This window comes from Kogia breviceps, chromosome 5, assembly GCF_026419965.1.
Source record: "Kogia breviceps isolate mKogBre1 chromosome 5, mKogBre1 haplotype 1, whole genome shotgun sequence".
NCBI lineage: Eukaryota > Metazoa > Chordata > Mammalia > Artiodactyla > Physeteridae > Kogia > Kogia breviceps.
The window spans coordinates 21522714-21811071 of record NC_081314.1 but is presented as its reverse complement, the minus strand read 5'-3'; the positions used below and the strand labels follow the sequence as shown (position 1 = coordinate 21811071).

Genomic DNA, 288358 nt, shown 5'->3' with positions numbered 1-288358 from the left:
ACAGTATGGTACTGGCACAAAAACAGAAATATAGATCACTGGAACAGGATAGAAAGCCCAGAGATAAACCCACACACATATGGTCACCTTATCTTTGATAAAGGAGGGAAGGATATACAGTGGAGAAAAGACAGCCTCTTCAATAAGTGGTGCTGGGAAAACTGGACAGCTACCTGTAAAAGTATGAAATTAGAACACTCCCTAAAACCACACCCAAAAATAAACTCAAAATGGGTTAAAGACCTAAATGTAAGGCCAGACACTATCAAACTCTTAGAGGAAAACATAAGCAGAACACTCTATGACATCAATCACAGCAAGATCCTTTTTGACCCATCTCCTAGAGAAATGGAAATAAAAACAAAAATAAACAAATGGGATCTAATGAAACTTAAAAGCTTTTGCACAGCAAAGGATAGCATAAACAAGACCAAAAGAGAACCCTCAGAATGGGAGAAAATATTTGCAAATGAAGCAACTGACAAAGGATTTATATCCAAAATTTATAAGCAACTCAGGCAGCTCAATAACAAAACAACAAACAACCCAATCCAAAAATGGGCAGAAGAACTAAATAGACATTTCTCCAAAGAAGATACACAGATTGCTAACAAACATATGAAAGAATGCTCAACATCATTAATCATTAGAGAAATGCAAATCAAAACTACAATATCATATCACACCGGTCAGATTGGCCATCATCAAAAACTCTAGAAACAATAGGGCTTCCCTGGTGGCACAGTGGTTGAGAATCCGCCTGCCGATGCAGGGGACATGGGTTCGTGCCCCGGTCTGGGAAGATCCCACATGCCATGGAGCGGGTGGGCCCGTGAGCCATGGCTGCTGAGCCTGCGTGTCTGGAGCCTGTGCTTCGCAACGGGAGAGGCCACAACAGTGAGAGGCCCGCATATCACACACACACAAAAAAACCAAACAAACTCTAGAAACAATAAATGCTGGAGAGGGTGTGGAGAAAAGGGAACACTCTTGCACTGCTGGTGGGAATGTAAATGGATACAGCCACTATGGAGAACAATATGGAGGTTCCTTAAAAAACTACAAATAGAACTACCATATGACCCCACAATCCCACTACTAGGCATATACCCTGAGAAAACCATAATTCAAAAAGAGTCATGTACCAAAATGTTTATTGCAGCTCTATTTACGATAGCCAGGACATGGAAGCAACCTAAATGTCCATCAACAGATGAATGGATAAAGAAGATGTGGCACATATATACAATGGAATATTACTCAGCCATAAAAAGAAATGAAACTGAGTTATTTGTAATGAGGTGGATAGACCTGGAGTCTGTCATACAGAGTGAAGTAAGTCAGAAGGAGAAAAACAAATACCGTATGCTAACACATATATATGGAATCTAAGAAAAAAAAATGTCATGAAGAGACTAGAGGTAGGACGGGAATAAAACACAGACCTACTAGAGCATGGACTTGAGGTTATGGGGAGGGGGAAGGGTAAGCGGTGAAGATGTGAGAGAGTCGCAGGGACATATACACACTACCAAATGTAAATTAGATAGCTAGTGGGAAGCTGCCGCATAGCACAGGGAGTTCACCTCTGTGCTTTGTGACCACCTAGAGGGGTGGGATAGGGAGGGTGGGAGGGAGGGTGATGCAAGAGGGAAGAGATATGGGAACATATGTATATGTATAACCGATTCACTTTGTTGTAAAGGAGAAACTAACACACTATTGTAAAACAATTATACTCAAATAAAGATGTTAAAAAAAATAAAAAATAAAAAATAGAACTACCATACGACCCAGCAATCCCACTACTGGGCATATACCCTGAGAAAACCATAATTCAAAAAGAGTCATGTACCAAAATGAAGAGGATATAAGCAGTCTCCCTGAAAAAGAATTCAGAGTAATGATAGTAAAGATATCCAAAATCTTGGAAATAGAATGGAGAAAATACAAGAAACGTTTAACAAGAACCTAGAAGAACTCAGGAGCAAACAAACAATGATGAATAACACAATAAATGAAATTTAAAATTCTCTAGAAGGAATCAATAGCAGAATAACTGAGGCAGAAGAACGGATAAGTGACCTGGAATATAAAATAGTAGAAATATCTGTCACAAAGCAGAATAAAAAAAAAAAAAGAATAAAAAGAACTGCGGACAGTCTCAGAGAGCTCTGGGACAACATTAAATGCACCAACATTCAAATTATAAGGGTCCCAGAAAAGAGAAGAGAAAAAGAAAAGGAAATATTTTCAGAAGAAAATATCTGAAGAGATTACATTTGAAAACTTCCCTACCATGGGAAAGGTAATAGTCAATCAAGACGAGGAAGTGCAGAGAGTCCCATACAGGATAAACCAAGGAGAAACATGCTGAGACATGTATTAATCAAACTAACAAAAATGAAATTCAAAGAAAAAATATTAAAAGCAGCAAGGGAAAAGCAACAAATAACATACAAGGGAATCCCCATAAGGTTAACAGCTGATCTTTCAGCAGAAACTCTGCAAGCCAGAAGGGAGTGGCAGGACATATTTAAAGTAATGAAAGGGAAAAAATTACAACCAAGATTACTCTATCCAGCAAGGATCTCATTCAGATTCGCTGGAGAAAACAAAAGCTTTACAGACAAGCAAAAGTTAAGAGAATTCAGCACCACCAAACCAGCTTTACAACAAATGCTAAAGGAACTTCTCTAGGCAGGAAATGAGAGAAAGAAAAGACCTACAAAAACAAACCCCAAACAATTAAGAAGATGGTAGTAGGAACAGACATATCGATAATTACCTTAAATGTAAATGGATTAAATACTCCAACCGAAACATTTAGACAGGCTGAATGGATAGAAAAACAAGACTTGTATATATGCTGTCTACAAGAGACCCACTTCAGACCTAGGGACACATACAGACTGAAAATCAGAGGATGGAAAAACATATTTCATGCAACTGGAAATCAAGAGAAAGCTGGAGTGGCAATACACATACAAGACAAAATATACTTGAAAATAAAGACTGTTACACGAGACAAGGAAGAACAGGGCATAATGATCAAGCGATCAATCCAAGAAAATATAACAACTGTGAATATATATGCACCTAACATAAGAACATCTCAATATATAAGGCAAATACTAACAGCCCTAGAAGGGTAAATCGACAGTAACATGATAATAGTAGGGGACTTTAACACCTCACTTTCACCAATGGACAGGCCATCCAAAATGAAAATAAATAAGGAAAAACAAGCTTTAAATAACACATAGACAAGATGGACTTGATATTTATAGGACATTGATATTTATAGGACATTGATATGATATTTATTGATATTGATATTTATAGGACATTGATTGATATTTATAGGACATTCCATCCAAAAACAACAGAATACACTTTCTTCTCAAGTGCACATGGAACATTCTCCAGGATAGGTCATATCTTGGGTCACAAATCAAGCCTTGGTAAATTTAAGAAAATTGAAATCATATCAAGTATCTTTTCTGACCACAACGCTCTGAGACTAGATATCAAGTAGAGAAAAAAACCTGTAAATCCTATAGACTATACACTAATGATGAAATATCTGAAAGGGAAATTAAGGAAACACTCCCATTGACCAGTGTAACAAAAATAATGAAATACCTATGAATAAGCCTACCTAAGGAGACAAAAGACCTGTATGCAGAAAACTATAAGACACGGATGAGGGCTTCCCTGGTGGTGCAGTGGTTGAGAGTCTGCCTGCTGATGCAGGGGATACGGGTTCATGCCCCGGTCTGGGAAGATCTCACATGCCGCGGAGCAGCTGGGCCCACGAGGTATGGCCTCTGAGCCTGTGCGTCCAGAGCCTGTGCTCCACAACCACAACCGGAGAGGCCACAACAGTGAGAGGCCCGCGTACCGCAAAAAAAAAAAAAAAAAAAAAAAGACATGGATGAAAGAAATTAAAGATGATACAGATGGAGATATATACCATGTTCTTGGATTGGAAGAATCAACATTGTGAAAATGACTATACTACCCAAAGCCATCTACAGATTCAATGCAATCCCTATCAAACTCTAATGGAATTTTTCACAGAACTAGAACAAAAAAATTCACAATTTGTATGGAAACACAAAAGACCCCGAAGAGCCAAAGCAATAATGAGAAAGAAAAACAGAGCTGAAGGAATCAGTCTCCCTGATTTCAGACTATACTACAAAGCTACAGTAATCAAGACTGTATGGTACTTGCACAAGAACAGTAATATAGATCAATGGAACAGGATAGAAAGCTCAGAAATGAATCCCACAACTATGGTCAATTAATCTATGACAAAGGTGGTGAGACTATACAATGGAGAAAAGACAGCCTGTTCAATAAGTGGTTCTGGGAAAACAGGACAGCTGCACATAAAAGAATGAAATTAGAACACTCCCTAATAGCATACACAAAAATAAACCCAAAATGGATTAAAGACCTAAATGTAAGGCCAGACACTATAAAACTCTTAGAGGAAAACATATGCAGAACATTCTATGACATAAATCACAGCAAGATCCTTTTTGACCTACCTTCTATAGAAATGGAAATGAAAACAAAAATAAACAAATGGGACCTAATGAATCTTAAAAGCTTTTGCACAGCAAAGGAAACCATAAACAAGATGAAAAGACAACCTTCAGAATGGGAGAAAATATTTGCAAACAAAGCAATTGACAAAGGATTAATCCTAAAATATACAAGCAGCTCATGCTGTTCAGTATCGAAAAAATAAACAATGCAATCAAAAAACGGGAAGAAGATGTAAATAGACATTTCTCCAAAGAAGATACACAGATGGCCAATGAACACATGAAATGATGTTCAACATCACTAACCATTAGAGAAATGCATATCAAAACCACAATGAAGTATCACTTCACACCAGTCAGAATGGCCATCATCAAAAAATCTACAAATGGCAAATTCTGTAGAGGGTGTGGAGAAAATGGAACCCTCTTGCACTGTTGGTGGAAATGTAAATTGATACAGTCACTATGGAGAACACTATGGAGGTTCCTTAAAAAACTGAAAATAGTGCTACCATATGACCCAGCAATCCCACTACTGGGCATCTAGCCTGAGAAAACCATAATTCAAAAAAAGACGTGGGCTTCCCTTGTTGCACAGTGGATAAGGATCTGCCTGCCAATGCATGGGACACAGCTTCAATCCCTGCTCTGAGAATATCCCACATGCCACAGAGCAACTAAGCTTGTGAGCCACAACTACTGAGCCTGTGCTCTAGAGCACACGAGCCACAACTACTGAAGCCCATGTGCCTAGAGCCCATGCTCCACAACAACAGAAGCCACTGCAATGAGAAGCCCATGCACTGTAATGAAGAATAGCCCGTGCTCACCACAACTAGAGAAAGACTGCGTACAGCAACAAAGAACCAACACAGCCAAAAATAAATAAATAAATAAAACAAAAAAATTTTTTTAATTAAAAAAAAAAAAGTCATGTACCACAATGTTCATTGCAGCTCTATTTACAATAGCCAGGATATGGAAGCAACCTAAGGGTCCATCAACAAATGAATGGATAAAGATGTGGCACATATATACAATGCAATATTACTCAGCCATAAAATGAAATGGAGTTATTTGTAGTGAGGTGGATGGATATAGAGTGAAGTAAGTCAGAAAGAGTAAAACAAATACCGTATGCTGACACATATATATGGAAGCTAAAAATTTTTTTTTAAAGGTTCTGATGAAGTGGGGGTGGGGCAGGAATAAAGATGCAGACATAGAGGAGGGACTTGAGGACAGGGGGAGGGGGAAGGGGAAGCTGGGATGAAGTGAGATAGTAGCATTGACATATATACACTACCAAATGTAAAATAGATAGCTAGTGGGAAGCAGCCACATAGCACAGGGAGATCAGCTTGGTGTTTTTGACCACCTAGAGGGGTGGGATAGGTTGGTGGGAGGGAGACACAAGAGGGAGAGGATATGGGGATACATGTATACATATAACTGACTCACTGTTATAAAGCAGAAACTAACACAACATTGTAAAGCAATTATACTCAAATAAAAAATTATACTCAAAAAAAAAAAAAAAAAGAAAAGACGGTCTCATACCACCTTGGACTAGGGGTGACTAGCCCAGTGTCAGGCACACAGTAGGTGTTTGCTAAATGCCCAGGTAGATTCTCTCCAATGAGCAAATCCTGTGAATTTCAGTATATTGCCCAGGTGGGAGGAAGAGCTGATAATACTTTCCTCCTCCCCCAGCCCCTTAAGTATCTTCAGAATTGGGAGAGGTACTGACTCAGCACAGAAATGACAAGGAAGGCAGTCAGAAAATGAGATTCCACATGGAAGTGGAAATTTTATGCAAGAAAATAAGGAAATCAACTCAGCATTGCCTCAGCTCAATCACTCAATGCACTGGATCCCAATTCTGCATGCAAGGGGTGCAAGCTGCCAGTGGCTGACTAGCCTGAAACGTGACCTGCTCCTATGGGGTCATGCCAACATTACATGCACGACTATTTAAAGATCATCTTGGACCTAATCTTACTTTCAGAGGTTCTGCTCCTTATCACATCAAATATATTAAAACTCAGCCCATTCCACATCAAATCGAATCTATTTTGTTCCAAATTTTGAAAGAGCTTTTATAATTTTGCTTTTGAAATTATTTAGCTGTAATAAATATTTACTGTATAATGTCTATGATTTCTTAGCAGTCATATATGTTTGGGAACTTTTTAGGAAGTGAAAGAAATCTAGTCTCTGTTATCTTTAAACGTCAAGACATTTGACTGCTCAATTAAGAAACTCAACAATTAAGGAAGTTGACACAATGTTACATTATGGGTGGACATATAATTAAATGTTTACTAATTCCAAAAAAAATTTTGATAAATATTTCTCAAAGTTAAGATTACTCAGACTTTCCATGGTATACTTGATTCCCCTTTGTATGGGTGTTTCTTTATCATTTTCATATTTGGAGCAGAACTGCTCCATGATAGGATCATACAATGACTGTCAACTTTAAAAAAAAGTCAAGATAAAGATTGCCAGGAACAGTGCAAGAAAAGAAAAAGAAAAAGGCTAAAAAGAAAAAAAATTTTCAACTTTTGGGAAAAGACAACAAAAACTTTCAAAAATGAAGATAAAATAAACTTTTAAAAAATGTCTTGGTTTTTTACAGAATTTATGTTTTATTTTTATTTCTCTTTGGAATTTGATCAGAGCTACTCTCAAGGGCTCTTTTTCCTGAGACTTATTAGCTAGGAAGTAGGGTAAAGCCAAATCACAGAGTTGATATCCCTCTGTAAAAAAAAAAAAAAAAAAACAATTAAAATAGTACTTTTGTCTGAATATTGTGACAAACTTCAGGGAAGAAAACTCATATAGAATTTAGTCACCTAAGCATCAATATCTCTGTATAGCCATTCAAGACTCCCCAGGCAGGTGTCAAAAAAAGAAAGGAGTAACCTAACCTAGAATTATCAAGAGTACCTAAATTTCAAAATAGGTCCATATAACCCCATATCCTTTTTATCCTGATCATTACCCAGGAGGCACCTGGAGGAAATTAATCCTCTCTGAAGAGAGTGAATTCAGGTGCCAAACTGCTTTACTAAGGTTAGTTTTCAAGACCTGCATATCTAAGATGTCCAGTCTCTGGGGAAATAGATTATGGGTGTACCCATAAAATAAATCATCTAAATATCCAAGGAGAAGCTGGAGTGAGACTATTTTAAAAATTAAGTTATTTAAAACATGCATTTTGTTTTTAAAAAAGGGGGGGTTGGGGGGCTTCCCTGGTGGCGCAGTGGTTGAGAGTCCGCCTGCCAATGCAGGGGACACGGGTTCGTGCCCCGGTCCGGGAAGATCCCACGTGCCGTGCACCGGCTGGGCCCGTGAGCCATGGCAACTGAGCCTGCGCTCCGCAACAGGAGAGCACACAGCAGTGAGAGGCCCGCATACCGCAAAAAAAAAGGGGGGGTTGGGGAATTCCCTGGCAGTTCAGTGGTTAGAACTCTGCATTTCCACTGCAGTGTGCCTGGGTTCAACCCCTGGTCCCTGGTGGAGGAGTTAAGATCCTGCATGCCACAGTGTAGCCAAAAACAAAGGGGAGAGGGAATAAAAATAAAGCATGTGTGTGGGACTTCCCTGGTTTTCCAGTGGGTAGGACTCCATGCTCCCAATGCAGGGGGTCCGGGTTCAATCCCTGGTCAGAGAACTAGAACCCACATGCATGCCACAACTAGGAGTTCGCGTGCCGCAAATAAGAAGCCCGCATGCCACAATTAAGACCCAGCACAGCCAAAATAAATAAATAAATAAATAAATAAATATTTTTTAAAAATGTGTGTATACAGGGAAGTGTAGAAAACACGCATAAGCCTGTATAATATGCATATCCCTCCAAAAAATACCTGAGGAGAATTAGGCTTTCTTCTCAGGCTAATCAAAAGGATCAGAACACACACAGCTGATTAGGGAAGTACTTTCCAGGCACAGGGCCAGTCTTCAAAAATGAAAGAGGTGACTGCTTTTTCAAACACCTAATTTTCTACAAAAAATTACAAGGAATATGAAGAAATAGGAAACATGGACCATTCAAAGGGAAAAAATAAGGTGGGAGAAACCATTGCTGAAGAAACACAGGCATTAAAATTACTACACAAAATGTTAAACAACTGTTTTTAATATGCTCTAAGTGCTAAAGGAAAACTCAGAAAAAGAACTGAAGAAAATCAAGAAAATGATAAACAAAATGAAAATGTTAGCAAAGAGATGAAAATTACAAAACAAAAAACAAACAAATTCTAGAAGTGAATTGAAAATCCACAAGAAAATTTGAGGGAATTCCGTGGCAGTCCAATGGTTAGGACTCCACATTTTTCACTGCCGAGGGCCCAGGTTCAATCCCTGGTCAGGGAACTGACATCCCACATCTCATGCAGCATGGCTGAAAAATAAAATTTAAAATAAAAATAAAGAGTTTGATAGTAGACTTGAGCAGCCAGAAGAATCATGGAACTTGAAGGCAGGTTATTTGATATTATCCCACCTGAGAAGTAGAAAGACAAAAGTAGAGAGACTCAGGGACCAATTAGGTACCATCAGGTGTACCTATGTATGCATTATGTGAAGCACAGAAGAAGAAAGAAAAGAACAGTGACATGATTTGAAGAATAAGAGACAAAACTTTTCTAAATTTGAGAAAAAATTAAGTATATACAAATTCAAAAAACCCATAGGGTAAAGCAAAAGAGACCCACTCTGTGATACATTAAAATTAAACTGTTGAAAGACAAAAACAAAGAGAATCTTGGAAGTAGCAGGACAAAAGTGATGTGTCATGTACATGGTATCCTCATTAAGATTATCAACCAATTTGGGACTTCCCTGGTGGTCCAGTGGTTGAGACTTTGCCTTCCAATGAAGGGGGTGCAGGTTCGATTCCTGGTTGGGGAGCTGGGATCCCACATGTCTTGGGGCCAAAAAAAAAAAAAAAACCACCAAAAAACCAAAACATAAAAAAGAAGCAATATTGTAACAAACTCAATAAAGACTTTTAAAATGCTCCATATTAAAAGAAAAGAAAAGATTATCAACCAATTTCTCAGCAGAAATCTTGGAGGCCAGAAGGCAATGGATGCTATATAGAAAGTGTTGAAAGAAAGAGAAAAGAAAAGAAAAAAAAAAAATAACACCTTATCAACTGAGAATTTTATATCCAGAAAAAAAGTCTTTATAAATATGGAAGATATTAATATATTCCTTGTTAAACAAAAGTTGCAGGAATTCATAATTGCTAGACCTTCCTAAAAAAATGTTGAAGGGACACCTATAGTTTAAAATGAAAGTACAGTAGGGAGTAATTTGAAGCCACATGAAGATGTAAAGATCTCCAGTAAAGGTATAAACATGGAAAAATGTTAAAAAACAATATTATATATATTTTGTAATTTCATTTTTTATTTTGTACAAGATTTAAAAGAGATTTACATGAACGTCATTATAAAACTGTGCTAATGAGTACAGAATATATAAATATGTAACTTGTGACATCAATAACATAAAGTTCAGGGAGATGCAACTGTAAAGGAGTATTTCTGTATGCAATTTATTTTTTGCTGTATCAATTCAAAACAGAGTATTATAAATTTAGGATGTTATATGTAACCCTTATGGTAAAACAAAGAAAATATCTGTACAATACATACAAAAGGAGTTAGAAGGCAGTCAACACATATGACTACAAAAAATTAACTAAGCATAAGGAAGGTAGAAATAGACAAAACAAGTTGCCAGAGATACTCATAAGAGATACAGAAAACAAATAATTACTTTAGTTGTGGCAAAATAGCAAAGAAGTTCTTCCTTAAACAGTAATTACATTAAATATAAGTGGATGAAAGCCCTCAATCAAATAGCATAGTTTTGCAGAACTGATTTTTTTAAAAACCTATATACTGTATACAAAAGACTCACTTTAAATCAAAGGACACATACGTTGATAGTGAAAGGATGGAAAAAATATCCTACGCAAATAGTAAGCAAAAGAGAGCTGCATGGCTACATTAATATTAAGTAATTAATATCAGACAAAATAGACATTAAATCTAAAACTGGTAAAAGAGAAAAATAAGGACATTATCTAGGCAAAAGGAATATTTCACATAGGTGATATAATAATTATAAATATGTACATGCAAAACTTCAGCTCCAAACTATGCAAGGTAAGCACTGACAAAATTGAGGGAAGAAATAGACATTTTCACAATTAGAGCAAAAGATTTCAATACCCCATATTCAACAATATGGAGAACAACAAGAGAGACGATCAATAAGAAATGGAAAACTTGAATAGCACTTTCAAACAAATAGACCTAAAAGACATATACAGAGCAAACTACCCTGAAAACACAGAATAAACTTTTATTCAAGTACACATTGAACATTTTGTATGATATACTATATGTTAGCTTACAAAAAGAACAAAAAAAGTGAAGACAGCCTATGTGAACTACAGGAAGCCATTATGAGAAATAATCTATGCATAACTGTGGTCCAAGATGGATGAAAGTAAGAAACGGGAATAAAGTATATTTAATGTAATAATGGCTGAGAACTTTCCATTTCTGCAGAGAGATCTGGATATTGAAGTTCAGGAAGCTCATAAGTCCCCAGTCAGATTCAATCCAGAAAGATCTTCTCCAACATGCATTGTGATAAAACTGACTAAAATTGAAGGCAAAGAAAGAATTTTAAAGGAAAGAACAAGAAAAAAGCATCACATGCAGTGGAACCTCTCTCCCCACCCCCATAAGACTATCAACATATATCTCAGGAGAAACTTTGCAGGCTATGGGACAGTGGGATGATATATTCAATGTACTAAAAGAAAAGAAAAGTTAATCAAAAATAGTTTACCTGAAAATTGTCCTTCAGAAATGGAGAGATAAAGACTCTTAGACAAAGAAGATCTAAGGGAATACATCACTGCTAGACCTACTTTACCTAAATTGCTGAAGGGAGCTCTTCAAACTAAAAGGAAAAGACACTAGGAACATTAAAATATAAAAATACAAAGCACATTGGTAAGGCTGGTGTATAGTGAAATCAGAATACTCCAGTGCAATCCAGCATCTCCACGAGAGTCTAACCACAAAAGGAACACCTTCAAGATGACTGCGAATGCACAGCTTAGGAGGAATGCGGTACCCGCATGCTACGAAGTTGATCTCTTGATGGTGCCCCGGAAAGGAACTCTGGCACTTGTACTTCCCAAGTGAGCTTAGCCAGCGTCTCCACGATAGTCTATCCACAAAAGGAACACCTTGAAGCTGGCTGCAAATGCACAACTTAGGAGGAAAGCAGTACCCGCATGCTACGAATTTGATCTCTTGATGGTGCCCCGGAAAGGAACTGTGGCACTTGCACTTCCCACGTGAGCTTTGCCGGCATCTCCACGAGAGTCTATCCACAAAAGGAACACCTTGAAGCTGGCTGCGAATGCACAGCTTAGGAGGAAAGCGGTACCCGCATGCTACGAATTTGATCTCTTGATGGTGCCCCGGAAAGGAATTCTGGCACTTGTACTTCCAAAGTGATCTTAGCTGCACAACGTTTGCCCCACAGTGGCGAACAGAAACATTGCTAGTGGGCAGTGAGCCACCAAATACACAGGCGCAGTAGTACCAAACACTTTTCCCAGAGAACAAAGACTTCCCATTCCGTGCGTGCCCTCTTCAAATGGAAAGGGTAGTTGACTGTCTTCGAAGCACAGTCATGGCCCACAGCGCTTGAAGGAGTTCCAATTCCAAAGTGAATGGCAAGCTGCCTTCCCTCGAGTGGGTAAAGGCCGAACACCAGCCGTGAAGGCATTTCCCTGTGTGCAAAAGAAGAACAGAAAACGGACCTTTTCCCTTCAGGAAAAGGGCTCTATGTTTCTCAAAAGGAAAGACAAGCTGTCACAAGTAAGGCCCTTTCAGTGTATGAGACTCAATACGATGAGGCGCTGTGCCTTGCAAAGTTGTTGCATGTCCCGCCCAAGATCTTAGAGCTTTCCAGGAGAGCTGCCTGGAAGCCTTCTGTTCAGAAGCCAAAGGAGCATGAACTTGCTGCGAGCAGCCTACCTAGGCTGCCACGCTCCACAAGTATGCCTTGTCACCAGGAAGGAGTTTCAAACTAGAAAGGCCCCCGTTGCTTGCAGGGTTCTGGAATGTAGCAACAACGAAGGGTGCAGCCAGGCGATGTCCACAGAGAGTGCGCTGAAAATAAAGTTCTCCCCAGCGGCGGTGAGACTTTCTGCAAATCAAGGTAGTGACTTTGAACGCAACAAGGGCCTTCACCCACAGCCCATACCCTCAGGACGCTCTCAATGCACTACTTATTGTGCTACCCATAGGTTGCTTCTTACCGGTGTTGGGCATACCGAATAGAGTCCCTCATCGAGATCCTCGGGAAAGTCTCAAGTGCACTTGCCTCCACAAAATAGAAGCAAGGAGAGTGGTGGGAATAGGCTTTGAGATTGCAACGGTCAGCACGAGCTAGACAGACCGCATGCCCCTTTTCATTGCTTATGCTTGAAATCAGTCCTACTCAGCGCATTCGTTCCTGGCTGGAAGATTTCTTCAAAGTCTGTGGCAAGACAGCAGCTGTACTGAGACGTCGTGGAGCTCTTTTGACTATTCCTCTATAGCTGCACTCATTTCTCTGTGGAGTATGCCAAACAGTAAGCGGGCCTCGTCCAATGCAGCAGAAGCCTGCTCCCACAGCTGAGAACGTTCAGGGAACGCTGAGGGAGGAACAAAAAGATGTGCCACACACAGTGCTCTCTGCACACGTTACAGGATATCCTGCGTTGGACTCTGTATGTTAGGAGAGCGGTAGGAGTTCTGCCTACAAACCCTTTGGAGAGCTGCAAGCCCCAGCCCAGTAGCACACTGCGTTCACGTGGGGAAGTGGAAGCAGTAAGCCTTCAGAACCTGTGTAGGCTTTGGAATAGGGACGTGTGGACATCGGGGTCAGAGCGTGCAATTGTGGTTTGGCACTCTGCACAGGGGGCGAAGGCAGGTAAGTAAGTATTTGAGAGAGGCAGAAGGCTTTACTTGGCAGAGGCTATGGTAAGAGGATCCTCAAAGCAGCATTCTCAAAGAGCATAGAAGCAGAGGCCGTCTCCAGCGGCATCTCCACAAGAGTCTATCCTCAAAAGGAACACCTGGAAGCTGGCTGCGAATACACAGATTAGGAGGAAAGTACCTGCATGCTAAGAATGTGATCTCTTGATGGTGCCTTGGAAAGGAATTCTGGCACTTGTACTTCCTATGTGAGCTTAGCTGCACAACGTTTGCCCCACAGTGGCGAGCAGAAACATTGTTAGTGGGCAGTGAGCCACCCAATACACAGGCACAGTAGTACCACCCACTTCTCCCAGAGAACCAAGACTTCCCATTCCGTGCGTGCCGTCTTCGAATGGAAAGGGTAGTTTACTGTCTTCGAAGCACAGGCATGGCCCACAGCGCTGCAGGAGTGCCATCTCCAAAGTGAATGGGAAGCTGCCCTCCCTCAAGTGGGTAAAGGCCAAACGCCAGCCGTGAAACCATTTCCCTGTGTGCAAAAAAGAACACAGAACGGCCATTTTCCCTTAAGGAAAAGGGGCCTATGTTTCTCAAAAGGAAAGACAAGCTGTCACAAGTAAGGCCCTTTCAGTGTATGAGACTCAATACCATGAGGCGCTGTGCCTTGCAAAGTTGTTGCGTGTCTCGCCAACGATCTTAGAGGTTTCCAGGAAAGCTGCCTGGAAGCCTTCAGTCCAGAAGCCAAAGGAGCATGAACTCGCTGCGAGCAGCCTGCCTAGCCTGCCTCGTTCCACACATATGCCCGAACAGAGGTCTAGAGAGTCTTCACGTGTAATGCCAGTGGCTCTCAGGGTTGACCCTGAGCTGCAATGGAACAGCTCTGTGTTCAGTGTTCACTCTCGGTTTCACGCAGTGGCCGCCAACGGCTGCCAAGCAGAAAGTCGTCTTTCGAGGCTGAAGGCATAATGCACACGTTCCTCCGGTACCCTGCTAGGCTTTTGGCAGGTTCAGGGACACCTAGATCTACCTAGCGCCATAAATCGCTCACGTCATTCGCACAGAGCACATCTTCCTGCCTAAAAATTTATTCTGGGAAGGTAGCACAGTGCTTGAAGTGTGTCTCCCTTGGTTCTTGAGTACCTACACATACGTGGGCTGGGTTCAACTCTGATACTGGGACCGTAGGAGAAACGTAGTAATTCCCTAGTGGAGTGAAGAACCCTCGGAGCCTCGAAGGTGCCGACCTACAATGTTCGGTTAGTCATTTCCTGCATGCCGGAATGTGCCTCAAAAGAAAGGGTGTTTTACAGGAAAGGCAAAGGGTGTTTCCACTTCCTTGCCTGAGGCATGCCAGAGCCCCCTCGACATACAGTGCAAGCTACGCTGATCACGAAGCTCAAAACTAGGTCCAGGGAGGGCATCCACAATGCTGGCTGGCAGGCAGGCAGCATTGGCCCAGAAGCCTTAGTCAAAGCAGCGGCTTAACGCGGGTGTGCTCTTTGGGACTCGTAGGACTCCTGGGTCCTCACCCCTCTGCATGGAAAGACACTGTGTACCCAAGCGTGTCTCCGTAGGCCACCTAACCAAATATAGGTACCTAGGCCCTTCGGATCATTTCTCTGCCTGAAGAATGAAAGGCAACCTTCTGCTCTCTTCGTTGCCCCTCTAGATTGCCCAGCTTTCAAAAGGCCTCCCAAACACAGGCCTAGCAGGTCTTAGGTGCAGTGCAAATGCAAAGGAGTAAACCACTGCTGAACCACGGCTGCCAGGAAGAACCACTGCGTCTATGGTTCCTACCGGGAGCACTTACCTGCCGTCTCTGCCTGCCAAGCAGACGGTCGACTTCAGAGGCAGCCTGGCAAACGTACAGTTTGTCCCTGAACGCCACCTCGGGTTTTGTAAGATACAAGGACCCTTTGGCCTAGTCCCGGCAGTTATGTCGTTGAAGCCGTTCAGGCCGTGCCGGACTCCCTCGGTGCCAAAGTTTGATCAGGGAAGGTCCAGGGTCCTGCTTGTGTCTCTTTTCGTTCGTCAGAAACTACACGCACATGTGCTGTGTCAAGGCTGCCTTAGGGACCTAATTAGACAAGCATCATTTTCTCACCATGTCTCATGGAAACACAATGTGTACCGATGTCAGTTCTTTGGTGATTGAATGTAGCTTTGATATCTTGTTCTCAATCCATCCTCCTTTTTCTGGTAAAAGCAGCCAGTTTTTCTTTATATAACCAATGTTTGTGTTTTCTGAGTTTGCAGAGCCAACTCCCCAGCTCTATAAATGGGGAAGGAATGAAGACCCAATCAAACCACACAATTCTGCGGCCCTCCGTACATGACTAGTTCAGAAACAGCCCAGAGAGAATCACAGACTTTTTCTAGAACTGTCCAGGAGACAAACTTCCTTTTGTCCTGCTATGACAGAAGATTGTCAAGTTGGTCAACTAGCCACCACTTGGAGAGTATCTTCCTGAGAATAATGTAAACACAGAGAAAACAGATCCAAGCAAAGGAAAGAAACAGATTCCTGGTAAAATGATCCTGTGTACCTGGATCCAGCCATGTTTAAAGCGAAATATGAAAACTAGATTTTTCACTTAAATTCCTGTTTTGCTAACTCCAGTTTGAGTTGAGCTTCTGTGTGTGCGACAAAAAGAAATCCAACCACAGATAATCTTAGCTCACACACATTTTTATGAGAATTAGAAAAAAAATACCCATACCATGTGGACGCAGCCCTGAGTGTTTAATACTCAGCAAATCAATGGCATATTCATGTACATTAGAAAAAGGGTCCTTTCTCATTAAGAGACGTGCAGTGCAGACTAGCTGGGCTAACAGAGTGTGGATTGGATTTCAGCTTCTATTCCTCCTCTCAGCTGAACATTTTTGCACAATGTTCTAACTGCATATATTTATGCAGCAGCCCTGAGCCTGGTTAACATAGAAAAGATTCAAAGGTATTAACTCAAATTAATCTGTTGACAAAGACTTTGGTTGTGTTAGGACATGTCTAACTCACTAAGTTAGAAAAGGCAACAATATAAATCACTTAATTCACACAGTAGATGCTCCATAATGACTGATTCTTATCACTATAAAGAGATAAGACCCCCTGGATATCAATAGCAACCTGAATTGAATACAGAAAATAGGTACGAAGGGATATCTGTCTGGTGGGTGGTGCAGGATACCTAACCAAAAACAAAAGCCAGCATCTAGAATCTGCCAGGATATTGGCAAGCAGAACAGAGCATCCTAAAATTGGGTGGTATAATCTTGAGAAAGAAGAACGGAGCTAGAGGAATCATTCTCCCTCACTTTAGACAGTACTATAAAGCTACAATACCAGAACATTATCGTACTGGCACAAAAACAGACACGTAGATCAATGGTACAGAAGAGAAAGCCTAGAAATAAACACAACACTTATTGTCAATTAATCTATGACAAAAGAGGCAAGAATATACAATGGAGAAAAGACAGTATCTTCAATAAGTGGTGGAAAATTGGACAGTTACTTGTAAAAAAATTAAATTAGAACATTGTCTGACACCACATACAAAAATAAACTCAAAATGGATTAAAACCAAATTTAATACCAGATACTCTAAAATTCCTAAAGGATAACTTAGGCAGAACACTCACAGCAATATTTATTTTGGATCTGTTTCCTAGAGTAATGGAAATGAAAACAAACAAATGGGACCTCAGCAAACACAAGTTTTTAAACAGCAAAGAAAACCAAAAACAAAATGAAAAGACAACCCACAGAATGGGAAAAAATATTTGCAAACAATGCAACTGGCAAGGAATTAATTTCCAAAATATACAAACAGCTCATACAGCTCAATATCAAAAAACCAAACAGCCCACTCAAAAAATGAGCAGAAGATCTAAATAGACATTTCTCAAAAGAAGACATACAGTTAGCCAACAGACACATGAAAAAATGTTTCACATTGCTAATTATTAGAGAAATGCAAATCAATGATTATCTTTAAAATTCTTTCCACTCCTAAAAGACTACTTCTCTATGGGAAAGTGAACAATTTCTATTTTAAGAAATACAAATACCGTATGCTAACACATGTATGGAATCAAAAAAATTTTTTTTAAATGGTCATGAAGAACCTAGGGGCAAGATGGGAATAAAGATGCAGACCTACTAGAGAATGGACTTGAGGATATGGGGAGGGGGAAGAGTAAGCTGGGACAAAGTGAGAGAGTGGCATGGACATATATACACTACCAAACGTAAAATTGCTAGTGGGAAGCAGCCCATAGCACAGGGAGATCAGCTCGGTGCTTTGTGACCACCTAGAGGGGTGGGATAGGGAGGGTGGGAGGGAGGGAGATGCAAGAGGGAAAAGATATGGGGACATATGTGTATATATAACTGATTCACTTTGTTACAAAGCAGAACCTAACACACCATTGTAAAGCAATTATACACCAATAAAGATGTTTAAAAAATAAATTAAATAAATGTAAAACTGAGAAAAAGAAAAAGAAATACTAAGGTTTATAAAAGCACATTACACTTGTCCCTATCTAGTTTCTCAAACAGTTTTACCAGTGCAACATGAAATATGTTCATTAAAGAAGATGCAACTTACACACACAAAAAACTACAATGAGGTATCACTTCACACCAGTCAGAATGGCCATCATCAAAATGTCTACAAACAATAAATGCCAGAGAGGGTGTGGAAAAAAGGGAGCCCTCCTACACTCTTGGTGGGAATGTAAATTGGTGCAGCCACTATGGAAAAGAGAAAGGAGGTTCCTTCAAAGAAAAAGAAAAAACTAGAAATAGAGTTACCATATGATCCAGCAATCTTACTCCCAGGCATCCAGCTAAAGAAAACTAATTCACAATGATACATGAACCCCAATGTTCATAGCAGCACTATTTACAAAAGCCAAGACATGGAAGCACCCTAACTGTCGACTGAGAGAAGAAGGGATAACAAAGATGTGGTGTGTGTGTGTGTGTGTGTGTGTATATTATATAGAATATATAGAATATATAGAATTAGTTTATTATATATAATATAATGTATCATAAACTTATTCTATATAATAAATTTAAGCTACATAATATATTTATAATATATAACAGATGTATATTATGTATATAATACATATAGGTGCACACTGATAGAGCTAAGTTTCGGGGTAGCGTTTTTGTGTCTCGAAGGGTTGAATTGTGTGAATTCTTGGTCTGTTCTCCAGATGATCCCCTTATCAGATACATCATTTGCAAATCAATGTTTACTCACGTACAACCACTGCCCTTTCCTTTGGCTGTGTTGTGGAAAACCTTTTCAGTTGCCTATAGCCCCAACTGAGTTTATTGTGTTTCTGTTGCCCTTGCTTGAGGAGACCAATCCACAAACAAGTTTCTAAGACTGCTGTCCAAGAGCGTACTGCCTATGTTCCTTCTAGGCCTTGCCTGGCTTCAGCTGTTATGTCGCAGTAGTGGATTTGGTATGAGCTTGTGGTTGTAGCGGCATAACAAAGGAATCCCGTGTGAAGCTTGTGCTTGGAGCTGTCCACTTTAGAAAACAACATTCGTTGCAGAGGCTATTTTGTCCCCATTGGACCTTCTCACCTCCTTTGTCAGAGACAAATTGATCGCACAGTGTGGGTTTTTTTCTGGGCTGTCAGTTCTCTTCCTTGGATCTATGTGGATGTCAAGCGGGCCAAAATCATTCTGCCTTGATGATGGTAGGTTTGCAGGCTACTTGCAAATCAGGCAGCGTGGGAAGTCCAAAGTCTGTGCTTCTATCTGAAGAGTTTATCGACGTTCTCTAGGCTCTTTTGTGTTCCAGATGCATTTTGGAATGCTCGGTTGTAGTTGTCTGAGGAAAATCCAAGGGTAACTTTGAGAGGAATGGCAACGACTCTCTGGATTGCCTCAGGGGTGTGGAATCACTTCCATGAGACAGATTCCTCTGACCCATGAGTGCTGCCTATCTTTCCATGTCGTGTGCATCATATCATTTTCCTTTATCAATGTCTCTCGTCCAGTTTTCTGACTTATGGGTCTTTTATATCATATGTTAGAGGGACTCCCACGTATTTTATTTCTTTTGTTACTGTCATTGTCCACTGGGTTGTCTTCTTCATTTCTCACTTAGATAGTTCGTTGTGAGTGTACAGAAAGGCAACCTATTTCTCTAGTGTCCATGACTTTGTACCCTGCAATCCAACTGACTTTTCTGACACGTCCTTTTCTGGGTTTTATTTTGTTTTGATTTTTGCGAGGAGGAGGGTCAAGGTCGCTTTCAGCATTTTCTATGTAGATAACCGGGACAATTGGAAGTTTTCCTCTGTCATCGGTTTCCTCTTCTTTCTTCTTTTCATGTAGTTATTAGGAAGGACTTCCTCCACCTTGGTGAATGAAAGCGGCGAGCATGGTCAGGCTTAGAGTTAGACGTAAACAATATCTGGCCCTCTTTCCCTTCCCTTTCCATCTCTCTGAGGCCTCCAGGAAGGGCAGGACTAGGCTAAGGCCCCATAGTGCTCAGCAGGTTAAGCTGGATCGCTGTTCACCTGCCCCTCCATAGTGGGCATAATTTGGTATACCATCTATGTCCCTTCTCAGGCCAGGGGGTTCCTTCAGATCTTTCCCTCTTTTGAATGGAAGTTCTGTGTACATTGTGAGACCAATCCTTGCTTCTTTATGTGCTGGCAAATTGCAGTCCAGTAGATGGGTGTTCTGAGCTCACCCTTTGTTCCGGGTCCAAGACCAGCCTCTGGGTGCTCTACTGTGTGGATCCCAGCACTCAGCCCCATCCTACTCACCTTTGTGCTCTGCCTTGGTGGGCTCAGCCTCCTCCAGCTGACTAGAGGGGAAGCTTGGCATGGTTGTCCTTGTCAGTGCTGACTCTGCTGGGCACCATGGAAATCCAGGATTGGGCCCCATGCAACTGTGGGCCCTGGTTCCTGAGGACCCTCCATGGCCACACTCACCTGGAGCTTTTGCTGGCCCTCTCGGGCAGTGGGGCCAGGGTGGGGAAGGGTGCACGAGCCCTCACTTGAGGAGATGCATTTGGTGTCCCCATTGATGAGCTCCTCGCTGATCTCCTACGAGGGGTTCTTCAATGATAGTGAGCAGCATTTGTGCTGGCCCAGCCAGAAGGTATCAGGGCCCCGAACAGACATTATCATTGGTTCTTCTGTGCACCAACCTTCTGCTGCCAAATCAAGCACAGACCAGTGTCTCTCACATATCCACCGGGATGAAAGAGATCCACCTAATGGGCTAGGCATAAACCTCGTGTTGAAGGGTGCAGCCTCAGCTCACTTCATCCACAAAACCAGCTTGGCTTGGGGTGGACATGACCAGCCCATCAGGCTTCTCATCAGTCTGTCCTTGCTGGAGGCAAACACACCCCACAGGACAGAAAACACCTACCCCTCCACACTACATGCATCAAGGCAAAGGAGAGTGGACTACTTGGGTGGCTGGCATCAGCGTGGCGGACAAGGCTGGGGCTGACTTGTTTACCTTAGGGGTCCTCCAGGCAAATGGCCCAAGGCCTCTTGAGTGATGCATGACCCAACATCGACAGGCCTGGAGGACACCTTGATGGTGACCTTTCCTGAGGCCTCAGCCCCAGCACAACGGGACACAGCTGAACCATGTTTCCAGCCAAGTGAGCCGGGGAGGGGGCTTCTTTAGGATGTGGATGCCTGGTTACCCAGGTTTCAGTACCTATTGGTGTCTATTTCCAGGGAAGTGAGGTCACATCCCGAGGTTCTCTGGCCCACGTTCTTCCTTACACCAGTGACACCAACACAGCCCACCTGACAGCCATGGGGCAGCTTGGTGTAGCCAGGACCCCATCTCTGTGGACACAGCTACCTTCAGACATGGCTCTCCTTCTTATCATAAGGGAGGTGGCCCTGGACAAGCCTTGGGCCTCTAAGCGCCTCCTCAATCTCCCCATCTGCACAGTTGGCAGTCATTCTGGCATTGATTTCCTAGGGAAGCCATCAGGAAGATAGACCTAGAAACACCTACAGTGCCTGGCAAAACCATGGGCTGGTATCACATGGAGTGCAGGTACACAATGCACAAATGTAGGATTCCCTCAAGAGCTAGCCTAGCTCAGAATGGAACTGAAACTGGCCTGGGTCAGCTCTGGTATCTAGGGAGAATCACTTGTCTTCCAGCTTATTTCCCAGTCCCACCAGGGGAGGACTGAAAAATCAAGAAACTTCAGATATCGCCCCTTCTGGTATAAAAATTTCCTGGTCCTCCCGTTGCAGGTTGATTCATGTCCATGTGTCCCCTCTTGGCCTCTGGGGTGTGCTGCCCCTGCAATGGCTCCTGACATTCTTGCCTCCTGGTGACATAACATTGTGGAAATCCCCACCCTTCCAGAACGGACAGACATGTGTTGTGGTGCAAGCCTATAGATGGATTTAAGAAAAGTCAGTGAATTCTACTATACTGATCTCTCCTGTGATCATGTGTGCGTGTGCGTGCATGTGTATATGTATACATATGATATGTAATAGATATGTATTTATTGTATATAAAATTTATAATATAAATACATTATATATAAAATAGTTATATATTATATATCGTAAACTTATTCTATATAATACATTTATGATATATAATATGTTTATTACATACAATAGATGTATATTATGTATATAATACATATAGGTACACCTACAAACACACCTTGTTAGGGTTAAACTTTGTGGTAGGGTTTTTTTGTCTCGAAGAGCTGTGTTCTGCGAGTTCTTGGTCTGTTTTCCAGATGATCCCCTTATCAGATACAACATTTGCAAATCAATGTTTTCTAACGTTTGGTCCGCTGCCTTTCCTTCGTGCGGAAGCTTGCCTGTGACATAAAAAAAACCTTTCCAGTCAGATGGAGCACCAACTGGCATTATTGTGTTTCTGTTTCCCTTGCTTGAGGAGACCGATTCACAAACATGTTTCTAACACTGATGCCCAAGAGCATACTGCCTATGGTTTCTTCTAGGTCTTCCATGACTTCAGGTTTCACATTGCAGTTGTTGATTTGGTTTGAGGTTGTGGCTGTAGATAGCATGAGAAAGGAATCCAGTGTGATGCTTGTGCATGGAGCTGTCCAATTTCCCCAACACTATTCATTACAGAGGCTATAGTGTCCCCACTGGATCTTCTCGCCTCCTTTGTCAGGATGAATTGACCACACAAGATTTGGTTTCTTTCTGGGCTCTCAGTTCTCTTCCATGGATCTATGTGGATGGTGTGCCAATACCATGCTGTCTTGATGGCGGTAGGTTTGCAGGCTAGTTGGAAATCAGCGTGTGACATCCAATGTCTGTGCTTCTTTCTGAATAGCATTATTGATGCTTTCTAGGTTCTTTTGTGTTTCCAGACGCATTTTGCAATTCTTGGTTGTAGTTGTTTGAGGAAAATCCATTGGTAATTTTGAGAGGAATGACATCTATTCACTGGATTGCCTTGGTGTGTGTTGCCATTTCCATGAGATGGATTCTACCAATCCATTAACACCTGTCTTTCCATGTTGTGTGAGTCATCTTCATTTTCCTTCATTGATAAATCTCTCGTCCAGTTTTCTGAGTTACGGGTCTTTTGCTTGGTTAAATGGTCTCCTAGGTTTTTAAATTGCTGTTACTACCATCATTGTCCATGAGGTTGCCTTCTTTGTTTCTCATCAGATAGTTCATTTTGAGTGTACAGAAAGGTAACCTATTTGTGTAGTGTTGATGAACTTAGTATTCTGAAATCGAAATGACTTTTCTAATGAGTTCAATTTTTTTTTTTTTTTGGTGGGCAGTGGTCACCTTCAGCATTTTCTATGTAGAAAAATCAGGTCAATTGGACTCCTTCCTCTACTGTCAGATTCCTCTTCTTTTTCTTTCCATGTAGTTATTTTGGTAAGGACTTCCTCCACCTTGGTGAATGAAAGCGGAGTGAGTGGTTTGGGTTAGAGTTAGATGTAAGCAATAACTGGCCCTCTTCCCCCTCTTCCTTCTCCATCTCTTTGAGGACTCCAGGAAGAACAGGACAAGGCCAGGGCCCTGTAACATTCAGTGAGTTGAGCTGGACCGCTGTTTGTCCACATAATTATAATTATGCCTTATCCCAGGCATAATATGGTATACCATGTGTCCCTTCTGTGTCTGGGGATCCCTTCAAAACTTTCCCTCTTTTCATTGGTAGTTTTGTGTACATTTTGAGACCAATCCTGGCTTCGTTATGCGTCAGCAAATTCCAGTCCACCAGATGGGTAGTCTGAGTCTGGCCTTTGTTCCGGGCCCAACACCAGCCTCTGGGGCTCCACCCTGTGGAGCCCCAGCATTCAGCACCAGCCTGCTCATCTTTGTGCTCCACCTTGGTGAGCTATGGGCCCTCCAGATGACTCAGTGTGAAACTTGGCATGGTGCTCCTGGTCAGATCCGGCTGTGCTGAGTTCCGTGGAAGCCCAGGAATGGGCTTTGTGGACATCTGGGCCCTTGTTCTGGAGAACCCTCCACAGCCACTATTACCCAGAGCCTGTGCTGTACCTCGCAGGCACTGGGGGCAGGGGCAGGTGATGGGCGCTGCAGCCCCTCACTTGGGGAGATGATTTGGGTGTCCCCATCGATGAGTTCCTTGCCGATCTCCAATGTGGGCCTAAACGATGACAGTGTCCAGCATCCTGGCCAGCCCAGCCAAGAGAGAACAGGGTCCCGTCCAGCCATTATCACTGCTTCTTCTGTCCACTCAACTTTCTGCTCCCAGATCAGGCACAGACATTGATTGGGCCACATATCCACCCAGGATGAAAGAGATCCACCTAGCGGTCTTATCATAAACCTTGTGCCAAAGGGCACTGCCTGGCCTCACTCCCTCCCATCCAGCCAGCTTGGGCCTGGGGTGTGGACATGACTAGACCACCAGGCTTCTCACCCCTCATCACCCTGCCCTGCTGGAAGCTGACTCACCTGACAGGACAGGAAACACCCCTCCCTCCATGCTCCACACATCCAGGCAAGGGACAGAGTGCTACACAGTTGGCATCAGGGTGGTGGTCTGACCTGAGGCTCCCTGGCTTACCTTTGGGCTCCTCTAGGTAAATGGCAAAAGACCTCTCAATGGAGACCTGACCCAATGTCAAGAGGCCTGGAGGACACCCTGAGTGTGACCTTTCCTAAGGCCATAAATTGAACACTTAGGGACACAACAGAACCATGTTTCCAGACAAGTGAGCTGGGGAGGGGGTTCTTCTGGGATGTGGATTCCTGGTTACCCAGGTTACAGATCCTTTTGGGCCTATTGCCAGGGAAGTGAGTTCATGTATTAGGTTCCCATGGCTTGGGTTTCTTCCTTACACCAGTGACACCAACACAGCTCACCCGACAACCATGGTGTGGCTTGGGTGTAGACAGGGCCCCAGTTCTGTAGACACAGCTGCTTTCAGACTTGGCTCTCCTTGTTCTTTTCAAGGATGATTCCCTGGACAAGCCATGGGCCTCTAATGGCCTACCCAGTCTCCCCATCTGCACAGTTGGGGATCCTTCTGGCATCGACTTCCTAGGGATCCATCATGTGTAGAGACCTAGAAACACCTACATTTCCTGGCACCCCATGGGCTGATATCACATGGAGTGTAGGCACACACTGTACAAAGGAAGGATTCCTTTAAGGGCTATCCTAGCACAGAATACAGGTGCTAGTGGCCTGGGTCTTCTCTGGGATCTAGGGAGAGTCACTTGTTTTCTGGCCTACTTCTCAATACTTCTATGGGAGGACTGAAAGTCAAGAAACTGCAGACATCAACCCCTCTGGCATACAACCATCCAGGTCATCCTGTTGCAGGTAAATTCATGTCAAAATATCTCCTCTTGGCCTCTGGAGTGGTCTGCCCCTTCAATAGCTCCTGGCATTCTTTCCTCCTGGTCACATATCCTCAGGGAACTCCCCACACCTCCAGAATTGATGGACATTGTGATTTGGTGCTCTCCTACAGACGGATTTAGGAAATGTCTATGAATTCTACTCAGTTCCTTTCTCTTGTGATTGTATGTGCCTGTGCGTTTGTGGGTATATATATATATGTATATATACGTATGATACATAATGTATACATGTATTATATATTTATTGTGTAGACAAATTTATGTTACTTAATATATATCATATATAATATAGTGTTTATACATAATATATATTATGTCATAAACTTATACTATATAATAAATTTATGATATATAATATATTTATTACATACAACGCATGTGTATTATGTATGTAAAACATATATGTGCACACATATACACACATTGTTAGGGTTAACTTTCAGAGTAGCGCGCTTTTTTGTTGAAGGGTTGAGTTGTGAGTGTTCTCAGTCTGTTCTCCAGATGATCACCTTATCAGATACATCATTTGCAAATCAATGTTTTCTCATATTCGGCCACTGCCTTTCCCTCCTGCATAGGCTTCCCTGTGCCATCGAAAACCTTTTCAGTCACCAGGAGCCCCAACTGAGTTTATTGTGCTTCTGTTTCCCTTGCTTGAGGAGACTGACCCACAAACATGTTTCTAAGACTGAAGTCCAAGAACTTACTGCCAATGGTTTCTTCTAGGCCTTGCCTGGCTTCAGGTTTTACATTGCAGTAGTCAATTTGGTTTGAGGCTGTGGTTGTAGGTGGCATGAGAAAGGAATCCAGTGTGATGTTTGTGCATGGAGCTGTCCTGTTTCCAAAACACCATTGGTTGCAGAGGCTATCTTGTCCCCATTGGAGCTTCTGACCTTCTTTGTCAGAGACGAGTTGACTGCACAAGCATGAGTTTCTTTCTGGGCTCTATGTTCTCTTCCACGGATCTATGTGGATGTCTGGTATGCCAATATCATGCTGTCTTGATGATGGTAGGTTGCAGGCTAGTTGGAAATCAGGCAACGTGGGACATCCAAAGTCTGTGCTTATTTCTGAAGAACATATCAATGCCTTCTATTTTCTTTTGTGTTTCCAGATACATTTTTGAATTCTTGGTTGTAGTTGTCTGAGAAAAATTCTTGGGTAATTTTGAGAGGAATGGCATTGACTTTCTGGATTGCCTCTCATGTGTGGAATCATTTCCACAAGATGGATTCTACTGATCCATTAGCACCGCGCCTATCTTTCCATGTTGTATGAGTCGTCTTTATTTTCCTTCATCGATATGTCTCTTGTCCAGATTTCTAAGTTGTTGTTTTTTTTATGTCATGGGTTAGGTGGACTCTTAGTTTTATTATTTATGATGTTATCACCAATGTCCATGGTGTTGTCTTCTTCATTTCTCATTCAGATAGTTCGTTGTAAGTGTACAGACAGTCAACTGATTTCTGTAGTGTCCATGAAGTTTGTACCCTGCAATCAAACTGACTTTTCTGACAAGTTCTATCAGTTTTTTTTTTTTCTTGGAAGGGATGCTATGGTCGCCTTCAGCATTTCCTATATAGAGAATCAGGTCAATTACACTCTTTTTTCTGCCTTTGCATTTCTCTTCTTTCTTCTTTCCTTGCAGTTATTATGGTGAGGACTCCCTCCACCTTGGTGAATGGAAGCGGTGTGAGTGGTCAGGGTTAGAGTTAGGTGTAAGCAATAACTGGCCCTCTTCTCTGCCCCTCTCTCCATCTCTCTGATGCCTCCAGGAAGGGCAGGACAAGGCCAGGGCCCCATAAGGCTCAGCGAGTTGAGCTGTACCACTGTTCAGCTGCGCCTCCATCTGGGGCATAAATTTGTATACCATCTGTGTCCCTTCTGTGGCCAGGGAGGGTCCCTTCAAAGCTTTCCCTCTTTTGAATGGCGGTTCTGTGAACATTTTGAGAACAATCCTGTCTTCATTTATTTTTTTAAACATCTTTATTGGAGTATAATTTCTTTATAATGGTGTGTTAGTTTCTACTTTATAACAAAGTGAATCAGCTATACGTATACATATATCCCCATATCTCTTCCCTCTTGTGTCTCCCTCCCTCCCACCCTCCCTATCCCTCCTCTCTAGGTGGTCACAAAGCACGGAGGTGATCTCCCTGTGCTATGCGGCTGCTTCCCACTCGCAGTTTTACATTTGGTAGTGTATATATGTCCATGCCACTTTCTCACTTTGTCCCAGCTTACCCTTCCCCCTCCCCATATCCTCAAGTCCATTCTCTAGTAAGTGTGCATCTTTATTCTCGTCCTGCCCTTATGTTCTTCATGACCATTTTTTTTTTCCTTCCTTCATTATGTGTCAGCAAATTGCAGTCATCAGTTGAGTTGTTTGAAGCCGGCCTTTGTCCCAGGCCCAACAAAAGCCTCTGGGGGCTCCACCCTGTCTGGTCCAGCATTCAGGCCCACATGGCTTACTTTTGTTCTCCACCTTGGTGGTCTCCAGTATCTCTACCTGACTTGCTGGGAAGATTGGCACAGAGCACCAGGTCAGCGCTGGCTATGCTGAGCCCCATGGAAATTAAGGATTGTGCCCCATGTACCTCTGGGCCCTCATTCTGGAGAAACCTCCATGGCCACACTCACACGAAGACTGCAATGGTCCTTCTGGGCAGTTGGGCAGGGTGTGGTGAGGGTCACCCCAGCCCTTCACTTGAGGAGATACTTTGGATGTGCCCATCGATGAGCTCCTCATCAATTTCCAACGTGGGGTTCTGTCATGACAGTGATCTTCAGTTGAGTCGGACTGGCAGAGACGGATCACAGCACCTCCAGTCCGTTATCACTGCTTTTTTTTTCCCACTAGACCTTCTGCTTCTAGATCAGCCACTGACCTGGGTCGGCTCACATATTCACCTGGGATTAAACAAATCCACCTGGGGGCTTGGCATAAATCTCGGTCCAAAGGGCACTGCCTCGTCTCACTCCATCCTGCCTAGCCATATTGAGTTTGAGGTGTGGACATGATCGGGACACTAGGCTTATCACCCCTCATCAGCCTACACTTGCTGGAGGAAGACCCACCCTACAGGAATGGAAACACCCTCCACTCCACACAACCAGGCAAGGAACAGAGGTCTACCCGGCTGCCTTCAGGGTGATGGCCTGGCCTGAGACTCTATGGCTTACCTTTGTGCTCCTCTGGGCAAATGACTGAAAGCATTGCTAGTGAGACAGGAAAAAGCATCGACAGCCGAGGAGGACACTCTGACTGTGACCTTTCCGAAGGCCACAGCCCCAGTGCATCAGGACACAGCAGAACCATGTTTCCAGCCAAGTGACTTGGGGAGTGTCTTCTCTAGAATATGGATATGTGGTTAAGCACGTTCCCATTTCTGTTGGGCCCTATTGACGGGAAATTGAGGTCATGTCCCAGAGTTCCATAGCCTGGGTTTCTTCTTTACACCATTAACACCAACACAGTGCACCCCACAGTCATGGGGTGGCTTGGGTGTAGCCAGGGCCCCAGCACTGTTGACAAAGCTGCTTTCAGACACAGCTCTCCTCCTCCTCATTAGGTATTTGGCCCTGGACAAGCCATGGGCCTCTCAGGGTCTCCCCCATCTCCCCATCTGCACAGTTGGTGGTCATACTGGCATCGACTTCCTAGGAAAGCAATCAGGCCCATAGACCTAGAAACACCTACAGTGCCTGGCAACCTGGTGGCCTGGTATCACATCAAGTGCATACACATACTGTACAAAGGCAGAATTCACTCAAGGGCTGGTCTAGCACAGAATACAAGTGAAACTAGCCGGTTTCTGCTCTGAGATCTAGGGAGAGTCACTTCTCTTCCCGCCTACTTCACAGTATGGACATGAGAGGACGGAAAATCTAGAAACATTAGACATCGCCACCCCCACCCCTGCATATGTCCTCTGGAGTGGGCTGCCCCTGCAATTGTTCCCAGCACTCTTGCCTCCTGGTCACATACCCTTCAAGAATGCCCCACCCCTCCAGAAAGGATGGACGTTGTGATTTGGTCCTTGCATATAGACGGATTTAGGCTATGTCTGATTTCTACTCATCCCTCTCTCCTGTGATTTTGGGTGTGTGTGCATGTGTGTGTGTGTGTGTGCCTATATATATACTTTTTATTTATTATGTATTGAACTTTATGATACCTAATTATATATAATATATAATGTATCATAAACTTATTATATATAATAAATTTATTATATTTGTTTATTATATATAACAGAAGTATATTTTGTATAAAGTACCTAAAGGTGAAAATACATACACACATTGTTAGGATTAAGCTTGAGGTAGCGTTTTGGTGTCTCGAAGGGTTGAGTAGTGGGAGTTCTCAGTCTGTTCTCCAGATGATCCCCTTATCAGATACATCATTTGTCAATCAATGTTTTCTCATTTAGGTCGGCTGCCTTTCCATCTTGTGGACACTTGCTTGTGACTTCAAAAACCTTTCCAGTTGCCTGGAGGCCAACTGGATTTTTTGTGCTTCTCTTTCCCTTGCTTGAGGAGACTGATCCAGAAACATGTTTCTAAGATTGATGTCTAAGTGCTTACTGCCTATGGTTTCTTCTAGGTCTGGCCTGGTGTCAGGTTTTACTTTGCAGTAGTCGATTTGTTTTGAGGTTGTGGTTGTAGGTGGCACGAGAAAGGAATCCAGTGTGATGCTTGTGCATGGAGCTGTCCTGTTTCCGCAACACCTTTTGTTGCAGAGGTTATCTTGTTCCCAATGGACCTTCTCTCCTCCTTTGTCAGAGACAAATGGACCGCACAAGCTTGGGTTTCTTTCTGGGCACTCAGTTCTCTTCCATGGATCTATGTAGAAGTCTGCTGTGATAACATCATGATGTCTTGATGATGGTAGGTTTGTAGGCTAGTTGGCAAACAGGTAGCATGGGACGTCCAAAGTCTGTGCTTGTTTCTGAAGAGTGTATTGACGCTCTCTGTGCTTTTTTGTGTTTCCAGACGCATTTTGGAATTCTTGGTTGTAGTTATCTGTGGAAAATCCATGGGTAATTTTGAGAGGAATGGCATTGACTCTCTGGATTGCCTTGGGGGTGAGGGGAATCGTTTCCATGACACAGATACTACTGATCCATGAGCACCAAGTTCTCTCCCGGCTCTGTGGGTATTCTTCATTTTCCTTCATTGATACGCCTCACTTCCAATTTTCTAAGTTACAGGTCTTTACGTCGTGGTATAGATGGACTCCAAGGTTTTTTATTTCTGTTGTTACTGTCATTGTCCACAAGGTTGTTTTCTTCATTTCTCTTTTGGATAGTTCGTTGTGAGTGTATGGAAAGGCAACTGATCTCCGTAGTGTCCATGAAGTTTCTACCCTGCAATTGAAGTGATTTTACTGACGAATTCTGTCATTTTGGGGGGGTAGAGTCACCTTCAGCATTTTCTATGTGGAGATTCTGGTCACTTGGGCTCTTTCCTCTACCATCAGATTCCGCTTATTTCTTCTTTCCATGTAGTTACTATGGCGAGGACGCCTCCGCCTTGTGAATGAATGCCGCGTGTGTGGTCAGGGTTAGAGTTAGACATAGGCAATAACTGGTTTTCTTCCTCTATCTACCTCTCCATCTCTCTGAGGCCTCCAGGAAGGACATGACAAGACCAGAACCCCATAGGGCTCAGGCAGTTGGGCTGTACCACTGTTCGGCTGCCGCTCTGTCTGGGGCAAAAGTTTGTATACCATCTCTGTCCCTTCTGTTGCTGGTGGGGTCCTTGCAAATCTTTCCCTCCTTTGAAAGGAAGTTCTGTGAACATTTTGAGAAAAATCTTTCCTACATTAAGTGTCAGCAAATTGCAGTCACCAGTTGAGTTGTCTGAGGCTGGCCTTTGGTCCGGGCCTAAACAAGCCTCTGGGGCCTCCACCCTGTCTGGTGCAGCATTCAGGCCCAGACTGCTCACTTTTGTTCTCCACCTTGGTTGGCTCCGGGATCTCTGTCTGACTTGGTGGGAAGATTGGCACGGTGCACCAGGTCAGCACCCGCTATGCTGAGCCCGTGTAAATTAGGGAGTGGGCCCCATGTTCCTCTGGGCCCTCATTCTGGAGAAACCTCCATGGGCACACTCACCAGAAGACTGCGATGGCCCTTCCAGGCAGTTGTGCAGGGTGTGGTGAGGGTCACCCCAGTCCCTCACTCAGGAGATGCTTTTGGTGTCCCCATCGATGAACTCCTCATCAATTTCCAACGTGGGGCTCTGCCATTACAGTGATCTTCAGTTGGGCTGCACTGGCACAGACGGATCACAGCACCACCAGGTGATTATCACTGCTTCTTTTTCCCACTAGATCTTCTGCTTCCAGATCAGGCACTGACCTGAGTTGGCTCACATATTCATCTGGGATGAAACAGAACCTCCTCGGGGCCTTGGCATAAATCTCTTTAAAAAGAGTGTTGCCTAGTATTGCTCCATCCTACCCAGCCATCTTTGGCCTTTGGTGTGGACATGACCGGATCCCCAGGTTTATCCCCCCTCATCAGCCTACACTTCCTGGAGGCAGACCCACGTTACAGGAATGTAAACACCCCCCACTCCCGACTGCCCACATCCAGACAAGGAACAGAGGGCTACCAGGCTGGCATCAGGGTGATGGCCTGGCCTGGGCGTCTCTGGATTACCTTTGTGTGCCTCCAGGCAAATGGCCAAAGGCCTCTCCGGTGAGACCTGACACAGCATCCACAGTCCTGGAGGACACCCTAACTGTGATCTTTCCTAAGACCACAGCCTCAGCACATCGGACACAGCAGAAACATGTTTCCAGCCAAGTGACCTGGGTAGAGTCTACTCTAGGATGTGGATGTTTTTTTAAACAGGTTCCAGTTTCTGTTGGACCCTATTGCCAGGGAAGTGAGGTCACGTCCTGCGGTCCCCTGGCGCTGGTTTCTTCCTTACACCATTGACACCAACCCAGTGCACCTGACAGTCATGGAGCTGCTTGGGTGTAGCCAGGGCCCCAGCACTGTGGACAAAGCTGCTTTCAGACACAGTCCTCCTCCTCTCATCAGGTTGTGGCCCTAGAAAAGCCATCAGCCTCTCAGGGCCTCCCTCATCTCCCCATCTGCACAGTTGGCAGTCATACTGACATAGACTTCCTAGGAAAGCAATCAGGACCATAGACCTAGAAACACCTACAGTGTCTGGCAAACTGGTGGGCTGGTACCACATGGATCACATGCACACACTGCACAAAGGAAGTTTTCACTCAAGGGCTGGTGTAGCACAGAATACAAGTGAAACTGGCCTGGTTCTTCTCTGGGATCACTTCTGTTCCCACGTACTTCCCATTATGGCCATGGGAGGATTGAAAGTCAAGAAACATCAGACATGGCACCCAACCCCCGCATACAACCTTCGAGGTCCTCCTTTTGCAGGTAGATTCATGTCCAAGTGTTCCCTCTTGATCTCTGGAGCACATGCAATGGCTCCCAGCATTCTTGCCTCCTTCAAGAAAGCCCCACCCCTCCAGAAAGGATGGACTTTGTGATTTGGTCCTTGCATATAGATGGATTTAAGAAATGTCTGTGATTTCTACTCATCATATATTTATACAATATATATATTATGTATCATAACCTTATATATAATAAATGTATGATATGTGTTTATTATATATAACAGAAGTATATTATGTATAAAATACATATAGGTGCCCCCAAATACACACATTTTTAAGATTAAGCTCGAGGTAGCATATTGGTGTCTGGAAGTATTGAGTTGTGGGGGTTCTCAGTCTGTTCTCCAGATGATCCCCTTATCAGATACATCATTTGCCAATCAATATTCTCTCATTTGGGTCAGCTGCCTTTCCATCTTGCAGACACTTGCCTGTGACTTCAAAAACCTTTTCAGTCACCAAGAGCCCCAGCTGGGTTTATTGTGCTTCTCTTTCCCTGCTTGAGGAGACTGATGCAGAAACATGTTTCTAAGATTGATGTCCAAGTGTTTACTGCCTATGGTTTCTTCTAGGCCTTGCCTGGCTTCAGGTTTTATGTTACAATAGTCGATTTGGTTTGAGATTGTAGTTTTTCATGGCATGAGAAAGGAATTCAGTGTGATGCTTGTGCAAGGAGCTGTCCTGTTTCCAAAACACCATTCATTGCAAAGGCTATCTTATCACCATTGGACCTTCTCACCTCATTAGTCAGAGATGAATGGACCGCACAAGCATGGGTTTCTTTCTGGGCACTCAGTTCTCTTCCAGGGATCTATGTGGAAGTCTGCTGTGACAATACCATGCTGCCTTGATGATGGTAGTTTTGTAGGCTAGTTGGAAATCAGACAGTGTGAGAAGTCCAAAGTCTGTGCTTCTTTCTGAAGAGCATATCTATGCTCTCTGTGTTCTTTTGTGTTTCCAGACGCATTTTGGAACTCTTTGTTGTGGTTATCCGAGGAAAATCTGTGGGTAATTTTGAGAGGAACGGCATTGACTCTCTGGATTGCCTCCAGGGTAGGGGGAATCATTTCCATGAGACGCTTTCTTCCGATCCATGAGCACCACATATCTCTTCCAGTTTTGTGAGTCTTCATTTTCCTTCTTTGATACATCTCTCTTCCAGTTTTCTGAGTTATAGGTCTTTTATGTTGTGGGTTAGATGGACTCCTAGTTGTTTGTTTGTTTGGTTTGTTTTTTTAGCATCTTTATTGAAATATAATTGCTTTACCATGGTGTGTTAGTTTCTGCTGTATAACAAAGTGAATCAGCTATATGTATACATATATCCCCACATCCCCATCCTCTTGTGTCCCCCTCCACTCTACCTATCCAATCCCTCCAGGTGGTCACAAAGCACTGAGCTTATCTCCCTGTGCTATGTAACTGCTTCCCACTAGCTAGTTACCACCATTGTCCTTGTGTTTGTTATATTCTTTTCTGCTTCGGGTAGTTCATTGTGAGTGTACAGAAATACAAGTGATTTCTGTAGTGTCGATGATGTTTGTACCCTGAAATAGAACTGATATTTCTGACGAGTTCTATCTGTTGTTTTTTTCTGGGTGGGTGGCAGGGTCTCCTTCAACATTTACTTTGGAGAGTCAGTTCAGTTGGACTCTTTCCTCTGCTGTCACATTCCTCTTCTTTTTTTCCCCATGTAGTTATTATGGCGAGGACTTCATTTGCCTTGGTGAATGAAAGTGGTGACCATGGTCAGGGTTGGAGTTAAGCGTAAGCAATAACTGGCCCTCTTCCCCTTCCTCACCCTCCATCTCTCTTAGGAATCCAGAAAGGGCAGGACAAAGCCAGACCCCCATAGGTCTCTGTGAGTTGAGCTGGACCACTGTTCGTCTACCCCGCCATCCAGGGCATAAATTGGTATACCATCTGTGTCCCTTTTGTGGCCAGGGTGTCCCTTCAAAAATTTCCCTCTTTTGAATGGGAGTTCTGTGAACATTTTGAGACCAATCCTTGCTTCATTATGTGTCGGCAAATTGCAGTCCACCAGATGAGTTGTCTGAGGCTGGCCTTTTTTCCGGGCTCAACACCAGCCTCTGGCGTCTCAACCTTGTGGGGCTCAGCATTCGGCCCAGACTGCTCACTTTTATTCTCCCCTTGTTGGGCTCTGGATCCTCCAGTTTACTTGGTGTGAAGATAGGCACAGTGCTCCAGGTCAGAGCCTGCTATGGTGAGCCCCATGGAAGCCAGGGATTGGACGCTATGGACCTCTGAGCCCTGATTCCAGAGAACTCTCCATGGCCACACTCAAGTGGAAACTGTGCTGGCCCACATGGGTGGTGTGGGCTTGGGGAGGTGAGGGTCCCCTTGGCCCCTCATTCAGGGAGATTCATTGGGTATCCCAATGGATGAGCTCCTTGCCTATCAGCAACGTGGGGTTCTGCTATGACAGTGATGAGCAGACTGGCTGGACTGGCACAGATGGATCAGTTCTCCACCCAGCCATTATCACTTCTTATTCTGCCCACTCACCTTCTGCACCCAGCTTAGGCACTGATCTGGATCGGCTCACATATCCACCTGGGGCGAAAGAGATCCACCTCGGGAGCTTGGCATAAACCTTGGCCAAACGGTGCTGCCTAGGCTCTCTCCATCCCACCCAGCCATCCTGGGCCTGTGGTGTGGACATGAACGGCCCACTACGCTTCTCCCACCTCATTCACCTGCCCTTGTTAGAGGCAGAACCACCTCACTGGACAAGGAAACCACTCCCTCCACATTCCACATAGCCAGTAAATGGGCAGAACGCTACCTGTCTGACATCTTGGTGGTGGCTTGACTTGGGGTTCCCTGGCTTACCTTTGAAGTCCTACAGGCAATTGTCCCAATGACTCTAGGGTGAGACCTGACCCAACATCAACAGCTGTGGAGGACACCCTGCTCTGACCTATCTTAATTCCACAGCCTCAGCACATTGGGACACAGAAGAACCATGTTTCCAGCTAAGTGAGCTGGGGAAGGAGCTCCTCCAGGATGCGGATGCTGGGTTATCCAGGCTCCAGGTTCTGTTGAGCCCTATTGATAGGGAGTGTGGTCACATCCTGGGGTCCTCTGACCCGGGACTCTGCAGTGACATTACAACAGTGACACCAACATAGCCCACCTGACAGACGTGGGGCAACTTTGTTGTTGCCAGGGCCCCAGCTCTGTGGACACAGGAGCTTTCAGACATGGCTCACCTCCTTCTTAGCAGAGATGTGGACCTGGACAAGCCATGGGCATCTCAGGGCCTCCCCATTCACCCCGTCTGCACAGTTGGTGGTCATTCTGGCATCAACTTCTTAGGGAAGCCATCAGGTGGATAGACCTAGAAACACCTACAGTGCCTGTCATACCCATGGGCTGGTATCACATGGAGTGCAAACACACAATGCACAAAGTTAGGATTCCGTCAAGGACTGGCCTAGTGCAGAATACAACTGAAACAGGTCTGGGTTGGCTATGGGATCTAAGGAGAGTCACTCATTTTCCAACCTATTTCCAAGTCCAGCTGTGGGAGGACTGAAAGTCAAGAAATTTCAGACATTGGCCCCTCTGGCATACAACTTTCCAGGTCCTCCCATTGCAGGTAGATTCACTTCCGTGTGTCTCCTTTTGGCCTCTGGGGTTGGCTGTCCCTGCAATGGCTCCCAGCATTCTTGCTTCCTGCTCACATATCCTTGTGGAAATCCTCACCTTTACAGAATGGACAGACATTGTGTTTTGGTGCTCTCGTATAGATGGGATTAGGAAAAGTCTGAATTCTACTCAATTCCTTTCTCCTGTGATTGTATGTGCGTGTGAGTGTGTATATATATATTTATACTGTAGACAAATTTATGATACATAAAATATATATTATATATAGTATAGTTATTATATATATTATGCATCATAAACTTATTCTATATATTTATCATATATAATATGTTTATGATACAAAATATATGTATATTATGTATATAATACATATAGGTGCACATACCTACATACATAAATTTTTTAACATCTTTATTGGAGTATAATTGCTTTACAATGGTGTGTTAGTTTCTGCTTTATAACAAAATGAATCAGTTATACATATACACATGTTGCCATATCTCTTCCCTCTTGCATCTGCCTCCACCCCCCATCCCATCCCTTTAGGTGGTCACAAAGCACCAAGCTGATCTCCCTGTGCTATGCGGCTGCTTCCCACTAGCTATCTATTCTACGTTTGGTAGTGTATATATGACCATGCCACTCTCTCACTTTGTCACAGCCTACCCTTCCCCCTCCCCACATCCTCAAGTCCATTCTCTAGTAAGTCTGCATCTCTATTCCCGTCTTCACCCTAGGTTCTTCATGACCTTTTTTTCCCCTTAGATTCCATATATATGTGTTAGCATACGGTATTTGTTTTCCTCTTTCTGACTTACTTCACTCTGTATGACAGACTCTAGGTCCATGCACCTCACTACAAATAACTCAATTTCGTTTCTTTTTATGGCTGAGTAATAGTCCGTTGTATATTTGTGCCACATCTTCTTTATCCATTCATCTAATGATGGACACCTAGGTTGCTTCCATCTCCTGGCTATAGTAAACAGAGCTGCAATGAACATTTTGCTACATGACTCTTTTTGAATTATGGTTTTCTCAAGATATATACCCAGTAGTGGGATTGCTGGGTCGTATGGTAGTTCTATTTGTAGTTTTTTAAGGAACCTCTATACTGTTCTCCATAGTGGCTGTATCAATTTACATTCCCACCAGCAGTGCAAGGGTGTTCCCTTTTCTCCACAACCTCTCCAGCAGTTATTGTTTCTAGATTTTTTGATGATGGCCATTCTGACTGATGTGTGATGATATCTCATTGTAGTTTTGATTTGCATTTCTCTAATGATTAATGACATTGAGCATTCCTTCATGTGTTTGTTGGCAATCTGTATGTCTTCTTTGGAGAAATGTCTATTTAGGTCTTCTGCCCATTTTTGGATTGGGTTGTTTGTTTTTTTGTTATTGAGCAGCATGGGCTGCTTGTAAATTTTGGAGATTAATCCTTTGTCAACTGCTTCACTTGCAAATATTTTCTCCCATTGTGAGTGCTGTCTTTTGGTCTTATTTATAGTTTCCTTTGCTGTGCAAAAGCTTTTAAGCTTCATTAGGTCCTATTTGTTTATTTTTGTTTTTATTTCTATTTCTCTAGGAGGTGGGTCAAAAGGATCTTGCTGTGGTTTATATCATAGAGTGTTCTGCCTATGTATTCCTCTAAGAGTTTCATAGTTTCTGGCCTTACATGTAGGTCTTTAATCCATTTTTAGCTTATTTTTGTGTATGGTTTTAGGGAGTGTTCTAATCTCATACTTTTACATGTGCCTGTCCAGTTTTCCCAGCACCACTTGTTGAAGAGGCTGTCTTTTCTCCACTGTATATTCTTGCCTCCTTTATCAAAGATAAAGTGACCATATGTGCGTGGCTTTGTCTCTGGGCTTTCTATCCTGTTCCATTGATCTATATTTCTGTTTTTGTGCCAGTACCATACTGTCTTGATTACTGTAGCTTTATAGTATAGTCTGAAGTCAGGGAGCCTGATTTCTCCAGCTCCATTTTGCGTTCTCAAGATTGCTTTTGTTATTCAGGGTCTTTTGTGTTTCCATACAAATTGTGAAATTTATTGTTCTAGTTCTCTGAAAAATGCCAGTGGTAGTTTGATAAGGATTGCATTGAATCTGTAGATTGCTTTGGGTAGTAGAGTCATTTTCACAATGTTGATTCTTCCAATCCAAGAACATGGTATATCTCTCCACCTATTTGTATCATCTTTAATTTCTTTCATCAATGTCTTATAATTTGCCAGAATACCTAAATAAACATTTCTCCAAAGAAGATATACAGATTACCAATGAACAATGCCAATGAAAGAATGCTCAACCTCATTAATCATTAGAGAAATGCAAATCAAAACTACAATGAGATATCATCTCACATTGATCAGAATGGCCATCACCAAAAAATCTATAAAAAATAAATGCTGCAAAGGGTGTGGAGAAAAGGGAACACTCTTGCACTGCTGGTGGGAATGTAAATTGATACAGCCACTATGGAGAACAGTATGGAGGGTCCTTTAAAAACTACAAATAGAACTACCATACGACCCAGCAATCCCACTACTGGGTATATACCCTGAGAAAACCATAATTCAAAAAGAGTCATGTACCAAAATGTTCATTGCAGCTCTATTTACAATAGCCAGGAGATGGAAGCAACCTAAGTGTCCATCATCAGAAGAATGGATAAAGAAGATGTAGCATAAATATACAATGGAATATTACCCAGCTATAAAAAGAAATGAAACTGGGTTATTTGTAGTGAGGTGTATGGACCTACAGTCTGTCATACAGAGTGAAATAAGTCAGAAAGAGAAAAACAAATACCATATGCTAACACATATATATGGAATCTAAGAAAAAAGAAAAAAAATGGTCATGAAGAATCTAGGGATAAGACGGGAATGGAGACACAGACCTACTAGAGAATGGACTTGAGGATGTTGGGAGGCGGAAGGGTAGGCTGTGAGAAAGTAAGAGAGTGGCATGGACATATATACACTACCAAACATAGAATAGATAGCTAGTGGGAAGCAGCCGCATAGCACAGGGAGATCAGCTCGGTGTGTTGTGACCACCTAGAGGGGTGGGATAGGAAGGGTGGGCGGGAGGGAGACACAAGAGGGAAGAGATTGGGAACATGTGTATATGTATAACTAATTCACTTTGTTATAAAGCAGAAACTAACACACCATTGTAAAGCAATTATACTCCAATAAAGATGCTTTAAAAAAAAAAACAAACGAGGAACCACATGTTGGACTGAGTCCTGGAGACATAACTTTGAATCCAGAGGTTCTTTTATTTCCCTGACTTGGAGTCCCATTGCTGTAGATCCTGGGGCAGGACTGAGTCTGGAATTTGGGCTAGTAATGGGCCAGTCTTCCCACAGATGCCAAAACCTGGTAGAAATATTGGTTTTCTGGTCTGGCTCCAGGCAGACTGAGGTCCCAGGGTCCAAACTGTCTCAGGATGAGTTGTCTGGAGCTGCCAGATACAGGGACCAACAGAGAAGTAGAAATCACATCCCATGGCAGATCAAAGGTCTTAGTACAACTCGAACGTTGAGGAGTCAAAATCAGAGCTGGAGAGGAATACATAATTGAGACAGAGCAAACAGTAACATTTCAGGATGAAAGCTGTAAGAGGGGGACTGAATCGGGCAGGAGGTCCAGTGCAGGCCAGGTACAAATGCCCAAGCCCTTAATGTGCATTAGCGGATTTCTTTAAACAGAGATTGCTGGCCTCCCCCAGAGACTCTGAGCCTAAAAAAAAATCAAAGGTGGGGCCTGGAAATCTGCTTTTCTAATCAGTTCCCAGGTGTTGCTGATGCTCCTGGGGCACTTTAAGAAGCACTGAGCAAGGTAGGAAGGCTGGGATTATGCAGGGCTATGTCCTGGGTCTGTCACCAGGAAGAATCTGTAAAGAAGATCGCTTTGTGCAGAGAACCGTTCATGTTCCCTGAATCTAATTAGACATCTGCACGTTCCACCCTTATGCCCCTTCATATTTCTTAAGCCCCACCCTCTGCTCTATGCTACTCCTTTTACCATTGAAAATGAAGTAACTGTAAAATAATTGCTATCATTTATTGAGCCATTACTATGTACTCTATATTATACAATTCTGACATCAAACTTAGTAAGGGGAATACTATTATTATCCCCAATGTACAAATGAAAAGAACCTAGAGCTTACAGTGGTTAGTTAACTGGGCCCAAATCATTTAGGAAATTGGAATAAACCTTTAGACATTATCCTAACTGTATAACAGTGACAAACGTATATCTCTTTGGAAGCAGGAAGCCAAAGTTTTCTCACAGAAAAACAGAATCCACTGGGCACCAAAGTACCACATAATGAACTTTAGCTATTTCTTTTCAAAGAGAAAGAAGACAGAGATAGTATCTTGTTTAATGAAAGCTTGGATGCAGCTCATATCCTTTTAAAGTAGAATGTAATTGAGATTCCTTGGATTTTTCTCTAAAGAAGGCTTGTTTTATGGCAACCTTCAAAAACATCAAATAGAAGTCAGGGGAAATCTCTACATTGGTTATTTCTTTCCTATCATGTGCACAAATGACCCATCTGTGGCTTATGTATTTGTGACTCTGCCCTAGAGACATAGCCTCTCCAGTTCCATTTAGCACGGGGTTAATTACAGTTGGATAGAAAAATTGAAAATATCTGAAATGTGCAACGAATTATTTATAGAATCCATATAGTAAATAACATGCAGCATTCGAACATATTTTAGAAAAGTTTTAAAATATTTAACATCACGTACAGGATATATTATTAAATGAAAGAAAATTCAGTTTATATCAACTTAAAAAAATGTCTTAGACTGCGATCTTGGTTTGGGTTCCCACAGCAGCAGACTATGAGTCAAGAATTCAAGTTCAAGTAACTTATTTGGGAGGTGACAACAGGGCACACTGTGGGGAGAGGGGGAGTGGGACAGGAAAGGAGAAGCCAATAAAGTTTGCACAGTCATGCAAGTTACCACCGTGGACAACCCAAATTAATTCCACTGGGAAATCTGGAGCCCAGGCAGACAGCATAAAGGCTCAGACGGATCCTGCAGAAAGGGTAAAGAATCCAGTATTTAAACAGCAACTTCTGTCAATCACTGTTTGAGGGTTGTTCCCAAGGGCCATTAATTCTCTGGCACTTCTGACTTGCCATGAACTATGCAAAGTAGGCTATGGGTGAAAAAAAACCCTTAGGGGAAGAGGTGTAGATGCTGACAATTAGAATCAAGCCAGGGTGAACTGTGTGGGAAGGACTGAAGGGAAAATTGGCAAAACATCCAGAGCGTCTGCTGTACACAGGTATCCCAGAACCTAGAGCTTCAGAAAAGCTGTGTACTATTAGTTCTTCAAAAAGTGCCATCCCAGGGAGCAGGAGTGAGGGAAAAGGGAGGGAGGCAGAGAAAGAAGGTTCAATCAGTTCAAGGGTGAATTTCCAAGCTGGCCTCCACGTGGTAACAAATGCACTAGTTGCTTGATCTCATAAAACTGTCTCTTCAGAGGAGGTGTGAACAACTGCATACCCAGACAATCTGTCCTAAGAAACGAGGAGAAGATTTTAGCCTCAGCTTCTGCATCTCATTGGTGAAAATTTTCCCCGTGGTGCATGAGCTCTTTAACACTTCCAGGTTCTGTATGTGGGAGCACCAACTGGGCCAGTGACATCTCATACCTCAAAAGCATGAAGGAAGCCAAGAGTGGGAGGCCGGGGCATCCAGCATGGACAGGAGGGAAGGGTGCAGGCCATGCCTGGGTGGAGCTGACAAGTCCTTACATACTCAGTTACCCCCTTGGCAGCCAGGGCAGAAAAGGTGGTCAAGGGCTTCAGAAATGGTCAAGGCCAAGAGGATCTGAGATGCTGCCTAAGACATGCCTAATGCATTTTTGTTTAATAAATATTTACATACATTCACAGAAAAAACACACACTCACATGTACAAACACAATCACATATAAAAAAGACAACAGTTTTTTTAAAAGACCATAGTGAAGAGCCAACCAAATTTTATTCCCTCCTTTATTCTTTGATATATGTTTAAAATTTTATATAATAAAGGTGTTTTGATTTTATAATAGGTAAAGTTCATGTGGACTGTTTTAGAAAGGGAGGCAGAGTAGGAAATATTTATTTTCCAAAGTAAAACAAACCAGTAAAAACGATTATTATTCTATATTTTACTTGGGCACAGACAACATTATCTTCTTTAATGAAGGTTGAATCTTTTAAGAGATTGTTTAGAAAAGTATCAATAAGTAGTTTTTTAAATGTGAGAAGTATAACTCTTGCCTTATAATAAAATTAGTTTCCAAGTAATTTTAAAATGTACTCTATGTATCTTGCTTCATTATTTATTCATTCACTGAATAGCTGTTATTCACCAAATACTTTCTGACCCCCTTTTATGGGCAAGGTCCTTGCCAGTCACTGGTGATAACAAGAAGAATCAGAAAAAATTTCCACCAACTAGGGGCCCATATTGGAATGGTAGATGGGTTATAGCAAAGAAAATTCATACTCACCAAGTACCCAAAAGATTTCTTACTTTTGGCAACTTCCAGTGCAATGAAGTTGGGGTCACATGACTAGTTCTGTCCTATGAACTGTGAGCAGAAGAGATGTATGTTACCCTTGGACTAAGGCAGCTATGAACTGATGTTCTCTACCCCTGGAGCAATGATCCTAAGGGCCACATTTTGCTAGATGAACATAGGTACAAGAGGGACAAAGACAACAAGACCTGCATCAGACCTTGCATGAAAAGGATTTATTTATTTATTTATTTATTTATTGTTCACTACAGATTGATTACAGACTATTTTCTTGCTTTGGGATCCACACAGAGCCTTACAATCTCATTGGTTATTTTTGTCTAGTAAACATACCAGAGAAACACACCCAAATACATTGCCACCAAAACTCAAAGAGGCTCACCAAGCGAAGTACCTTGTTTTGTGTTGTGTCTCTCACTTTAGAAGGCATAACCTGACATACCTCACACATCAGACCTCTAAAAATTTTACCAATGTAGCAGACTCCTAAATTGTTGCAGTGTTTTTCTTCCACACCTAAGAAGGTGTGACAGAAAGGACATGCACCATGGTAATGTTCTTCCCAGAAGTTCATTACCCTGGTTTAATCATGAGAAAACATCAGACAAACCCAAAGTGAGGGACAGTGTACAGAATATCTGACCAGGACTTTTAAAAAGTGTTAATGCAAAATAACAACAAAGAAAAAAACAAAAACAAACAAAAATACTCAAGGAAAGACTGAGCAACTGTCAGAGACTGAAGGAGACTAAGAAGAGATTACAACTATATGCAACATGGTACACTGTATTCAATCCTGGAAAAGAAAAAGGACACTGCTGAAATCTGAATGAAGTCTTTGGTTAATAGTGCTGCACTGATGTTTCATAGTTTGGAGAAATATGCCACAGTTATGTAAACTTGTCAACATTAGGGGAAACTGAGTGAAAGTTATAGGGGACCTCTCTGTACTATCATTACAACACTTCCGTAACTCTAAAATTACTAAAAGATAAAAAGTTTGTAGAAAGGACGCTGGAAATTTCTGGTTGATAAGACTTGAATATACAGGACCGTAGAAATAAAGGTACATGTAAAAGAAAAAAAAATGTCATGAAGAGCCTAGGGGTAGGACGGGAATAAAGACACAGACCAACTAGAACATGGACTTGAGGATATGGGGAGGGGGAAGGGTAAGCTGTGACAAAGTGAGAGGGTGTCATGGACATATATATACTACCAAACGTACGGTGGATAGCCAGTGGGAAACAGCTGCATGGCACAGGGAGATCAGCTAGGTGGTTTGTGAACACCTAGAGGAGTGGGATAGGAAGGGTGGGAGGGAGGGAGACCCAAGAGGGAAGAGATATGGGAACATGTGTATATGTATAACTGATTCACTTTGTTGTAAAGCAGAAACTAACACACCATTGTAAAGCAATTATACTCCAATAAAGATGTTTAAAAAAAGAAAAAAGAAATCATTTCTGGAGTAATAAATGTTCTGAACAGCTCAAAATAAATAAATAAATAAAGCTAAAGTGAGCAAAAAAATAAAATAAATAAAGCTGCATGTGTGTGTGTATTTTTGTCTATTGGTGTGTCTGTGTGTGACTGTGTGTGGATCTGTGTGTGTGTGTGGTTGGGCGACATCTGGTGTGGGGGTGTCTTTGGGTGTCTCTAGGTGTGTGGCTGTGTTTCTGTGTGTCTGGTGCAGGAAGGGTGGGTTTAAATGATCACATAGTTCTACTGTGAAGGAATTAATAAGCCAAGGTGCCTCCATGAACCTGAGAGTGACTGCCTCCTTAAATTTTGAGCCCTAGGCACATTGCTTACCTCACCCTAGATTGAGTCTTTTGATGAAGCTGCCAGGAAGAACAAAAGAAAAAAAAAAACAAAACAGGGGGCACCTGGATTTGAACCAGGGACCTCTTGATCTGCAGTCAAATGCTCTACCACTGAGCTATACCCCCTGATGCTATTATGCCCCCTATAAGCACTTATTCCACTTTAATGAGTTTCATCATACTTCATAAATATCTGTGTGGCTGAGATTCCTCCTAGATTTAATTTCATCCCTGATTCCCTTCTAGCCACATCACCTCCTACTTTTCTCAGAGCATGTATGTTCATTCTCTTCTCAGAACTTAAAGCTCAGTGCTATGTTCTCAGTCTAACTCTCCAGTGTTTAAAATACACCACCAACTGCCCATAAATCTCCAGGCCCATCAGTGAATGTTGTAAACATCATGGGGTGCCATCAAATATTGGACATTGAGGGGGTATTAACTGGAAATCCACAACTGGACTACAGAGGTTCATGTTCAACTCTGAATTACAGGCAAATATTGTATGTGTGCATGGATTGTATATTGTACATGACTTCAGCAGATTTTCAAGGGGATCTCATCCAGGTGAACTGTCTCATTTACAGCTGGAAAAAAAACAGTTAAGAATTCCAAAATTCACCTTTGAACACCACTGATTCCTAGTTCCTTGAGTTCCAGTCTGAGAACTTTCAAACTTGTGTATCTCCAGAATTGAGAAGAAAGGTCAAGGAAATCTGTCACTGCAGTAAGTTCTCCCTGATGAAGCCTAGAAGCTGCTATGAAGCTAAGGAGCCCACAGCCCCCAGAACTCCAGCTCACAGCTCTCTGGGGGCTCTCTGAGCCCCCAGCCGCTACACTCTGAGGTTCTACAGAAACCTCAGATTGCAAACCCAGTGTGCCCCAAACTACACTTGCTGTCCTCCTGCTCAAACCTGCATCTCCTCCTATTTTGCTTTGTTGCAATAATAATAGTCCATATTTACTAAACACTTGCTATGTGCCAGGCTCAGTTCTAGCCATAACTTCTGGCTGAATCATCAGAAAAAAATCCCACAGGACAGGTGTTATTGTTAGCATACTGATTTTGCAAGTAAGGAAACTGAGGCACAGAGTGGCTATGCAGTTGAGAGGTGGTGGGGCCAGGATTTCAGTGTGGGCTCAGAGCTGGGTGCCAGGCCTGCCTATTTAACCATCTGATCAGCCTCCTCCCTGTCTTGGTTGGTGACACCACTGTGTACTCAGTCATTTGGCCAAAGCATGTAACACAACTCTGGGCTTCTTCCAACCCCTCCTCCCCAGTGCAAGTTAATCACTGGGTGCTGCTGATTTTAGCTTTGATATCACTTAAGCCCACTCCCACCCCTGCACCGCAATGCCACCACCTCCTAAATGGCCTCCCAGCCTCCACCCCTGACATCCATCCCCTACTGCTCCCACAGCAGTCGTTTTAAAATCAGGTGCATCTAGGCCACTCCTCTTAAAGGCCTTCATGATAAACTGCAAACCTCTCAGCACAACAAGAGTTCTAACATTTTGATCCCTGTCTGCCTCCTTGGCTTCAGCATCCTCTGCTGACACTGCCTATAGCACATTTTGTGCTCCAGCTGCCTCCAACTGCATCCATCTGGCTCCAGCCTCTGCCCATGCATTTGTCTCTGCCTGGGACCCAACCCTCACTCACCGCACCCCTGCCTCTCCTCCACCCTCCCTCTGGGGCGATACTGTTCTTCTGTGAGACCCTGAATTGCCATCAGCTCCTCTTGGAAGCCTCCTGTAACCTCCCTCATCTGGACAGAGGTAATAGCTGCCTCCTCTGCATTCCTGAAGCTGGCCCAGCTCAGTCCAGCTCACAGCTGTCTGACTTCTTATTTTACAGGCCTGCTTCCTGGCTGAGAGCACACTGAGGCCAGGGGCTGTGTCTTATTAACTTCTGGGTTCACACTTTGCACAATTTTGGCATGTAGTAGGTGCTCAGTGTATGTCATTCAAGCTGATTTTAAAATGCAGCAGTGCCTGAGCTGCAGGCAGGAACTAAACCTAGACTAAGGCCTGACCTCTGGCCCTAGCCTGGGTCTGGAATGCAGGCACCCAATGTGGGGTGCTCGCTGCAGGCAATGAACTGGGGGTAGAAAGGTAATAGAAAGTCCTCAAGCTTTAGATCAGGAAAGGAGTGCAGTTCCCTAAACTTTAGGCCAGTTCATGTTTCTCCACAGCACTGTTCTGTGAACAAAGACTCTATTCCCTGACTGCCCCCAGGACACTGTAACGTGTGGGCACCATCACTAAGTTACTGGGTTTGCCCTGCAACCAAAAGGTTCTAAAAGGCTATGGACAGTTCTAGCACTTTGGGAGCATTGCTAAGTGGAAATTTGTGACAAAGCTTTTAACAGAAGGAGAACAGAATGAGTAGTATAATGAAGTCATTGAGGACGTGTTCTCCTAGTTTAAATCGTGGACCTGTCCTTTGTAGAATCTCCAAGTCTCAGACTCCTTGTGTAAAATGGAGATAATGTATCTTGTAAAATTTTGGTGAGAAATGAAGGAGATAATTAATGTAAAGAACCTAGTCTGCTGCCTGGCATATATACAAGGGACATTAGTTATTATTCAACCAGCCATGAGCTACAGAATATAATAAATTCAAAATCAATCCATATTCTTCTAAAGCAAAAATAAAAATGTGCAGGGGGCACCTGGATTTGAACCAAGGACCTCTTGATTTGCAGTCAAATGCTCTACCCTTGAGCTATACCCCGGGTGAAACAGCCTTGTTTTTGTAATCTATCTCTCTCTCAACATTATAACTCTAAACACCTGCAGTGACTCAGGGGAGCTATAATTAGAGAGAATGCTGCCTGGAAGGAGTCTGGGCATCATAGAATTTCATTATGAAAAATGACCTGACTCCTGAGAATTACATTCTCTGAGTCTAGAAACTCTCTTAGACTTTCCATACCCAAAGCCTCTTCTGTCTGCCATATCTTATACAAAGTGAACCTTGGTTCCAGGTAAAAATCATCAGTTTTTCCACAAATAGCATCATCAGTATAATGTGATGATTGGATTCCTGTCATGCTTCCTTAGCAATGGCTCTGAGCAACTGAGATCCTCATTGTTCTTCTGACTTCACAGAACTGAGTTCATAACTGGCACTCAATAGACATTTTTTGCATTAAATTGATTCTGGAAAAAATATGTATAAATAATGGTTTGTGTGAGATAGCTTTTCCAAGACGTAACTGTAAGATGTTTTTACTCACACAAAAACAGATGGCCAAGGAGATACACTCTTATGTAACATAACTTGCCTGAAACTTGGAACACTGCCAACTCCTAAATGTCATTTGATGAAGAGAAACAAGATTCCAAATAAGAGCTTCTTAATCAAGTAAATTATTTATCATGGTCTTACCACCAAAGATTCCTTTTCAACTTCCAAACGCCACCACAGTTGGAGTAACCTGTATTTCTGGGCATCATAAACATCCCCTCTCCCCTTAATAAATTCTTCATGTGCTTCTTATGGAATCTTAAACCTGTTGGGAAGGCTCTCTTCTGCCAATTTCCTGACCATATACATTATTGAGATCTTTTCAAAGGATCCTAGTGTGTCAGGGTGGTGGTTGGTTGGGAGCCCAGGAGAGGGGAGTCTCCACTACATTCATTTTCTCCCCTAACTCAGGCTGGAATTGAGAGCTAAGAAAAGAATCACATGTACTCTTTGCTCATTGTTCTTTTCTCACCATGGACTTCAGTGGGAGTAGAGATTTTAGCAGTAACAGATGTATTGTGTGATTTGTATTGAAGAACCCCAGCGTTGGAAAGGATTTAGAGATCATTTATTCCAACCACTTCCTTTGCAGACTAAGAAACAGATGGAGGGAAGATGAAAAGCCCTGCTTAAAGTCACAGATATAACAGTAGCAAGAGCAACAGAACCAAGGGTCCATTCCACTGCCAACTCCTTAGACGCTCTTTGGAAGCCCCCAGTGCTTGGAATGATGCAGGTGCTCATCAAATGTTTGTGGAATAAATATAAAACTGTAGTTATATAGGTAGACCAAACATCCTGGTTTGATGGGGATTCTCCTGGTTTTAGCACTGAATGTCCTGCATCCTGGAAAATCCCTCAGAAAACCAGGCTAGGGTTGTTTGGTCACCACAGATATGACCTTATTTTTTCTCATTCATAGTATTTCCAAAACATAATCATTCACTTTCCACTGTCTCATTTTTTTTTACCATTATCACATACCTCCTATACTAATATTTACTTAATATTTGTCTTGAAATAAACCCACTGGTTTTTTATATATTTAGCCTCATCCTAAGCAAAAATATTCTTGAAATCCTGCCAATTGTATTTCTTTGTAGTGCACATCAAAATAAATACACAGCTTTTGAAATATGTTAAAATTGTATTTAGCACATGTTGCACTTAACTACTTGCCATGTACCATTCTAAGTGATTTACAAGTATTGATTCATTTAATCTTTAACACAATCCAATGAGAGAGGAATTATTGTCATTTTTACAGTGAGGAAATTGAGGCACATGAAGTTAAATAACTTGTCTAAGGTCACATAGCTGTTAAATTTACCCATGTTCCCCAAAGTCATCTTGGAAACCCTCAGTGATAATCACAGTGTGATGATAATTTTATGTGTCCACCTGACTGGGCCACAGGGTGCCCAGACATTCGGTGTCTAGGTGTGTCTATGAGGGTGTTTCTGGATGAGATCAACATGTGAATCGGTAAAGGAGTAAAGTAGATTGATCGTCTCTTTTTAGGTGGGCCTCTTCCAATTCACTGAAAGACTGAAAGATCAAGTAAGAACAGTATGGCGGTTCCTTAGAAAACTACAAATAGAACTACCATACGACCCAGCAATCCCACTACTGGGCATATACCCTGAGAAAACCATAATTCAAAAAGAGTCATGTGCCAAAATGTTCATTGCATCTCTATTTACAATAGCCAGGACATGGAAGCAACCTAAATGTCCATCATCAGATGAATGGATAAAGAAGATATGGCACATATATACAATGGAATATTACTCAGCCATAAAAGGAAACGAAATTGAGTTATTTGTAGTGAGGTGGATGGGCCTAGAGTCTGTCATACAGAGTGAAGTAGGTCAGAAAGAGAAAAACAAATACCATATGCTAACACATATGTATAGAATCTAAGGGGGAAAAAAGGTCATGAAGAACCTAGAGGTAAGACGGGAATAAAGACACAGACCTACTAGAGCATGGACTTGAGACTATGGGGAGGGGGAAGCATAACCTGTGACAAAGTGAGAGAGTGGCATGGACATATATACACTACCAAACATAAAATAGATAGCTAATGGGAAGCAGCTGCATAACACAGGGAGATCAACTCCAGGCTTTGTGACCACCTAGAGGGGTGGGATAGGGACGGTGGGAGGGAGGGAGCCACAAGAAGGAAGAGAATATGGGAACATATGTGTATTTATAACTGACTCACTTTGTTATAAAGCAGAAACTAACACACCATTGTAAAGCAGTTATACTCCAATAAAGACGTTAAAAAAAAAGTATATCACACACACAAAAAAAAGACCACAAATAACCAGTGTTGGATAGGATGTGGAGAAAAGAGAACCCTTGTACACTGTTGGTGGGAATATAAATTGAGGCAGCCACTATGGAAAACAGTATGGAGGTTCCTCAAAAAGCTAAAAATAGAACTACCATATGATCCAGGAATTCCACTCCTGGATATACATCCAGAGTAACTGAAAACACTAACTCAGAAAGATACATGCACCCCAATGTTCATAGCAGCTCTATTACAATAGCCATAATATGGAAGCAGCATTATTTACAATAGCCAAGATATAGAAGCCAAGATAAGTATCCATCAACTGATGAATGGATAAAGAAATACAGGTATTGGAACATTACCCAGAAAAAAGAATAAAATTTTGCCATTTGCAACAAAATGGATAGGGAATTGAAGGGTATTATTCTTGGTGAAATAGTCAGATAGAGAAAGGCAAACACTGTATGATATCACTTATATGTGGAATATAAAAATAAAACAAATGAAGGGCTATAACAAAACAGAAACAGGCTCACAGATATAAAGAAAAAACTAGTGGTTACCAGTGGGAGAGAAAAGAGAAGAGAGGTAAGATAGAGGAGGGGGATTAAGAGGCACAAACTACCATGTATAAAATAAATAAGTTACAAGGATATATTGTACAACACAGGGAATATAGCCAATATTTTATAATAACTTTAAATGGAATATAATCTATAAAATTTTTGAATCCCTATATTGTACACCTGAAACTAATATTGTAAATCAACTATACTTAAATAATTTTAAAAATAAGAGGTACCTCCTCCTGCCTGACTACTTTGAGCTGAGACATCAATCTTTTCCTGCCTTCAGAATGATGCTGAGCAGGACCCTGTGGGGCTCCTGGGCAGAAAGCCCTTCTCTACCCCCATTTCTTTGATTACAGGAAATAGCCTTCATTCAGCCTCCATGACCTTCCCTGAGTTCCAATGGGCAGATTCAAGCAACTGTTAATTAGGGAAGGGAGGAGATATGAGACATGGGAGAAAAAAAGTCAAGAGAAACAGTAGTTCAGCCTTGGGGCAAGGTCCTGGTTCCCCATCAACGGACACACACACAATATCTTTGAGCTATTTTGCAGATACTGAAACCCCCTCCAGGTAGGAAAAGCTAACGATTAATGATGATATGCTGCCCACAAGCACATAGACTGCAGACCAGTTAGAACCAGAAGGTTGATAATGCTCACTCCCACTTATCTCACCACCAACCAATCAGAAAAATGCCCATGAGCTGATCATGGCTTCTTTGAATCATTACTATAAAAACTTCTCACTACCCTCCAAGGGGGGACAGTTTTTGGAGGCACTACTGTGTTCCTGCTGTGTTCCCTCTTTGCCTGGCAAAGAAATAAAGCTACTTTTTCTCTTACCTCCTAAATTCTGTCTCCATATTTCTATTTGGCAACAGTGTACAGAGAGCCAATATTTTGGCATCAGAAATCAAACTGAAACATCAGCTCATCTGGGTCTCCAGGTTGCTGACTACAAGTCTTGAGACTTTTCAGCCTTCATAATCATGTGAGTCAATTCCTTACCATAAGTATCTTTATATACATGCATACATCCTATTGTTTCTGTTTCTCAGGAGACCCCTAACACACAGGACATGCTCTGGGAAGAATTGTCGGGCCTGTACTGGCCTTGAGGCTCCAGTCCATATTGTTGAGATTTCATATACTTCATGAGGCCCAGAACAGCACCTGTCACAAAATGGGGGTTCAGTAATGATGGTTAAGCTGACCTGCTGTTTTATTCCTAACTTCATTTTTCTTTCACCATCGTGACATCACACATGTGAATTTACTCTCATTGTCAAAACTTAAACAAAAGTAAAAGTTAATACATGTTATAACTATAAGGTATACGAGCCAATAATCTGTCCTGAGTTCCAAAGCCTATACTCAAAGAGTCACATTGAAGCTATAAAAAGGAGGGGATTACAGCACAAAACATCTTACAGAGACCTTGGAAAAATTGTGATAATCATTCAAAATGTGCTCAACCACAGGAAACTGAGTTTTCCAATATTTCCAGATTTGATAGAACTTTTTTGTAATGGGGATGAAATAGAATTTAGGTTTTTCAGTAATTAGAAAGATATTTTCCTCTTATATTAAGATATTTCTTCTCAGTTGAATTCTTTTTCACTTTTTAATCCTCAGTTTTCTCAGCTGTAAAATGGGGATGTTGTAATTAGAATATCTCTTACATCCTTTCCAGTTCCAGCAATCTATGACTCATAAATTCTAAATTTAACTTCTAGTGGGGGATCAGGTCAGAAAGTACAAGTGTGCTCAAATAACAGCAGAAAAGATGACTAAGCTATGTGAGAGGTTTCACATACAGTGCAACATAAAAAAGAAAGGGAGGGACTTCCCTGTGGTCCAGTAGTTAAGACTCCATGCTTCCAATGCAGGAGGCATGGGTTTGATTCCTGGTTGGGGAACTAAGATCCCACATGCTGTTCAGCATGACCAAAAATTTTTTTTTAATTTTAAAAAGAAAAAGAAAGGGAATATGTTCTTATCATGGCCATAAGATTCACTATCAATGTTACTACCCTAACTTTTCTTCATTTTATTCTGCACAGGATTTCTGTTCTTATAAATACCTATGCTCAGTGAAAAGATGCTCAACATCATTAATCATAAAAGAAATGCAAACCACTATGAGATATTGAAGCTGAATCTGGTCTCTGTACCCTGAGACTGAATTAAATCTTGGAGACAGAGTTTTGGGTGTAGTAGAAAAGAATAGCTTTATTGTTTTGCCAGGCAAAGGGGGACACAACAGGCTAATGCCCACAAAACTGTGTGTCCCTACCTGGGGGAGGTAGTGAGGAGTTTTATAGTAATGACTCAAAGAGGGCATGATCAGTTCATAGACATTCTTCTGATTGGTTAGTGGTGAGGTAAGTGGGAGTTAGCATCATCAACCTTCTGGTTCCAACTGGTCTGGGGTCTACTCCTGGCTTGTAGGCAGCATACAGTTAACTTCTCCCACCTGGTGGGTGGTTTCAGTATCTGCAAAACAGCTAAAAGACATTGTAATGTATATCCCTTGAGGGGGAAACAGGACACTGCCCCAAGGCTGCACTCCTCTTTCTTTTGACTGTTTCTCCCTTATCTCATATCCCCTCCCTTCCCTAATTAGCATCTGTTTGAACCTGCTCTCAGGGAAGATCATGGAGGCTGCATGAAGCTTATTTCCTATAATAAAGAAATGGGGGACAGAGGACTTCCCTGGAGGCACAGCAGATAAGTCTCTGTGCTCCCAATGTAGGGGCCCCAGGTTTGATCCCTGGTCAGGGAACTAGATCCCACATGCATGCTGCAACTAACGCATGCCACAAGTAAGGAGCGTGCCTGCTGCAACTAAGACCCAGTGCAACCAAATAAATAAATATTTTTAAAAAATAAACGAAATGGGGAAAACAGAAGGACTTTTGTGCCCAGGAGCCCCACAGGGTCCTGCTTGCTATCAATAATACCTCACGTCCATTAGGATAGCCACTATCAAAAAATAGAAGATAACAAGTGTTGGCGTGGATGCAGAGAAGTTGGAACCCTTCTGCATCCTCCTGCTAGTGGGAATATAAAATGGTGCAGCCATTATGGAAAACAGTATGGAGATTCCTCAAAAAATTAAAAATGAAATTAGCATATGATCCAGCAGTCCCACTTCTGGTTATATATCCAAAAGAATTCAAAGCAGGATCTTGAAGAGATATTTGCACACTCATGTTCACTACATCATTATTTACAATAGCTAAGAAATGGAAGCAACCCAAAAGTCCATTGACAAATGAATGACTAAAGGAAATGTGATATATATATATACATGAAATATTATTCAGGCTTCAAAAAGAAGGATATCCTGCCTTTTGCAGCAAGACAGATGGGCCTAGAGGACATTATGTTAAGTGAAATAAGTCAGACACAGAAGGACAAATACTGCATGGTCCCACTTTTGTGAGGAATCTAATAGTCAAACTCACAGAATAGGATAATAGAATAGTGGTTACCTGGGCCTGGGAAGACAGGGAAATGGAGAGGTATTTGTCAAAGTGTACAAAGTTCCAGTTAAAGCAGAAGAATAAATTCTGTAGACTTACTGTACAACATAAGGCCTATATGTAGTTGACAGTACTGTACTGTACACTTGAAAATTTGCTAGATCTTATATTTGGTGCTATTACCACAAAAGAAAAATTATAATAAAAATAAACAAATAAAAATTTAAAAATATAAAGGGGGTAGGTGGAAACTTTTGGAGGAGAGATGTTGGATGGCCTTGAATGTAGTAGAGGCTTCATTAGTGTATACTTATTTCCTAACTCATCAAGTTATTGTTTCCTTTTTTTAGATATGCACAGTTTTTTATGGCAATCATACCTCAATAAAATGGCTAAAAAAAATGAAAGAAAAAAGTAGTTGTCAAGGGCTGAGGGGAGGAAGGAATTTGTTTTTAATTAATGTAGAGTTTCATATACTTAATACTAATGAACTGTACACTTAAAAATGATTACAATGATAAATTTAATGTTATGTACTTTTTACCAAAAACACAAACCAACATCTATGTTCTGATATTAGAAAATATTCATTAATGAAGCATGCTACCTCAAAAAAACAAACACATATTGTAGAAATGGCAGGAACATGTAAGAACTTGTCTCACTGGATGGTAAACTCCTCAGCCTCCAACTAAGTGAACAGACATTGCCTGATTCACAGACCAAGACAAACTCTTCCTCAATAGCAAACCCAATGCCTCTCACTGCTCCCAACAGGGCACAGCACCAGGTGATGTTGTTCATTCCCTAGATGGTCACTGAGACATTGATTTTAGTCCTTTTTCAGTATCCACCTAACAACACAGCAAAATAAAGCTAATATTAGCCTCTATTTTTCTGTTCTGGGAGAAACGGCCTCTGGATTTAGCCCTGTGAGCAAAGCTGCAAATCCACCTGTCCCGTGTCCAGGTTTTCTCTTCTGTGGCGTGTGGTCTAGGGAAGTCTTTCAAGATTTGTTAAGCCTGCAGACAGATAAGAAAGTCGGGGACTGTGCATGTTAGCTTTATTAAGAGCAAGGGTGGCGGTGTGGGGTGGTGTGGAGAATGTCCTAGTCAAAGGGCACCCAAGTGAATTGTCAAGGGGAAGATTAGCCAAACAGTATTTTTAGTAATTGCCTTTGCAGTTCATATCTCAAGAACCTTCAAGGGGGGCTTCCCTGGTGGCACAGTGGTTGAGAGTCTGCCTGCCAATGCAGGGGACACTGGTTCGAGCCCTGGTCTGGGAGGATCCCACAGGCCGCAGAGCAACTGGGCCCATGAGCCACAATTACTGAGCCTGCCCATCTGGAGCCTGTGCCCTGCAACAATAGCGGCCGCGATAGTGAGAGGCCTGCGCACCGCAATGAAGAGTGGCCCCCGCTTGCCACAACTAGAGAAGGCCCTTGCACAGAAATGAGGACCCAACACAGCCATAAATAAATAAATAAATAAATAAATAAAAATTTAAAAGACAACTGGAGTATGCATTAAAAAAAAAGAAACTTCAAGGGAAATCTATCTGCTCAACTTAGCCCTGAGGTCATAGTAAGTGCTGTATTTTATTTTCAAACTCATTCTCTCTTTCTCCCTTTCTCTCTTCCCTTCCCTCTTTATTTCTGTCTCTCAAATCTATGTTTTCCCAAGGTTCAGTTTATTCTCTAAATGAAACAAGAGCTCTTTTACAAAGTACTTTCAAGCTATTCAGATTGCAGTGTTCTGGTTCAGAAGTTACAATTTCAGGTAGAGATGTGCCTCATTTATGTGAAAGTTTGGTCCTTAAAAGTTACTGCGTACACCCCTATCAGTGTGCCCTTCCATGAATGCTCTGCTAATTTGTTTCATGAAATATTGTCTTTGCTGACATACATGCCCCCTCTCTAAGCTTTCCTAAAAATCTCCCAAAAATAGCCAACCTGCTAACCGTTTGGCTAGCACACTGAATATGAGGTTTTGGGGAGGATAAGGAGGATAATTTAATTCATAGAGGTGGTGGTGGGTATGAAGTCTCTTTCGTTAAGATGGAACTACATCTCCCAGAATTCCCTTCCCTACATGGTTCTGGGTTAGTGCTGCACCCACAGGAAAGGTGTAGGAGATGTGAAGGTGGAAGTACGTGAAGGTGTACGTGAAGGGCAGGTGCAGCTACAGTCCACTCACACTCACCAACCTCATGGCCCACCTTGGCTTTGGGCAGCCCCAGGCTCACAACTCTGTCCACTTCCCACTGGAGATCCTCCTTAACTCTCTGAATCCTGGGCCAAGTTCATGAGCAGCATTAGAGTGTAGTGTGCCAGCAGGTCAACCACATCGTTGAGGTTGGAGGTTTGGAGACATTGAGAGACTGCTGTGGGTTCCAGTTTGTCTTTGTGATTCTAGTTTGTCCTTTCTTGCCCCTTCTTCATATTCATCATCCCTTCTGGACTGCTGGCCTCAGTGACCTCAGACCCAGCACAGACATAGGGCAGCAGACTCACATACAATCCTCAACCAGCTCCCACAATTGTATGAGGTCTTGTCCCTGCAATAAATCCTTTATATCACTTACATGGTCCTACCTTTCTGCTTGAATCCTAACTAGTTAGTGGAGGAAATAGGTCAGCAAACAACATGTAGAAGCTGAAATTCTTTTTTTAAAAATATAATGCAAGCTCTTGCACAGCAATCCAAATTTATTGAACTACTGATGCTGTTACACAAAATTGTACCACTTTAATTAAGACTTTTAGTTTACATTTGGCCACCTCAAAGTAGTTGTAACATGAGGTTGGTCAGTTTAAAGACTGTGGCTACCTATTGGATAGACACACAATCTGTACACCCAAATGTTAATGCATACAAAGCAACAGGTATTATTAAATAAAATAGCAATAGTTACTGCAACTTAGGCCTTGTGACCAATTGCACATGATTAAAATTACTTCCCACATTCACATCTACAGTACTCGTCCACCATTTAACATCTCAACCAAAACATTACACATATGAAAAAATCACTAACAGGCAAAAATACTAAACCTATATATTTGGTATTGCAAATACACTTATGCATGAGCAAGCAGGGGAGTCACAGTGAGAATCTACAGCTGCAGGAGATTGAACATGATTTACAAAGTTGTTAAATCATTAAAAAATTGTTTGAATATATACACTTCTGGTTGTAGACCCCGACTGTACACACAACTATAAACATTGTTCCCTATGTAAACAAAAGAAGAAACATATAATAAAAGATTTGAAAAGTCTGGACATTTCCTTCCCAACAGATATTAAAGGCAATGTCTTTAATCTAAGACATTATACTGAAAGGACCATCATATTTTAAAGACAAGATCACTATCTCCACAGTTTTTTTAAATTAAAAAAAACTGTATAGCTGTGTTAATCAAAGCGATTACAATACAATGTAAGCAAGTACAATACAATGATAATGACCTGGAATTTCTTTTTAAAAAATTACAATAAGCTACAAGTATCAAAGAAGCGAAGTTATCTGGAGTAGTCTATATAGGAACTCTTTGGGCTTTCTTTTATTATGGTAAAATAGTGGTGCTTTTAGGATGTACATTATTGTACTCTCCAATACAAAGTATGGTGTGTGTTCACCATTTTCATACATATACAACATTGGTGGATGAAAAATGTCTCTTAGCAGTAATACTGGATTGTAGCCTCTGGTTTTACCAGCTGCATATTCTAGGACTATTATATAAGTAAAAATCTCTCTTTTGATACTGGAAAGTGATTAGAATGTGCAAACTGATGTAGTAGCTTTCATCTGTCTCTTAAACTGTACCACCACAGAAAGCCCATTTAACATGTTGGTAGGTTTAACAAAGTTGGAATACTGGCACCTTTGAAGTGAGCAACAGTTCTTCAGACCTGGCTCAGAGCTGCAATGCATCTATCAATAGTATGTTGTTGTTGTTGTTGTTGTTGTTGTTTTGCGGTACGCGGGCCTCTCACTGTTGCGGCCTCTCCCGTTGCGGAGCACAGGCTCCGGACGCGCAGGCGCAGCGGCCACGGCTCACGGGCCCAGCCCCGCTCCGCGGCACGTGGGATCTTCCCGGACCGGGGCACGAACCCGCGTCCCCTGAATCGGCAGGCGGACTCTCAACCACTGCGCCACCAGGGAAGCCCAATCAATAGTATGTTAAAGCAGCTGACATGATGACTTTTTGCGGGCCTTCCCAGGCACTGGAGTTTTTCTGTAAATTTGCTGCACTAGGTCATAAAAGATCTCATTAACATTTATTTTTTATTTTGCAAAGGATTCTAAGACTGCACATTGTCTTGCTAGATTTTGACCTTGTTTCTTTCCTATAACTCTTTCATCTAGAATCATTGGAACATCATCAGTGTGTTTAACTCGAAGAGTCTGTTCTCTCAGACCTTGTAAATCATTAAATGTGGACTCTGCTGTGATGGAATAAACTAATGTAAATCTTTGTCCATTTTTCATGTACAAATCCCTCATTGCTATAAATTGTTGCATTCCCGCAGTATCCCAGATTTCAAGCATACACTGTTGTGCATCTACTTCAGCTTGCTTTCTATAAAAATCTTCTATCATAGGATCATATTTTTCAAAAGAAATTTCTTGAACACCTCAGTCCCCTGGTACTCACCACTGTCCAGCCATGCTGGTTCATGTTTCTTTAGAGTCCCTTTATATCTGAAATAGGACCAGTGTATAACAAATCATAACTTCTTACTGCAAATATATAGTTTTAAATTTTTTTCTCATTAAGCTTTATTTAGCAGTAACTCTGACAACTTCAGAGGTAAGACTCTCTCCTCTATGGTATAAGGGGAAGAACATGGAGCTAGCAATCAACCCCAGCTCTGCTCAATCAGTCTGACATTTGAGCAAAGCCCTGAATCTCTTTAGATCTTCCAACCTTCATCTGCAGACAGAAAGAACTGGAATTGATGACCTCTCAAAACCTCTCTAACTTCAAACATTCTATTCACAATAAACTTCTAAACAATGCTCTAAATACACTAAGAGAAATTTCATCTTTAAAGGAGCTGGAAGTAAATATTTCCAGAAGCAAATACTTAGCTTTTTGTATATTTTCAAAGATATGTCAGATATAGCTGTGTTAAAGCTTTTTCTGGAATGAAGCTCAGAGCAAATTTAATATTCAATCACCAATGATAAATTAACTCTAATTTTTAGCATACAGTTTACATAGTTTTTGATCCTTTATTTTTATTTTGATAATCTTGGTGTTTTTTTTAAATATACTGCCTCAATACTATTTAGAAGTATGTGAAATATAAACTGTAAGGAGGTAACTAAAATATCCTAGTAGCTCTGAAGGAAAACTACTTCAGGTTAAAACTCCTTTACTGTGTCACCTGGAAACAGCAAGTTAATGCATTATTTTAATATTACTGTGAAGAATACAGCTCTCAAAGGGCCCTGATCAACTTTTAGGAAGCGAATTAAGCTTGGGAAAAAAAGCAAGCATAAAGTTTTTACTGATTTAACCAACTTCGTATGGATTGAAATAACTTCACTCTTTGTCTTATAATATTCTGCCATCTACCTGCATCCTCCACTCTACCTCACTTTGCGTGAGGGATGTTGGACACTAATTTCTATCTAGTCACCTGAAGAAGGACCAGGGCTGTATGTCTCACTGTATCACCAGTCTCTATGTCCAGGAACAGCCAGATCCCTGCTCGAAAACCAAACCCAGGGGCCAAAGCTCTGCTCCCTATGGACAAGTAGCCCAGATGTCAGCTGCCTCCCTTCTCCAAACTCCTTGCATTACCTGTGAGTCTATTTCTTGAGGACAAGGAAAGGTAACTCTGAGGGTAAAACTAAGAGCCCAGAGAGCAGAGTCAAGGACCATGGAATTAATATTCCCAGATAGTAGTATTGAGCCCTGATAAGAAACTAGTCAAATGTGCCTTGTTGGATTGAAGAATTGCTGGATTTTAGAATTTGAGAATTTCAGTGGCTGCTATGTGCCTCCTGTTTTCCCTCTTTTTGAATGGGAGTGTCAATTGCAGTTACCCCATGCCTGTCCCACTACAGTGGGACAGATAATCTCTTCAGTTCACAGGTCTTCAGATTGAGAAGATTAGTACTCAAGGAGTGAGATTTGAGGAACCAGACCCAGGGAACATCATTTGCACTTAGACCTTGAGGCTGAACCTGATTTCATAATGGGGTGAGACTTCTGTAGGGACTTGGGAGGAATAAATGTATTTTGCACATGGGAGGAATGTAAACAATTGTGGTCAGAGGATATTGTGTTTTAAAACATGACCCCAAATTTCTTTACCACTCCTCCCATTGAAAAGTGGTGTCTGTGTCCCCGCCACTTGATTCTGACCAGGGACTTGGAATTTCTACAGGACAGTAGAAGTAACCAGGAGAGTATGGCAGAAGTAATGATGTGTTACTCCCAAGGTTAGGTCAGAAAGGGATATGCAGCTTCCACTGTTGGCCTGTAGGTATTCAGGCCAACATTCCCAGCTAAAGTCTAACCACAAGACATGTGAGTGATCAAGTCTTTAAGTCATTCTAGCCCTAGCTGTCAAGTCATCTTCAGCCTTCAAATCCTCCCAGCTGAGGCCCCAGACAATGTGGACAGAGACAAGCCATCTCCATCATGCTCCTTCCAAATTCCTGACACACAGAATTCCTGAGCATAACAACTTTGGTTTTACATCATTAACTTTGGGATGGTTTATTTTTCTGCAGTACATAACCGGAACCACCTATCTATATTTGCAGTCACTGTTGTAGCTGCTGGGGCATTCCACCACTTTATGCTTCAACCAGGACTGGAGTTTGCAGTGCCCTTGGGTCCTGTTCCTTTCCTGTCTTGTTGACTATCTCCAACCGCCATCACAACATATGAAGCTAAGATCCAGATCCTGTCCCTCCCCTTACTGGCTCTGATTTTACATGTTAAAATGCACTGCCTTATGGATGAAATCCAAGATAGCACAAAAACATAATCATGAGTAACATGATTATGAGTAGGCGATAAATAAGGCAAAGGAAGACAGAGTCTAATAGTTGACACTTGGCAATATGGTATGATGGGCTGAGCCTGAGACTTCTGAATTTTTTGTTTTATTTTTATTTGTCCTGGCTCCTATATTTAGAAATTTACATTACATCTCCAGGTTCCATTTCATCCAGGACAAGGACCAGTGACCAGTAGATGGTGAGTTTCTGGCAAATCACCAGCTTCATTTGACAGAACTCCAAGCCAGATACCATTGCCTCAGACTCCTCTAGACAAGCCAGGATTCCCCATGAGGGAAAGAGCGCAGCTAGTAGCAATACTTTCTCACACTTTCAAGTTTCCTTGTTAGCACCCACCATCCCCTACACACTCAGTCTCAGTCTCCTTTGGGTCTGAGATCTCAAGGCTTCAAGGAAAGTGAGATGTTCTCCTTCTCTCAAAATGGAATCTAGCACATAGCTTCTACACCTCATTCTTCCAGACAATGCCATCAGCTCCTCTTACAGTAGTACATGTCACACATGTACTACAACGTCTGCAAAATAATGACAGCAATGCCAACAAGGAGACCTAGGTTTGGGGGAGGTCTGCAGAATTAGATGAAATAACCACTAGATTGTCAGCTGCTAAACGTGACAGCAACTCCTTCCCACTGGCCTGAGATCTTGCATAGCATATCACAGAACCAGGTGACAAGGCCTGTGGAGGGCAATGTGGAAAACTGGGCAGCAGGTACTGAAACTAAGAAGAAAAAGTGGAAATGGACAGATGGTGGATCCTGCAGCTGAGAGCTGATTCTTCAGTTTGACATGGTTGACATGTAGATTTCAAATGGAACTTGATAAAGGTCAAGTTGTTTGACCATAGACCAAACCGTTGGTCTCCATAAGGTCTTGAATTTTTATTTGCTTTGCTTTCACTATTGTTTCTTTACTTCCCAAGAACTTCAGAAGGAGCTTAGGCAGTTGGGGGAGGAAGAAAGTGGGAGATCAAAGAGAATTTAAGTCCTAGATCTAAACTTTGAAACCCTAAAATATTGTGAGTTATTTGATTTTAAAAGTCCCACTTCCAGGAACCCAGTTCTGTAAATAGTTTTCAGAAGTGAAGACACTCACAGAGATTGGCTGATGAAATTTTCATTTGCCTCTAGCAAATATAATCAGAGCTGTCCTGCCACCACCAATTTGCAACTATAAAACCAAAGAAGAAAAAGAAGGAGTAAACAAGAACAACTCAGCACAGCTTCCAGGAACCAGGACCTTTCCCAACTAACCGTCGTTCATCAGCCCCATCCTGCCTCCTCTCACTGTGTCTCAATCTAATGTCATAATTCAACTGCAAATATACTTAATAGGAAACATCAGTCCTAATCCTATTTGTTCTGTTATCACTAAAAAACCACCAAGGTTTGGTCAGAATAGAAAAGAAAAACAATGAAAACTAAAAATTTGTGAACATAAACTACACTCAAGGATTCTGTACACCCCCAACAATTTCAGCCACACATGCTTCTAATGAGGAGAATCTAACTGCTTCTGTGCAGGCTGGCACCTGGCTCCTGGAATGATGGTCATTATTAGGTCTCCCTGACTTGGCTTTGACTCTAAGTCAGAGCTGTTCATTGGAAATGTAATGTGAACTGCAAATGCGAGCTCCATATAAAATTTTAGATTTTCTAATAGCCACATTTAAAAAGTAAAGAGAAACAGGTGAAATTAATTAGCATAATACATTTTAATCCTATATATGAAAAATATTGTCATTTCAATATTTAATCAATATGTGGCAATATGTGGCTAGTATGCAGGTAAGCCTGTCCTTATTTTTGTTCCTTTCTGAAAGGAAGTGACTCTGCTGAGTTAAGCAACTGAAATGGGAACCCCTGTTCCCTGGAAGTAAGCTTGCCAGGTAAAATTTAAGACATGTAGTTAAATATGAATTTCAGATAAACAATGAATACCTTCTTAGTATAAGTAGTCACAAGTATTACATGTTACATAATTACACTACAAAAAATATTTCATTGTTTATCTGAAATTCAATTTAACTGGGCTTCCTGTATTTCTGTTTGGTAAATCTAGCAACCTGAAAGACATTATTATAATTGAGTCCTTCTTTAGCTAAAAGAGAGTATGTATTTGGTGAGTGAACATAGCTCTCTCTTATGAGAACCACAATTAAGGTAATGGGAGAGGGACAAGTCTTCAGGTGGCCAGTAGAGGTAGGAAGGGCCAAGATGTGTTCTACCTTGGCCCAGCATAGACAGGAAGGTACTGGCAATCCCACAAAAGAAAGAAGGAGGAAACGGAGGCAAAGAGAGAAAATATGGCCAGTACTTGGGGCAGCAGAAGATGATGGTGCACAAGGAAGTCAGAGGCAGACCTGCTGGGAGAGTCCTTGTGTTCAGGGTGAGAAGCACCCTTATCAAGGATGAGTAATGAGGGCACCTGCTAGGAATGTACACAAGCTGAGCAGCAGGTGGTACTGACTCTCTGGAGCCAACTCCTCTCTAACCTGCTTTCTTCTCTTTCCATGAATTTTACAAAATATCTGTATATTCCATAAGAATATATATTTTGCAAGACGTTGATCTTAATGTGGCATCTGCTGCTTTCCAATTTGCTATGAATTTTCTTTAATTAAAAAAAGTCTTTTATTTTCATTTTATGTGCTAAGAGCTCTAAAAATGGGTGAGGAGATAAACACTGAGGTTGTTCAATTTATTCCTTTGTATGCTACAAGTGAGAGGGGTGAAATATGCCCCCACAAATTCCTAAAAATTCTAAAAGGGTAACCTGGTTAAAGCTAAGGGATTACAGAACTTTGGGGGAGATGTGTTTTCGGTTGCTAGGTGTTGAGCACTTATAAGGCTCAGAGTTAAGATCCAGAGTGTCTGATACAGTAGATTGGGGCTGGGTCTCGAGAATTTGCATTTCTAACCATTTCCCGGGTGATGCTAACACTGCTGGTCCAGGGACCACACTTTAAGAACCACTGTCTTAGACAATGAGAGAGTTTCCACAGGGATTTAAGTAATACCTGTTGAGACTTTTGTTTTTTCATTAGTTAGAGACCAAAAGAATATAAACGGCATCAGCAGTGGTCCTGCAGAGCCAGTGGTCTCTGTTGCTGCTGTTGATGGTGCAGCTGAATGATGCGGGTTTTCACATCATGAGTCAGATGGTTTATTTGAAGCTCTGGAGGTTGGAAGAGGAAGTGTCTAAAAGGAGATCCAAACCAGATGCTTACCACTCCTGGTCACTTCTGCTCTTTCTGCCCTATGCCATTCATTGTGCTCGCTTCTAATCAGCCCTAAATTTCCCTAGTCTATCCCGCTGCCTCAGCCTCCAGCCAGTCCTACCCTGGGTCACAGGAGGGTTATCTTCCTTAGCCAATAGTCAAGATGATTGGCACCCAAAAATTTGCTTCTGGATATAGGAAATCTTCCATGCTCTTTTCCTAAGCATGGTGGTTAGAGGACCCACTTGGTAGTGACATCTTCCATTCCCTTGTTACATTTTTGTCTAGAAGGAGAAAGCCCATCCGTCCCAGACAAATGAGGAAGATGGAACTCTACATAAGGCCACTAACAATGAGACTCAGTGAGATTTTCAACACTTACAAAAAGCATCTCCATCTTCTAACCTCTCCTGAGCCTATTCACTTCCTTCTCAGTAGGCTTCTGGGAGGCAAGCCTATTCTCTATTTCTCTTTAGGAATTTCATCCTCTTAGAACTGTCTCCAAGACTTCCTGTCAACCCAGGTCCCCATTGCCCATCCACTTTTAATTTAAGAATTTAATAACTAAGTTAAATAGAGTTATAAGGGATGTCCAAGATCAAACATAAAGAAACCACAGAGAAGCAGGGAGACACAGCCTACACGAGGCCCCACCAGCTTGGAAAAGGAAGTCACACATGTCCACCAAGATTGGACTCAATGTAAGCTTCCTGATTCCTTTGACTGGAGACCCCAAGAAGAAAGAGGAGTCTTCAAAAAGAGACAAGACTGGTTTCCCCCCTTCCTGTTAGGGAAGGCTCTGTGACCCGTCCTGGCCACTGAGGTGTCTTCTGCTGAGACTTCTGATTTCTCTGCTGAGGCTTTCCATTTTTCATCTGTTTCAAGTGTGTTCATGGGCAGTTGCTAGTTGGAGCATTTTTTTCTTGCTTTAAAATCTTTGTCTGGGGAGACCTTCAAGATGGCTGAAGAGTAAGACGTGGAGAGCACCTTCCTCCCCCAAAATACATCTGAAATACATCTACATATGGAACAACTCCTACAGAACACCTACTGAATGCTGGCAGAGCACCTCAGACTTCCCAAAAGGCAAGAAACACCCCACGGACCTGGGTAGGCCAAAAGAAAAAAGAAAAAACCGACAAAAAAAATAAGGATGAGACCTGCACCAGGGGGAGGGAGCTGTGAAGGAGGAAAAGTTTCCACACACTAATAAGCCCCTTCATTTGAGGAGATGGGGGATGGCAGGGGGGAAGCTTTGGAGCCACAGAGGAAAGCGCGGCAACAGGGGTGCAGAGGGCAAAGTGGAGAGATTCCCGCACGGAGGATCGGTGCCAACCAGCACTCACTGGCCCAAGAGGTTTGTCTGCTCACCCACCTGGATAGGTGGGGGCTGGGAGCTGAGGCTCAAGCTTCGGAGGTCAGATCCCAGGGAGAGGACTGGGGTTGGCTGCATGAACACAGCCTGAAGTGGGCTAGTGGACACAGCTAACTGGGAGGGAGACTGGGAAAAACTCTGGACCTGACTAAGAAGCAAGAGATCATTGTTTCGGGGTGCTCAAGGAAAGGGGATTCAGAGCACCACCTGAATGACCTCCAGAGATAAGCATGAGCTGTGGCTATCAACGCGGACACCAGAGACAGGTGTGAAATGTTAAGGCTGCTGCTGCAGCCACCAAGAAACCTGTGTGCAAGCACAGGTCACTATCCGCACCTCCCCTCCTGGGAGCCTGTGCAGCCCACCACTGCCAGGGTCCCGCGATCCAGGGACAATTTCCCCAGGAGAACACACAGTGTGCCTCAGGCTGTGGCAATGTCACGCTGGCCTCTGCTGCCACAGGCTCGCCCTGCATTCCATACCACTCCCTCCCCCTGGCCTGAGTGAGCCAGAGCCCCCTAATCAGCTGCCGCTTTAACCCCTTCCTGTCTGAACGAAGAACAGAGGCCCTTAGGCAACCTACACACAGAGGCGAGGGCAAATCCAAAGCTGAACCTCAGGAGCTCTGTGAACAAAGGAGACAAAGGGAAATCTCTCCCAGCAGTCTCAGAAGCAGCGGATTAAATTTCCACAATCAACTTGAGGTACCCTGCATCAGCGGAATACCTGACTAGACAATGAATCATCCCAAAATTGAGGCAGTGGACTTTGGGAGAAACAATATATATATTTTTTCGTTTTTCTCTTTCTATGAGTGTGTATGTGTATGCTTCTTTGGGTGATTTTGCCTGTATAGCTTTGCTTTTACCATTTGTCCTAGAGTTCTGTCTGTCCTTTTTTTTTTTTTTTTTTTAGTATAATTACTATCACTTCTTATCATTGGTGAATTTGTTTTTTGGCTTGGTTGCTCTCTTTCTTTCCTTTAAAAAAATTTTAAAACTACATTTTAATTTCTTTATTTTTAATAATTATTTTTTATTTTCTATTTTAATAACTTTATTTTATTTTATTTATATGTTTATTTTACCCTCTTTTATTCTGAACCGTGTGGCTGACAGGACCTTAATGCTCTGGCCAGGTGTCAGGCCTGTGCCTCTGAGGTGGGATAGCCAAGTTCAGGACATTGTTCCACCAGAGACCTCCCAGCTCCATGTAATTATCAAATGATGTAAATCTCTCAGAGATCTCCATCTGAATGCCAAGACCCAGCTCCACTCAACGACCAGCAAGCTACAGTGCTGGACACCCTATGCCCAACAACTAGCTAGACAGGAACACAACCCCGCCCATTAGCAGAGAGGCTGCCTACAATCACGATAAGGTCACAGAAACCCTAAAACACACCACCAGATGCAGACCTGCCTACCAAAAGACAATATCCAGCCTCATCCATCAGAACACAGGCAGTAATCCCCTCAACCAGGAAGCCTACACAACCCACTGAACCAACCTTAGTCACTGGGGGCAGACCCCCAAAACAATGGGAACTATGAACCAGCAGCCTGTGAAAAGGAGACCCCAAACACAGTAAGTTAAGCAAAATGAGAATACAGAGAAACACATAGCACTTGAAGGAGCAAGGTAAACACCCAACAGGCCAAACAAATGAAGAGGAAATAGGCAGTCTACCTGAAAAAGAATTCAGAATAATGATAGTAAACATGAGCCAAAATCTTGGAAATAGAATGGAGAAGATAAAAGAAACGTTAAACAAGGACCTAGCAGAACTAAAGAGCAAACAAACAATGACGAACAACACAACAAATGAAATTTAAAATTCTCTGGAAGGAAAAAAAAACAGCAAGAATAAAAGTGGAAAAAAAATTCTAGAAGGAATCAATAGCAGAATAACTGAGGCCAAAGAATGGATAAGTGACCTGGAATATAAAATAGTGGAAATAGCTACCATAGAGCAGAATAAAGAAAAAAGATGAAAAGAATTGAGGACAGTCTCAGAGACCACTGGGACAATATTAAATGCACCAACATTTGAATTATAAGGGTCCCAGAAGAAGAAGAGAAAAAGAAAGGGACTGAGAAAATATTTGAAGAAATTGTAGTTGAAAACTTCCCTAATACGGGAAAGGAAGTAGTTAATCAACTCCAGGAAGTGCAGAGAGTCCAATACTGGATAAATCCAAGGAGAAACATGCCACAATACATATTAATCAAACTATCAAAATATTAAAAGCAGCAAGGAAAATCAACAAATAATATACAACTGACCTTTCAGCAGAAACTCTGTAAGCCAGAAGGGGGTGGAGGAAATATTTAAAGTGATGAAAGGGAAAAACCTACAACCAAGATTACCCATTACTCATTCAGATTCAACAGAGAAATTAAAATCTTTACAGACAAGCAAAAGCTAAGAGAATTCATCACCACCAAACCAGCTTTACAACAAATGCTCAAGGAACTTCTCTAGGTAGGAAACACAAGAGAAGGAAAAGACTTACAATAACACACCCAAAACAATTAAGAAAATCATAATAGGAACATACATATTGATAATTACTTTAAATGTAAATGGATTAAATGCTCCAACCAAAAGACATAGACTGGCTGAATGGATAAAAAAACAAGACCCATATATATGCTGTGTACAAGAGACCCACTTCAGACCTAGGGACACATTCAAACTGAAAGTGAGGGGATGGAAAAAGATATTCCATGCAAATGGAAATCAAAAGAAAGCTGGAGTAGCAATTCTCATATCAGACAAAATAGACTTTAAAATAAGACTATTACAAGAGACAAAGAAGGACACTACATAATGATCAAGGGATCGATCCATGAAGAAGATATAACAATTGTAAATATTTATGCACCGAACATAGGAGCACCTCAATACATAAGGCAAATGCTAAGAGCCATAAAAGGGAAAATTGACAGTAACACAATCATAGTAGGAGACTTTAACACCCCACTTTTACCAATGGACAGATCATCCAAAATTAAAATAAAGAAGAAAACACAAGCTTTAAATGATACAATAAACAAGATGGACTTAATTGATATTTATAAGATGTTCCACCCAAAAGCAGCAGAGTACACTTTCTTCTCAAGTGCCCATGGAACATGATCCAGGATACATCATATCATGGGTTACAAATCTAGCCTTGATAAATTTAAGAAAATTAAAATCGTATCAAGTATCTTTTCTGACCACAACACTATGACACTAGATATCAATTACAGGAACACATGGAGGCTAAACAATACACAACTTAATAACCAAGAGATCACTGAAGAAATCAAAAAGGAAATCAAAAACTACTTAGAAACAAATGACAATGAAAACACGATGACCCACAACCTATGGGATGCAGCAAAAGCCATTCTAAGAGGAAGTTTATAGCAATACAATCCTACTTCAAGAAAAAAGAAACATCTCAAATAAACAACTTAACCTAACAACTAAAGCAATTAGACAAAAAAAGAACAAAAAAACCCCCCAAAGTTAGCAGAAGGAAAGAAATCATAAAGATCAGATCAGGAATAAATGAAAAAGGAATAAAGGAAACAATAGCAAAGATCAATAAAACTAAAACTGGGTTATTTGAGAAGATAAACAAAATTGATAAACCATTAACAATACTCATCAAGGAAAAAGAGGGAGAAGACTCAAATCTATAGAATTAGAAATTAAAAAGAAGTAATAACTGACACTGCAGAAATACAAAGAATCATGAGAGAATCAACTATATGCCAATAAAATTGACAACCTGGAAGAAATGGACAAATTCATAGAAAACCACAACCTTCTGAGACTGGACCAGGAAGAAACAGAAAATATAAAGAGACCAATCACAGCACTGAAATTGAAACTGATAAAAAATCTTCCAACAAACAAAAGCCCAGGACCAGATGGCTTCACAGGTGAATTATATCAAATATTTAGAGAAGAGCTAACACCTATCTTTCTCAAACTCTTCCAAAATACAGCAGAGGGTGGAACACTCTGAAACTCATTCTATGAGGCAACCATCACCCTGATACCAAAACCAAACAAGGATGTCACAAAAAAAGAAAACTACAGGTCAATATCACTGATGAACATAGAAAATCCTCAACAAAATACTAGCAAACAGAATCCAACAGCACATTAGAAGGAACATACACCATGATCAAGTGATGTTTATCCCAGGAATGCAAGGATTCTGCAATATACGAAAATCAATCAATGTGATACACCTTATTAACAAATTGAAGGATAAAAACAATATGATCATCTTAATACATGAAGTAAAAGCTATTGACAAAATTTAACACCCATTTATGATAAAAACCCTCCAGTAAGTAGGCAAAGAGGGAACTTACCTCAATATAATAAAGGTCATATATGACAAACTGTCACTGCCAGCACGACCGAGGGCTCGAATTCAGGCAGCAAGGGGATGAGGAAAAAGTTTAAGAGGAAAGAGTGAGGATGGGAGGGACACCAGGAGCAATTGCAAACAAGTGTCAATTTTATTGTTTATATGCACAGCTTTTATAAAATGCAGATCCAGGGAGTTCAGGGAGTTAAAGCACACTAGGTTCTGTTTAAGATTAGGTTAGTTTCTTTCTCATGGGAACAGTCTGTCCTTCATCCTGCTAGCTTCTTGATAACAATATTTCTACCGTCTCTGTTTGCACCCAAAGTTTCTGTTATGACTGGGCATATTGTTCTTGACCTTGTGATAAACATTAGCAAAAAGGGGGCTTTCATCTGTCCAGAATGGGCTTCACCTGCACCTGTCATGCACTGAACACCTCGGGGAAAATGTGGGTGGAGAAGTCCCAAGAGCGTTGGCTCAACCTTATTGAGGCATGCATGAATGCCTGCCTCTATTTTGGGAGCCTGTGCTCAATTGGTCATTCTCCTCCAGGCCGAATACCCTTAACGGGCATGGTGCGCTCCACAACAAACCCACAGCCAACATACCTCTCAATGGTGAAAAACTGAAACCATTTACACTAAGATCAGGAACAAGACAAGACTGCCCACTCTCACCACTGTTAATCAACATAGTTTAGGAAGTTTTAGCTACAGCAATCAGAGAAGAAAAAAATAAAAGGAATCCAAATCAGAAAGGAAGTATAACTGCCAATGTTTGCAGATGACATGATACTATACATAGAAATCCCTAAAGATGCTACCAGAAAACTACTAGAGCTAGTCAATAAGTTTGGTTGTAGCAGGATACAAAATTAATGCACAGAAATCTCTTGCATTCGTATTCACCAATGATGAAAAATCTGCAAGAATTTAAGGAAACACTCCCATTTACCACTGCAACAAAAGAATAAAATACCTAGGAATAAACCTACCTAAGGAGTCAAAGACCTGTATGCAGAAAACACTAAGACACTGTTGAAAGAAATTAAAGATGATACAAATAGATGGAGAGATATACCATGTTCTTAGATTGGAAAAATCAACATCGTGAAAATGACTATACTACCCAAAGCAATCTACAGATTCAATGCAATCCCTATCAAACTACCAATGGCACTTTTCACAGAACTAAAACAAAAAATTTCACAAGTTGTATGGAAACACAAAAGACCCCAAATAGCCAAAGCAATCTTGAGAAAGAATCATGGAGCTGGAGGAATCAGCTCCTAGATTCAGACTCCACTATAGAGCAACAGTAATCAACACAGTATGGTACTGGCACAAAAACAGAAACATAGACTAATACAACAGAATACAAAGCCCAGAGACAAACCCACGCACATATGGTCACCTTATTTTTGATAAAGTAGGCAGAATATACAATGGAGAAAAGGCAGTGTCTTCAGTAAGTGGTGCTGGGAAAACGGGACATCTACATGTAAAAGAATGAAGTTAGAACACTTCCTGACACCCTACACAAAAATAAACTCAAAATGGATTAGAGACCTAAATGTAAGGCCAGACACTATAAAACTGTTAGAGGAAAACATAGGAAGAACACTCTGACATAAATCACAACAAGATCGTTTTTGATCCACCTCCTACAGAAATGAAAATAACAAAAATAAACAAATAGGACCTAATGAAACTTAAAAGCTTTTGAAAAACAAAGGAAACTACAAACAAGATGAAAAGACAACCCTCAGAATGGGAGAAAACTTTTTCAAATTAATCAATGGACAAGGATTAATCTCCAAAATATATAAACAGCTCATGCAGCTCAATATTAGAAAAACAAACAACCCAATCCAAAAATGGGCAGAAGACCTAAATAAACATTTTTCCAAAGAAGACATACAGATGGGCAAGAAGCACATGAAAAGCTGCTCAACATCACTAATTATTAGAGAAATGCAAATCAAAACTACAATGAGTCATCACCTCACACCAGTTAGAATGGGCATCATCAGAAAATCTACAAACAACAAATGCAGGAGAGGCTGTGGAGAAAAGGGAGCCCTCTGGCACTGTTGGCAGGAATGTAAATTGATACAGCCACTATGGAGAACACTATGGAGTTTCCTTAAAAAACTACAAATAGAATTACCATATGACCCAGCAATCTCACTACTGGGTGTATACCCAGAGAAAAGCATAATTCCAAAAGACACATGCACCCTAGTGTTCATTGCAGCACTATTTACAATAGCCAGGTCATGGAAGCAACCTAAATGCCAATTGACAGATGAATGGATAAAGAAGTCATGGTACATATATACAATGGAATATTATGCAGCCATAAAAAGGAACAAAATTGGGTCATTTGTAGAGACATGGATGGATCCAGAGACTGTCATACAGAGTGAAGTAAGTCAGAAAGAGAAAAACAAATATCGTATACTAAAGCATATATGTGGAACTTAGAAAAATGGTACAGATGAACTGGTTTGCAGGGCCGATATAGAGACACAGATGTAGAGAACAAACGTATGGACACTAAGGGTGGAAAGTGGTGTGGGGGGTGGGGGTGGTAGTGTGATGAATTGGGAGATTGGGATTGACATGTACACACCAACATGTATGAAATGGATAACTAATAAGAACTTGCTATATAATAAAATAAGTAAGATAAAATTCAAAAATTCAAAATAAATAAATAAATAAAAATAAAAGTATGACAGAGCAAGGAGAAAAAAAAGAAAGAGAAGATCTGGAATCAAAGCATGAGTACTAATAGCATTGTGTTCCTACAGGCTCCATGCAGAGATGTCCTGTGAGGCTATGAACCTTTGGGGAAAGTGACAGACTGTTCAAAGTGAGCAGACAGCCTACGACAGATGATTTTTACATTTCTCCAGGATTTATGCAGTTATTTTTTAGCCAGAGTCCTTTCCCTATGTCAGTGGTTTTTAAAGAGTGGTCTGCAGATCATGTTCAGCAACATTGCTTGGAGTGTTTATTTGAAATTCCGTTTTCTGCCCCTACCTGACCCTCCAAATCTAGAGATTCAGGATATCTGGGAGCAGAGTCCAGGATCCTGCATTTTTTACCAGCATCCCAGGTGATTCAGGAAAATTCTAGGGCCTAGCAGCTTTCTGTTCCCTAGCTCCCTGTGCTGTCCAAGCTGTAAGTTTGTATGTTTGATTGATTAGTTTCAAAAGGAATACATTATCCACATTCTACATTATTCTTTATGCTAAGAAAGGATCTAGAGACATTTGGAACTCTAACAGTATAATTGAATCTATGGATCAAGATGTGGAAGTTATGAATTCATCTGCCTCTTTACTATGGAATGTAGGTTTTTTGGTGATAAACAAGCTCAAAATGGGAGGAAGTTTAGAATATATATTGTAATTTGAAGAAAAGGGCCAGCCATATAATAATTAGGGAAAGTTTGACACTATGGTAGAGAAAAAAATACATAAAGATGGTTACTATATCAAAGCACATAATGGTATAGTCCACAATGAAGTTCTAATTATCATGTTTTATATAGCAAATATCATAGCATATAAATCCAAAAGGCAACAACTTCAAATAATGCAACAAGAAGTGGGCAGAAATACAATTACAGTAGAAGACTTTAGCTTGCCTTTGAAAATTAAAAACTAAAAATAAAGAATCCTGTCACCAAAAAATTTTGAAACCTTCTCTCAGTTTGGTCAAGAAAAAAATCAAAAACTGTAACTAATTTAGAAAATAGCAATAATAAAATAACAATGCATCATAAACTGTGAGAAACTTCTAAAGCCATGAGGAAAACTCCTAACTTTTAACAATCCTTATTATTAACCAAGAAAGTGTTAAACTTTCAAATCAAGACATTTCAGAAGAAAGCAAAAGTAAACCAAATGGAACAACATAAAAGAAAGATAAAAGCAAATGTCAATAGATTAGAAAAAAAGGAAAAACAGAGACAGAGCTAATAAATACACTTAAGAATGGGACAATAACAATGAAATAGTTTCCAGGCTATCTTTAAACAGGAAGCATACAAATGTAGAAGTGAGAAAAACTGTAAACATACTGTAACACAAATGTAAAGGGATTTTTTAAATATTATGAAACAGTTGGATAAAATGGACTATTTTAATAGAAAGTATCAAATTTATATTAAATACAAATTATATATTAATATAAATGAACAAAAAAGACAGCAAAAGAGATGAGAAAAACCAAGGAGACTAAATATCACAAACAAACAGCTAACCTTTAAAAACCACCCAATCTAGGCAATGTCACAGGGGACTTCAATCAAATTCTGTTACATTTACAAAGATTTCCAATGCTATTAAAATAGTTCCAAAGTATAAAAAGAAAAGGAAGACGTTGAGACAGTGTTTACAAAGCCAGTATAACTTTGCACCAAAACCTGAAAACCATAAAACAGAAAACTACTGACCAATATTTTATGAATACTATTAACATTTTAAAATCCAAAATAAAATTATAGAATCAGAATCCAGTTGTGCATTACAAGAAAAATGCAACATGATCAAAAGGGATTGGCTGCAGAAATTTAAAGTTAAAATTCAACATATTAAAAGATCAAAGGAGCAAAATAGATACTTTTTCGCATAGATGTCAAAAAGGAATCTGTAAAATACCAAATAACAATTCAACATACTTTTCTTAATTTTTAGAGACTCAGTAGAGTGGGAATTCAGAGATATGTTTAATTATATAAACTGGAGGGTGTGGGGAATGTGTGCTTGTATCTGTGTGTGTATGTGTCAAATAAAAATTCCAGCTTTTACTTAAAGGTGAAATTAAAGTATTCCCTTTAAAGTCAGAAATGGGCTAAAAATATCTTTGTATGATTTTAAATTACATTAAAAAGTACTATTACAATTAGAAAAGAGAAATAAGAGGTAAAAAATAATGAAGAGGTACTCAACAAATTTGTGCTGGATAAAAAACAGATAAAACAATCTGGCTAAAGGAAAATTGAGATATTAACCAAAAATTCAGTTGGACCCTTGTCTCTGCCTGGTAATTTCACTGTATTTCCATTGAAATCTCCCCATCATCCAGGATATGTACATCCCAACCCCTTGCTCCAGAACCCTCTAAAACAGTCTCTACCCTCCTTGCTTTCATTTTCCCAGATGATGTTGCTTCTTACTTTTTACTGAGAATATAAAGTCTCTCAGAATAGAACTTGCTGCTCCTCCTCCTTTTAAAATGCATGAGGGAATTCACTGGAGGTCCAGTGGTTAAGACTCCATGGTTCTACTGCAGGGGGCATTGGTTTGATCCTTGGTTGGGGAATTAAGATCCCAAGCAGCGGTGTGGCTAAAAAATTAAAAATGCATGAATTGTCCATTTCTTATCTATCCAACCATTCCATTGTGTTCTGGACCCCATTCACTCTCCCCATTCAAGGGCTTTCTTCAGTAATTTTTACTGCATCATCATACAAACTCAATAATTAAATATATAAACAAACACAGGGGGGAAAAGCCCACATCTTCTTCCTCAATTTCTCCATCTATCTCCCCAATTTCAGCTCATTTTCATAGCTGAATTTTTCCAAAGAGTTGGTCCTGGTTACTGCTTCTACATCCTCACCTCTGGTTCCCTGACTGTACTTCCAACTACCCCACTCTGCTGTTACTGCTCCTATCAAAGTCACATGGCTTCATCTTACCAAATCCAGTGGTCACTGCTCTGTCCTTTCTGCAAACACTGGGGGCTTTCAAACAGTTGACCACTTCCTTCTTGAATAACTCTCTCCTTCAGCTTCTGTGACACTACACTCTCCTGTTCCCTTCCAAGTCTTCACTACATCTTTCCATGTGTTTGCACTCTGAATGTTGGCATGCCCAGTTCTTTGTCCTTTCATTTTCTTTTTGTTAACAATGTTGTTGAGGTATAATTTACATACAATGAAATTCATCCATTTTAAGGGTGCAATTTAATGATTTTTAGTAAACTTACAGAGTTGTGCAACCATCACCACAATCCAGTTTTAGAACATTTTTCTTACCCCAGGAAGATCTCTTTTGCTCATTTATAGCTAATTCTGGTTCCCACACCCAGCCTAGGCAACTACTAATCAACTTTCTCTCCACATAGACTCACTTTTCTTGTTCTATTTTTATTTACTCTCTATAGGTGATTTTGTATAAGCCTGTGACTTTATATACTATCTCTATGTCCAGGATAACCAGATTTATGTCAATACTCCCAGTCTGCCCCTAACTCCAGATTCATACATCCAATCATCATTCAACATCTCTACCTGGATTTTTTTTTTTTTTTTTTTTTTTGTGGTACGCGGGCCTCTCACTGTTGTGGCCTCTCCCATTGCAGAGCACAGGCTCCAGAAGTGCAGGCTCAGCGGCCATGGCTCACGGGCTTAGCCGCTCCGTGGCATGTGGGATCTTCCTGGACCAGGGCACGAACCCGTGTTCCCTGCATCGGCAGGCGGATTCTCAACCACTGCATCACCAGGGAAGCCCATCTACCTGGATTTTTTTTTTTTTTTTTTTTTTTTTTTGCGGTATGTGGGCCTCTCACTGCTGTGGCCTCTCCCGTCGTGGAGCACAGGCTCCGGACACGCAGGCCTAGCGGCCATGGCTCACGGGCTTAGTCGCTCCGCAGCATGTGGGATCTTCCCGGACCGGGACACGAACCCGTGTCTCCTGCATCGGCAGGCGGATTCTCAACCACTGCGCCACCAGGGAAGCCCCTACCTGGATTTTTAATAGGCATTTCAAACACTTCTAAACGGGATCTTTATTTGTTTACTCCACATGGTGTAGTGGCTAAGAGCATGGTCTGCACCAGACATCCAGTTAAGTTATTCTTTCTGCACCTCAATTTCCTCATCTATAAAATAAACTTTAATAATGGTACTTATCTCATAGGACTGTTAAGAGAATTAAACATGCATAAAGAATTTTAAACAGACCCTGGGTGTAGTAAACCAGTGGTTCTCAAATTTGGGGGTACATTAAAATCACTTGGGGCACCTTCTAAATTCTGCAGCCCAGCTTACACCCCATATCCTTTAAATTAGAATCTCTGGAGGTGACACAAGATATAGGTATTCTTTATTCCCAAGTATTTCAATGTGAAGCAAATGAGAACCAGGGTAGTAAGAGCTATATAAGTTTGTAATAAAAAGTAAGATCAGGGGCTTCCCTGGTGGCGCAGTGGTTGAGTCCACTTGCCGATGCAGGGGACACGGTTCGTGCCCCGGTCCGGGAAGATCCCACATGCCGCAGAGCAGCTGGGCCCGTGAGCCATGGCTGCTGAGCCTGAGCGTCCGGAGCCTGTGCTCCGCAACGGGAGAGGCCACAACAGTGTGAGGCCCGCGTACCGCAAAAAAAAAAAAAAAAAAAAAAAAGAGTAAGATCAGGACTTCCCTGGTGGCACAGTGGTTAAGAGTCCCCCTGCCAATGCAGGGGACATGGGTTCAATTCCTGGTCCGGGAAGATCCCACATGCTGCGGAGCAACTAAGCCCGTGTGCCACAACTACTGAGCCTGTGCTCTAGAGCCTGTGAGACACAACTACTCAGCCCTCGTGCCACAAGTACTGAAGCCCACATGCCTGGAGCCTGTACTCTGCACCAGGAGAAGCCACAGCAATGAGAAGCCCTCTCACCTCACGAAGAGTAACCCTTGCTCACCACAACTACAGAAAGTTCACGCTCAGCAACGAAGACCCAACACAGCCAAAAATATATAATTTTTAAAAATTAAACACACTTTGCATTCCAGATATAAACCTAGCTTGGTCATAAAGTGTTAACATTTAAAATAAAATAAAATAAAATAAAAAGAAGATCAACCTGTTTCTCAAGCTTTACCTCCAGTTCTTCCTCATGTTCACAAATCTGTATATGACATGTCTGTTTATTACTCAAAGCATCTATCCACATTTTTTTCTGGCTAAAAGAATGCAAATCTTGTTCAGGTACCAGGATGACTCATGGTCAGTCTATGTCAATCATAGTTGTCCTACCCCCTACCAGTGATTGGCTTAAGTGTGGTGTTGTGATGTTACCCTAGTCAATAAAATGTGAAGGCAAGGTTTTCTTTACAGATTAAATGAGCCATGCAAATGAAATACCCACCCTTTTTCTGCATCTGGCTCCATGCTTTAATATTATAGGTAAAGCAGCTATACCTACAATAATGGCAGCCACATTGAGATCATGAATAGAGCTAATCTAAAGTAGATAAAAGGTGAAAGAAATAACCTAGGCTCTTGATGACATCCTTGAGCCCTAAATTAAGCAACCCTGGAACGTTCTACCTCTGTACTACTTGTTATGAAAATTGAACTGATTCTTCAGCAACTCATGGCCCAAAAGCATCCTGATATGTGGCCTCAATAATAGCACAACGATTCACTCAGTTTCTCAAGCCCAATGCCTAAGAGTGTTCCTTGATTTCCCCCCCCCTCACTTTTCATATCCAAGACTGATGAGCTCTTCCTTCTGAATATTGTTACCAAGTCCAAACTCATGTTGCTTGTTGCACAATAGGCCAATAAATTGAGGGATGAGTTGCTGGGGCAAGGAATGGTGACTTTATTTAGAAAACCAGCAAACTGAGAAGATGGAGGACTAGTGTCCCAAAGAATCATCTTACCCAAATTAGAATTCCGGCTTCTTTTATACTAAAAGGAGAAGAGGTATAGTCCTGGTCCTGGCCAGGTTCTGAGGTGCTGTGTTAATTTCTCCCTTCCTACAGCCATTCACAGGTGGCCTAGTCAGATGTTTCCTGTGATCTAGGCAAAGGTATTTTAGCTTAACACTCATTACCATGGAAGCAGTGTTCCCAGAGATGGGCCTATGCATAGGCAACATTCCTTTAGTGATTACTAATTAGTAATAGAATATGTTACTTCCCTATTACAATACATATTTTCCATCTTTCCACCTCCCTATGTCTACCCTGATCCAGGCCATCTGTCTCCTGGGTCAGTGCCATACCTCCTGGCTCTTCTCTTTGCTCCTCTATTTCTTGACAAGTAGCCACAGTGATTTTTAATACATGTCAGTCCTATGATTAAAATTCCTCATTTTTCTTCCCATTGAATTTAAAGTAAATCCAAACTCCACCACAGCAAACAAGACCCTATGGGATTTGGCCCTTTCTCCCCTCTCTGACTTCATCTCCTCTCGCTCTTGCCCATGTTTATTCATCTCCAGCCATGTTGGCCTTCTTTCCTTCTCTCTGATACAACAGCCTCATTCTGGTCTTAGGTTCACTCTGCCCAGTCATCTGTGCTCCATCCATATGCTCACAGAAATTAGACTTTCACTTCAGTTGGTCTCACCTCAAATGTCACCTCAAAGATACTCTCCCTGATCACCCATCTAAAGTGGTCCAACCAACAGAGTGACTCCTTGTCTTATCACTTTATTTTATTGTGCTTACAGTAGCTATTACTACATGAAATTATCCTGTTTGTTTATTCATTTACTTGTTTACCTGTTTCTCCCTGCAAAAAAAAAGTTTCATGAAAGAAGAAACTTATCTGTTTTGTTCACTCCAGTATTCTAAGGAACTAGAACAGTGCCTAACACCCGCAGATAGTCAATTTGTTTGAATGAATGTGAGGTGATGGGCTTATAACTAAAACCAGACCAACTAGATTTTCCCCCAGGATTTTTGAACTGGAGTTGGAGACGAAGAGCTCTTCTTTTTGGGTGAAACTATGAGCAGCCTTAGTTCTAGTTTCAATTGGGGTGGTGAGTGGAGGTAGAGATGTGGAGAAATTAAAGCCACATGGAGCAAGAAGGAGAAAGAAAAATAAATTAGATGGATCTCAGTGGCATTTTTGTTCCAAGTACCTATTGATCTTTACCCTTCCCTTTGTTCAGTTACATGAGACCAAAAATTCTTTTCCTGCCTAAGATGAAATAAATTAGATTTCTGTCCCTTGCCACCAAAAGAATCCTGAGTAATAAAGTGGATAAAGTATTCAGAAAGAGTACCAAGTGCCCTCCTTGGGAAGCTCTAACATCAGACATTCAGGGGGAAACCTGAACCAGAGACATGGACTGAGGCCCTGCTCTTCCTCCCAACAACACCAAGCCATTGAGAACCACCCTTCACTGTCTAGAAAAACAGCAGTAGCAAATTTTCTGAGCATTTGTGGAGGTGTGATGCTCAGACTAGCCTTCAAGAACAAACTTGCCGGTAAGCTCCAAGGAATGCAGTTAGCTAACAGCCTTCAGTTGCCATGCCTTTGGGATCCACTGTAGTGTTTGAGTTGAGGCCACATTCTTCTCTGGCAGCCCCCAGACAATGACTAAGGTGGTATACTGAATTTCAGGATTCCCCTATTTTACTGAAGTCTTCATTTTGCAGACTGAGACTTTCTCAGGGTTACCCCACAGTCTGAGGTTCTTTTTACCTAATGCTTCTTCCATCCACTTTTCCTTTTCCCACGTATTGGACCTGCATCACGGTCTGAAGGCTCTCTCCCTTTCCTCTTTAACAGTAATTATCTGTAGTAAAGAGCTTGTGCTTCCAACTCTGTCTTGGCATCTGCTTTCCAGAGGACCTAACCAACATATTGACCAGGTGCAGGGCCAGTCCAACATCCCTCTTGCTATCTGAGGGTCAATGTAGGAAAGAGAGCCTGAGACATAAGCAGAATGGAAAAAGGGAGGTTCCTGGAGGACCCATGCATTATGATTTCAGGGCAACAAGCTGTTTGTGCTTGGCAGGCAACTGAGACCCTCTGTTGAAGGCAGGACAGAGAGAAGCTGCAGAAGGCCACCAATAGCAGTGGTAGTGGAATAAAGCAGAGCTGAACACCATCTCCCTGGGGCTTTTCCTCTTCCTCCCTTTTCGGGGCTTTGTATGGATAGTCACAAGTTAGATGTTCTTAACTATGGATTCCTACATTTTACTTATAAAACATTCCTTTAACTACCACACTGATTCTCATGTTGCTGGTTATAAGTGCACAAAGGTCTGGGCATTTCCTGACAAAGGAGAGAAGAATCCTCTTTTATCATAAGAGTCTGTTCTATCTTTCAAAGATCACAGACATTCCACTTAGGAAGCCTCCTGAGGCTGCTGGAAGACTGCCTTGTCCAGGCCTATCCTTCTCCAGTCCAGCACATTGTGATCTTGCTTTCACACTCTGGCCTCAGTATTTTTCTCCTTGTTTCTGCTTCCATATACCCCTATTCTACTACCATGTAAATTTTCTATCTTTGCTTGATGAAATGAAGATTTTGAAGTTAGATAGACCTGATTCAAAGTATTACACTGTACTTTTTAGCTATCTACATTTCTGCTATGTTGTGGTGATTACTTGAGATCAGATGTGCCAGGCAGCATTCAGAGCATACAGTAGGCACCCCATAAATATGAATGCTCTCCTTCCCTCTAAGGAACTCCTATGTCTAATATCTAGTGTTCATTCTCTGACCTTGACTTCAGAATTCCCATTCTTTACCCCTCTGTTGGAACCCTTGAACAAATGCCCCCCACCCACCCTGCCTGTCATCCACACCTTCCCATAACTATACCCATCACTTGAGTTTTACCATGCCCCACTTGCCTCTCAGTCAGGATGTCCCATATTCCTCCCCCTCCAGAATGAGGAAATTGTAGTGACACCATAATCAACAATACAGCACTAATGAGATGGTGGATTCAGTGGTATGTTAGAGCCAACTTATACTGGCTTGCAAGAACCAATTGTTAAATTTTCAGGAACTTCACAAGCTGTTTGCTAAACACAGTCATTATTCATAATTAAACTATATATTCTCTCTGCTTCTCTCCCTCCCTATTTCCTTCTCTTTTCTCTCTCTCCTTCCCTCTCTCCCTTCTTCTTTCTCCTCTCTTCTCTATTCCCCCCTCACTCTTTCTCTCTCTGGCTCTGCCTCTCTCTGTGTGTCTCTGTCTTTCCCTCTCTCCTTATTTCCCTCTCTCTCTCCTTATTTTTAAAATAAATAATCACTCCCAAATTATTTTACCACATTGTATTATCTGTTCTCTTGAGGTGATTGATACTTATGGTAAGTGTATTATGTACGATGGAAATACTCTATAATGGTATATAATGGTGTGCTCATCTCTTCCCAACTCCGTGGTTAGTGACATCATGTTGGTAGCTTGAAATTGGCTGTGGTGTGAATATTTACACCAAGGAATTTGGCAAATGCTACAAGTCAGAATTTTTTTTTAGAGCAGTTGTTAAAGCTTCACAACATACCATTCAGTGAATTATTTTGAATGTGGTCCAATAGTAATCACCTAATTTATGAAAGTAGCTGAAGCTACAAGTTAAGCTTTAGAGAGATTATTCACCCTCAAAATGTCCTGATCCAACTCCTTGCAGTTCCCCAGAAGGTAACATGTTCTCTCCTTCTTTCATGTATTTCCTGTGGACCTAAATACCAGGCTAACAAATGATAAAGTCAATGTTCCTCTTCTTAGCAATCATAAATATTCTGTGCTTGTTTCACTGGGTTAAACACATTATAAGTGTTTGCGTTTGCCCACAAGATAGGATGCTCCTTAGGAAGGGATTCAGTCACCTCAAACTCAGTGTTCCAGGGCCTGTTCATAGTAGATCGTCAACACATTTTTAATCACAAACTCACCTGTAGAAACAGTTCACAAGTATTTGGTCTCAGGACCCTTTTAAACTCTTAAAAATAATTAAAATCCTTAACAGCTTTTTTTGTGTGAGTTATATCTACTGATATTTACTGTATTCAAAATTAACACTGAGAATATTTTAAAACACAAGAATAGGGCTTCACTGGTGGTGCAGTGGTTAAGAATCCACCTGCCAATGCAGGGGACATGGGTTCGAGCCTCAGCCTGGGAAGATCCCACATGCCGCAGAGCGACTAAGCCTGTGCACCACAACTACTGAGCCTGCATGTCACAACTACTGAAGCCCACATGCCTAGAGCCCGTACTCTGCAACAAGAGAAGTCACTGCAATGAGAAGCCCGCTCACAGAAACAAAGACCCAACTCAGCCAAAAATAGAAATAAAAAGTATATTAGTTAATTTTAAAAAAAACCCAAAAAACAAAAAAACTAAGGCCTAGGCCATGAAACAAAGTTAAAAAACAAAAAGCCACAAGAATACACAGGCACACATTCAACTTGCCATAAGGGCAATGATGTCATCACATGTCATGTATCCTTTGGAAAACTCCAATGGATACTCATGAAAGAATGAGAGTGAAAAGGAAAATAATATCTTAAGATTGTTATAAAAATAGCTTTGACACCATGGACCCTCAGAATAGATCTCAGAAATCTTCTGAAAGGATCTTAGGGACTCACTGAAAGAGCTCAGAGGCCCCATCCCACACGTTGAGAACCACTGTTTTATAGTAATTCTTCATCTGAACAAAATGATACAGGAAAAATACCCTGTCTTGTGTTGGGTTTAATAGATTTGACAAAAAGGCTTATGATTTAGGATTGAATGTAGAAACTATGTCCCAGCGGGATCTTTAAGACTTGGCAATCATTTGTTGTGAATCATTGTTTTGTAATATGGTATCAAACACATTAATCAAATATATATTTTTTGATAGAACTTCTCTAAGTTAAGGTATTTTTTATTTTTGGTTTTAGAATACATTTTTTTAAAAAACATTTTTTAAATTGAAGTATAGTTGATGTAAAATATTATATGTTACAGATGTATGGTATAGTGATTCACATTTTTTAAATGTTATGCTCCATGGATAGTTATTATAAAATATTGATATATTCTCTGTGTTGTACAATATATGCTTGTAACTTATTTTATACAGAATAGTTTGTGCTAAGGTATTTTTAATACAGATAAATGGTATTTTTGAGCAAGTGACATTTTGGAATACACTTTATGACCCTTTACATTACTTTTCCATAATGCCAGTAGCAGCACTAAATTTATTTTTATTTATTTTTTAACATCTTTTTTGAAGTATAATTGCTTTACAGTGATGTGTTAGTTTCTGCTGTATCACAAAGTGAATCAGCTATACGTATACATATCCCAGTATCCCCTCCCTCTTGCGTCTCCCTCCCACTCTCCCTATCCCACCCCTCTAGGCCATCACAAAGCACCAAGCTGATCTCCCTGGCAGCATTAAATTTAAAATCCTTCAGCTACAAGGACACTCGTCTTCTGTCAGCCTTTTTGACAATGAAAATACAAGGTCAATGAATGAGGATTTCTATAGTTTTCCTTTGAACCACAAGACTTTCCTGATTGAAACAACCTTATGGCTTTATAATCTGGTCCAATAGACTATTATCTGTACGTTACTACAGTAATTTCCGTGAAGAATTTACTTTGTCATCCAAAATTGAGACTATAAAAATCTTTTTATTTCCTACATGTATATGATATCCAAAATTATGTCATGTTACCAAGGTGCTTGAATGTTTTATGCAAAGAATATTTCTGTGTTCAACATCATTTTTTATGAGCAATGTTGGGTAGAGTATGAACTTCACATTACCCAAATTTATTTGAGTAAATTTAATACATTTATTGAGAAGTGAAGAGCGATGAAATGGGGCAAACTAGATATATTTAGAATGTTTTAGGAAGCCTACTCTCAACCTCACTATGATAGAACTCCCACACTACTGCCTATGACAAAGCTTTCCCCATCAAGCATCAGAAAGTGTCCTCATGTTTTCTTATAGTACTACCCTTTGAGGATGATTAACGCCACACTTCCTGAGGGAGGGTATATTTATCCTGGGGCATGCATTCGTGTGTGTGTGTGTGTGTGTGTGTGTGTGTGTGTGTGACAGAAAGGAGGGGTGGTGGTAACATCATCATGGAGTGTGTGCTCCATAAGTAATTTAAACTATTATTTTTATTAAAATAAACACAGACAGGGGACAACAGTTTGAATACTATTGAATGTACCTGATCACACAGTTACTTCAATTCTTTGAGGTTCCTTTGCCTTTCATACTTGTAAACATGAAATTTGTGTGTACATTTGTGAGTATATTACAAAGGGTAAGATGTTGATCTAAAATAAAAAAATAAGTAAAATAAAACACAGACATTATCACATAAAATGAAGAGGTTATATTAATTTTCAGATCAAGCATGGGATTCAAAAATGGTTCTCCTTCAGCTGATTCCTCCCAAACCCATTCCAATTGACAGGAATTAGCAGGGAGCCTAAGGTCAGTAGACAAATGCTGGAGAAGAGAACTTAGGAAATCACAAAGCTTTGAAAGCATCAGAATCATGAGATAAAGAGTGACATGACTTTACTTATCCAAAGAAAGTCATCCAAGATGTAAAAATGCCCATCCTTCTTGTAAAGGAATAAACAGAAAACCAGTTTATAGATATTATAAAAAAGTTTCAAAATGTGTTAGGAATTTTTTTTAAATAAAGGAGTTGATTAGTAAAGATTATTTCATTCACAACAAATACTTTTTTTAAACATCTTTATTTGAGTATAACTGTTTTACAATAGTGTGTTAGTTTCCCCTTTAAAACAAAGTGAATCAGGTATACATATATATATGTTACCATATCTCTTCCCTCCCTCCCACCCTCCCTAACCCACCCCTCTAGGTGGTCACAAAGCACAGAGGTGATCTCCCTATGCTATGCGGCAGCTTCCCACTAGCTACCTAATTTACTTTTGGTAGTGTGTATATGTCCCTGCCACTCTCTCACTTTGTCACAGCTTACCCTTCCCCCTCCCCATATCCTCAAGTCCATGCTCTAGTAGGTCTGTGTTTTATTCCCGTCCTACCACTAATCTCTTCAGGACATTTTTTTTCTTAGATTCCATATATATGTGTTAGCATACGGTATTTGTTTTTCTCTTTCAGACTTACTTCACTCTGTATGACAGACTCCAGGTCTATCCACCTCATTACAAATAACTCAGCTTCATTTCTTTTTATGGCTGAGTAATATTCCATTGTATATATGTGCCACATCTTCTTTATCCATTCATCTGTTGATGGACACTTAGGTTGCTTCCATGTCCTGGCTATTGTAAATAGATCTGCAATGGACATTGTGGTACATGTTTCTTTTTGAATTATGGTTTTCTCAGGGTATATGCTCAGTAGTGGGATTGTGGGGTCGTATGGTAGTTCTATTTATAGTTTTTTAAGGAACCTCCATACTGTTCTGCATAGTGGCTGTATCAATTTACATTCCCACCAGCAGTGCAAGAGTGTTCCCTTTTCTCCACACCCTCTCCAGCATTTATTGTTTCTAGAGTTTTTGATGATGGCCAATCTGACCGGTGTGAGATGATATCTCATCGTAGTTTTGATTTGCATTTCTCGAATGATTAATTATGTTGAGCATTCTTTCATGTGTTTGTTGGCAATCTGTATATCTTCTTTGGAGAAATGTCTATTTAGTTCTTCTGCCCATTTTTGGATTGGGTTGTTTGTTTTTTTGTTACTGAGCTGCATGAGTTGTTTATAAATTTTGGATATTAATCCTTTGTCAACTGCTTCACTTGCAAATATTTTCTCCCATTCTGAGGGTTGTCTTTTGGTCTTGTTTATGGTATCCTTTGCTGCGCAAAAGCTTTTAAGTTTCATTAGGTCCCATTTGTTTATTTTTGTTTTTATTTCCATTTCTCTAGGAGGTGGGTCAAAAAGGATCTTGTTGTGATTTATGTCATAGAGTGTTCTGCCTATGTTTTCCTCTAAGAGTTTGATAGTGTCTGACCTTACATTTAGGTCTTTAACCCATTTAGAGTTTATTTTTGTGTATGGTGTTCAAGAGTGTTCTAATTTCATACTTTTACATGTAGCTTTCCAGTTTTCCCAGCACCACTTATTGAAGAGGCTCTCTTTTCTCCACTGTATATCCTTCCCTCCTTTATCAAAGATAAGGTGACCATATGTGTGTGGGTTTATCTCTGGGCTGTCTATCCTGTTCCATTGATCTATATTTCAAGACAGTACCATACTGTCTTGATTACTGTAGCCTTGTAGTATAGTCTGAAGTCAGGGAGCCTGATTCCTCCAGCTCCATTTTTCGTTCTCAAGATTGCTTTGGCTATTCGGGGTCTTTTGTGTTTCCATACAAATTGTGAGATTTTTTGTTCTATTTCTGTAAGAAATGCCAGTGGTAATTTGATAGGAATTGCATTGAATCTGTAGATTGCTTTGGTTGGTAGAGTCATTTTCACAATGTTGATTCTTCCAATCCAAGAACATGGTATATTTCTCCACCTATTTGTATCATCTTTAATTTCTTTCATCAGTTTCTTATAGTTTTCTGCATACAAGTCTTTTGTCTCCTTAGGTAGGTTTATTCCTAGATATTTTATTCTTTTTGTTGCAATGGTAAATGGAGTGTTTTCTTAATTTCACTCTCAGATTTTTCATAATTAGTGTATAAGAATGCCGGAGATTCTTGTGCATTAATTTTGTATCCTGCTACTTTACCAAATTCATTGATTGACTCTAGTAGTTTTCTGGTAGCATCCTTAGGATTCTCTATGTATAGTATCATGTCATCTGCAAACAGTGACACCTCTACTTCTTTTCCTATTTGGATTCCATTTATTTCTTTTTTTTCTCTGATTGCTGTGGCTAAAACTTCCAAAACTAAGTTGAATAAGAGTGGTGAGAGTAGGCAACCTTGTCTTGTTCCTGATCTTAGTGGAAATGGTTTCAGTTTTTCACCCACAACAAATACTTAATGAACCCCCACCACGTACAAAGTATTGTTCTGTCCAGTGGGGCACAGCAGTAAACACCTCTGCTCTCATGGAGGTTAAAATTCTAATAGAAGAGATAGACAATAAACAAATAAATATACAACATAATGTCAGGTATAAAAAGTGATATAGCAGAAATAAAACAGGGTGGTATGATACGGACTGCTAGGAAGCTGCTAGTTTAATTGCAGTGGTCAAGGAAGGCCCATCTTAAAAAATAAAGTGAATATATGTCCATGCCACTCTGTCACTTTGTCGAGGCTTACCCTTCCCCCTCCCCATATCCTCAAGTCTATGCTCTAGTAGGTCTGTGTCTTTATTTCCGTCCTACCCCTATGTTCTTCATGACATTTTTTTTCTTAGATTCCATATATATGTGTTAGCATACGGTATTTGTTTTTCTCCTTCTGACTTACTTCACTCTGTATGACAGACTCTAGCTAGTGGGAAGCAGCCGCATAGCACAGGGAGATCAGCTCTGTGCTCTGTGACCACCTAGAGGGGTGGGATAGGGAGGGTGGGAGGGAGGGAGACGCAATAGGGAAGAGATATGGGAACATATGTATATGTATAACTGACTCACTTTGTTATACAGCAGAAACTAACATACCATTGTAAATCAATTATACTCCAATAAAGATGTTAAAAAAATGTAAAGTGAGAGAATCAGCCCATTGGAGGGAAGATATTAGCACAGAGAGGGAGCTGTAAAATGTTGTGTGTGAAGTGGAAGCCTGTGTGGTTTGTCTGAGGAACAATGAGGTGACTAAAATGGAGTGAGCAAGGGGAGAGCAAGTGATAGGGAGGAGCTGAAGAGGAAGTATGACCCACATCAAGAGGAGCCTTTGTAGCCTGTGGAGGGATTTGGGATTTTATTCTAAGTGTAACAGGAAGCCAATAGAAGATTTTTCACAGGGCAGTGACCTGATTTGTTTCAGAAAATTCTAAGGGCAAACTGAGAACTTTCTAAATGGGTATTGTGTTATTCTGGGGTTTTCATACTACAAGTTGTGGAATTTCTTTAATACAATATATGAGAAGACAGACAAGGGAGACAGGGGCAGAAATTGAGGCAGGAAAAAGGAAATTTTCTGTCTTCAGTAGTTTAGGACTTGGGCATAGAATAGGAATAGGCTGGTGAACTATGCTATAAACTGAATTACTTTTCATGTCCACCTTTTATAAATCTGAGGGTACCCAATAATCAAGTGAGAAATAGCACATAGTAAATATGACATTTATTATTTTCTTTTCTGATTTTAATAGAAATATCTGTTCATTGTAATATATTTGGAAAGTAAGGAAAAGGAGAAAGAAGAAAACTAAACCACTTTAATCATATCATCCAGAAAAAAAATCACCATCAAAATGTCATGGATGGGCTTCCCTGGTGGCGCAGTGGTTGAGAGTCCGCCTGCCGATGTGGGGGACACGGGTTCGTGTCCCGGTCCGGGAAGATCCCACATGCCGTGGAGAGGCTGGGCCCGTGAGCCATGGCCGCTGAGCCTGTGCTCCGCAACGGGAGAGGCCACAACAGTGAGAGGCCCGCTTACCGCAAAAAAAAAAAAAAATGTCATGGATGTTCATTCAGTTTTTCTTCAATATACATGCGTACAAAATAGGGTAATATTTTTGTAAGTTGTGAGTTCTTTACCTTTGAAATATAATAGAACAAATATAGTGTTCAGTCTGTAAGGCTATATTAAAGGTGAGACAGCGATAGAACAATATTTGCCTGGTTATTCCAGTAATGAGAACTTTGAGGGGACAAGCCAACTAAAGTTCTTGACCCAGTTGCAACCTGTATGCATGTGGAGACTTCCCCACACCAACAAGCAGTTCTTGGATGCCAGCAGGGTATCCTACAATTCAATTCAATTCTGATACTATCTACCCAGAGATAGAATCAGATTCTTCAGGTAAAGGGCTCAGTCCCACCAGACCACTCTCTACTTCAGATACAAGTTCCAAGACCAGATTGTTACCTGTACTTCGGACCAACAAGCTACGAATTGGAAGTTTTGAAAATTCCCTCCTTGGGTTTGATTAATTTGCTAGAATGGCTCACAGAACTCTGGAAAATCTTTTTACTTACTAGATTGCTGATTTATTTTAAGCAGATATTAAAGGAATGCATATCTATTTCACTGCAGCATTATTTACAATATCCAAGATATGGAAGCAATCTAAATGTCCATCAATAGGTGAATGGATAAAGAAGATGTGGTATATATGTATATATACCTTTGGGTAGGATCCAAAAGTCACCTTCCCTGAAACAGTTTCAGGAACTGAGAACAAGAGACCAAATATTATCCCACTGTTCTTATCTCTCAAGAAATTCCAAGGGTTTGGGGAGCTGTAATCCAAGAACTGTGGATGAAGATCAAATATATGCAGGGAATATAGATTTGGTCATTCAGATCACCAAATACATATTTTTCCTGTAAATTACAATATTGCACATGCAAGGTGGACTGTGACAATACACGTGTGCCCAATCTTTCCTGCTGGAACCTGAACAATTGAGACTCCTTTCTGGGTAACAGTTTCAGAAAGACTGGACTCTATCCCTGTTCTTCTTTCTCTAGTATGAGTCACTGTCAGCTCTGTTCTCTCAGGTTAGTTAGTCCTAAATATGAGAAAAGGCAACTTTATTACAAGGGGGAAGGCTTATGAGGGAGGCTAGGTCATTACAGTCCAAGGAGTGGAAGCATTAGCTTTGTTCTAATGGTACTTGGTTCCTTTCAGTTCTCAGCACCTCAGTATAGTCCTCTAAACCTGGTCTCATCTCACCCAAACCTTCATTTCCTTGTAGAGAGAATAAGGGAATGTCGGATCATTTAATTTCAAAAGAAAAATATTTTCTCTCATCTTCCAGTTCTTAAAGTCACATCGGGGAACCAGGGTGACAGTGAGGCACTCACGTTGGGCACATAATTTAAGGGGTGCAAAAATCTCTGTAATCAAGATAAGTAATAGTTTAACACAATATTTTTTAAAAATAAGTTACTGTAAAATAATCTAAAGTTTAAAAAAATCAACCGTTTAAATGAAGACATGATCAGTATGAATGATTTTTTTCCTTTTGCCTAAGGCTCTAATAACATCTGGCAGGTACTCTTGCTAACATTGTCTGAACCTACTGAACCAGATTTTCTGGGAATGAACCCCAGGAATTCATATTTTATTAAGGTGATTCATATGCAGGCTAGTTTGTGAAATACAGAAAAGTTCTGATGATCTCTAAAGTTACACCTCACTTTGATAACATTCCAAAGACATAGTCATTGATTACATGAGAGGATATTTGTCTAAATATTAAACAATAAAATAGTTAGTTTATGATAAGGGCCAACAGACATATACACACACAAGCCCACAAAATGATCATTTGAGGGGTGGAGAACTTTTACTCTAAACAAATCTTATATAAAACTTTGCCTCAAATCAGCTAACATTTTAACAAGGCTCGATTACAAAAATTGCCCTTTATATCAATATCATCAATCAATATTATTGCATGCCAAACAGTCCATAAGGCACTGAGAGCCAAATAGTAGAACTGTAAGGATGTAGCATGTCAGAGAGTTTAAAAACAGCACTCCTACCTAGGAACAACTAATATACCTATTGATGGATCTCAACTCCAACCCAGACTCTTGCTATCAGAGGCTCACTTGGTGCTTTTATAGTCCTTTATCTACCAAGGATCGTTAATTTTTTTTCCTATAAATATTTGTTCTTTGTCATGGATTCTATGCTACACCATCCAGATCTCCCTTCATGAGCTAAAGAGTTAATTCCCCCCAGCTCTCAGGAATTTGTTGTCTGACATCACTCAGCTGTCAATTCCTTTGAGAACTGCCACTGGAGAAGAGAGTCTTCTTTTTTTAGTCTCTGAAATTTGCACACTGATACCTTTTTTTTTAAACATCTTTTTTTTTCTTTTTTTTTTTTTGTGTGTGGTATGCAGGCCTTTCACTGTTGTCACCTCTCCCATTATGGAGCACAGGCTCTGGACGTGCAGGCTCAGCAGCCATGGCTCACTGGTCCAGCCGCTCCACGGCATGTGGGATCCTCCCGGACCGGGGCACAAACCCGTGTCCCCTGCATCTGCAGGCGGACTCTCAACCACTGCACCACCAGGGAAGTCCTAAACATCTTTATTGGAGTATAATTGCTTTACAAAGGTGTGTTAGTTTCTGCTTTATAACAAAGTGAATCACCTATACATATACATATATCTCCATATCTCTACGCTCTTGTGCCTCCCTCCCTCCCACCCTCCCTATCCCACCCTTCTAGGTGGTCACAACACACTGAGCTGATCTCCCTGTGCTATGCGGCTGCTTCCCACTAGCTATCTATTTTACGTTTGGTAGTGTATATATATCCATGCCACTCTCTCACTTTGTCCCAGCTTACCCTTCCCCCTCCCCATATCTGCAAGCCCATTCTCTAGTAGGTCTGTTTTTATTCCCATCCTGCCCCTAGGTTCTTCATGACCTTTTTTTCTTCTTTAGATTCCATATATATGTGTTAGCATACAGTATTTGTTTTTGTCTTTCTGACTTACTTCACTCTGTATGACAGACTCTAAGTCCATCCACCTCACTACAAATAACTCAATTTCGTTTCCTTTTATGGCTGAGTAATATTCCATTGTATATATGTGCCACATCTTCTTTATCCATTCATCTCTCGATGGACACTTAGGTTGCTCCCGTGTCCTGGTTATTGTAAATAGAGCTGCAATGAACATTGTGGTACATGACTCTTTCTGGATTCTGTTTTTCTCAGGATATATGCCAAGTAGTGGGATTGCTGGGTCACATGGTAGTTCTATATTTAGTTTTCTAAGGAAGCTCCATACTGTTCTGCATAGTGGCTGTATCAGTTTACATTCCCACTAACAGTGCAAGAGGGCTCCCTTTTCTCTACACCCTTTCCAGCATTTATTGTTTGTAGATTTTTTGATGATGGCCATTCTGACTGGTGTGAGATGATGTCTCATTGTAGTTTTGATTTGCATTTCTCTAATGATTAATGATGTTGAGCATTCTTTCATGTGTTTGTTGGCAATCTGTATATCTTCTTTGGAGAAATGTCTATTTAGATCTTCTGCCCATTTTTGGATTGGGTTGTTTGTTTTTTTGATATTGAGCTGCATGAGCTGCTTGTGAATTTTGGAGATTAATCCTTTGTCAACTGCTTCATTTGCAAATATTTTCTCCCATTCTGAGGGTTGTCTTTCGTCTTCTTTATGGTTTCCTTTGCTGGGCAAAAGCTACTAAGTTTCATTAGATCCCATTTGTTTATTTTTGTTTTTATTTCCATTTCTCTAGGAGGTAGGTCAAAAAGGATCTTGCTGTGATTTATGTCATAGAGTATTCTGCCTATGTTTTCCTCAAATAGTTTTATAGTCTCTGGCCTGAAATTTAGGTCTTTAATCCATTTTGAGTTTATTTTTGTGTATGGTGTTAGGAAGTGTTCTAATTTCATTCTTTTACATATAGCCATCCAATTTCTCAGCACCACTTAATGAAGAGCCTGTCTTTTCTCCATTGTATATCTTTGCCTCATTTATCAAAAATAAAGTGACTATATGTGTGTGGGTTTATCTCTGGTCTTTCTATCTTCTTCCATTAATCTATATTTCTGTTTTTGTGCCAGTACCAAACTGTCTTGATTACTGTTGCTCTGCAGTATAGTCTGAAATCACAGAGTCTGATTCCTCCAGCTCCGTTTTTCTTTCTCAATACTGCTTTGGCTATTCAGGGTCGTTTGTATTTCCATACAAATGGTGAAATTTTTTGTTCTAGTTCTGTGAAAAATGCCAGGGATAGTTTGAAAGGGATTGCACTGAATCTGTAGATTCCTTTGTGTAGTACAGTCATTTTTACAATGTTGATTCTTCCAATCCAAGAACATGGTTATCTCTCCATCTATTTGTATCATCTTTCATTTCTTTCATCAGTGTCTAATAGTTTTCTGCATACAGGTCTTTTTCTCCTTAGGTAGGTTTATTCCTAAGTATTTTATTCTTTTTGTTGCAATGGTAAACGGGAGTGTCTCCTTAATTTCACTTTCAGATATGTCATCATTAGTGTATAGGAATGCAAGAGATTTCTGTGCATTAATTTTGTATCCTGCTACTTTACCAAATTCATTGATTAGCTCTAGTAGTTTTCTGGTAGCATCTTTAGGATTCTCTATGTATAGTATCATGTCATCTGCAAACAGTGACAGCTTTACTTCTTCTTTTCCAACTTGGATTCCTTTTATTTCTTTTTCTTCTCTGATTGCTGTGGCTAAAACTTCCAAAATTATGTTGAATAATAGTGGTGAGAGTGGGCAACCTTGTCTTGTTCCTGATCTTAGAGGAAATGCCTTCAGTTTTTCACCATTGAGAAGAATGTTGGCTGTGGGTTTGTCATATATGGCCTTTATTATGTTCAGGTAAGTTCCCTCTGTGCCTACTTTCTGGAGGGTTTTTATCATAAATGGGTGTGAATTTTGTCAAAAGCTTTTTCTGCATCTATTGAGATGATCATATGGTTTTTCTCCTTCAGTTTGTTAATATGATCTATCATGTTGATTGATTTGCATAAATTGAAGAATCCTTGCATTCCTGGGAGAAACTCAAATTGATTAAAGACCTAAATGTAAGGCCAGACACGATAAAACTCTTAAGAGGAAAACATATGCAGAACACTCTATGACATAAATCACAGCAAGATCCTTTTTGACCCACCTCCTAGAGAAATGGAAATAAAAACAAAAATAAACAAATGGGATCTAATGAAACTTAAAAGCTTTTGCACAACAAAGGAAACCATAAACAAGACCAAAAGACAACCCTCAGAATGGGAGAAAATATTTGCAAATGAAGCAACTCACAAAGGATTAATTTCCAAAATTTACAAGCAGCTCATGCAGCTCAATATCAAAAGAACAAACAAACCAATCCAAAAATGGGCAGAAGGCCTAAACAGACACTTCTTCAAACAAGATATACAAATTGCCAACAAACACATGAAAGAATGCTCAACATCACTAATCATTAGAGCAATGCAAATCAAAACTACAATGAGGTATCACCTCACACCAGTCAGAAATGGCCATCATCAAAAAATCTACAAACAATAAATGCTGGAAAGGGTGTAGAGAAAAGGGAGCCCTCTTGCACTGTTGGTGGGAATGTAAATTGATACAGCCACTATGGAGAACGGTATGGACGTTCCCTAAAAAACTAAAAATAGAATTACCATGTGACCCAGCAATCCCACTACTGGACATATACCCTGAGAAAACCATAATTCAAAAAGAGTCATGTGTGATGATGTGAGAGAGTGTCAGGGACATATACACACTACCAAATGTAAATTAGATAGCTAGTGGGAAGCTGCAGCATAGCACAGGGAGTTCACCTCTGTGCTTTGTGACCACCTAGAGGGGTGGGATAGGGAGGGTGGGAGGGAGGGTGACACAAGAGGGAAGAGTTATGGGAACATATGTATATGTATAACTGATTCACTTTGTTGTAAAGGAGAAACTAACACACTATTGTAAAACAGTTATACTCAAATAAAGATGTTAAAAAAAAAAAAAAGAGTCATGTACCACAATGTTCATTGCAGCTCTATTTACAATGGCCAGGACATGGAAGCAACCTAAGTGTCCATCGAGAGATGAATGGATAAAGAAGATGTGGCACAAATATACAATGGAATATTACTCAGCAATAAAAAGAACCGAAACTGAGTTATTTGTAGTGAGGTGGATGGACCTAGAGTCTGTCATACAGAGTGAAGTAAGTCAGAAAGAGAAAAACAAATACCGTATGCTAACACATATATATGGAATCTAAAGAAAAACAATGTTTCTGAAGAACCTAGGAGCAGGACAGGAATAAAGATGCAGATGTAGAGAATGGACTTGAGGATATGGGAAGGGGGAAGGGTAAGCTGTGACGAAGTGAGAGAGTGACATGGACATATATACACTACCAAATGTAATACGGAAAACTATTGGGAAGCAGCCGCATGGTACAGGGAGATCAGCTCGGTGTGTTGTGACCACCTAGAGGGGTGAGATAGGGAGTGTGGGAGGGAGACGCAAGAGTGAGGAGATATGGGGAAATATGTATATATATAGCTGATTCACTTTGTTATAAAGCAGAAACTAACAAAGCATTGTAAAACAATTATACTCTAATAAAGGTGTTTTTTACGAAGCACGATGACATGCATACAAATTCAGTAGGATGTTCTTAAGTTGTTGAAATTTAGATTTTCTAATCTTCCACTGGCAAGTCCTTTATCCCTAACCTTCTAAAAACTAATAAATCATTGGCTCAAGATGGTCACAAATTGTATGTAGCATTTAAAAGCCACTATTATTATATGTCAAAATGTTAACACTATTATTACTGTAATCATAATTAAGGAAGGAATACTTCTCATCAGAGTTTGTCTACAATAAAGTGATCTTGCTAAGCTTTGTGTTCCTTCCTGCCCTATCTGATGTGTAAACCAGTCTCCATGTGTGGGTCGCCTGCCTGCTAATGGCTCATCATCTTATTATTCACATTACCTGAAACAATAACAGTTAACTAACAGTTTTCCTATGTTTCAGGTAATGTGAATAACAAGATAATGAGCCTTTAGAACGTGCTAGTGAACTTAGAACAGCAGTTCTTAACCTGAGACTTACTTGGGGAGGTCTTTAAAATCCTAATGCTCTGACTGCATCCCAAACTAATTAAACTAGAATCACACGGGGTGGTATCCAGTCCTCAGGATTTTTTTTTAACTCTCCAGGTGATTCCAGTGAATAGCCAAGGTGGAGAACCAGAGGTCTAGAAGAAAAATCTATCATTATGAGCAGAGGCAAAACACCTAAGTTAAGTTTGTAACATTACTACCTCAATCTATTTTCAGGTTTTTAGGCATGGAGACCGAAGTCCCATCGAAACCTTTCCTAAAGACCCCATTAAGGAATCCTCATGGCCACAAGGATTTGGCCAACTCACTCAGGTTGGTTGGATTTCACCAACAAGCTACTGATGAGTCTCAAGGGAAACTCTGTGGGATTGTTACATATTGAAACCATATAACTACTTTACTCATAACTGAGAAAGGCTTTTGCACAGTTACCTGGGATCTAAAAAGTGTAAAATGTGTTTTGATTGTGGAAAGAGAAGCACTAATGATTAGCCTCAACAATTTCTGATCATGATCAAGTCACCCCTAGTGACTAGTAACTGTAAGAAAATTGTATAGAATTGCCTGTTTTGATCTTTTTACTCTGTTGGCATTATTAAAGCATAAGAGTCGTGCATGGACAACAGAATACATGAGCTTAAAGATGCTGAAGAGAGCTAAGAATTGCTTACAAGCCAGTTTCTCAGGCTCCACCTGAGAAAGTAGAAAATAATCCTGAATCAGCAGAGTTGGGAAAACATGATTCCTTTGGAAGTGCTGTTGCCGAAATTGATTTTTGGTCAGATGGATGTATTGGGATTGAACCTTCCTTAAAAGTGGTCAAACACAGGGAACCCTACGTCCTAAAGAGCACCCAAGAAGGTGAACTGGGGAACAAAAGAATCTGTGGTCATGTTCCAATGCCTGGCCCCCTTCATCTGTAAGAGTGGATTACCCTTCTGTTTGGAGCCACAGGGCCACGTGTGTTGCTTCTGTCCTGACCAAAATATTGTTTAAATATATTAAGAAAATGTCATAGAATGTTTAGAGTTGGATACCTCCAAATTTAATGGGTCTTGATCTTGGCTAAACATTGGAACTACCCAGAGAGCTTTACAAAATATTGTCTGCCTGGGAAGTTCTTATTTAATCAATCTAGGGTGCAGCCTGGACATTGGGATTTTTAGAAACTCCTTGGTTGATCAGTTGACTCTAATGAGTAGCCAAGGCTGAGAATTACTGCCCTAACTTAATAGTCTCAATGAGGAGAAAATGCAAAGAGGCTATTTGAGGCCAGTATCTTCCAGCTCCCAGGTCAGAGCTCTTCCCACCATAGACTACATTGATTCTGGCTCCCTGAAAAAGAGAAGTGTTATAAAAACTCAAGGTTGCTTCGTAATGCTTATGGCTCTGTCGAGACTCCTGTTCCTTTGCAAAGTTCTAGTAAAACTAAAAGATTCTTCCAGACTGTGGGATCTGGGTTTTTCTTCTGGTATTCTCTTGACTAACCACCAGTTTCTCCTAAAGCAGTGCTGCTCAGCCTTCCAAGTGCAAATGAATCATTTGAGGATCTTGTCAAAATGCAGATTCTAATTCATTGGGTCTGACATGGTCTGAGATTCTGCATTTCTAACATACTCTTAAATGTTGCCCATGGTGCTGATACATGGCCACTTTGAAGTAGCAATGTTCTAGAGCTCAAATTCCTGACCTTGATTCAGTACTTCCAATCTGTGTAGCGACAAAGCAATTGTTCTGAGTTCAATGGTTCTCAAAGTGTGGTCCCTGGATGAGTAACATTACCATCACCTGGAGACTTGTCAGAAATGTAAATTCTCTGGCCCTACCCACTGAACTAGAAACTCTGCGTTTGACTCCTGGGAATCTTTGTTTGTAATGAGCTCTCCAGGTGATTCTGTGCATGCTAGTGTTTGAAAACCACTGCTCTATAGAAGATGACTACTTCCTTAAAAGTTAGCTTTAAGTGAGAATAACAAATTACACCCAAAGTACCTGCTTCTTCAGCTATCCAGGTCATTCAGGAAACTCACAAACCTCAAAGCACACACTATTCTTTTCCTACCTCTTTTCCCATCTAGAAGGGTAACCAGGAGTGACAAGCAAATGAGGGAGTGGGACCAAGCAGAAGCCACAGTGATCACATCTTTTCTGACTCCTGAAGCTCTGGCAAGGCTCTGGATTAGAGACAGACTAGAATGCAATGTTTCCCAAAGCATGGTGCTCTACTACATGGATCTGAATCACTCAGGGCACTTGTTAAAATGCAGGTTCCAGGCTACACCTAGGATCCAGTGAGCTGGAATCGCTGGGGGAAATGCTGAGGAATCTGCATTTCAACAAGCACCCTAGATAATTTTGCTTCTGATGCACAGTAATGCTTGAGGATCAACGAGCTAAGGCAATGCTTCTCAATGATTAATTGCCATCAGAATCTTAATGAGCTTGTTAAAAACAGATTCCTGAGCTCCACCCCCAACGATTCCGATTTAGTAGGTCAAGGGTGGGGCCCAAGAATTTGGTTTCTAACATACTCCCAAGTGATGCTAATACTGCTGATCCACAGACCACACTTTGAGTAACCGGCTCTAGTTTTTCATGAACCAGTTGTAAATGAACTGTGCAGATAATAAATAATTGCACCCAGAGGTTGAAAGTGATCTTTAGATTCATCAAGTCCAACCTCTTATCAGAGAGTTGAATTTCTTCCACATGGTAACCAGTCCTTGAAATTCTGTCACAAAAATGAACCTTTTGGGGCTTCCCTGGTGGCGCAGTGGTTGGGAGTCCGCCTGCCGATGCGGGGGACACGGGTTCGTGCCCCGGTCTGGGAGGATCCCACGTGCCGCGGAGCGGCTGGGCCCGTGAGCCATGGCCGCTGAGCCTGCGCTCCGCAGCGGGAGAGGCCACAGCGGTGAGAGGCCCACGTACTGCAAAAAAAAAAGAAATCTTGCCAAAATTTACAGGTTACCATGACCAGGACCTTTTTGGAATCTGGAGTAAAGTCTACAATGCTTTATTTTGTGAGGTAAAAGAAAAAATATCAAAGATTGACTTACAATCTGATTTTATGATTTATGCCTATTTTGAAACAGATAAATACATTTTCTTTTGCTTTTATACAGATGTATTATTTAGACTTCCTTTGACATTGAAACATAAGTCAAGACTTCTTTATATTAACTTGAAAATTCTGACTTCTTCTCTCTCTTATTTATGTATTCACCCTTTAGAAAATTATAAGCAGTGACTTCCCTGGTGGTCCAGTGGTTAAGACTTTGCCTTCCAATGCAGGAGGTGTGGGTTCAATCCCTGTTTGGAGGAGTAAGAGCCCACATGACTTGCGGCCAAAAAACCAAAACATAAAAAAGAAGCAGTATTGTAACAAATTCAATAAAGACTTAAAAACTGGTTCACATTAAAAAAAAAAAAAAAAGAAAATTTAGGCAAAATTGCTTTTTCTGTGCCTTACCACTTACTTATTTTTCAGTCACTCAGGAACCCTGGGCTCCATTTCATTAAATAGACTTTAATGAAAAAAGCAATACTGTTGTACAGAAAGAAGAAGAAAAAAATTACCTGATTTCTGGATATAGAAATAAGCAAGCCAACTTTAAGCCAGGCTATTAAAATTGGTTTATCAGGAAATAAGTTCTCTTTTGCTATACAATGCATGTGAAATAACCTTTATAGCTAGATAAATTACTATTTTTTCAGGGCTTCGTGATGTTTTTCTCCATCACCATTCTCCACCTGCTGGCCAAAAGGAAAACTCTATAATCCTGTTTTCCCAGCCAGTTCACTGAATCTTGGGGCAAACTTCTGACCAGCTACATGACTCCTATACACTTCTGATTTTGAGGTCATTGTGAGTGTCTGGGGATGACAATTACTTTCATAGTTGTGTCTTGATAGCAAATGACACAGTTTGCACCCCTCTATGTTAGAGTTCATTGATCCAGGCACACGTGACATTCCCAATGTTTTCACTTTATCGTCAGCATCTGTTTCAAGGAAGATTTGTTAGTCTTATAAAAGAGTCTTCAATAAAAACAAGAACCCACTTTTTGGTTCAAGTCTTGGGTTTTTTTTTTCCTTACTACAGTTTGATCTGAGCTATTACAAGTTGTGACCACATTACTTTTTTTTTTTTTTTAATTTCTCTCTCACTTAATTCTTCTGTAGGCTACTTCACTTTGGTCTCCTCTTTCATGAACTCTTCCTCTCTCCCAAGAAAGGCTGGACCTAGTACTTTTTGTGGGGGAAGGGAGATTTAAAAGTCAATAAAGAGGACAGTCAAAAATAAAAATATACATTTTCTTCCTTTGTCTTCGCTACAGGGTGTTCATAATTTCACTTAACCCTCCTGGGCCACAGAGGACACCATGATTAAGTTGAAAGAAATATCAGAATTGTCCCTCCTGCCCCTCTATGGAATTCACAAGCAGAAAGAGAAATCTAGACTGCAGAGGGGTAAATATTTTTAAAATGAGAGAAGCATTGTGGTTAAGTGATCTGGGTTTGAGTCCTGGTCCCACCGTTAATAAGTTATGTGACATTGAATTAGACATGTAATCACCCCTGTACCAGTTTCCATTCTGAAAAATGGGGATAATAATAATACCCACTTCTTACATAGTAAGGATTAAAATGAACGTATATATTCCAAAGGCTTACCACAAATAGTACCTGATACATAATACACTATCAAACATTATGTGTTGTTATGATCATTACTATTACCCACTCTGGGCCTTAGTTTTCCCATTTGGAAAACAGAAGCTTTGGGCTAAAGCCAAATGATACTTTTCATCCTTTCCAGATCAAATAATCATGGATTTTATATCTGAGCCACATGAAAATCAATTGTGTCTGGTGGTCTATAGGGTGAATTTTTCAAGTGGAAGGTATAGCAAAAGTGGCCTGTTTTCCTAAAACCCTTGGCAGTAGCCAATGTTAAAATTAATACAGTTTAATTTGCAGGCTAATTATGCCCTGTAGATTAATACCTATTGCAATTGACAAGCTTATGACACAGCTTAAATTTTTCCATTGGTGTTGAAAGATGTTTGCTTCTCAGTGATGCCTCTTCTCAGCTGGATTTTGCCCTTTGTAGCACAGGACATCCAATCATAATGAAGGAGCCCAGCCCTTGTAATAAGGATAGGTGGGTAGAAGAAAGAAGCCAAGATCAGGCAGGATGGGGATAAATGCTGAGACTCCGAGGGAAGCTGAGTGAGTGGCAGGCCAAGACCCCTGAGGATATGACAGGTTCAGGTGTTGTTAATGTAGACGTTAAAACCAAAGATGGAGAGAAAGAAGAAGTCTATTATGCCAGGCTGTCATAACAATGAAGAAATTTTAAATCACGGGAGATGTTCTGAGTCATATACTCTAGAGACTTTGAAGAAAACAGTGCAATCACATCAGGACTCCAACAATTGCCAGACGCTATTCACCATGAGGTTGGACAAGTTCAGCAGACCCCCAGGAGAATACAGAGACAAAGCAGCCCGGGGGTTGAACCAGACTGGGAGGATGTTCACTTAGGGCTTCAGAACTAGAGAAAGAATTCAAGTCACCAACCAGGAGAGGAGTGAATTATAGCTACAAAAGCTCATATGAAGAATGAAGTAAGCTGTAACCAGAACAGCTAATGAGGTATGAAGTCAGGATGGTTGGGGGTAATTTCATATGAGGTGAACAAAGTAGGTTGGGACAAATAATTTAGGGCAGTGGTCATGAATGATGTGATAGTGTTGCAGACCTGCTGTTACAGAGCCCTGGTTGCACAGTACAGAGAGAGACTTGATGAGAATGTACAAGTCCTCACTCCGTGCTGAGGGCATGAACCACAAGACCCAGACCCTGGGGATGGGAGAGCATCCAGAGATGAGTCATAGATGGAATCTGGTGTCTTAGGAAAAATTAGCAGGCAGGACACAGACTGTGTGTAGGAACAGAGCCCAAGATACAACTCAGTCCTATGTACCAAACAACAAAGGATGCAGAGGGTGAAAGTTGGGCCTCATTGGCCACATAAGCAGCAGATCTCATTCCTGAACCAGCAGGGACCAGCAGTATGGTGGCCAAATGCATCAGATGGTAGAGACAAGACTCTTCATTTCCCCAACCTAGTCATGACGGGCTCAGGAATTCATCCCCTCACTACTAAAGATGCAGTCCATGGACCAGCAACGTCAGCATCGCCAAGCCCCTAGAAAGACATGCAGAATCCCAGGCCCCACCCCAGCCCAGCTGAATCTGAATCTGCATTTTAATGAAAACCCTAGATACCTCACATGTACAATAAAGTTTCAGAAGCACTTCTCTAGATGTAAGAGATGGTGAAGAAAAGGGCAGGGAAAGCCAGGTAGAGATTGACTAGAATCTGTTAATAAATGCAGGGGTCTGTATCTGAATATAAGATGGGGGTTTTCCCAGCAGCTTGCTTCATATTTCCTTTACTTTTTTCCTTTGGCTTCTAGAGATTGCATTTTGGGGAAATCACTTCCCCTCTCTGGGTCTCAGTTTCCCCATCTGATGAGTGCATTAAACTAGATTTGTCTATCAGAGTCCTTCCCTAAGGTGGTCTCTGGGTCTTGGACTCTATTAGGACTGGCACTCATATGCACACACCTGTCCTATTTTCTAGGGGAAGCCCAGTGCTATTGATAAGCCAGGAAATTGTTTCCTTAGTGATTCCTGCCAAGACACAAGCTCAGCATATTGTTCCGAACTGGCAAGGCAAGAGAGATTTGTCAACTACATGCTTGTTATGAAGCACCTGAACCCAACCCTGCAGAGAAAGCATGTACAGTCTGGGAGACAGAGTCACAAGGGAACATCAGGACTTTGACCGGCATCTTCTTACCTTTGCCAAAACTTCTGTTCCATCACTTGGTTTCAAGGGTGACACTGTTCAGTAATATCCTCCTCCCATTGCCTTCCCCCACAACACACCCCCATACACACAAGAAAATCTCTAGGCTAATTCCTAAGGCTAATTTAGATATATATGGCTGGTCCTGTTTGTGTTCATGGAAACTGCTTCTTGCTGTAGATCAGATGTCAGCAGGCTACAGCCTACAGGCCAAATCCAGCCTGCTGCCTATTTTTTGTAAATAAAATGCTATTGAAGCTCAGCCACACTCATGCATTTAGGTAGTATCTTTGGCTGCTTTTGTGCTTCCACTTGAGAATGAATGGTTGTGACAGAACACCTGGCCCACGGAGCCTAAAGCATGTACTACTGGCCCTTTATAGAACAAGTTTGCCAAGTCCTGATATAGCCCAATAGTGAAAGAAGTGAAGTTTATGTCTTCAAATCAATAGTATTTTGTCTAGTGTATGCAGATTTAATAAATGATGCTCCAGGGAACTTAGAAGCTAGCTACAGTGAAGCCTAATAATTAAGACCAAGGTTTTGAAGCTGGACATGCTGGGTTCAGTGAAACTCAGCCCCTCTACCTACAAGTTGTATAACCTTGGACAAGTTGCTGAACCTCTCTGAGCCTCAGTTCCCCCTCCTATAAAACATGACTCTTGGCATGCCAGAGACTGTGGATGATTATGATAGTTACCCCTATTTTCTCCTGGGACAAGTTGCACAAGCACCCCAGAACCCAGAGCTGATCTATTCCGTCATCAACACTGAAAGCTGCTGCAAAGGCACCTGCTGACAAGGGACAAGTTGCTGATTGAAGGTGGCTGTCATGACTCCCAGAAACTCGGCCACAGAGTTTAGTTCCATCATGGCCCGAAGATCAAGCCTAAGCTCTGAAGGGTCCCAGAGGCAACCTTCCCTGAAGCAGAAAGATGCAGACCTGTGGGAGGTACAGCCTCTAGCTCCCTCTGTTCCTAGTCAAGGAAGCCTCAGCATCCACGGAATGAGCAGATCACCTCCCTCTTTTATTGTGCTTATTGGTACACAGACCAATAGACAGTCTCTTCTCACTGTTTTATGAGCTTTTTGAGGACAGGGGCCATGTCTGATTCATCCATTGTAGCTGCTCAATGCATGTTTTGCTGAGTGGACCACAGAGTCTGGGATCATAATCAGTCTGTTAACATCAATGCCCTGCTCATTACAAAAGAAAACTGGTCATCCTTAAGTGAGGACACCACTGTAGAGAGATGACCAACAGACACAAGGAGTCCTCGGTGGATGGTGTGGAAGCCCCTGAGGCAGCACGTCCTCAGGACAGCACCTGAACCACGAGGTACCCTCAGCCTCAGTGTCTGTTGATGGGATGGAGACTCTGTGCTGTGTCTGTCTGCCTTTTACCACCTCAGGAGCAACAAATGCAAAGGGCAAAAGCTTTCCTCTACTGACGACAGGTGGAGCCCTCAGATGAAAACTAAAATTGCTGGCTGCCCCCCTAGTAGTGACACCCATAGTAACCTGGAGCAATGGTCCACAGAAGACAGTCTGCATCCTTGCAGACATCCAGAGAGCTGCTTTCTCCCCCGGCCTCTCACAGGTGTGGCTGCCAGAGGGATGGATGAAGACAGAGGGGTGCGTGCCACCCTGTCATTTCAGAACTGCCCTGGACAAGAGCAATGGCTAACAACTATCTGTAAAAAGCTGTCTGAAATTCCAAGTTCATCAACCTCCTAACTTGAGTTTTAACGAAATCTGGTATACTAGAGTCCTAACATGCCAATCCAGCTCTCCTTCCCCAGCTTAGTGAGTCACTTAATGGCTCTGAGCCTCAGCTTCTTCACTTATGAATGGGGATAGAAGTCAGGATTCAGTGAAATAATGTATACAAATCACACTATTAGCACACAGCAGATGCTCCACCAAAATGAGTTCTTGCCCTCTCTTTTTTTTTTTTTGGTAGGTGGACCTCTCACCGCTGGTGGCCTCTCCCATTGCAGAGCACAGGCTCCGGACACGCAGGCTCAGTGACCATGGCTCACGGGCCCTGCCACTCCGCGGCATGTGGGATCTTCCCGGACCAGGACACGAACCTGTGTCCCCTGCATCAGCAGGTGGACTCTCAACCACTGTGCCACCAGGGATGTCCACCCCTCTCTTCTTAAGTCTTAAGAATCCTGGCAGAGAGAATGTCTGTATGAATGAGCAAAAAGCTTATGATCTAAAATATAAGCCCATATTTGGTTCAGCTCAATTGTTGATCTATCTTCTTTAAGGTGTCCTGGTCAAAGAAATCCTCTATCACATGAAGAATGCAACTCAGCCATTGAACCACAGAAAAGTCATTATGTATTCTGCAGTAAGTATTTTGTTCCCATTCAGCATCTGTTTATTCAAGCATGTGAGCTCTTTCAGGAGGGGCCCTCATCTTCTTCATCATCATTTCCCTGTTTAAATTCTTTAAAATTAAATACATAATTCTGGCTCTCAAGGAATTTACAGTTCAATACTGACAAGAAGAAAAGTAAGCACATAAATACCATGCAAAGCAGAATCTCAGTGTCATACAAGCGAGTGCTTTGGTGCCTCAGAGAAGGGAAACATCACTTCTGTTCCAAACTAAAACCAGAACAGGAACAGGAGAGGGAAATTGATAGGAGAATTACAAGGAAAGCTGAGTGTACAAGACTTGGTGATGAATTGGAATGTGGGCGGAGGGCAATGGTCTGGAAGGTAAGCCACAGATGAAGGTGATGTTTCAAGTCTCAATGACTGGAAGGAGGGTGGAACCATTAATAGAGGTGGTCATGGGTCAGGTGAATGTACCATTAGGCAGTTGGGTTTGAAATGCCAGCTGCATCCAAGAGGAAAATTCAGATAGTAAAGGGGATATAAGAAGTAAAGTGAAGGAAAGCTACAACTTGAAGTCAGAGCTACAGTTGGGTGCAGAAAGGAAAGAGAGAGATCTTGGAGAAGACATCCATCTCAGAGCAGGAGCCAGGGAAAGAGACATTGTCGGGGAAGAATTCTAGAGATGTACTATGCACTGAAATGGGTGTCCCTGGAGTCTGGGATGAGCAGGGAAACAGGACATGGAGGGCTAAGTCGGTCTCCCATCCACTTCTGCGGGACAGAGGATTTCTCAGATGTGGTCTGGCTGGAGAAAGCCATGCAAGTCTGTCTGGAGAAGCCATCTTCATTCTGCAAGAAGATGGAAGAGGTTATTATGCAGGGAGTTTATACAGAGAGTTTATCATCTGGGGTTCTAAATTGTATAGACTAGAGAACGAGCTCATGGAGGGAACAGAATGCAGTGCTTCTTTGATAAAGGTAGGCCTGAAATTAATTGATTCTTTCAGGATTTCTAGTTTCTAATCTGGTTTCCAGTTCTAACTTGTGTGACTTTTGGCAAGTCATAAATCTGTCACTCATTTTTTTTCTTTTTCTCTAGTAAATCAGTTTTAACCCCTTTGAGTATGTATATGCCACCATAGAGTTTAGGCAACCAAACGTTATGCCCTTTTTTTTTTTTTTTTTTTTTTTTTTTTTTTTTTTGTGGTACGCGGGCCTCTCACTGTTGTGGCCTCTCCCGTTGCAGAGCACAGGCTCTGGACGCGCAGGCTCAGCGACCATGGCTCACGGGCCCAGCCACTGCGCGGCATGTGGGATCTTCCCGGACTAGGGCACGAACCCGTGTCCCCTGCATCGGCAGGCGGACTCTCAACCACTGTGCCACCAGGGAAGCCCTATGCCCATTTTGTAAATATGAAAACTGAGGATCTCTTAAGATCAGATAACTAACAGGTGGGAAAACTGGGGTTGAAAACCAGTCTCCTATGCCTTCCAGCTATTCCGAGATAAACCTTTAACAATTCTTTTTAAGCTACACACTCTACTTCCTTATATTTTATTCTGTCTAAACATATGTAACTTCATATATTCTTCCCCAACTTTAAAATCACAGATGATGCTAATCTGTAAAATATATATAATCTAGCATTAATGTGTGCCAAATTATTTTTAAATTTAATGAAAATCAATGAAACAGGCTAAAACAGAGAGATGTTCTACTGGGGAAGGCATAGGACAAAATCAGAAGACTTGGCTCAGATTTTACTTTCTTTCACTTTGGAGATATATGACATAAAGCAAGTTACTAAATTTCTTTTTTTTTTTTTTTTTTGGACATGCCACAAGGCTTGTGGGATCTTAGTTCCCCTACCAGGGATTGAACCCGGCCCTCAGCAGTGAAAGTGCACAGTCCTAACCACTGGACAGCCAGGGAATTCCATGCAAGTAACTTAATTCCTTTGGATTTCAGTTTCTTCATCTTTTGAAAGGAAATAATTATATGTATGTAAATCTCACTGCTTAGCACCCAGTAGATGCACAATCAAAATTTGTCCTTTCCCTCTCTACTTCTTAAGTCATTGGAGGTATGGGAAATTTAGTTCAATCAGAAACCATCATGGTGCTCTACAAATGCTTGATGCACATCTGTTGACTGTAAATTTGAACCAGAGAAAAAGACCAAAAATGTTTGTTTCAAATCTCTGTAGCATGGCACTACTGTGAGTGCCCTACAGATGGCGCTAGATGCTTACAACGGAATCCTTCCTTCCCATGCGTCCTGCCACTTGATGGAATTGTACTTTGAGAAGGCGTGTCTAAGAGGTGTTTTTCAAAATTAATATCACTGGACCCCAGGTTTTGTTATCATTATTGTTGTTATTGATTTAAGAGTTGTTTTGTCTGTCTATCTGGTTGGTTTGGTCTTATATTCAGAGGGAAGAACGGTGGTGAGTAACACTATCTTTGCTTAGTCCTGACTTCCTTTTTCTTTGTTTTCATGACGACTTTTATTGGGAAATAATGTACAGACACAGTAGACAAAAAATTTGAAAGAACCACCCTAAGTGACAGAAATTACATTTTTTAAAAAAGATTAAGCTATTCTAAGAAGGATTAGGACATTACACTGTTCTCTTGGAAAACACAGGCTGGTAGCAGATGCCAAGAGAAAAATTAAGTTTGTTGATGGTTATAAATAATGTTCTTTCAATTAAAGATGTCAAACATATCCATGCAGCTTCTGGCAATTCACATCCATCAGGTAGGATTCTTAAAGTACAACCTCTGCTCAGTGTTCACCACTTTGCAATCTGGTGTGGCCCTCCCCAGCTGACCAAGTCTTGGCTCAAGCCCACTAGAAAGGCCAAGTTTAGAGAGACCAAGTGTCCTAGTTTACCCAGAACTGGAGAGATTCCCAGAACAGGTAAGTTTCATTGTTAAAACCAGGAAAGCCCTGGGCAACTATAGCCAAGGTCATACCAAAAATTTGTTTCTGCTGTGACACTGGTATTCTTGTTGGGAGGAAGAGACCTCTTGAATATTGTTGATGGAATAAGAACAAGGCAGAGGCTAAGTTAGGGCAGGGACCCCAAATTTTTGTTTCAGGGTTAGATCGGGAGGTGCATTTTGCTCTCCCCTTACGGCATTCACAATAGCCGCAGTCAGGACGATGTTGACTGCAATTACACAGAGCCCTGTGCTCAGAAGAGCCCGTGCTTGGTTTAATGACCCAGTGTCGCCATTCTGAAATTCTTAATAATGTTTAAACAAGTCACCCTGCATTTCTTTTTGCAAATTGTAGTCCTGGCTATAGGTTTCTGGCCACCTGAATTTGTAGAGTAGGAAAATAGCAACACAGAGGCCTATTCTCTACCAACATCTTAACTGCTTACAAAGAAAGTGAGTTCTGCACAGTTAAAGGTAAGTTCATCCTTTGGTGAACCTCTAACTGGGTGCCAAGCACAATGAAATAGAACTGAAATGTGGTCTTAGCGAGTTTTGCTCTCAAATATCTAGAGTCAGAATGAAGGGACAATACCCATAACATGGAGAAAATCCAAACAGAGCTGAAAATGGGAATGAGAAGACTGTGGACAACAAGTGCTCTGTCAATAACTGGCTTCAGGCACAGAGTTAATAAATCCAGTGAAAATTCCAGGATCAGCTCTAGGAGTAGGCTCTGTCTCTTCGGGATAAGACAAAAGAAACTACCCACTTTCCTCAAGCCTTCCTCCTCTCTGATTTCTGTACCCGGTAGTCCTGAGCCTGCTTTTATTTAGGTCACTGCAGCATTTTGTCCCACTGAATTGCTCACTCACCACCTTGAATAAATCCATATTATGAATCAAGTTTGGGGTATTTTTCAACTAAGAGACACTGAACAACAGAAAAAAAAAGTAACCAACTGTCACTCACAGGTAGAAGTCAAGTTTGTTGTTATATTAAGATTTTTTTTAACACTCCAGAGGAGCATCAAAAGTTAAACTTGCTTGCTTACAGATTAGGAACAAGGAGAATCCAAGTTAACAAATATAGGCATATGTATATACCTGCAAATTAGGGGATCCTCTGTGTAAGGTGATCCCACTTTATCCCTATGAGAAAATAAAGAGACAGAAAAAGAGAATTTTTAGATTTTTATCCACCTTAAACATATAAACTTTTAAGGTTGTAGATAAGATAGCTAAATATATTCTAAAACTATTCCATTTTGGGTTAGGTATATAAACTTAAAATCATATACTATATAAAATAATTCACTAAGTTAAATAGTGCTTCTCCCTTGCATATTTTATGAAACACTTTTATTCAAACTCTTTGTATGCACCTTTACTTGTGTCTTTACCAACAGAGGCAATTTTGAGTCCCCTAAAAATGTTTTCCAAATATATTAATTAATAAGGGTAATTTTGGCTGCTGTACAGATGAACCTCAAATCTCAGAAGCTTAACTCAATGGAGATTTCTTTCTCATTCACCTAACAGGCCAATGCAGATGTTCCTGGCCAATAGGAAGTGACTCATCCATGGTGTGATTCACACATGGTGATTTGGGGACCCAGGATTCCATCTTTTGGACCTACAGACTTCAAGAGTGCTGTGCTCACCTGCAGAGAGCTTGTAGGAAATAATGAGAGGGTGGAGAAGACAATCTGCTTAGCAAGCACCTCAGCAGCCCCGAAGGGGCATATGTCACTTCTACTTACATTCTATGATACTAGCTAAAATTAGTCACTTGGTCCCTCCTGAGTGCAAGGGAGTCTGGGAAGTGTACTCAGTTCTCAGCTGTAACTTTATTCTATGTAAAGAGAATCATGAATTTTGATGGACTATTAGTCATCTTTGCCATATTATCATGAGATAAAGGATACGGTCACTGAAAAAGTTATTCCAAGATATAAGTGCTCATCTATATAATATTAGAGAAGTTTTTAGAAACATATAAATGAATATTTGTGGTTACTACTGTTTATATGGTTTCTTAAAGTGATTTATTTGAAAGGCTTGTTTATAACAACATCCAAAAGTTTCAGTTGTGAGGTTACTATACTTGAATTTCTCTCCTGTCTCTTTGGCAAATGACTTCCATAGGCAGCTTGTACTAGCTTTACAAGATTGGTTTGGGCCAGTGGTCCTTCCCTAAACAGTGTATTGTTTTTTATAAATAAAGTGGTGAGAGAGCCCTCCTCAACATGAGCAAATGTAAGGACTTGAATACACACCCACCCCCTCTTTCTGAGGTATCATTTTTATAAGTCTTGCTGTATATTCAAGCACGTAAGTTATATATTATTCAGTTCCATGTTTCTGGCCTGGTTAAGGAGAGGGAGGATACATTCATTCAGGGGGAAGACTGAAAGAAATATTGAGAGAGGAAAAAGAAAATGAAAGAGCAAATGTGAAGCATGAAAGAGAGAGAATAGGAGAAAGAAAACTCAACATCCTCCCTGTGCCCCACTTCTTACTCAAAGGTTCACCAAATCACCCCCAGCTCCCCCAACCATTGCCCCTCAGCTCCTTCTCTGACTAAGCATCCTGGTCCCTGCCTCACATGCCCCTGGTCATCTAATAAACCAGGCCTCCCATTTCCACCCTCCCAATCTGGCCCACCTGCCCCAGTACCCCTTTGGCTAATATCTACTCATTCCCATAAATTCTTCCACTAGTCCTTCAGCTGGCATGGTACAGGCTAAGTAGAAAGAAATTCACTGGCAGTTCAACAACACAGAACTAACAGAGGTCTTTCCTCCTGTTCCTCTACCTTCCTCCACCAGGGAGTACTTCATAGAGATGTACTATCGGAATGAGAAGCAGCATGAACCACATCCCCTCATGCTGCCTGGCTGCACCGCCAGCTGCCCTCTGACAAAGTTTGTTGAGCTGGTTGCCTCTGTGATCCCCCAAGACTGGTCCACAGAGTGTGCCATGAGCAACCATGAAGGTACTGAGGACGCTATGGATTAGGGTGCACACGGAGCTCTGCAGAGAGGGCAGAACACCCTTTCTCCAGATGGATGGTGCTTTGAGAATATAAACTGGCCTCAACCCCATCTTTGAGGGAAATAGGTTTTGGGCGATAATTGTATGTTTCAGAGACCTCAACTTCAGGCAACTCCTACCTCTTCACCTGGCCCTGCCCATACATGCCATAAACCTTGTCAACCTACATAAACCCAGGAGGCAGTAATGAAGCAGAGAACATTTACCTGGGATCAAATAATTGTAATTCGGGGAACACATATCAAACTGGAACAAAATTAGAAATGTAAGAATGTTCTGAATACCTCCCAGGAAAAAACTTATTGGAATGTTGAAAGTGTGGGTGTGATATCTGTTCTGAGGACAAAAGGAATGTATAAGGCTTTGATTCTGGTATCTTCAGATACCTAAGCAAACTCACAGGTCCTGCTGAAACCACTTACTATAAATGAAGAAATCATATTCAAATAACACCCTTTAGAGTCCTGTAGATTTGCCATGTGCAGATGCAACACTCCTAGAGAACACCATGCTACATTACCAGCATGAATAAAGATGAAACAGTTTCTAGAGGTGATTTCTACTGGATGCCAGAGTCTAGAGCAAAGCCATTCTCTCTCCTAGTTGGTCATGGGATGACTGACATATGACATCAATTGATGTGTTTATTTGTGTTCTTTCTTTTCCAAGTAAATATTTGGCCTTGGGGCCATCATTTAATTACCATTTCTCCTCCATGCATGTAAGCCAAATGAAAAATAATGAATAAAGTTATTTCAGGAAGTTCAAAAGCACTACTTTTATAATGCTTTTTTTAAAAAAAAGTGTGTGTATGTTTACTTAGAATTAAATTCCTGAAGGACAGATTTTAGGGGTTCTATTTTTGTATGGGGTTTTATTTTAATGTAACAAGAGGGAAAATATTAATGGAAAGTAAAATCACTTTGGTTTAAATGAATGTTCTAAATTAAAAATGTATTTAATTTGGACTTTGCTACTTCAGATAAAGGCTAAGAAGATGGATGGCTCTGCTTCATCTATTTAAGATGGAACTGGCTAAGAAAACAACCTCTGGAAATTTACAATGTAGTGGGGAAGTAAAGAGATACATATTACAAGGTTATGACTAATGACTCCAGGGGTTGCTATGGGAATAGAGTTACCTGGATTTGGAGGGAAGGAGGAAGTAAGAAGCATCAGGGAAGGCTTCCTACAAGGGTTGAGAGCATATGGAATCAGTTTGGATGGAGGTTTCTTCTAATGGTGTGGTACAAGGTGCTCAAAAGGCCTTTATCAAATGTACTAGTGGCTTGAAGCTGGAAAGGATAGGGGAGTTACTTGGCAGAAGATTCAGGGTCCAAAGAGATTTCCAAAGGTTTCCTTCAAGGGGCCAATTTTAATGAGATAAAATGTCATCTCCACAGGAGCAAGGATTTTTATTTGTGGTATTCTCTCTTGAACTGGTTCTCAGCACCCAGAAGTGCCTATGCCTGGCATGGATTAGTGCTCAATAAATATTTGCTCATGATGGTATAAATTAGTTACCTTTCCTCCCTGGATCTACCCTTTCTATCTCAATTAGAAGCAATACCCAGTAACCTGGGAGTTATCTGGTTATCAGTCTCTCCTTCATTCTCCACAGCCATCTGTCACCTCTTCTTATCAAATCTACCTGCAGTATGTTTTTAGAATTCTTTTCCTCAAAACACCAACATCAACAATCCAATATCCAAGTAGAGTGAAATATAATTAAGCAGCAAAATATGTTAATAAAAAGAAAACTTAGGGATTGTTGTGCTGGAGCTAGCTCATACAGATCTCAAGTGTAGAAAGTATATATCACTTCCCAACTCTGAGATCAATGACTTCACTTTGACAGTTTGAAATTGGTCATGGTGTCATATAGGAGTATTTTCACCACAGAAAACAGCATATGCCACAAATTAGAGTTTTGGTTTTTGTTTTGGGTTTTTTAAAAAATCCAGTTTATCAGCACACCACTGGTTTTAGTTCATAGAAAGTTTGTAACATGAAGTGGTCTCCAACAAAGTGAATTCAATATTTGAACTTCTTTAAGGAAAAAAGGATTCGATTTGTTCTATACGGTCTCAGTGATGTGAGGGGCAGCAGGTAAACATTTCAGGAAGACAGATTGTGTTCAGTGTTGGGCAATCCCTTGGACCAGAAATATCCATTGGGGTGGATGCTCACTTGCCTTGGCAGAGACTCTACAGAACAGGCTGAGGAATGGAAGGTGGTAGGGGTTGAATGACTCTTTAGTAGGGCCACCAAATACAGCAAATAAAAGTACAGGATGCCCAGATAAATTTGATAAATAGCTCTAACAGCTGAATTTTTATAATTTATTGAAAAAAGCTGAATTTGAGACACTAACAGTGGCATGAGAAAGCCAGTAGAGGAAGCAGTACAAAACCATTAACAGGACATATCCTGTATATACAGAACGCCTGACAACCCTACTCCTTAGGGTATTTCCATCCATGAAATTCTCCTTATACCTATGAGCAGTGTTTTCACCTAGTGCTGGTAGGCCCAATTAACTTCATTCTCATATCAATTAAATTAACCGGAGGCTTTGCTGGGAAATTCATAAGTCTAAGTTTCATACTATGTTACTTGAAAATAATAAAATTCTTTTTTTAGAAAATGCTTCTTTAATTCCAAAATTTTACTAACACAGTCAGACTTTCTTCACTTGCATTCTCCCAACTCTACCTCAATCTCCAACTCCAGTTATTTGGTAGGAAAGAGATTTACTGTTAGGAAGTTCCAGTTTCCCCTCATAATCTTTGTAAAGCTGAGAATCTATAGCACATAAACACATGCCCAAGATTTTACCATGAGCTTCTTACAGGCAGGATCCATACTTTTTTCCTCCTTGAATCTTCAGCCAGTAGGCAATGCTGAGAACCTGGTGCCTTTAATCAATATTTGCTAATTGAACAAATATTCCACCCTCCATACCTAGCCTGATTTCCTCATGGCTGGGCCCGGATATCAGAAGCCTGGATCTCAGTTGTTCAATAAATGGGGGAGAGAAGCTATGAATGAGCCTTGAATGTAACTACACTGTAAAGACCCACTCATTGACTATATATCTGTATATTTATACCACTGTGTCTGTGTCTTTGGGCTCTGTTTCCAGCATAGTTACTTTGGCATTCTCCTGTTCCCCCATTTCTATTTAGAGCCCCTGTTCAATGATATCCATTCCAGCACCCCTCCTTCCTCAGAGATGAGGCCATCTGATTACTATATCTTTTTCACATCCTCGTTATTATCATGAATTTCCCAGGAGATGCCTCATCATTCATTAGTGACATTGGTAACTTGCTTTGGTAAACCCCAACTCACTCATCACCCCCACTCCTGCCCTCAACCTAGGCAATTCTGACAGTCATAATAATGGCCTTCCCCATACCCTGACTGCTTCACCGATACCCACTCCTAGATCAAATCAACCACACAGCTTCTGAATTCTGATCTGCTGAGTGGAGCTGAATGAAACCAACTATCACCATTTCAAACAATGAATGTGGACATTTCTAGTCCAACCTCAGATGGATCTTTCAACACAGCATGATAAATGTATTCACCCTTACTGGACTCTTTCCGTTTTCTACAGGAAGGTCTTGTTGATTTTCCCAAACTTCTAATTCCATCTTGGCTTCTTTAATTCTCATGAGGTGTCCTGAGAAGATCAGAATAATCCACTGAAAACTCTTTCAGTTCGCCTGTCACTGCCTCAAAATATGTCAGTAGCTTTCACCTACCTTTCCTGCTGTCCCTCAGGAAAACATGCTCCTCCTTGAATAACTTAATTCCTCTCCTCAGGCATATGATCCCACCTCTACAGTCTCCTTGGACCTCGATGAATCTCCTAGTTAGCTTCATTTTCTTCCTCTGCTCTGGCTCTGTCCCCTCTGCTAAGAAAATGTTCAAATCTCTTATGAAGAGCTCCTTCAAGTGCCTGCTCCATCTCATTCTCATCAATCCCAATTTTCTCAAACTAAAAATTTACATTCTCCACCTCTATTTCCTCCTCTCCTTCTCACTCCTGAACTATGCTGTAAAATGATATTTGTCCTTCCTTCATCTCTTTTTTAAACTTCCCTTTTGAAAGTCATCCATGCCTAATTCAGTGGCCTCTTTCCCTTTTCCTGTCCAAATCACACATCCCCATTTTCTACGGAAGAAAACTGAAACTCACAAAAGAACCATGAGTGGTAGGCTCGAGATTCAAGCCTATAACACTTTCCAACACCATATTTCCACTATAAACTCTTCCCTTTCCAACCATGCTGTCTTGTGAACTATTCCCTTGGGACAAATACCCAAAAATAGGATTAGTGGGTCAAAGTATATGAACATTTAGTAAACAATAGATATTTATTCAATACCTATTATGTACTTGATATGTGCCTAGGTAGCAGGCATTAAGTTTGATAAGGAAATAGCAGCAAGACCAGCAAAATCTCCCCGTGTGACTTGTAGACCTTGTTACAGATGTGGAGCGGCAGGTAAGGAGGACAGAGATATAGAGATTTGACAAGCTCAAACAATCCAGCATGGTGAGTACTATAATGAAGAACACACAGGTAACTATAAAAACATATAGCAGAGGCAATTAGCCTAATTCTAAGGGGTCAGAAAAGTCTTTTCAAAGTGGGAGATGTTTAAACAAAAACCTGAAGGAGACAAGGAATTAACTAGGTGAGTGGAAATGAGGAGAGAGGAGAATGTTATAGACAAACAGGGAAAATATATAAAGGCCAAAAGGCTAAAGACAACATGGGGCATTTTAGGTACTGGAAAAAGTATGTCTAGTGAGAATGCAAAGATGCTAGAGAGGCAGGCATTAAGTGTCTCGTAGGTCAAGTTGAGTCGTTTTGGTCATTAAAAGATTTTAGGCAGCGGACAGATGATGTGACTGGCCTCTTGTTTTAGACAGACCTCTTTGGGTGCAGTGGGGAGAATGGATTGAAGAAAAGTGGGTGAGGGAAGAACAGTTGGGAAGCTGTTGAAATAATCCAAAAATATTGGTAAAAGTGAAGGAGAAAAGCAGAAATATTCAAAGGGAGAAAAGAAGTAGAGTAGACAGGACTTGGGGATTAATGGCACCAGGAAGAGGCTTTTGACACATATTGCCAAAATAGTTTTCCAATAAGTAGTACCAGTTCACACTGCCTTCAGTAGCTTTCATGTGTCCCAATGTAATAGGACATCTTGTCAGTCATTACCCACATTAGACCTCTTTGAAGTAAGATATAGTTAATCATTCTCTTTTCTCAGATTCCAGGTCATTCCTCTATCAAACTCACAAAATCTTTTACAGTACAAGGGAGCATATAATTTTTAAAAATAAGCATAAAGGGGCTTCCCTGGTGGCGCGGTGGTTGAGAGTCCACCCGCCGATGCAGGGGACACGGGTTCGTGCCCCGGCCTGGGAAGATCCCATATGCCACGGAGTGGCTGGGCCCGTGAGCCATGGTTGCTGAGCCTGCATGTCCGGAGCCTGTGCTCCGCAATGGGAGAGGCCACAACAGTGAGAGGCCCACGTAGCGCAAAAAAAAAAAAAAAAAGCATGAAGGAGAAGGAAAGAGAGAGAGGAAAAAAACCTCTTCTGAGTCTTCTCTTGGTTCTCAGAATTTTGTTGAGTTTCCGTTGGATTGGTAACTTCCACCAACCCCCTAAATGATGGTGTCCCTTGTTTCCTCATTCCAGTCACCATGAGTCAGTATTACCCAGGACTCTATCTTCTACTTCTCTAATCCTTATTTTCATATCTATATATAGAATTCTAGACCTGTATTTTTCCAGCTGCCTACTGATCATCTCTACCAGGATAATAATCCATCTCAATCCTACATTTGAAACAAATTTTATTATCTCCTCTAATCCAAATGGATCCTTTCTAATGTGCTTTCAATCTCACTTCACAGCCTAATCATCTTCTCATTCACCCAACCTGGAACCCATGGGGTGGCCTTGACCACAAAGTCTCCTTTACCAGTATATTTAGTCCATGACAAAGACTTTCAATTCTACTTTAGCAGTATCTCTTGAACTCCCTTATCTGCATTCTCAAGGCCGCACTTAGAGTGCTGAGCCCTCAGTATCTTGTCAAAGGCATTTTAATAGCTATCAGGCCGAGAATATCTCCACCATCTTTTCTTTTTCTAGTTTGGCTGGGCCTTGTCACTTCCATGTGTAATAATTGCTGATGATTTCCATTTGCCCCATGATAAACCAGACCTTCTAAAACCTGAGCCTCAACCTACATATCTGGTCTCACCTCGTCACAACCTATATTCTAGGCACAGGAAATTGCTCATTATTTCCCAAAGACACTCTCGTGCAATTTATTCTGTCTCATAACAAGATTTTATTTACCTCAAAGGCCAGCTCAAATCTTATCATTTTCTCAGAGAATTTCCAAACTCTCTTCCAAATAGAACACTTTTTGTTCATTTCAACTTTCTCTCTTTTACACCTCTATTTTACTATTTATCACATTGTCTCATAATTATCTATCTGGTTCTCGTATTAGATATTGATCTCCTCAAGAGCAGGAATCATGAAACCCCAGAACCCAACACACAGCTGGCCTGCCATATGGTGTGTGCTCACTGCATATCTGTGGGGCGCGGCAAAGCGTTGCCACAAAGCAGGGTAGAAAAAGCTGAGTCATCCATCCTGTAGCCAGTGCGCATGCGTTGAGATATGCTAACAAGGTTTTAGAGCAGTAACCAGTCCGAAGGCGACGTGTAATTATGCCTTCGATATGAACCAATCAGAGACTTGCACAGTATCCCGAATCTTATATAGGCAGCTGCCGTTACGGCTGCGGGGTCTTCCTTCCATCTTTCCTTAACCAAGCTGTACTCCAATAAAGTGTGATACGAGAAGAATCTAGCGTGTGGCGACTGTTATTCTGCTGGTCAGACGCAGCTCGCCATAAGTGGTGCCGAAACCCGGGAATCGTTGCACCTCGCATGGAGGACCGATTCAGAACTCGACACACGGAGTGAACCATCGGAGTGAACCGTCGGATCAGGACCCGATTTGGGTGCCGTCAAGATTGACACGGAGCGTGGAAGAGAAACTCGAAAAGGATGCCGAGTGTCGCACGGATGATGCAACAATGGATGCACTCAATAAAAGCAGAGTGATCGGAAGATTCCTAGCGGGAAATTGGTCCCGAGAGGCGGAACGGATGATACTGAAACGGAAGATTCAAATATTGCGGCTTAATGCTACCAAACTGGAGCCAGTTACTTTCGGGGACTTTACCTCTTGGCTCTCCTCTGCTTTCTCCTTTTTCAAAGAGTGGGTGGGAGTAGCTACGTTTGCAGCCTGCTGCCTGTTTGGGATTGTGCTATGTCTCTGGTTGGTCTGTCGAATTCGTGTCCGAGCGCGTCGAGATAAGGTTCTGCTCACTCAGGCGCTTTTGGCTATCGGTGAAGGTGATTCCCCTGCTGCCTGGCTCTCTGCCCTGAATAATCCCAGATGACTGCCCTTGCACGGAGAGGCCTTGCTGCCATTGCACCTCCATAGGGAGCTCTGTTTTAGGTCTCGACAGCCCTTGCACCCTGCCGCCCTATGATGGCATTGCACGCAGGAGGGTGTCGTAGATGTGCCATCGACAGCCCTTGCACCCTGCCGCCCTATGATGGCATTGCACGCAGGAGGGTGTCATGGATGTGCCAGTGGAAAACTGCCGTTGAACCGTGAGCACACCATGGTGTGAGCATGCGTACCGGCAAAACTTCACTGTGCTATAGTAAATAAATAAGGGGGAGATGTGGGGCGCGGCAAAGCGTTGCCGCAAAGCAGGGTAGAAAAAGCTGAGTCATCCATCCTGTAGCCAGTGCGCATGCGTTGAGATATGCTAACAAGGTTTTAGAGCAGTAACCAGTCCGAAGGCGACGTGTAATTATGCCTTCGATATGAACCAATCAGAGACTTGCACAGTATCCCGAATCTTATATAGGCAGCTGCCGTTACGGCTGCGGGGTCTTCCTTCCATCTTTCCTTAACCAAGCTGTACTCCAATAAAGTGTGATACGAGAAGAATCTAGCGTGTGGCGACTGTTATTCTGCTGGTCAGACGCAGCTCGCCATACATATCTAGGAAGGAACAAAGGAAGAAAAAAGATTGGGAAAGCATATTACAACATGGACACAAAAAAATTGAAAATAAATTCCAAATACAAAATGTCAGCCATGGACATTAATTTTAAAGAATAATTAGTCTCTTGCTTTCTTCCCTCATTTTCATTTAGTCCTTTCCTTTCTTCCTCAATTGTTTAGTTCCCTCCAACTTTACATTAACTCCATCTACAGTGCTAATGGCACTGGTCCACCAAAATGTAATTTGATTAATATTCACCTTCTCACCGTACCAAGAGGCATCCTGACATCATGACAAAAACACTGAACTAAGAATTGAGAACCTATGAGTTCTAGATCATTAATTCTTTCCACAAATATTTACTGAGCTCCTGCTATGCGCGAGGTACTGTTCTAAGCACTTGGGGTATGTTCATGAACAAAAAAGACAAATGTTCTTCCCCTCATGAAGCTTACATTCTGTTAGAGGGAAGGAGAGATGGATAATAAACATAATAAATAAGTATTTTGGAAGGTGAGGATCACAAGTGCCAAATGGGGATGGGTGCGGGGAGAGGACATATAGGTTGCAATTTTAAATAGAAAGCCCTCGTTGAGAAGATAAGATTTGAGCAAGGAAGGTGATGGAGTTACCTTGTTCAGGGATTTGTGAGAAGAGCATCTAGGCAATGGTAACAACTATAGCAAAGGTGGTAAGGGGGAGAGTGCCTGGCATGTTTAAGGAACAAGAAGGCCTGTGTGGTCAAAAGAGAGTAAGTGAAGGGAGAGTGTAGGAGAGGAAATCCAAGAGGTTAATAAAGCAAGATGATATAGAGCCTCGTAAACTGTTATCAGGATTTTGGCTTTCATTCTGAGTGAGATGAGCATTCATTGCAGACTTTGTTTTAAGTAGAGGAGTGGCATGATTTGACTTGAAGCCATTTGGCTACTGTGTTGAAAATAGATTGTAGGGAGAAAGGACAGAAGCTAGGAACAAGATGGAAGGCATGGTACTGATCCCATCAAAAGATGATGGTGGGGCTTCCCTGGTGGCGCAGTGGTTGAGAGTCCGCCTGCCGATGCAGGGGACACGGGTTCGTGCCCCGGTCCGGGGAGATCCCACATGCCGCAGAGCAGCTGGGCCCGTGAGCCATGGCCACTGAGCCTGCGCGTCCGGAGCCTGTGCTCTGCAACAGGAGAGGCCCTAACAGTGAGAGGCCCACGTACCGAAAAAAACAAAAAAACAAAAAACATGATGGTGGTTGGGAATTTCCCTGGCGGTCCAGTGGTTAAGACTTCATCTTCCAATGCAGGGGGTGTGGGTTCAATCCCAGGTTGGGGAGCTAAGATCCCACATGACTTGTGACCAAAAAACCGAAACATAAAATAGCAGCAATATTGTAACAAATTCAATAAAGAATTTATTTACTCATGTAAGTGATGACATATGATATTTGCTTTTCTCTGTCAGACTTACTTCATTTAGTGTGATAATCTCTAGGTCCATCCATGTTGCTGCAAATGACATTATTTCATTCTTTTTTATGGCTTAGTAGTATTCGTGTGTGTGTGTGTGTGTGTGTGTGTGTGTATCAAATCTTCTTTATCCATTCATCTTTCCATGGACATTTAGGTTGCTTCCATGTCTTGGCTATTATAAACAGTCCGGCTATGAACATTGGGGTGCATTATTATTTTGAATTAGAGTCTTCTCCAGATGTATGCCCAGGAGTGTGGTTGCTGGATTATATGGTAATTCTATTTTTAGTTTTAAGGAACCTCCATACTGTACTCCATGGTCTCTGCACCAACCTACATTCCCACTAACAGTGTAGAAGTGTTCCCTCTTCTACACACCCTCTCCAGCATTTATTGTTTGTGGACTTTTTAATGACAGCCATTTTGACTGGTGTGATGGTATACCTCATTGTATTGATTTGCATTTCTCTAATAATTAGTGATGTGGAGCATCTTTTCATCTGCCTGTTGTCCATCTGCATGTCTTCTTTGGAGAGATATCTATTTAGTTTTTCTGCCCATTTTTTGATTGGGTTTTTTGTTTTTATTGTTATTGAGTTGTATGAGCTGTTTCTATATTTTAGAAATTAATCCCTTGTAAGTCCCATAGTTTGTAAATATTTTCTCCCAGTTTGCAGGTTGCCATTTCATTTTGTTTATGGTTTCCTTTGCTGTGCAAAAGCTTATAAATTTGATTAGGTTCCATTAGCTTATTTTTCCTTTTGTTTTTTTTGCCTTGGGAGACTGACCTAAGAAAACATTGCTACAATTTATGTCAGAGAATGTTTTGTCTAGGAGTTTTATGGTGTCCTGTCTTGTATTTAGCTCTTTAAGCCATTTTGAAATTATTTTTGTGTATGGCATGAGGGAGTATTCTAACCTCATTGATTTATATGCAGTTTTCCAGCTTTCCCAATATCACTTGCTGAAGAGACTTTTTCTCCATTGTATATTCTTTTTTTTAAATGTCTTTATTGGAGTATAATTGCTTTACAATGGTGTGTTAGTTTCTGCTTTACATCAAAGTGAATCAGTTATACATATACATATGTTCCCATATCTCTTCCCTCTGGCGTCTCCCTCCCTCCCTATCCCACTTCCATTATACAATTCAAGAATATACATTCTTGAATCCTTTGTTGAAGATTAATTGACTTTCAGTGTGTGGGTTTATTTCTGGGCTCTCTACTCTGTTCCATTGACCCTTGTCTGTTTTTGTGCCAATACCAGGCTGTTTTGATTACTGTAGCTTTGTAGTATTGTCTGAAGTCTGGGAGAGTTATGCCTCCCTGTCTGTCTAGCTATTTAGAAAGAATATACCTGAACTTCAACTGAAAATAATTTACAGATAAATAATATTTTACATTTCTAAATGAAATCATATAGAGTATACCAAGAAAACATGTAAGATTATACAGATAAATGTATTTGTGTACATATGTATGTACAATTTTGGAATAGGAAAAGCTGAATTTCAAGCTTTTTAAAAGGTTTTTAAAATTAGAAATGATACTTTGAGATTAATAAATAAAACTACATATGTATTAAAAATTAGAGCACAGAAAAAAATGGCATAAATGAAGTTAACAAACGACTAAATCTGAAGGGAAAATGGCAACACTTATGATAGTGGGCTTTTTACCTTCCATTTACAGTTAAGTAGCTCTTAGAAATTAGAAGAAGGTGGCCAAGAATCCAATAGAAAAACTAGCAAAGCACAATGCACAAAAAAGAAAATACAAATCTCTTCTGAATGGAAACCTTTTGAATGATCTACAGTTTGATATGCAGCAGAACTATTCAGGAAATTAAGAAATTTTGTGTGCATTAAATTTTGGAGTTGAACTAACCTTAACGACCCTCCTGAAAACAATTTCATTGACTTGGCAGGATAAAAAGAATCAGTGGGGGATGAATTAATGGGGCGTAAGGAAGTAAAAATGAAGAATGTAAAAAGGAAAAGGGAGGGGGACTGGAAAGAACTGAAGGTCACTGGTCAAGGGAAGAAGAAGTCCACCCAAGAAACATTTTAAAATATGAAAGAAGAAAAAAGAGGGGCTGGTGTTTAAAAAAGTCAAGTGATTAATCATGAACTTTAAGCTGGACAAGCAAAGAAGAGAAGTGGGAAGAGTGTAGAGCCAACTCAAAAGGGAAATGGAGAGATCAAGGGTACCAGAGGTTTTTATGAGGCTAAATGGGGTTTTGCCGCCAGCCGCGGCGGGTCCTCAAAGTGCAGCAACGATCGACGAGAGGGGGTAGGGAACTGAACGCACCAAGGTATGGGATCAGAAGGGCACAAGCAACTGATGGTTGCAAGGCAAGTTTAATAACAAAGCATAGCCATATATATACCCCTAAAGCAGGGAATTTGCTTAGTCACCATCTTATCGGCATCAGCTGGTTAATTGGCTTCTCGGCTTAGTCACGCCTTATCGGCATCAGCTGGTTAATTGGCTTCTCGGCTTAGTCACGCCTTATCGGCATCAGCTGGTTGATTGGCTTCTCGGCTTCTCCCTCAAAGGCACCAATTTCCCCTCCAGGGTTGCTTTTCCTAGCTTTAGGGAACAACCAGGGACTCCCAGTAACTGAGCGGGTCCCTGGAGCGATTTGGCCAAAGGCCATCTCCTTTTTTACGTTCATACCATAAAGTCCAGGATGCATACCAAGGAGAGTACAATCGGGCCCTGAGGCTTATGAGGGTCTTAATGGCGCCTTCCTCAGAGGGCAATGCTCGCCACAGGGTTTGGGCAGGAAAGAGCTAGAAGGATCGATTTACTCAGTAACTGAGACTTGAGACTTTGATTTTTAAGCTGGATCAAATGCCCAAATACAAAATATGACCCAATAAATGGGTAATTAAATTGATGTGAAAGTACTCATTGGAGCTGAATTCAAGCAAGACCTCATTGTAGTTTCAATTTCCATTTCTCTAATAATTAGCAATGTTTAGCATCTTTTCATGTGCCTACTGGCCACCTGTATGTCTTCTTTGGAGAGACGTCTTTTTAGGTCTTCTGCACATTTTTTGATTGGGCCAACTTCCTCCTTCTATTTAAGTACTTTTCGAAGGGAAGGGACATTATTATTGAGAATAATATTATAATATGTAATTATAATTTTAATAACATAATATTATTTGTTATCTTTTAATGTTATTGCCATTTACCTTTTGGTATACAGTCATATAGATTTTAACACATAAATCCAGGTATAAATCCAGGTATCCACCACCATAATCAGGATACAAAATTGTTCCAGACTACAAAAAAATCACTTGAGCTATCTCTTTTTTTTTTTTTAATATTTTTATTGGAGTATAATTGCTTTACAATGTTGTGATAGCTTCTGCTGTACAACAAAGTGAATCAGCTATACGTATACATATATCCCCATATCCCTTCCCTCTTGCGTCTCCCTCCAACTGTCCCTATCCCACCGCTCTAGGTGGACACAAAGCACGGAGCTGATCTCCCTGTGCTATGCAGCTGCTTCCCACTATCTATTTTACATTTGGTAGTGTATATATGTCAATACCACTCTCTCACTTCGTCCCAGCTTACACTTCCCCCTCCCTGTGTCCTCAAGTCTATTCTCTACATCTGTGTCTTTATTCCTGTCCTGCCCATAGGTTCTTCAGAACCTTTTTTTTTTTTTTTAGATTCCATATATTTGCATTAGCATACGGTATTTGTTTTTCTATTTCTGACTTACTTCACTCTGTATGACAGACTCTAGGTCCACCCACCTCACCACAAATAACTCAATTTCGTTTCTTTTTATTGCTGAGTAATATACCATTGTATATATGTGCCACATCTTCTTTATCCGTTCATATGTTGATGGACACTTAGGTTGCTCCCGTGTCCTGGTTATTGTAAATAGTACTGCAATGAACACTGTGGTACATGACTCTTTTTGAATTATGGTTTTCTTAGAGTATATGCCCAGTAGTGGGATTGCTGGATCATATAGTGGTTCTATTTTTAGTTTTTTAAGGAACCTCCATACTGTTCTCCATAGTGGCTGTATCAGTTTACATTCCCACCAACCGGGCAAGAGGGTTCCCTTTTCTCCACACCCTCTCCAGCATTTATTGCTTGTAGATTTTTTGATGATGGCCATTCTGACTGGTGGTGGTGGGAGGTGATACCTCATTGTAGTTTTGATTTGCATTTCTCTAATGATTAGTGATGTTGAGAATCCTTTCATGTGTTTGTTGGCAATCTGTATATCTTCTTTGGAGAAATGTCTATTTAGGTCTTCTGCCCATTTCTGGATTGGGTTGTTTGTTTTTTTGATATTGAGCTGCATGAGCTGCTTATATATTTTGGAGATTAATCCTTTGTCAGTTGCTTCATTTGCAAATATTTTCTCCCATTCTGAGGGTTGTCTTTTCATCTAGTTTATGGTTTCTTTTGCTGTGCAAAAGCTTTTAACTTTCATTACGTCCCATTTGTTTATTTTTGTTTTCATTTTCACTACTCTAGGAGGTGGATCAAAAAAGATCTTGCTGTGGTTGATGTCATAGAGTGTTCTGCCTATGTTTTCCTCTAAGAGTTTTATAGTGTCCAGTCTTACATTTAGGTCTTTAATCCATTTTGAGTTTACTTTTGTGTATAGTGTTAGAGAATGTTCTAATTTCATTCCTTTACATGTAGCTGTCCAGTTTTCCACCACCATTTATTGAAGAGACTGTCTTTGCTCCATTGTACATTCTGGCCTCCTTTGTGATAGATTACATGACCATAGGTGTGTGGGTTTATCTCTGACTTCCTATTCTGTTCCATTAATCTATATTTCTCTTTCTGTGTCAGTACCATACTTTCTTGATTACTGTAGCCTTGTAGTATAGTATGAGGTCAGGGAGTCTGATTGCTCCAGCTCCGGTTTTCTTTCTCAAGATTGCTTTGGCTATTCAGGGTCTTTTGTGTTTCCATACAAATTGTGAAATTTTTTGTCCTAGTTCTGTGAAAAATGCCATTGGTAGTTTGATAAAGATTGTAACTGAATTTGTACACTGCTTTGAGTAGCATAGTCATTTTCTCAATGTTGATTCTTCCAATCCAAGAACATGGTATATCTCTCCATCTGTTTTTATCATCTTTAATTTCTTTCATCAGTGTCTTATAGTTTTCTGTATACAGGTCTTTTGTCTCCTTGGGTAGGTTTATTCCTAGGTATTTTATTCTTTTTGTTGCAATGGTAAATGGGAGTGTTTCCTTAATTTCTATTTCAGATTTTTCATCATTAGTGTGTAGGAATGAAAGAGATTTCTGTGCATTAATTTTGTATCCTGCTACTTTACCAAATTCATTGATTAGCTCTAGTAGTTTTCTGGTAGCATCTTCAGGATTCTCTATGAATAGTATCATGTCATCTGCAAACGTGACAGTTTTACTTCTTTTCCAACTTGGATTCCTTTTATTTCCGTTTCTTCTCTGATTGCTCTGGTTAAAACTTCCAAAACTATGTTGAATAATAGTGGTGAGAGTGGGCAACCTTGTCTTGTTCCTGATCTTGGTGGAAATGCTTTCAGTTTTTCACCATTGAGAACAATGTTGACTGTGGGTTTGTCATATATGGCCTTTATTATGTTGAGGTAAGTTCACTCTATGCCTACTTTCTGGAGGGTTTTTATCATAAATTGGTGTTGAATTTTGTCAAAAGCTTTTTCTGCATCTATTGAGTTTTTCTCCTTCAATTCGTTAATATTGTGTATCACGTTGATTGATTTGTGTATATTGAAGAATCTTTGCATTCCTGGAATAAACCCCACTTGATCATGGTGTATGATCTTTTAAATGTGCTTTGGGATTCTCTTTGCTAGTATTTTGTTGAGGATTTTTGTATCTATGTTCATCAGCGATATTGGCCTGTAGTTTTTTGGTTTTTTTTTTTTACATCTTTGGCTGGTTTTGGTATCAGGGTGATGGTGGCCTTTTAGAATGAGTTTGTGAGTGTTCCTCCCTCTATGACATTTTGGAAGAATTTGAGAAGGATAGGTGTTAGCTCTTCTCTAAATGTTTGATAGAATTCACCTGTTAATCCATCTGTTCCTGGGCTTTTGTTTGTTGGAAGATTTTAAATCACAGTTTCAATTTCAGTGCTTGTGATTAGTCTGTTTATATTTCCTATTTCTTCCTGGTTCAGTATTGAATGTTGTGCTTTTCTAAGAATTTGTCCATTTCCTCCAGGTTGTACATTTTATTGGCATATAGTTGCTTGTAGCAATCTCTCATGATCCTTTGTGTTTCTGCAGTGTCAGTTGTTACTTCTCCTTTTAAATTTCTAATTCTATAGATTTGAGTCTTCTCCGTTTTTTTCTTGATGAGTCTGGCTAATGGTTTATCAATACCATTTATCTTCTCATAAAACCAGCTTTTTGTTTTAGTGATGTTTATTATTGCATCATTCATTCCGTTTTCATTTATTTATGATCTTATCTTTAAGATTTCTTTCTTTCTGCTAAATTTGGGGCTTTTTTCTTCTTTCTCTAATTGCTTTAGGTGTATGGCTTGGTTGTTTATTTGAGATGTTTCATGTTTCTTGAAGTAGGATTGTATTGCTATAAACTTCCCTCTTAGAACTGCTTTTGCTGCATCCCATAGGTTTTGGGTCATTGTGTTTTCATTATCATTTGTTTCTAGGTATTTTTTGATTTCCTCTTTGATTTCTTCAGTGATTTCTTTGTTATCAAGTAGTGTAATGTTTAGCCTCCATGTGTCTGTATTTACAGTTTTTTCCCTGTAATTGGTATCTAGTTTCATAGCATTGTGGTCAGAAAAAATACTTGATATGATTTCAATTTTCTTAAATTTACCAAGGCTTGATTTGTGACTCAAGATATGATCAATCCTGGAGAATGTTCCATGAGCACTTGAGAAGAAAGTCTATTCTGTTGTTTTTAGATGGAATGTCCTATAAATATCAATTAAGTCCATCTTGTTTATTGTATCATTTAAAGCTTGTGTTTCCTTCTTTTTTTCATTTTGGATAATCTATCCCTTGATGAAAGTGGGGTATTAAAATCCCCTACTATTACTGTGTTACTGTTGATTTCCCCTTTTAGGGCTGTTAGCATTTGCCTTATGTATGGAGCTGCTCTTCTGTTGCGTGCATAAATATTTACAATTGTTATATCTTCTTCTTGGATTGATCCCTTGATGATTATGTATTGTCCTGCTTTGTCTCTTGTAATAGTTTTTATTTTAAAGTCTATTTTTTCTGATATGAGAATTGCTACTCCAGTTTTTTTTTTTTTTTTTTTTTTTTTTTGGTGGTACGCAGGCCTCTCACTGTTGTGGCCTCTCCCGTTGCGGAGCACAGGCTCCAGACGCGCAGGTCCAGTGGCCATGGCTCATGGGCCCAGCCGCTCCGCAGCATGTGGGATCTTCCCGGACCGGGGCATGAACCCATGTCCCCTGCATCGGTAGGCGGACTCTCAACCACTGCACCACCAGGGAAGCCCTCCAGCTTTCTTTTGATTTCCATTTGCATGGAATATCTTTTTCCATCCCCTCACTTTCAGTTTGTATGTATCCCTAAGTCTGAAGTGGGTCTCCTGTAGACAGCATATATACAGTTCTTGTTTTGTATCCATTCAGCCAGTCTATGTCTTTTGGTTGGAGCATTTAATCCATTTACATTTAAGGTAATTATTGATGTGTATGTTTCTGTTACCATTTTCTTAATTGTTTTGGCTTTGTTATTGTAGGTCTTTTCCTTCTCTTGTGTTTCCTGCCTAGAGAAGTTCCTTTAGTATTTATTGTAAAGCTGGTTTGGTGGTGCTGAATTCTCTTAGCTTTTGCTTGTCTGTAAAGGTTTTAATTTCTCTGTCAATTCTGAATCATATCCTTGCTGGGTAGAGTAATCTTGGTTGTAGGCTTTTCCCTTTCATCACTTTAAATATGTCCTGCCACTCCCTTCTGACTTGCAGAGTTTCTGCTGAAATTTCAGCTGTTAACCTTATGAGGATTCCCTTGTATGTTATTTGTTGCTTTCCCTTGCTTTTAATATTTTTTCTCTGTATTTAATTTTTGATAGTTTAATTAATATGTGTCTTGGTGTGTTTCTCCTTGGATTTATCCTGTATGGGACTCCCTGCACTCCCTGGACTTGATTGACTATTTCCTTTCCCACATTAGGGAAGTTTTCCACTATAATTTCTTCAAATATTTTCTTAGTCCCTTTCTTTTTCTCTTCGTCTTCTGGTACCCCTATAATTCGAATGTTGGTGCATTTAATATTGTCCCAGAGATCTCTGAGACTGTCCTCTATTCTTTTCATTCTTTTTTCTTTATTCTGCTCTGTGGTAGTTATTTCCACTGTTTTATCTTCCAGGTCACTCTTCCATTCTTCTGCCTCAGTTATTCTGCTATTGATTCCTTCTAGAGAATTTTTAATTTCGTGTATTGTGTTGTTCACCATTGTCTGTTTGCTCTTTAGTTGTTTTAGGTCGTTGTTAAATGTTTCTTGTTTTTTCTCCATTCTATTTCCAAGATTTAGATAATATTTACTATCATTACTCTGAATTCTTTTTCAGGTAGACTGCCTATTTCCTCTTCATTTGTTTGGGCTGGTGGGTTTTTACTTTGCTCCTTTATCTGCTTCATATTTCTCTGTCTTCTCATTTTGCTTAACTTACTGTGTTTGGGGTCTCCTTTTCACAGGCTGTAGGTTTGTAGTTCCCGTTGTTTTTGGTGTCTGCCCCCAGTGGGTAATGTTGGTTCAGCAGGTTGTGTAGGCTTCCTGGTGGTGGGGAATTGTCATTTCCAATTGTGGAAAATTATGAATAGAGCTATGATAAACTTTTGTGTACAGGCTTTTGTGTGGATATACGTTTTCAATTGTTAAAGCAGTTACCATGAGTGAATTTTATGTTTAATTTTATAAGAAACTATCAAACAGTTTTCCAGAATGGCAGTACCATATTGCATTACCATGGAGGTTTTCATTTTTTAAAAAAAATATTTATTTGTTTATTTGGCTGCACTGGGTCTTAGTTGCAGCTCACAGGATCATTAGTTGTGGCATGTGGGATCATTATTTGTGGCATGTGGGATCATTAGTTGTGGCATGCGGGATCTAGTTCCCTGAGCAGGGATCACACCTGGGCCCCCTGCATTGGGTGCATGGATTCTTAACCACTGGATCAGCAAGGAAGTCCCTACCATGGAGTTCTGATTGCTTCACATCCTCACCAGCACTTGGTGGCCTTGGCAATTCTTTTTTTTTTTTTTTTATGTTGGGGGTAGGAGTTTATTAATTTTATTTATTTATTTTTTGCTGTGTTGGGTCTTCGTTTCTGTGCGAGGGCTTTCTCTAGTTGTGGCGAAAGGGGGCCACTCTTCATTGCTGTGCACGGGCCTCTCACTATCGCGGCCTCTCTTGTTGCGGAGTCCAGGCTCCAGAGGTGCAGGCTCAGTAGTTGTGGCTCACGGGCCTAGTTGCTCCATGGTATGTGGGATCTTCCCAGACCAGGGCTCGAACCCATGTCCCCTGCATTAGCAGGCAGATTCTCAACCACTGCGCCACCAGGGAAGCCCTTTGGCAATTCTTAAAAAACTATTCAGAAATGTAGTGCTGTCTCACTGATTATTTTCATTTCCCTAATAGCTAATGATATTGAATGTTTTTTCATGTGCCTATTTGGTACCCATTTTATCTCTTTGGTGAAGTGTCCATTCATGTCTTTGGTGGATTTTTTTTTTTTTTTTTTTTTTTTTTTTTTGTGCTACGCGGGCCTCTCACTGTTGTGGCCTCTCCCATTGCGGAGCACAGGCTCCCGACGCACAGGTCCAGAGGCCATGGCTCACGGGCCCAGCTGCTCCGTGGCATGTGGGATCCCCCCGGACCCAGGCACGAACCCGTGTCTCCTGCATCGGCAGGCGGACTCTCAACCACTGCGCCACCAGGGAAGCCCTTTGGTGGATTTTTAATTGCTTTCTTATTGTTGAGTTTTGAGAGTTCTTTATATAATCTGAATAGAAGTCCTTTGTCAATATGTAATTTGTAAACAGTTTCATTCTCCTAGCACTGTATCTGCAAAGAAAAAGTTTTTTCTTATGATGAAGCTCAATTTATCATTTTTTATTTCATTAAGAATCATACTTTTGATGTCATGTGTAAGAATTCATCACTAAATCCAAGATCTCTTATTTTTTTTCTAAAAATTTTATAGTTTAACATTTTACATTTAGTTCTATGATCTATTTTGAATTAATTTTTGTGTATTTCATGAGGTTTAGGTCAAGATTTTTTTTAAATCTATGGATGAATAATTGACCTATGTGTCTACTCCTTCAACAATACCACACTGTCTTAATTACTGTAGCTTTATAGTGAGTATTTAAATCAGGTAGTATATATTAAAACATTAAAAAATGTAAAAGTATGACTCTCATACAGATATAAAAATGAACACATGTGAAATTCACTTGCTAATAAGGGAACCAAACAGATGTTAAAATCAATCAAAGGGAAGGTCAAAAGAGCACACTGGAGTAAAGGAATATTGAAATGAGTCACAAATGGAAACGAAACTAGTTTTTCCATAGGGTGTGAGAGAAGACATTTGAACCTCTACCAGATGAAAGAGAATGCCTATCTATCTTATAAAGTAAAATAGTTCCCTTAGAATCAAAATCTGATAAAGTGGAAAGATATGTTACAGACAATGCATGGTTTTCCATTGGAGTACATGTTTTTTTCTACGGATTGCTCCAAATTTATTCTTCCCTTTAAAAACTTGCTTTACTTCCTTTTTTATTTATTTTTTTTATTTTTTTGCTTTTTCATAGAATCGGCTTTTCTAATATCTACAAAAAAATCTTTCTTGTGTTTGTATTGGCATTGCATTAAATCTATAGTTCAATTTAGGAAGAATTTATATCTTTCCTTTGTTGAGTCTTGCAATTCAAGAATACAGTATATTTTTCCATTACTTAGGCCTTATTTCATTTGTTTTTATCAGCATTTTAGCTTTCAGCAGGCAGACCCTGTACATCTTTTGTTAGATTGAAACCAAAGCATTAGATCTTTTGAGATACTCTAAGTTGTATTTTAAAAATATTTTGCCTTCTAGTGTACATTGTTAGTATATAGAAATATGATTGGTTTTTGAGTGGTAGTGAACTTGTCCCACACATTTATTAGTTCTGAGAGTTCTGTAAATTGCTTGACATTTTCTACATAGAAAATTATGTTATCTGAGAATAGGATAACTAACAGGATAATTGTTTCTTCCTTTCAACCTGTATGTGTTCTTCTTTTCCTTGCCTCATCACACTGGCTAAAATTTCCAATACAATGTTGAATAAGAGTGGTGAGAGGACAACTGTGACTTATTCTTGAGCTTAGGGGGAAAGCATTTTACCATTAAGTATGATACTAGCTGTAGATTTTTTTTTTTAATAGATACTCTTTAGCAAGTTGAGGAAATTCCCTTCTATTCCTAGTTTGCTGGGAGTTGTTATACAGAATAGTTGCTGGATTCTGTCAAATAATTTTCTGCATTAATTGATACACTCATAAAGTTTTTCTTCTTTAGATTAATTAGTAATTAATTAGTTAGTTAATATGGTAGATTACATTGATTGATTTCTGAATAATGAGTTAGCCTTTCATCCTGGGATAAACTCCACTTAGTGTCTTGTATTATTCTTTTTATATATTCCTCAATTCAATTTGGTAATTTTTGTTGAACATTTTCCATCCATTTCATGGGAAATATTCATCTGTAGTTATCTTTTCTTATAGTGCCTTTGCCTGCTTTTGGAATCAGAGTAACTCTGGCCTCATAAAATGACTTGAATGTGTTCCCTCTCCTATTTGACAGAAGTGTAGAATTGTTCTCTATTTCTCCTTTAAACATTCTTTGAATTCACCTGTGGAAGCATCTGGACTAGGAAATGTCTTTTTGGAAGATTTTAAACTACAAATTTAATTTCTTTAATATTTATAGAACAATTCAAGTTACATATTTCATCATGGTTGAGTTTGCATAGTTTATGATTTTTAAGAAAATGGTCCATTTCATCAAAGGTATTGAATTTCTGTGCATGGAATTGTTCATAGTATTTCCTTATCTTATCCTTTTAACATCTACAGAGTCTATAGGGAATCTCTCCTCTTTCAATCTACTATTGGTAACTAGCATCTCCTGTCTGTTTTTCTTTGTCAGTCTTGCTAGAAGTTAATCAATTTTATTGACCTTAAAACCAGCTTTTGGGCTTCCCTGGTGGCGCAGTGGTTAAGAGTCCGCCTGCTGATGCAGGGGACATGGGTTCGTGCCCCGGTCCAGGAAGATCCCACATGCCGCGGAGAGGCTAGGCCCATGAGCCATGGCTGTTGAGCCTGCACGTCCAGAGCCTTTGCTCCGCAACAGGAGAGGCCACAACAGTGAGAGGCCCGCGTACCGCAAAAAAACAAAACAAAACAAAACAAACGAACAAAAAACAGCTTTAGGGCTTCCCTGGTGGCGCAGTGGTTGAGAATCCGCCTGCCGATGCAGGGGACGCGGGTTCGTGCCCCGGTCTGGGAAGATCCCACATGCCGCAGAGCGGCTGGGCCCGTGAGCCATGGCCGCTGAGCCTGCGCGTCTGGAGCCTGCGCTCCGCAATGGGAGAGGCCACAACAGTGAGAGGCCCGCGTACCACAAAAAAAAAAAAAAAAAAAAAAAAAAAAAAACAGCTTTAAGTTTGATTTTCTTTATTAATTTTCTGTTTTTCAATTTTAATGATTTCTATTCTTATTTTTCCTTCCTACCTTGCTTTTGGTTTAGTTTGCTCTTCTTTTTCTATTTTCTAAGGTAAAAGCAACCAATTGATTTGATTACATTCTTCTTTTCTAACATAGCATTTTAATGCTATAAAATTTCCTCTGAGCACTATGTTAGTTGCATCCCACAAATTTTGATGTTATATTCATTCTCATTTTATTCAAAATATTTTATATTTATATTTATATTTATATTTTATATCCTGAGACTTCCTTTTTGACACATGGATTAATTAAAAGTATGTTGATTAACTTCAAGTGCTTGGATATTTTTCTGCTATATTTCTTTTTCTGATTTCTAGTTTAATTCCATTATGTTCTGAAATACACACTTTGTATATTTTGAATTCTTTTAAATTTGTTAAGGTTTGCTTTATGACTTTGGGTATGGTCTATCTTGGTAAATGTTCCATATGAACTGAAAAGAATGTATTTCTGCTATTGTTACGTGAAGTGTTTTTCAAATGTCAGGTTCAGTTTGTTGATAGCATTGTTCAGTTATTCTATATTCTTGATTTTTTATCTATTATCTCTACTACTGAGAAAGGAGTATTGATGTCTCCAATTCTAATTATGGATTTCTCCTACTTTCAGTTCCATCAGTTTTTGTTTACTGTATTTTGAAGATCTGTTGTTGTATACACAGTTAGAATTGTTATGACTTCTTGGTGAATTAACAATATTTATCCTCAGTAATTTTATTTTCTCTCAAGTCAGCTAGATATGATATCAATATAGCCACTCAGCTCTCTTTTGACTAGTGTCTGCATGGTATATTGTTTCCATCCATTTGCTTTTAATGTATGCATATCACTATATTTGAACTGAGTTTCTTATAGATGGCATAAATTTAGATCATCGTTTTTTAAATCCATTTTCACAATTCCTGTTTTTAAATTAGTATGTTCAGATCATTCACATTAATGTTATTGTTGATATGTTTGGATTTAGATTGATGGTACTCCAAATCCTGGTGTTCTTCCCCAATCTGCCTGTTGCTATTTACTTTCCAGAGTCTTCAAGTAGTTGTTCCATGCATTCTGTCCAGGTTTGGTAGTTATATTCAGTGAGAGAGAAGATATGAAATGTGCTTACTCCATCCTACCTATAAGTGGAATTCTGGGAATAATTATTTTTAGAGCTTCTCTGAATCTGAGGATCAGATCCCAAGTCTCTGACTGCCATGCTAAAGTTCCTATCAATGCTCAACATCACTAATTATTAGAGAAATGCAAATCAAAAATTACAATGAGGTATTACCTCACGCTAGTTAGAATGGGTATCATCAAAATATGTACAAACAATAAATGCTGGAGAGGGTATAGAGAAAAAGGAACCCTCTTGCACTGTTGGTGGGAATGTAAATTGGTAGAGCCACTATGGAGAACAGTATGGAGGTTCCTTAAAAAACTAAAAGTAGAGCTACCATATGACCCAGCAATCCCATTTCTGGGCATACACCCAGAGAGAACCATAATTCAAAAAGATACATGCACCCCAATGTTCATTGCAGCACTATTTACAATAGCCAGGACATGGAAGCAATCTAAATGTCCATCAACGGAAGAATGAATAAAGAATATGTGAGGGCTTCCCTGGTGGCGCAGTGGTTGAGAGTCCGCCTGCAGATGCAGGGGACACGGGTTCATGCCCCGGTCCGGGAGGATCCCACGTGCCGCGGAGCGGCTGGGCCCGTGGGCCATGGCTGCTGAGCCTGCGCGTCCGGAGCCTGTGCTCCGCAAAGGGAGAGGCCACAGCGGTGAGAGGCCTGCATACCACCAAAAAAAAATAAATAAATAAAATAAAAAAAAGAATATGTGGTACATACATACATACAATGGAATATTACTCAGTCATAAAAAAGAACAAAATAATGCCATTTGCAGCAAAATGGATGGGCCTAGAGATTGTCATACTGAATGAAGTAAGTCAGACAGAGAAAGACAAATATCATATAAATGATAAATTTATCATTTATAAATTTGGGATAAATTTGGAGATTGGGATTGACATATACACACTACTATATATAAAATAGATATCACAGGGAACTCTATTCAATACTCTGTAATGACCTATGTGGGAAAATAATCTAAAAGAGAGTGGATATATGTATATGTAGAACTGATTCACTTTGCTGTACACAGCAAAGTAAAACCACATTGTAAATCAGCTATACTCCAATAAAATTTTGTTTTAAAAGTTCCCATCTGATCACTAAATCTCAAAGTTGCCATTAAATCAATGTATTTAAATAAATATTTTCCTTTAGCAATTAAAAAAAATTCTCGAGCACTTTCGGAATGGGCAGCTCATGAAGCTCTTACCAGTTTGCTGCTGCAGCCTCAGAAGTTCCCCATAATTCAGAGACGCTTGGGGTGAGCATCCACAGTGATGCAGACATTCCTAAGACCAAACCAAACAAAATCTCTAGATTAGCAGATGACTGATGTCACAAAATCATGCCATTTATGAAACTACCATTTTTGACGGTTTTACTGCCTTTTCCCACTGTAGTGCTTGAGTATTACTACCTATTGTCTTTCAACCTAGAGAGTGAAAAATATTATTTCTCAGGACCCAGAGCCTCTATTTACTGTGAGGAAGTAATTTCAGTGGTATCAGACTACAGAAACTTCCAAATTCTTTCAAAATTTGTATATATCCTTGATATATACCCTTTGAATGGTTTAATCATTGTATGCAAGAAGCTGGGGCCCATCTCCATTTCCAAATATTTGTGAGGTTGCACAGAATGACCCACTAGTTTGTAGACACAGCCTGCCATCTACTATCTATAAGTGGTCTTTGCACGCTTACTTTCATAGTTTAAAAATATGACTCAAAATGCAAATTAGATGTTTTGGTGTTTCTTATGAATGGATGAGACTGCAAATCTGGATTTTTTAATCCACAATCCGATGGTCTGCCTCCTTCATCCTAAACATCATATCTAGCTAAATTTACCATTCCTAATTCCTTAATATTGGGCCAGAACTTGGGCTTTCAAAAAATATTATTGAGGGAATGGGTTGTATCAATCAAATTCTGGGGTAGCTTTTATTACCTATGCATAGTTTGAGGTTCAATAAGGTCTCCAGCTTCTGCAGGAAAAAATAACAGAAATTTTCCTCATCTATATTTAAATTCTGTGGTCGGAAATGAAGAAGAGAATGTAGAAAAGGGTAGACCAAGCCTAGGCAATTCACTTCTCTTTTCTTGGAAACTTCTGTCCCCCAAATCTTCCCAGGTTCCCTCCTTATCAACATTCAGAGCCCAAATGATCTCAGATGTCATTTCCTAGACAGTCTTTCCCAACCACCTGGGTAAAGTAGCCACTCTGCCCCTCTCCCCAGCCCCATTACTCTCTAGACCATTATCCTGTTTTTATTTCTTCAGAGAACTACCATTAACTGAAACCATTTGATGCATTTATTTGTCAATGTGTTTGTTGACTTTCTTCCTCTTCCCCCCACCCCCCACTAGAGGTAAAGGCCATTTTCTTGTTCACTACTACATCCCCAACACTTAGAACAGGACCTGACCCATAATATTTGTTGAAAAAAATTAATAGATATAATTATTTTGTGACATCAGTCATCGCCTAGCTTAGAGATTGTTTGGTTTGGTCTTAGAAAAGTCTGCATCATTGTGGATGCTCACCCCAACCATCTCTGAACTGTGGGGAACTTCTGAGGCTACAGCAGCAAACTGCAAAGCGCTTTATGAGCAGCACATTCAGGGAGTGCTTAGGATTTTTTTTTTTAATTGCTAAAGGAAAATATTTAAGTATATTGGATTAATGGCAACTTCAAGATTCTGTGATCTGATAGGAACTTTAACATGACAGTCAGAGACTTGGGATCTGATCCTCAGATTCAGAGAAGCTCTAAAAATAATTATTCCCAGAATTCCACTTATAGGTAAGATGGAGTAAGCACATTTCATACCTTCTCTCTCACTGAATATAACTACCAAACCTGGACAGGATGCATGGAACAACTACTTGAAGACTCTGGAAAGTAAATAGCAACAGGCAGATTGGGGAAGAACACCAGGATTTGGAGTACCATCAATCTAAATCCAAACATATCAACAATAACATTAATGTGAATGATCTGAACATACTAATTTAAAGACAGGAATTTTCAGAATGGATTTTAAAAAATGACCTAAATTTATGCCATCTATAAGAAACTCAGTTCAAATATAATGATATACGTACATTAAAAGTAAAAGGACAGAAACAATGTACATAATCCCAATAGGAGAGTATCATCATATCATATCAAGCGCATATATCATTCATTTGTACCTTCAGCCATCAAATATTTATTGGAAATACACTAGACTTAAGACATTATGCTGCATACTTCTAGGTACTAACTCATCACCTTAGGAGCCATGTTTAAGAATTAATTATGTTGAAGAGTAGCCCCCGCTCACCACAACTAGAGAAAGCCCGCACACTGCAACAAAGACCCAACACAGCCGTAAATAAATAAATAAATTTAAAAGAAAAGACACAACCTTAAAAAAAAAAGAAAAATATATCATATTCCTACCACCTGACATTTTATGTATATCTTTCCAGATATTTTCTGATGTGCATGTATGTGGGTTTGTGTGTGGCTGTGTGTGTGTGTTGTGTATATACCAGTGCCTGTCTAAACTATTTTACTTGAAAATAGATGTATGACTACTTTATGTGAAATACTACACTCTGGTACTGTGTTTCTGGAGCTCTAACAAAAATATTGCATTAGATGAAATCAATTTGTTCAATAGAGAAACATATATAATAAATTGAGAAGCTAAAAAAAAGAATTAATTATGTTGGTCAGGAAACTAGATGATGGTAGCTGGATCATAGTGGGATAGGTAGAAATGGCAAACAAATAAACAAAAACCTACAACCCAATACTTGAGATAGCTTTTGATTCATAAAGGCAAAGTTTCCACCCATTAACCAAGATTACCAGGCAAAGTAAAGTGGAAATAAAATGGAAAGGGCAAAATCAGTTGAATAAAGGATACAAATATATCTTTATTGGGTTGTACACTTCCTTTCAAATAAGCATGGTAAACAAAACTAAACTAGAATACACATTAGTTAGTCCACCATTTTCGCCTAGAAAATAGTATTACAATTAGGAAGGAAGTTAAGACAAAGTTGGGAATCCTCACTGATGGGGGATATTATGTATATTTTCTATTTTGTTTAAACCAATACTCTTTCCTTTAATGTAGGATTTTTTTTAACCATTTCTATCCTTCCCATCCTGATCCAGCATCATTATCTGGTCTACTGACTAATATAATGCAGCTTAAATGTGTCTTTTAAGATTATGAGTTAGTACCTTAAAAGTGCAGAACATAAAATCATATCTTAAACTTAGTAAATTTTCAATAATGTTTGATAAATGAATGCATAAATAAATATGATACTTGTTTGATGTGAGATAAATGTTTGCTCCCCTACTGGGATTTGTAGATTCCAGTAACATTAAGTAGGATATTCTGACAATCCTAGAAGAATAGCAATAGGAAATACTTTCAGAGAATTTATTATGTGCCATAGACTATTTCAAGGGCTTCATAAATATTAACTGCTCTGTAGTCTCAACAAACATGAAAAGAATATTATTAGCCCCATTTTTCAGATGAGAAAACTGAGGTACAGAGAGGTTTAATAACTTGCTTAAATTCAGCTTTCTTAATGAGCTAGTAAATGATAGAAATGAGATTCTATGTAGTCTGACTCCAAAGTTCATGCTCTAAACTGCTACCATGTGGTGGGCCAGTAGTTCTCAAAGTTGAGTGTACATCAGAATCACCTAAAAGTCTTGTTACAACATATTGTTGAGCCCAACCTACAGAGACTCTAATTTACTAGGTCTAGGGTAAGAGCCTAGAATGTGCTGCTCTAACACATACCCAGGTGATACTTGATTTGGTTGAGAAGGAAAAAAATTGCACCTGTGGACATTTCGTCTCTTTAATCCACTCTGACTGAGGAAGTTCCTGATTCTAATGGAACATTACTGAAACTTTTAATACCAACTGTGAAAGCCTAATGGATTTGGGTAAACTAAAGTATAATTCAGTATTCCTTCTCCCTACTACTTGACCTTAAAAAGTATTTTCTTCTTTGTGGTGATAACAAAGTCAATCCTAGAGTATAGCAATTACCCAAATGAAATGGTAACATTGGCTGATGACCACAGGGACTTTGGGTTGATTTCTCCCTCATTACCCACCCCCTCCAATTTTACCTAAGGAATGCAGCAACTAGAAAATGACAGTATTCTGAAAAAATATTTATTGCTGTTTTTCTTTGTTCAAGATAAAAATGTTTGAAAATATAGAAAAGCACAATGAAATTAAGAAATATTTCTTGTAGTACCACCAGCAAATGTTAACTGATTTTGATGTATTTACTTTGTCATTTTCCCATTCATATCTTTTTTTAAAAAAAATCAAGAATTGGGATCATCTTATTAAGGAATCTCAGCAAATAGTGTTTGAAAAGACTTCCTGATACAGGTGAGCTAACCTGGAGCAGTCCCATACTGGTCTATGATCTCTTTACAGATTGCTTCATTCAGGGTACATCTGAGCAAAGAGGTACATTCCCAGAGACACTGATCTAACCCTCATCAACAAAAGCCCAAGCTGCCTTAATGTGACTTTAGGTATTTGCTCATTGTTAAGAGGACAAGAATTAGGTGATTATATCTAGTTATGCTTTTGACCACAAAGAATTTCTCCCATTTTCATTGCTCATATTATGTCACTAAACTCTGGCCAAAAAATGAAACAAGGAACATTTAATGGAGACATGAGTGTTCCTATTAATATGTGTCTAATACCTGGGTATTTTATTACTTTAAGCATCCAAACTGTAGTCCTGTATTACCTAATTAAGCTACTTATAGTGATTAACTTAATGGGCAAATTTCCATTTTATTTCATAGTGACAAGTAGAAAATATGAATCCTTCTGACATGCTGGTCAAGAGTCACGCTCTTCAAAGCTTTTTCACTGCTCTTGGTGTAGTTAATGAAAATTACTTGCTAGCTGGGGCTTCCCTGGTGGTGCAGCAGTTAAGAATCCACCTGCTAATGCAGGGGACACGGGTTTGATCCTTGGCCCGGGAAGATCCCACATGCCGCAGAGCAACTAAGCCCATGTGCCACAACTACTGAGTCTGTGCTCTAGAGCCTGCGAGCCACAACTATTGAAGCCCACGTGCCAGAGTAGCCCCCACTTGCTGCAACTGGGGAAAGCCCGTGCACAGCAGCAAAGACCCAACACAGCCAAAATAAAAACAAATTAATGAATTAATTTAAAAAAATTACTTGCTAGCTAACGAAACTTGGACAATCTCTCTAATTTGTTTCCTCATCTGTGAAATGGGCATGATAGCATTATTTATTTCACAGAATTGGTTAAAGATTATTATGAGTTGACTCATGCAAAGCACCTAACAAAGTACCTGGCACTTGGTAAACACTCAGCAAATAGTAACTAATAGCTATTATTAACCATAAGGATTATATAATTCCTAACCTGTTTTCAGACAATCTCTGAGAAACAATGTTAGAGTTCATAATCACGTGATGGGTTCAGTAATGTGTAAAAATGGATGTAACAGCTACTTCAGTGGGTAAGTGTAATAGGATACTTAAGCAGAAGTGCTGTAATGAGCTGTGAGTTAAACGTACATGAAGAAATGTGCTTTGCTAAGAACATGAGCACATGCAGAATCATAGGTCAATTCCTTTTTTAGAGTATTGTCTCTAAGCCTGGATTCCACACCTTTAAAATGCCCAGAATAACAGAGAAGTTACAAAAATCAAATACAAAATAATTTGTGTAGTATGTACAAATTATATCTGTTATATGTAATAATACATTAAATTATATGCAAATAATAAAGTTGACTTTAAAAATAATCTTTGGCACTTTACCATACAACTAAGCAATTCCACACTTAGGTATCTACCCCCCAAAAATGAAAAGATACCCAACCCAAATTTTGTACATCAATGTTCATAGCAACATTGTTCAAAATCACCAAAAACTGGAAACAAGAGACTTCACTGGTGGCGCAGTGGTTAAGAATCTGCCTGCCAATGTAGGGGATACGGATTTGATCCCTGGCCTGGGAAGATCCCACATGCCTCGGAGCAACTAGGTCCGTGCACCACAACTACTGAGCCTGCACTCTAGAGCCTGTGAGCCACAATTACTGAAGCCCACATGCCTAGAGCCTGTGCTCTGCAAAAAGAGAAGCCACCGCAAATGGAAACCCTTGCACCACAATGAAGAGTAGCCACCGCTGGCCGCAACTAGAGAGAAAACCTGCGCAAAGAAACAAAGACCCAACGCAGCACCCCCCCCCAAAAAAAAAAAAAACACTGCAAACAATCCAAATGTCCATCAACTAGTAAAAGGACAAATAAATCGTGGTACATTCATACAATGGAATACTACTAGGAGGTAATCAAGGGATATAGCCAATGAGTCCAACTCCAAGATAGCCTGCAGATCTAGGATAAAACATGACTGGAGGCTATAGTCATTACAAGGATAAAACACCTGGGTTACAGGGTTGAAACTTAAAAGAATCAACATCAGAATTGGAAACCTTTTCATAGGAAATCTTTATAGACATTACCCATGTGTTTATGTACTTTATTTTTGCTACGTGATTGGCATATATAATATATAATAAAATACTACATATATTTAACATACTGCATATACATATTACAAAATAAAATAACTGTAGGAATACTCTAAACAATAAGGAAGGCTACAATTTATTGCAAAATGAGGAAGAATTGTACCAAATTGAATAATAAAAAAGTCAAGAGATATTCTTGCACATTTATTTGAAATGACCTGTGTCCAAGGATGTTTATTCCAGCCTTGTTTGCAAAAAAGCAAAAAAATGGAAAGAACCTACATTTCCATCAATAGGAGAGAAGCTAAATTATGATTCGTCTATATAATGGAATAGGGCTTCCCTGGTGGCGCAGTGGTTGAGAGTCCGCCTGCCAATGCAGGGGATGCGGGTTCGTGCCCCAGTCTGGGAAGATCCCACGTGCTGCGGAGCGGCTGGGCCCGTGAGCCATGGTCGCTGAGCCTGCGCGTCCGGAGCCTGTGCTCCGCAACGGGAGAGGCCACAACAGTGAGAGGCCTGCATACCGAAAAAAAAAAAAAATATATATATATATATATAATGGAATAATTTTCAGCCTTTACAATGAATGAGACAAATTATATAGACCAATCTTGAAGATACATTGTTAATAAAAAACATAGGATACTGAACTGTAGGTGTGGTTTGCCCATTTGTGTAAAAATCAACTATACATACATACATGTGTATATGGGTATATATGTATGTGTGTGTATATATGTACATATGTATCCATTTTCATGCATATATATTTATGTATGCATATAAGATACTGAGAATCATGGAATGGTTGATGATTTCTAGTTCTGATTCTTATAACATCCTAGAATGGCTGGGATTTTAAAAAAATAGAGAAAAATTTAAATGCTATTAGTTTTTAAAAAATATCTATTTATTTATTTGGCTGCGCCGGGTCTTAGTTGTGGCACGTGGGATCTTCATCACCACATGCGGGATCTTTTAGTTGCAGCATGCAGGCTCTTAGTTGAGGCATGCAGGATCTAGTTCCCTGACCAGGCCCCCTGCATTGGGAGTGGGGAGTCTTAACCACTGGACCATCACGAAAGTCCCTATCAGTTTTTTAAGTGTCATATTTTTTAGGGATCTGAGTTTAGACTCAGACTCACTGGTGCCTTAATGAAACAAATTATAATTTCATTAGTAGTACTAGTAGTTGCAGCAGCATTCACTGAACTCTTGCTATGTTCTAGGTACTTTTCCATGCACTTTATTTAAAAAAATTTTTTTTTGCAACCATTAGTTTTATGTATTTGACAGCTTAAGATAGTATATAGCTAATACATTAAACTTTCCTTTGGGATTTTCCATTTTTTTGAAGTTTTCTTCACTGAGCATGTGTTGTTATTGTAACCAGAAACAAGTCATTGAGCATGTAATATGTGGCACATAACACCGCTTCATTTAGAAATTTTATTTCAATACTCAATTAAAACTAAACAGATAAAGTTAAAATGGCTTCTCATGGAAGTAGGCTTGAAAAATCCAGCCTGGCTATTTCCATAGAAAAATGACACGTCTGTTTACAACTGGGATTGAATACATCAGCCCTAACCTCTATCTTTAACCCTTACCCAGTAGATGATCCATGTTGAGAATCACCTGCAGATAATGTTTAAAATATAGATCCTCTGGCTCCACCGTGTTGTTTTTTTTAATTTAATTTTATTTATTTATTTTTGGCTGTGTTGGGTCTTCGTTGCTGAGCGTGGGCTTTCTCTAGTTGGGGCAAGCAGGGGCTACTCTTCGTTGCAGTGCACGGGCTTCTCATTGCGGTGGCTTCTCTCGTTGTGGAGCACGGGCTCTAGGCACGTGGGCTTCAGTAGTTGTGGCACGCAGGCTCAGTAGTTGTGGCTCATGGGCTCTAGAGCACAGTCTCAGTAGTTGTGGCGCACGGGCTTAGTCGCTCCGCGGCATGTGAGATCTTCCTAGACCAGGCAGGGATCGGACCCGTGTCCCTTGCATTGGCAGGCGGATTCTCAACCACTTTGCCACCAGAGAAGCCCTCCACTGTGTTTTACTGAATTAGAATTCCAGATAGTTTGACCTAAGAATATGAGTTTTTAACAAAGCTTTCCAGGGATTCTGCATGCCGGAGTTTCAACTCTACCCAGCTTTGGGACCCAGTTTTTTTTTTTTTTAACATCTTTATTGGAGTATAACTGTTTTACAATGGTGTGTTAGTTTCTGCTTTACAACAAAGTGAATCAGTTATACATATACATATGTTCCCATATCTCTTCCCTCCTGCATCTCCCTCCCTCCCACCCTCCCTATCCCACCCCTCTAGGTGGTCACAAAGCACTGAGCTCATCTCCCCGCGCTATGCGGCTCCATGCACTTTAGATGTGCATGGAAACCTTCACAATAACTCTATGAAATATGTATTCCTTTTATTCATTTTAAGATGAGGAAACTGAGGCACAGAGAGACTGGGTAACTTGCCTAACCCTCTCTCTCTCCTCCCTCTCTTAAGTGTACACTGTGACTGTGTTCTTCACTCATCAAGTACAAGGGACAGCCAGTATCATTTTTATCATCAAAGTTCTCATCTCATTTCAGCAGGACCCCTGCCAGTATGAATTCCTTGATCACTCTGTGAACATAGTACTTGAAATACTTGGCTCACCCTACCTCAGACACATTTAATGAGCACTGAGAGGTGAACATATGTGAAATATGTTAACATTTTAAAGAAATGTACAAAGAAAAAATACGTTCTATGATTGTATGATCCTACAATGCTTAAGACAGACAAGGTTTTACAACCTCAATACAGGTGATATTGCTATTTACCTAGCTGGTAATTTCTTTAACAAGAAAAATCCTTTTTCTCTTTGGATCTCATGCATTTTAGGAAAGCTATTATATTTCCCTTTTAAAATAAGTCTAAAGAAAATTGCAATTGAAGGGAAATCACAGCAGAAATTCCTAAGAGAGGGCATGGGGACAACAGATGATAAGGAACCACTAAAGAAAAAGAAAAACACGGTAAAGGAAACAAAAAATAATAGCTCCCACTGACAAGCAGTAAGAAAAAAAATCTGTCCAAACCAAACTGTTTAATAGCCCTCTACTCTTAATAAGGGCAGAACTGGCTCAGAACAGGCATAATTCAGAAATTATAAAATATTATAATGCTGATAGTGTCCTTTTTTTAATAGGAGATTATCAAAATATTTTACCCAAAGAGCAAATTGACAACCTCCTTATTCTCTAGAGGAAATCTCTTGCCCGGAGTATTGGAGGTTTACCAGAGATGGTACAAAGGCTGAGAGAGATTTCTGTCCTTTGATTTTAGACTCAAACTCCCTCTCCTGTAGAAAACTGGGCTTGTGAAATATGCAGCATTGATACTTTAGCAAAACATAAGCAAGAAAACGGTAGACTGTATTGTGAGAAGGCATTGTGACTTATTCACCAAAAGCCTTTTCTCAGCACTGGCAGCTCTGAACTGTAAGCCAGAACACTGCTTATGGCAGCAGGAAGGTTACAAAGCAGTAAACATCTTTCCCCTCTAAATAGTCTGGCTTATAAAGAGAGTAATTGTATTGAGCAGATAACAACGTGGAACACAGTGGGAAGAGAAGAGACTCTGGAGCAGAACAGAGTTGGAACTGAAGAGCTGGGAGAAAGATGACTATTTATTTGATTTATTTACTTTTAAGGATTTTGTTTTTAAGCCTTTACTCAGAGATGGACCAAGTTCTTGGTCTTAAAACTTCCTGATGCCAGAAAAGGATGGAAAAGAGAGAAAATACCTCCCCTTTTTGCAATAGAAATGGAAATGTCAGCAAAAGGTATTGTTTTCTTTGTTCTTTTTATCAGCAAAGCCATTGTGTTGCTATTGTTTGCTGGCCTGACAGAAAAGGAATCAAAGCTTTCACTGTACAGCCTTCTATTCTTCAGCCAAATGCTGAATCAACAGCCCAGCTTCTGCAACAGCTTGGTTTAATGATCCTAGACAGCTTCTGTTCGTGTCATGTACTGGGTCACAAAAAGGAAAAAGGGAGAACAGAAAGGAGCATGAGAGAGAAGTGAAATGAGCACTTTGAAGGTTATTTGGGCTGGTATCAAATTAGGTCCTTGGGAGGCAGGACTGGAATTATTAGCTTCCTACTATATGTTTTTAGTTATTTCATGTGTTGTGGTAAAAATTAATGTTTTGTAAAATCTCTAACCTCATTCAACAGAGTGCATTCAACTATTCTCAACAAATCCTTTTTGATCTTCATAACTTTTTGGGGAATTTTGATTTATTGATTTTTAAAACTGTTAGTGAAGGACTTCCCTGGTGGTGCAGTGGTTAAGAATCCTCCTGACAATGCAGGGGACATGGGTTAGATCTGGGAAGATCCCATATGCCATGGAGCAACTAAGCCCATGTGCCACAACTACTGAGCCCACGTGCTGCAACTACTAAAGCCCATGTGCCTAGAGCCTGTGTTCCGCAACGAGAAGCCACTGCAATGAGGAGCCCATGCACTGCAATGAAGAGTAGCCCCCGCTCACTGCCAACTAGAGAGAAAGCCTGTGCGCAGCAACAAAGACCCAACGCAGCCAAACAAACAAACAAACAAACAAACAAAAAAACTGTGACTGACTCTACCTAACAAGCACCATCAAGGTTTTGATACAAAATCAGATAAGCAGCCTCCAATCCAGAGGCTTGTTAGGGTCTCAGGGTGCCCTCATAGCAGCTCTCACAGTACAAGTTGTTAGAGGGTTGAGTGACCCCAGGGCTATGAGTTAAAAATGATGACTTTTAATAATGATGGTTGCATTCTGAGCTAGAGGGAGTCAGGCTTTCTTTTGGGACATTCAAGTCACCACACCCTCCCATCTGGTTTGTGGCACTGAATTCCCCATCTTCCAGGAAACTTGCAGTAGAAGAGATGTTCAAGACCACAGTCATGAAAAAAGCAGCAGCAAGGAATGGTTGGCTGCCCTTTTCTACAAAAACCACTCTAATAATCTGAAATTGCATAATTGAAATGCCTCAAGTCAATGAGGACTCTTTTGAGCAACATTAATTAGGGTGTTTTTATGATCAATGTTGACTAAGTAGTGAGCTATGTAGGAGTCCTCTTTAACTCCCTTGATGACAGAATGCCTTCTGGTCATTTTTTATGTAAAAGTCCCCTTGAGTGAAATTGGGGGGCTGATAAAAAGTGAAGAAAAAAGAAAACATTAAAGCTGGAGAGAGAAAAAAAGAGAGAGAGATCACTTCAATATGTTTGGAGATAAAACCACCTATCCTTGCTCATCCTTTGCATGGGTCACCACCGTTAACTGCTCATGTATATCCACTTGCTCACATCTTAAAATATTGGGCGACTGTTCCCAAAGTTGAACTAGGTTTTCCCCTTTTCCCAAGACATCTTTTTTTTTTTTTTTTTTTTTTTTTTGCGGTACACGGGCCTCTCACTGTAGTGGCCTCTCCCACTGAGGAGCGCAGGCTGCGGATGCGCAGGCTCAGCAGTCATGGCTCACAGGCCCAGCCGCTCCGCAGCACGTGGGATCCTCCCAGACCAAGGCACAAACCCGCGTCCCCTGCATCCGCAGGCAGACTCTCAACCACTGCGCCACCAGGGAAGCCCCCAAGACATCTTTTACCAAATGGAAGAATAGATGAATGAGTTAAGGAATGAAATTGAGGGAGGCAAAGGAAAGAGCCAACAGCTTCTAGGACCTGATTTCTTAATCTACCTGATATACCATGTATACTTGGACTCTGGGCACAAATCAACTGATAATGTGATAAATTAACTCAGACACTAAAATACTGCCATTTTACTGTTAAAAAAGAAAAATATGAAAATTCCCTCTTTACTCCAACCATATGCAGCTTAATTTAAGTTGATTTTGGGTTATTTTGCAGTTTCACTTCCCTCTTGTCATTTATTTGATTTCATTAGAAACAGACTATTTACTTTCCATTTCTTTTATTCCTAATTTAGGCTACAAATGGGCTGTAACGGAGGGAAACTGCAGATGAGGGTAAATCATATTTGCTGTTAATTTGAAATTACAGACCCTTGATCTTTTTGAGGAGGTAATTTATCTATAGGTCAAATTTTAATTTAAAAAATACAGTTTTATAAAATTGATGTTGGTAAGAATAAAAAACATAGTCATAGGCATTCTATATTATTCTGAGAAAATGTTCTATAAACAAAGTGTGAAAGAGTTGCACTATTTGTCTTTCCTTCATTTAAAAATCGCTAATATAAATTTTTAGTAGAATTATAACCAGAAATAACTTCTGAATGAGCAAGGAAGGAGGTAATCATGGCTAGTAGAGCTTGTGTGTTAAATGATGTGTAAGCAGTTTAGAGCATGGACTTTAAAATCCAAGAGACCTTTAAAGGCTTTGTGGCTTTCTGGTGAAAAGACTCTGGGAAAGCTAAATAACTTCTCTAAAGTCTTGGGCTCCTTGTCTATAAAATAGGGATAATAATAGCATCTTACTTTACATGGTTGTGATGAAAATTAAATGAGATGATGCATTAAAGTCCTTAGCACAGTACACAAAGTAACTACTCAATAAACAATAGACATAAGATAGGATGATATATGATATGAGATTTCTCTGAAACTGGCACAAAATTAATCAGAATTTTGAATTAACTAGAATATCTATTCCTTGGTCATTTGAGAGAGTATAGGAAACCCTAAAACAAATTAATAACTTTTTGGGGAAGGTGCTAAAAATAATGATTTACTACATTTTGTTTGTTCTATTTGAATGTTTCACTATTATTATTATTCATCAGGGGCACTTTTGCAAAACCTGGTTGCTTTAGAACCAGTTTGGTTGGTGACAGAGATTTAAATTCAGGAATAAAAATGATTTCATTTTAATATTTGTAAAAAAAATCTCAAATTGTTTAACATATGGAAATATAGAAAAAAACAGTTTTCTAATAGTTACATACTTTTCCAGTAATCAGTATTGACATGCAGTCACAAGGTTAAGGAAATCCACATTAGAGAAAATATATGTCTTCTAAGATTATATAGAAAAAAAGGGGGGTAAGAAGGACATTAAATGTAATGATCTGGTGAATTTTTAAAGACTTCTTTAATCCAAGCTATCCATATGACTTTTGAAAGATTCTGTTATCAGACCATAAATGATACAACTAAGCCTACAGATGAGACTATATGTTGGAAATTCCTCAGTGTAGAAATGTTACTAACTCTCAGGAAAAGCTTAACTCTCATACTTCTAAATAACTATTACTATATATATTTTCTCTCTGGTGGAAGTCAGTGTTTATCATATTGTAATTCTCCTAAAACCACCTGTGACCCCCCCTTAGGCATCTTTTCCTCCACCTGCTGATAGTAATAGTAATCACTACACAGTTTGTGCTCTGGTCATGGCAGAACATCTTAAATTTCCTAAGGAATATAAAGGAAGGACCAAAAGAACATCTAATTTGTCTATTCCATTTTCTCAAAGTGTACCATTTCACCTATAAGTAAAAACAGTCATTGATTACTCTTAGAAAATCCTGGGCTTTGGAACCGGGCAGATGTGGGTTCCAATTCAAATTCTAAGTAGCACTTACTTAATTGGGAGGTTTTGGGCAGGTCCCATAAGCTCTCTGAAAGTTCAGGAGTTTCCTCATCTGTAGAAAACAGGTAACAGTATGTTGTAGCACAGGTCAGGGCTTATGGTAAACCCCTGATGCACAGGAATGCCCTCCATTTGTAACTCTCCTCTGACCTCTCATGCCTATCTTCAACTCCTCTATTTTCCACATAGTTATATAAACAAATATGTATCCACAGATTAAAAAAAAAAATCTCGCCAACTCAGACCTGGATTTAGCTCATTAGAGATTAGAGGTCCTCAATTTTAAACCTATAAAAAAAAATCAAGAAAACTCAACAAAATTCTGATTTTCCCCATAATTATTGTTTTGATGTTTTTTATAAAATATTGACTAACAAATCCTTTCCAAGGTTTTTTTTTTCTTTTTAAATTTGGCGGGGGTGGGGGCGTGCCTCTTTCCTTTGCTGGTGCCCTAAATACTTGCTTAAACTGCCTACTGTGCAATCCAGCACTGCCCCAAATGTTGCATTATTTGCTTTTAGAACTAAGGAGAAAGAGAATAAAAACTACATAAGGAAGAGTGGAAGTTAACACTTTGGGAACATCAGTGGTGCTTACTAAATGACCTATAAAAGTTAGTTTCCTTTTGCTCTTCTTTCAGGGTTTTTAAATAGTGTTAATTTACTCCTATTATGAAAGTTGAAGATTTGGCTCATTTAGACCATCTCCCTCTCCCTTATCCCATTTTTGAGAGTTTATGAGCTTTACTCTCCTATTATGTATGTTTATAATATTAAATAATATTTAATATTTCTATCATTAGATAGAATATTGATTCTTCTCAAAACATCTGTAGTTGATATGTATATTACCTTTATCTCATTGATAAGGAATTAAGATTCAAAGGTTAAGTAGCTACCAAGTGGTAGAATTCAGATTTGAACATTTACAAGATAGAGCAAAGATAAAAGAAAAAATATATGCTCCCAAGTGCGTGAATACATTGTCAGAAGTGAATACAAATAGGAAAAAACTGGTACCTTACTTGCTATAATTAAACTATTGTTACTTCCTCGCACAGTGTATTCTTTCAACTCTCAAAGGTTGTCTGACAGGCAGATCTATAATAGACCCAAAGTAACTATAACATTTTTTGAAATTGGGTGGCTGCAATGACTGGTATATGTGAGTTACTTTTGTATCAGTAAGCTTTTTTCCAAATTGTATTTATTAGTTGCCTTTTATTTTGCTTTACATTGATTTACTATTTATCTTTTGCCAAATCCACAGTATGGATTTAAGAACCAGTAACTTAATAAGCTAACTAGTTGAGCTTGAAATACTACTTCCAATATTAGTTTTATTTTCCTTCATGCTAAGTAGGTGGCTGCCACCTCATTTACAGCTGCTTACAAGAAATATAAAGTTTTACATGAAATAGCAGTCATATCATCTCTATATGGTCAAAGTCAGCAAGAATTTGAGTAATTAAGTTTTATGTTCTTAGGTGAACATAATATGAATAAGTTATTATCCAATATTAACTAATAGACATCCTTTCCTTCTTGTTTCAATGAACTTTGACAAAATTAATGGGAAGTAAAAGCTTCTGTTGCACCTAGTTAACTTTAGAGGATGTTTTCTCACCTTGATTTAGGTATGAATGAGCCATTGGCATTCTAAGAACTTCTTCATGGTCAAGTCTTGGCTCCTTATTTCTCAAATATTATGTTGTACAGACAAGAAAACTGTATGCATCTAGGTATTTTTTGCACTGTTAACATTCATGTATGTGATTTTAGCAGGTTGACCCTCTGTGTTCTCTTGTAAGAAGCAAAGAAATAATGACACCTTTTTTGCATGAACTATTTTACCATTTTTCATGATATATATATTCAAATATGGTTGTCAAGAATGAACACAAACTTCCCCCCTTTTCTGAATAACAGATAGTCTAAATGTCTCTTTACATTGTCATGGTGAGTCCAAAGAAACTCAAGCACAAGGATAATATATACCAGTTGGAAACCCTGAGATTAGCTACATATGGTGAGGAAACTAACAGTTATTGAGTGGTGAGTAAGCAGATGCTCTGCATATGTTACTTAACTCTCACTACTGTCTCTCAAGGAGGGTATCAATATCCCTAGTTTACAGATAAGGGAACTGAGGCTCAAAGAGGTGTTGATCTGAAACAAATGGACTGCCAGGTATTTCTCCAGCAAAGACGGGTTTATTTGGGATCAGTAGAGAATTGCAATTCTGGGTCTGCAACCATGGTGAGCCATGTGCAAGTCCTCCACACAGCAAGGGAAGGAGAATGCTTTTATACAGGGAAAAAAGAAGTTGGGAGGGCTATAGTAAACAATGTGTCTGTTAGGGAAACCACTGTCTGAAACCACCCACTCTGGCCAGGCCCGATAGTAACCACTTGCATGAGTTATCTTCAACAGGAGGTTCTGGCAAGGAACATGGAACTAACAAGCTACCACCAACCAGAAGAATTCGGGAAAGGTCAAAAGGAGAGAGGAGACTCCAGTCCATATGTCCTACCAACCTCCCAGAATCCTTCTCGCTGAAATCCATCTTGGCTGAGTGATGCATGTGCCACCAAGAGGGACCCTGAATCAGAATGATTGGCCAGAGACAACCCAGAGACTAATCCCATCACCATAAAACCCAAGACTGCGAGTCACGTGGCAGAGCAGTCCTCCTGGGTTCCTTTACCATCCTGCTCTCCACCCAGGTGCCCCTTCCCAATAGAGTCTCTTGCTTTGTCAGCACGTGTATCTCTTCAGACAATTCATTTCCGAGTGTTAGGCAAGAGGCCATCTCGGGCCCTGGAAGGGGTCCCCCTTCCTGCAACATGTCCATGGTTTTTCATTGGCTGAGTCCTTGCCAGGAAAAAGAGGACTCTTTCTTCCTCTTGAGCTTGGCTATCATCACAGGGTGAGAGAGCTCCCCCTTCTGGTCTCCCAACTGTATCTAACTGAGGTTTCTGTTTATCATCTTTTACAGAGGATAAGGGGCTTGCCTCATTTCTTTTTACCACCTTATATTTCCTTCAAGTGCTGATGGCTAAAAACGTCTGAATGTAATAATTTCACAATGGATTGGAAAACTTGTTCACTTCAAAACCCTCTATAGAAAAAAATATGTAAGACTCTAGATTTTTCTCAAATCTGGTAAGACTGGAAGTGTTTGGATTGACTAGTAAGAATACTGAACTAGAAAATCCTCATATTGAAATTGAGCAGGACCCTGAGGGGGCCTCCTGGGTACAAAAGCCTGTCCATGTCCTCCCTTTCTCGTTTGTAGAAAAAGGCTTTTGTCTCCTAGCCCTTCCCTGAGTTCCAAAGAACAGACCCAAGCAGTTACTAATTACAGAAGTGAGGAATGCAGAAACAAAGGAAAATCAGTCAAGCAAGAAAAGTAATGATAGCTTAAACAATAGTTCAGCAATAAAACAGAGTCCTAGTTCCTCCCCAATGAATATACATAACAATCTGATGCATATCTTTGAGTTTTTCTGCAGAACCTAAGACCACCACACAGGTGGAAGATGGTGACTACATGCTGACCACAAGCACATAGACCCCAGACTGGTTGGAACCAGCAGGTCAATGATTAAGATTCCTGAAACGTCACACTGTTACCTCACCACCAACCAACCAGAAGAAAGTCATGCACGCTGCAGCTCTACAACAAATGTTTCCTTTAAAAGCATTTCCCTGAAAACCATTAGGAGGTTTGGGTCTTTTGAGCATTAGCTGCCTATGCTCCTTGCTTGGCACCCTGCAATAAAGGCTGTACTTTCCTTCACCACAACCCAGAGTCGGTAGATTGGCTTTATTGCACAGCAGGTGAGTGAACCCAAGTTAAGTTTGTTAACCAGTTTTGCAAAAATAGCAGTTGAGGTTAATTTTATTAAGAGAGATGGACACAGAAAGGCCTTTTCCTTAATCAGTTAATATTTCAATAATGGTTTCAAATTGTTAAACCACAGAAAAGGTATTTCATTTTCCCTCTTTATCCAACTCTGATAATATGGTCAGAACTAGATAATTTCCTATAATTGATTGGAAGTATTGGGGAGGAAGAAATTTTCCTCTACCCTTCTAGATTCTTCAGGATGGTCTAAGAATTAAATAGACATGAGACAAATGAACAGAAGATCAAAGTTTATTAACATGTATATATGGGAGAGACCTAGGAAAACTGAGTAACCTGTCAAAATGGCTGAAGCCCTTACCTTAATTACCATCCTCAGCTAAAGATAAAAGGAAGTCGAGGATGAGGAGAGTCAGTTAAGAGAGGTTGCAGGAAAAGCACAGTAAACAAGGAGGATTTTGTTACAGATTTAAGTCATCGCCTATTCCATTGATAAGAGTTTCTAGAGATTTGGTCATCCTCCTCTTCCAGAGTCAGAGATGGAGATGTCCTTACAAACGGAGATTTCCCTTACAAATGTAATGTTTCTTACAAAAGTGCAAGTCCTACTTGGTTTTTAGAGCACTTCTAATGTGTGCTGTTTCTCAGAAAATAACCAGCTTAAAACAATATGCCAAGGGACATATTTTAGGGTGGCAAATTCTGCTCTGGAAACTATATACATATATACAGATACATATGTATATATGTCAAGGAATTCTCATGTCAATTTGCCAAATGCTGTCAATAATTTCAAGTCTATATAATATATTAGTAAGGTATAGAGAAACACAAAAACTAAATATATGTGGTGAGATAAACCTTGAGACAAACTACAGGAGACAAACAAATAACAACCACATAAGAAATTAAAATGAAGTCCACTAGAGATCATACTAAATGAAGTAAGTCAGAAAGAGAAAGACAAATACCATATGATATCACCTATATGTGGAATCTAAAATATGACACAAATGAACTTATCTATGAAACAGAAACAAATTCACAGATATAGAGAACAAACTTGTGGTTGTCAAAGGCAGGGGTGAGGAAGGGATGGATTGGGAGTTTGGGATTAGCAGATGCAAACTATTATATGTAGAATGGATAAATTAATATATGTAGAATATGTAGGAAAAAATATTATATGTAGAATGGTCCTAGTGTATAGCACAGGGAACTATTTCAATATCCTGTAATAAACCATAATGGAAAAGACTATGAAAAAGAATATATATATACACACACACATATAACTGAATCATTTTGAGTATAACAGAAATTAACACAGCACTGTAAATCAACTATACTTAAATAAAATAAAATTTTCTAAAACAGAACAATAACAAAAAAATGAAGTCCAATAGAAAATGATTCTGTGGGAACTTCAAGCTTGCCAGCTCAACTGGAAAGTATTTTCTAATAGTATGTGTCTGCACAAGACCTTCTAAGCAGCACCATCCAAGAGAAGTTTAACAGGAACCACATATACAATTTTACATTTTCTAGTAGCTACATTTTAAAAAAAGAAACAAGTGAAGTTAATTTTAATAATGTCTTTTATTTAACTGAATATATATCTAAAATATTTTTTCAACATGTAATCAATATAAAAATTTTAATGTAATATTTTAGATTTTTTCATATTAAATCTGGTATTTTAATTTTATTTCAAGTATTCAGTAGTATGGGGTTAGTGGTTACTATACTTGAAACAGTTCAAATCCTGCTGAATTATGCAGAGTTCTTAGGGATTCATTTAGGATCTGGGCTTTGATATAATTAGGCAGGTCCATTTAACAACAGTAGGGAGCTTGACACGCAGGTGTTTGTCTTATGTCTAAAATCTTAAACCTCGGGGCTTCCCTGGTGGCACAGTGGTTGAGAGTCCGCCTGCCGATGCAGGGGACACGGGTTCGTGCCCCGGTCCGGGAGGATCCCACATACCGCGGAGCAGCTGGGCCCGTGAGCCATGGCCGCTGAGCCTGTGCATCCGGAGCCTGTGCTCTGCAACGGGAGAGGCCACAACGGTGAGAGGCCCGCGTACCACAAAAAAAATAAATAAATAAATAAAAAATAAAATAAAATCTTAAACCTCTCCTGTCTTGTATCCTAATGTATGCCACTGATAAAAGCTATTGATATCTAAAAAGCTGTGAAATGTTGTAAATATATATCACATAATTTGTAAATTTGATATGTTTGCACTATGAAAGTATCAGAAAAGCTAATGCAAACTCGGATTCTGAATAAAAAGATAAATACAGAAAGAGAAATTTGAGGGTCATGCCTTGTATTTGTCACTCTTTTTAAAAAGGCCGGCAAAAACTAGGGAAAGAAGAGACAAGTCCTCCTACCCTTCCTGGCTCTCACGCTTAATGCTAGTGTTTTTGTTTTTGTTTTTTAACATCTTTATTGGAGTATAATTGTTTTACAATGGTGTGTTAGTTTCTGCTGTATAACAAAGTGAATCAGCTATACATATACATAGTGCTAGTGTTTTGAGAAGGATACTAACATGTGCAAATCAATTAACAGCAACCAGGGGAATAGGTGAAAAGGCTTGAAACCACATCCTGTAAGCAACAGTGGAAAGCACTAGGAATATGGCTTCTGAAGACAGAGGCTCTGGCCAGGGTGGTTAAGCAGAAAGATAATAAGCAGAGGAGAGCGGGGTAGATAGGAGGATTTGCTGTATTGTCAAATACTTAAAAGATGTGTCACAGAAGAGGAATAGGCAAAAAAAAAAAAAAACTACTCGTGAAATAGAGGACAAGTTGGCTGAATACAAAGAAAGTGGTTTCTACTGCAATGATAAAGATGCCTTGGAAGGCAGGGAATATCCCACTTTAGTGGAATTTAGGAGGGGTGGGTCAGGGCAGGGCAGGAGGGGAAATTCATGACGCCTAAAGCTCTTCCTAAGTCCAAGTATGGATTTTATTTTTCCCAAATATTGAACAGAGAGGTAGTGTGGAGATTTAATAGTTCACTGGCCTTGATGTTACATGTCCTGTAGCTAAATCTCGGCTCAACCTTTAGGAGTTAGGTAACCCTGGGTAAGTTTCTTAGACTCTCTCGGTTTGTTTCCTCTATAAAATAAAAATAATATATCCCATATCTACTTCTGGGATTACTGGAAGGCTTTATAAGCTATAAAATGCTACATAAACACAAATTTCTGTTTCCCTGGGATAAACCAAAGAAGGCCCCTTAACTCAGCCCTCCTATTTCTTTTTCCTTCTCCTCCCTTTATACTGTATTTCAGGTCCTGTTGTAACCAAGCAGGACCCTATGGGGCCTTCCTGGGACAGATTCCCTGCCCCCTCAAGTCCTCCGCCTGCCTCTTGTTTGTGAAAAAAAAAACTTTAGCCTCCTAGGCCTTCCCACAGTTTCAAAGAATAAATTTAATCAGAGAAGTGAGAAGCTGCAGAAACAAAGGAAAACGGTCAACCAAGACAAAATAATAATAGTTTAGCCATTAAACAAAGTCAAGGACCTTTAGTTCCTTCTCAAGGGCTATAGATAATACTCTGAGCCATATCCTTTGAGCTGTTTTGCAGCTACTGAAACCCCCCACCAGGTGGAGGAGGTTAACTGTACACTGCCTACAAGCATGCAGACCCCAGATCGATTGGAACCAGAAGGTTGATGATGTTGACTCCTGATTTACCTCACCACCACACAATCAGAAGAATGTCCCTGAGCTGATCACACACTCCGCAACCCTCTCCCTCACCCTGCTTTTAAAAACCTTTCCCTGAAAGCCACAGGGGAGTTCAGGTCTTTTGAGTATTAGGGGCCTGCACTCCTTATTTGACACCTACAATAAACACTGCACTTTCCTTCCCCACAACCTGGTGTCAGTACATTGGCTTTAGTATGCACCAGAGCCAGCGGGTCCAAGTTTGGTTCCGAAACAGTCTTCACACACCCATCTATTCCTGGTGCCACCCCTTAGATGTACCGTATCCTACTGATGGAATACAGGAAAGTCTACTGTAAGGATAAATGCACTCTTTTTCTACCTCAAGGTAAGGCAAAGGGTCAAAACAGTCAGGAAACAAAATCTGTAAGAGCCATTGTCTACACTTTTCATCCTGAAATTGCCATATCTAAAAAACGAGCCAACCAGTGAAAGGACCGCTAAAGAAAATATTATACTATTTCAGGATTGCTCTACTGAGGATTAAACCTCTTACCAGAGACCTTTAACCCTTATTACAAAAATGAATTCATGCCAGCCACCTACACCACCCATGTTTTGAAGTTCGCAACAGAATTTTAAAGTTTGCACTGTTAGAACGAAAAAGAACTGGACTAACTTCAAATTATTTTTGAACTGTGGTCTTTAGATTTCAGGTCTGAGAGTGGAGACTGAACTTAATTAAACCCTTACCCACAGGTAACACATACCACCACCTCTTTTCTCTAACCTGATTCCCCTCCCCCAGCTTCCATATACATTCAGGGAGATAGCATCGAAGGTACAAGTCCTAGAGTGAGATTGCTTGGGTCCACTGCTGTGGAGAGGGGCCTCAATTTATCTGCAAAACAAAGATAATTCCTACTTCACAGAGTTGAGGATTAACTAAGTAAACCCCTTGACACGTGATCAGCAATAAAAGGTAGCTATCAGTATTACTATTCTGGCACTCCCACCAGCAAAAGGCTGTCGGTATTTCCGAAGCTTTGGTCTCCGTGACTTCCCAAACCAACCGGCATTTAAACCCTTTTCAGCTGTCTTCTGGGAGTCTCAACAGCAAGTGAAACTGCCCGGCTCCCGACCCACCAAACCGGGTATAGACTGCCTCAAGGATACTCCATAGCACTTGAGGTCAAGACTAGGTAAATGCTTTAAAACAAGACCTCAGGGGATTAGGAGTGCAAAACACGTGCCGCGTGACGACCACTGGTGGGACTCAGCCACACGCTGAGAGGCGGGTTGCCTTCACGAGCTGCATGGACTCCAAATCCCACTGCCGGCCTCTACATTCTGCGCATGTCTAACTGCATTGAGAGAGGAGGGCGGGCGGACCAGCCAGCGGAGTAGCCGGCCGGCGGAACGCGGAATTTCACTGAAAGTGGGCGAATGAGACGCGGAGGGCGGGATGAGAGAGGGCGGAGCAGAAAGCGTAAAAATTGAAATCAGCTGACCGGGTCTTGTGACAGCCTGGGCGGGGGCGACGCAGGCGTATTGGAACGCGGTCGCTCAAAGCCTGAGGGAAGATGGCGGCCTCCAGAGTGAGCCTCTGAGAGGCAGAGGGAGGAGGCAGAGGGGGCGAAGGGGGCGGAGGGGGCGGGGAGACAGTGCCGCCGCGGCATCAGGACCCCGCGGGAGCGGAGCTACAGAGCCCCCGCGGGGGAAAGGGGAAGTGGCGAGGGGGAGGAGGCCGGAGAGCGCCTCATCCCACTTTGGACGTTGAGCCGGCGGCGGGAGGAGCTCGGGCTGGAGCCTCTCCAGCCTCCCGCGAAGGTAAATCACTACGGGCACCGGACTCTGGAGCTCTGCTTTACCCCCTCGCCACGCCGCGGGGACTTGGGGGACCAACAGCAGGGAGAAGGAGGGGTGGTGTCTGGGCCGCAACTTCTTCAGTTAAGGAAAGCAGATTACCCTCCCCCCAGACTGCTGGTCTGGTTCCTGTCCTCCGACCCCGCCCGCCCCCCGCGGTTCTGAGTGACAGTCGCCCAGGGCCCTGCCTTGTTCAGCCCCACCCCTGTTTTCGCCTCGTTTTCTGGTTTTCTACCCAATACGGTCCCCCATTCCACTCTGTACATCCTTACCCCACACAGCCCTTATTCCTCTCTGGGCTCCGCCCGCGGGATTCCCTTCCAGCTTCCTAGTCTGAGCACTCTTCCCGCTGGAGGCCGGGAACTCTTGTTTCCTTGGGTGGGCGACCCTCCTTCCTCCCACGCCCCGCATAGACTTTATTTGCTTAGCTTTGTTTCATTTTGTTAGGAGCTGGGGAGCACCCGCGTGGTTTCTTCTCCAATCCCTCCCTTATCCAAAATGAAGTTTTCGTCCACAGCTTTTCTTTTTTGCAAGGTAGTTTATTCACAGGGGCCTTTCCTTCGCTGTGATTTTGCCTCTGAATGCGGCCTTTGGAGTGGATGAAATAGGACTTTAGACGCTCAGTGAAGTGGCTGTTAAACGCGGATTTGACTTAGTCTCCTTACTGTAGGATGTTAAGTTAACCACTCCTGTCTTGAGATTGTTACCTTTATCATTTGCTTAGGGGAGAAAATTAGAAATCGTCCCCAGATGTGGCGATGGTTTCCTTAAGTAATGATTTCTCAGTTCCCCTCTCTGCTTTTCCCTTTGACCCGACCTTGATTTCTCTCAGGGCCTCTACCTGATGCTGTTGCCTCATTGTGAAGGACTTTATACTGTAGGGTTATTTTGAGCGTCTTGGAATATAGTGTCTTGGGTAAAAAGTTAAATTTCAGAATATTTCTTCAGGACCTGTCCCGAGGATTGTCTTACTGTGTTTTCTTTCTTGCTTGATGGATCTGGTAGATTTCTAGGTTTGAAAGTACTGTCTGTAGAGTTTAAGGAAATTACTCACGGTGGTCAGGTTTTGTAGTTATGTTACCAGTACTCTGTGAGTTTATGGGAATATGAAACAGAACTTGCCTTAAAAAAAAAAAAAAAAAAAGAAATTTAGAAAATTACTTGTCAGTAATTGGGTATCCCCAAAAGACTTGATTTCACTATTCTTTAGAAAGTGCTTTATTGTTTGACTTAATTTATTAGCATATAACGTAAGATCTTGTTAACATTTTAAATGTAATGTGAAACAGTTTAAGCAGCTATATCTCAAACATGGCTTTTGCAATTAATATCACAATGGAACATAAGTCCATCCTTGTTTAGAAATATTACATTATACTCCTTGTTTGAAAACAGGAAGTAGAACATATTAAGGGAGGAAAAGAGGAGTCAGAAGGTTAAGAGAGAGGAATGTAAAGCTGTAGTCCAGTTCATGGAGAATACCACAATTTGTATTCCACTGGGAGGTAATGGATATTCCTGTTTTTCTAAAGTGGCAGTAGTAAATAGTCTAAAATATATGAATGGTATGAGAAGGAAAGTTATGGAATTATGGAAAGCATAAATTCTTATTTGTAAGAATTAACTTTATCCACAAATAAATGGAAGCTGGTTGCTTAGGTGGACCGAAACAATACTGGCTTTATTACTGAATTTGTAAAAAGGTTGGTAGTGGAGTCAGGTTCTCAGTAGCTGTTAAATTCTGGTTGAAATAAAATGTTTTAACTAATTTGGCTCCATTCCTCAACCAGTTCTATTTACACAGGTGAATTTGAGGTTTCCTTCGCACATACCTTTCCCCTTTTTCTCCAATTGAAGTACTTAAAATTGGTAAAATAGAAGCAAGGCTAAGCGGATAAACTAGCAAAAATTTTGTTGCTACTAATACTGTAGTTTTAGGCCTAAATGTTAACTGTAATACATACTAGTGGTTTAAAGGGGAGTTGTTTTGAAAGAGATCCTTTAAGTCAATGTTTCTCAACTTTATCAAACCCAATAAAGGCCAACTTTTTATTTCAAATAATTAGTAACAGCCCCTTTACTATCCTGAAATAATAGTTTATAAATAATATAAACACCTTCTGGCTTTGGCCCTGGGACAAAAAGAAGCTTTGCTTCCACTGTTAGAACAAAAAAGAACTGGACTAACTTCAAATTTCATGACTTTTTTTTTTTTTTTGAAACCTATTAAAAAGCTGAGACCACAGAGCAAACCACTGGCCCAAAGTTTAAGGAGAGAAAGTATGTATGAACTCACATTCACCTTCAGTAGACACAGCTGGACACTGTTAAGAAGTGTTCAGCTAAAATAGCTGACAAGAAAAGGAAGCCTGGGTGCACCTTCTTCCAATCTCTTTACCTACAGCCTCACTGGGTACTCCTAGAAAAGACTGGGTTGAGCTCTGGGGAGTGTCTGCTGTGGTGCTGACCTAAAGGAGAAGAGCAGCAGAACTTTCTGGAGGGGCAAGAAAACTGTGACCTGAGTCTTTCCCTCTGTCTCTTCTATGGAACAAAAGCCTTAATCTGTGGAGGGAAGGGCATCTCTGCTAGCAGGACCTGTTGGTGAGCATTCATTGAGCTGGGGGAAGACAAAAGTAGGGGGAAAGAATCTTCTCTTGGGGGAGGGGCACTGAGCCCCAAACTGCAGCCTGGGGAAACAGGAAGATCACACCCCTGTGATCCAGAGACACAGTGTATGTCTTAAGGGTAAACCATAATCAGAACAATAGAGACTGTACCCCCAGCTCACTGCCATCAAGCTAAGAAGCTGTGAATAATAAGCAACTGCAAAATACTACAAGGTGAAGAACAAGATTATGCAAAGAGGCTCAGGGCAAAGAATCAAATAGACATTGCTTTAGTAAACCACCCCCCACCATAGGCACAAGCTATTCTTTAGATATTCGAAGGCTGTGGTACACTGAGGATAACCATAGCAACAGCAAAATCATAAACCCAGCCCAACTCCTAACACCCAGCACTAAAGACCTAGCAGAGAAAAGGTGTGCCCATTTTCTGTCACAAAAATTATTTACCTCTATCTCTACTGTCTTATACACGTCCAGCTTTCAACAAAAAATTACAAGTCATACAAAAGGCAAAAAAATTTCCCAAGAGAAAGAGCAATCATCAGAAATACTCTTTAATTAATACAGATGCTAGTATCTGGTAAGGAATTTAAAATGACTAATATGTTAAAGGTATGAACAAAAAGTGGACAATATGCAAGATCAGGTGGGTAATTTCAGCTGAGAGAAACTATAAGAAAGAATCAAAAGGAAATGTTAGAAGTTTCATTACACAGTAAAGAACTACAGAATGCCTTTGGGCTCATCAATAGATTTGACACAACCAAGGAAAGAATCAGTGAACTTGTAGATGTCAGAAATTATCCAACTGAAATACAAAAGAGTTCAAAAAAAGAACAATATCAAACATTTATTATGAATATATGCATGGTTGGAATCCCAGAAGAGAACAGAGCAGAAGAAATATTGAAATATTTGAGGAAATAATATAAAATTTCCCCAAATTAATATCAGACATTAAACCACAGGTGCAAGAAGCTTAGAGAACACCAAGCAGGATAAATACCTGCCTCTTAAAAAACCCAAACAAAACACACCTAGACATAGCAAATTCAAGCTGATGTAAACAAAGGACAAAGAGAAACTCTTGAAAGTAGCCAAAGAGAAGCATTACAGAGGCACAAAGGTAAGAGTTACAGCAGAGAAACCATGCAAGCAAGAAGACAGCTGAGTGACAACTTTAAAGTACTGAAAGAAAAAACAGTAAAAAAATATTAAAAATGAAGACAAAATATAGATACTCTGAAAAGCCATGAGAATTCGAAGTATAATCTCTCAGTTTATATGACATGCATTTCTGGAAAATTATGTGCATATTAAACTGCAAAACATACTTTGTGATTTGTATTTTAACATAAAACTAAATTCTGGGGTTAACTATAAATAGGCTTTTATCTATGTGAATGACCACTTGGATATTTGAAAGTCACTTGAGGACAATTCTTCAATCTATGGGACTGTCTTATACATTAAGGGGTATCTAGCCCCATCCACTAAATCCTAGTAGTGTTTCTAATCATAGTGTCTCAAGGATCAGCATTCCCCCCCCCACCTTCACCCCCACAACCATTACTTTAATTCAGAATTTTAATCTGTTTTCAGCATGTTTTTCGACTTCAGCAGTGTTCACACATGCGTAGCACATGCCAGTCAGTAACCTCTCTTGTCATAAGGTGTGATTCTTAGTTCTGGGAACTCCTTTGAGAATCACTGATTTAGGGGATATCTTTGTAGCAAGTAGCTTAAGCCAACATGGTTGTGATCATTTTTGCAAAGTTAAGACACAGTTACCTGTGCAAAGTTACATTTAAGTATGGTTCAGTAAATAAAGCCGAGCATAATTTGCTAGTAGTTCTTTTCAGATGCTCTTAAGTTTATTCAGCAGCCTACATATTTGAGTTTTACTTGTACTTTTATGGACTACTTAAGAGGAAGAGTGATCTCTAAAATAAAGTCTGAAATCAATGGGGTTTTTATAGTTTCAGACCTTAAGTTGCCCTTAGAAGTAGGCCACACTGTTTAAGCAGTGTTCACATATTTAGCACATGCCCATTGCTAATATCTTTTTTGCAATTGATCAATAAGAATTTGACCTTTTGATGAACAAGTTGAAAACAAACTCCCTAAAGCAATGTAAATTATTTTAATGTTCTGGTTTTGCCAAGTATAGTTGTGAAACATAATGGAAGGATTGATAAGGTTATGATTGTAGGAGACTTTCTCTAATGTGTAATAGATTCTGTACTAATTGTATTAAAATTTAAATTCTTTTACTAGTGCTGTGGGGTTTCTCTCTCCGTCAGACTTGTACAGAATGTATTTTGAATGTTTATCACATCTTAGATTAGAAAAGCCATTTCTCTCCCCAAACTAATAGGACTGGGTTTAATTTTAAAAGTAGAATTTTCCTTTTTTTTTTAAGGTAACTGGTAGATTTGGGAGTGTTCTGTAAACTGTGAAGCACTATGGCAGAGTTAGGAATAATAGGGATTTTTCGAAAAGAGCCAAACTAGAAGCCTACGTGTTGTTGCTATTTTGTATTGGGTGAAAGAAAGGGAAATTGCAGCCATTTAAACTCTTTGTCTTTTACTAGTATAAAGAGCACAAGGTTTAGGTATTAAGATGCTTACTGTAAAACTTTCTTCAAGTTATATTTGTTATATGCTTAGGAAATTTAGTCCCCCATTATGCGTTTACTATATTGTTAAGAAAAATAAGTTAAAACGTGGCTTTTTTTTTTTTTTTTTTTGTGGTAAGCGGGCCTCTTACTGTTGTGGCCTCTCCCATTGCGGAGCACAGGCTCCGGACGCTCAGGCTCAGCGGCCACAGCTCACGGGCACAGCCGCTCCGCGGCATGTGGGATCTTCCCGGACCGGGGCACGAACCAGTGTCCCCTGCATCGGCAGGTGGACTCTCGACCACTCGCCACCAGGGAAGCCCAAAACGTGGCATTTTTTACCATTAGGGTTTATTTAGCATATTAGAGCAAGATTATTAAGTGCCTGTTTGTGAGCTGAAGAACAGTTTATTGAACTAGTACATTTTGTTCTTGCATAAGCCAAGTTAGCTTCAAAGATAAAATGAAATAGAAATTGTGTCTAGAAAGTTTTAAGAATGTGTGCAAACTAAAAATGTGTTAAGTGATCAGTACCACTGATTTCACAGAATTCCTTAAGTGAACACATTTCTTAGTTGGTTTTTTGTTTGTTTTTCTCCAGGTGAATATTTTAAGGCATTTTTAAGTTTTGGAAAGGGAAGAGTCATAACCATGCATCTTTCCTGGCAAAAACATTAATATTGTTTTTTACAACAGATAGAGGTCTATTTTGTGAGAAATAAGAATTATTCCCTCAGATTGAATCTAAAATATGAAGAGATAGGTATCTTTTTCAATATCTGATTTACATTGAAGAGAAAAGGCCAGCAAAATTAACTGCTATGGTATGTATGCTTGCTTCTCCTCCCATTGAGTCATATTGTTTCTTCAGATTTAGGGGTTGCTTTTGAATTTCTCTTGCCCTTTTATTTCATGAATATATATTCAGTTTCTAATTGGAGAGGAATGGATTTTTTTTAAAGAGAATGAGAGGATCTTAGATTATTTTGCCCTATGGTGGCAGAAGTATTTGAAAGTTTATTTTAATGTGGCAGACAATTCAGAGGTTTCAATATTGTAACTTCTGGGCAATTATTTGGAGATACAATTGTTAGCTGAAATTTGGTGTTACCACTGGCTTTCTTACCACATTTATTTCTGGAGTTATCGGGTTCTTCAGCAAGTTAAGAAAGCTAAGATAGGGTGTACTAAAACCTTTCTTTGTGATCTATTTTATAGTTGTTTAAAGATCCATGTATGGTAGGTGTCATACACATTACTGATTTGTTGTTTATTTAGAAGGAAATGCTTTTGCCTATACTTGAGTTATATATTAAAACATGAAAATTACAAATTAAAAAAAGAGGGTTAAGGTTCATATCAGTTTTCTTTCATACACAGCACATTCTAAGTCTAGTTGTAGCTTTTTAATGTGGGTAAAAATTAATGTTCTGTTAACCATTTATATTTTTTACCTTTTATTTGAAACTGAACTAGTGATATGATTCACTTAGGTTTTGAATCCAGTGACAAATAAAACTAGGTCTTTAAGAAGCCAGTATTAAGGGATTATCTCTCCATCATTACTAAGGATTAGCCTTTGCCTTAGCAGTTGTTCTCCTTCCCCCTGCATTTCAGTAGGATATAGATGTATGAGTAAGTATTAAGTTCAGAAATTAGTTTCTATCATGTGAATGTCCACCATATTTTCAGGTGTAGTTTTACAATGTAGCAGAAAAACGGTGTTTCTTTTGTAGGAGAGTTTGGTCAGAAAATAAAGGCAAATGTAGTTTTCCCCCAACTTAAAAGTTTTCACCTATAGCCAAGTTGAAAGAAATTTACATTAAGCACCCATATATTCACCTCCAAGATTTTCACATTAATATCTTGCTATACTTGATTTATCATGTATCTATCCACTTTATTTTTTGATGCATTTCAAGACAACCTCATGTTTTTAATTCATTATTTGAGAGCAGAGTTAATGATGAAAGAGTTCATTCTTTCATTTTATACACTCAAGCTGGAAAGTTAGTATCTTATCTGCTCTCTGGAAGTTGTCATATTTGTGTAAAAATCATTTCCAGTTGGTCATGCAGAATGTATGCTTTGAAGGCAAGTAGCCTTGATTAAAGCCAATTCCTTCATTCATTCACTAGTGTATTATTTTTCTGAGCATACTCATTCATCCCTGGCTAAATAAGTGCTCTGTTTGAGTTTTTACTTAACACAAGCCATGCATATAGACTTAATTTTGCTATGTGTGCAAATTCTTTTGCTTATAGCCTGGCCGTAATCTGCTTGGGTGCTTGTGGTGTTGAGTCCCTTCATTCTGCTTTTTGTTCTTAGTGTCATTTTGATGTAGTCTTCTCTCATTGGACTCTCAAATCCTGCAATTTTTTGTCAAAATCATACCGTCCAAAAGATTGTTCTCATTTTATCCATAAATGATCTTAAATGGTTTGTCAGTTTTGCTGCCAGTAATAAATTAAAGAATGTTAGAACGTTAAGAGTTATTTGAAAGCACGAAGCAAGGGAGCTCATTGAAAAAGGTGAATCTAGCCAAAATGCCTGTTAACTTGAATTTGAGTTTTTAACCCTTAGTACAGTCCTCTCAAAAGAACAAACTGAGAAGTTGCAGAAAAGCTCTATTGGTGGTGTAATATTAGTATATAGAATAAGAATAAGTGAAGGCAACTTTAGAGTTTAAGTGAAGCAAAATTACAGGGACTTCCCTGGTGGTGCAGTGGTTAAGAATCTGCCTGCCAATGCAGGGGGACATGGGTTCGATCCCTGGTCTGGGAAGATCCCACATGCCACGATGCAGCTAAGCCCGTGTGCCACAACTACTGAGCCTGTGCTCTAGAGGCCGTGAGTCACAACTACTGAAGCCTGCGTGACCTAGAGCCCGCGTGCTGCAACTACTGAGCCTGCACGCCTAGAGCCCGTGCTCTGCAACAAAAGAAGCCACCGCAGTGAGAAGCCTGCACACCACAATGAAGAGTAGCCCCCGCTCGCCGCAACTAGAGAAAAGCCCGTGTGCAGTGATGAAGACCTAACGCAGCCAAAAATAAATAAAACTAAAAAAAGAGATACTTTCAATGTGATTTAGTTACAAAGGGCATGTAAACTTGAGTTTTTCTCATCAAAAAGGTCTTTGAGAATTTGAAGTGGGACAGTCCTGCAGGGAAGGAGATGAAATTTAAGCGGTAATTAGTTTGAACAGATAAATTCTTGCTAATTTGAATGGCACCTTAGCAACTGGCAGGATGGCAAATGCTGATGATACAGCTGCTACCAAGATCTCATCCAACAATTTTTACACTTTTTTAGCTGGACAGTTGTTTTTTATAGACTATGTCTATAAATGACTTATGCTATTATGCTTGATGCTAGAAATTTTGTAGATTTTTCATCACTATTAATGGGAATTATGGTTGCTTATGAGTTTTTGCCTATAAGCAACAGTTCTAGAACCACTTTTAGAGCTTATTTAAGAACTACACAGAGGAGATAATTGAATGGGGATTAAATTATTTTTATGGAGTTTTATGGAAACTTTTTTTCCAACAGTTTCGTAAGCTGTAACTTATAGGCATCAAACATAAATTTTAAAACATTAGGTTGGTTTCAGGTAAAGAAGCATTTCTAAGAGCTGAAATTCCACATGCCTAAGTGGGAGATATTTTAAATGTAGTGAATAAGATTGACTTGCAAAATAATAGTATTTTGTAGGAATAAAGTTGAAATAAAGAGAAGCTTATAGTTAAGATGATTTTTTTAAATGTCATCTATCATGGTTATCTTGGCTTTTATATTTTTTCTTTTTAAAAACACTTTAGGAAAGAAATTGTAAAGAGTAAAATAATAATGATAATACCCTGATGTACTCCATCCAGTTTAAGAAATTTGATATATTGGTATAGTTATTTTTGAATGTGCACATTAAAACTATGAATACTGATTAAATCAATAGAACACTATTTTTGAAGGTAGAAATTCTATGTGACACATATTGGTGATATACATTGACTAGTACAAGGGCTGAAGTTAATAGATAAAAGACTTAGGATCAAGTAATTTAATAACAACTTTCCCTCCATAATGCCTTAAAAAGTACAGGGGCCTGTAGGTAATCTTGAAAATGAAATAATAATGCTCCAAAGAACTATTGCATATCTGGGGTAGTATATTTAAAGTACAGTAATAATTATTATGATTGCTAACAAAAATATTAAGTATATTTTTGAGTGCTTATTCTGATCCAGACATCACACTAACCCCTTTATTCAAGTTATCTCACTTGGTCCTCACCATGGCCCTTTGAGACAGGTACTGTCATCCCTATTTTATAGATAAACTGTGATTTTGAGAAGATAGGAAACTTTTATTCAAGGTCATGCAGTCAGTAAATGGCAGTTATCACTAGTCTGTCTTTGACCATAAGTAATATTTTTAAAACTCACCACTTTTATCTTGGTGACAGCTTATTAAAACTACTTCAGCATGTATCTTACTAACACTAGCTTCTTGTGCTCATCATTAGTTAGTGTTTAGTGTGTGCGATAGCAACTCTAGTTATCTGTGCTGCAGGGAGGTATTCCAAGTGGGTCTTCCCATATTGAATTATCACTTGACCACGGCACTTGGGGGACCCCTAGACTTGCTTTTACTCATTTTCCAATGGCTCTCTTGAAGTTGTTCCAACTCTCACTTTAAATGATACATAGTCAAGCACAGAACATTCTTGTCTTATTTTTTCTGCATTTTTCTGATATCTGTGCATTACCATTATCCACTAGTGAGTTATCTGTGTGTCTAGAAATATCCTTATGGTCTGAAAGAGTTAATGTAGTTTCCACACAAATTACCTTCATTAGATGAAATGACTTTATCGCAAAGTGGTTGAGGTTTTATTGAGCATATAAAATAAATTTACTTGAAAATGGAGAGGTTAATATTACACCATTGGGAAGTAGGTCCCAACCAATCTCATTAATCTGGTTGTTTTAAAAGCTCATTGTTGGGGCTTCCCTGGTGGCGCAGTGGTTGAGAATCCGCCTGCCGATGCAGGGGACACGGATTCGTGCCCCGGTCCGGGAAGATCCCACATGCCGCGGAGCGGCTGGGCCCGTGAGCCATGGCTGCTGAGCCTGTGCGTCCGGAGCCTGTGCTCCGCAACGGGAGAGGCCACAACAGTGAGGCCCGCATACCACAAAAAAATAAATAAATAAATAAAAGCTCATTGTTTGTTAGAATAGTATTTTTCTGTTGAATTCTCCTTAAAAATTATCCTGAAACCACATATAGATAGCAGATTTCTGTTGTCATGTATTTGTTTTGAACCCTCTGTTTTTTTTAAAAAAAGTAAGCTTATCTATAGATGGAAACATTTAAAATATTTATTTTTACATGGTAGAGTATTTCAGCATTGGCAACATCTTTTTTGTTTCATTTCTTTTGCCCTGTGTTAAGTATGGTAATTTGTTTCACTGCTTGAAATTGTGAGTTTCAAAGTTTCCAACAAGTGCCTAGTCATATTTCCAGGTGACCATAATAATTGGAGCTAGTTCTGAATTAATCTGGGAATGTGCTGTCAATGATAAGTCTGTAATTACGTAGAATGAATTTCTTTTGATTTTCTAAATTTGAAGGAAGGTATTATAGTTAAGCTTAGGTACATAGAATGTGGAGTTAAGCAGGTTGAGTTCAAAAGCCTGGCCCAATCACTTACCAGTTGTTGTGACCTTAGAGAAGTGATTTTATGTCTCTAATTCTGTTTTCTTGTCAATAAAATGGGGATCATCATTTCTGTATCTTAGTGTTGTTATGGGGACAGTGAGATACTTAAATGGTTGGTAAATGCCCGGCGTCATCATTAACACATGATGAGTACTTAATAAAAGTTGCATAATTTCAGGACATGTCATAATTTTTTGATTAAGGTCACCTACCCTCCCCAATTTTAGGATAATCTTTACTGAGGATTCAGAATAGAAAAGCATTATCCTAATTTCCATTTTGAGGCTGTGAAGGCACTAATATTAGCTTTGAATTATCTCATCATTTCTGGGGTTGACTTGGCTACTTAGGTAAGTATTTCCTGCCTTCATTATCTCTCCAGTATTTCCTTACCTAAATGTAACATGGCTGAAGGTGAGCTTTTCAGGTAGAGGAGTGATTTTCTTCCATAAAGAGCACTTCCATTTTACTAGCCTTAGCCTTTTTTGGAATGTTGTCATTCAGGATTGGATGCAGAATAGCAATATCACTTGTTGCTTCCTAAAACATGAGAGGTTATTATCAAGTGTGCTGATTTTGGCCATAGGAACTTGTATTGATGTCCAGAGAATCCTTTAATCCTACATTATATTTTTCTGTTAGCATTGTAATCTGTATCAGGAGTACAGTATTTTTTTTCTGACAGGCCAGCTAGTGGTATACTTTTAAAATTTAATTTTTTGGGACTTCCCTGGTAGCACAGTGGTTAAGAATCCACCTGCCAGTGCAGGGGACATGGGTTCGATCCCTGGTTCAGGAAGATCCCACACTCCACGGACCAAACTAGCCTGTGCGCCACAACTACTGAGCCTGAGTTGAGAGCCGCAACTCCTGAAGCCCACGTGGCCTAGAGCCTGTGCTCCACAACGAGAGAAGCCACCGCAATGAGAAGCCTGCACACCAGAATGAAGAGTAGCTCCTGCTCGCCACAACTAGAGAAAGACCACACGCAGCAACAAAGACCCAAGGCAGCCAAAAAAAGAAAAATTTAATTTTTTGAGGGTAAGAACACTTAACGAGATCTACCCTCTTAACAGATTTTTAAGTGTACATTATTGTTAACTATAGGCACAGTGCTGTACAGCAGACTCTAGAACTTACTCATCTTGCATAACTGAAACTTTATACCCGTTAATTAGCAACTCCCCATTTCCCCCTCACCTTAGTCCCTGGCAACCACCATTCTACCTTCTGCTTCTGTGAGTCGGACTATTATAGATAACTCGAGTCAGTCTGTGACGGGCTTATTTCAGTTAGCATAATGTCCTCAAGTTTCACTGGTGGTGTTGAATATTGCAGGATGTCCTTTTTTAAGACTGAATAATATTTCATTGTGTGTGCATACCACATTTTCTTTATCCGTTCATCTGTTGATGGACATTTAGGTTGTTTACACATCTTGGCTTTTATAAATGTTGCAATGAATATGGCCATGCTGTCTCTTAGTGGTCCTAATTTCAGTTCTTTTTGATAAATACTCAGAAGTTTGATTGCTGGATCATACGATAATTCTTTTTTTTTTGGCCGTGTCACGCGGTTTGCGGAATTCTAGTTCCCTGACCAGGGATCAAACCCAGGCCCACGGCACTGAAAGTGCTGAGTCCTAACCACTGGACCGCCAGGGAATTCCCTAATCTATTTTTTAATTTTCTGAGCAACTTCCATACTGTTTTCCATAGTGCACCATTTTACATTACCATCAACAGTGTACAAGGGTTCTAGTTTCTGTACATCCTCACCAAAACTTGTTGTCTTTTATTTTTTTGATAATAGCCATCAAACAGGTGTGAGGTAGTTTTGAGTTGCATCTCCCTGATAGTGACATTGAATATCTTTTCATATACCTGTTGGCCATCTTTATGTCTTCTAGTAGTTTAATTTTATATTAATGTGTTTTATCTTCTCTCCCTTTATCTATCCTAACCTTGAAACTCTCTGGAGTCTAGTGTTTTCATCACCCCTGAGTTCATAGGTCTTCAAAAAATTGTAGATAAGCCTTCTTGATGTAAACTTGTTTTAATTCCCCTCCTAAAAAATCCGTTTGAGTTACATATTCCCCCAAACCAGTGATATTTATGAGATAATTCTTTAGGGTTTGTTTTTTTTAAATTCTTAAATTTGCTTTGTTATTGTGAGATTCCACCCCCCTTTGATTTATTAGGGATCTTTTACTCCTGAGTCATGCCATAAGTTCTCTGTGGCTGCCATTTTTAACTCTTACATTATTTTTTCTCTCACTTTCCTTTTTAAGTCCCTTGATGAGTCAGCCAGTCTTCACTCAAACACATTTTCTTTCTTGTCAGTTTTCTCTAGATAGGCCTTTGGTTCAGTCAGTCATTATGATGTAAGAAATTGTGGACTCGGAATCCAAACTCCACTCTTCAATATCAGCCATTTACCTTTTCTGTCCTCCTCTTTCTTACATTTTTCCAATCTTCAGTTACAGTATGTAATGGGAAAATAAAATATCATCTGTAGACCTATAGTTTTTCACTTTTTTGGCACCTTTTCAGAGATCCAACCTAAGTTTCTTTTCAGCAATATCGTTTACTACAAGTGATTCAGGAGGCAGGGATGATGTGTGCTGGTGTAGTAATTCTTGGTTGGCTGCCTGTGTCATTTCAGATACACAATCCAGAAAAAACAAAACAGCACACCAAGTGACAGGACTATATTTAGCTGTCTCCATGCACACTAGTAGGAAGATGTCATTGACTGTTAAGAGATACTTCCTCTCTGATAACAGTAATGGTTTCTCTAAACTTGCTGTTATTTGTGGTTCTCTTATTATTCCTCAGAGCATGAATTGATGTTTTTCCGGAAGGTTTGCCAAGACCTTATTTGGGAGTACCTGTTAGAATATCAAGTTTGAAGTGGCCATCAGAATTGCTCATGGAGTTGCTGAATTTCATTCATTCACTCAAATACTTACTGAGCACCTGTTTTGTGTCAGGTACTCTTGTAGGCTCTGGTGAGCCTAGAGAAAATCAGCATAATAGACAAAAATACCTCTCTGGATAGTCTAGTAGGATTAGATAAATAATAAATGGACTAAATTGCATGTTAGACTCTGAAAGGTACCCTAGAGAAAATATGAGCAGGAGTTAGGATAGAGAGTGTAGAATGAGGAGTGTAATTACAATTTAAAACAAGATACTTAGGCTAGGCCTCACTGTAAAGATGACATTTGGACAGACTTGAAGGAGCTGAAGGTGTTAGCCATGTAGATATCTAGGGGAAGAGCATGGTACAATACATAGAGTACAGAGGCCCTTGCTAATTTGCTGATAGAAAAACAAGAAGAATGAAGAAAGCAATGTCACAATAGAGGTATCTTTAAAAATGTGTTTGCCTCTCAAATACATATCCAAGAGAAATGAAAACATTCACACAAAATGATTGTTCATAGCACCATGATTGATAATAGCCAAAAAGAAACAACACAAATGTCCATGAACTGATGATAAACAAAATGTGTTGCATCTATACAGTAGAAGGAAACTGATCCATGCCACAACATGGATAAACTTTGAAAATGTTGCTAAGTGAAAGAAGCCAGTCACAAAGACCACATATTGTATGATTCTATTTGTATGGGATTCCAAAATAGGCAAGTGTGTAGTGACAGGAAGTAGATTAATGGATGCCAGGTGGTGGGAGTGAGGGCAATTGGGGTGTGGCTTCTAGCAGGGTTTCTTTTGGGGGTGATAAAAATACTGTGTTGGTTGTAGAACTCTGTGGACATGCTAGAAACCCATGAATTGTACACTTTTAAAAGGGTGAATTTTTATAGTGTGTGAATTGTCTCAAAAAGCTGTTATAAAAATGTTTTTGGATGAAAATGGTTTTATTCTAATTATGAAAAGAATACTTGTTGACTAAAAAAAGTTTAGACATATAAAGATGTAAAGAAAGCTAAGTGAACCATACTTCTAACCATTCAGTTTGCATTATTTGACCCTTTGTTATGTACCTTACAGTATTTTTTAGAGAGCATTTCTAATTATTAAGGGTAGGAAGCAATAGCCAAGTGACTATTCATTTGACCATATTCTTTTTTTTTTTTTGCTGTACGCGGGCCTCTCACTGTTGTGGCCTCTCCCGGTGCGGAGAACAGGCTCCGGATGCGCAGGCTCAGTGGCAATGGCTCACGGGCCCCGCTGCTCCGCGGCATGTGGGATCTTCCCGGACCGGGGCATGAACCTGTGTCCCCTGCATCGGCAGGCGGACTCTCAACCACTGCGCCACCAGGGAAGCCCCATTTTTAACTTTTATTCAGTGTGAAGCAAATGATGCAGAATTTTCAAAATTTATCATCAGTCTTTCATTAGTAGCCAGTTTATGTAATTATTGTGTAAAATTAGCTAAATTGAAATTTTTTTCATGAGATAAATGGATTCTGGATTTTTTACAGCTCAAGGTTATAGTCAACAAACTAATCTTGAAATATTGCACATAACATGGTCCCTCTGCCTGTGGCTGTTAGGAAGTTCAACAATCTTCAACTGTCCTGTTTAACTAGAGAGTTCACTAACCAAACTGTAACAAACATTTCTAAACACTTAATTTCTGCACTCATCTTGATGTTTGCAACTACATTTTGAGTAGCATTGTTCTAGTATGGAATACCATGTGACTTAAAAATTATTTTCTCAAAGTATAATTCTGTGGAAAAAGGTTAATATTCTGTAAAAACAGGTTAAGTGGTATGAATGACAATCTCAATTTTGTTTAAAAAGTTATTTTTTCAAATAGAAGAAGGGAAGCTAGAATGATTATCTTTGGATGCTAGGATGAAAGACGTGTTACTTTATGAACATTAAAAAATTTTTATTATGCACTTGAATTACTTTTATAATGAGACTATTAAGTTGAACCTTACTTATTTACAATAGGTTCCCTTTAAAGTGACAGTGACAGCAAGATGGCTGACACTTAGCAGCTAAGTGTTTTGTCTAATAGACAAAAACCTATTAGAATTAGTTTGACCCTTGGCAAACATTTGTAGGTGCCCATCATGTGTTAAGACATTGTTTGGCAATGTGAGATTTAAAGATTCATTTACTTTAACATTTTTTTTATTAGGTTCTCTGCAATCGAGATGTTGATAGAGGGCGATTCTTGTCCTCAAGAAACGCAGTGTAGTGGAAGAGAGCTGTGACAATATACTGTGCTAAAGGCTGTGATAGAGAGGTGAACAGACCATCCCTATCCTTTAAAACCTTATGGTCTTGTAGAAAAATTGGTGTCTTAAAATCAGTGCCACATGGCAGGCTATGAAATTATGGTATGGGAGATTCAGGGAAAACTCTTAAGGATAGCACTATTATGAAATTTACCCATATTTTTATCTTTCAGGTTTCAGCACAAAATGAACATAATTAGGGAAAATAAGGATTTAGCATGTTTCTACACAACAAAACATTCATGGAGGGGAAAGTAAGTATTTCTGTTGGTTTTACTTTTCTCTGCATCTATAAAGTATTTTAAACATTACTTTTTCAGTGTCTTGAATAGTACTGCACAACTCAATAATGTCATTCAGCCCTTCTCTTCTGAAAAGCATATGTACATATTTTAAATGCAAATGCTACATTTAGAATAAATTATTGTTCTTTCTTCTTTTGATATGTCTGGTTTTCTCTGTCTGTCTTGGGAAGGATTTTGGTAGGAATTAAAAGGAGTATAAACCAGTTATCCACTGTCTTGAATGCTGTCAATTAATGATGAGGTTTATGTAGTAGTGGAGTGTTAACTTCACAACTCTATCGCTTAAAGATAAGCCTGTGTTATCAATACATATTCATTTACATTTGACTCTCAGGGAAAATATGCCAATATTACATTTTGTAATCTTTTTTTAAACCTGTAATGATAATTTAAAACTTGGGTTTGGTCTCTTCCTTGGGAGGGGATGATGACATTTTTCAGTAACTTGTGTGGTCAAAGCAAGGTGTACATGCTTATATATCCTTTTGTAAAATGGATAGTAATTCCTACCCCTCAGACTGATATAAGGATTAAATGAATTGATATGGAGTATGTGAAGGTTTTAAAATTATACCTTAAATACATTGAGTATTCAGTGAATGGCACCTTTTGACCATTACAAAAAAGTTTAGTCTGTGGTCGTTTTGAGTAGTAATAAGTAAAATTAGTGTGCCACACTTTGACAAACAGGTAACCACATTATTCCAGATCAGGCCTCAGACAGATAAAACATGACATGTACAAAGCCAATAACTTTAGTTCTTATTCTTTTTTTTTTTCCTCTGGAGGGTGAGGAGAGAGGGTGGGGTAGTTCTTAATTCTTAACTTTCCATTTTTTTAGGTAATAGTGTTGTAACTTCTTAGAATGGTGCAACATCTGAATTCTGTAGTGTTTCTGGTTTGCATTAAGAAACTGACTATAATTTTGAAAGATCTGAGTGTTTAATTTTGTTTCCTTTTAGTAGCTCAGTTGTATGAGCTACTTAATTGTTATCCTGTGGAATACTTGTCTTGAAATTTTTTTCTTCAGTTAATTTCATTGAGCAAAGTTAGAATATTGGCACATCAAGAATAGTATGAATCTCTTTAGTTCTTTTAGCCTTAAGAAAAGTTGTATATTTAAATGATCTTTATTTTTTCCTCAAGAGTTAAATTGCTCTAATCATCATAATATAGCTTTTGTTTTTTTAATGCAATTATAGCATACTGTTGAATTAATTCTAAAGAACAAACTTCCAGTAATACTTTTTGCTTCGTGAGCTTATCAGTAACTGTGATCACCTGGAAAAGCTTTTAATGTTCTTAGTAATGACTGTGACTTAAAACAGTCCTTTTTTTTCTTTCCTTTTTTGTAATTATTTGGAGCAGAACTATTTCTGTGCTCCGAGCACAGTTCCTTACCTCCATCATTCACACCTTGAAACTTTTTTGTTTTGTTTTTATAACAGCTTTACTGATATAATATACTTAACATAAAACTCACTTTTTTAAGTGTACAATTCCGTGGGTTTTTTAGTATATTTGTAGAGTTGTGAACCATCACCACTAACTATTTATAGAACACTTTCCTCACCCCCCCAAAATACTCCTCTAAATATATTAGCAATTCCTCCCCTCTCCCCTTTTCCTTGCATCTGGCACGCACTAATCTATTTTTTGTCTCTGTATTGCTTATTTAGGACATCGCATATAAATGGACTCATCCAATATGTGATCTTTTGTGACTATCTTCTTTCACTTAGCACTTCAAGGTTTATCCATGTTGTAGCATGTGTTAGTACTTCATTTCTTTTTATTGCCAAATCTATTTATGTATATTGCCACATTTTGTTTATCCATTCATCTGTTGATGGACACTTATAATGTTACCACTTTTTTACTATTATGAATAGAATAGTGCTACTATAACACATACAAGTTTATGGGTGAATCTATATTTCCAGTTCTCTTGGATATATACCTAGGAGTGGAATTGATGGTATTGGGTTGGCCAGAGTTCACTGGGGTTTTTCCGTAACATCTTACCAAACACCCAAATGAACTTTTTGGCCAACCCAGTATATGTAGTTACATAGAATTATATGGTAACTCTATGTTTAACTTTTTGAGGAACAGCCAAACTGTTTTCCGAAGTGGCTAGAGCATTTTATAATTCTCCCATCAACATATGAGGATTCCAATTTCTCCACATCCTTACCAACACTTGTTATTGTCTTTTCATTTTAGCCATCCTAGTGCATATCAAGTGGTATCTCATTATGGTTTTGATTTGCATTTCCCTAATGACTAAGATGTTGAGTATCTTTTCATGTGTTTATTGGCCATTTTTTGTATATTTCATGAAATGTCAATTCAAATCATTTACCCAATTTTTAATTGAGTTGTTTATTCTTCTGTTGTTGAGTTGCATAAGTTCTTTATGTATTATGAATACAACTTCCTTATAGAGGTATGATTTGCAACCCTCCTGTTCAGTGGATTGTCTTTTCTTTCTTTTTTTTTTTTTTTAAACATCTTTATTGGAGTATAACTGTTTTACAATAGTGTCTTAGTTTTTCCTTTACAACAAAGTGAATCAGTTATACATATACATATGTTCCCAAATCTCTTCCCTCTTGCATCACCCTCCCTCCCACCCTCCCTATCCCACCCGTCTAGGTGGTCACAAAGCACAGAGGTGATCGCCCTGTGCTATGCGGCAACTTCCCACTAGCTATCTAATTTACATTTGATAGTGTAAATATGTCCCTGCCACTCTCTCACTTCGTCACAGCTTACCCTTCCCCCTCCTCTTATCCTCAAGTCCATGCTCTAGTAGGTCTGTGTTTTATTCCCATCCTACCACTAATCTCTTCGTGACATTTTTTTTTTTTTTTTTTAGATTCCATATATATGTGTTAGCATACGGTATTTGTTTTTATCCTTCTGACTTACTTCACTCTGTATGACAGATTCCAGGTCTATCCACCTCATTACAAATAACTCAGTTTCATTTCTTTTTATGGCTGAGTAATATTCCATTGTATATATGTGCCACATCTTCTTTATCCATTCATCTGTTGATGGACACTTAGGTTGCTTCCATGTCCTGGCTATTGTAAATAGAGCTGCAATGAACATTTTGGTACATGAGTCTTTTTGAATTATGGTTTTCTCAGGGTATATGCCCAGTAGTGGGATTGCTGGGTTGTATGATAGTTCTATTTGTAGTTTTTTAAGGAACCTCCATACTATTCTCCATAGTGGCTGTATCAATTTACATTCCCACCAGCAGTGCAAGAGGGTTCCCTTTTCTCCACACCCTCTCCAGCATTTATTGTTTCTAGAGGGTTTTTTTTTTTTTTTAACATCTTTATTTGAGTATAACTGTTTTACAATAGTGTGTTAGTTTCTCCTTTACAACAAAGTGAATCAGTTATACATATACATATGTTCCCATAACTCTTCCCTCTTGTGTCACCCTCCCTCCCACCCTCCCTATCCCACCCCTCTAGGTGGTCACAAAGCACAGAGGTGAACTCCCTGTGCTCTGCTGCAGCTTCCCACTAGCTATCTAATTTACATTTGGTAGTGTGTATATGTCCCTGCCACTCTCTCACATCGTCACAGCTTACCCTTCCCCCTCCTCTTATCCTCAAGTCCATGCTCTAGTAGGTCTGTGTTTTATTCCCATCCTACCACTAATCTCTTCGTGACATTTTTTTTTTTTTTTTTAGATTCCATATATATGTGTTAGCATACGGTATTTGTTTTTATCCTTCTGACTTACTTCACTCTGTATGACAGATTCCAGGTCTATCCACCTCATTACAAATAACTCAGTTTCATTTCTTTTTATGGCTGAGTAATATTCCATTGTATATATGTGCCACATCTTCCTTATCCATTCACCTGTTGATGGACATTTAGGTTGCTTCCATGTCCTGGCTATCGTAAATAGAGCTGCAATAAACATTTTGGTACATGACTCTTTTTGGATTATGGTTTTCTCAGGGTATATGCCCAGTAGTGGGATTGCTGGGTCATATGGTAGTTCTATTTGTAGTTTTTTAAGGAACCTCCATACTGTTCTCCATAGTGGCTGTATCATTTTACATTCCCACCAACAGTGCAAGAGTGTTCCCTTTTCTCCACACCCTCTCCAGCATTTATTGTTTCTAGAGTTTTTGATGATGGCCAATCTGGCTGGTGTGAGATGATATCTCATTGTAGTTTTGATTTGCATTTCTCTAATGATTAATGATGTTGAGCATTGTTTCATGTGTTTGTTGGCTATCTGTATATCTTCTTTGGAGAAATGTCTATTTAGTTCTTCTGCCCATTTTTGGATTGGGTTGTTTGTTTTTTTGTTATTGAGCTGCATGAGTTGCTTATAAATTTTGGATATTAATCCTTTGTCAGTTGCTTCATTTGCAAATATTTTCTCCCATTCTGAGGGTTGTCTTTTGGTCTTGTTTATGGTATCCTTTGCTGTGCAAAAGCTTTTAAGTTTCATTAGGTCCCATTTGTTTATTTTTGTTTTTATTTCCATTTCTCTAGGAGGTGGGTCAAAAAGGATCTTGCTGTGATTGATGTCATAGAGTGTTCTGCCTATGTTTTCCTCTAAGAGTTTGATAGTGTCTGGCCTTACATTTAGGTCTTTAACCCATTTTGAGTTTATTTTTGTGTGTGGTGTTAGGGAGTGTTCTAATTTCATACTTTTACAGGTAGCTGTCCAGTTTTCCCAGCACCACTTATTGAAGAGGCTGTCTTTTCTCCACTGTATATCCTTCCCTCCTTTATCAAAGATAAGGTGACCATATGTGTGTGGGTTTATCTCTGGGCTTTCTATCCTGTTCCATTGATGTATATTTCTGTTTTTGTGCCAGTACCATACTGTCTTGATTACTGTAGCCTTGTAGTATAGTCTGAAGTCAGGGAGCCTAATTCCTCCAGCTCCATTTTTCATTCTCAAGATTGCTTTGGCTATTCGGGGTCTTTTGTGTTTCCGTACAAATTGTGAAATTTTTTGTTCTAGTTCTGTAAAAAATGCCAGTGGTAATTTGATAGGGATAGCATTGAATCTGTAGATTGCTTTGGGTAGTAGAGTCATTTTCACAATGTTGATTCTTCCAATCCAAGAACATGGTATATTTCTCCACCTATTTGTATCATCTTTAATTTCTTTCATCAGTGTCTTATAGTTTTCTGCATACAAGTCTTTTGTCTCCTTAGGTAGGTTTATTCCTAGATATTTTATTCTTTTTGTTGCAATGGTAAATGGAGTGTTTTCTTAATTTCACTCTCAGATTTTTCATAATTAGTGTATAATAATGCCAGAGATTTCTGTGCATTAATTTTGTATCCTGCTACTTTACCAAATTCATTGATTAGTTCTAGTAGTTTTCTGGTAGCATCCTTAGTATTCTCTATGTATAGTTTCATGTCATCTGCAAACAGTGACAGCTTTACTTCATCTTTTCCTATTTGGATTCCTTTTATTTCTTTATTTTCTCTGATTGCTGTGGCTAGAACTTCCAAAACTATGTTGAATAAGAGTGGTGAGAGTGGGCAACCTTGTCTTGTTCCTGATCTTAGTGGAAATGGTTTCAGTTTTTCACCATTGAGAACGATGCTAGCTGTGGGTTTGTCATATATGGCCTTTATTATGTTGAGGAAATTTCCCTGTATGCCTACTTTCTGCAGGGTTTTTATCATAAGTGAGTGTTGAATTTTGTCAAAAGCTTTCTCTGCATCTATTGAGATGATCATATGGTCTTTCTCCTTCAGTTTGTTGATATGGTGTATCACGTTGATTGATTTGCGTATATTGAAGAATCCTTGCATTCCTGGAATAAACCCCACTTGATCATGGTGTATGATCCTTTTAATGTGCTGTTGGATTCTGTTTGCTAGTATTTTGTTGAGCATTTTTGCATCTATGTTCATCAGTGTTATTGGCCTGTAGTTTTCTTTCTTTGTGACGTCTTTGTCTGGTTTTGGTATCAGGGTGATGTTGGCCTCATAGAATGAGTTTGGGAGTGTTCCTCCCTCTGCTATCTTTTGGAAGAGTTTGAGAAGGATAGGTGTTAGCTCTTCTCTAAATGTTTGATAGAATTCGCCCGTGAAGCCATCTGGTCCTGGGCTTTTGTTTTTTGGAAGATTTTTAATCACAGTTTCAATTTCAGTGCTTGTGATTGGTCTGTTCATATTTTCTGTTTCTTCCTGGTTCAGTCTCGGCAGGTTGTGCATTTCTAAGAATTTGTCCATTTCTTCCAGGTTGTCCATTTTATTGGCATAGAGTTGCTTGTAGTAATCTCTAATAATCTTTTGTATTTCTGCAGTGTCAGTTGTTACATCTCCTTTTTCATTTCTAATTCTATTGATTTGAGTCTTCTCCCTTTTATTCTTGATGAGTCTGGCTAATGGTTTATCAATTTTATTTATCTTCTCAAAGAACCAGCTTTTAGTTTTATTGATCTTTGCTATTGTTTCCTTCACTTCTTTTTCATTTATTTCTGATCTGATCTTTATGATTTCTTTCCTTCTGCTAAATTTGGGGGTTTTTTGTTCTTCTTTCTCTAATTGCTTTAAGTGCAAAGTTAGGTTGTTTATTCGAGATGTCTCCTGTTTCTTAAGGTATGATTGTATTGCTATAAACTTGCCTCTTAGAACTGCTTTTGCTGTATCCCATAGGTTTTGGGTCGTCATGTCTCCATTGTCATTTGTTTCTAAGTATTTTTTGATTTCCTCTTTGATTTCTTCAGTGATCACTTCGTTATTAAGTAGTGTATTGTTTAGCCTCCATGTGTTTGTATGTTTTACACATCTTTTCCTGTAATTGATATCTAGTCTCATAGCGTTGTGGTCAGAAAAGATACTTGATACGATTTCAATTTTCTTAAATTTGCCAAGGCCAGATTTGTGACCCAATATATAATCGATCCTGGAGAATGTTCCATGAGCACTTGAGAAAAATGTGTATTCTGTTGTTTTTGGATGGAATGTCCTATAAATATCAAGTCCATCTTGTGTAATGTATCATTTAAAGCTTGTGTTTCCTTATTTATTTTCATTTTGGATGATCTGTCCATTGGTGAAAGTGGGGTGTTAAAGTCCCCTACTATAATTGTGTTACTGTCAATTTCCCCTTTTAAGGCTGTTAGTATTTGCCTTATGTATTGAGGTGCTCCTATGTTGGGTGCATAAATATTTACAACTGTTATATCTTCTTCATGGATCGATCCCTTGATCATTATGTAGTGTCCTTCTTTGTCTCTTGTAATAGTCTTTATTTTAAAGTCTATTTTGTCTGATATGAGAATTGCTACTCCAGCTTTCTTCTGATTTCCATTTGCATGGTATATCTTTTTCCACCCCCTTACTTTCAGTCTGTATGTGTCCCTAGGTTTGAAGTGGGTCTCTTTGTAGACAGCATATATATGGACCTTGTTTTTGTATCCATTCAGCCAGTCTGTGTCTTTTGGTGGGAGCATTTAATCCATTTACATTTAAGGTAATTATCGATATGTATGTTCCAATTACCATTTACTTAATTGTTTCGGGTTGTTCTTGTAGGTCTTTTCCTTCTCTTGTGTTTCTTGCCTAGAGAAGTTCCTTTAGGATTTGTTGCAGAGCTGGTTTGGTGGTGCTGAACTCTCTCAGCTTTTGCTTGTCTGTAAAGGTTTTAATTTCTCCATCAAATTTGAATGAGATCCTTGCTGGGTAGAGTAATCTTGGTTGTAGGTTTTTTTCCTTCATCACTTTAAATATGTCCTGCCACTCCCTTCTGGCTTGTAGAGTTTCTACTGAAAGATGAGATGTTAACCTTATGGGGATTCCCTTGTGTGTTATTTGTTGTTTTTCCCCTGCTGCTTTTAATATGTTTTCTTTGTATTTAATTTTTGACAGTTTGATTATTATGTGTCTTGGCATGTTTCTCTTTGGGTTTATCCTGTATGGGACTCTCTGTGCTTCCTGGACTTGATTATTTCCTTTCCTATATTAGGGAAGTTTTCAACTATAATCTCTTCAAATATTTTCTCAGTCCCTTTCTTTTTCTCTTTTTCTTCTGGGACCCCTATAATTCAAGTGTTGGTGAATTTAATGTTGTCCAAGAGGTCTCTGAGACTGTCCTCAGTTCTTTTCATTCTTTTTTCTTTCTTCTGCTCTGCCGTAGTTATTTCCACTATTTTATCTTCCAGGTCACTTATCCTTCCTTCTGCCTCAGTTATTCTGCTATTGATCCCATCTAGAGTATTTTTCATTTCATTTATTGTGTTGCTCGTCGTTGCTTGCTTCCTCTTTATTTCTTCTACGTCCTTGTTAACTGTTTCTTGCAATTTGTCTATTCTATTTCCAAGATTTTGAATCATCTTTACTATCATTATTCTGAATTCTTTTTCAGGTAGACTGCCTATTTCCTCTTCATTTGTTAGGTGTGGTGTGTTTTTATCTTGCTCCTTCGTCTGTTGTGTGTTTTTCTGTCTTCTCATTTCGTTTATCTTACTGTGTTTGGGGTCTCCTTTTTGCACGCTGCAGGTTCGTAGTTCCCATTGTTTTTGGTGGCTGTCCCCAGTGGCTAAGGTTGGTACAGTGGGTTGAGTAGTTTCCCTGGTTAGGGGGACTAGTGCCTCTGTTCTGGTGGATGAGGCTGGATCTTGTCTTTCTGGTGGGCAGGTCCACGTCTGGTGGTGTGTTTGGGGATGTTGGTAGCCTTATTATGATTTTAGGCAGCCTCTCTCCTAATGGATGGGGCTGTAGACCTGTCTTGCTCTTTGTTGGGGATAAGGTGTCCAGCACTGTTCGTTGCTGGCCCTTGAGTGAAGCTGGGTCTTGGTGTTGAGATGGAGATCTCTGGGAGATTTTCGTCGTGTGATATTACGTGGAGCTGGGAGGTCTCTTGTGGACTAGTGTCTTGAGGTTGGTTCTCCCACCTCAGGGACACCGCCCTGGTGCCTGGCTGGGGCGCCAAGAACCTTTAATCCACACGGCTCAAAATAAAAGGTAGAATAAATAGAAAGGAAAGAAAAGGAAGGAAGGAAGAAAGGAAGGAAGAAATGAAGGAAGGAAGCAAGAAAGGAAGGAATGAAGGTGCAGAGGAAGAAAGGGAGGAAGGAAGATAGGAAGGGAGGAAAGAAGGGGGGAAGGAAGGAAGAAAGGAGGGAAGGAGGGAAGAAAGGAAGGAAGAAAGGAAGAAAGAAAGGGAGAAGACAGAGTAGTATAAAGTATAGTTATTAAAATAAAAAATAATTTATTAAGAAGAAAAATTTCCTTCAAAAAAAAAACAGAAAAATGGGTCGGTCTAACCCTAGGACAAATGGTGAAAGCAAAGCTATACAGACAAAATCTCACACAGCAGCACACACATACACATTCACAAAAAGAAAAAAAGGGGAAAATAATAGTATATCTTGCTCCCAAAGTCCACCTCCTCAACTTCGGATGATTCGTTGTCTATTCAGGTTTTCCACAGATGCAGGGCACTTAAAGTTGATTGTGGAGCTTTTATCTGCCGCTTCTGAGGCTGCTGGGAGAGACCTCCCCCTCTCCTCTCTGTTCGCACAGCTCCTGGGGTTCAGCTTTGGACTTGGTCCCGCCTCTGCATGTAGGTCATCCGAGGGCACCTGCCCTTCGCTCAGACAGGACGATGTTAAAGGAGCAGTTTTTTCGGGGGCTCCGGCTCAGTCAGGCTAGGGGGAGGGAGTGGCATGGGTGCGGGGCGAGTCCGCGGCGGCAGAGGCCGACGTGACACTGCACAGGCCCAAGGCACGCCGTGCGCTCTCCCGGAGAAGCTGTCCCTGAATCCCGGGACCCCGGCAGTGGCGGGCTGCATGGGCTCCCGGGAGGGCCGGTGTGGAGAGTGACCTGTGCTCGCACACAGGCCTCTTGGTGGTGGCAGCAGCAACCTTAGCGTCCCACACCCATCTCTACTGTCTGTGCCAACAGCCGCGGCTCGCGCCTGTTTCTGGAACTCCTCTACGCGGTGCTCTTAATCCCCTCACCTCACGCCCGAGGAAGCAAAGAGGCAAGAAAAAGTCTCTTGTCTCTTAGACAGCTCCGTGCCCGTTTCTGGGGCTCTTTCAAGCGGCGCGCTTAATCCCCTCTCCTCGCTCCCAGTAAGCAAAGAGGGAAGAAAAGGTCTCTTGCCTCTTTGGCAGCTCCAGACTTCAACCGGACTCCCTCACGGCCAGCCGTGGCGCGCTGCACCTTCAGGCTGTTTTCACTCTGCCAACTCCAGACCTTTCCCTGGGATCCGACTGAAGCCCGGGCTGGTGAGTGCTGGTCGGCCCTGATCCTCTGCACAAATCTCTCAGCTTTGCCCTCCACACCCTGTGGCTGAGCTGTCCTCCGCGGCTCCAGAGCTTCCCCCTCTGCCACCCGCAGTCTCCACCCACAAAGGGGCTTCTAGTGTGTGGGAACCTTTCCTCCTTCACGGCTCCCTCCCACTGGTGTAGGTCCCGTCCCTATTCTTTGTCTCTGTTTATTCTTTTTTCTTTTGCCCTACCCAGGTACGTGGGGAGTTTCTTGCCTTTTGGGAGGTCTGAGGTCTTCTGCCAGCGTTCGGTGGGTGTTCTATAGGAGAAGTTCCACGTGTAGATGTATTTCTGATATTTCTGTGAGGAGGAAGGAGATCTCTGCGTCTTACTCTTCCGCCATCTTTAAGCCGTCTCGGGTTGTCTTTTCACTTTCTTGATAGTATGCTTTGAAGCACAAAGGTTTTAATTTTGATGAATCCATCTATTTTTTTCTATTGCCATTTGTGCTTTTGGTGTCACATCTAAGAAGCCATTACCTTATCCAAGGTCTCAAAGATTTATTCCTATGTTTTCTTCTAAGAGTTTTATCATTTTGATTTTGGGTTAATTTTTCTGTGCAGTGGGAAGTAGTGATCCAGCTTTATTCTTTTGCATGTGGATATCTAGTTATCCCAACACCATTTGTTAAAAAAACTATTCTTTCCCCATTGAACTGTTTTGACAACCTTGTCAAAAATCAGTTGACTGTAAAAGTTTATTCCTGAATTCTCAGTTCTATTCCATTGATCTATATGCCTTGCCTACAGTTATGGCAGGACCATATTATCTTTTTTTTTTGTGGGGTGGGGGGGGCGTGCCACACGGCTTGCAGGGTTTTAGTTCCCTTGACCAGGGATCAAACCTGGGCCCACGGCAGTGAAAGCGCTGAGTCCTAACCACTGGACTGCCAGGGAATTCCCAGACCATATTGTCTTAATTACTGTAGTTTTGTACTAGGTTTCAAAAGTAGAAAGTTTCAGGTTCCAACTTTGTTTATTTTCAAATTATGTTGGCTTTTCTGGGTCTCTTGCATTTCCAAATGAATCTTAGAGTCAGTAGTCAATTTTACAAAAAAGCAACTGGGATTTTGATATGGATTGCATTGAATCTATAGATCAATTAGGGGAGTATCACCACCTTAAGAATGTTAAGTCTTCTGATCCACAAACATGGGATGTCTTAACATTGAAATCTTTTAAAATTTCTTTCCACAGTATTTTGTTGCTTTCATTGTACACACCTTGAAACTTTTAACTTCTTGAAAGGTACTACATTTTCCAGATAATGAATCATTTCATTAGGTTATATACATTATTATGTGGCACTGAATCTTTTATTATATTACCTATTTTATGTAGCCAATTCTAATCTAAGTTTAAAGTATTTCTCACTGGTCTTATGAAAAAAGTAAATGGTCAATATTAAAAATGTTCTGTTGTTTCAGAGTTGCTCTTTGAACCCTCTCTCTAGAAACATATCTATATGCAACAAATTTTGCGTGTGATTTTGGGGTTTTAGGGCCTCAGTTTTAAGAGATTCCAGCTCAACCCCAACATTTTAGAAAATGTTATTGATAGTGACAGTAAAGATGGACAAATAGTTTTCTTTATTTGATATACCTAAATTACAGGTAACCTCTCCAGATATTTCCCTTGGGGATATTCATGTGACCTATTTCATTTTACCTTTGTAATAGTTTTCATATGTTTACATTGCATCTGCTACTCATGTTTTTTTTTTTTTTTTTTTTTTTCGTTATGCGGGCCTCTCACTGTTGTGGCCTCTCCCGCTGCGGAGCACAGGCTCCGGACGCACAGGCTCAGCGGCCATGGCTCACGGGCTCAGTTGCTCCGCGGCATGTGGGATCTTCCCGGACCAGGGCACGAACCCGTGTCTCCTGCATCGGCAGGCGGACTCTCAACCACTGCGCCACCAGGGAAGCCCTGCTACTCATGTTTTTAATGATTAAGGTCTCTTCACCCCTTGGCTGGCAAAGTAGCCTTTCTGCTGTGTTTGTCATTTTCCCACTTGTAAAGTACACAGTTAAATTATATCTTTGTCTGGAAGGAGCAGGAAGGGGGAGGAGATTTCAGTGGTTAAAAAGCACTTTTCTTCATGAAAGAACAGTTTCCTTTTTGACCTGGCAAGTCATTTCTGATAGGAAGGAAGATACATACATTTCAGTTAAAGCAGAAATGCAGATTCACTATGGAAAACTTCACAGTAATGTTGAAAATTAGGTACTTAATTTTTTTCTGGATGGAGATTACATGTAAAATCTACCTGTGAATCACTTTAATATTTGCATACATTAATTGTAGCAAATGCTCTGAATTTAAAAGTAGCATTTTAATATCTGAACAGGATTTTAACTGCAGTACATTGGAATATATCATAATCAGTCTATGAAATTCATTGGCAAATGCCCACTACATTCATAGACAGCCTGTGTAATGACTAGATACAGGAAATTGAGAGAAGAGTTGAGGGAAAGGGAAGCTAGTGAATTTCTCATACCTTTCTTATAATGTAGGAATAGAATCCTACAAGAGAAGAGAGATTCTTCTCTTTAGCTGCCTGGCATTTACATAGCTCACCAACTCTGATAACTCTAGGAAACCTGGGTTTTTTTCCCCTCTGCTTTGTTGATTTTAGCCCTTGACCCTGCCAGCCTCTAAACCTCACATGCGTCCATCCTGAATTCTCTTTGTGTTTTCTTTTACATCTCTTTGTGCTTATTATCAAGCAGTCTGGTATTTGAGTATCTTTCAAGTGCAAATAGGATCACATCTGCTAGGAATTTTATATTTTACACACAATGCTCTATTAAAAGCTAGTTTTAGGAGCAAAGAGTCTTTCCAACAAATGATACTTGTCTTTTCAACAAATGATACTTGAACACCTGGACATCGACATGGAACAAAATGAATCTAGGCATAGATTCTACATCCTTCACAAAATTAACTCAAAATGGATCACAGACCTAAGTGTGAAATGTAAAATTATAAAACTCCAATAAGGTAACATGGGAGAAAATCTAGATGACCTTGGGTTTGGTGATGACTTTTTAGATACAACACCAAATACATTAGCCATGAAAAAAATGAATTGATAAGTTGGACTGCATTAAAGTTGAAAAATTCTGCTTTGTGAAAGACACTATCAAGAGAATGTAAAGACAAGCTGGGAGAAAATATTTGCAAAAGATATATTTTATAAAGCACTGTTATACAAAGAACCCTTAAAACTCAACAATAAGAAGACAAACAACTCAATTAAAAAATGAGCCAAAGATCTTAACAGAGACCTCACCAAAGAAAATATTCAGGGAATTCCTTGGCGGTCCAGTGGTTAGGACTTCACACTTCCACTGCAGGGGGCACGGGTTCGATCCCTGGTCGGGGAACTAAGATCCCACATGCTGTGCGGCACAGCCAAAAAAAAAAAAGGAGAGAAAATATACAGATGGCAAATAATTCAGAGAAATGCATGCAAATGTAGAGATACCACTACACATCTACTGGAATGGCCAAAATCCAGAACACTGACAGCTCCAAATGCTGGTGAGGATGTGAAGCAACAGGAACTCTCATTTATTGCTCGTGGAAATACAAAATGGTATATAGCCTCTTTGGAAAATAGTTTGGTGGTTTCTTACAACACTCAACGTTCTCTTACCATATGATCCAGCAGTTACGCTCAGTTTACCCAAAGGAGTTGAAAACTTATGTCCACACAGAAACCTGCACACAGATGTTGATAGCAGCTTTATTCATAATTTTCGAAACTTGAAAACAACCAAGATGTCTTTCAGTAGGTGAATGAGTAAACTGTAGTACATGCAGACAATGAATATTATTCAGCACTAAAAAAAAATGAACCATCAAGTCATGAAAAGACATGGAGGAAACTTAACTGCATAATAATATTAAGTGAAAGAAGCCAGTCTGAAAAGGCTACGTGCTATATGATTCCAACTGCAGTATATGACATTGTGGAAAAGGCAAAACTTTGGAGACAGTAAAAAGATCATGGCTTTCAAGGTTTAGCAGGGAGGAAAGGATGACTAGGCAGAGCTCAGAGGATTTTTAGGACAGCGAAACTGCTCTATTATACTGTAATGGTGGATACATGTCATTATACTTTGGTCCAAACCATAGAATGTAAGGCACCAAGAGTGAACTCTAATGTAAACTCTGGATTTCGTTGGATAATGATGTGTCAGTGTAGGTTCACCAGTTGTAACAAATGTTATCACTCTGGTGGGGCTTGTTGATAACGGGCGAGGCTGTGCATGGGTGTGGACAGAGAGTATACTGGGAATCTTTGTACCTTCTGCTTAATATTATTGTGAACCTAAAACTGCTCTAAAAAAGCCTGTTTAAAAGAAAGCTCCATCTGAGCTGGAAAAAATATGGACCCTGCATCACAGAAAATAAGTCCTTAAAATACTGCATTTCATGGGATGCCCTTTAATTAGAAGTGGGACATTTTCTCACTGAGTTACTGCAGAATGTTTCCTATACATTCCTTTTTTCTCTTTTCTGAGGAATACAACTTCTAATGTAAATGAGCCCTCTCAGGTGAAACTCGTCTTTTAAGTGGAGTTTGACCAGAATGGAGTATCCCAGTATTATAATGAGATGAATGATCAATTAATTTTGTTCTGTATTTTAAATATGAATTCAGCAGTCATGGATACTTGAAACATAATGATACTAATAATAATTAGTTCAGTGACTAGTGGAGTGTTGAACCCTCCCCCCCATTATTCAATCAACAGAATAAGAGCAATAAGAATAACATTTATTGATTATAAACACTAAGTGACAGACACTTTACATGGATTATTTAATTCTCACATTATGAGCTAAGTATGCATATTATCCACATCTTTCAGATGCGGAAACTGAAGCTTAGAGAGGTTAAGCAAGTTATGAGAGGATACATAGTAAGTGAACAGTTTAGACAGTATTTGAACCCAGGCAGTGTGACTCCAGAGCTGATGGGTTTAACTGTCAGAGTGCTTGCCATTGATCTCTTAACTCTTTGAGAAACCTTGCACTTCAGTTATCCCTAGTTACGTTATATGATGGACTAAAATTTAGTTCAAGTAACTAGATTCTCAAGCTTTTAATAATAAAAGGAAAAACTCTAGATTCTGTGAGAATCCTAAAGTCTTCTAGAAATTGTTGTCCAAATCTTTTTGTTTATTTATTTTTATTTTATTTTTGGCTGTGTTGGGTCTTTGTTGCTGCATGCAGGCTTTCTCTAGTTGAGGCCAGCAGGGGCTACTCTTCCTTGCGGTGTGCGGGCTTCTCATTGTGGTGGCTTTTCTTGTTGTGGACCACAGGCTCTAGCACGTGGGCTTCAGTAGTTGTGGCACGCGGGCTTCAGTAGTTGTGGCACACGGGCTCAGTAGTGGCCCGCGGGCTCTAGAGCACAGGCTCACTAGTTGTGGCGCATGGGCTGAGTTGCTCCGCGGCATGTGGGAACTTCCCTGACCAGGGCTCAAACCCATGTCCGTTGCGTTGGCAGGCAGATTCTTAGCCACTGCTCCACCAGGGAAGCCCCCAGATCTTACTCTTAAATGGTTGAGGCACCTAGGTGTTCAACCTAGGAAATAATTCGCACTGAAAGTCTGATTGGCAGAAAAATTAGGTATGCTTCATATGAAGCTGAAAGACAGAACTTGGACCAGAGGGTGAAATTTGTGGAGAAGTATATATTGGCTTAGAACTAAGGAACAATAGTCAATATCTGTAGTACTGGAAAACAAATAGAATTACTTTTAGGGAAGATTAGTTGGTTTTCTCGTACCAGTAGTCGTCAACTACTAAAAGTAGCCAACTTTACTCAGGGTACTAAAGGGTTCGAGCTGTATGTTATGAGGACTAGACGAGGTAACATAAAAGCTGTCTTCCATCTCCGATTAGATGTGTTTGGCTTATTTGAGACCTGTTGCATAGACTGTCCACTGAAAGGATTGAGGATCTTAACTTTAAAAGTAACACACAAAAGTTTTATTATCTCAAGAAATTTGAGAACCCTTATTTTATAATAAACACAAGCTTTTTCTGTACCTTACAAAAAAGTAATGTTTAGTTTTCTCTATTTTGAGAGAACTGAATAATATGAATTTCTGTGCAGAAGGGTATGACATTGTGATGGTGGGCAATATTTTTGTAATATCTCTTTCTCTTGATACTGTTGTACATGCCTAATTGATACAAGCTAGTTGAGAAATTCAAATCCAAATGAAACTTGCATACAATGACTGACAGGTATCTTAGCTCTTACTACTTTGAAGTTTATTTCAGATGTCTGAATTAGTTAACTAAATAACAAACAAAATGTCTGCCCAGAGGAAACTAGGTCTTTAAGGGACTCTTATTCACTGCCATACCATTCAACCCAGCACACTGTGCTCATTTAATATTGGGTCAATCCATGATAATACTTAATATGAAGTATCTGATCTAATGTATTAGTTTTTTCTCCCCACCCCTCCAAAAAAATTGCCATATGGAAAAAACTCATGATATAAAAAGTTGTTTCAAAGAAGAAAGCAATATTCATAAGGACTAGAAAGTTTAAGAAAGGCATAACATTTTTATTTTCAGGAATTAATACAGGAGTGTGTTTATTTTCACGTAAGTTAATATAAATTTAATCTGTTAAAAAATCTGAAAATCACTTATCAAAATCCAAAACTGGAGTACATCCCCAGCTTTTGCTTCAGCAGTCTTGCTTTGCTGTCAGATGATCTGTCTTATCTTATCAGCACTATTGTTAGCACATCTTTTGTTCTTATCACCTAGTTCTTTATCACCATTTGCTATGGGAGCAAAATGCCCCAATACAGAAAGCAGTTGTCTAAAACACTTTTTAATTTATTTGAGTATCAGTAGTTTCCTGATTCTAAATAACCTTATAGTTAATGGGTAATGTAAATCATTTCTTAATAGGCTATCACATTAGAATAAATCTGTGAGTTAAGAAAACTTAAGTAGTGGAAGAAATGCCTATTCCCTACAAGCATTTAATGATGTGTGTAGCTTTAGTTCCTGAAGCAAAGGAAACAAGTGCAGTAAATATATTGAATATTATATATTTAATGAATATTAATTTCATTAATATTAATAATGGATATTAATTTCATTGGGGGCAAAGTTGTTTGCTTTCACATTTCATCATGTGTATGGCATCATCTGTCATATATTTCTCATTTTGTCTACTTTAGTCTCTATCCCTTTTGTAGTTGATTTTATGTAGGTGTATATTTTGTAATAAGAACTTGTTTTTAGTATGATAATTTTAAAGAATTAGCCAACAGATTCATCTCAGACCCATAGAACTGCAAATTAAATAATTATGATTTAAAAATGGCAATTTCATGGACTTCCCTGGTGGTGCAGTGGTTAAGAATCCGCCTGCCAATGCTTGGGACATGGGTTCAAACCCTGGTTCAGGAAGGTCCCACATGCCGCAGAGCAGCTAAGCCCGTGTGCCACAACTACTGAGCGTGTGCTCTAGAGCCTGCGAGCCACAACTACTGAGCCAGCGCACCACAGCTACTGAGCCTGCGCACCACAACAACTGAAGCCTGCGTGCCTAGAGCCCGTGCTCCACAGCAAAAGAAGCCACTGCAATGAGAAGCCCGCGCACCACAAAGAAGAGTAGTCCCTGCTTGCTGCTGCTAGAGAAAGGCCTCGCGCAGCAAAGAAGACCCAATGCAGCCAAGAAAACAAACAAAAAACCCACAACATTGCAAATCAACTATATTTCAATAAAAATTATTTTAAAAAATTAAAAATTAAAATGGCAATTTCTCATTGCAGATAGTGAATAAATGTATTTTCTTCCTAAAGGTACGAACTCAGTCTTTTCCTGATGTCACAGTGGTTATGAAGAAAAAAACTGGTGTGCTGTTAATTGCTATCTGATTTATATTGTTTTTTAAAAGCAAGAGTAAACTCATGGGTCATAGATCTGAATGCATGGTTTGGTCTATTTAGCTATTGGATAAACATTTATTGAGCACCTGGCTTTATGCAGTGCTGGGTACTATGCTAGGAGTTAGAGTTTTAAAGATAAGGAAGACATGTACCTCCTTGAATTTACGGAGTATTTGTCTATCCTTTATGACTTAAGACATCAGTGACTTAGTGAAAGTAAAATTTAAGAGAAAACCCTTAAATTGCAAGTATAACTAACATACCATACATGTGAGCTCATTCAGATTTTAATCTCTAAATCTGATCTCCATGGGGCTTTTTGAAGGTTTAAGGCTGCTTATAAAGGTTTTAAATGACCTAGAAGTATTTGCCCTAATGTTAAAGAGTAGTCCAGCAGCCATTCTAGAGGAGAGAGGCATGGGGAGCTCTTAGAAGAAAGGAAGGGGAAGAAAGGGGAATGGAAGGGAATTCTCCTGAGAATTTTCTTACAGCTCTCTTCTTAGGAAGGCTTTAGAGCTCTGTATTTATCTGAAAGATAGCTCTGAGTTTACCAGTCATGACAGTACTTTGGGCCTAATGGACACCTTGCTCCAGCATCCTTTTGCTGCAGGATCTAGATTGTGTTCTCTCCAATATGGTAGCCACTAAACATGCATGGCTATTTAAGTTTAAATAAAATTTAAAATTCAGTTGCTCATTAGCCACATTTCAAGTGCTCAGTAGAGCTACCTAATTGGACAGTGTAGATACAGAACGTTTCCATCATTTTGGAAAGTTCTTTTGCACGGCACTAATCAGGATGAAAAAGTTACATGAGAAAAATGTTAGAAATTAGAAAGGGATTCATTGTGTGGAGGAGATTAGTATAGAGTTGAAAAGGATATTTTCTTAACTGAGATCCTCTAAGATTTTGAATATGACAACTTCAGCTGACATTTGGAACATTTCAGGCATTTAATTCTTACGCTTTTGCTTCCAGAGTAAAATAAATAAGTTCTGTAGTTTTATTTGAGGATTATAAAAATTGGCATGTTTGAAATGAACTCATGTACAAAACAGAAATAGAGTCGAAGATGTAGAAAACAAACTTATGTTCACCAGGGGTTAAGGGGGGGAGGGATAAATTGGAAATTGGGATTGACATATACATAGTACTATGTATAAAATAGATAACTAATAAGGACCTACTATATAGCACAAGGAATTCTACTCAATACTCTGTAATGGCCTATATGGGAAAAGAATCTTTAAAAAAGTGGATATATGTATATGTATAACATTCACTTTGCTGTACACCTGCAACTAACAACATTGTAAATCAACTATACTCCAATAAAAATTTAAAAAAACAAAAGTTGGCGTGTTTGACTCTCAGGATGATTCTGAAAGTTAGAATTTCTGAATTCATATTTCTGTCATACATTTGATTTCATTGTGCAATCTTCTGAGGCAAATATTGCTTTAATAAGATTTTCTTTGTTTTTCTTTGTTCCCATTAATTGATTAAGCCTCTGAAGTTTTGAGACTTTTTATCTGTTTGGATAAATCCTCATCCACTTCACCAATCAATCCTTCAACTTCTCCCCACTTTAGAAAGCAGCAAATGAATGTTTTTATGTTAAAAGGAAGGGCTCTCATTCTTTGGTTTCCCATTCCACTTTAGACATACGAAATTAGGGAGAAAAATTTGTAGTATAGCAATATGGTAAAGATTAATACAGTCTATCGTTTTTCCCCAAAATGGAAATGTCATCATTTTTATTATATAATATAATGATTAGAAGAAATAATAGGGAAATTAAAATGTGAAAGAGAGCTCTCTTGATCTTAATGGGAATACTGGTAGTGTGTGACCCTTGAGTCAGTTAGTGGCTGCTGGATTAAGGTAATGTATGCCTTTTTATTGTATTAGTAGTTTAAAGCAGAAAAACACAGTCTTTTCCATACATATAAAAAAGGCATCTGATTGTGTTTAACATCCATTTTTGATCATTTAAAAATCTCTTATTAAAATACAAATAGATATTTCAATAAATATTACCAATTAATACATTTTTCTGATATTCAACTGTTTTCCTAAAATGACTGTCTTTGGTCTTGGTGTATTACTATTTTAATATGCCATTTGATTCATATTGATAGTATTTATTTTAAAATAGATTGGTGTATTTTTTTTCTTTTTTGTATTGCCTTTCCAGATTTTAGTATCACTGAAAAAACTAAGAAGCTGTCCTTAGTCTGTTTCCTGGAACAATTTAAGAAGCATAGGATTTACCTATTCCTTTAAGATTTCATCTCCTTGTATGAGCCTTGGTACTTTTGTAGGGTGTAATTGTTTGCAGCTTTCTTAAATTCTTCTATATAGGGGTTGATTTATTCTTAATTTTCAAATTTATCAGCATAGACTTATACACATCATTTTTTTCCTTCTGTGTCTATGGTTATAAATTCTTTTATTCCTAATTTTGTTTTTGTATTTTCTTAGACCTATTTTATTATTTTATTTCCAAAGAGCTAATTCTTCAATTTTAAATAAATTTTTCTAATTCAGTTTCCACTTTTATCATTATGAATTGCTCTCTCTTCTAAAGGATTACTGATACCCAAATGGTTTTTCTCCTTCAGATATGTTGCTTTAAGTGAAGGAAGTGAATGAAGTGAGAAGTGAAAATTGCTTGTCTGTGATGTAGCCTTCCTACTTGTATAAAATTACAATACTTAAATGTAATAGGTAGTTGCTTAAATAGAAATTATTTAGATTCCAGAATAGGAGTGTGAAACACCAGTTGTAGGCCATAGCTTTTCCTTCATTTGCATCATGTTCTTGTCAAAAGGATATTGAAACAATCAGTAGTGTACAGTGTCTTTTTTTTTAAATAAAATTTTCCCATTTAGAATCTTTTGGCATCCTCTGGCAGTGATTTGCTAACTTCATGTATACTAACAGCACAAGATTGCTTGCATAGGTTTTACTTTTCTACTTAAGGATCTTATTGTTTCACAGTAAAATGAGTGATGGGTGGGTCTTAATACCAGTAGCATTTCAGAACATTAAAAATGTGAGAATATAAAACGAAGATATATTTAGTCACATTAATCATTTAACACATTTCTATTTATTTATTGAAATGTTCCTTTTGTGTTATATGTATTTTGTTATAAAATGTTTCTTTTATTTAAGACTAAACTTAAGTACTTCCTTTGTAGGTATAAACGTGTCTTTTCAGTTGGAACCCATGCGATTACTACATATAATCCCAATACCTTAGAAGTAACAAATCAGGTAATTATGTTAGAAGCTATTAAGTGTTTGAACTCCATTTGAATTTTAAAAGCCAGGTTAAAACCTGACCCATGACTCCCTGCCTGAAATCAGTACTTTAGGGTAGAAGTGTCAAATCTGAAAAAAATTTAAAAAAAAATTAATAGCTTATATAATGCTCAGTGCTCAGGACCAAACGTAAATAAAGGGGGGCATGTGTGTGCTTATTTCTAGGCTCTAAGAGGTATAACATTTTAATATGTTACTAGTGATTACAGCAGTCTTTTTAATGTAAAATTTGTAAATTCTTTATAATTTTAAAGGGAGCCTTGTTACTGTAATACAGTAACTTATGTATTACTTATGTAATATATAAGTCACAAGTGCAGTGGTTGGGAAATACTTGTCATGAAAGTTAGGTTACTGTCTATAAAGGCAAGACTAATGTGAATATGGATAAGTAAACGTAAATATATTCTAGTTTATTTTAATTCTAAATTTGGTATGTTTTACAGATTCTTCTTTTTGTTGCTGTTTTTAACACATTTGTAGGTAATCATAAAATGCTATTCCCCAGTTCTTTTCACATCTATGTATTATAATTGCTTTGGATTGTCATCAGTCATTGAAGTTGGAAAATGGGTAGGACTTCTTTATTGTCTCTGATGACTGAAAACTTTTAAAAGTTTGTTTTATAGAATTACTGTAAGACAAAACCGTTTCTAGACCTCAGTACTGTTTTGTAAAATTTTCTCATTTAATCAGTGATTGTGAAATTAAAGTAGTAAAAATAAGTGTTGCATTTCCCCATAGTATAGCACAAGTTGAAAGAACTCCTTTCTTTTTGTTAGTGGCCTTATGGAGATATTTGCAGCATCAGCCCTGTTGGAAAAGGACAAGGAACAGAGTTCAACCTCACATTTCGTAAAGGCAGTGGAAAAAAGTCAGAAACATTAAAATTTTCTACAGAGCACAGAACAGAACTTCTTACAGAAGCATTGGTAAGAACCATTTCATGTTAATACACTAAATTTCTCTCTTCTTTTTCTTAATGAAACAGTTACATTAAACTACAGATATTAATGTTCTGAGTCCCTGTTCCCACTATGCTTATTTTTTTCTTACTGACCCTTGACACTGTGAAACTTTCACTTTTTTCTTACTGACAGGCTGGTTAATCCTTTATATTTGATAGTTTTTATCTTTTTAAATACGTTATACAGAACAAAGCAGTTTTACGTTTAATTAATCTATCCTGTTTTTCAGTAAAATTTCACACACTTTTTATTGAATACCCTTAAACTATAACTTTAATAACATTTTTTGTAATAGATTTATTTTGGCTGCATTGGGTCTTTGTTGCTGCGCACAGTCTTTCTTTAGTTGTGGTGAGTGGGGGCTACTCTTCGCTGCAGTGCGGTGGCTTCTTGTTGCAGAATACGGGCTCTAGGCGCACAGGCTTCAGTAGTTGTGGCGTGTGGGCTCAGTAGTTGTGGCACACGGGTTTAGTTGCTCCGTGGCATGTGGGATCATCCTGGACCAGGGCTCAAACCTGTGTCCCCTGCATTGGCAGGCAGATTCTTAACCACTACGCCACCAGGTAAGTCCCTAATAACATTTTTTAATATCAGGGTTACCAGGTTGGGATTTTAACTTTGGATAGAAAGTACTGAACTGAAATGTGAGTCTCTTACCAATCTGTTGTTATAAACTATGCTTATATCTTCTCTTTCAGAGATTTAGAACTGATTTTTCAGAAGGAAAAATCACAGGAAGGGCAAGTATTTAACATTTATTAATATCTATCTTTATTTTTTCAAATGTTATGCTTTAGAAATCCTTCCATGAACTGTGTGTTCCCTTTATGGCAAAGTTAAAGGGGAAAAAAAATGAAACAACTTTAATGTCTCCTGATATCATGTGATAGATGATAGTAATTTAACAGGAAACTCAAATATGAATAATTAGACTTATGACTGTTAATGCTGATAGTTGGGAAAAAATCTTCAGGTAGAACTCAGCATTAAAAACAATGCTTCATTCACGAAGTCTTTATTCAGTATTCTAAACAGCAAGAGAAGCTTCACGCTGCTGATAATACTTGTTAGACCATGCAATAGTTGTTTGGTGTAGGAGATTCCTGTTTCAGAGGTATTAAAGTTTTAAGAATGTTTATGTATTGAAACTGTCTTATTACATGTTCTTGCACTGGATCTGGCCAACAATGAAGCTTTGCATGGTGCACTGACAGCTTTCAGGAAGTCATGGTTACTCATTAGAATTTAACTTTTCCAGGCCTTCTCTATTCATGTTACAGCAGCATTTAAACTAAATCAGTCTTCTGGGGACGGTAAATGGGCGTTGCTACTTTTTTCACTCCCTTGAAATGGGGGGGGGCATGGAGTAATGTGTAAACTCACAGCACTGTCCAGAATGCTAGCTTCTGGCAGAAGGCAGGATCTGAACTCTCATATGCTGGCAGCACTGTTCCCCTGTTTTTTTTAAAAAAGCCCTCATCCTGTATATAGATGTTCTGTTCTTGTTTTAGTATCCCAAAAGCCTCACTGATCTCAACTCAAGCAATTGACTGGTTGCCCAGGAGCCATTTAAAATAGCTTAATGGCATTTGGTGAGCTGCTTGTTTCTTATATGTGATGAGCCACAATCAGATTTATATAAATCATAATTTGGTATGCTTATTTTAGTTATTTTATGTTAGTGGGTGAGTTTTCTGTATATCTCATCTGTTTGGAAAACAACTGCTTCCAGAAGCATACTTAGAGATTTTGTTTATAAGCTTCCCTTTATATCCGTTAACTTCAGCAACTTAATACTTTTCAAAATTTTGTGGTGAAAACAGTATCCCTAGAAGATTGCCTGAAGGACAGCAATTTTATATAAGTTGAGTTTGGCCTCAGGCCTCTCATTGCCCCTGGATATACTCTAAATCAAGGTCTCTCAAGACTGCCTTGGCCTCTACAGTCCTGAAGGACAATGATTTGTTTCCCTTGGCAAATCTCTTTACTTGACAGTTGATTATCAGCTGGAGGAATGGAGAATATCCTGTGCGAGTGGACTGTGGGGCATGTAAACCAGCATAGTTGGGAAAAGCACCACATTTTGTGGCCTCCCTTCTACCTCCACTTCTGCTGGAAAGGTGTGGCACTGCTCCATCTTTTAGTTCAGAATCAAGGCTCTAAATATATTCTTGGGTTAATGCAGGCCTTTTTGTCTTTCTGCAGAATTCCTTTTATGAAACCATAATGTGCATGATGCCATAGATCAGTAATGCTGAGGGGATTGATGTGGTATGATCCTATGAACCTCATTGCTGAGTTTAATGTTGGGGTGTTAACAGAGGTGTTTATTATCTAATGCCTTACTCTCTTTTCTGAACACCTGCAAGAGAATTTCTCTCTTATTTTAGTATTAGAAATAGTTGTACTCTTGAGCAGCAGCCGGTTTATTTTTACCTTAAGAATCATGAAACTGGCCATGCGTTCCTCTTCATATTGATGGGTAGAAAACTGGTCTTTTTGGGTAGACAAGGGAATGTTCATTACACATCTGACATTTTGTTATCCTTATTTTCTCTTTGCCTCATTTTGCCTTTATTTTAAATTATTCTGTATACATCATTTTGGTTAGCAGCCTCAACTAAACATTTTTTTCTTTTTAAGAGTAAAACTGGGTAGTAAATGGATGTTGACCATTGTAATTATTTCTGATACTAGGTACTTTAATTTACAAAGGAATGTTCTCTAAATGGAATTTTACTTGCTAATGAGATCAGACTTCTAACAATAAGTTTCCAATGGTGTGATTAGAAAAGCCTATGGTGTTTAAATTGAATACTGTAACAGCCCTGAAATGTGACTTGGCTCTTTTCTATATCTAACTTGGTTAAAAGAAGCATAGGGACCTCAGCACAGTGCTCTGTGATGACCTAGATGGGTGGGGTGGGGTTGGGGGAAGATCCAAGAGGGAGGGGATATTTGTATACATATAGCTGATTCACGTCGTTGTACAGCAGAAACGAACACAACATTGTAAAGCAACTATAATCTAATTTTTAAAAACCCATCAACAAAAGTTGAAATCTTTTCTCCAATAGAATTATTGAAGAATAACATTTCTATTTAGGATTTCCCTAAAAAATTTTTTTTTTTTTTTTTTTTTTTTTTTTTTTGTGGTACGCGGGCCTCTCACTGCCGTGGCCTCTCCCGCTGCGGAGCACAGGCTCCGGACGCGCAGGCCCAGCAGCCATGGCCCACGGGCCCAGCCGCTCCGCGGCATGTGGGATCTTCCCAGACTGGGGCACGAACCCGTGTCCCCTGCATCGGCAGGCAGACTCTCAACCACTGCGCCACCAGGGAAGCCCTAAAAAAATTTTTTTATAGATTTGCATAAAAGTGACTTAAAATAGTTTCACAAAATATTGTAAACCAAACCTTTGATAATTGTAAAAGGACATACTGTCTTCAGTTAGCATGAACATTCTTAATTGAATAAACATAAACCTCCAAATGACTAAAATAAAAACGGTTTTAACAATTTGGATAGTAGCTCTACATATTTATAATTTTTGGTTGTTTCAGTAGTGACTGATAAGTTAAATGTAACTGTGTTTTATGGTAAACTTAAATATGAATCTAAAAGTATTATCTTTCTCTCTAGAGATATAACTGCTATAAGCATCACTGGAGTGATATAAGAAAACCTGTCATTTTGGAAGTAACACCAGGAGGCTTTGACCAAATTAACCCTGCAACCAACAGAGTCCTCTGTTCCTATGACTATAGAAATATTGAAGGCTTTGTAGATCTCTCTGATTATCAAGGAGGGTTTTGTATACTTTATGGAGGATTTAGTAGATTGGTAAGTAGTGTTTTTAAAAAGCCATTTTAAAAGGGACATGACCATTTGAAGGAAAGCAGAGTTAATTTTGAAATTTCCTGAGTCCTCAGGGAGGAAGTATGATATGTATTATGAGTGCAGGCTTTGGTATCAAAGAGACCTGAGCTTGAATCCCAATTTGCAGCTCTATAAAATGAGGAGAGTAATAGGTATGTTAATAGGTTTTTGTTATTGTTGTTTTTTGGATTGAATCAGATAATTTATGTAAAATGCTTAGCACAGTGTATGGCTTAATATTCAATAAATGGTAGTTACAGTTTTATTTTCATTACTATTAATGTCTTACCTGAAGGTTTCTAAGCTTTCTTTGAAAAGGTATTTTAAAATCATTTTTTTATAGTCTTCTTTTCTTCGCCCAGCTATTTGTAATCTGAAATCTGAATATTCATTGAAACTTCAAATTTGGAATTCATTGCATGTTTTTGTCTTGAAATTCTGAATTATACGTAAATTTTGGGGTACGGCAGAATGCCCTGTATGTTGGCAGTAGAAGCTGAGCTATAGAAGATGACCATCTTTTTTTAATAAGAAACGTCCTGCCTTAATTAAACCCCACATCTCAAAGATGAGCATTAAGAGGGTCCACATGGAGAGGCTTAGCTGAATTTACTCTCAAGAATCCTTTCTCTTGAGAATTTTAATTCCTGTAGCTACCTTAATGTCCTGGGAACACTACTCCAAGATTTAGTGTTCTGTAGATAAATTATCCATCCCTGGGTAACAGAGCCAGGCAAGTCTTTTGGATATACAAGAGGCTAGAGGGTAGCAAAAGGGAAGTAAAAAGAATGGTGGATGGGGTGAACAATCTGATTTACAAAATATGTTAACTCTTCAGAGTTATAGGCCTTTACTCATCCTAGATTTCACTGTTTACCCAGATGATGAGTACCATCCTAGTGTCCCTCATCTAGGAATGTACATGTAGACATTTTGTTACCTCTGAGTCTAGACCCAAAAGGTGAAGGTCCAAAGAGAAAATTAGTTCCTTCTCCCACCCTAAAGCAGCCTAAAGCCTGCTGTCATAGTGCTGTCCAAAGGTTTTTCTCTTCCCTGCGTGGTGGAAATTTATAATGATTAATACCTTGGTAGAAAACGTGCCTAATTACAGGAATATGGCCTCACAGACCTTAACAGAATCACAGTAATTCACCAAGCCTTACAATGCATAAGGTAAACATTAAGGATAAGAACTGTGAAACTCCTCAGTTGCCAACATTTTTTATTGCTTGATGGCATCAAGCACTTTTAAATTTTAATCATCCACTTTCTAAGCATACTGTCTGCCTTTTAAAAGACACTAGCTAAAATGAGACATTCACTACAAATATGACACCATGACAGATCCATTCAGCAAACCTTCATCTGGTACCTTCTGCATCCATAGTGACTAGATACGCTGCTGGGAATAAAATCAGGTTTTAAAACATGATCTGATCCAGTGTTTCTCAGCAGGGTAGTTAGTGGCATTCTGGGCAGGACAGGTCTTTCTTGTGTGGGATTCTCCTACCCTGCCCTTCACGGGATATTAAGCATTTTTGGCCTCCAGGTACCAAATGCAAGTAGCAATATATCCTTAACCTTTGTAATACACTCTGGAGGTTGGTTTGTAATATTCATAGGCCAATGACTTGTAAACATTTAAACATTCTTCAAGGTAACCTTGCAAGAAAGTCCACTATATAAAAACAGATGAAGTCAGAGCTACCTTAGATGAAACTGGGAATCCTGTCCACATAGTACCTGCACACTGACTGGGCTTAGCTGGGGTCCCTGGGGCCTCTTTTGGAATCCCCAGAGTGCTGTTTTCCACGCATTGATGAGAATCAGACTCTGAGAAGTTAGGAGATAATTTCCATTCAGTGATTATTTTGCAAGACTCTCTATCTCAGACTTTGTGATTTTAATTTAATAGTAGTATTTCAGCCACAACACACTGCTTATTTACTTCTGATAAGATCTGCCTTTTTTTGCTAGAAGTGCTCCTTCAGTCACTTTCCTATAAGTTGATTTCATTATGGTCACATTTTAGTTATTTCAACCCTGACTTTTTAAATTTCAAAATTTGTGCAGCATTTATTTGCATCAGAACAAAGAGAAGAAATTATCAAAAGTGCAATAGATCATGCTGGCAACTATATAGGTATTTCATTGCGGATCAGAAAAGAACCTTTAGAATTTGAGCAATATTTGAATCTTCGCTTTGGGAAATACAGCACTGATGAATCCATCACATCTTTAGCAGAGTTTGTAGTCCAAAAAATATCACCTAGACATTCGGTAAGCCCATATGTTAAAAGGAAAAATTTGTTCATCTGATTTTGACATTTTTCTTCAATAATTTTTTAATATGTATCAATTTTGTTTGAAGGAACCTATAAAAAGAATTCTAGCACTTACAGAAACATGTTTAGTGGAACGTGATCCAGCAACCTATAATATTGCAACATTGAAGCCCTTAGGAGAAGTAAGTTTCAGCAATATTAGCTTAAATGAGAATTCTCCCTGTTGATAAATTAGAATAATTTTCCTTCTATTTTAATATTTTTTAATGCCTAAAGAATAGGAAACAGGAAGAATCTGTATTTAATTCTTCATTATATTTATTGATCTTAGAACAATGAATATTGCAAAATTTATTTTCCGAGTATGCAATGAAAACTTTTTATTTGGTATTGTGTGAAAATTTGAATGAGACTTTTAAGTGGCTCTTAAAGTCTGATATTATAAACAAGTTACATCTTTAAATATTGACTTTTGTCAGCTAAATGATGTGTAGTTTTTCTAATGAAATACTGTAAAACTAAACGTCTTTCATGGAACTTGTGTTTTGTTTTCCTTAGGTATTTGCATTGGTTTGTGACTCAGAAAACCCACAACTTTTTACCATTGAATTTATAAAAGGCCAAATACGGAAATACTCTTCAACAGAGAGGTATTTTTTTAAATTCATCTAGCTTTTAAGATCCTAGTATGTGCAAGGCAAAGTGCTTCATTAAAGTGCTTCATTATATAAGTTATATTAAAATTATGTAACTTAGGAAAAGATGACTCTGTTTTGTTGCATATGTAAAATGTCCATTTAGTTTTCAAGTTTCTGAAGAGTATAAAAATGATGACTTGATTTTAAATGAAAGGATGAAAAATAAAGTGTATTTCTGAAACTTACACTTTTAAAGTATTTAAAAATAGCACCTTTCACTTTCATTCTTAAATTGTTTGGATAATGGCAGCAAGTTACTTTAATATAAATATACTCAATGAAACTAACACAGCATTGTAAATCAGCTCTAATTGTGTGCAGGTTTTGTGTGGATGTAAGTTTTAAACTCCTTTAGGTGAATACAAAGGAATGTAATCACTGGATCATATGGTAAGAGGATGTTGAGTTTTGTAAGAACTGCCAGACTGTCTTCCAAAAGTGGCTGTACCATTGTGCATTCCAACCATTTTGCATTCCAACCAGCAGTGAATGAGAGTTCCTGTTGTTCCACATCAGCATTTGGTGGTGTCAGTGTTCCAGATTTTGGCCATTCTAATACTGGTGTTGTGGTATTTTGTTGTTTCAATTAGCATTTTTCTGATGTCATATGATGTAGAGCACCTTTTCATGTGTTTATTTGCTGTCTGTATATCTTCTTTGGTGGGGTCTCTGTTAAGGACTTTGGATCATTTTTTAATTAGATTGTTTTTCTTATTGTTGAATTTCAAGAGTTCTTTGTATGTTTTGGATAATAATCCTTTATCAGATATGTCTTTTGTAAATATTTTCTCCCAAACGTGGCTTGTCTTTTCATTCTCTTGATGAAGTTTCTTGAAAAAGTAAAACCATAGAGACAGAAGGAGATAAATGGTTGCAAAGTGAAGAGCTAGTATTGGAATGTCAGGTTCTCTCCTAATGCCACTGTTCTTTTTAGCTTTCCTTGTACCCAGAGTGCTCCCCTGAGCAGGTAACCTGCTAAAGGGCCTATGCTGCCTTCTAAATCAAAATTTTCCTAAATTATCAATCCTAAAACCTTTTTATTTTTAACCTTGCTTAGAGATTCCTTATTAGCAAGTTTGCTGGATGGAGTAAGAGCCTCTGGTAACAGAGATGTTTGTGTAAAAATGACATCAACTCATAAAGGTCAACGATGGGGGTTACTCAGCATGCCTGTCGATGAAGAGGTAGAGAGCCTTCATCTCAGATTCTTGGCTACACCTCCGAGTAAGTATTGATTTAAATGTAATTGCATTTCCATCCATCTACTTAACAATAATTTAAGAAATATAATGCAGATCTCTAAATCTTTTGAACATTTCATCTCCTTACAGATGGCAACTTTGCAGATGCTGTATTCAGGTTCAACGCTAATATTTCATATAGTGGAGTTCTCCATGCAGTAACGCAGGATGTAAGATAAATTGTATCATAATATGTTCATTGTCATTAACTTTTGGTATGGAAACTTTTTTGAAATATTGTTCCTTACCTAGGGTCTCTTCTCAGAAAACAAAGAAAAACTGATCAATAATGCCATAACGGCATTATTGTCCCAAGAGGGGGATGTTGTTGCTTCCAATGCAGAACTTGAGAGTCAGTTCCAGGCTGTGAGGAGGCTTGTGGCTTCCAAAGCTGGTTTTCTAGCCTTTACTCAGCTTCCAAAGTAAGTTGCCTTAATTTTTTTCTTCAGAGAATTTGAACAACTCAAAATAGCAAATAATCAACAATTTACCTCTTTATATCTGAGTAAAACCTGATACCTTTTAATATGGTGATATAGTAGTTTCTATTCATGAGAAATAAAAAAGGAAGGTGAATGGAAATGATATTTCTGACTTATTTATCCATTCACCCGTGATATTACTGACTCTGTTTTAGTGAGTTTGAATGGGAAATTGTATGCCTTTTAGTTTTAATTAACCTTAAAAAAAAAATCTTCCCCTTGAAAGAAAAAAATTATTATGATAACTGATATGTTCCAGAGATGGGATTCAGAATATGTAATTGTTATAGTAATGCAATAGAAACTTAAGATGATTTATGTTATATTTTAATAATAAAATAATAGAATAATGTTCAGACATTGCTACTATATGCTGTTGTTTTGTTCCACAAGGTTTCGGGAGCGTCTAGGAGTGAAGGTAGTAAAAGCACTCAAGAGGAGCAACAATGGAGTAATCCATGCAGCCGTTGATATGCTCTGTGCCCTCATGTGTGTAAGTACTAGTGTTTTTCTTAAGTAAACTGATTTTGTTTAAGTTGACTGATGGTTTAAACTTCCACAAACCCAGATTTTCATTGTACCAGTTAAATTCAGTGTTTCTATATTTCCTAACTTGCTCTCATAGCCATCTACTTATTCAAACAAACATTTGTTTAGCATAAACTAGGCACCATGCTATGTACTAGAAATACAAAGATGTTAAGGCAGAGTTACTTCCTTGAAATTGCTAACAGTCTAGTGAGGTAGGCATATGTATACAATATAAAGTAGTAGGGGCCATGGGATCTGTAAAAAGCAGCACTTAATTTTGGTTTTGTGATGAGGAGAAGATAAAAGATTCTAAGCCAGTCTTTCTGGAAGACATTACCTTGATCTGAATCTTGAAAGGCAGGCAGGTATTTTCTAGCTGTGAGAAGACTTTCCTAGAATGAAGGAATAGCATGTGCAAAAGCATATTTGGGAAGCAGCAAATAATTGAATATGATTGGATCATAACGTATGTATGGGGGCACATGGGATTAGGAGTTACAGCTAGAGATGTATGCAGAGACAACTATAAAAAGCCTTTTGTATCAGACAGAGAAGCAAGATTTGTATGCTTTAGTAAGGAACAACTGAAGGATTTTTCAACAGGAGTGATAACATACCATGTTTGAATTTTAGAAAGCTCATGGATGGTATGTAGAGTGTAGGTTAGAGGTCAAGTTAAGAGGCGGGTAGAGCAAATTATCGTGTAAGACATGAGATGCTGAGGTAGGATGGGCTAAAGAAGGCACATTTGAAAACTGTTTGAGAGGTGAAAATCTAACTTGCTGACAGCTTGTTGGGGGGGAAAAGCAGCTGTTCAATATAACTTTCAAGTTTCTGATTTATCTCAATTTTGTGTAGAGTATATGAGACTTTATTCCTTATTAAGTGTTTTTAGGCAGACTTAGTGGTATATAGTAAACATAAGTAATCACTTGTTTCAAACCTTGTATTTATTCCCCAAAGTGGATTTTATTATCTTTACTACAAATAATTCCATTAAAGAATTAGTGAGGGACTTCCCTGGTGATCCAGTGGTTAAGACTCCGTGCTCCCAATTCAGGGGGCCTGGGGTCGATCCCTGGTCAGGGAACTAGATCCCACACGCCGCAACTAAGAGTTCGCATGCCACAACCAAAGATCCTGCATGCCTCAATGAAGACCCTGCATGCAGCAACGAAGATCCCGCATGCTGCAACTAAGACCCCGCATGCTGCAACTAAGACCCGATGCAGCCAAATAAATAAATAAATAAATATTTTAAAAAATAATAATAATAAAACAATTAGTGGAACAACTAGAACATAAGATAACAGTAGTGTGAAGTAAACACATTGAGACCTCATTAAAAATTAATGAGGTTTGCTGTGTATTTTATGTGAATTATCTCATTTGAACTTCATAATAGTCCAGTGAGGTAAGTACTGTTATTCCCACTTTATAACTGAGGAAAATGAAACTAAGAGAGTTAAAGTAATTTAACTGTATCTAAGCTTGGTTATAGTCAGTAGCAGAATTAGGATTTGATCTTTACTCTTAACTGTCATGCTGGAATCCTTTTTATGCTCTTAGTTTATTCCAGCAGTCAAAAAAGAATCATCTTGAGACCGGAAGTATTTACTGCTAATTTTAGTACTTACTTTTAAATGCTAAGTTTTATCATTTCAAATTTATATTACAAAACTGGGGGAGGAAGAATGGATGTCATTTGCTTTTTAAGAAGGAGATCTGTGACTTTTTCTCTCAAAATTACCTGTGTAGTACTATCTACAGTTACTTGTTAGGCAGATCATCCACGAAGTGTCATCAGACCCAGGAGGAATTATCACTTCTGCTCTCTTATCATGAGAGTCCTTTCTGCCTTAAATTTTAAAGGCTATGGTTTTTAGTTTTTTCAGTGTTCAATGAGTACTCTTTATAAATGACTTTTGTGTGATGCCACTGCTTATGAATTATCACTGTTTTTAATCAATAGCCCATGCATGATGACTATGACTTAAGACAAGAACAGCTAAACAAAGCTTCTCTTCTCTCTTCAAAGAAGTTTCTGGAAAACTTACTGGAGAAATTTAATTCCCATGTGGTAAGTTATAATTAAATTTGTCTTAATGAGAGATACCATACATATTGAAAGGTATTGTTTAAGTACAGCATGGACAATTTTTTGTTTTTAAATTGTGGCCCTCAACTTTTGGTCAATCTTGGTTTAGCTTGGTCGTTAATAATAAAATATTCTGTTTTAGGACTATATCCATTTATCTGGAAAGGATAAGTTGCAAAGCCTTTAAATTCTTACAGTTATATCGCAGATTTTTGCTTTTTTTCTCTTTAAAAATGTCATTATGAAATAAGTTGCTTAAAAAAAAACTAAGGCAAATCTTTGTTCCTCAGTCATTAGTAACATTTTTGGAGATGGCAGTATATAACATCTAGAAGGAATATGAACAAATTGCCAGAGTTTTGCAAGTGTTGTCAAAGATTGCTTTTTATACAAATACACATTAACCTTAGTTATATATATGTTTGAGGAGTCTTGGTTGTTCTCCTGAAATATGACAGAATTTTAATATTTTCCCTTTGAGATATGGTTAGCACTGTGGATTTGATACATTAGTAAAACAAGTACTGCTTCCAGTAGTACTCATGTTAAGAGTACTTTGAAACTCATGTAGGGAAATTAAATGTTTACTTCTAACATATAGAATAACAAAGAAACCCATTACTGCTATGTTTTAAGTGAAGCTCTCTGTCCTAAGCCAAGGCAATATGTTACTTTATTTCAGGATCATGGGACTGGTGCCCTGGTTATTAGTTCACTCTTGGACTTCCTTACTTTTGCCCTCTGTGCTCCATATAGTGAGACAACAGAAGGGCAGCAGTTTGATATGCTCTTGGAGATGGTAGCATCCAATGGAAGAACACTTTTTAAACTCTTTCAGGTGAGAGCTTATACTTTTATGAGATAACAACTAATCTGAGAGAACCACTTTTTGGGTCAGTTTGTTTTTAAAATAGTACATGTATGCTTCTGTGGTAATATAAATAAATATAGCCTAAGTACATTATTATTTTAGGACATTTAATTCCATGAATTTCTTTGTGTTTCACATAGAGCTCTGTTGATAGCCTTAGACCACTTTTTGACTCTGTTGCCCATCTTTTCCATCTTAGAAGTAGTGACAAACTCATTTTTTTCTGTGGTAGACCCAAAGTTCCCTTTTGTAGTTTTTTGTAGTTCCCTACAAAATTTCCATATAATAAGATGAGCTTTAGCAGGGCTGTTCGTAAGCAATTGAAAATATTTATTTCATATAATACCATAATATTTATTATGTACATGTGTGTATATATTTATATTTTATATTTATTTTATAAATGTTGATTTCTATTATTTTAATACCATAATTATTTGATATCATTCCAGTAAGTAGAATATATATTCAGATAAGTGCCAGCTGTTTTCTACTACTATAAACTCTTTGTTTTAAGTATGTGTGAAGCTATATTGTAAGAATACCTAACATTTTTAAACCAAACTGTGAACTGACTTTGAGATGTAGCCTTTACTAATTTTATGGCTTATACCTTGCATAAAATTGTGTATCCCTCTTAAGAGCAACAGCTAAATATGTTGGGATAAGATTCTTTTATTCTATGATACTTCTTTCTCCCTATTTTGAAGCATCCTTCCATGGCAATTATAAAGGGAGCTGGATTGGTTATGAAGGCAATAATAGAGGTGAGAGAACAATTTTGAAATGTTAAACTTACTTGAATGTTGATTGGCTATTTTAACTTGGGCTGACAAAATTACCTTTCAGTCTTTTATGGAAAATATGCAGTTTTTCTGGGTAAGAAAAGTAATTTTAAATCCTTAGATTAGTTTTAAACTAGTTGCAGAAACAGTCCTTAATAATAAACTAAGAATTTAAAGTTCTTAAGTAAGTGGATTTAGAGCAAATGAATCTTTCTGGTCCTCCATTATTTGTTTGTTTTACTTTAAAAGAAAATTTAGCATTTTTTCTCTCTTCCTCTCTTTTGGGGATGGTGGTGGTGATGGTATTGAAACTTTAGGTACTGAGTTTATATGGAAATCTGTTAATAGAGTTAGTTTGTAGCCAAGTAATATCAAATAAGTATGGTAACAAAAAGTCCCTCATGTTAACCTGCATATATAATTAAGCTCTAGAGATCAGGACATAATATTGGTGGACATGAGCTATTGCTTCTCCAGGATAGTTGCTTTAGCCTTATGTTTTTTGGAAGATGAGATGGGGCTATGAATGTGAACTTACATACTGGATGTTTACAATAGCAGTCTAATGGCTTTTGATTCTTGTATTCTTTTGTTGTCATAGTAATAATTTGGTTAAAATGTAAGAGTGTTTGCTCCTTTTATCCAAAAATTTTGCCATTATAGCTCATAAATATAACAGGTAGCTAAATAATAAGCACAGAATTAGTATACTCATAAGCAGCTATTAAAAAAATTATGTATAGACATTAGATTGATTGGAACATCAAAGTTTTTTTGCATTTTTAGTGTATACATGCAGCTAAAGGCTAATTTTCCCCCTCCAGCTAATGGGTTCTATGCTCAATATCAGCTTCCAAAGTAAGTACCACAGAGCTTGAAGTAACCAAGGACAGTTAGGACCGTGAGACCATACAAAAGGATCTTCCTGACCTTGATCCACTATATTGCCATTCATTCAGAAATACATATGTGTGTGTGTGTGTGTGTGTATATATATATATATATATATATATATATATATATATTTTTTTTTTTTTTTTTTTTTTTTTTTTTTTTTTTGTGGTACACGGGCCTCTCACTGTTGTGACCTCTCCCGTTGCGGAGCACAGGCTCCGGACACACTGACCCAGTGGCCATGGCTCACGGGCCCAGCCGCTCCGCGGCATGTGGGATCTTCCCTGACCAGGGCACAAACCCGTGTCCCCTGCATCAACAGGCAGACTCTCAACCACTGCGCCACCAGGGAAGCCCGATTCAGAAATATTTAATGAGTGGCAGGTATAACCAAAAAGCCAACTTTGACTTCACTGCAAGCCACATATATCAGATTCGTAGCCAGTGACTACAGCCAATTTCTATGTAAGGAAGGCTTTATTTATTTACACTGAAATCCTGGCAAGTATCTTAAATTATTGTTTTCTGATTGCGAAAGCAGTATATGATCTTTTAAGAAAAATTGGGTTGTTCAGAAAAAAACAAGAAAGAAATAAGTCACCTGTATTTTTACCATCCAGAGAAAACTGCTATTAGTATTTTGGTAAATTTCCTCTTAGGCCATGTTCAAAATTATATATGTACATATACATACTATGTATATTTTATATACATACTACATGTTCATTTGTGTCAAAATGATATATGTACATATTCATACTGTGTGTATATTTGTATACTTACTGCATATTCAGTTATTCTATTGTACTTTTTTTCAATAACGTAAGCATTTTTACTTTTCGACAGGTTGTCTTAAATATCACACTGCTTGCTTAATTCATAATTCTATGATTACCTTTGATTAATAGTTCTATCTGTCCTACCCTTTTGTCAAAGTGAGTCTAAATAAGCAGAGTGACATCAGAATAGAAAACTACCTCAATACCACATCATTCTTTAAAAAAGATAAAGAATTGTATTCACTATGAAAATGAATATATCTTTAATAACAAAAGCAAACCAGGTTTGCAGATGCCTTTGGTAGGAATTGCTGATTTCTTTGAGTCACCTCTCCCCTTCATTGGCTGATATTATATATACTCAGGGAATGAACCTAATTTTAATATTAAGCAAAGTATAATTCATAAGATAAATTTATCTGGGAACATTTAAACCTCATTCCAAAGGCAAATAATATTTTTAAGTGACTTATACTACTATTTGCGTACGGTATTTTTGGATAATTGAAGTGGCATTTTTAATTTTTATTATATTGTATACTGAATAATTTTATCTAGAGATGTAAAATTAGTTCTACAAAATCAGGATAGCTTGCTTTAGATTGTTGCTTTAGGGATCATCTTACCCTTTTTCCAAAGGAAGGTGACAAAGAAATTGCTACAAAAATGCAGGAGCTTGCCCTAAGTGAAGGTGCCTTACCTCGACATTTGCACACTGCGATGTTCACAATAAGCTCAGATCAAAGGATGCTTACAAATAGGTAGGTTAAATTTAATTTGCTATAAGTTAACTTGCTGTTTAGAGAAGGGGTTCAGATATTATGTAAAACAAACAGAATTAGTCTTTGGATTGCATAAATGTTTCATTTTCTTTTGATTCACCTAGTTCTTTTCCTTTCCTTATGGAAGGATTTTACCCAAATGATCATTGCCCCTATCCCTGCATAACTTGGGAGGAAAAAAATAAAACTGCTTTTTTTACCCCCACTCTCCGCTCATCAGGCTCTATACCCATAATCATGGGACTGGAACATGGGAAAGAGTGCCTAGTAGCTTATGGAACTAGAGCCACATGTCCCCAGGGTTTTTCTTCTTGTATTTCCTCCTGGCCATCTTGCATGTAGATGACCCACCTAGTCAATTTTCAAATAACTTTGGTTAGTTAGGTACTCTAAGAATAAAGAAAACTTTAATATCTAACCAGCCTAACCTAAGCCTATCCTAAATCTCTTGTAGTTAAACAATTTTCCCTTTGGCAAGTCTTTGTTTTTTATATAATAATCCTTCAAATATGAGGAAACACATAAATCTGTTTACTCCAGGCTATATGAATTCCAGCCCTTTTAATTTTCTTTATAATTCCTGACATGTGATCCTTTCCTATATCCTTAGCATACCATATTACTACTCATGACTCATATTAGTTAAAAATATATATATAATAAATGTTTTAATCATGTTCTTTTTGACTTTTTGAAATAACATAAATTGCTGACTTAGGCTTACTTTGTTATGGAAATATAAATTTCATTTCTTTATCACCTATGTTCAGTTATTGGATGTTATCGTGTGCTGCCCTGCCAGTAGTTTTCTGCTGTTTATACTATTATAAGCTATCTGCATCCCTTACTTGTAAATGTTAGTCACAAAAGTAGTCTTCTGTGTTGCTTGTGAGGATAAAAAGATATAAAAGGAAGGTTATTTCCTTGGTCTACTGCCTTATTAGCAATGCTAAGCACTATCTTTCGTTACACTAGAAACTATTTGATGTCTAATTCTATTAAACCCCTTCATGTCAGCCCTTTGTTTCTTGTGTTCCTTTTTATTATAATCAATTGCGTTCCCTACTGTGATCAATCACAATATTGAAAAGCTGTCAAATTATAATAGAAATACTACTTTTCATCTGCATTGCTTTATCTTTTACAAATAGCTGCTATAATATGTTATCTCTCTTATCCCTAATTAAAACCTTTTTAGGAATCATTGATAAGATACCTACCAAATGCCAGTGAAGGAAATTACAAGTGTCATTACTTCAAAATTTTAGCTTCCAAATAGGCATAAGAGTGAACAGTTTTAGTAGTGGTTGTGTGTGTGTGTGTGTGTGTGTGTGTGTGTGTGTGTGTCAGAACAAAGCACAATTTGGGTTTTCCTATTGAACTTTTTTCTTCTGGGAATGTAACATATATAAATACATAAGCCTGTAGATGGTTGTTTGGTTATTCCCCTCACAGGTTTCATGCTCATTCTTATTGCAAATGGCATTTGAATCCTTATGAAAGCACAGAATGGTCTGTGGTGAATAAAATATATACCCTGTTTGTGAGGAGCTTCCAGTCTGGGTAGCAGATATCATCATGGGGATTAAGATTAATAAATGACTAAGTCATAGCTTCAGCGTGGATCTTAGATTTTCACTTTGAACCGAAATGTGCTTTTAGCTCAAAAGTTCTTTTAGTCTTTGTTAGTCTTTGTTCATACTCCAAAACTTTTAGTCTTTGTTCATACTCCAAAACTGAAAATATTTTATATCTCTGACCTTGTCAAAAAGTATATATTAGAACATAGTTGACTTTTGCTCATGTTCAGAATTCCAAAGAATTCCAGAATGCTGTGGTCACTATAGCAGGATTTGTTATACAAACTTAATTATATTATCAAGTCTGATTGTTTCCCTATCTTTAAAAGTGGTAAGAACCTACTTCCTCATGTTCAGGTCCATTGAAAATTAGTGAGTTCATCAAGGAAGGATTTTAGTTTGGAGAAAATACTAAAACGTTAGTAGTATTTGAATTAACTATCTCATACATCTCTCCAAATTAAAATATTAATTTTTAGTATTTAACATCAGAATGATTTTTAAAACTTTTTATTGGAGCATAGTTGATTTACAATGTTGTGTTAGATTCAGGTCTACAGCAAAGTGAATCAGTTACACATATACACATATCCACTCTTTTTTAGATTCTTTTCCCATATAGGTTATTACAGAGTGTTGAGTAGATAGAATGTTTGTTGTTGTTGTTGTTGTTGTTTTAACTATAGTCTTATTTCTTATATTTTGTTCTTAAAAATTCCTTTTTGTTCTACCTGAGATAAAGAAGCAAACCTTTCTCAACGTCTGCTTTTTTCAGACAGCTGAGTAGACATTTAGTGGGACTCTGGACAGCTGATAATTTAACTGCGACAAACTTGTTGAAACGCATTTTGGTAAGTCAGTTGAACAACTGGAGAAATGTATATATTCTTGCCCAATAAAATTTCATTGATAAGTTGTTTATACTGTTAAGGGTTTTTTTAGTTTATCTGTTTATTTTTAATATAAAAGATACTTATCAAAGGAGTTGTCATATAATAAATGCTATGCTTAATAGCTAAATCATAGTATTAATTTATTTGGGTTTCGAAGGCTAGGTTTTTTTTGTGTGTGTGCAGTTGTTTTGAAAATGGATTTTATATCTTGTTTTTGTTTGTTGTTTATAGCCACCAGGCTTGCTGGCTTACTTGGACAGCTCAGATCCAGTTCCTGAGAAGGATGCTGATCGGATGCATGTTAGAGATAATGTGAAAATAGCAATGGTAAATAGGCTTGTCCTGAGTATCTTTTCCAGATGAAAGAGTACTTTTTTCCAAAACACATGTTAAATAGTAGTAGTCTTTTTAAATTATTATTATTAACAGCTTTATTGAGGTAGAATTTACATCCCCAAAATTTTAACCCGTTTTTAGGTTCCAATTCTGTAATCATTACAGTTTTGCAGTTATCACCACAATCTAATTTTATGAATAATAATAATCTTGTATTTTTTTTCTCTAACAACATACTGGTACATTCACGAATGGATTTTTTTAAAAATTTCATATGTATAAGGTGATATTTCACACATAATATGTAATTGATAAATGTTGGTGAAGGGACAACACTGAAAAATATAATTTATGTAGGGCTTTTTTTTCTTTACAGAGCTATCTTTATTATTAATGTTGGGCTATCTTTGAGAAAATTACTTAACATCTTTCAAGATATGCTATTATAATAATGTCTTATATGTGTTCTTTTCCTGTCTTCACCCCACTTCTGTCTGCACCCATCTCCCACTTATATCTTGCCATCCCTCTAAAAGATTCATCTTGAAAGCTAGATAAAAAAGTTTAAAATTTCTTGGACAAAACGTATAATTTGTTGTAGAAATTTTCACCTTGTTCTTTCACTATTTTTTTTCAGTATTTAATCATGTAAAATAGTACAACTTGGCTTTAATTAGATTTTTAAAATAAATTTGAAATTTTAGGAGTGTAATGGAATTCAATGTTATTTTATAGGATCAGTATGGAAAATTTAATAAAGTTCCAGAGTGGCAAAGACTAGCTGGTAAAGCTGCTAAAGAAGTTGAAAAATTTGCCAAAGAAAAAGTGGATCTTGTGTTAATGCATTGGAGGGATAGAATGGGCATTGCACAAAAAGAGGTAAAAATAAAGTCTTCTTCCGAATTTCTAGCACTTCCATGTATCCTAGATTACTTCAATTGTTGCTGTTCACAGAAATGGTACAGATACTTTTGACTGAACACCTGAAGAAATGTCACTTAATTCTGATTATATTTTTATATAAATTTTTCTTAATTCATAGTTTTATGAGTCAGTGGTTAGGATTTTAGTTAGTTAATATAAAATTCCACTCTTTCTTACATAAATTTCTTCCATAACTTCCAGTTTCCAGACTTTTAAATTCATATGTATCTTTTTCCTTCCTTCTCTGAACTTTGTTTTGTAGCTATGCAAATAAAGTTGCCCTTCCTGTTTAGCTTTTTTATTGAGAGCTATCTAGACAAGTATTTTGAAAATAAGATTCACATTGTTAAAATTAAATTTACTATATGTACTTAAATTTTATTAGCTCCTCAAATCAAGATCAGATCTGAAACAGTTTTAGTCTCATTTTTCAGCATGTAGTATGTGTTACAGAACCTAATCCAGTAATGTTCATCCTTCTGTCTAGGATGGAATGTGCAGTGGTTAAGAATGATTTAAGGTTTCATGTAAAAGTTGACTTGATCTCAGTTTTTGTTGACCACACTTATATTCTTTCCCTTTAACCATCTCTGTATTTAGGGTAACTATTTTCTTATTCAAGGAAAGTAATATAAGTAACTTTCTGAAAGAAACATGTTTCATATGAATTTCCAGAATATCTAAACATAAGGCATCAGGTGCAACAGAACAGAAATATTATTGTCTTGTGTGTCTATCTGAAATTGATACCAAAATTGAGTTCTTTAGAAGTTGAGCATAATGAATTAATGCTAATTTGTATGAGTGACATATGCACTATAAATAATCATTAAACAGGCTTTCAGAGGTCTAGGATAGTAAAGAGAATACTGAACTTTGAATTGGTTAACCTACATCTGAGTCTGGTTCTGTCACTTACCCATATGGCAAGTTACGGGTTTTGAGAATTTCACTTTCCTCTTTCATAAAATCAAAATAACAGTACCTCCCTTCTCTGTCCTTTGGGGTTGTTTTGATGTACAAGGAAGTCAATAATAAAAGCACCTCTAATAAAAGACAGTGCATGTCTTGTCATGATAATATTGCTATAGCATTTGAAAATTGAAAGTCTGTAGATATGAAATGAATTATTTTCACAGTTGTTAAAAATTACAAACTTTTGGCTTCAGGTAGTTAAACCCATTTCTGAAATAACAGTTGTTTCAAGCTGTTGGGTATAATTATACTGAAAATAAGTTTTTGGCATCAGATTTCATATATAACATCCAGCATACACTTGAACACAAAGCTATTTTAGCTAGAAATGCGGATAGCATCTGTTATTTAAAGATAAAAAATTCAGAGGGAAAACAATGTATTTTTAATATCAAGAATGTTTTATTGGTCTGTTGGTTTCATTTACATGAGGTGTTATCTAAAGTGCTGAGCAATTATTTCTGCCAGGATACTGTTTTCAACATTAATTTCTTTATGAAACAGTGAATAATCTTTGTGACTATTTTATTCGTAGAAATATTAACACCAAAATATCTAATTAATGAACCTGTGCTTTAGCTAAAGAATTAACCATTGTCTCGATTAACTGTTTAGTCTTAAAATGAACTGCATTTCTTATATAATCAGAATGTTTAGGGAGTCAGTTCCATTTGTAGCTAATGTTCTTTGTTGGATTAATAATAACCTTTGGCTAATGTATAAAATTGCTTTTTTCTTATTTGTGTTGTTTTCAGTTTAGGGATTTGTTTAGCCAGTTAGAGCTTTTAACCTAAGTCTCTAAATCAGTCAGCTTAGTTTATGGAGAGCTGGTTGTCCATTTTCTGTATAGTGTTTGCATTTTCATAACTCTAGACTCCCAGCTTTTTGTCCTGAAGGCAGGGGAAATTGAAAGTAGTACTTGATTAGAGGTTTTAAGGAAGGGTTTGTCATTAAAACTAAAAATACGAACTATTTATATACTTTCTTCAAGTCACCTAACATTAGTTTTCATGATAGTGCACAGAATTAAAATTTGTAGGGAATATTTCCCTAATTCATCAATATGTTTTACATTTCAAACAGCATTTACTTTTAAAAATTTACTACTTTACCTTTTTTCTTTCTGTGATATCTAGTCTGTTTTCTTGCTTTATTTTATATGATTTGCCACTTCCTTAATGAAGTTACAGACTTTTATGTTTTAATCTATAACTACTTTCTACTTTTTGCTTCTGTCACATTGAGGATTAGAATTTTCATGACTGAAATATCTACACGTTTTGCTTGGAGCAAAGATTCTTAACCTCCAGTCCATATACAGACTTGCAAGAAATCTTTGAAATCTTCCCCTCCATTTGTAAACCTTATGTATGTGTCTTTCTCTGGAATAGGACCATAGCTTTCTTTGAATTTTCAAATGGGTTTATGACTGCCTAAAATTTGAGTCATAGACTTCAGAGAAGCAGGTGGGCCTTTTTCTGTCTTAAGGGTGATTTATACTGGTGATATCCTTGTGGAATTTGTATAATAGACATACCATAGCAGATGTAGGCTCACTCTCTTATTTTTATTTCATTTAAATTTTTTTTCCTTTTTTACAATTAAATTCAGGACAGAAACAATATGGTGAGTTTAAGTCCCTGCTACATGTGTGAAATGCATTAAACTGCCTGCATGTGGAGTTGTCTTTGATATTCTCTGTCTAGTAAATTAAAGTCTCACTTCACATGTGTCTGAATGTAGATACTTATTTCTTGTCCATTAGCTATTTCAATTTATACTTGCTCCTCTTGGCTTTGGTAGCAATTTAATAACCTATAATCTTTTGTGTTTATTGTTTTGCCATGATTTTTGTATTAACTGCATGTAAATGTTTAAAATAAGTCACCTGATTTTGACTGTTGCAAATTTTATTAGTCATCACTGTAAACTTTAACAAAATTTGGATTTGAAACAATAACTTTAGGCTACATGGAAAATATTTCAGCTACACTATAGAAATATATACTGGCAAAGTATTATATTGTGATATAATCTAATATTCTGTATTCATATTTTATAGATTTTGTTCCATTAATTTTGTGTCTGCCAAAATTTGATGAAGGAAATGTTTCTCATCACTTACAAAGTGATGATATTCTGCCTGAGCTTATTTGGTAGCTCCAGATTGAGCACTATGAAGTTTTTTTCTTTTCCAGAATATAAATCAAAAGCCAGTAGTTCTTCGAAAGAGAAGACAGAGAATAAAAATAGAAGCAAACTGGGATCTCTTCTATTATAGGTAAACTTTAGGCCTCTTTTCCAATTAATTAAATTTGGTATTGCCAAATTTAATTTTGGGGCAGTTGTTTTTTTGTTTTTGCTTGAATCTAATGCTTTATGCTACAGGTATTTTTATGCTCTCAGGGTCAAGAATTATACAACTGTTAAGATTGGTATGATTAGTGATGCTTTCGTAAAATTAAGACCTTTTATAGAGTGTTGGTAGTCTGACGAGCCAAAGGTACTTTTAGCATTTTATTAAGGCTTAGACATGGTTACTTTAAAACACTTTATCATGGCTTAGAAATAACTGTATTATAACTTCCTTCAGCCTTGTTGGAAATAGAGTCTTTAAAGAGTTGGATGATGAAACCATAAGGAGGCTTGTGGGAAATGGGTGTCCAAGTTAGCTGACCTCATATACTTTTCCAGCCTTTCTAATACGGTAACCCCTCCTCCCCATCTACTGCTTCCACCACCTCCCCAGCACCCTCCACCTCAACACCCTCCCCCCACACACAGTCATACACACATAGAAGGACTTTGGAACATTTTGGGGAGTTTGCAAAAACTTTTTTGAGATAACTCACAATACTCAGTCTGGAAGCCGACCTATTGATTATACCTTGGTTAATAAGGGAAAATATGTGCTTTGGGAACTTCCCACAGTACTTTAAAAGTGTAGTATGTATATAATACAGCCTTAAGAATATGCCTTGGTTTTCTTCCTCTGGAATCCCTCAGTTGTGTTGTCCTCCCTAGAATTCCCTTGGAATTCTGGCATCAGACTTTTTAGGAGGATTGCAGTTTGAAAGTGAATGCGTATAAAGCCCACCCACCCCAGTTCAGACTTGAATTCAAATTTATTATGATAGTTAAATAATTTCATGAATAAAAGGAAGGTATTTTGAAAATATCAATCAGAGCTTGACAGTTGAGCAGTATTTTTTCTTGGGTAGTTTGTAAGGTTCTAATCTAGAATGTTGCTCATCCCACACATTTCATACTCAATTATCCAGAAATTCTTATCCCCAACCTGTAATTTGGTATCTGTTTATAATTCTGACTGGAATTGATATTAGCAATAAATATTAAAATTGAAATATCAGTTCCTTGTTTTAAAATCCACACAGATTTGTCTTATAGTTTGGCTTCATTTTTTCCCCCAGCATTTTATAATGAAAACTTTTAAACATACAGAAAAGGTGAAAGAATTTTACAATGAGCACCTGTATACCTGTGACTAAAATTCTACCATTAACCTTTTACTATACTAACTTTACACAGTAGATTTTATTTTCTTTCTTTACGCTTGCTAAAGTTTATTAATTCCACTGTTTTGTTGCTTATTATAAGTTGTAGGGGAGATTTATAGATTTTTAAAACTGTTTATTGCTTCCCACTATTTTCTGATTACATGTATATCTAGGTTTGGTCAGGACCATGCCAGGTCAAACTTAATTTGGAATTTCAAAACACGAGAAGAATTGAGAGATAGTCTTGAATCTGAAATGAGAGCATTTAATATTGATAGAGAGCTTGGTAGTGCTAATGTGATCTCCTGGAACCACCATGAATTTGAGGTAAATTTTAATTTTTGTAGTATAGTAGTTTTTTTTTGAAGGATGTATTAGTTTTGGAGTTTTTCTTTTTTTTTAATTTGTAGTTGTTTGACATATCTTTACCTTTCACTTATAATTTTATGAAGGAAATATTGAAAACTTTCATTTTGCCTGAGACAAATGAAAAATTAATTTTGTTTAGTACCTCAGCTTTGTATGTGAAAATCATGTAGGAGTCAATAAATTTGATCCTATGCATTCTAGATCTGTTCCTTGCTTTCTTTCCCCTTTAAATTATTTATTGAAACATAGCCTGTTCTTATTTCTTGTAGCTTGTTTAATAGACTTTTCGTGGTAATTTGATTCCGAATGTGGCCATTTTTTTGCTGCTTAATTAAAGTACTGATGTGAAGAATGACAAAGTAAGAAGAAACATGTTGGTGGTAGATAATCTTGTGTGTGTGTGTGTGTGTGTGTGTGTGTGTGTGTGTGTGTGTGTGTAAATTTTTATTATAGGTGTAAATTTGAGCAAGTTTGTGACCCTGCCGGCTTTGCTGTTTAACCCAACTGCATTTCTTAAACATGTTAATGATTTGTTTTTGCTCATTCCCACCTCTTTGAGAAAACTTTCTTTACTTTGGTTTTGGGAGTCTGTATTCTCTGGGATTTTCTCCTTCACTGTCCATTCCTCCTCCTTTGCTCATCTTTCCTTATTGCCCCAACTGCTAAATGCTGGTTGGCCCTGAAGGACCAGTTCCTGGGCTTCTTTTCATTTATATTTATTGCCTCTGTGATCTCATCCTTTCTCATGGCTTAAATGTTTTTTATTTGCTGATGGCTTCAAGATTTTTATCTCCTGCTTACACTTTCTTTCCTAGACTTCATACTTTTATCCTATAAATTGGATATATAATAAGCTTCTAGAACTTAGCTGTAAAACTGTGCTCTGGTTCTTCCCTCAAACCTACTTCACTTGCAGTCTTTCTGATCTTAGATAATGGCTATTCCTTATTTTCTAGTCAAAACCTTTGACATCATCTTTTTTTCTTATGCCCCAAATTCAGTTTGTCAGCGAGTCCTATTCAGTGCACCTTCAAAATTTACCCAGAACCCAGCCCTCTTCTCTATGGGATCGTAGCAGTTTCCCTGCTTCCACCATTGCCTTTCTGTAATCTGTTACCAACATAGTAGCAGTATGATCTTGTTATAATGTAAGTAGATCTTGTTACTTCTCTGCTCCAAGCCCTGTCTGGTGCTCTTATTGCTTCCCAACTCACTTAGTAAAAAGCCTGGGTCTTTAAAATAACTTACAAGACAAGATCTGTACCCCCTAAATCCAACCATTGTTTCTTTGATCTCATCTCCTGATATTCTCACCATTGCCTGTGGCCACACTGGCTTCCCTGAAAACACCAAATTCATGTTCTTGATTCAAGGTCTTTCTACTTGATGTTCCCTCTGCCTTAAATACGCTTTTCTACAGAGAGCCTCATTTTCTTCAGGTCTTTTCCCAAAGGTTGTCATCTGAGTGGGCCTTCCCTGGTTAAAAATATAGCCTTCTCTCTCTCTCTCTCTCTCTCTCTCTCTCTCTCTCTCTCACACACACACACACACACACACACACACACACACACACACACACACACACACACACACACACACACACACACACACCCTGGCCACCATGGTTAAAAATATAGCCCTCTTCTCTCTCTCTCTCTCACACACACACACACACACACACACACCCTGGCCACCATGGTTAAAAATATAGCCCTCTTCTCTCTCTCTCTCTCACACACACACACACACACACACACACACCCTGGCCACCATGGTTAAAAATATAGCCCTCTTCTCTCTCTCTCTCTCTCTCTCTCTCTCTCTCTCTCTCTCTCTCTCTCTCTCTCACACACACACACACACACACACACACACACACACACACACACACACACCCTGGCCACCGTGGTTAAAAATATAGCCCTCTTCTCTCTCTCTCTCTCTCTCTCTCACACACACACACACACACACACACACTCACACACACACACACACACACACACCCTGGCCACCATGGTTAAAAATATAGCCCTCTTCTCTCTCTCTCTCTCTCACACACACACACACACACACACACACACACACACACCCTGGCCACCATGGTTAAAAATATAGCCCTCTCAGACACACACACACATACCTGGCCACCCTGTTGAAAAATATAGCCCTCTTCATACACACACACTTACACTCTCTCTCTTTCTCTCTTCCCCCCCTCCCTGCTTTATTTTACTCCATAGCACTTACTGTCACCCAACTATCATATATATTTTACTTTTTTATCTGCTTCCTCTGTAAGGACAGAACTTTTTATGTTTGCTTAATGCTATATCCCTGATGACTAGAAGAGTGCATGGCACATACCTTATATTCTTTTTTTTTTTTTTTTTTTTTTGGCCATAACGTGGGCCTCTCACCGTTGGGGCCTCTCCTGTTGCGGAGCACAGGCTCTGGACACGTAGGCTCAGTGACCATGGCTCACGGGCCCAGCCGCTCCGCGGCATGTGGGATCTTCCCGGAACGGGGCATGAACCCGTGTCCCCTGCATCGGCAGGCAGACTCTCAACCATTGCGCCACCAGGGAAGCCCCCTTATATTCTTAATAAATGGAGTTGAATAAATTAAAACTCAGAATTTATAGGGAAAAAATGAAATGGATATACATATATATTTGATTTTGTATAGTTTATATTTTTAGAAAACAGCTGTTTTAAGCTTTGGAAAAAGAGTTTTGATAATCTAGTTAAGAAATTCCTTTTTACAGCTGTTGCAAATCTTTGCTTGAGACAAACCCCAGTTCCCAATCAGGGGCTACTCCCTCACATATCACTTCCAGTGTGTAACCTGGAGTAATTGTACATACAGAGAATGAATACTGTATAAAAATGTACCATAAAATGTAGTTGGTGTCTTGGGAGATCAGGGAAGACCTGAAGTGCCTTGTGTGAGTTTGGCAAACTGTGTGTAGTGTGGGCTCATTTACTTCTTGCTTGATTGTAGCCAGCCGAGAAGGGAAAGAAGCACGTTATCCTTTAATGGTGTTTTTAGTGTTTTCTTCCCTTAAGTCTTCATGGACACCTTATAGTCTTGTGACAGTTTTTATCAGCAAGTTTTACATTCATAAAATTAGTGTGTAATTCTGACTCTTGACATTTAACTAATGAATTACCAGATATTTTAAGAAGTGACACATTTTTTTGTTAAAGGCTGTCTCATCAAGAAAAGAAAAAAACTCTGAACAGAAAGAATTTTAGAAGTGATTATGGGAAAATTGCCCAAAAAAAGTATTGTAAACTAAAATAATGTGATTTGCTTTTATTAATAAAGGTTAAATATGAGTGCTTGGCAGAGGAAATCAAAATAGGAGATTATTACCTGAGATTACTATTGGAGGAAGATGAGAATGAAGACAGTGGATCAATTAAGAGATCGTAAGCTACTCTTCATATCTTGTTATGTTTGTTTTTACTGTTAGTTTCATGGCTAATTCTATTGTGAACTTTTTTTAAAATCTAGGTATGAGTTTTTCAATGAGCTTTATCATCGTTTCCTGCTCACCCCAAAAGTAAACATGAAGTGTTTATGTTTACAAGCCCTTGCTATTGTTTATGGCAGATGTCATGAAGAAATAGGACCTTTTACAGATACAAGATATATCATTGGAATGTTAGAGAGGGTAAGGATATCATTAAAAAATAACTGCTACTTGATTGTGTCATTGGAGTATATGTTAAATTTTCAAAGCTAAATTTAAGTTCTATTTGATCACGTCGCCGCCATAACTTTCTACATGAGTTTTTTCTGTAATTTACAATATACTTCTTTAAATAAAAGTTAGGTGAACAGGAAAATGACTAATGGGTTAGCGTTTGTCCATGTTGGTTTATTTTTTTCAGTTGCTGCTTTTGAACTCTTTAGCGATCTATTTGCCAATCTTTAATTTAAGTATGGATGAGCTGGACAGGTGTGTAAAAGAAATAGTGACTTTTAGAGTTGAATGTTCTTTTGCAATGGACATTTTGGAAAAATCTTAAATGATGCTAGCACACTAAACTTCAAAGTGTGAAAATAAAACTTTTAGAACTACAATGATAAAGAAAGGGAACCTTGAGTTAGCACAGTTTTGGGGGGGGTGTTTTTTTTTAATTTAATAAAGTTTGTCATTTAACATTTCAGCAAGGTGGGAGAAGAACAAACTGATCAATTCATCCATTATGCAGCTCAAATTTGAGTGTTACTTACCTACATACACTTTATTCTTTCATTTGTGTCTACATTCCTCTTACATTTAACAATTTAAATTTCAGTGAACTGACAGAATCATTTCACCAGTTTTTAAAATGGTCATCAGTGCTTGCTATAATTGCCTTAACTGTCAGTCATGCTTTGTGGATTAGAAAACTGGTTCTGAATAAGTTTACAAAACACACCCAGGAAATAACTAGATGAAAACCCTTATTTTTTGCTGTTACACCAGATTTCACTATTGAATTCTAATTCACTCTTACTCCAGTGAACTAAGTACTTGTGACATAGCATTTGTATTTTAGGCAGTTACATTTTTTCCTTCTTCTGTTCATGATGATGTGATTTATGTGAAACATCACTTATCAATTCTTTAGAATTTTTACTTAATTTGGGAGTATCATTTGGGCCAATTCTTTCATTTACTTCAATTTTTATGTACATTCTTAAAGCTATGTATTAATCTGTTTGTGACTTAAAATACCTGCCTTTCTAGGGAAATTAAATAAGGTTTATAAAATTGCAGAGAATGTAAGACATTGAGCAATTGCAATAATTGACAGTTTTCTCTGATTTTCTTTGTTTACAAGATGACTTTACTTCTTTTTGGCTGTTGGTTGATTTTGTCCAGTGATGGTAATGTCTTAATTTCTGTTTCTATTTACTTCTGACTAAATTCTCATTTATTTCAATAGTGCACAGATAAACTTGAACGAGATAGGTTGATCCTCTTCCTTAACAAGTTGATCCTTAATAAGGTACAGTATCTTGCATAAATATGCTGTTATTTCCAAGTTAAGTCACATGAATGTAACAAAGATAAATGATTACAGTTTGACTTAATTATCAAGACATGGTTCTTGTCTTATCTTTTCCTTTTGCTCTCAACTCTTGAAGGGAGAAGTTTTTGCCAAATATTCATTTCCTTTTTTTTTTTTTTTAAGTTTTATTTTTTATTTATTTATTTATTTTAACATCTTTATTTGAGTATAACTGTTTTACAATAGTGTGTTAGTCTCTCCTTTACAACCAAGTGAATCAGTTATACATATACATATGTTCCCATATCTCTTCCCTCTTGCATCACCCTCCCTCCCACCCTCTCTATCCCACCCCTCTAGGTGGTCACAAAGCACAGAGGTGATCTCCCTGTGCTATGCGGCAGCTTCCCACTAGCTATCTAATTTACATTTGGTAGTGTGTATATGTCCATGCCACTCTCTCACATCGTCACCGCTTACCCTTCCCCCTCCCCATATCCTCAAGTCCATGCTCTAGTAGGTCTGTGTTTTATTCCCGTCCTACCACTAATCTCTTCATGACATTTTTTTCCTTAGATTCCATATATATGTGTTAGCATACGGTATTTGTTTTTTCCTTCTGACTTACTTCACTCTGTATGACAGACTCCAGGTCTATCCACCTCATTACAAATAACTCAGTTTCATTTCTTTTTATGGCTGAGTAATATTCCATTGTATATATGTGCCACATCTTCTTTATCCATTCATCTGTTGATGGACACTTAGGTTGCTTCCATGTCCTGGCTATCGTAAATAGAGCTGCAATAAACATTTTGGTACATGACTCTTTTTGAATTATGGTTTTCTCAGGGTATATGCTTAGTAGTGGGATTGTGGGGTCATATGGTAGTTCTATTTGTAGTTTTTTAAGGAACCTCCATACTGTTCTCCATAGTGGCTGTATCAATTTACATTCCCACCAGCAGTGCAAGAGTGTTCCCTTTTCTCCACACCCTCTCCAGCATTTATTGTTTCTAGAGTTTCTGATGATGGCCATTCTGACCGGTGTGAGATGATATCTCATTGTAGTTTTTTTTTTTTTTTTTTTTTTTTTTTTTTTTTTTTTTTGGTGGTATGCAGGCCTCTCACTGTTGTGGCCTCTCCCGTTGCGGAGCACAGGCTCCAAATGCGCAGGCTCAGCGGCCATGGCTCACGGGCCCAGCCGCTCCGCGGCATGTGGGATCTTCCCGGACCAGGGCACGAACCCGTGTCCCCTGCATCGGCAGGTGGACTGTCAACCACTGCGCCACCAGGGACGCCCTCTCATTGTAGTTTTGATTTGCATTTCTCTAATGATTAATGATGTTGAGCATTGTTTCATGTATTTGTTGGCAATCTGTATATCTTCTTTGGAGAAATGTCTATTTAGTTCTTCTGCCCATTTTTGGATTGGGTTGTTTGTATTTTGTTATTGAGCTGCCTGAGTTGCTTATAAGTTTTGGATATTAATCCTTTGTCAGTTGCTTCATTTGCAACTATTTTCTCCCATTCTGAGGGTTGTCTTTTGGTCTTGTTTAAGATATCCTTTGCTGTGCAAAAGCTATTAAGTTTCATTAGATCCCATTTGTTTATTTTTGTTTTTATTTCCATTTCTCTAGGAGGTGGGTCAAAAAGGATCTTGCTGTGATTGATGTCATAGAGTGTTCTGCCTATGTTTTCCTCTAAGAGTTTGATAGTGTCTGGCCTTACATTTAGGTCTTTAACCCATTTTGAGTTTACTTTTGTGTGTGGTGTTAGGGAGTGTTCTAATTTCATACTTTTACAGGTAGCTGTCCAGTTTGCCCAGCACCACTTATTGAAGAGGCTGTCTTTTCTCCACTGTATATCCTTCCCTCCTTTATCAAAGATAAGGTGACCATATGTGTGTGGGTTTATCTCTGGGCTTTCTATCCTGTTCCATTGATCTATATTTCTGTTTTTGTGCCAGTACCATACTGTCTTGATTACTGTGGCCTTGTAGTATAGTCTGAAGTCAGGGAGCCTGATTCCTCCAGCTCCATTTTTCGTTCTCAAGATTGCTTTGGCTATTCGGGGTCTTTTGTGTTTCCATGCAAATTGTGAAATTCTTTGTTCTAGTTCTGTAAAAAATGCCAGTGGTAATTTGATAGGAATTGCATTGAATCTGTAGATTGCTTTGGGTAATAGAGTCACTTTCACTATGTTGATTCTTCCAATCCAAGAACATGGTATATCTCTCCACCTATTTCTATCTTTAATTTCTTTCATCAGTGTCTTATAGTTTTCTGCATACAAGTCTTTTGTCTCCTTAGGTAGGTTTATTTCTAGATATTTTAAACTTTTTGTTGCAGTGGTAAATGGGAGTGTTTTCTTAATTTCACTCTCAGATTTTTCATCATTAGTGTATAATAATGCCAGAGATTTCTGTGCATTAATTTTGTATCCTGCTACTTTACCAAATTCATTGATTAGCTCTAGTAGTTTTCTGGTAGCATCCTTAGTATTCTCTATGTATAGTTTCATGTCATGTGCAAACAGTGACAGCTTAACTTCATCTTTTCCTATTTGGATTCCTTTTATTTCTTTGTTTTCTCTGAATGCTGTGGCTAGAACTTCCAAAACTAGGTTGAATAAGAGTGGTGATAGTGGGCAACCTTGTCTTGTTCCTGATCTTAGTGGAAATGGTTTCAGTTTTTCACCATTGAGAACAATGCTGGCTGTGGGTTTGTCATATATGGCCTTTATTATGTTGAGGAAATTTCCCTGTATGCCTACTTTCTGCAGGGTTTTTATCATAAATGGGTGTTGAATTTTGTCAAAAGCTTTCTCTACATCTATTGAGATGATCATATGGTTTTTCTCCTTCAGTTTGTTGATATGGTGTATCACGTTGATTGATTTGCGTATATTGAAGAATCCTTGCCTTCCTGGAATAAACCCCACTTGATCATGGTGTATGATCCTTTTAATGTGCTGTTGGATTCTGTTTGCTAGTATTTTGTTGAGGATTTTTGCATCTATGTTCATCAGTGATATTGGCCTGTAGTTTTCTTTCTTTGTGACATCTTTGTCTCGTTTTGGTATCAGGGTGATGTTGGCCTCATAGAATGAGTTTGGGAGTGTTCCTCCCTCTGCTATCTTTTGGAAGAGTTTGAGAAGGATAGGTGTTAGCTCTTCTCTAAATGTTTGATAGAATTCACCTGTGAAGCCATCTGGTCCTGGGCTTTTGTTTGTTGGAAGATTTTTAATCACAGTTTCAATTTCAGTGCTTGTGATTGGTCTGTTCATATTTTCTGTTTCTTCCTGGTTCAGTCTCGGCAGGTTGTGCATTTCTAAGAATTTGTCCATTTCTTCCAGGTTGTCCATTTTATTGGCATAGAGTTGCTTGTAGTAGTCTCTAATAATCTTTTGTATTTCTGCAGTGTCAGTTGTTACATCTCCTTTTTCATTTCTAATTCTATTGATTTGAGTCTTCTCCTTTTTTTTCTTTATGAGTCTGGCTAATGGTTTATCAATTTTATCAAATATTCATTTTTGAAACCAACACTGACTTGCTTAATTTTATTCTCACTTTTAGTAAATAATGCAGATGTTTTTAAATGAAATAAAATGAGTAAGTCCTAGGAAAATTTAAATTATAATCTCTTCCAAACTTCTAAGAAATTACTAGTTTTTATCTTGCTTACAAAAACAAACTGGAACTTTAAAAAGTTTTTTAATGTACTGGATTCTATTTCTGAGTACACAATATTTATTACCAAAAAGACATTGAAAAAGTGCAGGATAATTGTAGAACCGGAGAGTTTATCCTGGGTGTCATTCCCTCCAGGCTTTAATTTATTTATTTTTATTTTATTTTGTTTTGCTTAGAATATATTTAAGTAAAAATTCTTTTTATTCTTTTTAAAATTAATTTAATTAATTAATTAATTTTCGGCTGCATTGGGTCTTCATTGCTGCACATGGGCTTTCTCTATTTGTGGCAAGCAGGGGCTACTCTTCATTGCAGTGTGTGGGCTTCTCATTGTAGTGGCTTCTCTTGTTGGGGAGCATGGGCTCTAGGCGTGTGGGCTTCAGTAGTTGTGGCATGTGGGCTCAGTAGCTGTGGCTCACAGGCTCTAGAGAGTGCAGGCTCAGTAGTTGTGGCACATGGGCTTAGTTGCTCCACAGCATGTGGGATCTTCCCAGACCAGGGCTTGAACCCATATCCCCTGCATTGGCAGGCAGATTCTTAACCACTGCACCACCAGGGAAGCCCAAGGAAAAATTATTTATATGATCTCTCTGTAGTATAGTTTTGCCTTTTTTTTTTTTTCTTTTTTGTGGTACGTGGGCCTTTCGCTGTTGTGGCCTCTCCCGTTGCGGAGCGCAGGCTCCGGACAAGCAGGCTCAGCGGCCGTGGCTCCCGGGCCCAGCTGCTCCGCGGCATGTGGGATCCTCCCAGACCGGGGCACGAACCCATGTCCCCTGCATCGGCAGGCAGACTCTAAACCACTGTGCCACCAGGGAAGCCCTAGTTTTGCCTTTTTAATTTTTATCTAAATTTATGCTTTCTTGAACACAAAATCCTGAAAATACTGAGTAAGACCAGTTATGTGCCAGTTTTTCCAAAGAGATTCCAAATATTCTCTTGTTTGAGAGCCTTTTAGGTAGTAATATCTATTTGAGAGAAAGATTTTAAATTATGTAAACATAATTTTTTTTCTGTTTTCCAGAAAAATGTTAAGGACCTCATGGATTCAAATGGAATTAGAATCCTTGTGGACTTGCTTACCCTTGCACATCTCCATGTAAACCGAGCTACAGTACCACTGCAAGTATGTATGCTTATCTAGATTTTATAAGTTTAACATTCTTTGAGTACAAATTTAGGATCAAAAGAATCATACAAATCTGAAAATATGTCAGGGTGTCTGGCCATGAATCTACTTCTCTAATAACTGTGATAGCACTAATGCTTGGGAGATTAAGTCACACACACAAAAAGTGAAATAACCAAAATGGACAATGATGATCCAGTTTTGTTTTTCTGATGTCTCTTTTGTCTTTTAAAGTAACTGCATCTCTAATGTGGCTTATTTTGAGGCAATATGTCCTTTAGGATTTAAACTGAATCCATCAGTTATGTAACTAGAACATTCAGCATTGACATCCACTGAGAGTATGCTTTGCCTTGAGGAATCTGGAGGCCTTATTGAAACCAGTCAGTAAGAGGACAGAGCTGCAGGTCTCTACCTAAAGGCCTCTTCTGATACCTAACTTTTAGAAGGGATCTATACTTGGCTCATTGGTGATATTTTTGGTGTTAATGTTAAATTTTTGTTTAATCTCCTTGTTTGAGGAGCTGTGTCATGTTTTGGCAAAATTGTATACAAAAGTGCTATTTGAATATTAGGACATGGCATTTTCTATTATCAGGTACAAATAATAGTAATCATAATACTTGTATTATAGTGTACCAGATACTGTTCTGGTACACATAATATATTAACTCTTTAAACCCCACAACAGCCCTCCCATTTGACAGATGAGGAAAGTGAGGAACAGAGAGTATGTTGTCCAGGGTCACCTAATAAAGGACAGAGCCAGAGTTAGAACTCGGAGGTCTATGCTCTTAACCACTTTGCTGTAGCTCTCTATATGAATCTAACTGAAAGCTGATGGTAATGAGGGTATTTAAAATCATGTTTTAATAAAATATACTAAGTACATAAATATTCTATCCTAGATTCTTATAAACATTGATAAATGAAATTATAAGAATTATCTGTCATGAGGGTAGTAAATTGAAAGTAAGTGTTTAAAACCACTAAAAACTTTCCTGTTAGCATTTTAACTCTTTGATCTCAGGTATTTATTGAAACTTTTAGTTGGAGTGGGTTTTTTTCTTTCAAAAGAACTTTAGTATTTTTGAGCATTGTGGTTTTGGTTAATGGTATATGTTTGATTATATAGCTATTTGCAACATTCTTTGCTACTAAAATTTTAGTGTCCTGAGAATTTATTAATGACCATCTGGAATATAGATGTCTTAGAGTTTAGCTTAGATTGCCAAGTGAATTTAGGAAACTGTTTACTTCAAATGCATAATAAGGAAATAGCATTTTTGGACTATTAGTTTAGGCATCTAATCCTTAACTCTTAAAATCGGGTCACTTAAAATTTTAGATGGATTTCTAAAGAAATATAAACTCAAGAAATTAGTACTGTGTAACTTTTTATGACATCTGCCCCCTTAGATTTCTGCCTTGAAAAATAACTTAATCTTTTTAAAACTTAGAGCAATGTAATCGAAGCTGCTCCAAATATGAAAAGAGAGAGTGAAAAGGAATGGTACTTTGGCAATGCAGACAAAGAAAGGAGTGGCCCATATGGATTTCATGAGGTATGTGTTTTGGAGAAACTTTTCATGGAAGTCTTAGCCATTTTTTATGTCCTCCTGATAGCGCATATAGAGATGTGGAATATTTTAAATCTATGATTTGATTTACTGTCATCAGCTCCAAGGACTCTGTCATTCTATTTCCACATAAAGGACGAGATGACTTGTATTTCTAGACAGACACACACACAAAATCATGTCTTCAAATCTTACTGTTTAAAAGATGTTGTTATGACACTGCTAATTATTAGAGAAATACAAATCAAAACTGCAATAAGATACCACCTCATACCAGTCAGAATGGACATCATTAAAAAGTCTACAAATAACATTTGCTAGAGAGTGTGTGGAGAAAAGGGAACACTCCTACACTGTTGGTGGGAATGTAAGCTGGTACAGCCACTGTGGAAAACAGTGTGGAGGTTCCTCAAAAAACTGAAAACAGAGTTGCCATATGATCCAGCAATCCCTCTCCTGGGCATATATCCAGACAAAACTATAATGCAAATAGATATGTGCACCCCTATGTTTATAGCAGCACTATTCACAATAGCCAAGACATGGAAACAACCTAAATGTCCACTGACAGTTGAGTGGATAAAGAAGATGTGGTACATATATACGATGGAATATTACTCAGCCATAAAAAAGAACAAGATAATGCCATTTGCAGCAACATGAGTGCAACTAGAGATTATCATACTAAGTGAAGTAAGTCAGAAAGAGAAAGATACCATATGATATCACTTATATGAGGAATCTAAAATATGATATAAATGAACTTATTTATGAAACAAACAGATTCACAGGCATAGAGAACAGACTTGTAGTTGCCAAGGGAGAGGGGGAGTGGGGGGAGGGATGTAGTGGGAGTTTGGGGTTATCAGATGCAAACTAGTATATGTAGAATGGATAAACAAGGTCCTACTGTATAGCACAGGGAACGATATTCAATGTTCTGGGATAAACCATATGGAAAAGAATATAAAAAGAATGTATAGATGTATAACTGAATCACTTTGCTATATAGCAGAAATTAACGCATTATAAACAACTATACTTCAATTAAAAAATAATTAATTTTAAAAATTAAAAATAAAATAAAAGTTATGGAAGTAGAGCTCAGGTTTTTAATGACTTTTGTATAATAATTATGTAAAGCTATAATGCTTCTTTATGGTATGAACAGGTAGGTTTTAATATACAGTCTTAAATTCATTGAAAATTGTCTATACAGTCCAAAGGCAATTTCCATCTTAATTAATATCTGGTGACGTTTGGTCCTGCCAACTTGGCTTCTAATTCTTGGCTTCCCAGGCTCAGTCGGAATTTAGTCAAAGATAGTTTTATAGACGACCAGCCTTCCACTTATATATAATTTGGTTGGTTTATACTCTGCCTATGGTGTTTATTTTTTCCAGTGTTCCTTATGCTCTGCAGTTTGGCCAACTAAATGGTTATTTTCTGTTAGCAGCCAAATTTGAGTTCCTGAAGGCCTGTCAACAGAAGTCTGTTGTTTTCTAATAGTGAATTTGCATGTGTATTTCATAATTCAGTTGGTATTTTCTGTAAAATAGAAAACATTAGCAAACGTTTTCATTTTGTTTGGTCTGCTTGTAATAATGATGCCTTCCATTCATTTAGATGCAAGAATTGTGGACCAAAGGAATGTTAAATGCAAAAACCAGATGCTGGGCTCAAGGCATGGATGGATGGCGACCACTTCAGGCAATACCTCAGCTTAAGTGGTGTCTGTTAGCCAGTGGGCAGGCTGTACTAAATGAAACTGACCTTGCTACCCTTATATTGAACATGTTGATCACAATGTGTGGATATTTTCCAAGCAGGTAAAATGTAATTGAACATTTCCGTGGTTAACAAGGACTCTAAAACATCTTGTTCTACCCATTTGTATGGGTGCTTGCTAAGGCATGGGATTGTTCTAGTGACTTAGAGCAAAGGTTTTCTATTTGTGGCTTTGGGGGAATGCTGCTTTGGATTTTGGAGCTTTTTGAAACAAGATACAAAGAAATAATTTGCAAATTTTATTGATGAAGTAAGCTAAAAAGCAACTTTCTCTGGGAAACTTCAAATAATGTTACAAAATTGAGACTTACCAGCAGCTCTCTAGCAACAGTAACAATTGTCATATTCATTGAATCAGGTATGAAAGTTTTGAAATGAACACTGTAGTTCATAGACCAGTGGTGAGTGCCTAGTGCCTGCTTCTGATCTGTTAGGTTAGCCTCTCCTGGTTTAAGAACATGAGTCTAGGCCCACATCTTGCCCCTCTTGACTAGTGAAGGTGAGACTTTGTTATCCAGTGATAGTCATAGTTATAACCCTTGCATGGAACTTTCCAATCTTTCAAACTTTTCAATCAAAATTTGCATATAGGGCTTCCCTGGTGGCGCAGTGGTTGAGAATCTGCCTGCCGACGCAGGGGACATGGGTTCATGCCCCAGTCCGGGAAGATCCCACATGCTGCCGAGTGGCTATGCCCGTGAGCCATGGCTGCTGAGCCTGTGCATCCAGAGCCTGTGCTCCGCAACGGGAGAGGCCACAACAGTGAGAGGCCTACGTACAGGGAAAAAAAAAAAAAATTGCATATATATCGTCTTGTTTTATTACTATAGTAAAGATACTTTGTGATGGAATTTAATGAGTAATTGTTAATTTTATAGCATTCGAGGCTTTTATAGTTCCAGTTCTCTTTAAAATTCAGATCAGGCTTAAAAACATACAATTAGTATTTAGAAGTAATGTAGAACTAAAATTGAGGCTACACTTGGAAAATACTGAGAGTAGTTAAATTAAGGTTTACATTTATTGAAAAAGTTTGATATGCCCTTTGGGGGGAATATCCACTGACAGTGTGTTGGAAAACACCAAGTTTAAATAATAAATAAGAGTCTCTGGCTGTTCTAGGGTACTGTTTTTCAAGGAAATCTTATGGAAGGAAATGAAGTCATATTAAGCAGCCAAATAGATTTAAACCAAAATACCTAATCATGTTCCCAGCTGTATGAGAGCTTAGTCTTCATTAACAAAAATGTAAGGTAACATGCTTCATGCCTAGTAGAATATCATATGCTCTGAACATACAAATTTTAATAAATATATTAAATGTTGACCGTAAAAAAATGTTTTTCTAGGGATCAAGATAATGCCATCATTCGACCTTTACCTAGAGTGAAAAGGCTGCTGTCAGACAATGCTTGCCTTCCCCATATTATTCAGGTAAGTTACTTTTATGTTATAAATAGGAACAGTATTTTAAGAATCATTTTCCCTTATTTAACTTTATTGTGAGCCCCAGTCTTTGTCTTATTGTAATCTGTTCCATTTTCAAAAAGCCTGAATTATACTTACCTCACTTACTCCTAACTGAGTTGATATTCTGAATATACTGTGGAAGGTTGTGCATCCAAGAGCCTAGACATGGGAAGCTTCCAGGCTCCAGAATTATTCTCAAAAGGTTTTATTTATTATCTGTTCTTAAAAATCACAACATTGTAATAACTGAAAGGTGACAGTTTGTGGTGCATGTTGATGTGGTTAGGGGTACTGGGAAGCACACCAGCATCCCACAGATGTGGACATGGTGGGTTACATCTTAAGAAATAGTTACAGCAGTCTTGTCAGCTTGCCTCAGAGTATTTGAGTCTTCTCAGTTATATGTTTTCATGGATTTGAGTTGAAATTATGTAGGATATACTAAGTATCTTTTCTTTCTTATTCTGCATTTTGGGAATTAAGCTATTTAAACTCCAGATGAGCCCTGAGTCAGGTCGCAGAGATGTCAGGTCACTGTTTCTCTCCTGTCTATGGATTATTCTGTCAAATCTAATTTTTTTGTATTAACCGTACATGGTATGGCTTTAAAATATGTGAGTAACTTGTGCCATTTGTATCTCTCAGTTGTACATTGGTGTGAAAAGGGAGAGGAGAGTTACTCAGTATATTTTTACATTCACCAATAGTGAAAGTCACTGGTAACGAAAAAGGCTTCTGAATATGACAGTGCCTTATCAACTTTTAAAAGAATTTTCCGCAACTTCTGTTATTTAAGTATACCAGCATTTCAACATTTGTGCCCTTTTCTGTTGTGGGCGTTTCTTTTCAGAGGCTTAAATGAAAGCCACTACCACCCTGGCCTATGTGTGTCTGCAGCTGCATATGTGAGGTGGTACAAGGAGAGGGATTTGTTTTCTATCCCGGCCTCTCTCCTGTAGAGAAAGGACTGTGCCTAGAAAATCTATCTCTCCCAAACATTTTCCCAAGACTTATGAAACTGAAAGGAAAGAAGTAAATGCAAGCAAGGTTGAATTTCAGGCCAGGGAGGATTGACTGAAAAACAGATTTTAAGAGATGTGGTCAGTGTAACATGAAACTTTGGGGGGAAGATTATTTTATTTAACAAAAATTTTTAATAGTAACTGAACAAGTAGGATGATTGAAGAAATTTACTGATAAACCTAGCTGCTTTTAACAGTATATGCCTCCCATATTTTTTTGTACTGAGTTCAAAAAAACATTTCTTAGAAGCTGTTTTTGTTTTCCCTCAATTTTCTACATTCTGGGATGCCTTATTCTTGCTAAGCACAGTTAGGCAGTTGTAGCGGTTTTTAGGAACATTATCTATCTACATTGCTTGGTACAGATTTCTGTACATCATTTGACTGTAAGAGCAATCACCAGTTTTACCATCTGATATAGCTCCAGAATTTTTAGAGTCATCTAAGATACAGTGAATGAATGTCCTAGGTTTTCTAATATAGTCACAATTTCAAATATTCTAGGTTGTTGCCTGTTAATTCCTGTATTTTTGTTAGAGTGATGTCAAGTCTTAAACACAAACACCATTAACGCTAGGGAAAATCCTGTGTTATTATATCTCAGTTTTTCTTTTGTAAAGTATATCATAGTACTGTTTTACTATGTATAATCTAATACCTTGTTGAATAGGTAAGACACCAAAAACAGAGAAATTTAAATTATTTATTTAAAGACATATGGCTATTCAGTCTTATACACTGAATCTAGAACTTTGACCCCTAATCTGAGCTAGTACTTGTTACTGTAATTTTTTACTGGTAGCATTTGACTCCAAATTGGGAATTCTTCAGAAGTAAGTGTTTATAGGAAATTGAAATGCCACTTTTATTAAAGAAATTTAATAAGTTTTATCAGGTGTTTAGTCATAGCAATACTGTATCTTTTTTTTATTAGCCCAGATTCATTCCAGTGATCCCAGATAGTTCCTTCAGTGTTGCTAGTTCAGATTTCTGTAAACCACATCACTTGGTACTTTCTGGTAGTGGCACTACTGGTATTTGGTTACCCTCTTGCCTTCTACCTCACTTGTAGATCTATTTTATAGTGCTGTTTCACTGAAAGCTGTTCTCTGCTCAGCTCTTTGAATTCTCAGATAGTCTTCAGAGGATGCTTCATTTCAAATCAGCTGACCTGAAACTAACCCAAAGGGTAGCTACTTTTTTTTTTTCTTCTTTTGTCATTAACAGAGAAGTCCATTCAGGAAGATTCCTGCACAGGAAATAATTTTATCTATAATCATGACAAAGCAGCTTCAGGCATGTTTGTACTTTTTATGAATAAGTTTTGATCAATTCTTTATTAATATTTTACTATCTCTGCATTAGATGCTATAAAATATTTTTCAAATCTGTTTAGAACCTGGTAGACAAGCATACTGAGTCTGATTTTTATTTTGTTACACTACTTATGAGAAACTGTAACCCCAGCACATGAAATGCATAAACCTAAGATGAATGGTGATGTTGCAAGTTTTTTACAGCCCAATAACCAAAGACATTTTATTTCTTTTTTTTTTTTTTTAGCTATTGCTGACCTTTGACCCTATCCTTGTTGAGAAGGTTGCAGTTTTGTTATATCGTATTATGCAAGATAACCCACAGTTACCTCGACTTTATCTTAGTGGAGTATTTTTCTTTATCATGATGTATACAGGTTCCAATGTGCTTCCTGTTGCTCGGTAAGAGCTCTAGTGATAATCTATTTGAAATTACTTGAATTGTACATGGACAGATTTATTAAATTAATTGTTTGTGAGCATATCATTGCATTTATTAAATTTTTCATTATAAGAGCTGTTTATATGTCTGAAAATTTGAAAGAAGAACAGGGGAGGACTTCCCTGGTGGCGCAGTGGTTAAGAATCTGCCTGCCAATGAAGGGGACACGGGTTCGAGCCCTGGTCTGGGAAGATCCCACATGCCACAGCGCAACTGAGCCCTTGCACCACAGCTACTGAGCTTGCACTCTAGAGCCCACGAGCCACAACTAGTGAGCCCACATGCCACAACTACTGAAGCCGTGTGCCTAGAGCCCGTGCTCCGCAACAAGAGAATCCACTGTAATGAGAAGCCCATGCACCGCAACGAAGAGTAGCTCCTGCTCACCACAGCGAGAGAAAGCCCACGCACAGCAACGAAGACCCAATGCAGCCAAAAATTTAAAAAAAAATAAAAAAAAAAGAATAGGGGAAAAATAATTTAGAATTATACCATTTTACCACATCTAAGAATTGTATCATCATCTAATATTTTAATCATACAGATTTAATATAACTATATTCATATGATATACAGTTTTACATTTTTCTTAAAATTGAGTAAATTTTTTATATTATTACATAACTGTAATATGACCATAATTTAAATTTTTTTCTAATTCATTTAAGTTCTTGCCTTAATTAGAAATTAAACTGTTTGGGAATATGGATTTACAAGTTGCCTTTTGTGGCTCTTATTTACATATAAAAGATCTGGTCTTAAACAACAAGGTCCTATGTATAGCACAGGGCACTATATTCAATATCCTATGATAAAACATAATGGAAAAGAATATTTAAAAAAGAATGTCTATATGTGTATGAGTCACTTTGCTGTACAGCAGAGACTGGCACAACATTATAAATCAACTCTACTTAAAAAAAAAAATCTGGTCTTAGAAAACTAAGGTTACTAAATCTAAATCAGTTCCTATACCTGATAAGAATTTTTTTTTCCCTAGATTTTTGAAGTACACACATACCAAACAGGCTTTCAAGTCAGAGGAGGTAAGGCAAACTAATCCTCTGAATACGTGACTTAATACTGGGGAAGCTGTCTTGGCTCTAAAGTTTCCTTAGCTGTGAATTTTCCTTCCTTCCTTTCCTTATTAGCACTTGAGGGCAGGTATTGTTTTATTTTTTGCATTCCTTGTGGTACCTTGCACATAGAACGTCTAAGCTAATATTTTTTAAATGAAAATAAATGTTGCCTATTAGAATTAATAATTAAATTGTAGATATGAATTATAACCTGACATTACTATGAATATAATTTGTTCCCTTTGTGTAAAATTTACGTTAGTAATGTTCGTAAATAATTCAGTATATATCTGAGTCTCATATAGTCAGGTCAGATTCAGTAAGACTTCCACCTTCTTTTTGTTCATATCCCAACATGTTAGAAGTGCTAGGTTTCGTTTTTGAAGCTACTTAATTTTTCAAGTGCTCTCAAGTATTCTTGCTATTTTACTGGGGAGGAAAAGTAGGAATCCAAAAAAAAGATAAGACTTATCCGGGTAGCTCTGACAAAATGTAGCTTTATACCTGCATTTTACAGAGATATTTATTGTAAACACATAACTGAATTGTGTTTGAAATTTTGTTAGGCTTTTCATGGAACATTGATTTTCAAATTTTATTGAAAGCAGAATAAATCAAAACTAGACCACTGTTTAAGAGACTAACCAAGGAATGTTACACCAGTCTGGCAACAGACACAAGACCCAAAATGCATGTTTTATAGAGCAGCCAGTAAAGCCCTAGAAAGTAATCTGTCTACAGTCTAATAATACAAAAGTGATGCCCATGGAAGTATGATTTCCATAGCTTCATACAAATAGAAAATGAGAATATAAAGTTTTTTAAAAAATTGCCCCTGTTGTTACCACCTTAATGTAACATTAGGCACTTTTAATCATTCTTTTTTTTTTCCTTTTTTTCTGTGAAGTTATGCATATGTAATCTATTTTTTTAATTTTATAATATGAGAAACTATATATATCATTTTCCCTAACAATATTTTGAATTACAGCAAAACAGTATTTGTTTATAGCAGACCTCTAGATGTAGGAATTATGAAATAGTATTCTAAAGAAGAAGCAATTCTTCACCCCAAAGTTTAACAGATAGTGAATTTATGGCTTTTATTAGTACAAAGCATGAAAATATTCATCATCTAATTTGTCTTTGCACTAAGTGGTAAGACCATGTCTAGGTTTTTTTTCTCCCGTCTCTCTGTCAGACCCTAGAAGAATAAGACATCCTCAGTTTGCCTAGAAGGAAATAAGAAAAATATTTATAGTCTTTTTTTTTTTTTTTTTTTGCTGGAATTTTTTCCAGCAGGTAAAGAAATGAGTTTAAAAATTTAGCATGATAAGTATGAACATTAGCCTGACTTCATTTGGCCAGTCAGAGAATATGGAGTTCTTAGTACAGTTAATTATAATTACTTTGTATAAAAATACTCCATCTAAATTCTAGCCACATTTCATGAGGATAGGCTCTTTAAGATCTCAATTTTTCTGGACTTATTTTTGAAAACAGAAGCAGGTGCAGGTGGGAACTACAGCCAGCAATGTAACACAGAATAATTGATGTAAATCTTTGCAGTCTTCCTTGTGTTGTTCATTACTATTATACATGGTCAGAGGCTAATTGTTCTAAATAATGTTGGCAACACCTGACCCATGAGGAGGTTAAGGCTACTGCAGGGCTAGAGGGGGTAGTTCCACCTTGGAGTTCATACCAAGCCAGTTTATACCAGACACCTTGCACTTCTCATTTTGCCATTTTTCAATCTAAATTTCAAAAGCATAAAAACAGTATGTTCCAGTTATTCTCCTTTCTTAAAATGTTCTCTAACCCCAATTCATTTATTAGAAAACTGAAAGATAACTTTAGTATTTCTGATTACGTTTTTTTTTTTTTTTTAAAGACGAAAGGACAAGATATTTTTCAGAGAAGTATACTTGGGCACATTCTACCAGAAGCAATGGTTTGTTACTTAGAAAATTACGAGCCTGAAAAGTTTTCTGAGATTTTTCTAGGAGAATTTGATACTCCAGAAGCAATCTGGAGCAGTGAAATGAGGTAAATAGCCAACTGATTGTATTTTATACACAGAATCTTTGCCTCTTCCCATCTGGTTTGACTTCTGTGAAAAGATTTCCTTTCACTAGTTACATAATCTAAAGCTACAGTAGTCATTGGTGCCAAATCAAGTGACTGCTGTTGACAAGGCCCTGAGCTTTTTTCTGTTCTAAGATGATTTGACAAAATTACCGTTACCTTAATAGAGCTTTATATAAGGGTGGAGCCTATTACCACTGGTGCTTTTAGACTATGAATTAATATGTATGTAAGAGATATATAGGAATAAAGTCAAGACACTCCTTCTGGGTATTTGGAAATAGAACTGTACTCCACTAATTAAAAACTATACCCACATGGAATGCATCAGTCTAGAGATACACACATCATTTTAGAATGAGGGCTCCCTAGCCAGCACATATTGACCATAATCTGGAGGTTAGCAGGAGAAGGCCTCAGGAATGCCATAGGAAAAGCCTGTTTCCACCAAGAAAAAGGAGAGGCCCAGAAGCAGATGTCAGTGTCCAGGCAGGCACTGTCCAGGAAAGACTGTCCAGGAAAGACTGGGCAGTTAATGGTTCCAGTGTCAAGTCTGGCTCTCTGGAGAACCCCTTGCTCTTCTTAGCTGGATGGCAGTTGATCTTCTGAGTCAGTTACTCATTCATAACTGGACTGACTCATACAATGCCACCTGCTGGTCATCATTTGGCTTCTCTGATAGGTTGACCTACAGGCTTGGCATATGCTAGCCATCAATTTGAATATATTCTGTATGAATATTCATATAGAAAATTGAAATTTTTCAATTTGAAAATTCAAATTTCATATTGAAAATATATTTTTCATTGGGAACAAATGTGTAGGAATATGAATATGTTTATTACAGTTATTCTGTATATTTTTCTCTGGAGATTGCTTAGTATGAGTCTCTCATCTAAAAGATGTAGCTCTCTGTATACTGAGCAAATCAATTTTCTGCTTAGCTGAGGGCCAGATCCCAGGTTGTGCTACGTTAACTAAAATAAAGACCAGGCAGTGAGCTTCTTTGGGGTGATAGCTAACTTGATTCCGTGGCTGTGCCCTCATGCATGCAGATTCCATACCATTTGACTTTCTAATGACTGAATTTTCAATAAGAAGGGCTGGTATTGTCAGCCTTTTTCTCTATGGTCTTCTTTATAGATCGTATTACAAATAAGTTTATATCCATGGAGTGTTTTTACATAGTAAGTTTAGAATACTGAGTAACATTCTTACAAGCTCTCATTTTAGGCCAATAACTAAGTTATTCTGAAGAAGATCCATGTAATTACCTTGAATGATTACCTATCTTAACCTTTTCTTTAAAATAGAATAAAATAATGCCTTCATAATGCTTGGAGACTTTTCTAATTGTAGGCGCCTTATGATAGAGAAGATTGCCGCCCATCTTGCTGATTTCACACCTCGTCTTCAGAGTAACACAAGAGCACTTTATCAATATTGTCCCATCCCAGTTATCAACTACCCACAGCTAGAAAATGAACTATTTTGTAATATTTATTACCTCAAACAACTTTGTGATACACTCCGGTTTCCAGATTGGCCAATTAAAGACCCGGTAAGTCAGCAGATTAATTTTTGCCTTCTTAAACCATAAAAAAACCCTCTAATCACTTCTGGGTATTTCTTCTTTCTGTGATAAGAATGATAATAGCTTTCTTAAATATTCCTCCTTACTTAATTAAGTATTGTGCAGTTCAGTATATTTGAGTAAATCCCAAACTGAAAGACAGTTTTTTCATGGAATGTAAAAGGACTTTACAATCTTGATCTTTTGTGACAAAAACAAAACAAACTCAATTTCATGTATATAATACAATTACATACTATAATAGCTTGGTGGGAGCTCGTCTTTATAGCAGATTCGTTAAGCTCACAGATGCTGGAGTTAGGCAGTCTGGGGTTGAGTTTCAGTTTGGCCATTAATGGCTCTGTATGTACATTCAGTGTACCGCTTGACTTCTCTAAGCCTCAGTTATGGTAATAGTACTATTACTAATAGCAACTATTTCGTGTGGTGGTTGGTAAGATTAAGTGAGAATTCACATAAAAAAACACAGCATATTCCTGGCACACACTGGAGGCAGTAAGTGTGACTTGCACATTTGTATAGTAGTATCTACTGTCACAGTGCCCTTGGGACCCATCCAACTTGAGCCCCTGGATACCTAGTGAAAGCCTAGAATAAAGTAGGCCTGGGTGCCCCTGTTGGTCTGTTACTATAGCAGAGGTTTTACCATTACCCTTACCATCAGAAGACTAAAGAACAATTTCCATTTGTACCACCAGGCACTGCCTCTTTACAGTGCAATGACCAAATGAAGGCAGGTAGACACTGCTGCTTGTTCCGGATTCAACATGAGGTAGTAGAAAAAGTGTGGGCTTTTTAGTCAGACCTAGGTTTGAATCCAGCTCCATCACTTATTTACTGGGAAATATGCAGCTGTCTCTCAGAACCTCAGTGTTTTCATGTATTACTGAAATTTTATACAAGAATTAAATCTGCAGTCTGTAAAGCACATACCTTCTTGGCACATAGGCATGCAGCAAATATTAGCTCTTTTCTTCTCACCCCTACCCAGACTCCCTTGTGTTCACTATCCCTTATGTTTGTTTGAATACCAGCATACCAGTAATTATGTTAGATCACCTTGAGAAGCATGCCATCATATACTGCTTCCTCTCTTACTACAGTGAATGCTAATTCCAAAGTTTTCCGTAATTTCTGAACGTTTCTTTAACAGTTAAATGTAGAGACAAAAATTGGCAGAGAATTAAAATAACACTTTAGGGACTTCCCTGGTGGTCCAGCGGTAAAAGAATCTGCCTTACGATGCAGGGGACGCGAGTTCAATCTCCGGTCAGGGAACTAAGATCCCACATGCCACGGGGCAGCTAAGCCCAGGCGCCACAACTACTGAGCTCTCGTGCCTCAAGTAGAGCTCACATGCTCTGGAACCCACGCACCACAACTACAGAGCACATGTGCTCTGGAGCCGCCTGTCACAATTAGAGAAGAGAAAAACCCACACACCACAACTAGCGAGAAGCCTGCCTGCTGCAGCAAAGGATTCCACATGCCTCAACGAAGATCCTGTGTGCAGCAACTAAGACTCGACACGGGCAAAAATAAATTTAAAAAAATAAATAAATAATAAAATATTACTTTTTAAAAAATATAGCCCCATAACAAATACCTTGCTATCTGACCATTCAACAGTGCTAGAAGGTGATTTTGGTTATTTGTATTTTAGAAAGCTGTTAATTGGTTAGCCTAAAAATGTCAGTTGAAATAAATACAGCACAGCAATTCTGTAACTTAAAAATTATATTCTGAAATAGTTTTACTTTAATAGATATAAATTTTAATTCTCTGTCTTTAAGGTTAAGCTTCTAAAAGATACCCTTGATGCCTGGAAGAAGGAAGTAGAAAAGAAGCCACCTACAATGTCAATAGATGATGCTTATGAAGTGCTTAATCTCCCCCAAGGACAGGGGCCGTGAGTCATTTTCAGTATCATCTTCCCCCTTCTTGCAGTTTGTGTTATACATGAGGAAGAGATTTGACAACAGTGTGTCTAGAATAGTAAATGACAAATGTATAGGAAAGAATGCAGATTTAATTTATCATGAGTGATGTTTTATAGTAGAATAGATATGTTACAAGTTCAAAAGACATTTTCTTAAGTATAGACTGAATTTGTTCATTTTTGACAAGGCTGATATAAAATAACTTAGAATTATAGTTTGAAGTGACATTTTGAAAAGTTAGTTTAAAATTCTTAGTTCTTCAAAACCCAAATATGGTTTTGTAATTTGAAGTGAATATGGTAACCTTGCATAGGGAATGTTTAGGTTTTATCTTTTATGTGTAAATATAACACATAGGAATCAGCTTACTTAAATCTTACTGGGTTTACTTTGATATCTACTATATGATCATACACAATAAAAGTAAAGTTCTTAAAATATCATTTTAGATGATTGTGTAAATATTTTCTTATACCTTACTTAATTCATGAAACAGTTTTCCTATTTTGTAGGCATGATGAGAGCAAGATTAGAAAAGCTTACTTCAGACTTGCACAGAAGTACCACCCTGATAAGAATCCAGAAGGGAGGGTATGTACTGCCTTTGGAATTAGAGCTTTGGGGTTGACTTGCTTTTGCTTTATTATTATTTCAGCCAGAGAAAAGATACACTCATCTTATGCGCCTGTGTCTGCCTCATAATGTATGTCCAGTATATGTTTAATTAACCTCTGACCCACGTGCCCAAGTTTTCAGCATCAATGGTCTTCTCTCATTTTATCAAAGGGACTACCCTGTGACTAGTAACTTTGGGGTTTTATTCTCTTTCCTTACCCATGTCTGTTTGAGAGTTAACTCTAATGGGCAGTCACATGAATAACTGAAAATTAGGATGTGGGTGAACTTAATTCATTTGTAGGTGATGCCGTTGCCACCCAGATTGCTTTGGGTAATTTGCTTTTTTCTAATGACATCCAACTTCATATCACTCTTAATGAAAAAGTAGAAAATTTGCTTCAGACTTAAAGTCATTTGCTGCCAGCATTCCCTGGTCTGGTCTTTTCCAGCTTCCTACTACAGTGCCAACGGAGATTCATAAAAGATAAAATCAGACAAGGAGCAATAAAAACAGTACTCATAGTTTGTTGCTAGAAACTTGGAGTAATTTCCACTGATTCAGGGCTAATGTTTTTTTTTTTTAGAGACAGGCAATATTCCTGAATAGGAAGGCAGCATTGAAAAAATGCCACTTTTATATGTTTAAGGCATTTTTAATCAAAAGCCTGGGGCATTTTTTGAGAAATCTAAAGCAATTCAGATTCATCTGGGAAAGAAAACAATATAGGAAGAAATTTTGAAATTAGAATTAAGTTGCTAGACTTAAACTACCAGATATTAAAATACTCTGTAGGGCTTCCCTGGTGGCGCAGTGGTTGAGAATCTGCCTGCCGATGCAGGAGACACGGGTTCGTGCCCTGGTCCGGGAGGATCCCACATACTGCGGAGCGGCTGGGCCCGTGAGCCATGGCCGCTGCGCCTGCGCGTCCGGAGCCTGTGCTCCGCAACGGGAGAGGCCACAACAGTGAGAGGCCCGCATACCGCAAAAAAAAAAAAAAAAGATAAAATACTCTGTAAAGCTGTAATAGTAAAATAATATTATACTGGCACAAGGATCGACATATAGATAAGGAACATTATAATATAGTAGTTTAAGAGTAGAGATAGAGTCAGACCTGGGTGTGAGTCTTAGCTCTGTCAGCAATGGGCTTTGTGACTTTAGGCAAGCTATTTAACATCTTAAAGATGAGGTTAATAAGGGTGCACAGCTCACAAGCCTGTTTTGAGGATTAAGTGAGATAATGTATGTAAAGCATTTAGCACAGTGCCTGCCATAGTGCTCAAAAAACAGTAGTTCTGGGCTTCCCTGGTGGCGCAGTGGTTGGGAGTCCACCTGCCGATGCAGGGGACGTGGGTTCGTGTCCCGCTCCGGGAGGGTTCCACGTGCCGCGGAGCGGCTGGGCCCGTGAGCCATGGCCGCTGCGCCTGCGCATCCGGAGCCTGAGCTCCACAACGGGAGAGGCCACAGCGGTGAGAGGCCCGCGCGTACCGCCAAAAAAAAAAAAAAACAGTAGTTCTTATCATAACTATTTTTATAACAACTCAGAAACTATCTCTGGTGTGTATGAGTTTAATATGACATATATGGTGTAAGCTACTGAAGAAATATTTTCAGTAAATGGTACTGAGATCATTGAATAACTATTTGGAAAAAAAAGTAGTTTCACCTTAAAAGTATACCACCTATATTACAGTTGGAATGAATTCCTTTATGTAAAAAACAAAACAAAATAGTAACCAAAGAATTTACTGGCAAAATAACAAATCATCTGTGTTCTAAGTTGTAATTCGAGATGTTAACAAAAGTTAATTGTCTTTGGTTACATACAGGATATGTTTGAAAAGGTAAATAAAGCCTATGAATTTTTATGTACCAAATCAGCAAAAATAACAGATGGACCAGATCCAGAGAATATAATTTTAATTCTGAAAACGCAGAGCATCCTCTTCAACCGTCATAAAGAAGGTAAGGCATGTGTTATTCTCAAATTTTGATTTACCCTCCAGCTAATTCTACCATGCTTCTTGTTTCTGCAGCCTATTTCTAATTATTATCGCAAAAGACTCTTAGAATTGCATTTTAGATATAGTAAAAGAGTAGTTTTCTGTAGTTAGACCCAAAATGTTGTTTTTATACCTTCCAGTTCTTACCTGTGTTTTTCAGTAGTTTACATTTCCAACCAGATTTCATTGTTCCGTCCTAAAGTACATTTCTGTTCTCTGGAGGTACTTGGTTAATTTTTGTCTTTAGACATTTAGCAGTAAACATATTAAATGAGATCTAAAATGGACCTGGTATTTAAGGATCATTAAATGTCTTTTATAAGACTGTACCTATCCATAAACCTCTAAAGGCTGAAAACACCAAGAGTGTTCTGGTTTTTAAAAAGCAACAGAAACTTTTCAAATGATCATATATATCCCTCACACCTCATTTCCTGTGGTAGCTTTCGAAACCCTCTGATCCTGTGGGACAGTTTGAAAAATTTATAGATAAAATAGGTGTGATTGGGCTTCCCTGGTGGCGCAGTGGTTGAGAATCCGCCTGCCAATGCAGGGGATACGGGTTCGTGCCCCGGTCCGGGAAGATCCCACATGCCGCGGAGCGGCTGGGCCCGTGAGCCGTGGCCGCTGGGCCTGCGCATCCGGAGCCTGTGCCCCGCAACGGGAGAGGCCACAACAGTGAGAGGCCCGCATACCACAAAAAAAAAAAAAAAAAAAAAAAAAAAAAAAAATAGGTGTGATTTTGTAACCGAAAGTGGGATCCAGCTGCTCTCCATTCAAAAGCCAATAAAGAGGCAAGGTTTGTGGAAAGGAAAGTTTGCTTTATTTTGGATGCCAGCAACAAAGGGGGTAGGATGGAAGGAGGGCAGCTGCCTGTTCAAAGGCCGATTCCCCCCACCCCAAACCAGTGGACAAGAGCTTTTATAGGTTGAGGGAAGGGGCTACATGCAGAAACAGTACAGTCAGCTCTGACCGTCATCTTAAAATTGGTCATGTGGTGGTCTGACCATTGTCATCTTGATTGCTTTAAATATAGTTAGTCTTCAGTTCCAGGGTCAGTTTGTTCCCATTTCCTTGAGGCCAGTGCTCAGAATTGTGGCAGCTTATGTCATGGCTACAGTCTGGTCATCATGTAGTTAACTTCTTCCACCTTGTAGGAGGAGTTTCAGTATCTATAAGACAGCTCACAGGATATGGCTCAGAATATTATCTGTAGCCTTTGAGGAGGAACTAAAGGTCCTTGACTTTGCTTAATGACTAAACTATTATTTGGTCTCCTTTGACTGTTTGCCTTTGTTTCTGTATTTCCTCACTTCTCTGATTAAACTTACTCTTTGGCTAAAGTTTTTGCACAGGTGGAGGACATGGGGGACAAGGACCATAGGGTCCTGCTCTGTTTCAATTTCAGGATACAGGTTATAGGAAATCTCCAGCATGTTTTCAGGGCTATTTGTGGTAGCCCTAACAGTAGCAGCCAGAAAGCTAGGAGCACATTGAGAATTTTTAAGACTCTGTTGAGGGTGGGAGTTGGGTTCAATATGGCAGGTGTCCATTGGCTTGGGAACTAAACTTGGCTTACACACAAAGCGGGAGACCCATTTGCTCTATAGGATGATGGGAGAAAAGGGAGGAAGGACAGTGGGGATCTGAGATAAGCAGGAGTGTTGGGTAATTGAAGACAAGTAGGGTTCCAGTTTAAGTATTGGATGGGACAGCGTAGGGATTGAGCAGCTTGGTCATTAGAGAACAGTGATTAATTGATTGACTTTTGCATATGAACTCAACAGAAAACATTTGTAAAGCATTTAGTTATATGGCATTTATCACTAATCAGAATGAGTTTAAAGAAGTCATTTTCAAACCATTGGTTGTTTTTTGCTGGCTGTAAATCTATATTAGCCACAAGGTGCAGTTGTAGCTCATCACTGGTATATTATCAAAGTCAGAATGTTTTTTCAGGCTCTCTTCCACTTTTCCCAAAGTGGGTTTATACTCAGTAAGTTGGGATGGGGGTCCTGATCTGATAGAACTTAACATTAATTCACTCTTCTTCTTATGTATGTATGTGTTAGGACTACTGGGACCAGTTCCAAGGGGTGTTTTTTTTTTTTTAAGCCATCTTAGAAATGAGTTAATTTAAAGTAGATTATTTGTCATCCTCAAAAGGCAGAAAGCTTTACGCTGATTTCAGGAGGGATGACAGAGATACTTATAAAGTCAAAGCCAATTAATTTACATATTTCTGCCTCATAGGTTAGTTTAAAAAAATAAAAGAATGAAAAGAACAGGAATTGAGCACCAATATATTTCAGATTTCACTTTTAAATTTCCTTATCAAAATATGGAATTAGCCAAATACAGTTAATAAATTAACTTTCTATTTTGTATTCATAGTAACAAATTATATTCAGTATTTTCAAACATTTATTTTATGATAACTGGTAAAATAGAAAAGTACTCTTGTTATTCAGAAAGCAGAATATAAAATATTCACTCATTTAAATCAAATGTTTCTATCTCTTTATAAAGAGGTATGGGTCTCTGGTGCATTGGCTATGTCTTGCTGTCTGTGATCAGGTGAAAAGTTATAAAGATCACATGGACAACATAGAAAGCAGATATTCTGCAAAGGATCAAAACCACTATACACAAAGTTCAGTTTTAATCTACCAGAAAATATTCTTTTTCTAGTGGAAACATTTTAGAAAAGTCAACCAAACAAGTTTGCTAGTTGAAAAGATCCAAGGAATTTGTACATGGTTTAATTTGTTTTTATAAACTAGAATTAGGAAACATTTAAGATGTTGCATATTTTAATCTTTTTTTGGCAATATAATTGAACGTAGTGCCAAAATTAACTTAAAACCATGATTATTTCAGATTTACAGCCTTATAAATATGCAGGCTACCCTATGCTAATTAGGACAATAACAATGGAAACTTCAGATGACCTCCTTTTCTCAAAAGAATCACCATTGTTGCCTGCTGCTGCAGAGCTGGCTTTCCATACTGTTAACTGCTCAGCCCTCAATGCTGAAGAGCTCAGAAGGGAGAATGGAATTGAGGTAATATGGAATGACCTTTGTCCTTGTCTTCAAGCTAGTTTAGGCAAACTGTATGTCTCTTAGCAATAAATAATTCACCAAGTACAAATACAGTTGATACAGTTTCTTTAATTTATTGCAACAGATAACAATATTCTCTATATTATAACACCAAAATTAAAATAAATGGAGCTTTATTTCATAACGTGAACTGGAGAATATTGGATTCAAAATTGGTGAGCTTAATATTACTTGCAAAATAGCATAGTGGGATGCTTAAAAAAACATAAGGGTCCTTTGTTTACTTGTTTATTTAACAAATGTTAATTGAGCAAACATTTCTTTGCCAAGTTTCTGATATTAAAAGGTTATTAATGTTTTATCCCTACCTGAAAAGGCTTTTCAGACTCCAAGCCAAAATGGAGAGTTAATGGCTGACTTCTTTTTCTGCAGGTGTTACAAGAGGCATTTAGTCGCTGTGTGGCTGTCTTGAATCATTCTAGTAAACCAAGTGACATGTCAGTACAGGTAAGACTAAAACATATGGTTCCAAGAAAGTTACGCTAGACTAGTAGTTCAGACTTTAATATCTGTAAGAATCACTTGGAGGGCTCGTTAAAATCTGGGTTGCTGAGCTCTGCCTTCCAGGTCCCCTGCCCACAGAGTTTCTGATTCAGTATGTCTAGGGTGGGGCGTGAGAATATGCTTTTCTAACAAAATTCCCAAGTGATACTGATGGTGTTGGTCTGTGTATCACACTTTAAGAACCACTGTGCTAAATCATATGTAATCTGTTGGCTTAATTTTTTTTCTTAAAATGGAGAATGATATAATGAATCCCTGTGTCCCCTTTACTCAGCTTCAAACATTTGTCATTTTGCCGTTTTTGTTTCACTTATCTTCTATCCCCTTCCTTAATTTCCTTCTCTACCTCCCTCTCCCATCCCTAGTGTTTTCATTGGCTTCTTTTCTGTTGAATTCTTTAATGGAAAATCCATCAGGAGTTCATTAAGATCACTGTAGATGCATCTTTTTATGTGGCCTTTTGTTTATGCCAACAAAACTTAGAATATAAAACAAATCGAGGGCTTCCCTGGTGGCGCAGTGGTTGAGAATCCGCCTGCCGATGCAGGAGACACGGGTTCGTGCCCTGGTCCGGGAAGATCCCACATGCCGCGGAGCAACTAAGCCCGTGAGCCATGGCCGCTAGGCCTGCGCGTCCGGAGCCTGTGCTCCGCAACGGGAGAGGCCACACAGTGAGAGGCCCGCATACCGCAAAAAAAAAAAAACAAAAAAAAAAACAAAAAAAAAAACAAATCGAGTACAGGCTTTTGAGTTTCATCCTTTTTTTTTTTTTTTGCGGTACGTGGGCCTCTCACTGTTGTGGCCTCTCCCGTTGCGGAGCACAGGCTCCGGACGCGCAGGCTCAGCGGCCATGGCTCATAGGCCTAGCTGCTCCGCGGCATGTGGGATCTTCCCAGACCGGGGCACGAACCCGTGTCCCCTGCATCGGCAGGCGGATTGTCAACCATTGTGCCACCAGGGAAGCCCCATCCTTATTTTTAAGTATAGTACATTATTAGAATTCTGGACAAAAATACTTTATTCCAGAGGTTGGCAAACTTCTTTTTATAAAGGGCCAGAGAGTAAGTATTTGAGGCTTTCAGGTTACGTAGTCTGTTGCATATTTTTGTTTGTGAATTTTGCAACTCTTTCAAAATGTAAAAACCATTCTTAGCGTTCTGGCCATACAAGAACAGGGTTGACTTGGCCTGTTAGCCTTAGCGGCCATGATTTGCCAACCCTGCATCTATAGGGAATCTTAACCAGAAATACTAATAATTCAGTAGAAATGTTCTGTTTAATTTTGGAGTGTCATACATACCATTAAGCATTATTCACGAATCTCTGCTGATTTGATTTCCACTGTCTTAAATAAGGAATGCACATGTGACTTTTTTTTTTTCTCTCTTGTGTTGTCTGCAGGTGTGTGGACACATAAGCAAATGCTATAGTGTGGCTGCTCAGTTTGAAGAATGCCGAGAGAAGATCACAGAAATGCCTGGCATCATCAGGGATCTCTGTCGGGTGCTCTATTTTGGCAAGGTAGAGGTCATCTTTCCCACTTTCTGGATTCAGTCAGCAGTGGGTTTTCTTGTCAAGTAGCCAGTCCCCAATTTATTAACTAGTTGTTTTCCTAAAATTATTTTCAAGTAAGTTACATTTTTCACTGAAGCCTTGCTGTAAATGGTGGCTTTTGTTCCTGGGCTGGCCCACAAAGAGTAAGACTAGAGTGACATATCTAGAAGGAAGTTGGTCTCATGTGAACATTTGAACAGAGGCAGGGAAGCAAGAGAGAAGACTAGACTAAATCAATCTAATGAAAGTAAAGGACCACGTAAAACCTGAAACTTAAGAGTCAAATCATTGCCTGGTGGAAAAGCTATAGGGATCTGAGAGCTTGCTGTTTCCTCCCAGTCTAGTACTGCCAAGGGAAGTTGTCTGTGGGTGATGTGATAGGTGGCTGGGAAGGAGAGTGATTTCTCAGGTAACTGGGCAGAGTGACAGTTGTGTTGGAATAGAACAGGATTGGGGTGCTGATCCCAGGCTAAGGTATCTAGAAATAAGGAATTTGATGAAAATAATGTCCTCAACTATATTTACTTGATGTCCTTAGAAGTGTTTAATAAGAATGCAAACTCTGGTATAAAGAAGTAAATCTGTACAGTACACCTGCACTAAAGATATCAGTGATACACTTAAGATCACTAGCACGTGCATTGCTGTTAATGCCTTATCAGTATTTTTAAAAATTAAAAATGCAAGAAGTGAAACAAAGAAAACTGTATTCCCAAGTCTTTGACACTAACTAGCTTCAAAGATAGTAATTCTGATACAAATCAAAACCACAATGAGCTATCATCTCACATTAGTGAGACTGGCTATCACCAAAAAGTCTACAAATAATAAATGCTGGAGAGGATGTGGAAAAAAGAGAACCTTCATACATTGTTGATGGGAATGTAAATTGGTACAGTACAGCCACTACGGAAAACAGCATGGAGGTTCCTTAAAAAAACTAAAAATAGAGCTACCATATGATCCAGCAGTTCCACTCCTGGGTACATATCTGGAAAAATGAAAACACTAATTTGAAAAGATACGTGCACCCAACGTTCATAGCACTATTTACACTAGCCAAGACATGGAAACAGCCCAAGTGCCCATCAACAGACAATTGGTTTAAGATGTGTACACACACACACGCGCGCGCGTGCGCAATAGAATGTTATTCAGCCATTAAAAAAAATGAAATACTGCCATTTGCAGTAACATGAATGGATCTTGAGAATATTATGCTTAATGTAATAAGTCAGAGAAAGACAGACACTGTATATCACTTATATTTGGAATCTAAAAAATAATACAAATGAATGTATATACAAAACAGAAACAGACTCAGACATAGAAAACAAACTTGTGGTTACCAAAGAGAAAAGGGAGAGGGAGGTGAGAAGGGACAAATTAGGAGTATGGGATTAATAAATAAAACTACTATACATAAAATAGATAATAAGGATCTACTGTATAGCACAAGGATTTATACTCAGTGTTTTATAATAACCTATAATGGAATATAATCTGCAAAAAAATTAAATCTCTATGCTCTACACCTGAAACTAACACAATATGGTAAATCAACTATACTTCAATTTAAAAATTAATTAATTTTCTAAAAATAGTAATTCTGTGTCTTTTCATGGGGTTACTTTTAATTTTAGGCTTTAAAAGATATAGGATTCAGATATAAACTGGAATTGAAAATATAAGAGGAGGTAAACACACAATAAGTTAGCTAGCTTGATATACATTCACAGCCTCTTTCTCTTGGGAGCTTTTTTTTTAATCCTGTAATTCCATTATTCTTATTCTCAGAGTATTCCACGGGTGGCAGCTCTTGGGGTAGAATGTGTCAGCTCTTTTGCTGTGGATTTCTGGCTACAGACACACCTATTGCAAGCTGGAATTTTGTGGCATCTGCTTGGTTATCTGTTTAATTATGACTACACACTAGAAGAGAGTGGTATTCAGAAAAGTGAAGAAACAAACCAGCAGGTAACCTTAACACTACTTTAACATTGAATTTGAACCCATACCATAGGTTAATGCAAAGCAAAGCCCTAGCTCAAAGCCTCAAAGGCATAAACTGTTTTTCAAGATTATTAAGTTTATTGCTCTTTAAGCCCCAAAACATTTTATCTTAACCACTTATCCCGGAAGGATTCAAGGCAAGGGAATTTGCAATAGCATATTCTGGACATAACTTAATCTTTTCTCGATTACTCAGAGACACCTTTATTTTTGCAAAATTATGGTTGTGTATCACAGGGAGATCATAACAGTGCTGTTGGGGCTAGCTCCCCTAAACACTTGAGAACTTACCTGATTTTTACAGATATTTTTTTCTCTCTGTCCTTTCCTGTTCACTGTCATTCATTACTCATATTGTGATATGGGCCTCTAGCGATCAGATCTACCTACCCATCCCTGTTCCCCACCCTATCCCCCAATGCTTCTTCCAGTTATCTACAAGATACCGTATTTAGGTATAAATGAGTACATAGATTCTGATTGTCTTTCATATAAATAAAAGAATAAGCTCTGACATCAGTGTTAGAGACTTTTTTGTTTCTTTTTTTTTTTCTTTCTGTTCCTTAATATGTTCCATACTGTTTTGATTCCATAAAGGTACTGTTGCCTGTGTAAGATAACAGATCTATTTTAATGTCTTAACGTCTTAATTTTTTGTAACAGGAAGTAGCCAACAGTCTTGCCAAACTGAGTGTCCGTGCTCTAAGTCGCCTTGGAGGGTATCTGCCTGAAGAACAAGCAACACCAGAAAATCCAATCATAAGGAAAAGTGTAGCTGGCATGCTGACCCCCTATGTTGCTAGAAAACTTGCTGTAGTTAGTGCTACTGAGGTATGTGCTTCAGAAGTAGCCTGGGTTTTTGATAAATACTGCAAGATTCTTTAGATAGTAGAGGAATATAACAATGTTGATTGCTCTCGGAAACCTAAAAATTGAAAATGCTCACATGCTTGTTCTCTTAACTAAGAAATTTGGTTTGTTGTTGTGGCTTGATGCTGATGTTATCAGCTCTACAAGTCCAGTCTCTCTGTAAGGGTAGCTTAACTTCATGTTTCTCAGCTGTAGAGCTCCCCATAATTCTTGATAATATTGAATCAGAAAGGAACAGGACAAGAGAGTGAACTTGGAATGGACAGAGGACTGGGAGTCAGGAGACCCAGAGTCTATTTTTAGCTGTTTGTTATAAGCTATAACTTACACTCAGCATTGAAATCCTAAAAGTCCATATATACACACATATGCATTCATGACAAAAATAAGTATGATCGTGGCAGATCGCCCAACCTCTTCTGTGAGAATCATTGAGAAACAATCTAAGCATTAGAAAATTAACCTATAGAAATCCATTAAATAGAATATCTTGAACCCTCAAATTGTGAAGGTATATGGGAAGACATTATAAGATGTTTAAAGTATTTTAAGTGAAAAGGTTAAATCCCATTTTTGGTATTAAAAAAATGAATGAATGGATGGATCTGTATCAATATGTTAACTGTAGTTATCCCTGAATTGTAGGCTATTTTATTTCATTTTCTCTGATGATCATCTAATAGTTTTAGAAGAAAAAAGGCCGCAGTGTTCCAAATGTAAAATATTTTTAGAATTTATAAACAGCTTATTTGTTTTTTTAATCTAATCTGATTGAGTCTGTTTTTTAGTTCAAGACACTGCCTTTCAGATCCCCTGAGTAAGAGGGAAGAGCTTTAGATGCCAATCTTGATCTTGGTTCTTTTTCAGGATTTTGTGTTCACCAGTGTGAAGTATTTTGCTGACTGAAAACATTCTTTCCAGAAATACTAACAAGTTGTTGATTAACTACTACAGGAAAGAAAAAAAAAGTAACCCTTCAAAATTTTGGCCTGGACTCCATCTGGATTTAATAAAATGCTTATTTTAAACTGCCACTTCTCAGAGTTTTAAAATTTTCTTCATGATAAATTTTTTCAGTCATTTTACTTAACTAGTTCATGTTTTGAAAACAAGGGTTAGATGTCTTTTTGTAAGATGGAGGTAATAACCCTCTGCTTTCCTCCTAGTACAGAGCTCTGTAAATGTAAAAAGTTCTTATTAAAACATTTAGGGAATTCCTGGTAGCCCAATGGTTAGGACTCTGCTCTTTCACTGCTGAGGGCCCGGGTTCAATCCCTAGTCAGGGAACTGATACCCCACAAGCCACAAGGCACAATCAAAAAGCAAAAAACAACAACAAAAAACATTTAAAGAAGAGTTAAATGTCTATGTGTACACTTAAAATTGAGGAGAGCTAAACAAAGGGAAAGCACCCTGGATGGCTAAGCAGGCATAATCTATGTCTGCAGAACTACAAGGTTTGGCCAAGAAAATCAGAACTGAGTCTCTGCCCATAAATTTTTCTTCCCTTCCTAGGAGTATACTTCATAAAGACTTAGATTTTGTTTTCAAATATATGTATGTAAAGGCAGCATGGTATGATTCTTTTTAAGCTTACATTTACTGAGTTTATAAAATGCTTTAGCACAGAATATCGTATGTAATTTTCACAAAGCAGAGCAAATGTTAAGAATGTGAAGTCAAACAGACTCAAATTTGAATCCCAGTTTCACCACTTAAGGGTTGTGAGACCTGGGGCAAATAATTTGATCTTTCTCAGTCTTGATTTTTCTCAGCTGCAAAATGGAAAATATTAACAAACTTGCTAGAATTATTGAGATCTGTTATATTTAAGGCACCTATTACAGTGCTTGGCATGTCATAGACAATTTTAATGAATGGTAATTTCAGTATATTTCCTAAATATTATAGAACAGTAATGTTCTTTCTCCTAGATTTTGAAGATGCTTAACAGTAACACAGAGAGCCCCTATTTGATATGGAACAATTCTACAAGAGCAGAATTACTTGAATTTCTTGAATCCCAACAAGAAAACATGATTAAAAAAGTATGTTATTGTTTTATAAATTTCTTACTCTAATGGAATCTCTGGAAATAAAACAGTATTGGCAAAACAGAAACCCATTATTTCTCCATTGGGTGTTGATCAAGCCTATAGCTTTTGCTACCTAATATTTGGCCCATTTAATAATAGCATTCTTATGCTATTATCCTTATCCTAATATACATTAGGATTTTTTGTTGTGTTTTTAGTTACTGCTTACATATAGCTGTCTTCTATTTTAACCAGTTTTTGTGCCCAGAAGCTCTGTTTTAATTGTTCTCTTTAGCCACTTTTCCCCAGTAAATTAAAATTGCTTTCTGGTATCAAAATAGAATAATTTCTCCTATCCTGCCACCTTCTAGAGGAGAAGCTATTAAGCCATGAAAAAAAACAAAAGACAGTAAGTAGAATGGGAGATATGGAGAAGGCCTGGATAAAACATACATTAGATGGTTGAGTCTTGATGGTTTAGAAGAAGTTGTGTTTTTGGGTTTGGACTTCATTAAAGACTAACCATCACTGGTTGTCCTGAATTATTCAAAATTTAGTTTTGAATTCATTTCATGATAGTCACTCAGAGCTCTTCATTGATAGAAGTTTTGAGAATTGCAGAGCTAGGGAGAACAAGTCTCAGATTTCTATATATCATCTATTCTTTTACCAGGAGAGAACATCATTCTCTCTTCATTTAGCCCTTTACAACTTACTATACACTTTTACGTATTATTTTAGTCTAACCTAAATTTTGAGTGATTTCCACCTAAATCTTCTTGGGGCTGTTTTTTCCCATTCCTCTTTCCTATCTTTTTCCTTGTCCTTCAATGGAAATTCTTGATTTGTCAACCCCTCTACTATTACCTTGCTTTTTTATTCAGACACCCTGTTTTCCAGCACTTTTCACCTAATGTATTACTTTTTAAAACCAGTCCAAATGTGTTCATTTCTTAGCTCTATCACCCTGTATCTGACTGGGCCAAATTTACTGAGTGGAGAGAGAAGAGCCACGTGTCATACTTGCTTATGAACACTTCATTGGCTGACCTTAGTGATCCTTTGAAATTTTGAAATGAGTTACAATATTGATCTTTGGATTAAGAAATAACATAATTCTATGCCTTTTCCAGAGTCCATATTACTGATTACAAACATTAAAATTGCATTGAGTGCTGTGATGTGTATCCCACCACATTTTTCCCTCTGGAAAATGAATGGATCTTTCAAGTTATTTATCTGCTAAGTTATTAAACTGAATATGGGTAGATTAATAAACCAGACACTAATGATTCCAATTTACCTCCAACAGTCTGTTTTCTTTTTTAAAAAGGGTGACTGTGACAAAACCTATGGATCAGAATTTGTCTACAGTGATCATGCCAAAGAACTTATTGTAGGGGAGATTTTTGTTAGGGTCTATAATGAAGTCCCTACTTTCCCACTCGAGGTAAGCTCTCTACTTTTAATTTTGTCTGACACCTTTGATCATTTGTTACTGAAAGCTACTAGTTTATTCACACTGTATACATTGAAATAATACCTGTTTTTGAGCAAATGCTTTATACTAACTTGGGTGTGTGATGGGGTGACCATTGATAACTTAGGATCCTCTTTATTTTGAATGTTAAAGAATTTAATTTTGTGGATTCATGAATAAGAATTTATTCCTTTCCCAGCTGTTCCTGATATTTTATGCATAATGCTACCCCACTGTATCATGTATATATGCCTTCAGCTTTACTATTCTCTCATGGAAGTGTAAAGCCATTTACATACTCATTCCATCATGTTGAATATCAGACCACCAGACAGTAGTCCGTCTCTGGCCCATTTTTAGAAGAAAATAGAGGTGGAAAGCAAAGAGAAGTTTTAGATGACTGGGGTCACACCAGGTCATCTCTTGTGATGATCCAAAATCACTTCTGGAAGCAAATGATCTTTTTTTCCTTCTGTAGTGCTTGGAAATCATGTAGGAAATTTTTGTTGTAGTTTTTTTTGGAGGGGTGGTAAAGAGAATTTGTTGGTTGATTGGTTTGTAAGGAAGAAAGAAGTGAGGCTATTTCTCTGAAACAAAGAGTTTGCTCTTGGAAAAAAAAAAGAATTTACTAAACTGTAACATTTACTATTTATCACAGAATAATATCTATAAATAGCTGCTAAGCAGAATGAGTTCGGTGATTTGTGACATATCTTTGAAAAATGTCCTTTGAATTTATAATCTAAATATATATAATTTTTAAGTGTAAAAATATAACCAAATTGTAGAAGTTACATATCATACTGTCAATACCTTGGTAAAGGGAAGACATACTCATCTCAGAATTATTATACTGGGGTACTGATGGAGTATGTCAAATCTCTAATGGGTTTGGACAAAAATGTTAAACACTTCCTAATGCAATTGGGTTTTGTCCCCTTTCTCCCCCTCTCCCCACTTAATCCATAGGTATATTCATGTGTAATTTAATCACTTTCATGGCTTGAAGTATTTTGTTGTTGTTTTTTCTGCTATGGAGTCTTTGTTATAGGTTATTTCTAAGGGCACACTCGTTTTAAAAATATTTTTCCACTCAACTTAGGTTCCAAAAGCATTTGCTGCAAGTCTCTTGGATTATATAGGCTCCCAGGCCCAGTACCTCCACACATTCATGGCTATCACTCATTCTGCAAAGGTGGAGTCAGAGCAACATGGAGACCGCTTGCCAAGAGTGGAAATGGCTTTGGAGGCTCTGAGAAATGTTATAAAATATAATCCAGGTGTGTGACTATACCCTTGATGAATAAGATCCTTACAATGGAAGAGCCCAAAAATTCCAGTTCTCAATTTTACCAGGGAAATGCAGGAAAAATTGTACTTGGTTATAATGTTGTACTTTGTATAACATTAAGAGGAAATGACCCCATAATATTTTTACCTCTAAATAATAGGCTGGAAAGAGAGGTCAGGTCACCATGCTTAAAATAATTCGTATCTCTAAGAACATATGACTTTCAATGAGTTGAAAAGGCAGAGTAGCTTGCTAGTGTAAAATATCACATTGATGACATAAATTGACATACCAAGTATCAATATAAGGGCTTAAATTAGATTTATTTATTAGGTGATCTCATTTTTGTGTCTTCTGGTCCCTAACACAATGCCATGTTTTTGAAAAACTGAGTTTTTGGTGTATAAAAACTGAAATAATAAAGTGAGAATTGTCATTCTTAAAACATCTTTAAGGGGCTTCCCTGGTGGCGCAGTGGTTGAGAGTCTGCCTGCCGATGCAGGGTACGCGGGTTCATGCCCCGGTCCGGGAGGATCCCACGTGCCGCGGAGTGGCTGGGCCCGTGAGTCATGGCCGCTGAGCCTGCGCGTCCGGAGCCTGGGCTCCACAACGGGAGGGGCCACACAACAGTGAGAGGCCCGCGTACCGCCAAAAAAAAGAAAAAAAAACTTCTTTAAGAAGGATATTTCCAAGAACATTATCACTCTTGCCTGACTTCAGGGAGATGGATGGGTGAAAATCTGAAAGCTTCTTCCAATTCTAAGTTTGATAACAAATATAGAATATAAAACCTAAAACAATATATATTCAATTTAAGTTACATGAAGACCTCAAATCTTTTTTATTAGCACTTAATATTATCTTTCAAGTACTTCTTTGCTCTTTTCACTGTGTATTACAGTAATACATTATTCAAATAAAATAACCAATAATAATTAAATGTTTAAGAAAATAAGTCATTCCCATGGTATATATACATGGGGATGTTTTTAAAGACAGTATTATAAAATCTGAAGAAAAAGTCATTTCTTATTGTTTGGAGTTGACATATTAGGTACAAAGGAATTGCAGTAAAGCTGGCTATTGATTTGGCACTTACTTGTTTATAATGTAGTTCTCAAGTGGCAGGGTTCTAACTCAGTCTTAATTAAAAGCCAGATGATGTCACACTCTCCCCAAATGTAATTAGGCTGACAAGGGTAGCTCTACAGTCTTGAGGTAAAGAGTAAAAATACCACCTTACACTGGTAATTTTTGAGTTGTATTTGGATTGTGTGTTTGATAAATTTCTTGTTTTTAGCCTGTGGGTGGGGATGGAAATGAAGACAAAACAAACCTAAGATAGTCTAATATCATGTAACTTCTTAAGATTTACTGCTCCTTAGTGATACTTCACTCACTTTGTGTCACAAACATTAAGAAAAGTTTACCAGAGACTTATAATTGACAGTAAACAAAAATGTATATCAGGGGCTTCTCTGGTGGTGCAGTGGTTGAGAGTCCGCCTGCCGATGCAGGGGACACGGGTTCGTGGCCCAGTCCGGGAAGATCCCACATGCCGCGGAGCGGCTGGGCCCGTGAGTCATGGCCGCTGAGCCTGCGCGTCCGGAGCCTGTGCTCCGCAACGGGAGAGGCCACAACAGTGAGAGGCCCGCGTACCGCAAAAAAAAAAAAAAAATGTATATCAGTTTCCTAAAGATGGATAATTTAGAACATCTCTTGGAAATAAAAATTAAACATTTTATTTTTACTTCCTAGGCTCTGAAAGTGAATGCATTGGGCACTTTAAGTTAATATTTTCTCTTCTTCGAGTCCATGGAGCTGGTCAAGTGCAACAGTTGGCTTTAGAGGTAAAAGAATTTTGTACTAAAGCATGTTGTCTTTCCTACAACTTACTATACATGGTTTGATCCTTGATTATTCATCATCTAAAGTTGAATGGAAGTTTGCATGTGGTTCTTTTCATTTTGCCTGTTAAGCCAAGTGAATATGTTTTTAAAATTTGAATTAATATGCTCATTTTGAAGAGCAAGTATTGTACAGTGTACAAGGTGCTTTCCCTCTGTGGTCATCGTCTGTCATGCATTAGCACTTGGGATGCATTTGTACAGTGTCATGTGGCGTGAGTTAAGGAATGGGCTTTACTTGGGAAGCTTGGAAGCCACAGATCAACAAGAAAAGGAGGCAGGATTTCCCAGATCTCTCAGTGTCCTCACAGAGAGACATGCTGAGACCAGGGCACTGTGCTGGCTGCACACTGTGGGTTTGTGTTCCCTCCCCCTAAGTTGCTCTCCCTTCTTGTGGTCTGGTACAAAAGCAACCTTTCCAGTGAGGGTGACAGACAGACACCTGGTGTGTTACACTGTTTTCAGGAGCTGTCTAGGAAAGGTAGCTGCCCAGAACGTGTGGGTCTTGAGGGTCCAAGAGTGGTTGGAGACCCCTCCTTAAGGAGAATGAAATCAGTGGTACCACAGGAAGCTGTTTGGGTGGAGCCTTTTCCTCTGGGAGAAGCAGGAAGACCCTGGTCACAGGGGGCTCCTTGTCCAGGCAACCCAGCGTGAGCTCCCAGGGTCTTTTTTCAGATGATCCTGCCTATTATAACACACACAATTTATTGTAAAGAACACCAAATTCAACACTGCGGTAACAGGTTAGTGAGTACTTTATGAATGATTAAGTGTTCTTAGATTGCATTTTGGTTTAAAAAAGATGCTTAATAAAATAATAAATGTTAAATTGTTCAAAAACCTTAACAAGCATGTTCTTTAAATTGAAAAGCATACTTCTCGGGCTTCCCTGGTGGCGCAGTGGTTGAGAGTCCGCCTGCCGATGCAGGGGACACGGGTTCGTGCCCCGGTCCGGGAGGATCCCACGTGCCGCGGAGCGGCTGGGCCCGTGAGCCATGGCCGCTGAGCCTGTGCGTCCGGAGCCTGTGCTCCGCAACGGGAGAGGCCACAACAGTGAGAGGCCCGCGTACAGGGGAAAAAAAGAAAAAGAAAAAGAAAAGCATGCTTCTCCACTTAATTCCTTCAAGTATCTTGTAACTCTTTAAATAAACATTATTAAATCTAGGATATTTTGCTTTGAGATGCTGACCACATAGTTCAACTTAAGTGACATTGATCTTTAGATCAATGTATATAAGTTAGACTTAAAAGGTCATCCTCTTTGAAAGAAAAACATGCCTATTTCTTTATAATGGAAAGATAGACCTAATTGCTGGGCACTGAAGACATTTACTTTCTCCCTCTAAAAGAAAAAGTCCCAGTAGTAAAGATGATTATCTTCCTAATCACTTGCCACCCCAAATCTACAATTGGAAAGCACTACAGTGTACACCATAGTTCTAGAGTATGAACTGGTGTAGAATTGAAGGCTTCTTATAAGCCTCAAGATTGTGAATGGGTGCTAAAATATTTGTTTAGATCATTATATTTAATTCTTACCTCTAAATTAATAGAAAGCTAATGTATATAATATATGCATTAGCATTAACATTTTTTATTCTCAAAAGAACAGAGTAATAAGGCCAATCTTTTAAAATTAAACCCTTGCCTAAAAATTAAATATTTTTTCCTCCAAACATTTTTCTCACTTTGGTAAAGTCTTTAAGTTTATTTAGGTCTGACTAATTTGACTTCATTTGTTTAGGTCCAAAATTATTTCCAGATTAACATCCTATTGATTGATTTTCAGGTTGTGAATATAGTGACGTCTAACCAAGACTGTGTCAACAATATTGCTGAATCAATGGTTTTGTCCAATTTATTGGCTCTTCTACATTCTTTGCCATCAAGTACGTATATGCACTGGAATTTTTGAAACAACAGTACAGTCAACCCATTGAGGGGAGCAGTTACACAGATGATACAAAACCTCTGACACAGTGTTATCCATGTTTTGTTTTGGAATATTTTAAGTGGTATTCTTTACATTAGATTTGTCTTTCTAATTATATTTTTACATAATTATTTTGCATTTCTCATATCAAAAGTTGAAAGAGGCAAGAGAGATCCAAAAGCAAAAGGATTTTCAGTTTGTTAAGTATAAGCTACACATGAGTAATTCAGAATTGACTAATATTCCATGGTTTACCAAAAAAAAGACACACACACAGAGTTGATCTTGGATGATAGGAAAAAATGCTTAAGATAAAAATCACCTTGTGTTAGCTTAAAGTTCAATCCTGCATTATGTGTCCTTTACTGATTTGATGCTGATAGCAACTGTTACCACCAAATGATATCAATTTTTAAAAATACACCAACCTGATTTCTTGAATACAGCCTGAAGTAATATAGACTTCTGACAAACTGTACAGTCGTCTAGCATAAGTGCTAGGATCAACCTTGAGATTGCTTTTCAAAGGCAATTGGCAATACTAAGTCCAACTTTGCCACTTAACTGTCAGCAGACATTGCTCAGTCGGCTTTGCTAGCCCCTTGGAAGTCATGTTAATCTTGACTTCACACTGTTCACCTCCTTGAGAGCACCAACCTGTCACATTTGTTTTATGCCCCAGTGCCTTGCACGTGTTAGGTTTAGTGAATTGAGTGGAGTTCAGTTTCCACTGAATATTTTTGTATTCTTTAATAAATGACGTTTGAAATAGCTCTTTAAAATGACAACTTTTAAAAGTCATTCACAGATTATTTTTATCATCCCTACAACCTTAGTTCGTTTTTCTTTTTTATTAGTTTTTAACAGCTTTATTAGGCTTCAGACAATGCAAAATTAAACTGATTGATGAAGTGAAGAATACTACAGAAGTCGGAACTTGAAAGTTATTTTATATTCATATCAGATTTATATAGTCCAGTCATTATTTTTACTCTTACCGGTAAAATAGCTGACATCTAGATATCTCAGCCTACTCTGCTATCATTTATGTTTTAGACTAAATTATCTTTAACTGTTTGCTAAGGGACATTAGAAACATAAAATGTTAACTTTCTCTATCCCCTCCAAAGACTTGTTTTCCTTTGAAACTATTGTTAGAACAGTAGTAGGTTTTCAATGAAGTACTGTTGCTTCTCTTAAAAATCTCCTTTTGAGTGTTTTTTCTCCTGCCTGTTAACTTAGCTCAGTCTGCTACCATCCTTTGTTGTTTTAGTCTCAGCCTAATACTTGGCAGCCTTCACTCTCTTTGACAACTCTTTACTCCTTTGGTCACCTGTCTGTTGTTGCCATTTTGACTTCATAAAAGTCCAGTAGCCTAGTCTACTTCAAAGACAAGGGTGAGAAGCACACAGACTATGTGCAGAAGGATGCTATTGTGTCTTAAATTGGAACAGTGTCTTGCAACTGATACTTCCTACTCATTTCTCTAAGATACTAGCACCACATAAAAATTGTAGATCCCTGAATAGAGTGTTCTCAGGGTGTCAGGAGGTGAGAAGATTTTGTTTACACAATGAACAGTGAGGTAGCAAGACAGTATGGCATAGTGGTTACGAGTGTGGATTTTGGAAGTCAGACTTCTATAAACCTCTATATACCTCAGTGGTATAGTGAGCTATACCTCTCACTAGCTATGAATCCATGGGTTGGTCAAACTGGGTCTCAGCTTCCTCACTCATGGAGGCCACAATTCCTGTCTTGCTGGTTATTGTGAAGCTGTAAGTATAATACCCTGTGTAGAACACCTAGTTCAGTGCCTGGCACTGGTGCCCAGTAAATGTAAGCTAATGTGATGATACATTCCTTGAAATGTCTTTTACTTTGCAGGTCGTCAGCTTGTTCTGGAAACTCTTTATGCTTTGACATCAAGTACAAAAATAATCAAGGAAGCAATGGCAAAAGGTAATGTATGGAGTGCTTTCTCATCCAGTCATGCTCAGTAATGGTGAAGCTTATTTTGAGCTGCTTTGTATAGTCTGATAAACTAGAATAATGCTTTGGAAGGCTTACAGTTTAAAAAAAACCAAACTGCATTGAGTTGAAACAAGGTTGAAAATGAATTCTATGATTCTATGATTAGAAAAGTCATTTTTTCAAATTTAGAGTATAAACACTAATTCTTTCTTTCCTTCACAGGAGCTTTAATTTATTTACTAGACATGTTCTGCAATTCAACACATCCACAGGTTCGAGCCCAGACAGCAGAACTTTTTGCTAAAATGACAGCAGATAAACTAATAGGTCCAAAGGTGAGCACAAAATGGATTCTTAGAAAAAAAATTATTAAAGGTCTGTAACGTTGATAACGGATTTCATGAGGGTTATCAAAGTCTGAGATGGTGAGGAAATAACTTAATGTGAAAGTTGGAAGGTCGACATACCTGAAATTATTCCTATATATTACTAGTTAGAGAAAAATTATAGTCAGTGAAGCCTGCACTAGAATTGAAAAGTCTTAAGAGAGTATTTGAATTACGGTGATAAAACTGTTCATCTCCCTTGAAGAAAGAACAAAAGTATATTTAAGTTATGATGGTCGATACGTTAGGTTAGAATTTCACACTTCGAGGTTTGGCCCGTGGAGGTAGCTTGTGAAGGAGATACACCCCACACCTGTATTAGTTAAAGCCATATAGCACGTGAGTGTAATGGCACCTTTGCTTCCCCTCTCTGCAGGGAGATCTCTCATTAAGAATCTGGAGCTAACAAGATGATCTCTGGAACCATGGTCCAATTTCCAGAGCAGGAACCTGTTAGAACAGCACTTCTAAATAGAGTTGCATCCAGACACAGGTGTAATCAAAATCCCCTTCTTCTGTTATTAAATCAGTTTCACATGAAGTAATGCTCACTGAAGCCAGCCCAGATATGAAATGAAGGCTCCTGAGCCCCCACTTCCAGAGTGTTAGGTGTTACTTTACATACACTAGATTCAGTTGTTTTTTTTTCCTTGTCTGATCTCCTGAGAATCTGTTACAGGACCTGGAACAGTTTTACTTTGGGAATATGGTTAATAGTCTGTCATCAACAGGGTTGATGGGATAAGGGCGATTACATTTGGATACCTATAGCCAGGGTCCATAAAATCATGAACATTGATTTTTTTTTTTTTTAATTTTTGGCCATACCATGCGCGGCATTTGGGATCTTAGTTCCCCGACCAGGGATCTAACCTGCTCCCTCTGCTTTGGAAGGCAGAATCTTAACCACTGGACCACCGCAGAAGTCTATGAATATTGATATTTAATATTGAGTTTTCTTAAAGCTAGAGTTGGGTAGCACATAATTATAATGTCTAATATTACATATTTTAAATAATGTTTTAGATATTTAAAATAAATACGTACTAGAATTGATTTTTGAGCTCTTCAGTAAGTTTTTGACCTTTGAAATACATGAGGGACAAATTTTACCAAGGTGAATATATTTACACTTAAATTTTTTGTATAGGAAAAATACAAGTGTCAGCTCCTTAATTGAATGATTTGCAGCAAGAGATTCTAGAACTGGGGTCAGTAAACTTATTTTCCTTTTTGGTAACAACTTTATTGAGATATAATTGACATGCCATACAAGTCACACATATGAAGTATACAGTTCATTGGTTTGGGCAACAACAATCAATTTTAGAAACATTTTCATCAACCCAGGAAAAAAACCCATTCCCTTTAGCAGTCACTTCCCATTCACCTTCCCCCTAGCACCTGGCAACCACTAACCTACTTTCTGTCTCTATAGATTTGCCTATTCTGAGCATTTCATGTAAATGGAATCATAATATGTGTGTCTTCTGTGTCTGGCTTCTCTCACTTAGCATAATGTTTTCAAGATTCCTCCATGTTATAGCATGTGTCAGTACTTCCTTCCTTTTTATTGCCAAATAATATTCCATTGTATACATATACCACATTTTGTTTTTCCATTTATCATTTGAAAATGGACATGTGGATTATTGCTACTTTTTGGCTGTTCTGAGTGATGCTACTGTGAACACATGTGTACAAGTTTTTGTGTGGATATGTATTTTATTTCTCTGAGAGTAGAATTTCTGGATCATATGGTAACACTATTTTTAACTTTTCAAGGAATTATCAGACTGTTTTCAACAGTGGCTGTACCATTTTACATTCCCACCAGTGATGTGTGAGGATTCTGATTTATCCACCTCTTCTCTGACACTTGTTATATTGGGTGGGCCAAAAGGTTCATTCAGTTTTTTCTGTAAGATGGCTCTAGTAGCACTTAGCTGTCTTTAACTTCATTCAAAACAATTTTGTTAGATTGTATGTGACAGCTGTCATATCAGTGTGCATTTAAAAAAAGACTTAATATTGGTTAATTTTTGTATAACCATTTTAATATTGAAGATGGAAGAAAACAACATTTTTGGCATATTATGCTTTATTATTTCAAGAAAGGTAAAAATGTAACTGAAACGCACAAAAAGATTTTTGCAGTGTATGGAGAAGGTGCTGTGACTGCTGGAACGTGTCAAAAATGGTTTGCGAAGTTTTGTGCTGGAGATTTCTTGCTGGACGATGCTCCACGGTCAGGTAGACCAGTTGAAGTTGATAGCGATCAAATCGAAACAAGAATTGAGAACAATCAATGTTATACCATGCAGGAGAGAGCCAACGTACTCAAAATATCCAAATCAAGCACTGAAAATCATTTGCACCAGCTTGGTTATGTGAATTGCTTTGATGCTTGGATTCCACATTAAGTTAAGCAAAAAAAGCCTTCTTGACCATATTTTCTCATGCAATTCTCTATTGAAACGTAATGAAAACGTTTCGTTTTTAAAACAAATTGTGACGGGCAACAAAAAGTGGATACTGTACAACAGTGTGGAATGGAAGAGATTGTGGAGCAAGCGAAATGAACCACCACCAACCACACCAAAGGCCGGTCTTCATCCAAAGAAGGTGATGTTGTGTATATGGTGGGATTGGAAGGGAGTTCTCTATTATGAGCTCCTTCCAGAAAACCAAACAATTAATTCCAACAAGTACTGCTCCCAGTTAGACCAACTGAAAGCAGCACTCCATGAAAAGCATCCAGAATTAGTCAACAGAAAACACATAATCTTCCATCAGGATAACGTTAAGACCACATGTGTCTTTGATGACCAGGCAAAAACTGTTACAGCTTGGCTGGGAAGTTCTGATTTATCTGCCGTATGCACCAGACATTGCACCTTAGGATTTCCATTTATTTCAGTCTTTACAAAGTTCTCTTAATGGAAAAAAATTTCATTTCCCTGGAAGACTGAAAAAGGTACCTGGAACAGTTATTTGCTCAAAAAGATAAGTTTTAGGAAGATGGAATTATGAAGTTGCCTGAAAAATGGCAGAAGGTAGTGGAATAAAAGGGTGATTATGTTGTTTGATAAAGTTCTTGGTGAAAATGAAAAATGTGTCTTTTATTTTTACTTAAAAAATTGCAGGCACTTTTTGGCCCACCCAATATATCTTTGTTGAGTATAGTCATCCTAGTGGGTGTGAAGTGTTATATCAGAGTTTTGGTTTGCATTTTCCTGGTGCCTAATGATGTTGAATGTCTTTTCATATGCGTAAGTGGCCATTTGTACATCTCTTTTAGAGAAATGTCTGTTCACATCCTTTGCTCATTTTTTAATTGGGTTGTCTTTTTACTATTGAGTTGTAATTGTTCTTTATATATTTTGGATACCAGTCCCTTATCAGATATATGATTTGCAAATATTTTCTCCCATTTTGCGCATGTCTTTCCACTTTACTGATGGTGTCTTTTTAAAATTTTAATGAAGTCCATACTATCTTTGTTGTTGTTGTAGCTTGTGCTTTTAATGTCATATATAAGGAGCCATTATCTAATCCAAGGTTACAAAGATCTATGCCTGTATTTTTTCCCAAGAGTTTTATAGTTTTAACTCTTGTATTTATGTCTTAGATCCATTTGACCAAGAAAAGTGACACACATCCTGTTTTGTGGTTGCTCTCTATCATGTAACTGACACTGTTTCCTTTAGTTCATTGGCTGCTAGGAGTTCAGGGCTAAATTTGTAATATATTGCTTGCAGTTTTGCAGAGCTTTTGATGTTTCCTTTGTGTACTGACTTATTATTAGTCTCATTCATTCAAGTAAGTATCTGAATGAGTATACTCAGAGTATACACTGAATGAGATATTCATTCAAGTATCTTATGCCAAGGGCTGAAAATAGAGCAACAGCAAGACAGACTTGTCCAGGGAAGTTTTCTATAAGATGAGATTTGAACACAGACTTGAATGACACAAAGGAGGGAAAACTATGTGAGGACCTGAGGGAAAAACTTATCTTTCCAACCTTCATTTTCCCTTTGTCCTTATGCCTCAGACTAACTTTCAGTTTGTGTGTATGTATGTGTTGGATATATTTTTTTAAGCTGTTTTTTAAATCCTTTCTGGGAAAAGGCACAGTATAATGTAAAACATATTATAGCAAAATAAATGCACTAAAAAATACTTGTACAACACAAAGGCAGCCTGAGAAAAATTTGTGAGGGTGTGGGGTGTGGGAGGGGTGGAGGGACAGGCCAGCTAAGGGCCTTCTGGGAAGAGGAAACAGCATGTGCAGGGCAGCATCTGGCAGGGTGGTGTGCTCTGGGAACTTCACACACCACTCGTGCTGAATTTCTTAATGTTTCTTAAATTTGAGGAGGAGAGAGGAAATGAACTTGGATAGGTAAGTAGTAGCAGGTCATAGTGAGTCTTGTTACCTTTGCATAAACCAAGGTTTAACTGTTCTCTCAATCCAGAATTTTTGGATGATAGTTGTGGCCCATATCAGCCATAACACAAATTACAGCAACACTTTATCTTAGAGAAATGTAAAGCAGACCAAATATTGAGATGTTTCCAATAGGTCTTTTTTCTTTCTCAAACCTCCTCATCTAGGTTCGAATTATATTGATGAAATTTCTCCCGAGTGTTTTTATGGATGCCATGAGAGACAACCCTGAAGCTGCCGTCCATATTTTTGAAGGAACTCATGAAAATCCTGAGTTAATTTGGAATGACAGCTCCAGAGATAAAGTGTCCATGACAGTTAGAGAAATGGTGCTCGAGTAAGTCAAGAGACACTCAGTAACTTAGGGCCTTCAGGTGGGGTCACCGGGCAGGCAGGTGTGCCTCACGTTGTCTGTCACCTCTCTAAGGCTTAACTCTACATGCATGAAAGTGTGTCTTGTGACTGAAGTTTGATGTCCTTTCCCCTTTTTTTTTCCCCAAGGCACTTTAAAAATCAGCAAGACAACCCCGATGTAAACTGGAAGGTAAAGTATACTTTTATTCAGAGGAAGGAATTTTACATTTTACTGTAAATTTTCGTTGTTTTTTAAAATTCCTGATGAGTGAGTTTAATGCCAACCTTTTAGATACTTTGTCGTTAAGAAACTTAGGTCTTCCCCTGGAAAATAAGGTTTTAAACATAAAAGTAGGAATACTCACTTTCAGAGTAAGTAACTTAATCAAAGGACTTTTTCTGCATTTTGTTAAGAAAAAAAAAAAAAGTCATGAATTTTGTTAAGAGAAAATAAAACTTACAATAATTTTGATTTGATTATATTAATGATTATTTAAGGACTAGTTAATTTCATAATGATTTCTTTAATAGGGTTTTTATTTCTTGCTTAATGTACAACTAATGATTAGTAAGTGACTTGACTGTTCTTTCTCTATTTAAAGTTGCCTGAAGATTTTGCTGTGGTGTTTGCAGAAGCAGAAGGTGAACTTGCTGTTGGAGGAGTTTTCTTGAGAATCTTTATTGCACAGCCAGCTTGGGTTCTGAGAAAGCCTAGAGAATTTCTTATTGCATTGCTAGAAAAGTTAACTGAGCTCCTGGAGAAGAACAATCCTCATGTAAGCTTTAGCCGTCAGCCAGACATTTCATATAGTTTGCTAAACATGTTGATAGTGTTTCTGTTAAAACACCATCCTCATGACCATACATTAAGAATTGGCTACCTCTTTCCATGTAGCAGCCACCCTTAAATTCACATATGCCTTGTCAAAAGTGAAACTTCTTGGTAAAAGTTGGAGGTATGTATATTGAGAGGATGCTATTTCTAACAATTATAGTAGCTCTGAAAGGTTTCTGCCGTCCCATTTCCAGTGATTGTATGGTTTTAAGGAGAAACCTAAATGTGCAGTGTAGAAACCTAAATGGAAGTGTGTCCTGCTAGGGCATGTTCTTCACTTAGTTTGTCATAAATGGCAGGAATGACCCTACTTTAAAAAATTAACAGGGGAGTCTTAACTACATGGGTGAACCCTGTACCTATGCTCAAAGCCAAAGGCTAGCAGGAAAGCAGGAGTGAGTAGGAAAGTAGACTTGGTCTTGGCTTGGCAAGTCATAAACCCTGATGTAATATAAGGTTTTGTTATTTGAACTCATATATTGAAAATAATTGAGGTACATAATTAATTAAACAAGCTGGCTGTAGAGGTGATTAAGAGCCCGATCTGTGTTGTTAGATGGTCCTGGACCCCAGTACCAGCCCCACCACTGACTAGCTCTGTGGCCTGGAGTAATGCCTCCTGATTCTGCCTCAGTTACCTCATAGAAAGGTAGCAGCATCTGCCCCTAAGGCTGAAATTTTCATGAGTTTTGATAAATGTGGAGTACTTAGTATAATGTCGAGTACTTAGAAGTCATTAGTTACTATCATTAGCTTTGCAAGACTTCAAAAAAAATTAACATTATGTCAGATACTTACATATGTCTCCTTCTATAGTCACATTTTCTCTTTACTAGGATTTTTACTACATACATAGTTTGCTTAAAAAATGAAATCCTCAGAAAGGAGAAACTTGGAAACAGAAAAACGTATAACATTTTCCTTCTATATTGCTTTCTTTTTCGGTGCATCCCAGCTTCCATGTTTATTTAAGACATGTTATGTTATGGATATATATGTTTGCATATAATGGTATAAGCTACAGGTCTTTGCAATCCATTTTCCACAATAGAAAGTGCATTATGGCAGCCAGACATGTTAATTAGTAGGATTTTTAATAGAACTGGGGAAAACATTTTTGCTAGTTCTTCATTCTCCTGAATTATTGATGTTCTCTGATATTGGCATTTCTATAACATTATCTGAAAATTTCTGGTAATATCTTTTGAGAGATGATCTCTTAATAGACATCTCTTATCTGCAGTAGAAATGAGATGTGGAATAGAAATGCCCAGAGAAAGGCTGCTTAGATTAATGTATTACATTCTTAAAGTCCTTTAAATTCATGCCTTTGTCAAGATGGGGAAGTTTGTTGTTCTTTTAGGATTTAGGGATCACTTTTCAAGTATCAGCACTTACAACTTGTGGGCCCTTAGTAACACCAAATAATTACCAAGGATGTTTAGGACTTCATCAGTATTTTACAGTTTGCTTGTTTGTTTGTTTTATACCCTCCAGGGAGAAACTCTGGAAACTTTGACAATGGCAACAGTATGCCTCTTCAATGCACAGCCTCAGCTGGCTGATCAGGTCCCACCGTTGGGCCATCTTCCCAAAGTTATTCAGGCGATGAATCATAGGAACAATGCCATTCCTAAGAGTGCCATTCGAGTTATTCATGCCCTGTCTGAAAACGAGGTATTGATGAATCCATTTAGTAGCTTATAGCTCTAGAATTTATCTGTGCTCCCTCTTCCTGACTAATGTACATTGAAGTATAAATCCCCTTCCTACCCTGTGCCTTAATCCATATGAGCCTCATGGTATTGTAACAATTCTTAAACTGGTTTAAATGATCTGATTAATAGGAGACTGAATTTGACTTAGTTCATTATTAAACTTGAGCTGATGGGACTTCCCTGGTGGTCCAGTGGTTAAGGCTTGGTACTTCCACTGCAGGGAACATGGGTTCAATCCCTGGTCGGGGATCTAAGGGATTTTTGGTGTGGCGTGGCCCAAAAGAAAAAAAAAAAAACAAAAAAACTTGAACTGAATGTAGGTTTTTTATATATTGTTGTGGTATTTACTGTGTTACATAAAATATTGCTAGTCTACAAGTAACCTTCTCTTTTTGGGCACTTTAGCTGTGTGTTCGAGCCATGGCATCTTTGGAGACCATTGGCCCACTGATGAATGGAATGAAAAAGAGACCAGATACTGTTGGTCTCGCCTGTGAAGCAATTAACCGAATGTTTCAGAAGGAGCAGAGTGAATTAGTAGCACAAGTAAGTGACTTTCTAGATTTCTGTTTTAGGGAAGGCAACATACCAAATAGATTTTCACTTACTTAGCACTGATTTTGGTTTCCCTGACTTGGCAGAGAGGTAATTTGTGAATTTTTGCATGCACAATTTTATATTTTATACACACACACACAGGCACATGTATATATATACAGAAAAGGTGGGCCAGCTACCAAAAATCCTACCAATGTCAAAGTGCTTTTGTGATGTCTGAATTTTAAATTTTGGCTACTAAGCATTTATCCTTAACTTGCTTTGTAAAATTTATTTTATCCTTTTTGGAAAGATTCATTCTGATTATTCATTCCTTTGTTTCTTTTAAGTCATGTTCAAAAAACATGCCAAGGTTTTTATAGTCCTTTTCAAAGAGACTACCCATCTAATGAAAAGAAGACTTAGTGGGTACCAGTGTAGCAGACATCAAGGGAACAAAAAAACATGTAATAAATTTAGAAGCTATTGAGAAAGTGATCTTTCTAAAATACAACTCTTAAAAGTGTAACTCATTCTTCACTTAAAAATCCTTCAATGGTTTCCCATTACCTGCCAGATGACAAAGTGACATTTGACATCCTTAGCCTGAATACAAGGCCCTGCATCCTTATTATCTGGCCCTCCTATTTCCCAGCCCCTTTTCCTCTCACATCTTCTCTCCCCATCCACTCTCACTTCCATCCCTGTTCCTTGTTCAGGCAGGTTAGAAGTACTGAGTACATTTCAAGGAGATAATTGGATTCTCTGAGGTTCAAACTTAAAATTGGCTAGGAGGGTTGTTGAATTGGAAAGAACGTGAGTTAGTTCTACCACTTGATGGCTCTGTGACCTGAGGCATCATATTTACCCTTACAGTACTCAGATTCCTCATCTGTAAAATAAAGTTATGACTTCTCACAGGGTTGTTCCAAGAATAATATCTGTAAAAAAGAGGTAGACCTACTTAGTTATTTCTACCTCTTCCCTTTGAATTTCAGAGTAGGCAGTGAAAATTGTGTGGTAGCAAAGTATTACTTAGCTTTTATTAGGCTGATAGAAAATGTATGGTGAATGCAAAGGTTGATGTTTTAAGAAAATGTGAAAAAAAACACTAATATACTGCCAATATTGTTGCCCATCAGTATATGTCCTTAGAGGAAGCAGACCGGTATACTCGCTGAAGCTCAGGTTCTGTACTTTATAGGTCCAGACACAGATTCCGTGACTGTCAACATGTTTTACCCTACATGCGTTGATTTTTCCATCAGCAATATTATAGTTGTGCCTACATCATTAGGTGTTGGGAGGATTAAGTAAAATAATCAGCATATAGCATTTAGAATAGTTGATGGAACAGAATAAAATCTTATTAAGTAAAAATGTCATTATTATTAGATACCTTCACCCCCAAAATTCTGCATCTGGCATTAAAATGAAGCAGAGTGTCATCTTCCAGATATGGTTCTGAGGGTGAAATTATTTCTTCAGTGGATGGCTTACATTTTTTAAAGCATATATATTTGTGTGTGTGTGTCTATATATATATAGACTATATATAGAGAGAGAGAGAGAGACAGACAGACAGACAGACAGACAGACACATACACACACATACACACATATGTATACTTAATATTCTCTTCTAGGCCCTGAAAGCAGATTTGGTCCCATACCTCTTAAAATTACTTGAAGGCATTGGTCTTGAAAATCTGGACAGCCCAGCAGCCACAAAGGCTCAGATTGTTAAAGCTCTCAAGGCAATGACTCGAAGCCTGCAGCATGGAGAACAGGTGAGTCTACACAGAGGTAACTTTGATCTGCCGATTACAAGGCATTTTCAAAGCCAGGTGTCTTGGCCATTGATGATCTATGCACCTCAGCTCAGGTTCCACCTACAGGTGTGTTTCTTGACCATAACTGGAGCAGTTCCCAAGACCAGGGATGGACTAGCATAGCTGCCTCATAAAACACAAACTATATACCCAAATAGTCACTGGGAGGATTCTTTCTCTGGATAGTGGTAGCATGTTGCACATTCTTCAGCACAGAAGAATACTGAGCATTTAGTTGCCGGTTAAGGTTAACTTTCAGTTCTAGGAGTTACTGTGGAATAGTGATAACCGCATTCATTAACCATCCCGTAATACCATTTTAAAAGATACAGAACATCATTTTAGTTTCATCTCCTTCCGTTATTAGCACTTACAAAGTGTTGGCTTCCATTTTGTTGTAACTTAGATTCTATTAATGTGTTTCAGCCACATGCATAGGCTGAGTTCAGTAATTTAATTTTCCTCATTGGTTTTATTCTTAATGTTGCTTCTGAGGAGTTCCTCATTCAGTATTATTATATAGCCCTATCTAGTAATGCTCTCTTTTTTTAAGTTGAGGTGAAATTTACCTAACATAAAATTAACCATTTTAAATTGAACAATTTACTGGTATTTAGTGCATTAACGATGTTGTATAACCACCACTTTATCTAGTTCCCAAAACTCTGTACCAATTAAGCAGTCATTTCCCATTTCTTCTTCCCCTTAGCTTCTGGCAGTCACCAGTCTGTTTTCTAGGAATTCACCAATTCTGGACATTTCACATAAATGGAATCATACAATACGTGACCTTTTGTGTCTGGCTTCTGTCACTTAGCAAGTTTTCAAGGTTAATCTGCGTTATAGTGTGTTTCAACACTTCATTCCTTTTTAAGGCTGGATAATGTTCCATTGCGTGTATATGCCTCGATTTGTTTACCCATTCATCCGTTCATAGATGTTTGGACTATTTCTACCTACTAATGTTCTTCTGTAGGTTTAAGTTGACTTAAAGCTCTCCTTTAGTGAATCCACTGTGTTTGTATGTTCCAACTAGAGAAACATTTTTTATGCTGGTGTCCCTCCTAGCAGTATTATCATTTGAACTATTTAAGGTGATAATAAAGGAGAGAGACAGCACGTGCTGCTGCAGTCATTAACTATATGGTGAATAAAGTTACCTGTGAGTGTTCTGAATGCCAAGCAAAGGCACTCCTGTGTACTGCGCACTGGCAGTTGTTCTCCCCTTCAGATTCCTGTTGATGAGAATTAGCAGAGCAACCTTGACACCCACCTTCCACTCCCAAGAGGAGGAAAGAATTATGATAGTTTCCAAACTAGGAACTTTAGCACCTGCACAACTAATCACTTCCACCATTGCTTCTCTCCAAGTTGGGACAAAGAGGCTTTTGGACTCACAGTCCCCGTGTATATCTCTATTTTAATGCTTACCACTAAGTTATCTGGCATTGTCTGTCTCCCCTACTAAACTGTAGGCACTTCAGGCACAGAGAAAGTCTTTCTCATCTTTGTGTCCACTGTGTAACCCACATATGAGGTGCTCAATAAATATTTGATCTGAACTTTGATATGTGAAAGCTATCCTCTACATTGGAATTTCCTAAACTTTTTTTTAATCTACGTCACAGAAAGAAACATGTCTTCCATCTCAGTCCAATACACATTTACGCACATGTTATTTATACTCGTGTGTATATATATCACAGAACAATTTTGCCCATTTTACATGTCATAGTCTGATGCTTTCTATATTAATCTATTTTATTTTCTCAAGCATGTTGATCACAACAGGCTAAATGGATTTCTTAAACTTCTAAAAGGTCACATCCATAGTTTGAAAAAGTGCTTTAAATTGTAGCTTGAGGGACTTGCTTGGAGGTCCAGCAGTTAAGACTCCACACTCCCAATGCAGGGGGCCCAGATTTGATCCCTGATCAGAGAACCCGAATGCCGCAACTAAGAGCCTGAATGCCGCAATGAAGATCCCACGTGTCACAGCTAAGACCCGGTGCAGCCAAATAAATAAATAGATGTTAAAAAAAAAAAAATTGTAGCTTGAGTTTTGCAGTAGCTCCTCCCCAAACCCCTTCCTCAGGAATACTTCATGAACCAACACCACACTGTCAGCCAGTTGTTACTATCACAAGAACAACTTCGTGCCCACATTACATACAAGTCAGTAAGTTCAAATAGTGGAGTCCAAGTTTAGAGGGAAGACTGATTTAGGGACATCTTTGCGTCTGGCTTAATGAGATGTGCCTGGTGTAGAGTGTCTGATGAATGTGAGGTCTTGGTTCATCTTTGATTCTTTCCTCAGCTGGCCTCTTCCTTTTGTCTTGGAAGTTTGCTTTTTCTCTTTAATTTCATCTACCAACATCTAGCACTTAGTTTGTTTTACTTCCCTAGGTGAATGAAATCCTGTCTCGTTCTTCAGTCTGGAGTGCCTTCAAAGATCAGAAACATGACTTGTTTATTTCTGAGTCACAAACAGCAGGATACCTCACAGGTAAACCACACCCAATTCTCTTCCCTAAGACACATGGCAGAAGCCACTTGGACCTTTCTTTTGCCCTGTCTATACTAAAAATGGCATTTAGAGGGTTTTCCTCGGTTCCTAGCTACCTGTCTTGGAGATGCTGTGGGCATGCAGTAGACCTCTGATTCTAGCCCAGACAGCATGCGAACTGCTGTGGTGTTGAATGTGTGCTGACTACAACGCGGACTCTGCTTAGTTTTGATCCAGTAAATCCATGGTGTCATATGTTGTATTTGGAGTATGGCTGTATTAAAATGTTTAATCTTGAACATGTAAAAAAAAAAAAGAGTAGAGAAATGTCTACTCAGAAATATCAGTATCAGAAACGTGATAGCATTGTTCCATTCTGTCAGAATACTAGGTTGAAGTTCCAGATATGCATACTCACATGTGAAATATTTTTTCTTCAAAGTTACCAGTGATTAACCTGAAGTTTTACTAAATATTTAGGGTTTATCTTCTCATGGGAGGAAATATGTGGGTATCATAAAGGAAAGGATGTTTTACTGCCTAGGGATCAGAAGATAATACACTTCAGAAACTTGGGACATTTGTTCATTTGACAGACTTATTTTAGCATAGTAATTTTAGAATACTTGTTTTCATATTGGCTTCTGTTTAAAAAGAAAGTCACAGAATTCTATTGCTAAATGCTGAAAATGAAATACAGTCTTTGGTATAAAAGTTCTTAGTTTGAAATTAACCTTAGGAATATTAAGTGGTTCTTGCAGTCTGCCTGAAATTATAGTATTTTTTAAAATGTCAGCCCTACGTCCCCCTCTAACCAGAGATGATGTAGGTAAATTGAGAGAAAAAATTAATTACCCAGCGTTTCTCACACCAGTGTAACTGTTTTAATAATCCTGATCGCTAGTATAGAAATTTATAAATCCTGAAGACCAAATCTTGAATATTCAGAAGTGGGGACTTTGGAGAAAGTTTTACAAGGTTTTAATTTTAGACGTGGTTGTGACATTACTGTTTTTTCCTCCACTGTGACCTCTTTAATATTAATCCACTAATATTTATAATCAGACTTCTAGAATTTATGAACATGTGGTGCATTTGTGTACGTTAAGAGTAGAGTGCCGTGGGTTTCCCTTCTACCTTTCCCATCCCCTGCCCTATGATTTCTATGGAGGGAAATACCTAAAATATGGTCTTAGTCTCTTCCATATCTCTTTCAAATTTGGGGTAAAGCTGTAGCTCCTAAGTAGGAGTATGTTCTTATAGACACACTAAAAACTTTACCTCTTTAGACTCTTTTCCCAAAAAGTTTACACAATACCACCTTTTCATGGTGGTATTCATTCACCTATTCATTACTTTGTATGTAAGAATGGTATGATTGGAAAATCTGCCGTATTTTTTCTAGCTGAGAGTAAACTTATTTAAAATTTGACCTTGAAGAATAGGAAGATGTAGATTACAAGCAGGGACAGGAAGGCCTCTTCTAATTCTTTTTGTTCTTGAGTGTACTTCACAGTCATTGCATTCACTGACTTGACTGGATGGAATAAAAGATTGCAGGTGATCCTTGACGTACTAACAGCTGTGGGTCAAAAGGTCTGTCGTTAGAATACAGAAGAGAGAAGGATTTATCTTCAAAGACCTAGAGTTCCTTTAGAAATCACTTGGTCCTCATCCCCACCCACATTCCCTGATAACTATAGGAAAAGTTCAGGGAGCCAAAAGGTTTCTGTCTGTGCCTTTCCTTTTACTTGGATCCCTGGGGTGGCTTTTGAATGAGTTATGAGAAGCAGCTTTGATGGGCTGCAGAAGGTTAGGGAAATAAAAAGGCTGGGTTTATAAATTTCTTCACATCATTGGTCTGGCTCAAGGGGCAGCAAGTTCCATATAAAGCCATCGAGGGGTAGGTGGTATAAATCCCAGCCTGGAAAGGGCCTGGAGTTTTACTGTGGCCATTCTGAAGGTCATTGTTGAAGCCCAAGGGCACATCAGTTGATGTGGGGCAATCTGGACTAGCTCTGAGCTGTGTTGGCCCCCAGATTGTCCAGTTCTTAGCACATCATCAGTCTGGGATGTTCTTTTGTTGTGGAAGTACTACCAGTTGAACCGATGTATATTTATCACTTGGGTTGCCAAATGTTTTCCTTTTTGTGTTTGAGCTTTTCCGTTGAATTGTGTGTCATTGTTTGATAAAAGGGGCTAGTACTTCTAATAATGATAAAGTCCCGTTATCTCCATGGAATGTATGCAGTGTTGTGTTGGATTGGAATTTTAAATTTACCCCACCCTGCATTCAGTCTTGAAAAGATTCAGTTTGTACCAGCCTCTGTCTAATCAATTTGCAAATGAACTAAGGTGCTGTGAGAACCTAAGTCCGTCACCAGCCTTTTCTTCCCATAAGTCGATTTTGTCTAGGAGATGGGGAGAGATAAAGGAAAGTTAATTACTATTTCAAAATAAGATGAGAATGACTAAATCACATTTATAATTTTCTTCTTCCTGGCCGCTGAGCAAATGTCACTCAGTCACATGTTTAGGATGTGGGATAAAAATTAAAATGTCTTAGGGAGGATTACTCAGTGTTGATAAATTGAGATGAGACTGACCCTCTAGCCTGGCATATTGTTTTGTTTTATGATAAATGTTCATCTAAAAGTGCCTCAGTGGGACTTTACCCATGGTGCAGTTAAGCTGTAACTGCTCATTGTGCAGGGCCTTGGGTTACTTAGCCATTTATTTTGTTTCAGAAGAGCTTGGTGCTAACAAGCTCCAAGCCCTATAAAAATAATTTCAGCAGAGAAAATCCTCAGATTTCCTCACCTAGAAAATCAATAGAGAAAGAAGGAACAACAGGGAAAGAAAGAGAAGTGGGCCAAGGCAAAGATGCTTTTAGGAGCTAGAATTGGGGAGGAAGAACTTTGTACTATATACTTATTTACTTCTGTTTAATTAGAGGCATGTGAAATAGTTAACTTGTTTTCCTAAGGTCATCAAAGGGAGCAAGGGTGCATTCCTTGGGCCTCTCATCAAACTGGTCCATTAGTTCTTTGCAGCGTTGGTTTTTATTACCTTCTGTTTTTCTTTTTACACGTGTCCAAGACTACACGATGGGAGCCATGTTAGGAAAGCTTCCCTAAGGTCAGTGTCAGTTTATTGTAGGACATTGCTGCTAAGACAGGGCTTTTTTCCCCTCCCCCCACTGAGACTCCCCTGTTCATTTTCACCAAAGGCCATGCTCCTTCCACTACTCCATCATGGCAGCCAATTCCGTTCTGTGGGATTCTTGGTTTTCACATCCTTCTTAAGTCTAGCTGCCTTACACAGTGTGCCATGTGCCCCGTTTCTTGCAGCTCTTACTCTTTCCTGCCATGTTTCTCTGGAGAACACAGCATCATATCCTAGCAGACTGTAGCTTCCAGCCCCTAGAAACCAGACATGTCTGGAAGAGGCCAGGGGTGTGAGGGAGAGAGCATCTCAGATTTCATTTAGAGAAATACCAGGAATTGATTTGTCTTTCCTAAAGAGGCAAATGGTGGGGCTAGAATTTGGTCTCTTCTGGATAATCCTTCTAGGCCCATCATTCACAATTTAGATTTTAGCCCAGAGGTTCCCAAACTTTCTCAGTTCACAGTGCCTTACTATCTTAGTCATTTTTTTTTCTTTAACTACCCCTAGGCCAAAAGAAATGCTTAATAATTAAGTTTATTAAGTAGTTATATCCAAACAACTTGTGAGTAGTTGTTTGTATGGTATCCAACAGATGTCACCTGTCTCTCAAATTTTAAATAGCCCGTGGTGTCCCGTGTGAATTTGCCGCAGGGTGCCTCAGCATGTAGTCTGAGAACCACATCCTTAGTCCTTTCTGTATATGTAGCTTTCATGATTTGGTCTCATAATCTACTCATTTGATGTGAACTAAGTTGAGCCCACATCAGAAGTGCTCAGGAACTGTACCAGTCTGGAGTGTTTAGGGGTTTATTCTTAAAGGTTTCATCCTTGGCGTGTTCCCTAGCAATCTTGCTGCTGCCTGAAGTTCAGAGTGGCAGGTTGGTGGGAAGTGGTGTAACCGTGTCCGCTATTGCTCTGCACCGCTGTCAGGGGGCTATGGTCTCTTTCCTGAGCAGTCTGTGGAAGGCCTGGTGTCCCGATTGATGGAAAGCAGGGGTTGATAGATGCAAGCTCACCTTGCCTTAAAAAAGGGACAGTCCTTTTTCTAGGTTTTCTAAGTTCCCGGGCACTCCAGGTGGCAAGCGGCACCTCAGGTGAGCCGAGTTGTCTCTGGCCGCCGTGTAACCACGTGCTGCGTTCACAGTGTCTGCTTTCTTCACGTCCTCAGCACAAATGCTCATGAGGTTAAAAACAAGATGAATCTGAATTGTCCCCCTTGTGTCCTGCTTCAGTCCCTGTTATACCTTAGCCTTCATCAAACTGCTCTGCTGTTTGCATTTCCTTATGACTTCCCTTGCTGCTTATGTTTCTTTTTTCCCCTCAGGTGTCTCTCCTTCCCTTCTAACTGGCAGCAGTCCCCTTCACCTCAGGAGCGGGCTTTAGATCCGCTCTGCCAGGCAGCTTGCTAACTTCTGTGTAGCTCTCTGAAGCAGGTAGAGAACCATTTTGCTAAATGCATGCTGCTTCCACTGCCTTTCTAGTCCTAATCCTTCAATGTTCCTTAGCTGTTTGCCTTGTTTCCTATGATTTCAGCTAAAAGTATTGTTCGATATGCAGTATTATGCTACAGTACAGTGTCTCTTGCAAGTACTCTGTACAGTTGTGCAGTGATTCTGAGGTGTAATTAAATGTCTCTGCAGTTCATGATAAACTAGAGGGCTAAAGCCATTATATGCTCATAGGCCACATCTTCATAAATGCTGGCATAGATAATGGCATTTTGTGCACTAGAGATTGTTAGAATCAAGATGTATAAAACTAAAATATTGATACCTTTTCCGTAGCACTCTTATTTTTACCTATGAGTGATGTCCAGAGCTTGCATTTTCTTTCTCAGAGACCTTGGTGTAGCAACCCTTGTTCATTTGGTGTTACTTTTTATAGTAGCATTTCTTTGCACCAAATGAAAATAGGTTATCTTGAATATGGATAGAAGTGTTTTTTGTTGGGAATTCATCACATATGACTTTCAAATGGACTGACCCAAGTACAGAGTTTCTTTCCTCTGTTGCCCTTTTTTCTCATTTGACATTAGCTATATCCTTCAGCGTCCAGGATTTTTTGAAAGATTGAACTTCCCAGATGTGAGAAGGGAAAATTTTTCCATATTTCCACACCAGTGTTACTGTCCAGCATAAATTTTGAAATCATTTTTAACTTTGTCATATAGTAAAGGCAAACCATGAAAATGGTGCTGTGTAGCTGTTTATTAAGGTTTTGTTGTATGCTTACATAATCCTAATAGATTGTATCAGTTCCTTGTGGTGGGGTGCTTGACCTGGTTCTGACATTTTTATAGAGGTCAGTGTTCTCACATGACTCTGCTCTTTAGAAGGTGTATATTTTCCTTTCTCTCTTGCAGGACCTGGAGTTGCTGGCTACCTTACTGCAGGGACATCGTCATCAGTCATGTCTAACCTGCCGCCTCCCGTAGACCATGAGGCAGGCGACCTTGGCTATCAGACTTGAAACTTTCTTGAGAGACAATAAACGCTGAAAGGCCAGTGCCCCGTCCACATTCCTCCAGCTGATACATTGAAGAAAACTTGCAACTGCCTTTCTCCTGGTTTCCTGACAGTGTTATTCCTTTTTCTATAAGTATATTTTTATTTAGGAAAAAAGTCAGTGATTCTAATTATATCACGTTATAAGAAAGCACTCTGTGGATCAACCTAAGCGGGTACACAAGAATATTTTTTCTTGATGTATGTAAGCACATTTTTTTCCTTTATATCTGTTTACAAGACTGTGAATCAAAAAGACAAAAACTTTCTTCCTAGTTTTTATAACATTTTTTTGAACTAGTGTGACCGTGGGGTTGAACTGCAGTCTACAGAAATTGGGAAATCTAAGTCACCCCTAAGAAGGGCATTTCCCTCTCCTGCATCGAGTCTGTGTGGCTGTTCTCCTACCGTCGAACACTATTAGGTTTTGTCCTTGCACCTGTTCACTGGTATCCTCTCCTCAATCATTAACCTTCTGAGAGCTCACAGCATACGTCGGTATGTATAACTGGCTTTACCAAATTTAATGAAAAAGGAGTTGTGCAAAAAAATTTAAAAATGGATGTCAAGATGTTATGTAAGAGATTAGTGTAATTGTGAAATGTTCTATACATTATCAAATATATAAAGCTTTCTATATTGAATGTACATTATACAGATCATTCTTATGTGTAAATAAAATTTTAAAAATAAAGGGAATTGACTGCTTTGTTAATGAGATATATTTGTTCTCGTTTCATTTTTCCCTTTGAAGACCTTGTATATCTTTATTTCTAAGATTTAGTAGTAGTAGTAGCAGTAAACAGACTTTGCCTCACATTTCTAGTATCTCATACAGCTACATTGACATATATGTTCATTCCTAAATCCCTCCATTAGTATTTCAACCACATCTAAATTTCAAGACACAGATAGCATCTCATTTATTTTCCATACAATATTCAGGAATGGGTCAGGCTGTTAATAAATAGTTTAATGCATGTGACACGTTAATTCCAATATTTTTAAGAGGAAAGAAATTTAAAGAGTGAGAGGAGATTTCAACAACACAGATTTCAGCACCGAGGTCTTCTAGTGTGATCACAGACTAAAAGAAAATATAAACATGTAAAATTACAAACACTTCTTAAAGAATAAGGAAATATCCAATCCTCCAAGTTGCCTTTGAAAGCAAGAGCCAAGTTTATTCCACAGTTGATGTGTAAGAAGAGCTGGAATGGACACCTATTCATATCATAAAT

At 38.7% G+C, this 288358-nt stretch overlaps 2 protein-coding genes and 2 non-coding genes across 6 annotated transcripts; 2 read left to right on the top strand and 2 right to left on the bottom strand.

The window, feature by feature from the left end:
* The first annotated feature begins 28491 nt into the window (after positions 1-28491).
* On the top strand, positions 28492-112253 carry ACP3 (acid phosphatase 3). Its single transcript, XM_059065303.2, is given in 10 exon segments — positions 28492-28625; positions 30470-30561; positions 32156-32295; positions 97275-97370; positions 97733-97919; positions 100001-100083; positions 101396-101528; positions 106215-106297; positions 108498-108601; positions 112064-112253. Coding segments are annotated over 10 exon segments (1242 nt in total).
* Positions 45000-45071, bottom strand: TRNAC-GCA (transfer RNA cysteine (anticodon GCA)). Its single transcript has one exon. It is a non-coding gene; the product is annotated as a tRNA-Cys (tRNA).
* TRNAC-GCA (transfer RNA cysteine (anticodon GCA)) lies at positions 47612-47683 on the bottom strand. Its single transcript has one exon. It is a non-coding gene; the product is annotated as a tRNA-Cys (tRNA).
* Positions 112254-160111: 47858 nt separating the features above from the next.
* On the top strand, positions 160112-287835 carry DNAJC13 (DnaJ heat shock protein family (Hsp40) member C13). Of its 3 annotated transcripts, XR_010840634.1 has the most exons (57): positions 160112-160391; positions 176790-176870; positions 198364-198439; positions 199270-199419; positions 200154-200195; positions 203096-203296; positions 205406-205612; positions 205704-205799; positions 206176-206267; positions 207373-207539; positions 207647-207726; positions 207809-207978; positions 208432-208531; positions 210542-210649; positions 211350-211505; positions 212249-212305; positions 214636-214757; positions 217134-217209; positions 217483-217578; positions 218323-218466; positions 221685-221767; positions 223178-223331; positions 226701-226804; positions 226890-227049; positions 228314-228376; positions 233095-233196; positions 234660-234764; positions 236406-236608; positions 237917-238001; positions 240623-240777; positions 241818-241863; positions 243791-243945; positions 245344-245545; positions 247372-247487; positions 248031-248109; positions 249967-250102; positions 253021-253205; positions 253638-253712; positions 255171-255290; positions 257121-257300; positions 258000-258167; positions 260141-260254; positions 261576-261692; positions 262825-263002; positions 264772-264863; positions 266710-266809; positions 268741-268815; positions 269050-269162; positions 273831-274000; positions 274165-274207; positions 274620-274793; positions 276350-276529; positions 276976-277116; positions 278754-278897; positions 281346-281445; positions 285938-286046; positions 286976-287835. XR_010840634.1 is itself a non-coding variant. In XM_059064174.2 (56 exons), exons 2-56 carry the CDS (start codon positions 176803-176805, stop codon positions 287080-287082), a joined length of 6732 nt encoding a protein of 2243 aa, XP_058920157.1. In that variant the 5' UTR covers positions 160112-160391; positions 176790-176802; the 3' UTR covers positions 287083-287835. The 3 variants fall into 3 exon arrangements, 2 of the variants coding, with proteins under 2 accessions (XP_058920157.1, XP_066889884.1); XM_059064174.2 differs by lacking the exon at positions 285938-286046; XM_067033783.1 differs by lacking the exons at positions 160112-160391; positions 176790-176870; positions 285938-286046 and adding an exon at positions 187061-187174.
* The last annotated feature ends 523 nt before the right edge of the window (positions 287836-288358 follow it).

Coding starts and splice junctions, on each gene's coding strand:
- DNAJC13 (XM_059064174.2), top strand. CDS start 176,803: ATGAACATAATTAGGGAAAATAAGGATTTAGCATGTTTCTACACAACA. Junction 223,332..226,700: donor GGAACCACCATGAATTTGAG/GTAAATTTTAAT, acceptor TTATTAATAAAG/GTTAAATATGAGTGCTTGGC. Junction 277,117..278,753: donor AGAGTGAATTAGTAGCACAA/GTAAGTGACTTT, acceptor ATTCTCTTCTAG/GCCCTGAAAGCAGATTTGGT.